This window comes from Phasianus colchicus, chromosome Z (genome assembly GCF_987193195.1).
Source record: "Phasianus colchicus chromosome Z, bPhaCol1.hap1.1, whole genome shotgun sequence".
Taxonomy (NCBI): domain Eukaryota; kingdom Metazoa; phylum Chordata; class Aves; order Galliformes; family Phasianidae; genus Phasianus; species Phasianus colchicus.
Window position 1 is genome coordinate 974,659 of NC_143476.1, and position 274,195 is coordinate 1,248,853.

General features: G+C 46.0%; 9 protein-coding genes and 4 long non-coding RNA genes across 35 annotated transcripts; 3 read left to right on the top strand and 10 right to left on the bottom strand.

Moving 5' to 3' along the window:
• Positions 1 to 15,579: 15,579 nt before the first annotated feature.
• Positions 15,580 to 22,881, bottom strand: LOC149912150 (uncharacterized). Its single transcript, XR_016461594.1, has 3 exons — positions 22,703 to 22,881; positions 16,288 to 16,391; positions 15,580 to 16,208 (listed from the first exon to the last, which is right to left on the bottom strand). It is a non-coding gene; the product is annotated as an uncharacterized LOC149912150 (long non-coding RNA).
• Positions 22,882 to 28,871: 5,990 nt separating this feature from the next.
• On the bottom strand, positions 28,872 to 53,352 carry MELK (maternal embryonic leucine zipper kinase). The gene is given in 16 exon segments (XM_090131274.1): positions 28,872 to 29,339; positions 29,881 to 29,984; positions 33,868 to 33,909; positions 33,911 to 34,037; positions 34,488 to 34,579; positions 36,227 to 37,275; positions 41,211 to 41,329; positions 42,627 to 42,713; positions 43,313 to 43,787; positions 44,268 to 44,336; positions 44,907 to 45,009; positions 45,803 to 45,899; positions 47,033 to 47,414; positions 47,628 to 48,256; positions 50,289 to 50,432; positions 51,542 to 53,352. Coding segments are annotated over 6 exon segments (645 nt in total). The 5' UTR covers positions 36,329 to 37,275; positions 41,211 to 41,329; positions 42,627 to 42,713; positions 43,313 to 43,787; positions 44,268 to 44,336; positions 44,907 to 45,009; positions 45,803 to 45,899; positions 47,033 to 47,414; positions 47,628 to 48,256; positions 50,289 to 50,432; positions 51,542 to 53,352; the 3' UTR covers positions 28,872 to 29,161.
• A 5,908-nt stretch (positions 53,353 to 59,260) lies between these two features.
• On the bottom strand, positions 59,261 to 70,228 carry LOC149912151 (rho GTPase-activating protein 32-like). Its single transcript, XM_090131141.1, has 17 exons — positions 69,290 to 70,228; positions 67,708 to 67,808; positions 66,346 to 66,862; positions 65,711 to 65,797; positions 65,290 to 65,367; positions 64,516 to 64,638; positions 64,257 to 64,334; positions 63,856 to 63,937; positions 63,234 to 63,377; positions 62,855 to 62,957; positions 62,627 to 62,759; positions 62,378 to 62,460; positions 61,910 to 62,017; positions 61,406 to 61,551; positions 60,713 to 60,917; positions 59,960 to 60,105; positions 59,261 to 59,771 (listed from the first exon to the last, which is right to left on the bottom strand). Exons 5-17 carry the CDS (start codon positions 65,341 to 65,343, stop codon positions 59,335 to 59,337), a joined length of 1,842 nt encoding a protein of 613 aa, XP_089987267.1. The 5' UTR covers positions 65,344 to 65,367; positions 65,711 to 65,797; positions 66,346 to 66,862; positions 67,708 to 67,808; positions 69,290 to 70,228; the 3' UTR covers positions 59,261 to 59,334.
• An 18,639-nt stretch (positions 70,229 to 88,867) lies between these two features.
• LOC149912152 (uncharacterized) lies at positions 88,868 to 99,346 on the bottom strand. 4 transcript variants are annotated; one of them, XR_016461970.1, is made up of 7 exons: positions 98,654 to 99,346; positions 97,588 to 97,752; positions 97,352 to 97,455; positions 96,435 to 96,622; positions 94,347 to 94,437; positions 93,697 to 93,972; positions 88,868 to 91,097 (listed from the first exon to the last, which is right to left on the bottom strand). It is a non-coding gene; the product is annotated as an uncharacterized LOC149912152 (long non-coding RNA). The 4 variants fall into 4 exon arrangements; XR_016461971.1 differs by lacking the exon at positions 93,697 to 93,972 and adding an exon at positions 91,595 to 91,666 and having other exon boundaries at positions 98,654 to 99,345; XR_016461969.1 differs by lacking the exon at positions 93,697 to 93,972 and having other exon boundaries at positions 98,654 to 99,342.
• An 18,326-nt stretch (positions 99,347 to 117,672) lies between these two features.
• LOC116239474 (rho GTPase-activating protein 32-like) lies at positions 117,673 to 242,165 on the bottom strand. 2 transcript variants are annotated; one of them, XM_090131152.1, is made up of 15 exons: positions 242,045 to 242,165; positions 241,710 to 241,796; positions 240,979 to 241,056; positions 239,893 to 240,015; positions 239,262 to 239,339; positions 238,861 to 238,942; positions 238,239 to 238,382; positions 237,856 to 237,958; positions 237,628 to 237,760; positions 237,380 to 237,462; positions 236,914 to 237,021; positions 236,388 to 236,533; positions 235,689 to 235,893; positions 118,358 to 118,503; positions 117,673 to 118,169 (listed from the first exon to the last, which is right to left on the bottom strand). In XM_090131152.1, the coding sequence occupies exons 3-15, from the start codon at positions 241,030 to 241,032 to the stop codon at positions 117,742 to 117,744; spliced, it is 1,833 nt and encodes a 610-aa protein (XP_089987278.1). In that variant the 5' UTR covers positions 241,033 to 241,056; positions 241,710 to 241,796; positions 242,045 to 242,165; the 3' UTR covers positions 117,673 to 117,741. The 2 variants fall into 2 exon arrangements, with proteins under 2 accessions (XP_089987278.1, XP_089987277.1); XM_090131151.1 differs by lacking the exons at positions 117,673 to 118,169; positions 118,358 to 118,503 and adding exons at positions 234,337 to 234,833; positions 234,935 to 235,080.
• On the bottom strand, positions 119,623 to 123,828 carry LOC149912153 (rho GTPase-activating protein 32-like). Its single transcript, XM_090132216.1, has 11 exons — positions 123,518 to 123,828; positions 122,750 to 122,872; positions 122,491 to 122,568; positions 122,091 to 122,172; positions 121,469 to 121,612; positions 121,182 to 121,284; positions 120,954 to 121,086; positions 120,705 to 120,787; positions 120,250 to 120,357; positions 119,746 to 119,891; positions 119,623 to 119,651 (listed from the first exon to the last, which is right to left on the bottom strand). The coding sequence occupies exons 1-11, from the start codon at positions 123,569 to 123,571 to the stop codon at positions 119,623 to 119,625; spliced, it is 1,083 nt and encodes a 360-aa protein (XP_089988342.1). The 5' UTR covers positions 123,572 to 123,828.
• On the bottom strand, positions 123,936 to 126,050 carry LOC149912154 (uncharacterized). 3 transcript variants are annotated; one of them, XR_016461922.1, is made up of 4 exons: positions 125,819 to 126,050; positions 125,394 to 125,718; positions 124,565 to 125,081; positions 123,936 to 124,016 (listed from the first exon to the last, which is right to left on the bottom strand). It is a non-coding gene; the product is annotated as an uncharacterized LOC149912154 (long non-coding RNA). The 3 variants fall into 3 exon arrangements; XR_016461921.1 differs by having other exon boundaries at positions 125,394 to 125,528; positions 125,617 to 126,050; XR_016461920.1 differs by having other exon boundaries at positions 125,394 to 126,050.
• On the top strand, positions 140,299 to 149,083 carry LOC149912155 (rho GTPase-activating protein 32-like). The gene is made up of 15 exons (XM_090131133.1): positions 140,299 to 141,361; positions 141,910 to 141,996; positions 142,331 to 142,408; positions 143,054 to 143,176; positions 143,358 to 143,435; positions 143,746 to 143,827; positions 144,306 to 144,449; positions 144,735 to 144,837; positions 144,933 to 145,065; positions 145,231 to 145,313; positions 145,660 to 145,767; positions 146,128 to 146,273; positions 146,762 to 146,966; positions 147,590 to 147,735; positions 147,924 to 149,083. Exons 3-15 carry the CDS (start codon positions 142,355 to 142,357, stop codon positions 148,358 to 148,360), a joined length of 1,842 nt encoding a protein of 613 aa, XP_089987259.1. The 5' UTR covers positions 140,299 to 141,361; positions 141,910 to 141,996; positions 142,331 to 142,354; the 3' UTR covers positions 148,361 to 149,083.
• Positions 151,083 to 179,960, top strand: LOC149912156 (uncharacterized). 7 transcript variants are annotated; one of them, XR_016461703.1, is made up of 9 exons: positions 151,083 to 154,364; positions 157,053 to 157,149; positions 157,248 to 157,428; positions 158,744 to 158,847; positions 169,555 to 169,660; positions 171,032 to 171,381; positions 173,046 to 173,224; positions 177,417 to 177,466; positions 177,754 to 179,960. It is a non-coding gene; the product is annotated as an uncharacterized LOC149912156 (long non-coding RNA). The 7 variants fall into 7 exon arrangements; XR_016461706.1 differs by having other exon boundaries at positions 157,060 to 157,153; XR_016461707.1 differs by having other exon boundaries at positions 157,060 to 157,153; positions 157,322 to 157,428.
• LOC149912157 (maestro heat-like repeat-containing protein family member 2B) lies at positions 196,693 to 198,830 on the bottom strand. The gene is made up of 6 exons (XM_090132625.1): positions 198,747 to 198,830; positions 198,450 to 198,573; positions 198,145 to 198,248; positions 197,511 to 197,663; positions 197,100 to 197,254; positions 196,693 to 196,956 (listed from the first exon to the last, which is right to left on the bottom strand). Exons 1-6 carry the CDS (start codon positions 198,825 to 198,827, stop codon positions 196,905 to 196,907), a joined length of 669 nt encoding a protein of 222 aa, XP_089988751.1. The 5' UTR covers positions 198,828 to 198,830; the 3' UTR covers positions 196,693 to 196,904.
• LOC149912158 (maestro heat-like repeat-containing protein family member 2B) lies at positions 200,324 to 201,333 on the bottom strand. The gene is made up of 4 exons (XM_090130993.1): positions 201,267 to 201,333; positions 200,973 to 201,095; positions 200,683 to 200,838; positions 200,324 to 200,461 (listed from the first exon to the last, which is right to left on the bottom strand). The coding sequence occupies exons 2-4, from the start codon at positions 201,090 to 201,092 to the stop codon at positions 200,324 to 200,326; spliced, it is 414 nt and encodes a 137-aa protein (XP_089987119.1). The 5' UTR covers positions 201,093 to 201,095; positions 201,267 to 201,333.
• Positions 201,429 to 207,408, bottom strand: LOC116241080 (maestro heat-like repeat-containing protein family member 2B). The gene is made up of 18 exons (XM_090130687.1): positions 207,310 to 207,408; positions 206,902 to 207,023; positions 206,632 to 206,754; positions 206,332 to 206,497; positions 206,074 to 206,172; positions 205,771 to 205,922; positions 204,799 to 204,966; positions 204,445 to 204,514; positions 204,213 to 204,326; positions 204,054 to 204,127; positions 203,602 to 203,721; positions 203,354 to 203,461; positions 203,011 to 203,170; positions 202,843 to 202,883; positions 202,534 to 202,666; positions 202,080 to 202,132; positions 201,711 to 201,768; positions 201,429 to 201,433 (listed from the first exon to the last, which is right to left on the bottom strand). The coding sequence occupies exons 1-18, from the start codon at positions 207,332 to 207,334 to the stop codon at positions 201,429 to 201,431; spliced, it is 1,791 nt and encodes a 596-aa protein (XP_089986813.1). The 5' UTR covers positions 207,335 to 207,408.
• On the top strand, positions 215,925 to 228,404 carry LOC116239475 (tRNA wybutosine-synthesizing protein 4-like). Of its 11 annotated transcripts, XM_090132036.1 has the most exons (9): positions 215,925 to 216,035; positions 216,957 to 217,121; positions 217,254 to 217,357; positions 218,079 to 218,266; positions 218,682 to 218,860; positions 219,247 to 219,297; positions 219,562 to 219,649; positions 220,590 to 220,680; positions 227,032 to 228,404. In XM_090132036.1, the coding sequence occupies exons 1-3, from the start codon at positions 215,969 to 215,971 to the stop codon at positions 217,286 to 217,288; spliced, it is 267 nt and encodes an 88-aa protein (XP_089988162.1). In that variant the 5' UTR covers positions 215,925 to 215,968; the 3' UTR covers positions 217,289 to 217,357; positions 218,079 to 218,266; positions 218,682 to 218,860; positions 219,247 to 219,297; positions 219,562 to 219,649; positions 220,590 to 220,680; positions 227,032 to 228,404. The 11 variants fall into 11 exon arrangements, 10 of the variants coding, with proteins under 10 accessions (XP_089988162.1, XP_089988161.1, XP_089988159.1 ...); XM_090132035.1 differs by having other exon boundaries at positions 219,247 to 219,705; XM_090132033.1 differs by having other exon boundaries at positions 219,247 to 219,649.
• Positions 242,166 to 274,195: the final 32,030 nt, after the last annotated feature.

Below are 274,195 nucleotides of genomic sequence, written 5' to 3' on the forward strand. Positions count from 1 at the left end.
ATCATAAAAGAGCGAAACCAGCGTGCCATAAACACGTTCGGCATATCACAGGAAAAGAAGAAACCAGGAGGACTTAAATGTGCTTGCTTATACAGCCACGTTTCAGCTCCAGCTTTACAGTTTTTCGGAGCTCGTGCGATTTTCTCCCCTTGCCGACGATCCGGGCGGCGATGAACGGAGCAGAGCTCTTCTCCTGCCCGCCATTGCCACCTGCCGGGGAGCCGCGTGTTCGGGGTTCCTGCAGGCAGTCCGAGCCCCCAGCTCGGGTGTAGCCGAGTTCTCCCTATCACGGACACTGCAAACCACCTGTCTGCAGGACGCCAGCATTTCTGAAAATTCCGTCATTTCTGTGATCTGCTCAGCCAAAGTACATCGCTATCGAAGGAGTAGCTGAGCAATAAAGATTTCTTAGACTCCATCCGTGTTGTGCAGGAGATGTGCAGGCATGAGGAACTGACTTCTTTTATTTGCATTGCTCCCAGTCTGGTGTGAGTGCTTGATATTCTGGATTTTTTCACCCAGAGGGTGGTGAGGCACTGGAACAGGTTGCCCAAGGAGGCTGTGGATGCCCCATCCCTGCAGGCATCCAAGGCCAGGCTGGATGTGGCTCTGGGCAGCCTGGGCTGCTGGTTGGCGACCTGCACATAGCAGGGGGTTGGAACAGGATGAGCACTGTGCTCCTTTGCAACCCAGGCCATTCTGTGATTCCGTGAGCCCACCAGCAGCAGGAAGCAAGGCAGTCTGGCACCAAGCATGTGCCACGCAGAGAAGGTGGGGTAAGCAGAAGTGGAGAGCTGGGAGTTTTGTCCTTGGGTTTGGAAGTTTGCTGGCTGCAGCCTTCCTGCCCAAAGAATGTGTTTTGAACACCAGGCACTGAAGGCACAACGTAGCACAATGGTAGAAATCACCTCTAGAGTTTAACTTCAGTGTGTTCTGCTCTCATGCATTGGTAGGGTAGAGAGAAGAGGGAGGAATGGTTTTACTAACGATACTGTGAAATACATTTCCCCTGATGGCAGAAAAGCCACCATGAGGCCGATCCCCTTAACTCTTGAAACGATGGGTTGGGTTTAATCCACCTGCTCAGTGACAAATGATGCAAGTTGCATCCCCACATAGCTTTCTTGTTTTCCAGACTGAAGCAGGTATAACAAACACAGGTACTAAATGGCATAAACCTACCATAGGTACAGACAGCCACCATTAAACTGTTGCTGCTGCAATTTGCTTTTTATTTCACTAGCTCCCACAAGGCTTCCAGCAGAATCCATTCTGGCAGTGTCTCACCTCCAGCTGATCCCAGCAATGCTCCCACTGCTGTCCTCACTGTCTCTTCCAGTTCTGAAAAAGCACATGCGCTCAGCTTTGTGTGGCCAACCACATTTATTTGTGAAGTTTCCAGAGGTTTCTTTAGGTACATGGAAGAAATACCAAAATAGCTCTTTTGATTACAGAGCTTTGTTGTGGCTGCTTTCATATTTGGTTTCTGCTGTGGTTTCCAGCTTGAATTTTATTGTAATCTGTTGTTTGATTTTATTTAACATCTCTGTATCTTGCACCTTTTAACTTTCTCTCACTTTTTCTCATTTTTTCTGTCTCTCAATTTTTTTTAGCATAGCTGTCATTGCATATGTATTAAAATGGGTCCGTGGAGACCAAGGAAGAAAACATCTGAGATTGCAGCCATGGCAGCTACAAGCATTTTAATATTTCATGTTTTGGCATGCTTTTTTAATGGCCACATAGTAATAAGAGGCTGCAATACATATATATATGTATGTATGTATAAACATATGCATGCTTTTACCCTCTTATCAATTTAATTAAGTTTATTCATAGGGCTTCTTATTTGAAATCAAACTTGTTTGCCACGTCCTTGGGAAAACCCTGTGATACATCAGTTGTTCAACATCTGAACTTTGCAGATAGATGCTTACTTCTGCTCCAGGAAGTCTGAGCTAAGCAGTGCCCCTGCTAAATCAGAAGGTTCTGTGTTCCCTCACAGGGACTGGGCAACTCAGCCGTTTGCATCTCGTCTTCCTACCTCCAAATTGTCGTTAGAATTCTGTAGTTGTCAGGGAAACTGAGCGTGGATCTGGTTTCCAGTCTCTGCTGCATCATGCACTGTGGAAATAAGATGCCTTTTTCTGTTTTGGCAGACAGAAGGATCTCATGTATTTCACTCTTCCCATTCAGTCAGCAAAACAGCAAGGCTATCACACAGCTCCAGGGCTGTGAGAATTCTCTTTGTTTTCTTCAAATAAAAGTCTTTAAACCTCAACAACTCTGTAAAGCAGCACTGCCTCTTTCTGTCCATCACCAACAATAAGATCCTGAGGTAGTTGTTACTTAGATCAAAACGAGTTTCTACTAAACTTAGGCATTCTTAGTGTTTGGGTGGCTCTTTTTGGCAGTGCTGTGTAAAGAGACTCAGCAAAGCATATGATGCTGTAGGATCAGTTTATTTGAGGAAAGCTTCCACAGACACCCATGGGAGGCTGTCTGGCCCACTGGTTAACTTAGCAGCTCTGAGTACAATAATGTTACGTGGGACCTATTCAACAGCTTTGTTCAGCCACTGCCTAGATGAACACGGACAAGAAAAAATACCGAAATACCTCTGAGAGGTTTAATTGTGTTTATATGAGGTCTTTCCTGAAAGCTCTGGTCCGTACACAACAAACAGCGCTGTCAGGGGAGGAAGGTGCTCACTGTGCCCTTTAACTTTCCCCTCTTCTCCAAAAGAAGAGCCGCTGGCTGCAACAAAGGAGCTTTCTCTGCAGGGAAGCATTCCTGGTGGTGGCAGGCTTGCAGAAGCAGTGGCATATCAATCCCTGGACGTGCTGCTGCATTGGGAAGCTGGAGGCAGTTCTCCCTCCGACAGGTAACTGATTGGATTAAGAGGCCTGTCTGACAGCATGTCTGCTCAGCCACGCAGGCTAATCAAGCTCCCCATCCTGCCTGCTAATAAATCCAGCACTGGGGACCATTCCGCTTGATGATCTCTCCTTGGGGAGTTTTTAAGGCTCCTCTCTGTGAAAACTACTTGGAGTCTATTAAAATTGAAGCTCTGCTGTTGTCATGTAGTCCCAGAGAGTTGTGGGAGGTGCCTGTCATGCAGGTGGAGGTAGCTGTTACATATTCAAGTGAGAAAATAGCCCCTACGACATTCCCATCAGCAAAGGGGAATAAAAAGACCTTTGTTCATCTCTTGGTCTGTTCTCTTGTCACCTCTCAAAGGATGAGGCTTGAGAAACGTGGTTCAGTAGCACACTCACCACACGATGACTACAGTGCTGAAAGCACACGTTTGCTGAAGTGATGAAGCAAAATGCTATTTTTCCCCTTGGCTTTAATTCATTGGTGATGAATCAGTGATGAATTCCACTGCTTCTACTCTTCAGAAAGACATGTTCCAAGCTAGCTAGCTCTCAGGGCTCTCTGAACCAGACAGCAGGCTCTTCTAGCCCACTGGATATGCAGTCTGAACCTCAGTTTAGTAATTCCATGATGAGAGCATTTGCTTTGCTTTGCTTGGAGAACTGACTACTCTAGCAGGTCTACTTGCAGTCAGCTCCTAAAGAACACTGCCTAAATAAATCAGAAAATAGCAGTTGTAAGACTTTTAATGTATACACATAAGAGGTATAAGTAAGTTGCTATTTTAATTACTTTCTTCAGTGGGAGGCAGTGTGAGAAAGGCTGAGTATGGCAACACAATATAAAAGCTTCCAGTTTGTAAAGCTGCTGTGGCTTTTGACTCAGCTATCACATGGAAGGAACATACAAAACAACATGCTTTTGTTAAGATGAAAAGTTAATGAATGCAGAATCACAGTCTGCACTGATGCAAAGTATTACTGTGATTTTAGCTTTTGTTTTCTCTGAACAAATTCTGAATGCATACCAGGCCTGGGAGAAACTTAAGGCATACCTGTATTGACAATATACAAGGAACATTGAAGCTGTTTAAATGTCTTGCACATTCATAATATACTGTAAACCACTTGGCAGGAATTAAATATGTGTCTAATTAACCATAAGAGATAATACAACTTCCCAGTAATTTAAAACTATGGACAAGCCATTTCGATGGCTTAGAGATTTCCTTCTCTGAGCAAAGATCTCTCAGTACCTTTCCCCCAACAACTGAAGCTGCTTCAAATGCAAAATGCTGTATGTATACCTTCTTTTGTGGCTGGATGCTGTTCCCCTGTCTTTGTACTGGCACTCACAGCTCCAACTCTTGAAGTTCATTACAAAGATAGCTGTCTGCTAGCAATCACTTCTAAGGACAATAATTAATCTCACAAATTAGCACGAAAACCATAATAACATTAAGGCACTAGTGCTGTAATAATAATGTTAAGGGACTGGATTTAAGCAAGTGATCCCGGAGTTGAAAGGTTTCTTTCCTGTTACTGCTCCCTCGAGCCACTCTGTCCCACGCTAGCAGTTTTTGGGAATGATTAAATGTAGAGTCAACGTCAAGCATGTCCTCTGAACAAAGTCCAGGTACACTTCCTCCATACCATGACTCATGTGTTAGCCTCTGCCACCAACTAGTGAGATTTCAGAGACTGGAAACATTTTTCTCCCTCTCCTGTTACTGCAGCACAAAGTAACTTGCTGTGGCATCCAGCAATACCTGGAGGGCGTGGGATCTTCACCAAATTATTTTCAGGATATTCTGGTTCCTTTAGTTCAAAGGAGCATTTTTGTTGTTTTGTTTCACACACGGAGGAATACTGCTTGCAAGTATTTCAGAGCATGGCGCCATCACTGAAGAGAGAGGCCAGGACTGGCTTGAGAGGTAGCCCCATACCAACCTCATGAAATTCAACAAGCTACATGCAAAGTCATGTACATGGGTTGGGGCAATCCTAAGCATAAATACAAGCTGGCCAAAGAATGGCTTGAGAGCAGAAGAATTTGGGGGTGTCCCTTGAAGAGGAACCAAAAATGAGCTGACGATGTGCTCTTGCAGCCCAGAAGGACAACTGGATCCTGGGTTGCATCAAGACAAGCATGGTCAGCAGGTCGAGGGAAGTGATTCTGCTCCTCTGCTCTGCTCTTGTGAGACTCCACCTGGAGTACTGTATCCAGTTCTGGGCCCCCGGCGTTAAGAAGGATGCTGAGCTGATGGAGTGGGTCCAGAAGAGAGCCATGAAGGTGATCACAGTGCTGGAGCACCTCTCTTATGAAGACAAACTGAGAAAGTTGGGGATCTTCAGCCTGGATTTAAAAAAAAAAAAAAAGACTTTGGGAGACCTTATAGTGGCCTTCCACTAGCTGAAGAGGGCCTAAGGGAAAGCTGGAAAGGGACTTTTTACAAGGGCATGTAGGGATAGGATGAGGGGTAATGGCTGTGGGCCTGAAGAGGGTAAATTTATACTAGATACAAGGAAGAGATTCTTCACTGTGATGGTGGCGAGGCACTGGAACAGGTTGCTCAGAGAGGCTGTGAATGCCCTCTCCCTGGAGGCACTCAAGGCCAGGATGAATGGGGCTTTGAAAAACCTGGGAGGTGTCCTTGTCTACAGCAGGCGGCTGGAACAAGATAATCTCTGAAGTCCCTTCCAACCCAAGCCATTCTATGATAACGTTACAGACTGCTGTCAGCCTTATCCCACTTGGAGTTGAATTTGGCAGAGGAGAGAAAGGATAATAATAAAGGCTTTTGAAAGTAAGTCAGCAGTAAAAGGAAGACTAGGGAAAATGTGAGTCCCCTCCTACGTGAGGGGGGCATTCTGCTAGCGGTGGATGCCGGTAAGGCAGATACTGAATGCCTTCTTTGCTTCTGTCTTTACTGCAAAGACTGCCCCTTAGTAATCTTGGACACTGGAGATGGCAGAGGTGATTGCTGAACTGCTCTCTGGGAGAGATGCCTGAAGACTGGATGATAGCCAACGTCACTCTTGTCTTTAAAAAGGGCAAGAAGGAAGATCTGGAAAACTACAGGACAGTCAGCCTCATCTCCATCCCTGGAAAGGCAATGGAACAGCTTGTTTTGGATGTCATTTCCAGGCAATTGGAAGAGGAGTAGTCAGCGTGGGTTCAGCAAGAGGAGGTCATGATCCACCAACCTCGCAGCCTTCTTTGATGTCATCAGTGTCTGCGTGGGTGGGGGGAGAGCAGTGGATGTAGTCCACCTTGATTTTGGCAAGGCATTTGATGCTGTCTCCTACAACATCCTGACGAGGAAGGTGAGGAAGTGTGGGGTAGATCAGTGGGTGGTGAGGTGGGCTCAGAACTGGCTGACTGGCCAATCTCAGAGGGTTGTGATCAGCTGTACAGAGTCCAATCGGAGGCCTGCATCTAGTGGTGTTCCTTAGGTGTTGGTGCTGGGGCCGGTCTTGTTTGACATCATCAATGTCCTTGTTGAAAGGATAGTGTGCACCCTCATCGAGTTTGCTGATGATACGAAGCTGGGAGGATTGGCTGACACACCTGAAGGCTGTGCTGCCATCAGGAAGACCTGGACTGGCTGGAGAGCTGTCAGAGAGGAAGCAGATGAGGTTTAACAAAAGAAGTGTAGAGTCTTGCAACTAGAGGGGAATAACTGCATGTACCAGTAAAGACTGGGGGATGACCTGCTGGAGAGGAGCTTTGCAGAGAAGGACCTGGGGGTCCAAGTGGACAACAGGTTAATGTTCCAGTTGCATGGACTGCCCATTTTCCAGCTACCTGGTTCTCAGAAGAGAAGAAGAAGTACATACCCCAAAGGACTTTGTGTTCAGGGTGAAAATAAAACTCCTTACAAGTCATGAGATTTTCCTCTTTCTTGCTTCTGACAGCCTGTGTGCTCACCAGCCATTTCACCTTCAATTTTAGAGTAAGGCCTTTGGTTTCAGACACTCTCTCTCTGATTTTTTTTTTTAAATTATTCGCCTTAATTCCAATTGTATATTGTATTATATTGTGTTATCATATAATAGTAAATTAACTTTTCTCCTCATATCATTGCCGCTGTTCTGTTTTCAGGCTCATCTCCCATTTCCCTATCCTTCCCCCTTATTCCCTTTTCCCATTCCCAGGGCTTGGGTCCATGGATCCCCTGCCTCGTTAGTTACAGAACCGGGCTGAACCAGCCTGTAAAATGTTGACAACCTCCCCTTAACTTTAGCAGAAAAAAAAAAAAAAAAGGATTTCTTAAAGTCAGAGAGTTGTAAAGTGATGCAGTTGGCTTTGACCTTCTGTAGGCTGGCCAGTCTGCCAGACTCTGGACACTGTACCGAGTTTATAAAGGATGTATAAAGGATTAAAAGCCATTATGTTTTTTAGAGCATACTGGTTTCTTATTAAGTTCATCATGTTCTGTTTTGGAGTTGTATATGTGTAAAATCAATGAAGGGCACTGATGGAGATTCTATCTGGTATCTACATGAAATGTTGTATGATTCGAATATCGACAATTACACCCCAAATGGAGTAGCTAATTTTACAAACAACACGATGTTTAGACTGTTCTCAGGTTCTCTTCTCAGTTCCTTATGCATTTTTGGAATGCTGAATTAATGGTCAATTCCCCTGAATGTGTTCCTCCTCATTTACGTTATCTGCAGGAAGCCTTCCCCAAAACCAGAGGATGTTGAGTGGCAGGGAATATGGAGGGATTTACGAAAACCTCCTTAGAACCTGTTGTTAGAAGCATGGGGACCCCCAGTGGCATGGGATTTCACTCTTGAGCACCTGTGATATGCTGAGAAAATAAGCAAATATTTCAGGGATGTTGTGGCTTAGGTAGATTGGAGGAGGTACAACTTATTTGGGGCTTGTCTCGTGCTTACCAATCTCTACACAATACTATTTTGGAGAGACAGAGTTTCTGAGCTGAGATTCAAGCCAAAGGGAAGCCTCCAAGTCGAACCTGATCAAACACAGGAAGCACCAGTACTGATGTCAGCTGCCCCAGTGGAAGGCCAGAAATGGAAACCGGTGTCCTCACATCTGAAACAGAAAGAAGAAAAGCGGAGGAAGTAGAGGAAGATCCAGGTGAGGGGCCCTAGTCAAAACCACCATCATTGAGAAAGGCAACTGAGAAAAGTAAGGAGAGTGAGGAGGAGGAAGTCACTCTTACCACTACTCATAAACCTCTGAAAATGTCTGAAATCCAAGGCTTAAGAAAAGAGTTTACACAGCACCCGAAAAAAACTTGGTTGTTTCGGTGTTGAGACACTGGGGCTAATAGTGTGTTTCTAGATGGTGACAAACCTTGCCAACAATTGCTAAAGACTCAGCTATTGACAGAGGAATTAGTAGATGTCTGGATGGAGCCACCACCCTCTGGAACAAGTGTTACTGGCTGGAAAGGAAAACGGTCCCTTCGAAGATGACCTGGAGCCTGAGATGAAAAAATGGACTACTACTGAAAACATTATCCAGTATTTGATGGAAGTAGCTGTGGTGGAAATGTTGTATGACCCCATGTCTGCTCCTAACAACCCATGCCTAGACCATGGTCCTGAGAGACTGAGGAATAAGTCGAATATAAGGGCGGAAACTCACAAGAACAGCAGCAGAAATGGGTGGTGGAACACTTAAACATTGAGAGAAGCATTTGGCAGAAGCCACCTGGTAGGTCAGTACTCAAAGATCTATCAGTTGAGATGGTCCTACCCAGTCCAGCTCCCTATCTACTGTAGAGGGAGATAAGGTCCCTGTAGTACACGTAAAGAGCAAGTTGGGAAAAGCAGTTTGGGTCTTTGCAGTTTGTGGAAAGGGCAAACCTCTTTTTGCTTGGAAATCTGGGCTCATTTGCTGGGTGAAGCAGAAAAATGGGGATGTTCAATGTGTACCACAAGGCAATTTGATGTTAGTGGAGTGCAATCAGTAATTCCATGTCTGTATATATATGTGTGTATGTGTGTTTAATTCATGTTAACTTCTGTTTGTATACATACTAAGCATGATGCAGTGATGTGGAATAAGGGGTGGAATGTGGTGGTTTTATGATTTTTTGTCATCAGTATTCCACATTATCACATCATGTAGTGCACTGCGTGTCTCAGGAGAGAAGAAATGTACTTCAGCTCACAGAAAACTTTGCTGTTACATTTCTGTTTTTGAAACAGTGGGAAAAACTGAAAGTCAAGAGACTCTTCTTACTCCCTGGCGGATCAGAGTGAGAACCTCAGTTTTCAAAAACTCGCTCGTTTATTTGTTTATTAGTTTCAATCCCAATTAACTTGTATTTTTGCTATTATAATTTGTAAATTAATTTTCCTCCTCAGATTATTGCTGCTGTTTTTTTTTTTTTTTTTCTTTTTTAAATTTTTTCTCTTTCCCTTTTTGTTCCCTTTCACCTTTCCTGTTCCCCCCTCCCCACCACCACCTTTTTGGGCCTGCTGTCCCCCTGTCATGGACACAGATAGATCTAGAGATAACTGTGACATCCTGGAAGGACCCTCTCTCGTGATTGTTTTTCCTTGCAACTCAGGTACCCATGCCTGTAGGCTTGAGCTGGATTTTCCATCCCATTCCTCATACCCTCTCCATGACCATGCAGGTAAATCCATGGGGTGATTCATGGTATCTACATACTGAATCGACTCCCCAGCAGATAAAATGCTTACTTTTAAGGGATGAAATACTGGTTTGTAGAGGTGAAGGAGCCATTGAGCCAGTTTCCTCCCAGCTGATTCACAGGCCCGTAGTGAGGAAGAGTGATTATCTTTATATTGTCTATGCAGGCTAGCCACTTCATCTACCACTGGTCTTCTTTTTTGGTCATTGGCACTTTGTCAATGCCACTTTCTTTAAAAAGAGATCCCAGCTGGTTGGCTTCACTGCCCACTAAGTCAAGGCTGCTGGCCCCATCATTCAGCACTGGAGCAGCCAGGTGGCAATGTGCTCACCTGGCTGACAGCCACAATCTTTTCACAAATCTTGCAGCTCACTCAGCATTAGGAGTCAAATTATTTCTGTTTCTTCATCTTCCTCCTGCTTTTGTGATGATTCTGTTCCATCTTCTCTGATAAACTTATAAGTTTATCTCTTTGCTAAACATTCTGACTTCTGTAGACTTTATTTTTCTTGCAACTTTATTTTTAAGAGCAACTGATACTGGCACTGGTTGGTTCTCTGCTTGAACTGTTAGGCTTGTCATAGGAATTTTGGCAGCTGCAGGGCCCATCACCATGCTCAGAGTATCTGCATGACCTGTTGCATAAAATGGAGCTACTGTTGGGTATATCACAGGATTTGGAAGGTCTGTTGCACTGTCATCAGATCCAGAAGTATTCTTTTCTCTTGAGAATGCTGAATAGTGTTGAACAGTGCTTAGTGGCATAGGCCAGGCCCCTGGCATGCTCCAGTGATTCATGCTTCTTTAGGATTGCCAGGGTGACTGCAGGCCTTTCCAGTTTTTCAGGATTCTGCAGATTTTTAGAGGTGAAGTTCAAACCACTGGAGGGTTTTTCACCACTCGGGCACCTTCCTACAGCATCCCACACTCCCTGCCAGTTGGAACTATCCCACCTCAGAGTAGATCCCTGCATAATATTGTTAAATAATTGCTTAATCTTAAACACATTCACAACACATTATAATAGGAGCGTGCTGCTTTGAACACCCCACAGATATTCAAAATTCTCAAGAGCTATTCTAACTAGCTCTGGAGCTTAAGGGAAAGAAAGAAAAGTGAAAAGGATGCTGAGGAATTGCTGGAAAGTGCCCTTCCTTACCTCCTCCATAGCTGGGAGATAAAGCAATATGTGTAGTTTCCAGTAGTGTCAACAGTATGGCTTCTAAAGTCCTAAGATGACTGCAATGCCAAATAAGCACAAAATATTAGTTTCTCTGCTGCCAATTTTAGCATTTTATAAGCCAAGCATAAGAACATAAAAACCTTAATCCAACCCCCAGAGATAACAAACAACGCTGCAAGGAAAATGGGCAGCAAGCAAGGTGCTACACAATATAGTTCCATGAGAAGACTCTCAAAGAACTTCATAAATATGGAAAAAAAAATCAATACAGTGACCATGAATTGACAAACTACCACAGCATCCCATGTTAGCATGCTCTGGTCAGACCTGCTATTATCTTAATGCTTTGTGTCACACACGGGGCACCAGAAATGCCTGTTGTGATTTACCCTGGCAGGTAGCTTATCACCATACAGTAGTTCACTCACTCTCCCATCTTTCCAATGGAACGGGGGTGAGAATCAGGGGAAACAAGAAGCAGAACTCATGGGTTGAGGTAAAGCTATTTACTAAGATTGAGAAATAGTGTTTATGATTATATACACACATGAAGTATATGAGTGATACATGAGCAGTTGCTCACCACTCACCGACTGATGCTCAGCCAGCCCCCAGGCAGTAGAAGAGAGTCAGATGAACTCCCACCCCCTTCAAAACTCCTTCCACTTGATGCCATATGGCATGGAATATCCCTTTAGACAGTTCCCTCTCAGCTCCTTGTGCCCTTTGCTGAGAATGGCCCTGGCTTGATGTAGCACTGCTTTACCAGTAGTTACAGACATTGGTTTGTTATCAAGATTGTTTTTCTGCTAGAACCAAAACATGGCACCCGTGAGGTAGCATCTGCTCTGAGATGGCTTCTCTGCTACATGATTCCTTCCTTAGATACTCTGAAGAAAACAATTCCATCGCAGCTGAACCTAAGACATTCACACCTCCAGGAGAAGTGCATTAAATATTTTTCCTTAATAAACAGATACTTGAGCTAATTCTCTTTACACTTACCTTGATCTCCTTGCCTAGAAAGGAATTTGATTAGTAGAAAGAAGAAACTGCACCTTACTTGCAGTCCTAAAGGGGATACTTCCAGGTAGGGATAACAGATCTGTTTTTCATCAGGCTGCTGCTTATAGTTCTCTTTGTTCATTTTCTCTCTTACTATTCTGGTCTGGATATGCATTATGCCAGTGCTGCTGGGTCTATGCTATTTGTAAGTAATTATCTAGCATCATCCTGCACACAAGATGCTCACTTCTGACTTGCCACAGATGAATAAAAACTTGCATTAACAGTTAAAAGTAAGATCCTAAAGCTGTGCTTTGTGCAGGTGTGATTGATAGCTTCCATTACAATCCATTAGATATTTTATTCTTGTTAAATGAAGAGCAGGCAACTTTGTCAAGTATTTTTAGTTCCCCCTGGTCTTAGTGGCTCAATCTATTTTCAGGGATGTCCTGTAAATGACCACATATGGCTTTGTGTCTGTAGGAGTGATGACCGAACAGCTGGCTTTCATTGCCCACCAATTTACCAGAGCCCCCTTTATTGTGACTCTTGACAGCACAAGGGAGCTTTGCAGAACTAACAAAATACATCTATTGTCTAATTGTCTATTTATCACCTTCCAGGGATTTGTGGGCCTCTCATCTGAAAGCAAAGGGGGGATGACCTTGAACAATGATCCTTGTCAAGGCTGTTGCTCACTTTAAATTAGAATCTCATTGCTAAATAACTAATTTAGTCCTGCTATCAAACAGAAAAAGTGGGTATTCAGTACAAAGTGCCAGATGGGGAATTGATTATGTCTTCTCTTAGGGTGCGTGATAGAAGTGCCAGAGTTGACTACTCCTGAAGGTGGAGGTAGCTCCTCAGAGGCAGGGAATTAGCACAGGACCCACCAAACAGGAATTTCCAAGCACCATAGTGGAGGTAGGAAAAGTGGCCTAAGGCAAAGTGAATTTTTTCCAATCCTGATCAATGTTATTGCAAGTAGAGAAACGTATGTGCTTATTACTTTTCTTAAATAAGCACTGGAAATTATTTTCTTAGCTCTCTAAGCTGAGTGCCAACCTGCTTGCATTTCCTCAGTACTAAAACAATTGAGACTGCAGTCCTGCATTAGGTTTTTCAAGCTGTTTCCAGGGAACAACAGAGAATTTTCTCTCTGAGCCTTTCCTTTTTCTCTTCTGTGCCTTAGCTTAGATTTACAGAATCACAGGATGAATCATAGAATTACCTGGATTGAAAAGGACCACAGTGATCATGTCGTTCCAACCCCCTGCTATGTGCAGGTCACCAAACACCAGATCAGGCTGTCCTGAGCCACATGCTTGAATGCCTGCAGGGATGGGGCATCCACAGCCTCCTTGGACAACCTGTTCCAGTGCATTTACCCAGAAAATAGAGCTCTTTGTAACAGAAATTTTTCTCTCTGTTCTGAAAATGTTCTTTCACCAGGAAAGTGATGCTGCTAAAAGCATGGTAGCATAAGCAGGGACATGTTTCCTTTCGGACGTTTTGCTCTGCCTTTCTCTTCACATCCAGGTTAGTTCTGATCCCAAACTCAGTGAATAGACAGAGATGGGAAATTTCTGATTCAGGTTTCAAATTCATTTGGTACTACTTAGGTTTCTCTTTAATGCTTATATTCATTACTCCAAGGACAGAAATGACATGAAATTGAAACGCCTTTTCTTCCTGCTCCTACAAATTAGGACAGCTGGAATCTGTGGAGGCTCAGGGGGCCCTTCTGTACATCTTCTGTTCTCCCATTGCTTGTTGCTTGGCCCACTTCACACCCTCAGGCCCCTCAGCAGCAGCCACAGGAACAGAGCACAGTTATCAGCAGCAAGTGGCAGCGTTCCCCCTCAGCAACACTGGGCAAACCGAGCACAAAGGGGCTTTTCTGTTATTCTCAGAAACTTCATTCAAGGAATGCAGCCTGCTCTCCTCCGTGGCACCTGCCATTAGTGCCTGACTTCAGTCCCCACATGCTCTTCTACTCAAATGCCACAGCTGCTGGAAGGAAAATGCCTTTTTTTTTTTTTTTTTTTTGCAAAAATACACATTCATTTTCAGCAAAACCAGAAAACCCAGCACAACGAATGTATTTCCCCCTGTGCCTTCTGCACAGCTGCACCGAAAACCAACCTCCCTCTCAAAACACAGCTTTGGAAAAACACACCGCCAACCTGCTTGCTCCTCTTGCAGAAAAAGGCTTCGTTCCTTTCAGAAGGCAGGCTATTAGCAATAAGGTTAGCAGATAGTAAGATAGTTTTCTGCATTCCAGCCCAGCGGAGTCACATTCGGGAAGATGGTAGAACACAGATTTCTGGCTTTGCTGTCCAGCCTGCAGACAATGTCTGCAGAGCCAGCTGTGTGCTGCTAGCAACTGCCTACTCCTGTACTGGGTCTGCAGAGAGCCACAAAATGGGGAAAAAAAAAAAAAAAAAGTGACACACATGGCCTACGCACGGTGTTGCTGTCAAAGATGTATGCTGTCATCACTCACCAGGACATGCCACGTGACGCATGGCTTGGGCACTCTACTGTGACAGCACATGACAAGCACACTGGTTCCCAATCAGACACCCACTGGTTGTTGTGCTCAGTCCACAGCAGCACAGCGGTGCCTGAGGCATTTGCGCTTCCTAACAAGAGGAGGGCAGGTTACAGACATTACTGTGCAAATCCTCCCAATATTTCAAAAAGTGCTCCCGTAATAATAAGGTACCACATGCTACTCTGGAGGTCTTCATACAGGAGAAAAAAATTAAAAAAAAAAAAAAAATATATATATATATATATATATATATATATATTGCACAAGTTCTAACCTACACCTGTCGCTTGGTTGTTTTCAAGAAGTTGGTTTGTGCTCAGATGTAAAACATTTCGTTTTCAGTCTTTCAAGAATGTCTGCCTCTGTCTGAAGCCTTTACGTGCATAGGTTGTTCCAAAGGTAATGCCTCCTATGAAAACTGAGACAAGGAGTGCAATAACTGCATTTGACAGAGCAAATCCTTAGGTCCAAAACACCCTTTCACAACGTGGTCACCACTATTAGCATTTTCACCAGCAACGAAGAAGAGCCTGCATGCCTTGCACAGCTGCACCGAATGCACAGCATGCCTTGCACAGCTGCAACGAAGAAGAGCCTGCATGCCTTGCTCACACAAATCTGCACCAGTGGAGGTGAACGTTGTCACCACTCCTGAAACACCCTGCCCACTGCCTCACTGGACTCACATTTGCTCTCCATCAGTGTCCAGCAAGCATCCATGAATCTCATTGGGTGCAATTTTTTCTGCTTGGAGGAATTCAGTGGCACAGCTTTGCTTCATGTGCACTTTCATGACAGATGCCATTTTGTCAGAGTGCCCCTCTGCAGCCCCCTGTCAGAAGGCAATAAAAGGTAACGAGTATTAGTGGGAAGGTTCACCTTTTACTGCCATATCACCAGCGTCCACCTCTGATATTGTGGACCAACATTATCATGTAAGATATACAGCTTTCAGAGCAGCCTTATAATCAGCAATTAAAACCAATGACACGACTTATATCTGATACCCACCAGAAACAGGCCCAGTGACTTGTGCTGGCAGCACACCTGTGTTTGAGGGGCTGCCTTTCTGAATTCAGATCAGCTCGGGTGGGATGATCTGGTAAAACCAGCTTTGCTGAATGAGAATGACCATAGGCAGAATACTTGGGTGGGTGTTAATTGGATAAGGGCTCTTTTTTGTATTTCCATCGCTGTGCACAATCAGATTTTTTTTTCCTATGGAGCATTCAGAATGTTTTTTTTTTTTTCCCCCACCTATAGTCCTTTTTTTTTTATTCCACTCCCACTGAAATGTTGTGAAATTTATTAAGCTCATATTGAAGTTTTTTACATACATGTTGAGGACAGCTTCTTTCCCTCCAGTTTCAGATACTAGCTCCCAAACGGGAGCTGAAAACATGCTAGCTAAGACTTCATGCTTCAGCCTTCTTCATCCCAGCAAGGCTTATTTAATTCAGACACTATATTTCCAGAAGAAGCTTCTGTATTCAGGAGCAAAGGTAGGTAGGAAAAGGAGAAAGATACAGCTGGTTGACCAACAAGCACTCTGCAGTGCAGCTCTCCATCAATTTGGATTCAGTGTCCTAGTTCTTCTAACCATTCTGAGTAGCTTAAATAATCTGTATACACCACGTTACTCATTTTCTGTTTTTATCATTATTTCTTGCCATGCATTTTTAGCTGTTAAATCACTCTGCTTACCACACATGCTTAGCATACACTCCAGTTCCATGCACCAGCAGCCTTGTATTCACTCTACATGCTGTATTTGGGAATTTTCTTTTCTTACATGACAAGTGTCTTGCGCAGTCTGGCTTCTCTGTTTGTTTGTTACTTTCTGACTATTACCAGTCATCCTCTCAGGTTTCCCTTTGCTTTAGTTGCACTGGGTCTTCACATGGGAAATGTGATGCTGGCATCATTGATGTGTGCATCTGAGTAAAGAAGGAGAATGTAAGAAAGACAGAAACATAAAGAATGCCAGATCAGCCCTGTTCGCCCTCTTGTACTCACTCTTGAGCCAGCAGTAAGGAATGAGCAGGGTGGGAGGGAGCTCAGCAGCTTATTCATGTGGTTGTTCTGGTGCTGCAGCCTGCTCCTTGGCTCCTGTTGTCTCCCTGCCATTAAGAGAGGACACTGAGGACTCGGGCATTAGAAACAATTTTTAAATAGATATCTTTTCTTTTGGCCAGCCCTTAAATGAGGTTGGGGAGGTGTGGACCTCGGGTCCACCCCTTCTGCCTGCACAGGTAAATTGCTTGTAGCTGTGCTCCCAGGGTTTGCCATGCCTCTTCAACAAGTGCTCAATCACTGTGTCAGGCCACAACTTAACAGTTCCTATATAATATATTTAGACCTTATATATATATATGTATAATATCCTATATATACATGTGTGTATATAGGATTTAGGAGAAGAGTGAGGTAAAGAGCCTAGAAGTTACACTACTTTTTGGATTCTGGCACATATACAGCTCCTGTAGAAGCAAGATATCATTGCAAATAATTTGTAAAGAAAAAGGCTTCAACTTCTGCATTTCCAACACACAGGGCTTTTAAGTCATGCTCCAGCAACTTGCAGTCAATGTCCACAGGGAAACATATTCAGAGTAGCTGCCTGGCATCATGGAAAGAATGAGAGGAGTGTGAGAATTGGTTTGTACAAGTGGTTAGTACATGCAGAGATGTTCCCACAGCACTGGGAGAGAGAGACAATGCTGAAATGAGGCAAAAGGACAAAAAAAAATGCAAGATACAATACATACAGAGGAAAAAGCACATATAATACATATTATAGAAGAGGGAATCTCAGGCACGGTGAAGCTGTTGCTCATCACACAGCAATGCTGCGTGATGTTGATTTCTGATGCTGTGCCCTTAGTTTCAGGAGAAAATCAAAAGCCACAGATATTACCAAGAGAAGGTTATGCCTGAGCAACCTAGAGGCCTTCTATCATGGAGTGATGTCGTTGGTGGACAAAGGAAGGGCAACTGATGGCATTTAATTGGATTTCTGGAAAGCTTTTGATGTGGTCCTGGACCACATCCTCGTCTCCAAATTGGAGAAAAAAGGATTTAAAAGGTGAACTGTTCAGTCAATAAAGAACTGGTTGGATGGTTGAGGCAGAGGGTTGTGGTATGCAGCACTGCATGCAGATGGAAGCCAGTGAAAACTGGTGTCCTCCAAGGGCTCATCTTGGGACTGGTGCTCTTCGCTGGATATGTCAGTGACACAGACAGTGGGATCAAATGCAATCTCAGAGGTGGATAGTGCAGTTAGTATGACAGAAGGAAGGGATGTCATCCAGAAGGATCTGAAGAAGCTTGAGAAGTAGGCCCATGAAAGCTTAATGATGTTTAACATGGCCAAGTGCAAGGTGTTGCACCTGGATGAGGATGACCCCAGGTATGTGTGCAGACTGCAAGGACGCCCTGAGGGAACGGCGGTGGAGAACATCTTGGGGGGTCTTCTGGATGAAAAGCTGAGCCAGTGATGTCCACTTGCAATCTGGAAGGCCATCTGCATACCGAACTGCATCAAAAGAGAGGCGAAAGCAGGACGAGGGAGATGATTGTCCCCCTGTACTCTGCCCTTGTGAGGCTCTCCATGCAGCACAGTGTCCAAGCCCGGTGTCCCCAGCACAAGAAAGGTGTGGAGCTGTTGGAGTGGGTCCAGAGGAAGCTGTGAAGATGGTCAAAGTTCTGGAGCACCTGTCCTATAAAATCAAGCTGAGAGAGCTGGGCTTGTTCAGCCTGAAGAAGAGAAGCTTTGGGGAAACCTCACTGTGCCTTTCTAGTTCTTGAAGGAAACTTATAAACAGGAAGGAAACCAACTATTTGTACGGTCTGATTGTGACAGGACAGGGGGAATGGCTTTAAACTAAAAGACAGGAGACGTAGGTCAGATATGAAGAGGAAATGCACTTTACTTAGAGGGTGGTGAGTCACTGGCACAGCTGCCCAAAGAAGTTGTGGATGCCCCATCTCTGGAGGTGCTCAGGGCCAGGCTGAATGGGGCATAGGCAGCTTCAGCTGGTCAGGGGCAAACATCCTGGATGGTAATGGTTGAGTCACGGCCTGAACCACTGATTGAGCGTCTGGGGTACCTGCTCAGCCCTGGGAGCACAGGTGAAGGCAGTTCAGCTCTGGGATTGGAAGGGGTGCAGCCTCGCTGCTCCTCTCTTAGACCTCATTTAAGGGCTGACTGCCACTGGGGAAGGATCTTGAGTTGGAGATCCCTCCTTGGTGGAGTTTCCCTTCTAGGCCTAGATCTTTGGAGATGGGTGAGTGCTTTTTTTTTCTTTGTAATACCTTTCTATTGCAATAGTTCCCTTATTGTTACATCTCCTGTAATAGCATTCTATTGCATTGGTCTTTCTGATTGTTAAACATCCCGTGGTAGGGGTTTGAGGTGAGGGTGGCTTTAAGGTCCCTTCCAACATAATCATGCTGTGATTCTTTGACTGTGGGGTGGCATTAAAATAAACACCAGACAGCCTTTTAGAACGTGCTGTCACATCCAATAATCAGAATCAGTAGAGAGATAAGCAGGCAGGACCCCTTGGAAAAGTAGGATATATGCATGGTTGATGCTTATTCCCTGCACATCCCTGGTGATCCTCAACTAATAAAAAATACCAGCCTTGAACTCTCCCTGCTCAAGTTCCTAAGGAAGGAGGGCACAGTGGAAGAAAGACATCTTTAGAAAGCCAAGCTGTGGCTGATTCTGAACACATAGGTACCCAAAGGTGGACCCACAGATTCAAGTTATATCTAGTTTCCTGCAAGGGAAAATGAAGGAGAAGTTTACAAGGATGTTTTGTATAGAGAATATAGGAACTTCTCTGGCTGTGTACCAAAAGGGAAGATGGAGGTAGGGTGTTTGGGGCAAGACAAATGTCCCAAACATCAGGAGATGTGCAGAGGTGACAGGAGTGGGCTATGAGGAGGCTGCCAGGAGGGAATTTCCTGCTCTGTAAGTGACTACTACAGTTATGGGGATGTGTGTGAGGTGAAAGTCCCCTGCTGGGTGCTCAGTAAAGAGTACACAGCTATTCTGCTCACTCTGCTAATGTAGAGCAGAAGGCTAAGAGCTCGCTTGATCTTGATTTTTCTGTAGAAATGCAAACAATGATAATGGGATCTCACAATTCTTCTGACTTCCTGGGTTTTAAACAGAGAGTGTGAGGGGGGAAAAAAAATAATAAAGGGCAAATGAAGAAAAGCCACCAACAGATTCACAAGGCATACCACAGCAGGTTGAAATGATGCGTCACAGATAGTGCCATCCAAGCAACAAATCAGCGTTGCCTATGTCATACAAGCACTGGACACCACTGATCACCATGGCTGAGTGGGAAGTCTCTGGTCATGGCTTAGCATGATAGTGTTTCCATGGCACATCACAGTCAGTATGTTTTCACTGGCCAGGAAATGACAGAGATGATAATCCTGTGCTGTCAAAAGTGCAAAACATCATTGGAAGTGTAAAGCCATCTTAACTTGGGATGTGAGTAAATTCTGGTAGGTTCCTTTCTGCAGTGGAATAAATGCTAAAGTTGGAAAGGCTGCATCCAGTGTAATATTCAGATAACTTCCTGCAGGAAATACAGCATATATTCATAGAACCCTTAGGAAGGTACCTCCAAAGTCCAACTGCAGGGCACAAGGACACCACAGCTAGATCAGGATGGCTGGGGCCTCATCCAGCCTCACCCTGGAAGACTCTGGGGGTGGGACATCAACCACATCACCGGGCAACTGCTCCAGTGCCTCACCACCCTCACTGAAAAAAGTCTTTTTTTCCTTTATATTTAGGTATTTTTCTTTATATCTAACCTAAATCTCTTTGAGCTTAGAACCATTTCCCCTTGTTTTATAACCACAGATTCTCTCTCTATACATATTTCTCAGCAAAGAAAAGGTTTGGTGTGCTGTTGCTAATTGGAGTTCTGCTAATTATTTACAAGGCATACTCTTAAAGATCCATACTATGGTTAAAATAAAAGCGTTAATACACAAAAATCACCTAACAAGATGTACTTGCTCAGGATTTCTTATTTTGTTTTAATTTGATAGGACATATGGAGATTATTTTAGTGCTAACTGTCTCTCTGCTAGGGAGAGGATTCAAGAGCATAGCCTTCCACTGTTGAATGGAACTGCCCAGAAAAATGATTGCTTTTCAAGATCAGCTTGTGCTCATCTATATGTGCTCATCTATATTATGATTTTTTGATGAACCTTTTTTTTTTTTTTACCTTCCTTCTTTCTGTTCTGTGCATAGCAAGGAGGATCTTCTTTTGAAACTATCATTTTAATAAAATCTGGCATGCCAGCAGCAACCAAGAGATCATCGTGACCTGTCTAAGAACACCTGAGCCCTACTTAGCCAATTTAATTAATTTACCTTGAACAGTCCGTGATATCAAATTCAATCTATTCTCTTTGAGACACCAAAAAAAATACACTGCCTGCTCTTATTATATTTAGTGTAGAGTTTGTAGAAGCTCTTGAGTTTTTGTTAGAGCAGAAATAAGCTTTTTCTCTAAGACCATCACTAAGTAGAATGATGCACATGAAAATAGTAAGAAAAACTTCTCCATACAGGGAAAAAATAAAAGCAAGCATACAGATGCACTCAGCCTATATTCTGTGACCAGAATGGGATGCGAAAGGGAGAGATGATCTTATTAAGATTTTATTTGAATATTTGCCCTCAAAGAAATAAATTGCAGCTCTTGAACTTTGCACACCTGTGTACAATTGAGGAAAACAAGAAGCAGATAGGGATGCCCTACCAATCCTCAAGTTTATAAACTGGTTGCAGAAGAGCGGAGAGGGGAGGGGGAAAAAAAAGGAAAAAAAGAGCAAGTTGTCTATAGAGCTAAAAATCTGCTCCAAATCACAGCATATTAGAAACACAGCACAGGGAAACATGACTACTAAGACCAATGTATCATTTCATGCAGCCTGCAACACATCAGCCCACTATTTATTGCATTGTCTTTCCCAAGTGCAACTCCCATCTACGAGAAGTGTTGTAGAGAGGATCTGAGGAACTGCAGGCCCATCAGCCTGACCTTGGTGCCAAGAAAGGTTATGGAGCAGATCATCTCAAGGAAGATCATGCAGCATGTGCAGGGCAACCGGAGAATCGGGCTCTGCCACCATGGGCAAATCCTGCTCGATCAACCTGATCTCCTATGATGGCCTGACCCACCTGGTAGATGAGAGAAAGGCTGTGGGCAGTCTACCTAGACTTCAGCAATGCCTTTGATTGGCAATGCCTCCAGCAGTATTCTCATAGGAAAGCTAGCAAGCCTGTGGCTTGGACAGGTACACTCTTAGCTAGCTAAAAAACTGACTGGATGGCTGGGCCCAAAGGGTGGTGGTGAATGGAGTTAGATCCAGCTGGAGACTGGTTACTAGAGGTGTTCCCCAGGGGCTGCTATTGGGGCCTGTCCTGTTCAGTATCTTTACTGATTACGTGGATGAGGGCATGCAGTGCACCTTCACTAAATTTGCAGGTGACACCAAGTTGGGAGGAAGTGTGGATCTGCCTAGGGGTAGGAAGGCCCTCCAGAGGGATCTGGACAGGCTGGCTAGCTGGGCTGAGGCCAGTGGGATGAAATTCAGCAAGACCAAATGCCGGGTCCTGCACTTTGGCCACAACAACCTTGGGCAACACTACAGGCTTGGGCAGAGTAGCTGGAAGACTGTGCAGAGGTAATGGACCTGGGGGAGTTGGTCAACACTTGGCTGAAAGTGAGCCAGCAGTGTCCCCAGGTGGCCAAGAACGGCATCCTGGCTTGTATCAGAAACACTGCAGCCAGTAAGAGCAGAGAAGCGATCGTCCCTCTGTACTCAGCCCTGGTGAGAGTGCACCTCGAACACTGTGTTCAGTTTTGGGCCCCTCACTACGAGAAAGACATCCTGTCATAAAATCATAGGGTGGTGTGGACTGGAAGGGACCTTTATGATCACCTCGTTCCAACCCCCTGCTGCAGGCAGGGACACCTCCCTCTAGCCCAGCTTGCTCACAGCCCCATCCAGCCTGGCCTTGAGTGCTTCCAGGCAGGGGGCATCCACAGCATCACTGGGCAACCTGTGCCAGTGCATCGCCACCCTCACAGTAAAGTATTTCTTCCTAATATCTACTCTCTTCCAGTTTAGAGCTGTTTCCCCTCATCCTGTTACTACCTGTCCTTATAAAAAGTCCCACCCAAGCTTTCCTGTAGGCTCCCTCAGGTACTGGCAGGCCCCTATAAGGTCTCCTTGGAGCCTTCTCTTCTCCAGGCTTGAGAGCCTCAGCTCTCTCAGCCTAACCTCGTGGGGGACATAAAATCTATGATTTCATGGAAAAAAGTCTCCCTTGACCTTGAAAACAAAGAAGAACCACGCTTTGCTTCCATTCCATATGACTTACAGTGGTTTCCAGTTAAATGTCATTGAAGAAAGGAGGCCAATAGAACAAAAACTCAGGTCAGTTCTGTAGATCTACTCTTAGCACTGTGGAAAACAAGAATGGTCAGTATCAGAGCACAGAGAAAACCCCTGCCAACAAATGCACACTGGCAGCAGACAGTTCTGCACATCTGCTCAGCACTGCTCAGTGCCCCTCCGCCCCACCAGAGCCCCAGCAACTCGTGCTTTTAGTGCTCCCAGCTCCTCAGGCTCAGCAGGGACGGGTGTGAGCTGAAGATTAATGATCACACATGAGCCACAACAGCCTCACACCAGCACTCAGCAACTCTCAGGGTGCAGACTGCGTATGGCTGGCGTGCCTCTGTGTGATGAGTTTGCCATGATCTTAAAGCAGTAATGGCCAAGAATTCCGTGTCTGGGGTTACTTAAATAACCTGTTTGTGCTCGAATGAGATTGAGTGCATTTGCACTTTTTTTTTTTTTTTTTTTTTTCCCCAGCCTTCCTATTTACATGCCCGGAAACCTGCTGTGATTTAAACGCTCAAATTGTGAGCATACAGAAGACCATTGCAGGTAGTGTTGTCCACAGGTGTTGCTGCTGCAGAGTCAGAATGTAGATGATACGGTGATTATAGGATTTTGGGTGTTGTTGGGTATAGCATTTCTTTATTATTTCGTAGTTACTTTCTAAACAGAGTTGGAAGGACTGAGGAGAAGCCACTAGATGAAACATGAATGTTCATTCTCTGCTAGGGAGACACAATAAAAGCTGCCCATTACTCTAAGTGGGACTGCTTTTTTCTTTGTTTTCCTTCCACAAAGGAAGCTCCTTGAATTAAAGTCATCTCAAAATATATACAGATCTTATTTTCCCAACACTTGGATAGGCTTATTGTTTCCACCATTTATGTTTAGCATTAAAGCTTAATCATGAAGTCGTTAGCTGTAAGAAAATATTAAATAAGTACAGAATACAACAAACAAACAACAACCAAACTAGTAAGTATTTCAGAATGAGCACTTGGAAATAAATAAACAAATATTTATGCATGCATGCAATGGAAAATTGCAATCAAGAGCTTGATAGATCTAAGAGTGATTTGTCTGGTCATTTCAATTTAAATTGAAATTGTAACTATTTTCTAGTCTAGTAAAAATATATGGTGTCACATTAGGACTTTTAAAGGAGCTTTCCCTAGGGAATGCAGCAAAGCTAGTGAGCAGTGATAAATAACCGGATACTAGAAGCTGAATAAATTCTCTGCCAAAAGCATAAGATGATGTAAACAAAAACATCTGTGGAATATTGTGTTTTTTCTAACAAAGCACAGTCCTCCTTTGAACAGGCAACTGCTCACTGGTTATCTGAGTCTACATGATTTTATTCGAGGTGGCTGACAAAAATAAGCATGTCTGCCTGATAATTGTTTTAATTTGAGAAACTGTGTAAATGATACTGATTGTTGTACAAAAGCTGTAGTCACATTATCTAACTGTACAGTTTTCATCTTCTCCTAGAAAATACGTGTTCTGTTCAACATGCCTGCTTATAGAAAATTGGATTAGTCCAAGTTTTTAGCTACACAAAACATGCTTTCAGAATTTAGTGAATAAGTTTTTTTAAATCCACTTAAACATACATATTCAAAGAAAAAAACCCGTCATATTAATGCACTGTTTTGAGTCAAGACTTAATGTGGATCTGTACGGCTTTTGGGATTCAAAAGGTACTCAAGATACTGGAATGAAATGCTACTATCCTGGAAATCTAAGTCAGACTTAATAAAGAACAAGGTAATAGGTTATGACTGCTTCCATCATCTTCCACTGTACTCATATTCACACAAAGAATCCGGAGATTGCTCAGTGCACTCCCCTTCTCAAGCAAAGATCACCTTGAGGAGGTTGGTCAGGGCCATGACCAATTGGGTTTTGGATATCTCCAGAGATGGAGACTCCACAACCTCTCTCAGCAAGCTAAGCAGCTGTTGCCTCATGTCCCACCAGTGGCACCACTAAGAAGTCCTTGTTTTCTTCTCAGCCTCCCTTTAGGTATTTATATGCATTGATGAGATGCCCCATCAGCCTTCTCTTCTGCAAGCTGGACAGTTCCAGCTCTCCCAGAGTCTTTCCTCATAGAAGGAAATGCTTGAGAGTCGAGATGCCTCCCCACCTTTGTTTAATTGGTTGCATTTTCCATGGAAGCTCCCCGCTTCTCTTGTGCTGGGGAGCCCAGAACTGGATGTGGTTCTGCAGGACATCTTCAACAGTACCGAGGGGAAGGTTCTCCAGCACTGACCTGCTCCTCCTAACATAACCCCAGGTGCTGCCAGTCTCCTTTGCTTCTTACAAGGGCAGATTCCTGTTGTTTTATGAAAGCTCTGTTAAAGACGTTTTAAAGTGCTCTTGGCTTTCACAGAACACTAAGAAACACAGTCTCTGGATGAAAATGCAATAGTGCCAAAGCTATAGGATGCTGCAGATGCATGACCTGGCACTAACACTGCAAATAGTGGGGAAACCCAGAAGAAGTTGAATGATACCCAAAGAACACAGGGCAAAACAGTTCCAAAAGAGAAGGATCTTTCTCCTGACCCTGTGCTCAAAACATGGAGAATCCATAAAAATCATGAAATCTGTAGGAGACTGAGTAGTGAGGGATCTTTTCTTGAAATATCAAGAGTAAGTTTTAGCAGGTCAGTGTGAGCTGTGAATGAGCACTGTGCAGTCTCACATAGTCACAGCTGGACAAAGGTGTGACACACCATGTGGCACTGGTGACAAAATGAATCTATGAATGAATGCAATCTGTTCTGAGGTAATAGAAAATATTTCCCAAGCATTAAATGGGCACTGGGGACAAGAAAGTAGCAAGCAAAGCTTCTTGGAAGCCACTGTATTACTAAAGCTCTCAAGCAGAGAGCTTTTACCCAGAGGCTAAATCTTTAGGAACTGGGCATTACTGGCAAATAAGCTGGACCCTCCCAAGAAAACTCAGCAGCATTTAGGTATTTGAGAAGCTTTCAATATGGCATTCCTACTTACATTTCCAACTCTTCAGTATTTTCATAAATTATACATGTCAGAATAGTAATTTTCTTAGTTAATACATTCTTTACATAAAACAAAGTAGAAACAAGTTGATCTATTAGTCTCAACCCTGAACAAGTATGATAAACAGGTCTGTGCTGCTTTTTTTTTTTGAGTTGTGCTTTTACCAGCTCTCACTCTGTGGACTCAAGCACTAGTCTAGCTTCAATATGTTAACATCTTTTGATTTTCCTTTCTCCTCAAAATTTAATTCTTTTTGTCAACTCCAATTATGCATATCTGTCCCAATCCTAGCAGAGGCTAGTCACAATTTCTCTGTGTTAGTTTCCTGTTGCACTTAGGACTCCTTGCTGTTCTCCTGCCTGTTCTGCAAAATCATCTAACAAAACAAGTTATGAAGAAAGAGGCGGGGAGGAAAAAAAAAAATAGAATGCCATTCTCTATGAAAAATAATATTTTATATGTTAGAATTTTTAAGCAGTGCATTTAAGAAATGCCTTTACGTCAAGCTCTGAATGGAAAAAATATAAGCCAAGTTTAGTTATATGCTCAGGGAAATGGTAATGTGGAGAGCTAGGATTTAAGCCTTGCAGCAGTACCAAGAAATGCATTGATGTACAGTGACCATAAATTAAACTTGGAGTGATGAGCTGAAATAATAGAATTCCAGAATTCTCAGTATAAAAACAACAATAACAACAAAGTAATCTATCAGCATGGATGTAGTTGAGTTTCAAAACAGCCCACAAGTGAATCTTGCTTCTCACCCATTCTGCTGGAATTCACCACCATCTGTCATTCATTCACAGCAAGCAGTATTAGCCAAAAACAAAAATACACTAAAAATGTAAGGTTACTTTTGTACTAAATTCTTAAATTAAAACTCAAGGAATGTTGAAACAAGCAACAATTTCAATTATTCAACCACTTGGGATTAATAATCTAAGATACATGTTACTGCTCTGCTAGACATTAACGAGGCTGTTATCAATATGCCACACTCAACCAGCTCTCCCATTTTCTAGGCTTAGAGCAATGCAGGTCAAGTCTCAGGGAGAAGCTGAACTCTTGGGAGAGGTTTGTGTTCTTGCAAGAAAGCAAGGCAAGCAAGCAGAAATCAGAGCTTGTACAGCAGCCCAGGTATGGGCCAGTTACAGCCTCAGCTGCAGTGCTGGCATCTTTAGCTGATTTCTGATATTTATCAGGCTTAAATTTCAACAGCTAAAAACCAAACAGAGGTCTAATATTGCAGCTGGAGGGGTCGTGCACAGAAGTTATTTAAGTGCTGATATGAAACTTTAATTTGTTGGAACTGTATGTTATGTATACTTTTGTCAACAATTATCACACTCAATTTATTATCCTTTTTTTTTTTTTTAAATTTAATCAATTATTATCAAGCTTAACTCTTGTGCTGGTCATACACCACCTGTAAAATCTCACTTTGTGGTAATCACTGTTTGCATTAAAGTTTAAGGGACTTAAACTTCATTGCTGCGGTGTTGTTTTTAGGCCCATCTCAGGGCATGGGTCTGTGGGTCCCCCCACCCCATCAGTCATGGAACCAGGCTGAACCAGGCCTGAACCATTGGCACACATTCCATGCACATCTGTCAGTTAAAGTGATCGACCAGGCTGGGCTCACATTGCAGTCTTTCCTTGCATTTGTTGGTCAGATTTGTTTGTCATCATATGTTCCTGTGAAGTGTTCCTCATTTGTGACATTTTGCATCTGAAAAGTTCTTGACCAGGTACACAAAACATTTAGTAACATTTTTAACCTTCCCTTGAAATTCACTGAAAACATTCCCAATTCTTTCCCTACCTGAAGAGCGTCAAAGTGGTAACTTAAAGTTAGAAAAAAGTGATGGAGACTTCTACCTTGGTCAGCCATTCTGATGAATATATCCTTCTGGTTCATGCATTAAGGGCTTGGGATCATTGTAGCCCCTGTAAGTAGCTTCTGGATGAGAAAGTCTCATCCAGGAAAGAGCCAATAATATGGCTTACATACAGCACAGACCACAGTTCCTTTCGTAAAGGAAAACCTGCAGCACAATGCTGTGAGCCACAGCCCCTTTCTAGGTGTTAGTGGGCATTTGTATGCAGAAAAGCTCCAACAGAACTACCCTCTGACACTGCTGCTTCGTTGGATATCAGTGTGGTTGTTGCTCACGTTCTCATGCATTCCCGATGCAGGCTAAAGGTATAACTGCACAACAGAAAAAATCAAGCTTGGAGATGTACTGTTTTATAATGGATATCCTAACACCTCTATCAACTCCTATGTTTCCTTCCCAGTTCTGCAGATCTCAGAAGTTACTTGTATTAACCTAGAATCAGTCCTTGCCTTTTACACTCAGCAAAGCTACCAGCATTTGAAGAGGCTGTGGGAGAGTCTCTCCAAGTGTACCTGACCATTAAAGACAATAAGTTAGTGAGTAAGTGATGGAAACCAGTCCTGGTCAGACCCACTGATCAGCAGGGCCATCTGAGAGCGTAGAAATGTTTGTTCCAGCAGGGTTGTCTGGCCTAAGGGGTCTGCGCTTCTCTGGGTTATGTGCTCAGCTTTGTTGCAAAGGGCGAGTAGGGGTTGTATCCCCATCTTGGGCAGAGACCTTGGGCAGCCTGGCAGGAGGGGTGTGGGGCAGGAGCAGCTGCAGGAGGCTGCCACACTCTTGGTTCTCTGTGCACACCTCACACCATCCCTTCTCAGCTGCTTGCAAAACCTAACAGAAATGTTTCCTTCATTCACAGCAACTTAAAGGTGCTAAATTACTCTTAACATAATGACCAGGGAACACAGGAGCATCAGAAAGAACACTCACTTTTTAAGCATCACAGAGGCTTAGTAATGAGCTGTAGCAATGTTTTACATAGGATCACAGTTTAAGTCCTGGCCCTCTCGACTTCCCATTTATTGAAGATGGCTCTATTTGGTATGGCACTGAGCACATATTTCAACTCTGTGATCCACAGCTGTGACTTAGTTAATGATCTCAATAAATCCTACTTAAACAGAGACAAGAAGAGAATTATGCAAATGCATTTCTGTACCACATCTACTTGATAACTGAAATCGTACCATAAATGAGCCTCAGCATATCAACACCAATAACTTTCTTTTTATAGCAGATATGAAAAATGGGGCAGTGGAGCTAGGGGGTAGTTTAAGGAATTTTATTCCAGTCGAGTTACAACTGCAGAACGTATAGCAAAAGTTGACAGTTTTCGTAAGAAAAGGAAAGATGCAGTGGGCATATACACAAAGGGAGTGGTTAAAACTGTAAGAGCTGACAAGATTTCTCAAATACAGCTGTGAAGGAGATTACAAATTACATTCCCAAACTGATTTTTCTAAAATGATGATTAAAGTCTCAGTACAACATTGTGGCTTTCTGAGCAGCAGTCACACTTGGCAGCTGGATAAAATGTCTTCCACCAGCCTCTTGTAGACCCAAGCATCTCCTCTCAGCCTCTGTCTCCTGATACCAACTGCTTCATTCTTACTGACCTGACACACTTCTAACTCAAAATTCATAGATTCTTTGCCAAAATCTGGCTTTGTTTGGCATTTCAAGGTGTAGCTGTACAAAACAAAGGAGAAGCAGAATTATCACTTAATCATGTTTCAAAGCTAGCGTTGAACAATTTTGAATGAATAAAAACACTTCATTGAAGTACCTTCAGAGGTCCCTTCCAACTCTGAGGATTCTATAATTCTGTGATCTCTTGGCCAGGTATTTGTGTGTTTTAACTACCAAGAATGAGTGTTACAGTTACACACAGTCTCTCCCAGTTGTCTGTGACTGTATTATAGCTCACCTTTTGTACTTACAGTTTTACAGGGGCAGACAACACTCACATCGGCCTCTAAGTGTTACATCATCATTACTGCTTCGTATTTGTCAGAGAGCTCTATGGGAGTTCATTTAACTCATTTAATACTGTTTGCATCGTGTGGACAATTTTTAATGCACATATTCATTTACTGTTCCCTATGCGTTTTCTAAAATTATTGTATTTTATAGAGTCAGGCAGAGAAAGCAAATTAAAATATTTGCCTTAAGGGCTATGGAACTGACTATTTAGGCACGTACAAGGTGAAGCCATTCTTTTTCCACTTACCCCTTCTTAATGTATTCCACTTGCTTCTTTGAAAGAACAGAGATTATTTCATTCAGCACTTGGTCTGGATTCAGTAGTTGAGTCATGGTAACATTATAGTGTGCCTAAAAACAGTCAGCTCATTAAAAAAAAAATAAAAAGAATCAGAATATAACTTTTTCCTAAAACTTAAGATACTACGGAAACTTTCCATCCTGAAAGCTGAAGAACATCTAAGCATATAGACAAATGCTTCAGCTCCCCAGCATCCCCAGGATGATCATCGTTAAAACACTGGAGTAATAGCAGGAACACTAACCAACAACTTCTCGACAATTAATATCAAAGCATTACAAGTTCTAAATCAGCATAAAACCCAAAGTAGCAGTGATGGGCCAGGGAAGCATAGAAACAGGTATGTAGCCAGAAGTGCTCGCTTGACAGGATGACAGAAGACAGCCATGAACCCATGTTTCGAGTATCCTATGACACTACCCCTATTGCCTATACTGTGTTGCTTTGCTGGGACTGAGTGCTTCAGATGTCAAGGAACACACAAGGTTCAATGAGGCTTTTCTAGCCCTGAAGTATCATAGTGCAAAAAAAACCCAACAAAACAAGGTACTTTCCAACCTTAAGTTTATGGTTGCAGTTTTGTTTGTTTATATCATGTCTAATACTACATACAGCAGATTTGTCCACTAAGTAACTTCTGCAACTTTCAGACATCCACATGTAGGAAGAGACAGAGTACACCAATTGTCATGTCATGAATGCACAAATACTGTAAACTGTCATAAAGACAGATCAGAGAAGACAGGAAGATAAAACAGCTTGAGAAAAGAACATAGGTTGTGGATGTAAAAGGCAGAGGGAGAAAAAAAAGAAAAAGAAAGTTCTTCAATTTCCTTTTCAACCTAGAACACGCAGGACTCCTTTCTGTAACATCTGCAGGAAAAATTACATAAAGTTTTATCTTCCACTGTTGTAACCTAGTGCCCACAGAAGTGCATCAGTGACCTTGCATAATGCTATGGGCAAGGGAAACTGATGCAGAATGATAAAAGTGTCTAGAGGCAAAAAACCTCACTTACGTTTGTTTCTGATTACTCATCATCCTGAATTATTGGTGTAGTCTGGACGCTTGTCAAATTAGCTCTGTAGCTTTGTAGTCCCAAATGTCTTGAACTTGTAACAATGCCATATTTTACAAAGCGCCGATTGGATAAGCTTCCAGATAAGAATACAGAAGCTAAACTGCATTTAACCAAACTGCAAAATACAAAGTAATCCTCTTAATACAGACAGCCTTGCATGCATCAACCATGAGACAGCTGAGTTCAGGATCTTGCATGGAAGAAACAGCAGTACTGAGGACAGCAGTCCTAGACTTCAGGAGATCCAACTTTGACCACTTCAAGTGCCTAATATCCAGTGAATTAGAGCACTGAACGTAAGGGGGTTCAATAGAGCTGGTAGACATTCAAGCACCACTTCCTCCAAGCTCAATTGGAGAATCCTTATTGGGTAAGAAATCAAACGCAGGTGGCAGGAAACCTAGAAGGATGAGCAAGGAGCTCATGGGAAATCTCAAATGGAAAAAGAAAAGTCTATGAAATGTGAAAACGGGTCTGTCCTCTTGGTAGAAATATATAAAGGACTCTTGTTAGGGCATGCAGGGTTACAATAGGGAAGGCTAGGACACTCTTGGAATTAAATCTGGTGAGGAAGGTTAAGGACAACAAGAAAGGCATCTTTAAGTAAATCAATAGCAAAAGGAAGATGAGGGAAAATGAGGTCCCACTACTGAGTGCAGAGGGTGTCCTGGCAACGAAGGACACTGAGAAGGTGGAGTTATTGAATGCTGCTTTTGCTTTAGTCTTTACTGATAAGATTGCCCTGCAGAATCCCAGACTCTGATGGTAAGAGAATGAGTCTGGAGAAAGGAAGACTTCCTGATGGTCAAGAAGGATCTGATTAGAGGTAGGCTAGGCAAACTCAGTGCACACAAATCCATGGCCCTTGATGGGATGTACCCACAAGCAGTGAGGGAGCTGGAAGAACAGACTGCTGAACAACTCTTTCATTTTTAAAAGCTCACAGAGAACAGGATAGGTGCCTGAGGACTGGAGAGTAGTCAGTGTCAGTTCACTCTTCAAAAAGGGCAAGAAGAAGCCAAGAAACTATGGGCCAGGAAGCCTCACCTCTGTCACTGGGAAGATGATGGAGTAGTTTATTCTAGATGTCATTTCCAAGCAAGTGAAAGAAAAGAGGGTTATCAGGAGTAGTCAGTGTGGGCTCACCAAAGGGGAAATCATGTTTGATCGATTTGGTACCATTTTATTTTATACATCCACATTTATTTTATCCACCCTATTTATTCTATATATATCCACAAGTCTACGGATCCCAATGAGACTCATCCCAGAGTCCTAATGGAATTAGCTGATGTAGTCTCCAAGCCACTCTTGATGATATTTGAAAAGTTGTGGCCATCAGGTAAAGTCCCTGGAGACTGGAAAAAAGGTAACATCATACCCATATTTAAAAAGGGGTAAAAAAGATGACCCAGAGAACTATCGACCTGTCAGTCTCACCTCTGTGCCAGGAAAAATCATGCAGCACATCCTCCTGGAAGCTAGATCTAGACAGGCTGGAGAGTTGGGCAGGGAGGAATTTAATGTGACATAACATGGGCAAGCGTAGAGTCCTGCATCTGGACCAGTGTAGGTTGGGACTGACCTGTTGGAGAGGAAATCAGGGGAAAGGGACTTGGGGTCCTGGTGGACAGCAGGATGACCATGAGTCAGCACTGTGCCCTTGTGGACAAGAAGGCAAAAGGCATCCTGGGGTGTAATAGGACTGTGGTTAGTAGGGTGATTTCAGTGGTGATCAGCATCAGGACAAGAGGCAGTGGGTACAAACTGGAACACAGGAAGTTCCATACAAGCTTTACTTTGAGGGTGTCAGAGCTCTGGAGCAAGCTACCCAAAAAGTCTGTGAAGTCTCCTTCTCTGCAGATATTCAAAACTCCCCTGGATGTTTTCCAGCACTATTTAATGTAGAGAACTTGTTTTAGCATAGGCTGGACTAGATGATCTTCAGAGGTCTCCCTTCCAGACTCCTTGATTCTGTGATTGTACTGGAGATGTCCCTAATAGTTACAGCTCCAGAAGACAGCTATCTGAAGAGATGCATCAATTTCTTTTATGGAACTGTTTATGCCTTCATAACAGCCTTGTTTTCACATGAATAGTATGTTTTTTGAACATGTCATCTACCAATTCAAATATAAATTCCTCTCAAGTGATTTATATGATTCTGTTCACTACATGGAAAAGTCAATGTATGAAGATTCTAAAAATCTAAAAACGATGTTTTGAATTGACTTTGCTAAGTGTAAGTTCTTAATTTCATGTAAAAGTGTTCTACGCAATGCACTAAGTAATTACTTTTTCTAAGGCTATTTAAAGAAGTGGAAGTAAAAAAAAAAAAATGGCCTGGGTGCAGAGACATCAAAACTTTGAAAATCAAAAGTCACACTGACAGCATCAGAAATTCTTTCACCAGCTGAATTTATTAATCTTTGAATCTTTAATCTTGGATTCTGTTGAATTCCAGACAAGATGCCAGAACTCCTTTCCAAGTGTATCACTCCTGAACTATGGAAAACAGCTAACAAGGAATGTTATCAAAACTTCCTCAAACCAGAGGAAAAGCTAGCAGTATGCCTACAGAAATAACATGATTAAATATGAGATGGCATACAAAAAGCAATGGTCAGCCCTCTCCCATGATGTGCTGGTGAGTCATCTGAGCTGAAGCCAGCACTAAATCCCTGGGCAATAACAGGACTACTATATTAATAGAAAAACAGAATGAGCAAGTGCAATTTTCTATAGAGTGCAGGCAACTCAGATCACAGAGTTTTTCACAAGGCCATTCCTAATAGTATTAAATGTGTTCAAGAGCTATCACTCCCATAAAATATTTCTCTAGCAAACATACCTTAAGTTTTCTTGGCACACATCTACTGAATTGCTTTTTTTTTGCCTGGTGTAAGCATTGTAATCACTTTATCTAGGCCTCTTTCAAGACTTCCAGGTAGTTTGGCCTTTCTCTTCTTTTGGCTGCTATCCACATGAGCTAGGTTGAGACCTACATCCACAGAATGACACCTGTTACAAAACCAAATTAATTAGTTGCTCTTCCTCAGCAATCAGACAGTAGTTATTTCAGATGCACTATTAGAATATCATCAAATCAGAATGAAGAAAACGAAAGGAAGTGTTGTGTATTATGAGAATTTCTGCTTACAAGCTAGTTGAGCTTTAAGTTCAGAGATGCATTTTAAAATTGCAGCACTCTGGGAAAATGGAACAAGATGGGATTTATGTTATGGCAAATAGGAATGCATTCTGAAGATGAGTGACTTCTAGCTTTATTATTGTTATTATTATTCCCTGCTTTCAGTGTTTCCCAGTGAATATAGAAAGAGGTTCTAGGAAACTTTTAACCAAGAGAAAGGAAATGTAGCTTGCTGTTGTGAACAATGCTTCCTAGGCTGTTCACTGATTAAGGTAGCACTGCTCATAACCAAAAACATATATAGATAATTGGACATTTACCTCCTCTCAGGAAGAACCTCAGTTGCTGTCAGTTCATACGAATTTGTTGGTCTTTTGGGCTTCTTAAATGTAGTGATTGTTGTGAACTGGCTCTGTGAAAGAAAGTATCCAAGCCAAAGCAGGTATGTTTTTGCAGTAGAGGATTTATTTTTCTTCAGTCAGGATTTCTCACGATTAGCAATTATTTTTTTAAAGCCAGCCTCCTATCTATCTCTAGTCTGCATCTTCAGAGTGATAAAATAGGTTTTAACAACAACAAGACTACAAAAGAAAACTAACTGATTCTCCTAGAGCTCTGTGATTCATGTCTTTGAGGGACCGGTGCAGTTCAGTACTACATGTTTGGAAGGCATGAGGATCAGAACTGCTTTCTTGCTCTTCCACTGGTCTCAAGACAACCACTGAGGAATACACTATGTCAGAAAATTGCATTCCACATCAAAATTGCATTCCACATCAAGCATTCTCCTTTATGTGAAAGGTGTGAATTACATTATCACAGTTAATACTACATATTAGGTAACAGCCTAAGAAGTTCTATTATCCACATGTTGGAAAAGAGTTATGTGAAGGCAACTCAATATAAAGCTCGAAGATTCAGCTTTACATAGCAGCAGTTGGCCCCAGACAATGATGTTCTCAACACTTCCAAGAGATACTTCCACCATTTATTATTATATCTCTAAGTACTGCTTTAACCTATCCTGAATGTAAGAACTTCCAATAGAACAACAAAAATATTTTAATTGTTTAACTCTCAGGAATATCTAACAAAAATGAGCTGAAATCATACTTCTGCACTTCTCATTTAGGAAATACCTACTTTTACATTTTAAACTTACCATAAGACCAACATCACAAGTTACCACATGCAGACTTAAGACAAAAATGAAACAAATGAAACCATTGTGAACAACTAGCCTTCGTAATGCACTTCGTTGAACACTTAACAAAGGAAAGTGATATGTTCAGTAACCCTTAATAACATATTAGCCTGCAAAGATTGAGCATTTCTGAACAATATTCCCCAGCATTTGGAACAGAAGAATCTTCAGTTGTAAGAAATGCAATTTCAAAGGGCAGAGTTAACATGTACAGTGCCAACACTACGGCTGAGGACAAACACTTTTGTAACTCAGAGAAGCTGATATAGCATGGACACATTTCTGTGGTCCATCACATAAATGCAGGTGTTTACATTGCTAGCCTAAGTATTTTCAATGCCAGACCGAATAGATATATGAAAGTACAGGTATGCTATCATGAGGAATCCAGTAGATTACATTTCATCTAGAAGCAAGATGCAGTAAGAGTACACTTAAGTAAAAGCATACCCTTTTCTTTAACTCAAAATAACAGCCTAGAAAAAAACAAAAATATATAATGAACATTGAAGAAATTTTCTACTAGATCTCCATGGAAAGTGGAACTATGTGGTAGTTTTAGGAACACAGCACTTGTCTCATATCTGCATGCATCTAAAGGCATGCTCCTTGTGAAACTGTGAGATCTTCTATAATTAATGGACAAGTAACATGCCCTGACATATGGTTAAACCACTTGCAGTGCACTGTCAGATGTATAGGCTGGTGAATATATGTGCTGTGACCAAAAAAACCCCAAACCTAAATCTTCCAGAAACAGAAGTTTAGGATCTACAAGTATTGTGTTCATATTTCAATTTTAAAAATGCCTAAGCTACACATGTTCTAGGTTTTCATTTGTTAGATACAACATACATTTGGAAGTAGGTGTCTGAAGGGGTATGCCTTGTACTTGCTTTTCTGTCTCACTCTTTGAAAAGGAGGCCTTTGGAGCAGGAAGTGCAAAGGGCAGCTCATTTCTTAATGCTGACTATGCATCAACATTCTCTTTGTTTGCATGCTTCTTAGATGCCACTTTTCTTGTCACTGGAGTTGACAGTGTGAATTCCGTATCACCCAGCTGAGTATCATGCTTTGAATGCTGCCAGGTATTCCAATCACATCCAGAGAAGTTACTGTCAAAAAAATTCTAACATCTAACCAGGTCAGACACAATGCTTATAAAAATATCATACACTACTTGTCTATTGAGCAAAATAGTTAAACACTCTTCAGTACCTCTGATTCCCTCCTAGAATGAGTTTGCTTCTTATAGATTATCAAGTGCCATTTTTTTATTTGTTCATCTAAATTCTACATTTAGGATTACTCCTCACCAGCTTATCTAAACATAGCTATGAATTATCACTTGGTTTAGCTGCAAAATTTGAATTGCTTCACTGTGGATTTTCTTGTCCGATACAGAGAGATTGAATTTCTATCGGTACCTTTAAAGCTCTGTCTACCTCTTGCCTAACTCCAAAATCTTATTAACTGTGCCTTATCACTTTCCATTTTGTTTTAAAATTCTCACTGACTCCTTTACTCGTTTCCTTACTTGCTGTTTCTGTGCAAACCAAACACTGAAGTTAAGGTTCTCATCAAACGAACCATGGCCTTCAGGTAGAAGGCATCAAAACTTATGCTCAACATATTTCTTTGCTCAATCTGTATCTCTCTTTGGTCAAAGTCCACTTATTAAATATGTAATAAGCATTATATACAATGAGAAGTAGATTTCTGGATTAAGAATTGTATTTTTTTCTGTGAGAAACTAGCACTAGATCTTCAGACACCTGCTTTGTTCTGAGAGTATTTAGAATAAACTCTTCTAGTGGAGACTCTTCAAACAATGAAGCTGCATCAGAAAATTCCATGGATCCAAATGCATCTGGCACATCTTCAGGTGTCACAGCCTTTTCAGACTGAAAAGAAATGTTCAGTTGAGATTCTTCTGCAGGATTAAAAGGAAGTTTCATCAGAAAAAAACAATATCAGTAAAATCTAAATATGATTGCTTTGTAAGTTCCTAACCGTGGCTGACAGCTAATGGAAGTCCACATGCCAGCAGCCCAAAATTTTATATTATGTTCTTGATATCGTATTTGTGGATTTGACATTCATATCAAGAGCAGAATTATTCTTGTGCCATCAAATTCACAGAATCACAGACTGGGTTGACAGGGACCTTTAGAGGTCATCTAGTTCTACACTCTTGTTCAACCAGGGTCACCTAGAGTGGGTTGCCCCAAACTATTTGTCAGCTTTTGAAAATCTCCAAGGAGGGAAACTCCACAACACTTCTGGCCGATGTTTGACAGTGCTCAGTCACCCAAGAATTTTTTCCTGATGTTTAAACAGAATCTCTTGCAGTCAGTTTCTTCATATCCTGCCACTGGGCATCAATGAAAAGAGACTGGCTGCACCTTGTTTGCATCCTCAGTCCAGGTATTCACTCACAATAATAAGATCTCCCTAAGCCATCTCTCCTCCAGGCTGAACAATGCCAAGTTATGTGAAAGGTTCCGTTCTCTTGCTTTCTTGTCTTCACATGAGACCAGTTCTAATTAGAGGCATTGCTGTTTGGGTATTTTGGCAGGTTGAGCATGTATTCACATGTGTTATCTACAGACAGGAAGGTAAAGTTTGTTCTGACTACTGTAGAAGGACTAATAGGCTGCTGTGCTATGTGGGCATGATTTTCACAATTGTATGTGAGGGCATAATGCATTTTTTAAATAGCAGTACTAACCAGCCCTAATTTACCTGGCACCCATTTCACAAGTAGAGATAGAGTAACTTCACTGTTGCCGAACCCAGAAAAACTAATTATCTGGGTGTGAAAGACTAACTCACTATGATCACAGAAATCACATTATACCTATTCAGCAATTCTTATGATACCTGATCTGTTATGTAGAACTAGTAATCTTAGAACTCATCAGTATTACACAGCAGCTGTATGAACTGAAATGTTTTACATGCAAGTGAATCAGATGCATAATAATGTATTTATTTGGAGAGCTTGTCTTTACACAAAATAGCATGTTCAGCTAGCTAGCTAGCTAGCAATTTTACACAGAATTCTAGAGTTCAAATAATGATTTGTATTATGGCTGTAATACTACTGAAAGCTTTCAAGTTCATCAAACATAATTATCACCAGCACCACAGATAATTTCACATTATATATGTGATCACAAGCAACCTGGCAACCTCAGACGATTTCCAACGCACTCCACATGCACTTTGCTACTGAAGTACAGGAAAAGGAATGCACATCAGAAATAGCTACAGCAAAAACCATTTAAGAATCCAAGTCTCCAGAAAAAAAGTAAACCAAATTCTCTTCAGGATTGTGTTCTAAAAGGAAACAGATTAGGAAGATGAGCTTTTCCCCCCTTTGACACCTTACACTCATGTAAGGTCCATGTAATTTCAAAGCGTGCTGCCCAAATGAAGACGGAGGATGCTTCATAAGGCCTTCCTTACTAAGCCAAATAAAACAAGTAAGGTACCAAAATATTTAGAGCCAAACATGGAAAGGTGCTCTAAGAAGGTAAGCATTACAAGAGACGATCGGGAATGTTTACACAGTCCAAACAATGCACAGTTTTAGTTCCACAAGCCAAGAGGAATGTGTGTGGTACTCACAGTGCACCATGTACACTGCTTATTCCAGTCACGCTACTTCGTAGGACCAGCACAGACTGCTAAAACATTTCAATGAGCGGTCTGAATTGTCTGGAATACAACAGTTCAGTTTGAAGGGATCTTCACAGATAGTGCAGTTGCCTCACCTCTTCAGGTCTAACTAAACCTTAAAGCATATAAGAACTTAAAGCATAAGCCTTAAAGCATAGAAGATCTACTCTGCTCTCATTGACACACCATCTGAAGTACTGTGTCCAGTTCTGGAGCCCTCAACACAAGGACATGGAGTTGTTCAAGCAGGTCCAGAGGAGGCCCACAAAGATGATCAGAGGGTTGAAACACCTCCCCTGTGTGGAAAGGCTTAGAGAGTTGGAGCTCATCAGCATGGAGAAGGCTCCAAGGAGACCTTGTAGTGGCCTTCCAGTACCTGAAGGTCCCTACAGGAAAGATGGGGAGGGACTTTTTATAAGGGTACGTAGTGACAGGACAAGGGGAAGTGGCTTTAAACTGGAAAAGGGTAGATTTAGACTACATATTAGGAAGAAATTTTTTACTGTGGGGGTGGTGAGACGCTGGAACAGGTTGTCCAGCAAGGTTGTGAATGCCTCCTCCCTGCAAGCATTCAAAGCCAGGCTGGATAGGACTTTTGAGCAACTTGGTCTAGAGGGGGGTATCCATGCCTATAGCTTGGGTTTGGAACTAGATAATCTTAAAGGTCTCTCCCAATCCATACCATTCTATGATTGTATTTTATGATTCTATATTCATAAGGCTATTCTTGTTCTCTAATTTGTTGTGCTACTTGAATAGAATAACCTTGCACAAAACTTGCACAAAAGATGCAGTTAAATTTGCTGAAGCCTAAGGACACAGACTGCTGGACTTCCACCCAGCTGCAAGTAGGGAAGGCCACAGAGCTTACTCTAACTGCAAGATAAGGAAGTAAGAAAGATTAAATGGAGACTCTGCAAGCATTGGCAGATCTTACAGTCCTGAAGATTGGAGAAAACAACCCACTAAGAGACAGTGAAAAGAACCAATCCAGAGCAGAAAGATCTCCAACCTCAATAGTACTATTGGTCTACATGGCTGAGCAACAGGTTGGGAACATGCAGCAAAAGGGCATTTCTTTGCGCAAGGTCCTTCTTCAAGGGCAATCACCTCGAGTTGTCTGTGTAACTTCAACTCTGTATGGCTTTTATTTTTTTTGGTGGGGAACCAACCACCACCCTAAGAAACCTGTATCAGCAGCTGGCCACACTAACAGTAAAGAAATGTTTCCTATTGTCTGGTCTGAACCTCTCCTGGTGCAACCCTGTGCCATTCCTGCTCCTCCTGTCATTGGTTCCCAGGTAAACATAGCACCTTCCCATGCACTTCACTCTTCACAGAGTTGCAGAGAGCAAAGAGGTCATCTCCTGGCCTTTTCTTTTCTGGACCATGCAATGCAAGCACCCTCAGCCTCTCCTCAGAGCACACACCTTCCGGTCCTGTTAGCAGCTTTGTTCCCCTCCTCCTGGCTGCCAGGGCACACCACTAGCTCATGTTAAACTTGCTGTCATCAGCACCTCTGGACTCTGTCCTGAAGTATTGCTCTCCAAGCACTTGTCTCCTACTCTGTATCTTTGTCTATCCTTATTCCATTGCTGATACAGTGTCTGGCATTTTCCTCTGCTGAACTCCATGCCACTACTGATTGCCTAATGCTCTGATCTATCTAGATTCTTCTGCAAGGTCTCTCATCCCTCCAGGGAGCCTCCAGCACTTCCCAGTTAAATATAATCAGATATTTTAAAAAAACCTGCAGAGGATGCATGCCTCTCCTGCATCCAAGTCACTGATTGAAATGTTGAACAGGATTGGCCCAAAAATGGAGTGTTGGGAACACCACTAGCGAGTGGACATAGCCCCATTCACTATGACTCTTTGAGCTCTGCCACTGAGCCACCAGTCCATCTTACATTTGGATGACTTGTCAGGAAGGATGCCACGAGGGACAGGATCAAAGGCCTTGCTGAAATCTAGAAAGATTACATCCTCTGCCTTCATACACTAATTGGGTGGCCTTATCACAGAACAAGATTTGAAGACCAAGACTGCACACATCTCTCTTACTGATGTTTAGGCCACCAGACTGTTTACCCAGGCAGAGCTTTAGCACACAGAAGCATTTTTACCAGAATGTATGCTGAACTCTAAAACTTACCCCCAGGCTTGCTGACTGTGTTGTACTGGCATGTCCTGTTTGTGATGAAATTCTTAAGTGCCATAAACCTTCTTGGATTGAAGCAAGAGATAGGTTGCTGACATGTGGTCATAATTCCACTAGAAAACAAGAGTATTTAGATCTCTTCAGAAAAGTTGTCAGTACAAAGAAAGCTTAGTGTTCTAAACATTTCTGTATGTCTGGAATATTTTCCCCTTGATCTGCAACCTTCATGTTTGATCACATTAGGGTAGTTTCAGACCTTAAGTGTTCACACAAGTTTAAGACAAAGAAGCAGACTACTCTTGTTTTTGCTTGAGAGCTGTACAATTGTTGAAAGTGAAAACTAAAGCTGGTGCCAGAATCTCTCTACTGAAGTGAATGGCAAAGCTTCTATTAATGCATTTTGCACAGTATTTAGTTGGAGTCCCATTTTTGGAGGCCATGTTTCAGCCCAGCTCCGAGGAGCATCAACATACAACTTGATTTTCAGCAGCTTTTTGACTACTATGAGAACCATGGGTAGTATGCTTGATAGACTCACAGTGTAGTACAATTAGCTTGAATTACTTATAAGGCATTAGAAGTCCTTTGATAAAGCACTGTGAAAATATCACAGACTAATATGGAAGAACTTCTTCCCCTTTTAGGTAGGTTGTTCTCATTATTTCCTGTACCTGAAGAACAGTAGAAATGACTCCACAAATGATTTCTCCTAGGTAAAAATTACATTTTATATCTATTCCTACCAAAGTTATATGGAAATCTTAACAATCCTTCCAAATTCTACCACTTTCCATTTAATAGAAAGACAATTCAATTTCAAGAGACAATTTTCAGATTCAGATTAAAGCCAGAGTATGCATCATGTTTTAAATCTCTTCTGCAGCTTGGAATGTTATTATTAACATTTATACAATATCTCTAGAAGCACCCAGTTTAGCTTTTCTCATTTATTTTCAAAAGTTACTGGAATGGATTCATTTCTTTAAGAATTTGTGAGTTGTAATTTCCAAAACTTGTTTGGTTGTCTGAGTGATGTGTTGATATTTTCCACTTATTAATGAAACATTTCAAAGCAGTGAGTTAAGCCAGGACATGACATCTGTTGTTCATCCATAAGTTTCGGTTTTGAGTTTATCTGGACTTCCAGAGATTCATAAGGATTTTAGCATGGTAGAAAACAACAGAAAGACTTAGAAAACAAAATCAAAGGAGAAAAATAGAATAAATGTGAACTTCAGAAATGTAGTTATTAGCTACAGATAGACTATGGAGTTCTGCAGGGTACCTTAGCTCCAAAAGGTATGAAATATTTCATGTTTGAGAATAAGTGAGCATGAGAGTCTGTTAATACAGTAAGGTTATTTACTGTAGTAGTCAGCTTAAATACAATGAATTACATATATTTATTACCTCTGATACTAATGCTGATATACTCTCTCTGCTCTGGTTGTGAAACACAGAAAGCTCTGTTACACAGTCTTCATCAAGGTGTCCCAGCTGCAAGGACAAGACCTATACTGAAGAAACAGCTTTCAAGTCATCTGACAGAGCCAAATTTCACCATGATAGTTCTCTAATATGCAGCAATCAAGTCAATAGTTAGCCACCATTTCAGATTTTCTATTTTAAATAGTATCAGGACTAAATACTGCAAGGAGTACACAGAAAGAGTCACCAAACTTCAGCAACAGGTCACTCTGTGGCAACAGGTTCTGAATTCAAGTACAAAAGCCTGTCAGCAGATGAGATTTTCACTAGAGCTGAAGTTACACTTCTATCTCTTCTTAATTATTCAGTTATATGGCATGCACAGCACACTGTGATGTCTGATCAGCACAGCTATTCTTCAGAGAAACAGTGGCACCCACTGGCCAGCAGCAGCCATTGGCTGCAAATACACAGCAACTTCTCAGTATCTACAGCAAGAATCTCTCTTATACATCCCAATTCCCACCCCCACCCCAACCCTGCTACCCCAACCTCTCACACATGTCAAACAATTGAGAGAATAAGGAGTTCCAGAGAATCATAGAATGGCATGATTTGGAAGGGATCTTAAAGATCATCAAGCTCCAAGTTGCAAAGTTGCAACTTACCAGATCAAACTGTCCAGGGCCTCATTCAACCCAGCCTTGAATATCACCAGGGATGAGACATTTGCACCTCCTGTTTTATTCTCTGCACCTCTCAGCATGGGGCTGCCTGCAAACTTTCAGAAGGTGCACTCTTGTTCCACTCTCTCTGTCACTGATAAAGATGTTGAAGATCCCAAGAAGGAGCCCTGAGAGACACCACTTGTCAGCAGCCTCTGAAGAAATGTATTGTCACTCCCATTCTGTGAGGATGCCAGTGGTCCAGAAAAGATTCTAGAAAATACTTAGGCTTCTTTGGGTATATGTACTTACTGGGTATTTACTTTGCCACTGAACAGCATCAGAATAACCTTGCAAGGATGATTTAACAGGTGTAATCCACTTCTTTGGGCCTACTGGGCAGCAATATTCAAGCTGTTACTTATATCACTGAGAAGAATGGGAGACAATTCTTCTTTTCCTAAGAACTTCAAGGTGCCTAGAAGCACAAATAGAAACCAGCAGTATTTATCCACTTCACCAAAAGGAAGGTCAAACACCTGAGCTATGAAAAGCAGCTATAGAATAATGGTTAGAGTAAATGTTCCACGAGCATTTTGTACTTGAGACTGCATAGATATAGCCCAAAGGCGTACTTAGTACGTTCCGCTTCCTTTATGAAACATCTTTTGTTTACAAATCACTTTTAATTACAGCACAATTAAGAACATCCAAATGCAAGCTGCTTGAAGACTGTTTAATTATTAAAACTGTAATTATTTCTATAACCAGTAACTAGTACCGTGTTATTATTTGAGAATTTTCAGCACAAGGCAATTCTAATCTTTTCTCCAAGGATTTAAGGCGTGGAACCATGTAACTTGTTTAAACACTGAATATTTTCTAAGCACTCCATCACCGTTTTGAGCTTATGCAACAGTATTTTGTAGATCAATCTGAATAGAAGCAGCTCTTTTACCTGTAGCAGTTGGTTAAGTAGCAGCATGCTGCTAGATGAAAGCCATTTTGGAACAGTGTATTTTCCTCTCTGCAGTAAAAAAGTTATTTTCGTTAACTAAAATAAGAGAGGATTTAGAATGAACCTTGAACAACTAGCTCAGAAGGAACTGTTAAATTATTTGGATGATATTGACATCTCTTTTCTTTCAAAGTGTAGGAACAGACATATGCAAACTCAGTTCTAAGAATAGCTTGAATAAATTTAATGATAAAATTAACATGTACTTGGCTGAGGGCAATGCTGGAAGGGAAATTGCTCACAAGAGCTACAAAATGCATAAGATCACACCAGACACACTTTGTTCTAACAACAGTTATGGCACACAGTCAATTTCCTTAAGTCTTCCCAAAATGAAGTGATGTGGAGCATTACAGGGAAAAGAACACTGAACACAGATGCTATGATCCTGATTAGATTCAAGCAGTAGACTTAAACCAATTCTGAGTTTTAGATTCCAGGATATTTCAGGATCTCTAATGTGTGAAATTAAATTACACAACAATGCCTAGGTGTCTGCATTTCAAGCACTTTTCAGATCACAGCCACATAAAATTAAAACAAATTCAGTGCAGAAATAGCAAGCCAGTATCTTAATACCTGTGAGATTGTCCGTTTTTTACAGTATTCTAAGTTCTGCAACTTGCTCATCCCAGTTCACTTAAACAAGTTCCTCCAGTTCAAGCAATGCAGCTCTCGTCTCCTGTGTGCATCAGACAGATAGAACTAAACAATGCAGAAACAATCTTTGACAGCTTTAAGAGCTCCATTCTGCTTACAAACTCTCAGTCCAAAACTATTCACAATTTCAAGGAAATGAAAACCAGAAGCAGTTGGATCATTTTCCATTGGCCACATTCTGCATCTTGGAGTAATGATCAGCACAAAGGATTTTCTGCAGTCCTGCAGAAATTGATAAAGTCCTAAATACAAATGGACAAAGTCTCAGTGCACAACATAGTTCATACCAGACTAAAAAAGCCATGCCATTTGATTAACATGCTCAGGTTGTTATGCACTCTGAAAGGAAACAGATCCAACTGCTGAATTCAAAGGCAATCAATGGGGTCCTACAATTCCTTCCGATTCTGGAGCAGAACTTTGCTCTTCCTAGACATGAGAAGAGCTGGAATTTAATAACATTCATTTCTGGTAAATCAAATGATATATTTATATTTTAATACAGGTAGTATAGGGAGCAACCAGTTGAAGAACCAGATACAAAAATCTAGCCCATTGCAAGTAAATACTTCTCCTTAAATTTAATATGCTATCATATTATATAACCAGACTACAGTGCCACATAGGCCAACCAAGTGTAGAACCAAATCCACAAAATACTGATAGACAAAGCAGCAGAAAAATGGGACAATATTCAGCAGACAGGCCTTTCCACACCAGCACAGCTCAGCATGTTCTGCCATCAGAAAAGCAAGGCCTCTTGTCATGCTCAGCTATTTCCCTTCTCAGTGTATTCTAGCACCATTGATACCTACTGTTATCCTCCCGTGGAGTGCCATCACATAGTCATCACCAAAAAGAAGAAACCCACACAACAGCATATAGTATTACACCCATGCTCCAAATATCTGCCTAAAAAATAAAAGGACAAGTTTACAGACCCAAAGCACCTAAAACAGCTTACTGATAGATTGTATTGTCTGCTCTTGCCAAAGGCCACGTATAGCCCATGAAAAGCTGGCTCTTTCCCTCAGGAAAAAAAACCTTATGGTCCCAGAGAAAGCACACAACCCTAATTCAATTGTTCTTCCACTCAACTTAAAGCACTACTAAAACCAGTATCTTCATCTTATCTCATCATCCTGCTGCAGTACCTTATATCTACAAGGATTTCACTGGCAAAAATGAAATCAAACCCATCACAAGGATTTGGTACAGTTATGTGTTACTGGCTACTACGAGAGCTGTCAGCAGTCAACTGTGAGGCTCTGCTGCTGTTCTGTTTATCTATAGGCATAACAATGTTCATATACCTCACAGTGCAATTCTCACTTTGACTGTAAAGAAAAAGGAGGCTTGAGAGGCAGTCTGTGGAAAACAAACAAATATAGCAAGAGTTAGAAGCCAACAACAGTGGTGCAATTGTACCTGAAAGAATTGCTCCATCTTTTACAGCAGAGCAATTTAAGAAGTATGAGGGCATTCCAAACTATACCAGTTTGGACAGAATAACAACTGCAAGTAGTGGGTTCCAAAGTTCTAGACATTAAATCAAAGCTGGAAAAGCTCTTTACATTTTTGCCTCTCAATTTTTAGTATGTTGTGCCTTACAATGGAAGCAAGTCTTCACACACAACTTGGAAGCTAAAGACAAGTCTGACAAAACATGTAAGATCCTGAGACTGCACAAAAGTTTGACAAATGATGGATAATTAACAGAGCAAATAGCTCTTTCAAAAACTTAGTAACAGAAGGAGATCTCTGAAGTTGCTGTTTTGTAGAACCCTAAAGCAGGGAACAATTGGTGGAGACAGATAAGGATTAGCCAGAGACAAACCAGCTAGCTGTGTGGACTGAGGCCAATTGCACTTTTCAGTCTGTGGCCATTGACAGCTTCTGAGAGCTACTAAGCAATGCAACCCAGCAGAATCCAGGAGGGAAACCAAGTGAGTGTATCTGAGCTCCACTGCTTTTAAATGCCCTGTGGGAAGGGAGAGAGGGGAGAGGTGTAAAACAAACAAACAAACAAAAACTGGTCTATATACCTCTGAGCCAATATATGCTTTGCCCTGGATTAGCTCTGGTGCTGTATATGGCTGGGCTTCCTCAGCATGTGTTCAGATGGTAATCAAGGCCCCCCTAAAATAACACAAAAAATAGAAAAATTTGCTTTAACAGAGTTTATGCTTTTTGGTAATGACACTTCAGAAGCCTCAGAGGCTTCTTCTCCTGTGCATATTTTCATTCATTGTATATTTTGCTTTCATTCAATAGGTGACCTCACTAAACAAATATTGTCTAAGACCATGAGTATTGTATAAATGTACAGATCACAAGCTGCTCACTTATCTTATGTATCCTTGGCATGATGCATTATGTTCCTTAGCTGATCATCTACTAAGATGAACTGCCTGTGCAAACACAAAACTGAGAAAGAAGTTATGCACGAGCTATTGTGTTTGAGGCTCACTGGTCATTTAGAACAATTTAATGCAATAACTTTACAAACTTTACAAAGAACAATCGATATAATACTTCTTTATTCAGAGTATTTTATTACTTTACTTGGGTTTTGTTCTAAACAGGTCAGAGCAAGATGACATTATACCATTGAGACAAGAGCCTGTTGGTCTTGATTACCTGCAAGAAGCTCTAACTTTGGCCAGGAAAAGTGATTTGAGAATAAGTAATTCTCTTTGAATCAGTAAGGCAGTCTTCCCATTAAATTCTTTCTTACCAGCACCCATCTTGCATGTTAAGTAAAGGCTCCTAGAAATCAGTTTTAAGATAAAGAAACAATTCAGTTCAAGCATATACAACCACATCTGTATGTCACCCGCAAAACTCATTTGGTTCTATCCATAATCTCAACCTACATACAGTTCCTTAAAAGAGATAATGGCATGCCAACCCAATGCTCCTATTACAGACTGTTGCATAAGACAGGAGATACACCTACAAGATTATTTACAGCTTAGACTGTGAAAATAGGAAGTCTAGGTAGAGAAAAGAATATAACTGTGCTTCTGAGCTATCTGTTAACCACTCTCACACAGCTAAGGCCCTTCCAAGCAAGATGTGATTGCATGTCAACCATAGAAACAGCTTGAATTTAGTGTGTTTGGGCAAGTCCCTGTTGCACACTGTAGTAAAACATGCATTACTTGGGGCACATTATATATGATTTAAGATACTCTTACTTTTGGGTTTGCACAGAGTCCAAAGTCTATCAGCTTCAAATTATGCTTCTCATCAATCAACAGATTTTCCTGGTGAATGAAAAAGCAGTCAGGAATGATTTTCACCTGAATGCCCAAGGAAACATATTTTCTCTTCTGTTATTTCTTGTTGTGGTCAGTGGTTAGCAGGCTACTAAAAGCCCTCTCTCTCTCTTAGAGATCTTTGCTGACTGTGAACAAGTACCCATTTTCCCAAATCCCAGGTGGGAAATACTAATATGTATCTGTTAGAAAGGGCCTGGGGACTAGGAGGACAAGTGGTGATAGACCACAAGCTGAACACAAGCCAGCAATGTGTCCTGACAGAAAAAAAAAGTGCAACAATATAATTGGCTGCATTAAAAAGCAGCACATCCAGACCAGGACAAGTCACTCCTGCTTCACACTCATTGGACCACATCTACAATACTGTATTTAGTTTTTGGCCAGGAAAGATAACAACATGAAGCAAATTTTGTGGATGGCCTCCAGTCTGTGTGGGGAGCTGGAGCTCCCACTCAGTGAAGAGAAAATGGGGAGAAAGATGTTTGTTCAGAGTGCAGAGGAACCTCATGGCAACTTCTAAACGCCCACAAGGGAGGCATGAAGACAGATTGAGAATCTGTACAGCCGGTCACGGTGGGATAGTGACAGAAAACAGTAATTCATTGAAACAGCAGACTGGATATAAGGAAAAAAAAACTTCTCAAGCACTGAACAGATTGCCCAGAGAGAGCACGCAGCCTTATCCTTGAGAGAGACTGAGGATGAAAATGGAAAAAGCTCTGAGAAACTTGATCTCAGGATTCTTGGAGCAGCAGGTTCAGGCACAAATCTCTAGAAGTCACCTCCATTCCAAATTACTGTCTGAGCCTATGAATCCATCAGCTTTTCAGCTGGAAGTCAATTCCTTCCAAAAACTATAGACAATGCTTTATTTTTCAGAGGGGAAAGGTTCTTTAGATACAGGGATTTCATAAGATGCCTAGGAAAATGCTTGTGCTGTAATGATTTGCTTTACTCAGCAATATCAGCAACTTAAAAAATGCAAAGTTCTAACCTATTTGTGTAGAAATACTCAAACCTTCCAGTACCTAACCTGTGCTTAAAGACTTCAGTGACAGAAAATCCATTGGATGGAGCCAGAGGCATGCATCTCATCCCATATTCTCTGTATAGCCACCATTTGTTTAAAGGATCACTCTTCCTTGAGGCACAAAACTAGAGCAGTTTACGTAACAGACTGACACTACAAGGGCTCTCTTGATACAAACTGCAACAAAGGGCATAAAGAAAGTGTGAAATCAACATTCATATCAGATCCATGTCTCTGTTCCACTCCTATTAGGAGCATGATGCTTTACTCCCCTTTCAGAGGAAGATACTTCTTGACGGACAACAAAATCCAGCTCAGCTGCAGAACATAGTGTACAGTAGTAATAATTATCTAACATTTTCTGTAATGAAAGAATTCTAAGCACAGGATAATGAAGGGTGTCTGAGTTTCAGCTGGGATGGAATGTTTTCTTCAGTGTCTGATATGATACTACAGTTTTGTTCTAGATTGCACACTGATGCTTGTAGTTACTGCTAGGCAGTGTTGTACAGAGCCAAAGTCATTCTCAGTTGAGAGCCCAAGGAAGTGAGAAGGAACAGAATTAGGATAGCTGACTTAAACTGGCCAAAGGGATATTCCATACCATATGACATATTGTGGAAGGAGTTTTGAAGAGGGTGGAAGTTCATGTAAATCTCTTCAACTACTAGGAAGCTAACTGGACATTGATTGGTAGATAGTGAGCAACTGCTTTTGCATTCATCATAACTGTTAGCCTTTTCCTTTCCTCTATCTCAGTAAATAATTTTATTTCAACCCATGAGTTCTACTTTGTCTTGTTTTTTCCCCCCTTCAATTCTCTCCTGCAATTCACTGGAAAGGAGTGGATTGAGTGAAGTACTGTGTGATGCTCAGCCACCTGCCAGGTTAAACCACTACAAAAGGATAACTTACTCTCTCTCCCAATGGAAAAATAAAAACACGTTCATTATTATTTATGAAAGACTGAATACAGTTCAGGCTTACTGGTTGGAGGTCTCTGTGGGCATAACCCTGACTGTGAACATAAGCAATTGCTGAAACAATCTGTCCAAAAAAGACTCAAGCTTCCTCTTCTGAAAGGTGATCCTTAGAAACAATGTAATCAAACAGCTCCCCTCCAGGACAATACTGTAATGAGAAAGGTAAAGTTATCTGACAATGTATATAGAATGTATCAGAGAAAGATAAATAACAATGAGAGCACAGAAAGCACAGTACAGCATGTACAGGATGCTCTTCCATTCTCCGTGCTCAATCAGAGCAGTAGATCAGTGCTCCAGTTATTGCCCTGGGCCATCACCGTGGCAGACCACACAAGCTAAGAAATCTGACCCTTGCCTCCAATTTTGTAACTGATGCATTGCACAAATCACTTAGGAGATGACAACAACTTGGGGGCTCTGGTGTCCTGCAGACCTTGCAGATGCTACTTTAAAAAACTGAAGTGTAAGTTAGGAATTAAAACCAGTTAACTTACTGTGAATGCTGATTAGTGGCTTTTACAAAAAGACAGAATATATAACATTTTATACTTAATTTTAAAACCAATGAATCTTGAACCCATTCGCCATTGAGATATTTAAGAATCACTGCATTTCAGCTTTATTTTTATATTATTGTCTATTGCTAAAGATAAAAACAATAACCTTAAGCGTGGCAGAAACACTGTTTCCTACCTCTAAGACCACGAATATTTTCTTTGATGTCTCTATTACATGATACAATGGGCAAACATGCTGATGACTTAAGTTCTTCATGGCATCAATTTCTGTTTTAACATGAGACATGTAATCCTTAAGAGACCATAAAAGCAAGCTATGAAATTGCTAATTTGACATATCAGGTACCACATCTGACTATTGTGGAACATAAGATATCAAAACATATATGTGAACAGTACACAATTCAACATCAACTCCACAATGGCTGACATTACTCCCATAGGAATTCTGGAACATATCTGCAAAAATTGAAATGTAAAATATCTAGTATTTTCATTAGCATTTCGTTAAAGTTGCTGTAATAATGTTGAACTTCCTCCATTTTACAGCCAAAGAGTATTGCCCTCTGAACAACAAGAAACAAGATTTGTGGTGCTCTGTTGAACTTTTTCCAATCCTACAACATCCTTCAAAAAGACTAGTAGGCTGCATTTCTATATACCACTTTCCTGTGTTCTTGAGAACTCCACAACTCCAACAGAAGATGTTATCATATTTAAATATCTTTTCGCTTACCCCTAAAGCAACTTGTCCATGATTTTTATTGCAACTTTTTCACCAGTAAGAAGATGCTGTCTGAGTTTCACCTTTGCAAAACCACCTAAAATTCAAAACACAGATGCTTAAAGTTGAGTGTGAATTCTTCTCTAATATAATGTTACAGGGAAAGCAGAGTACCTACCATACATTGTGTGTAATGTTTTAATTACAGGAAGAGGTGATCAGCATAATCCCCAACTGGTTTCAAAATGCAATTTCAAGTTTATACACATGAAACCTGACTTAGGGATCTTATAAGAGCAGTAAATCTATTCTCAGATAAAGAGGGAGGTGAGTAAGACTGTTAGGCATGCTGTTTTTGTACAAAGATCACGCTTACCCATTCCAATTGTTTCATGTAATTCATAGTACTTGAGAATTGCCTAGCATTGCTGACAGACAATCTGAATTCTGCAAGAACTTGAGATCCTCCAAGCACCTGCATTCACATCCTACTTAGGACACACTCTTAGAAGCAGAAGGGGCACTTCTGGCAGCTCCAGCACTGCCCATCTCCTCACCAAGGTGCATCCCTTTTCACCTAGCAGTAACAAATTGCACTGCATGGCTTTGACTTCCCTTATGCTAACAGTACAGAACACTGCTTAAAGCTTCATGCCACAGCAGCAGCAGGGTTGGACTGCAGCTTTAGAATCATAGAATCACAAGGTCAGAAACAACCTGCAAGATCGTCTAGTCCAACCATCCTCCCACCACCAGTGCTACCACAAGCACTAAAGCAGATCTCACAGCTCCTCATCCAGACGCCTCTTGAACACTGCAGGGACGGCGACTCCACCACCTCCCTGGGCAGCCATTCCAGTGCCTGACCACTCTGAGAGAAAAAGTTCTTCCTCATGTCTAACCTAAACCTCCACTGGTACAAATCATGGCCATTTTCTTGGGCCCTGTTTGTTGCCAAACCCTCCTCATCACAACCTCCCTTCAGGAAGTTGCAGAATGCAATGAGGTCTCCCCTGAGCCTCCTTTTCTCCAAACTAAACAATCCCAGCTCCCTCAGCCGCTCCTCATAGGACTTGTGCTCCAGACCCCTCACCAGTTTCGTTGCCCTTCTCTGGACACACTCCAGGGCCTCAATGTCTTTCCTGCAGTGAGGGGCCCAAAACTGAACACAGCACTTGAGGTGCGGCCTCACCAGTGCTGAGTACAGGGGGATGATCACCTCCCTGCTCCTGCTGGCCACACTATTTCTAATGCAGGCCAGGATGCCGTTGGCCCTCTTGGCCACCCGGGCACACTGCTGGCTCATGTTCAGCCAAGCATCAGCCAACACCCACAGCTCCCTTTCCTCTTCACAGTCATCCAGCCACTCATCCCCAAGCCTGTAGCGCTGCATGGGGTTATTGTGGCCAAAGTGCAGGACCCGGCACTTGGCCTTGTTGAACCTCATTAGGAAGCAGCGGGAGGCTTTGCCCAGAGGGCTAAGCGGCCCAGCAGCACTCTGTCCGTTAGCAGAGCTGTCACAGCTCCGGTCTCACCCCGCGCGCCACTCCGGCACAGCGCAGCCCGGCCCCTCTGCAGGCCGCCCGAGGAAGGGCCACTCCGCCCGCTGAGCCCCGCCGCCTCAGCGCAGACACACGGAGCGCTACTCCCAGCCCTCTTTCCAGGCTACGCGGCCTCCGCCGAATACCGGAACTGAGCTCCGACGGCTGCCGGGACCGCAGCGCCGGGCCGAAAGAGAGCGGGGCAGCCGGCAGCTGCACAGAGCGCGGCCAGCCAGCAGCTCGCCTTTGAACTTCGCTGCCGGAACGCTCGCTTCCGGCCAGGGGAGAGGATGGACCAATCACCGCCGCGCCGAAACCGGAACTGCTGTTGTCGCGCAGTGCATGACGGGAGGAAGGTAGAAACGGCAGGGGTGCGGTGCCACAGCGGCGCCATGTTGGGTGGGTCTCCGGCTCCACTGCAGCGCCGAAGGGAGAGGGAACGCGGTGGTGAAACTGAGTTTATGCAGCCCAGGGAGGCCTGGATTGCCGCCTCACGCATGTTAATGATGAATCTGTCAGAGCCATTTTATCACACCCCCCCCCAAATGCACTTTGGGTGCTTGTTCCTCCAATCCTCCTCCAATCAGGTTCATTATCATGCAGCCATCAGGCAGCTTACGTGACTTTTGCTTTTCTCTTCTGCAGCCTTTCTTGGTTCTCAGCTTTGCTTTCTCATGCCATTTATCTTGCTCCACAGCTTCTGCTTGGAATATTCTTTCTTGTATTCCCACATCTCCCTCCCCTTCCCCCCCCCCCCCCCTTTATTTTTTTATTAGCAAAATTGCAGACACATGGGTACCACAGAAGCAGATAGCAGAAAAAAGACAAACGAAATTCGGCTAGGAAGCCTCTCAGGGAATATTTCCAGTGGGGCATACAGAAGGCCAGTAAGTAGTTAGTGGGAAAACATGGGGTTACACATTCTTGCTTTGGACTTCATAGCCTTCAACTCTTTTCACCTCTACAGAGAAGGAAAATGCTAAGCAAACCCTAAGCAAACTCACTGTGATGGATAAAGGAAGCAGCTCACCAGTGCAGGTACCACAGTACCTTCTTTCCTCTTAACTTTGAGGTCCGTAGCCACTTACGTGGCACTGGGGCAGGCCCGGGGTGTGCTGCTGGAGCTGGCACACCATCTCTGCTCTGTTGCATCCTCTGAGCATTCTCCCCGCTGCACCCTACCTTCACTTGTTTCTTGGCAGGCCACAGCTCTGCTTTTTGTTTCTCTTCTTCCATGTCCTTGCACTTTCTTCCAGCCAGTGTCTTGGAGAAAGAGTCAATTGCAGGGAAAGGTCTTTCCCTGAGCTGAGACCTGCTGTTCCAGGATGCACTCCGGACTGGAGAGGAGCTTCCTCAGAACAGACTTCTTTCACTGCTTTCATAGATCATAGAATGGCTTGGGTTGAAAGGGACTACAATGAATTTGAGTTTCAACCCCCCTACTATGTGCAGGGTCGCCAATTGGATCTTAGATCTTAGATCAATTAGATCTTGACATTGGGCTCAGGACCTCTTTCTGTTATAATCAAGAAAAGAGAAACAACAAGATTTGAAGAGAGTCTAACACTACTTTCAGTCTGCAAAATGGGCCACAATGCTAGGAATCTTGATCCTGTAAATCCCAGGGATTAAGACCTCAAGCAACACGAAAGAACAGTCCCAGGAAAGGACAAAATGCCTAACTAGAATGACAGTGCACCAAACCCAAATGCCTGCTGTGTGTCTGTACCTTTCTTTGGTGCTCTGCCACACTCTGTTCTCCTCTCCTGCACTTCACAGGAAGGCTGTTTTTGCATCAGCTTCTGACAGAAAGGAAACAAGAAGTACTTGTAGAGCATCTCCTTGGAGGAAAATTTTAGCATAGTCAACCCCAAACTTCTGGTCTTCAAGTGTAGTTTCTTCAATTTGCCTTTTTGCTGCTACAGTGTTGTGCCATTTCTGCAGTCAGCACAGATCTGCAGTGCCTTTTCCTCACTCCTCCATCACACACAGCCCTTCATGCAGCTCTGTTTAGAGGCAGGAACCGCACCACAGCTCACAAGAGCTTCTTACCTGGGGAGGCTTTCTGTTTTCTCCCATGCCCAGCACCATCCCATGAACGCTCAGGCTCCATCCCTACAACAACAGATTGTGTTGATTTCACAGACACCAGGAGCAGCATTGTCCTGTTAGCCCACGTCCACCCCCCATAAAGCAAAAGACACTGTTATGCAGCCAAAACAGAAACTGATGTTTAAACTGCAATGCACTTATGAAAAACATTACCAGTTTTGTTCCCACTCAGATGACAGGTGAACCCCAATCTGCCTGACAGCTCTAAATTCTGCAGAGCAAAGGTGCATGAGCAAACAAAATGCTATCTCCTGCAAAAGTTGAGACACGTTTTTTGCGTCTCAAAGGAATTCACTCAGCTGTAAGCACCACCATTTATTCACAGACTCATATCAATCACACTAGTGCCATCAGCTGCCATGTTGCCCTCTCTAATGCTTCCACAATGGCTTCTGATACAGCACCACTGTCAGCAGCTCTCTCTTCGCAGCTCACTCTTCTCATTCTCTCCTGTTTGCTCAGTTATTTCTTCAGCTGCATAGTGACACTTATTTTGTCATTACCCACCGCAACCACCACCAACCAAAACAAAACCAAAAAAAACCCTGTTTGTCACTACTGCCAAACAAACAATGGCCATCACATAGAAATGAGAGATTCAGAATCCTAGAATGGTCTGGGTTGCAAAGGACCACAATGCTCATCCAGTTCCAACCCCCTGCTATGTGTAGGGTGGCCAACCAGCAGACCAGGCTGCCCAGAGCCACATCCAGCCTGGCCTTGAATGCCTGCAGGGATGGGGCATCCACAGCCTCCTTGGGCAACCTGTTCCAGTGCCTCACCACCCTCTGTGTGAACAACTTTCTCCTAATGGAAGAAGATAATTGCTTGAGATGATTGCTTGGCCTACTGTTCTCAGAATTCCCATTGAGAATCTCTGTTGGCTGAGTAAGAGCAGAGACTGCATGCTAAAGCAGCTCGATGCCCCCAGCTAACCGTGGAAGTCTATCCTTCAAGCAGCTCCCCTTCATTATTAACTGCCATTCTCAACCCCACTGTGCAAAACAGCAAAACTTCTGCTGCAAATGGTTGCAGTCACCAAAGCTCTGCCCACTATCTAGGTATTAGCCTTCTCCCTTCTGTTTTCCATCTTAGCTTATTTCTCTACCCAAAAATATAACTTCTCTTTGACAGCCAAAACACAAACCAATACATCACTTCTCACTGCTCCTTCCTGCACCACAAAAGGAATGGTTACCGGACATCCCTACAGCACTGCGCCCGCTCAGAAGTAACATTCAAAATTTATTCTTTCATACTTCATGACAGAGGACTGCAGAAACTCCTTTCTGCATGGCAGTAAGGATGGTCCATCCCCATTTTGTCCCCCTGTGCACTGAAAGGTGCTGTTGGATCTCTGGCAGCCTGCTGGTTGCTGCTCACAAACACAGGGAACTGCACCACACTGCTTCTAAAGAGAGAAAGGAAGAAACACTGGTAGGAACAGGCAGCCAAGATTTGCAGAGAGGTTGTGCCAGAAATAGGATATCAGAGTGCTGAGACATTACTTATCACTAAAGGAAACATTTGGGAGCATATTCACAATGTCTGCAAAAATTATAATTAGTGGGCACAGTTAGTCTTCCTATGGCTCAGCTGGAGGAGGCAGGTGCTCTCAGACATCAGCTCAGAGGGTTCAGCTGAGACACCTGCACAGTGCTGGGATAATTCTGGAGGAAACAATGTCTTCAGATACCACAGTTAAATCCATCCAAAACTGTCATGCAGTCTTCGTTCTTGATCACCACCCTTCACTTTCTTCCCCACCCTTCACTACTCCAAGCAGCTAGAACAAACTTCTCAGAAGAAATCCAGGGCATTAGAGACCTGGCAACCATAACCAAGCAAAGCTTGTAGGAGGGCAGTGCCCACTCTTTGCTACCACCCTGCTCCAGCAGGTTAAGGAGTCTGAGCCACGCTGTTCTTTTGCAGTTGAGGAGAAAAGATTTTTGATAGCTAATGCCAATGTTTCTCACTAAGATACCCCTAAGGCATTGAATGTTCCTCCCAGCACCAAAACCAGCTCACCTGTGTGTTCTGCTCAGCCTGAGCTGTGCCCAGCTCACGCACACACCGCAGCAGTGCTCTCACAGGGTGATCTCTTCCAACGAGGCCCAAAACTCTGTCTCCACATGCAGCACACTCACCAGAGCACCAGCTCTGCTCACCAGCTGTGGCACAAACACTCCACCCCAGCAAGGACTGCAACCTTGCTGAGTGCCTGCAGCACTTCTGTGCTTTCATCATAAGCAAAAGGGAGGGGTCGCCTCCTACATCCAAATTTTAAGAAAGCAACAGAATGGTCACCCAATGGGGTGATCTGAAGTCAAGTAACTGAGAAATGAGGATGACTCTTCTGCATCCAGCACAGATCACCTCTTGCTCAGGCACCATGCAGTCAGATCAAGGAGATGTTGTCTCTGGGCTGCCTTCAGCTTGGAGGCTGGAAGGGTTTGGGCTTCCAGCCACTCAGCAAGCATTTGGATGAGACAGCTTCCTGCTGGGGAGCCCTCCGACATCACTGCTGCCTCCTCCAGAACCATACCTGCAGATGCTTCAGAGCTCATCAGCATGGACTTCCTTCCTCCCGTCAGCAGCTGCTCCTGCACTGACCTTCATTCACACTGGGATACCATCTGCTTCCAGCAGGAGCTGACCTGCGAGACAGAGAAAGGAAACGTGGGATGAGCACAAATGCAGAAGCACAAGGCTGTGTCACCACCACGTCTTGCAGCCTTGGGAAGTCAGCTGCAACTGCAGCCTTGGTCAGAATTACAACGGGCACCGTAAATTAAGTGTGACCTCTGAAGTTGTTGCCATGATCAGAAATAGACGCTGAAATCGCTCACATAACTGTCGGTGGTTACCTCCAAATTCTTTTGCTTTGGGGAAAAGATGGACTCAGAATGGAAGGACACAAGAAAAATGATATCTGCTTGACCCAAACAGATTTGAAAGGTGGGCTGCAGTGACCATGCCCTCCTTGAGTTTGTGATCTCAAGGAATGCGGGCCTGGCAGGAAGCAAAGGCAGGAGCCTGAACTTCAGGAGAGCCAGCTGCAGGCTGTTCAAGGAATTCTTGAACAAGATCCTCTGGACAACTGTTTGTAGGGGCAAAGGGATGGAAAAGAGCTGGTCACTTTTGGGGAAAAAAACTCTCAGAGCTGAACAGCTCTCCATCCCTGCCACATGAAATCAAGCAGAGGAGGCAGGAAACCTGTTTGCTTTTTCTTGGGAGGGTGGGAAGGAGCTTTGGGTTAGAGGCACGTCCTGTGCCAGAGCATCCCGATGGTACGCATGGGATCAGCAGGTCTGTCAGAGAAGCGGGTGAGGTTGCACGCTGAGCTGCAGGAGAGGAAGGGGAGGAGGTGCCAGCACAGCTCTGCACGATGCTCTGCCACACTGGGCAGCTTCATCATGGCTCAGCAGTGGGATCCGACGTGGAGAAGGGTAGAAGGAAATCAAGGATGAGAGGGAGCCATCAAACACAGTCGGTGAGTGTCAGACCCAGAGATTCCCAAGTTGTTTCTGCTTTCGTAGCATCTTTGTGTGCTGCAGGTTGAGCAAATTCTTCTGCTGCTTGATTCTTCTGCAGGAGCTGCCTAAAAGAGAAATGGCCACTGAGCTGCAGACCAAGCAGTACTGCCTGACATTGGCCAGGGTGAGCTCCTCCTGCCGCAGTGTGATGATGACATGTCTGGAGATGATTTGCAAGGCCAGCTCGTAGATGGGAGCCAGGAAAGGGCATGGTGGGAGGAGAGAGGTGTTAAAGAACAGCTAAGGCATCAAAATGCATCAGAAAGCCCATAAGAGCATCACAAAGCCACAGCCAGGAAGCTTGGGAGTATCATGAGCAGCATCCAGGATGCGAGAGATTATTTGCTACCATACCAGATGGTAGCAGAGCTCCCCCTGCAGACATCCCAAAGCCAGACAAAACAGGAACAAACACGGAGCTGTGCTGCACGCACCCCACAGCCACAGCATTGCAAGCTGAGGTGCCTTGCTGTGTGCTGCATTCATCCCAGTCCATGTGAATGAAGACTCTGGAGGCAGTCAAGGTGTTGATTGAGCACGAGTGTGCTTTTATTATTATATAAAAGACAGGAGGGTGTGAGAGGTCCATGGTGACGATGGGATTCATCCTGTCTTGTCATGGAGAGAGTGGCTCAGAGCTCTCAGTGCTGCTGTCCGATGCCTGGGACTGGAGGCCTGATTGAAAGTCCTCCTGCAAGAGGCTCTGCTCTTCCTCACTGATCCTGGCCTGTTCCTGCATAGAGGTGCAACTTTCGGGGCATTCTGACTGTGCTTGGGCTGGGCTGCACAGCAAAGGCACGGGGTTACAATCCAGGTTGGTCACGGTGGTGTCTGGCAGGCTCAGGTCAGCATTTTCAGCAGAGCCAGGTGTAATGAGAGCATGAACTTCAATGAGCTCCTTCTCTCCATCACTGTTGTTACTGTTGTCACATGGAAGGCTGCTGTTGGAGTTGCAGCCATTTCTGCTTCCTATGAGCTCTCCACTGATGGAAGCACACAGAGCATCCTCGCTACTTGCCCTGGATCTTCTGGATTGGCAAGGGCTCGATTCACCTAGAAAGGATACACAGGGGTTAGTGTCAAACTTTCACAAGCTGAATTATGACAGTGGTTCTTGATCAGGAGTGAACTGAAGATGTTAGGCAGGGGCTGGAATGCCAGAAGGAGATAGAAGTGCACTGCAAGCTTGAATTCCATGTTCCTGAAAAGCAGGGATTTGGAAGCTGCATTTGCACCCTTACCTGCCAGGACTACCACTGCTGTTTCTGAGGGCTGCCTGGCATTGCGCTGCAGTTGGCGTTTGCTGCCAGAGGATGGCTTTCTGAGGCTGAAGCAGCAACACCAACTGCTAGCTGGTGATTCCTCATTCTTGCTGGGTGCATTTTGTCTGGGGAGAGAAAACAGCCAATGCTGTGAGTTCTGTGTGGTGCAGGGTGAGGGAAGAGCAGCACTGAGCTCTTGGCAGCAGTTGCTTGTTCCTAGCACTGCCTGGTTTCTGCAGAAACACAACTTAGAAACTCGCTCTGTTTCCAGCAGTTGAGGATGGCTCTGTTCTATAGCTCAGCCCTGAAGTCTTGCTGGCTAAATTCCCCTCAGCTCTGTCAAGCAAGATGCAGAGCATGTGAGCAAAGGCTCCACAGCTGTGCAGCACAGCATCTGAGGGATGGCTTTGATGGAGCTGGCAGGCATAACTGCTCTCTGACGAACCGTGCAGCCATAAAGGAAGTTCAGAAGCATCTCTGACTCCTACATTAGCACCTCATTGGCCTCATCTCACTGCCATGTTTAATTTCTAGTGCCAGCAAGTCTGACCAACTGCTCTGCTTAGAGGAGAACTGGATTTGGTTTCAGGCACGTGGCCCTCACATCTGGAAAACCCCACCAGTAGCATAACCTAGTTTCAGCAAGTTTTGGCACTAGAAATAATGGAAGGAAAAACACAAAAACCCGCCCAAACAGTGATGCTAGGTGCTGGAAAAGAAAGTCCTCTTTACCTGTCAGATGGAAAGTCGATGACTGTGTGGAATTTGCCCTGCCCAGCTGCAGGGCTTTCTTCCACTACAATGTCCTGGCTGCTCTCTGTTACCACAGAAGAGCTGCTGTGGCCTCGCCTCTGTGCCTGTGCCTCCTCCAGGCTGAGCAGCTTTGTGGCAGCAGAAGAGACCCCCACAGACTTGGGCCCTGGGAGAGAATTGTGCCCTGTCAGGGAAAACCACAGGTAAGAGCGAGGATCAGAAAGCAGCAGCACAGCCACCACAGTTCTGGGGGAGGTGCTGTATTTTTCTCAGGCTTGCTTATCCGAGCCACTGGAAGAAGAGGAGCTCAAAATAACCATGTGGGCAGAGGTGCGTTTATGGCAAAGGACATGGACATCATTAAGAGCAGCTCACTGTATCAAAACAGGCAAGGAAAAACCCAAGGAAATGGGGGCAGGGAACTGAGAAAGCTTTGCTGCCACACTTGCATCAAGCTTTTCCTGCATGCAAACCATAATAATGACGGTTTCTTCCTTGTAAAGTTTGGGCTTGGACATTCTCAGCATCCAGCAACAGGATGCCATATTCTAATGGAAGCCCAGAGGTCTGCTGTCCCCTTGATGGTAAAAGGGTATCTCAAAGGTCCTGAAGAAGGCCTGCATCTGATCAAGGTGACAGGTCAAGATAAAGCTACTGGAGGAAGACACTCACCTGCTGCATCTGCGATGTCTGCTCTGGATTTGGAGCAGAAGAGGACGTCGGTGTGGTTGATGAGAAATTCCACCACATCCGACTGCGTCTGCAGCTCCATGCAGGCAGCTCTTCCGCTGGCGCAGGCAGACTCGTTCAGCTGTGATCTGTAGAAAAGGCAGATTTTAGAAGTCATTTCTCCAAGACTGTTTCCCTGAGTCTGAATTGTTACAGCCAAAAGCTGTCAGCTGAGGCTCTGGAGACTTCCGCAGTGGGCAATCAGTGATGCCACTGCAGAAATTCCCCTGGATGATCAAGGACACGTCAGTCCCATCTCAACAAGACTGCAGAAATTGTCACCTAGACATTGTGCCCGTGGGGATGGAGAACAGCCCAGGCTCCTGCTCTGCTGTCAGCCACAGTTTTTACAGGAGAAGAGCACATTTGATGGAGAAAAAGGGAGGACTGCTTTTCTTAACTGGAGAACAGATGAAGTGTTGTGTTGAAACAGAACCAGAAGTTTACCTTAAGAGGTTTGGAGCCCACACAATGGCTAGGTTCTTGGCATGCATGTTTGTGACAGTGGAGCTCCCAGCCAGACACGCCAAGTGTCTCATCAGGTACTCCAGTGTCCTGGAAAACAAGAGAGGCAAACGTTCAGCACCAACGAGCATGCCGTGCTGCAATTCAGAAAGCAAACCTCCATTCATGCTAGTTCTTGTGATTGCTACTGTCACCGAAGATGAAGTAGATCCAACTTGACTGAGTGCCACGCTGCAGCACCAAGCCCCAGCACAGCACAGCCGCAGCCATCAGCTGCACCAAGCGTGCCCCCGTGCCCAGGAACTGACCCCATAAAGTAACCCCATGGAGCCTTCAACCCTTCAGCATACACAGGCATCGTGTTGTCGGCGTGAGACAAAGCCTGGAACCGCATCGTTGCTCTCTGCAATGCAGCAGGGCTGAGCTCAGCAGGCTGAGGGCAGCACTGACCTGTAGTGAGGAGCGGGCAGCTGCTGGATGACGTCCTGCATTCTGAGCAGCCGCTCCTCCTCTGTAGCGGCACCAACAGCATCCTGGAGTAGTGCAGAAAGGGAGCGAGACACCAATCAGGCTAGTACACCACTGCAAGTAAACCTCGTGGGGCTGACAGCAAAAGGGCCTCAGAGCTGGGGCACTGCTGCAGCCATCTGCCAAGAGGCCCAGGGAAGAGGGAAATGAAAGACGTTGCCTTGTGCTTACCGAGAACTTGCCGTACAGCTGGTGGGTGAGCAGAGGGTTCGGGAGCTCCCTGAAGTACATCTTGCAGAGGGAGCTCACGCTGTGAATGTCACGGACAGTGAGCTCAGGAATCTGCTCCGACTCAAATTCCTGCCTGGAGAGAGGGACGCAAACCCAGTTGAGCGAGAGGAAGGCAAGCCCAAAGCCACACCAGATGCACTCAGGCTGTGTCAGTCGCAGCACTCTTACCGCAGTCTCTGGATGTTGGACGCGACGCCGGACAGGCGGTATATCCCCTGCACCACGCCGTGCTGCTCAATGAACTCAGCGCAGCTCTGGAGGACCTGGGGGACTAAAGAACACGTGCCAGCCGTCAGTGGAGCTCCTGATTCAATCGTGCTGCAGGCTTTGCTTCACATCCCATCCACTAAGCCCAGCCAGGCTTGGCTGAAGCAAATACAAATGTGCTTGTCTCTTAGGAGCATCCGCCTCACTTTATCCTTCAGCCATCAACTCCCATTACACGTGTCTCCACTGCTATCAGCCTGCCCCCTGTTAGATATGAGCTCCCTTTCATCTTCTTTAGATGCCCAGCAGAGGAAGATCTCAGGAATGGGCTGCTCCTTACCATCGTGACCGGAGTGGAGAAGATGCTCTCCCAGGTCACAGCCAAACACCCTTTCCTTCTCCACCTCCCGCTCGGTCGGTTTCTTTGGGCGGGCCTTCACCAAGGAACGAAGGAAGGTGAGGATCTTGCTGCGTTTCTTGGGCACTGCACAACAAAAGGAAGAAACCAGGTCATTTCAGGTTTGGCTCCGTTGGACGAGGCCGAGCACAGCACACTCTACAGAGCACGTCAGAACGGGAAGAACATTACCAACCAGTACATACAAAAAGGGATTTTCCCCATCTCTGGAGGAGCCCAAGGCCAGGTTGGATGGGGCCCTGAGCCGCCTGTTCTAGTCTCACATTAAATGTGGGGGCTGGGAGACCATCCTGAGGCAGGAGGGTTGGAGCATGATGATCCCTGAGGTCCCTTCCATCCCAAGCCATTCCATGAGTATTCTATAGTTTTGCCAAGTCCAATCATAAACACAGGAGGATTGGGCCAAATCTCGGCTCCGTGGTGTGCATGAAGGATCATCAACCCAGAGGACAATGTGGGATGGATAAAGGAGGTATTAAACACGGAACCACCCCAAAAAAGACTCCCTTTTGCTTCCCCACACCATCAAATGTAACATCCGCACCTGGCTTTGGCACTGAGTTGATGAGTGCCTCAGGAACGTTCTTATTAATGAGTTCCACACACTCCCCTGGGAAAAATCCAACCTGTAACAAGAAGAAAAAGAGAGGCCAACTATTGCATACAGCACTTCTCAGATCTGAACTGTTAAATCAAAAGCCACATAACATTTCCCTCGGAACGTGCTTGCCTGACGCTCCGTAAGACTATCCAGCAGAAAATGTCCATAGTTCACAGCATAAAGGTAATAATTTTTCAACGTTTGCAGCCAAAGGCAAGGTCCTCTGACACCAACACAGGGAAACCATTTACATCCATTACCCATCCTGTGCAGGCAGAGCAGCTCTAAGCTGAGATTCCTGCCTTTACTGAAGTTGCACTCTCCAGTCTGAAGCTTGTGCCTACCTGGAAGCCGAGCTTGCCTCTCCACCAGGGGGTCAGCTCCTTTGGTGGCATGTCGATGACACAGATGATGTCTCCCACCTGCAAGAGATTGCAACGTCAATCCCAGCTTCAGCACGGCTGGGAGGAAAGCACAGCTCAAACAACTGCATTCTTCTGCACTGCCAAACATCGCCGAGCATGAGAGCAATTGCACCAGTGCAGCTCTGAAGGCATTTGCCATTGTAAAATTGAACAACAAGGAACGCCTTGAACTGCTTACCTCAAAGGAGAGTTCATCCGCTGCCTGGGCAACGTGTCTCTTAATAGCATGGGCAGCAGCAATAGCTGGAACATTCACAGGTGCCACCTCATGGTCCAGCAGGGGCTTCCCCTTGTTCTCAGTCTGAAACAGAGAGCACAGGCCACGGTGAGGAGCTGGGAACCAACAAGGAGGATTTCAAGGTGAGGAGCACATCTGCAGAGAAAGCTGCAGGAAATGCACTCGGTCCTTATCGTGGGCACTTCAGAAGGAACTGCAAGTCTAATAATGGCTGTTTCTCTCCCTGGTGTGCAGCAGGCACACGCCAGGCAATGCAAAGATGCATCTCTCCCCACCCAGACTAATCAGCAATGGCACTGACGCAGACAGGTGGCCTTGTCCATTTTGCCCCATCCTTTCCTGCGCTCTTTGTGCAGGAAGGCTGACTGTTTAAGATGCTAGGAGACCGTGAAGAGGGAAACCAAAGCTACGGCTGCAGTTACAAGGTGCAAACAGTGCCATTGCAAGCACAAAGCAGCTCTCTTGAGCAGTCCAACCAACAGCGAGGCCAAACAGAGCAGAGAATGATTGTTGTTTCTGCAGCCATTTCAAGGGAAAAGTCAGTAGAGGACAAACACAACAGCCCAGATGGCTCTGGTACTTTTATAAACTTGCCACACTTGCACTACTGTCTTGCCACAGAGGAGCTCTCTTGGAAAGCAGGAGAGCACATCTGCGGCTCACTCTGCTGGCTGCAGTCAGGGAACAAAGACCAATCAGAGCTTCATACTCTACCTCTGTCCATGCCAGGTCAGGCCCACAGCTGATCTCGCTGCACGCCACAGCCATCAGCGTAGGTGTGACAAGCTGGAACTGAAAAGAAACACCCTTTTATTTTCTCTGTTCACATCTCTGCTGTGCTCCCTACAGCTGTCGGGCACACTCACACAGCCCAAGCACGCCTGCTGGTGTCCTTGGTGATGCTGTGCAGCTCTGCACAAGCTGGGGCTGGGACTCTTTGCCTAAGGGATTGGTTTCCTGTAGACCAGCTGGTCACAGCACCACAGACAGCATCCTTCTGAGGGCTGAGCTGCAGAGCACGTGGAGAAAACCCACACGTGACCAGCGTCCCATCAAAGCTGGATGAGGCTGTGTTACTAAACATGGGGTGTCACGGGCTGCTAAAGCATGTGGGGGGACAAACCATGGCAGGTACCTGGCAAGAGATCAGAACGAGGGAGAGAAATCTCTCAAATCCGCAGCCGGTCCTTGTCACTTTGCTCTGATCTTCCACGAGCAAAAGCTGCACCAGGGAAGCAGGCAGAGGGTGGAGAGAGGAGAGAGAAAGAGCAGGTCAGTTTGCTTCCACGGTTTAGCAAAGATTACGAGGGAAAAACCAAAATCTGCCCTCCCTCAACTTAAAAATTTAAGTTTTCAACTTAAAACCATTTCCCCTTGTCCTGCTGTTATCTACCCTTTCAAAGAGTTGATTCCCCTCCTCTTTTTAGGCTCCCTTTAGGTACTGAAGGCTGCCATGAGGTCACCCCGCAGCCTTCTTTTCTCCAGGCTGAACAAGCCCAGCTCCCTCAGCCTGTCTTTGCAGGGGAGGTGCTCCAGTCCCCTGATCATCTCTGTGGCTCTCCTCTGGACCCTCTCCAACAGCTCCCTGTCTTTCTGGGCACTGTACTGCAGATGGGGCCTCACAAGAGCAGAGCAGGGGGGGACGATCACCTCCCTGTCCCTCGTGGCCACCCCTCTGCTGATGGAGATAATGTGATCCTATGAGCTCCGCCAGCCAGCAGTTCTCAGCACTCACTGTCCCCCCGTCTCTCCCACACTGTCTCAGCTTACCTACAAGGTGCTGCACAGGACGGTGTGAAGACAAAGGTACTCAGTCGGTGCACAAGTGCAACAAGCGATCTGCTCAGTCAGAGCTCCAGCGCTCCAATGAAGGGACGCAGCACGCACTGCTCCTCCCCTCATTCTAGCCCTTATGACATCACTGAGGGCCACCAGGCTGCTCCACCACGACAGACAGGGTGGGGAGGCAAGACCAGTCACAAGGGCAGAAGATTCCAACAGCCCAGCCCAATGTTCTGGAATCAGGGGGTGCTTGGAATTCTACCCCAGCGAAATCCTGGAGAAGCTGGCACGGGGTCGTCATGACCAAAGCTCAGGACCTGGCGCTTCCTCTTGTTCAGCCTCATACAACTGGCCTCAGTGCATCCCTCTGGAGGGCCTTCCTGCCCTCAGCCAGATGGACGCTTCCTCCCAGCAGCGTACCTTGCAGTGCTGGGCCCATGTCAAATCCACACTAGAGTGGGTTTTGTTACATTCAAGGGCATGTTGCAGCACCCATCTATTTCACCTGTAAGGAAATAAAGCAGGAGATGGGAGAAACACAGAACTACTGCCAGACTGCTTTCTCCCTTTCTCAGCCCAACTTCCTTTGCCTCATCCCCTACCCCAACTCCTGGATGATGCCCACGGGCGGATAGTTGGATCTCATATCAATAGGACTCCTTTCACAGGGCTCCATCAAAAAGGCTGTCACACTTGTTCCGTACACTCACACTGACCCAGCAGTGGTATCACAGTCACTTAACACACACACAACAACCAAACCCCGAGCATGCACATCCCTTCCTGCGTTACTGCAGCCCACAGCTCCCCTTCACACCTCCGTGGATCTCTGGTGTTTTACACTGATGCAGCCTCGCTGCAGCTCTGTGGCTGTCACACAAGGCCTGCAGGACCTCTTTCTCTGCAAACCCCGTCTGCAGGCATTGGTTCATGAGGTTCACCTCCTGCCCTCCTGAGCAAAAACAAGCACTAAGAACAAGAGCACACTGGGTTCAACCTGGCCCGATTCCCAACTCGTTTTCCTGTCAGACGTATCCTGGTGGGTTGTTCCTTTTTGGAACATCTCCAGAGAAGAGCATACACAGCCTCCCTGGGCAGCCTGTTCCATGCTCACCATGAAGAAATTCTTTCTCATATTGCTGCGGAACTTCCTATGGTGTAAACAATTCTCAAACATACTGTCTGTACTATTAAAAAACTATTACATCATGCTCTTCTGTATTTTGGAGGTTTTACATGGCACAGACTTGGTGCATTTTGTTATTATGTTTTTCCGACTCTTTCTCCCACTTGAGACTACTGATGGTAGGAAAAAATTCCTGAGACTCATCTCCCATCTAATTAACATACCCACGTATGCCAAAGCATTCTTCTGATGCCACTGCTGTACCAATGTGCAGTGATGGCTCTGTTTTACCAAAGCACTTGGTATGATTCTTGTTTAACAGCTTCTGGAAAATAAAGGTAGGGAAAGTCCAAAATGACATAACTTTTCATTAAGATTAATCCAATTCTAAATCATTCACATGAGATCAAGACACATCTCCAAAGCAACCATTTTCAGGGTCTATAGGAAGATGAGAACTTGTAACTCCCAAGTTTTTACCTGAGGCAGAAACTCAGGCCTGCATTTCTGGTCAATTTCCAACAGTCCTTACCCAAATCCCAGTGACACTGGCCCTGACTAGTACTGTACTTAACTAACTCTTACAACGAAGGAAAATAGGACACTTGTTGGGAGGGAGGTCACAGAAATCTCCAACCAACAACCATTGCCCTCCAAACATTTTAGATCTTTAGACGTATAAGAACGATGTAAGAGTTCTTTCTTATTGGTATCTGATACCCCGAGTTTAGGATATTTTCCTAAGAATAGTGAAAAAAGAGATATGATAAGGGGTACTTAAAGCACAGCATCTGTAATCAGATCAGACTCCTGCATTGTGAATACTTCCATGAGTATTCCTGCAGAGTGCATCACTTAGTCTCTCTCTAGCCTTGTGTTCATGGTTTTCCTGTAAGAGCTTATCTAAACACAACCTATAATCCTGGTTATGCTAGAAGCATTTGGATTTATTGATCCTTACTGTGATTTCAATTACAAATTTAGATTTTTTTTTTTTTTTTTTCCCCTAAAAATTTGATGTGCGGCCTGCAAATAGTTTGCCTAAAATAACCTTTAAAGACATGATGATAATTTGTGGATTCAGCATCTAGTAATTTCCTCAGTAAGCTCTGTTTTTACCTTGATAGAGCTAGCAGTAGAAATCTGACAGGTTTGATTTGCAGATAGCAAGGGTAACTACAGGTCCTATTACATCATCAAGAGCTGACACAGCAGCTGCATAAAGAATAACCCAAACCAACAAGATATTCGAAAACCCAGCCTCAGTGAAGCACAATGTAGAGACAAAAGCTAAGGACAGCTTTCAGTTTTTCAATTGAAATTTCAATACTGAATTAGGTGTTGACAACCACGAGGATGCAGTACAGAGAATTACAGGAAGATTAATTTCTCCATCTCCATGCTCCTAGAAATTTATGATTACAGTTATTTAGTTATATAAAAACTTTGCAAGATACCAAAGCTAGAATAACCTCTTGGTGTTGTGAGATTAAGGTTCACAAATACAAATGACAAAATTCTATGAATCTGAGATTCTGAATACAAGAAGTGACTCCACTCTGATCAGAAATGCCTATTAATTGTGTTTATTCCTTACATTTCTGAATTTTCATTTCACTGGTCCCTCCAGAAAGAAAAAAATCAGATCTCAGACCCTCACAATGATTCCAGACAGACATTCCTAATACCACAATTGTTACAGCAGACCTTGGTAAAGGCAAACAGAAAGTTACTCAGAATTACTGAAATGATAGGTAGCACAGCCCTCATCTCCTCTGGCAAACAAATTAGGTGTTAGATCGATACCTGGCAATTAATTCGGTCTTCAGCACTGCATTCAGAGCTTTCAGGACAGCGATGCTCTGTCTAGGGAAGGCTGTTGTTACTGCAGCAGCAGGATGTCTGGAGCCCAAGTGCAGAGTCTCAGTGTTCCAAAGCCTTGAAGAGGTGCACCGTATGTGCTGGGGCTGATGACACAGACACTAGAGCAAGGCCAGTGTGATATTAGAAACCTGATCAGCAGATGATCTGTTGTAAGCCATTTCTTGACACAAACAGGATCTGGTCGACTTAGGACATGACCTTTGGGCTGGAGAGCAACTCCCCGAGGAATCACACAGCCACTACAGACCGTTTGCAAGAACCCCATACCAAAACAGCTCATCTGCAATCAGTTTTTAATCTGTGCAGCAGTGATTGGAACAGGCGCACGCTCTCTGGAATTGCAGGAATGTTCACAAGTGGAATGTACATCACCTGTGTGCTCCAGCTCTTCTGTGTGCATGCTAGGAGCAATGATCCCCCTGCACCCAGGGCTGCAATAAAGTCATGTTGGGTTTCTAACCTGCCAACCAGCAGCCCAGGCTGCCCAGAGCCACATCCAGCCTGGCCTTGTGGATGGGGCATCCACAGCCTCCTTGGGCAACCTGTTCCAGTGCCTCACCACCCTCTGGCTGAAAAACTTCCTCCTCACATCCAACCTAAACCTGAACACCCCCCGTCTCAGTTTAAAGCCATTCCCCACTTGTCCCATCACTATCCACCCTCCAAAACAAAACACCTCAGCTGTTCAACACTGAAAGAGCAAAATAACTGACAGCTCTTACTTCCACTGTATGCATTTAATTCCAAACTTAAGGTCACAGGTTAATTACTCATGTGATCCTTCCTGTCAGAAGAACTACTCGTAGTGATGTGTAGGAGTAAGGAACAGTTTGAAAAGGTCACGTTCATATTAGAACTTGCAGCATTTATTATTAAGATATATATTATAAATATATATTTATCTTCATATATGCCTACATTGCAAAGAATTTTATAAAACACACGTTACAAGTACTGTGCATTGGATTACACTATATCAAACTCTAAGTAACAATACAGGTTGCTTTTAAATCTACACTTACATGTTTTCTTCTAACTCCTTGATAAAATTCCTGACTGCTTTCAGTTTTATAGCCAAAGCAGTGTTTGAGCTGGTAATGTATTCTTGAACAGCACTGTTGCCTTTAGCATTTGTATGTTTAGATATGAAAAGAGAACTTGGTCATTATTTCATGATGAGAGAACCTTGATCTGACACAGCAATACTGTAAAATGCCACTGTAAGAATGATGCTTTTCCTTTTTTTTTTTTTTTTTTAATGGAATGGTGAGTGTATGGTTGATTTAAGATAAAAATTTTGTTTGTAAGTCAATCTCTATACCTGTTTTGAAAAATATGTGTTTTTATTTCTCATTATTTAAAAATTGTCAGGCATGAAGAATCAGGAGGTCATTCATAATACAAGATTAGTAAATATCTCACGTCAAGGTTAGAGAACATTCTCTGTGTACATTTTAACAGAGGAGCTGCATCTGTACGTAACTGTAGCTACACACAATGAGCTTTTCTTAAAGGTAGGCAGGAAATTTGGTCTGCACTGGAACAAAAATCCAGTCCTGTTTTGACTGCTATACTTTTCACTGAGATAAAAAAATGACATCATTCTGTAGGATGAACTAGATATACAGAATTTGGCACTGCTCTTAAATTTTGTGTAGTGAACTGAGGGACATCAGAGCTTTACAGATTTCTACATATTCTCATGGAGAAATCTAGAGAGATCACAGGACGTAACACTGAGCTTCCAAATGAATAACAAAACACTGATGTTTTTCAGAAGACCAGAAGCTGTAGAGGACGAAGTAGCCTGGCTAGAAAAAGAGTGCACTGAATAATTGGCTGGATTAAATGAACTGCAGTGTATTTGCAGTGTTTATTCTGGAGTACTACAGGACTTGCTGACTGATTTTTGGCATCCTATGAGGAGATACTACAGCATTTATGTTCTGATTAAATCATAGAATCACAGAATGGCCTGGGTTGAAAAGGACCACAATGATCATCTAGTTTCAAACCCCTGCTCTGTGCAGGGCAGCCAACCACTAGACCAGGCTGCCCAGAGCCAAATCCAGCCTGGCATGAATGCATACAGGAGTGGGGCATCCACAACTTCCTTGGGATTTTCCTCTCTGGTAATATTCCAGAGATGTCATGCAGCCTGGAGGAGAGGACCAAACTGCCACCTGATGAGGACATGCTGAAAACTGAGAGATTCTTCAGTCTGTGTTTGTCTAGTTAGAACTATTGGCAAATTGTCAGGTGGATCCTCAGGGTCCAGAAGAATGTATGATCGGCAAAGTGAAAGAAAATTTGCTGATAGTCCATGGAAACAGGAATCCTCCTGGCCTCTGGCACTCAAAAGACAAAGAGAAGAGGAAAACCAGATGTGTTTCCCTGCCCATGGCAAACACCAGCCTTTCCATCCTTCCTGATGCCTACAGACGCCAGCAGCTGAAGCCCTCAAGTACAGGCAGCCTTGACTTATTTTCATTACATATCTTTGTCCTGATGTCCTTCTAGAAATGGGACATTTCTCCATCTCAGCAGAAGTGGGCAGGAGGGGTCCAAGTTGCAGGCACACTCTCCTCTATTTTTCTGGCACTCAAAGAAAAAGAGAACATGAAAACCAGATGTGTTTCCCTGCCCATGGCAAAAACCAGCCTTTCCATCCTTACAGTCCTTCCTGACATCAGCACTAATTGAAACAACATCCCACTCACCTTTGCCATGTCTGGCAGAGCTTACAGCTCTTTCTATAACATCCATCTTGCTTTCAAGTCAACAGCTGATGCCCACAAGGACAGCCAGCCTGGACTTAGTTTCATTACATATCTTTGTCCTGATGTCCTTCTAGAACTTGGGCATTTCTGCCTCTGAGCAGCAGAGCGCAGGTGGGGTCCAAGGTGAGGGCACACTCTCCTTTCTTTCTGGCACACAAAGACAAAGGGAACATGGAAACCAGCAGTGCTTCCCTGCCCATGGCAAACACCAGCCTTTCCATCCTTACAGTCCTTCCTGATATCAGCAGCAATAGAAACAAAATCCCACTCACCCTTGCCATGTCTGGCAGAGGTTGCAGCTCTTTCTATTACATCCCTCTTGCTTTCAAGTCAACAGAACCTGTGTCACAGAAGGAAAAGCAATCTTTTACCTGCTGTGCCATGCCCATGGCAACACCATTGCAGATGCCAGCAGCTGATGCCCACATGCACAGCCAGCCTGGACTTATTTTCATTACATATCTCTGTCCTGATGTCCTTCTAGAACCTGGGACATTTCTCCATCTCAGCAGAAGAGGGCAGGAGGGGTCCAAGGTGAGAGCACACTCTCCTCTATTTTTCTGGCACTCACAAGACATAGAGAACATGAAAACCAGATGTGTTTCCCTGCCCATGGCAAACACCAGCCTTTCTGTCCTTACAGTCCTTCCTGCCATGAGCAGCAACTGAAACAAAATCCCACTCACCTTTGCCTAATCTGGCAGAGAGGTGAAGCTCTTTCTATTATATCCCTCTGGCTTTGAATTCACCATTGACTGTGTCACACAAGGAAATTCAATCATTCCACCTGTTCTGCCATTCCCATAGCCACAACTATGCAGATGCCAGCAGCTGATGCCCACAAGTACAGCCTGGACTTATTTTCATTACATATCTTTGTCCTGAAGTCCTTCTAGAAGGTGGGACATTTCTCCATCTCAGCTGCTATGGTCAAAAAAGGTCCAAGTTTAGGGCACACTCTCCTCATGGCCTCTTGCACTCAAAGACAAAGGGAACATGAAAAGCAGAAGTGTTTCTTTGCCATGGCAGACTCTAGCCTTTCCTTCCTGACAGTTTTTCCTACAATCACCTGGAATTGAAACAACTTCCCCCAGATCTCTTTTTTGAACTTATTCATGCATGAATAATAATAACGAGAATTTTACTGTAAATCTTATTTCTGCATGGAAACGATCAGATAACTGGAACTTTTTTCTCTAAAACAATCCAGCAATTTTGCATTGCTTATCTATGTACGCAAAATGTTTTTGCCATTCATCTCAAACATCAATACATCTGGCAAAATAATATAGAAAAAGTATTTACAGACATTTTTGGACATAGATTACTTCTGGTCAAGTGGGAAAGAATCCCTAAGCCGCAGTCATGAAATTCTTTTATTAGTTTCTCTGATTTAGCCAGTGTTACTAAAAGGGAAATAAGACACAGGTTTTTTTTATAGCAGCTGCCAATTTAAGAATGATAATAAGTTTTGTTATTCTTGGCTAAGATCAAAGTCCCGCATTTCAGGATTATCTCCAGCTCATCAAGTATAATTAACAGTTTTGGATAGCCACATTATTATATAGCAATATTGTCTTCCTGCAAGGAATTTCCTTGTTTTGACACGTGCCACAGGTTGTTAATAGATTGCCTGATTACCATTTATTTTTTTTATTGGCTTATGATGACTACAGAAAATTATACAGCAGCACCATAAAAACTTTAAATCCTATCCCATGTATCTGCATTCATACGAAAATAATATTGGAAAGCATTGGTGAAACTAAGATTACAAAATAAAGCAGAGGACAATTTCAGTGAAAGCCTACAGGTTTTACAGCTCTGCCCATTTCAAACCCCTGAAGACATCCGTGGGTTTCCTGCTGTGGGACACAGGCACTCACCTGCAGCTCAGCACTGCCTGCTCATGCCTGCGCACACCTTCAGGCTGGAACCAAGGAAATCCTCAGCAAAGACATCAGTACACTTTTGTTAGGATGACTTTCATAAAGAAGCATCAAATATTTCTTCACGAGAAATACTGCAAGTCCCTTTGACACTAACCCTTATTTTAAATGTTTAGATTTGTGCTTCATTCAGGCGTGCTGTCACTCACAAAAAGATTTTTATTCTTTTGTTTTTCATTCTGAGGAACACAGTGATTTCTGCCTTGTTTACTGACTGTAGGCACAGCAATACTCCTGCACCTTCAGGGAAACAGCAAATCCATCTCTTTCACACCCTAATTCTATCAAGCTCATTCACCTTACAAGGTATTTATTGCAAGCAGCTCTTCCAGAAATGTAGATTAACAGAACCTTCAACCCAGGACACCTCAGTAAGCCAGTACTTTTCGTCTCCTGAAGGTGTATGTAGACACAGAGCTGGAACATCTTTTCCAGAGCTGTGTGATGCTATCTCATCTGTGTTCCTTTACTGTTGACTCAGTTTCACTTCTTATCTAACCTGCTTGCATCCCAGGATTTCTGGTGCCACAAATAAACTGAAAGCTTTCATCACTAGTTAAAAGGAAACTGCAATATGAAAAGCAATTTTTCTGATTTCTCTGCTGATCAAAGATGCTACATGCAAGCCTGATGCGGTAGAAACAATATCAGCTTTAGAATGACAGTCATTAGAGCAGAATCCTTTCACTGATGAAATCCCACAGTCCTGATTCATACAACACTGACACTGGAGGATACAGTAGTTTAGATGAGAGCGCATTAAAAATGACTAAGTTAAGGTCTCAGAAATAGAAAAGGGTGACAAGTATGAAAAAAAGAAGTTGCAGAAACTGCTTCAGTTTGGCACTCTGGCATAAAGTATGACAACACACAACCTGGCTGTGCAGTTCTAGAAGCAGAAGAAAGCCGTCAACCAAGACTTGTTCTCATCTGCTCTGAAAGTCCACTGGGACAAGGCCACTTTTCTCTGACATGCTTCCAGAAGTATCACTTCTGAGCACTGTGCCAGGGAGTTACCACGATACTGTTTATGTGTACAAAGGAGAAAAAGACGTCTGTCTGGAAACAGACTTGGTGAAGGAGAAGCAGCATTTTCCAGAGTACTTCAAAAAGAACTGAGCACTGCCCCAAGAGCTTCAGAGCGGCAGGCTGTCACAGTGTGCCAACCAGCTCACCTGTGAGTTGGCACTGAAGCTGCACCACAGGGAGAACAAAGCCCCCTGTGCACCCTTGGAGAGCCAAGGGCTCCTCTCTGAAGGCACAAAGCACTTGGGCTCACCATGCTTTTTTTTGCACATCGGTCTCGTTTGCAATGACAATCACACTCTTTTCACTTGAAAATGCAGAGCTTACACGAACACTGGAGCCCTGGGCAGCCTGGCCTCGTATTAAATGTAGAAGCTGGGGCCCTGCCTATGGCAGAGGGCTTGGAGATTCATGAACCTTGAGCTCCTTTCCAACCTGGGCCATGCTGTGATTCTGTGATTCTCACCTTTGCCTAATCTGGCAGAGGGAGGCAGCTCTTTCTACTGTCTCCCTATGGCTGTCAGGTCACCAGGGCCAGTGTCACATAGGGAACTGCAAACACTGTGTGTGCTGTGCCCTGCCCATGGCAGCACAGAGGCAGCTGCCAGCAGCTGATGCCCACAAGTACAGCCAGCCTGGACTCACTTTGATTACTTATCTTTGTATCAGCGTCCTTCAGGAAGGCGGAACATCTCTCCAGCTGAGCAGCAGAGGACAGCAGGGTTTCGTTGTCTGGGCATGTTCTCTTCTGGCCCTCTGGCCCTCACAGACAAAGCAGGAGGACACAGAGGCTGCTGTAACACAGCCAGCCCTGCCTCTCAGGTCAGCTCTCAGGCCATCCTCTCTCCCCTCAGCAGCAGCTCACTGTTCTGCACTCCTCTGGCCTGGACTGGCAGAGGTGTGCAGCAGTTCTGCTGATCTCCCAGTGCTGGCCATGTCTCCAGTGCCTGTGTGACACAGGAAGCTGCCAGCATTGGACTGCTCTGCTGTGCCCCTGCCATCACCGAGTTTGCTGTCGGCAGCTGATGCTACACGTCCATTCAGGCACAGGCCTTTCCTTGCTGGCCCTCTTTCCCCCCCTCTCTCCTCTGCTCTCTCTCGTGCTCCCCTTTGGCCTGGGCTGGCTGAGCAGTGCAGGCCTTGTTGTTGCTCCCTGGGCCAACTACGTCACGGTTCCCCGTGACTCTGCCAGCTGCTCTGACACAGCGACTGCGTCCTCAGTGTGGATTCCAGAATGCGACAGACGTCCAGAGAAGACTTCCAGGGCTGATTGGAACATGCTGCGGTCAAGAACTCCCATGGCTCAGGCCCCCTGGGAATCTGCTCACAGCGAAAGCTGCTGTCACTCTGTGTGGGCACAGCCTTGTCTGTAGGCCTGCTCACACTGCAGCCCCTGTCTGCACCAGAACCGTGCCGATCCACCTTCTCTTGGCCTCCTTGCCTGCATGGAAAAGGGCAGCTTGGGGTGAAATCCCTCAACTTTCAGATGACCGAGTGAAGTCTCTGAGCCCTGGTGACCCACTCAGATCTTCAGCCTGCTGACCTGGTCTGCTTGGGCCGTCTTAAAAGGCAGAGGGCACGTTATCCTAATGTCCCCACATACATCCCTCTTAGCATACTGTAGTCCAGTTCCTAAAAGGACACCTGCACAATCTCTCTGAATGTTAATCAACATGTAGTTGGTCTGTGCACTGCAGAAATTGCATCTAGGTTTTCAGTGGTGATTAGTGTCAAAGAGGAGGAATGTTTGTCCAGGGCTGATGGGCAAAGCAACATGGTCGATCTTTGCTCCCTCCCCTTGGGTTTGCTCCCCCACTTCCCTCCCTTATGTTCGCTCCCCCACTTCCCTGCCGAGTGGCTCGTTTGCTTTCATGCTTCCTCGCGCAGGCGGGGAACTTACACGGGTATGGTTGGGGGTTGGCGAGTGCACGGTGGCCAATGGGATTTGCCAGTGCGAGTGACGTGCCATGGATGGAAATCACCAGAAGGCGTCGGGGGGGGCGGGGGTACGGAGGAAAACTCCTTGCTTCGGCCCGCGCGGCCGCCAGGAGGCAGAATAAGACCCCCTAGTAACAACGGGATCATGCGCAGAGTACACCACAATAGGAATGCGGAAGGACGAACTACATAAAAGGACCGCGTGCTGATCCAAACCTTGCGGCAGTTGGTGGAACGCAGAGTCCCCTGTCGCCCAGCGCTGCATTGCCTCTTTGTTCTTTGCTCATTATAATTAATAAATTCAATTATTGGCTTCTTGACGTTTGGTCCATTATTCAATTGATAACAATTGGTGCCGTGACTCGGATAGGAATAGTGGCCGGATTCTGAGAGTCGGGGGGGGCGCCCCGCCAGAACTGGCGGCCCCGCTCCTGATTCCCTGCCTTACTCCTACCGACGATCCAAAATTTAAGAGCAAAGAGGCAAGGAAGGACCGGTCGACCCCTTACATTTTGTGCACAAAAGTCCGGACGAAGACGCAGGACGTGTAAGTAACTGCCGTTTTGGCAAGGGTTTTCCGTTCGGTCGGGGTCTGGTTTCCCGGAGTGTGACGAGTGGTGTGTGTGTGAGAGGGGGCCGGTAGCTCGGACTAACCCAAGCGAGTGTGGACCCTCTAGTAGTGTGGTTCTCATTGCCTGCGAAGGCGTGAGCCACAAACGAGGGGAAGCGAGTGAAACGCACACACGATTGAGTGAAGGCACTCCGGAAGATGGGACAGGGAAAGAGCAAGGACCCTGTGACCATGAAACGTTCCCCTCTAGCATTCAGGTTAGAGATGTGGAGGAAGACTAAGATGATTCATTATTGCATGAAAGTATGAGGAGATAAGGAGATTGGCCCCAATGTCTGGTGGCCAAAATTTGAGTCCAGTGAAGATTGGGTATAGCAACAATTAAACTTTTGGGTTAATGCTAAGACACCCTTTAGTCAGGAAGAGAGTGAATATGCAGCTGTCTGGGTTACACGCCCAGGGGGACCAGCAATCCCGATTCTTAAACTATCCCAGGCAGATAGAAAGACTGAGAAACAGAAACCTCGGAAGGAGGAGGATATCCCCATGGGACCCCCACCATATATTCCACCAACAACACCGACAGCTCCTCCCCCTCCACAGCCCGACGTAGATAACCAGGATAATTCAGATAATCAGGAAATAGACCCTAACTCAGGTCCCCAAACCAGGAGAAGGACTCGTCAACAAAATCTATATCCATTGCGAGAAGTACCTATGGGGGGTCCCAATCCACAGATGGGATTTATCTCAGTACCATTAAGTTCAGGGGATGTTAGGGAATTTAAGAGAGAGATGGGTAAGCTTTTGGAAGACCCATTAGGAGTTGCAGAAAAGGTAGACCAGTTTCTAGGTCCCAATATATATACGTGGGATGAGTTACAGTCCATTCTAGGCATCTTATTTACAACTGAAGAAAAACACATGATTAGGACTGCAGGAATGAGAGTCTGGGACGCTCAGCATGCCCAGGGACCTCAGGCAGATGTAAAATGGCCCCTACAAAGACCCCAATGGGACCATCAGGATCTGAATCACCGAATACATATGCAGGATTTACGAAATATAGTTATCCAGGGGATTAGGGAAGCAGTCCCTAGGGGCCAGAATATCAATAAAGCTTTTAACGAAAGGCAGAAGAAAGAGGAGTCCCTTAATGATTGGCTAGAACGATTACGAAAGAATCTACAAATGTACTCAGGGCTAGACACCGAAACCCCGTTAGGACAAGCTTTATTAAAAACACAGTTTGTAGCAAAGGCTTGGGATGATATACGAAAGGAACTTGAAAAGATTGAGAATTGGCAGGACAGGGGAATGGATGAACTACTAAGGGAAGCTCAAAAGGTTTATGTTCGTAGGAACGATGAGAACCAGAAGAAGCAAGTTAGGATGATGGTGGCTGCAGTTAGAGAGTGTCGGAAACTAGATAAGCAGGAAAGGCGGCCATTACAGAAACCACTCTTCAGCCAGGGGAAGGGTGAAGGAGCTAGGGACAGAAAGGAAGAATGAACTTGCTTCTATTGAGGGAAGAAAGGTCACTTAAAGAGAAATTGCAGAATTAGAATACAGGATGAAAAGATGTTTAAAGAAGACTAGGGAGGTCAGGGGCTTTACCTTTTGGGGACCCAGAAACACCGTGAGCCCTTGATAAAACTAAAGATAGGTCCCCAACAACAAGAAGTAGAATTCCTGGTGGACTCAGGGGCTGAGAGATCCACCATACAACAACTACCCTCTGGATGCGAATTGTCCAGAGAGACAGCCTTAATAGTAGGAGCTAAGGGAGAGCCCTTTAAAGTAGGGGTCGTTAAAAATGTAGAAATAGAAACAGAATCTAAGCTAGGGTTGGGAGACTTCTTGATAGTACCAGAAGCTGAATTCAACCTGTTGGGATGGGATTTAATTATAGAATTGGGGATAAGTTTGGAAGTAAAGAACAGGGAGATAAGAATTAAGCTCTGCCCTTTAAGGGTGGAAGATGAAGAAAGGATTAACCCTGAAGTATGGTATACAACCGAAAGTGTAGAGCGTCTAGAAATACCCCCTTTTTCCGTTAAGCTCAAGGATCCTGAGATCCCTATAAAAATAAAACAGTATCCCATCTCACTGGAAGGGAGGAAAGGCCTAAAGCCAGAAATAGAAAGACTCATAAGGCAAGGGTTATTGGAACCCTGTATGTCCCCTTTCAATACTCCCATATTGCCGGTTAAAAAGCCTAATGGCACGTATCGCCTGGTGCATGACTTGCGAGAAATAAATAAAAGAACTATTTCTCGCTTCCCTGTAGTTGCTAATCCTTACACCCTGTTGAGCAAATTAGGCCCTGAAAATTTATGGTATAGTGTAAATGATTTAAAAGATGCATTCTGGGCCTGCCCCCTAGATGAGTCTTGCCGGGATTATTTTGCCTTTGAATGGGAAGACCCGGACACAGGGAGGAAACAACAGTTGAGGTGGACAGTATTACCACAGGGCTTTACCGAATCCCCAAATTTGTTCGGGCAAGCCCTGGAACAGATTTTACAAGAATATCAACCAGCTCCAGAAATCACCCTTATCTAGTATGTCGATGACTTGTTAATTGCGGGAAAAGAGGAGGAATGGGTTAGGGAAGATAGTATTAAATTTCTCAATTTTCTAGGGTTAAAAGGCCTCAAAGTTTCAAAGACAAAATTACAGTTTGTGGAAGAAGAAGTCAGGTATTTAGGTCATTATATTAATAAAGGGGAAAAGAAGATAGATCCAGAAAGAATAAAAGGGATATTATCCTTGCCATCTCCCCAAAGTAAAAGACAGATAAGACAAATATTGGGGCTAGTAGGATATTGTAGGCAATGGATTGAGAACTATAGTGAGAACGTAAAATTTTTATATCAAAAGTTAACCCCAGAGGGATGGGTAACTTGGGGCGAAGATGATGAGAGGAAGTGGCAGGCATTGCGAGAGGATGTAATCAATGCCCCCGTTTTAAGCCTTCCTGATCTTAAGAGACCTTTCTGTTTGTTTGTCAACATAAATTATGGTACAGCATATGGGGTCTTGACCCAGGAATGGGCTGGGAAGAAAAAGCCTATAGGGTATTTTTCAAAATTATTAGACCCAGTGAGTAGAGGATGGCCCACCTGTCTGCAGGCAATAGTGGGATGTGCCGTTCTAGTAGAAGAGGCTAGAAAAATTACCTTTAATAGTAATATAAGGGTGTTGTCTCCCCACAATATCCGAAGTGTTTTACAACAAAAAGCTGAAAAGTGGATTTCAGACTCTCGTTTGTTGAAATACGAGGGTATTTTGCTAGAGGCACCGAATTTAACCCTTGAAATTACTAGCCTGCAGAACCCTGCACAATTTCTATATGGTCGACCTGAGGAATCACAATTATTACATGATTGCCTTCAAACTATTGAAAGTCAAACAAAGATTAGACCAGATCTAGAAGAGGAAGAATTAGATGAAGGAGAAAGAATTTTTGTGGATGGGTCTTCTAGGGTGATAGATGGAAAAAGGAAGTCAGGATATGCACTGATAAATGGGAAAACGTTGAGGGTACTAGAATCTGGGCCACTGAGTCCCGCTTGGTCAGCACAAGCCTGTGAGCTATATGCAGTCCTACAGGCCTTGAGAAGGCTGGAAGGAAAATCAGGAACAATATATACTGATTCTAAATATAGTTATGGAGTAATACACACCTTTGGAAAAATCTGGGAGGAGAGGGGATTAATTAACTCCCAAGGGAAAGATTTAATACACTAGGAATTAATAAGAGAAGTGTTACAAGCATTAAGGGGACCGCTTAAAATAGCCGTAGTACATTTAAGGGGCCATCAAAAAGGAATTGACTATAAGACACGGGGAAATAACATGGCAGACCAAGAAGGCTAAACAAGCTGCTTTGCGTGTAAAGAAGCTAAATGGTTGGGGCATGGTTTGAACACCTACCTTTTGCTGTACAGTGCTTAATAGGGTTTATAATAGCATTAATCTTGTCATTAATTTTGTATTTCTTGTGGAAGGTTATCAAGTGTGGAAAGGGGATTTGCGTTTACGAGTAAAAGAAAGGCACTAAGTGAGATCAGCCTACCAAGTCTGCCCTGAATACAACGGGTACACAGCTGTAAGGGGTGGCCGATTAGTAAAAGGGCTCCGGAATCAAACTCCAGAGACATTCTGTGGATAAGGGCCGAGATTACCCCAAGGGAATTAAATAGTGAATAAAACAGACTGTGATGGGGAAAAGTCTACCTTCGAGTAGGTCCTCTGCTCCCGAGAAGATAAAGACCCCTGTAGCTGGCTGCAACCCAGTGGACAGGCGAGGCAGAGATGGACCTTGGGTGAAGGAACGATACTTGACCCCAAAGACAATCATTTTAGTCTGTACATCTGTTCTACTCCCGGGGGTACAGGCCAGCAATCCACACGAGCCCATGATATGGGAATTATTTAATATACAACAACCGGACCGCCCCTTACAAACCTGTACAAACCAAACCAGTGTAAATTTCACTATCCCAATGGATGATCTGATAATGGGATCGGGCAGGGGGTGTTTGGAGGTTTACGTTTGCCCTGCCTCTAATAGAGGACGGAATTGGTGTAACTTACCTAATCATTATTTTTGTGGGTATTGGGGTTGTGAAACATGGGCATCCAGATGACCAACGTCTCCCAGTGACCCTCATATAGAAATACGATGGGATTCCACGAATTGTACCCCTGCCTTACCCCAATGCTCACAAGGAGGTTTTGGACGGGGAGGCATTTGTACCTGTTGTGACGTACTCAATATAACAATTAGAAACCCTAGAGATGATGTGTGGTTAGTGGGACAGATGTGGGGAATCAGATTTTGGGAGGAGGGTCCAGATAGAGGTGGTATATTTAGAATAGTAAAAAGAAGTATGCCACATGATTCCCCACTGCCTATGGGCCCGAATATAGTTTTGGCACCACCCCCTTCTACCAAAAGAACCCCACTACCTGCTGTTCCTACATCAACAATTACCCCTAATAGTATAGGTCGAAGGTATAAGACAACACCACCTACATTCAGTGATCCACTATGGGGCATTATGCAAGCTGCATATGCCACCCTGAATAAAACACAACCAAACTTAACTAACGAATGCTGGTTGTGCTATAGTGTGAAACCACCTTATTATGAGGCAATCGGGGAACTAGGCAGGGTCTCATGGAATAATGGAACAAACCCTATTGCGTGCCCATGGAACAGCAATCACACTCAGGGGTTGACTATACAACACGTCACAGGGAAAGGAAAGTGTATTGGAACCGTACCAGAACAATACAAAAGTCTTTGTAACAGCACAATATCTGGAAATAGAATAGCGAACAAGACAAACGCAAAATTTAAATGGCTAATCCCCACAGAAGGTGCAAAGTGGGTCTGTTCAGACATCGGAATGACACCGTGTATATCATTAGAGGTATTTAATAGATCTGAATTCTGTATACAAATAGTAATTATCCCACGGTTAATGTATCATTCTAATGAAGATGTTATGTATCAATTGGAAGGGAGCCTCATCAGACAGAAAAGAGAGCCTATAACAACAATTACTTTAGCAGCCCTCTTGATTGCCGGAGGTGTAGGTGCTGGGACCGGCATAGCCTCACTCGTCAAAAATACTGAGATACAAGCTTTACAACAAGCTGTAGATGAAGATCTAGACAGAATAGAACAATCAATTGATAAATTGGCAACTTCGGTTAAATCATTGTCAGAAGTGGTATTACAAAATCAAAGAGGATTAGACCTCCTATTCCTAAAAGAAGGAGGACTATGCGTAGCACTCCAAGAAGAATGTTGTTCATTTGTTGATCATACCGGGGTAGTTAAAGATTCCATGGCCGAACTTCGTAAAAGATTGGAACAACGAAAAAGGGATAGGGAAATAGGAGGATCCTGGTATGAGGGTTGGTTTAATGTATCACCATGGCTCACTACTTTGCTGTCTGCTCTGGCTGGACCTTTGATTACAATTGTTCTGGGGCTAATATTTGGACCATGTAAAATTAAATATTTATTACAACTGATAAAAAAGCGGTTTGACACCACAAAATTGTTAATCTTAACGCAAATGACTCCGCGGGGGGGAAATACAGAAATTGTAAATAGAGAGGGCTAAAGGACAAACATTCAATGATAAAAGAAAAGGGGGGAAATTGTCAAAAAGGAGGAATGTTTGTCCAGGGCTGATGGGCGGGGCAACGTGGTCGGTCTTGAGCCATCCTCAACTGTTGGAAACAGAACAAGTTTCTAAGTTGTGTTTCTGCAGAAACCAGGCAGTGCTAGGAACAAGCAACTGCTGCCAAGAGCTCAGTGCTGCTCTTCCCTCACCCTGCACCACGCATGACTCACAGCATTGGCTGTTTTCTCTCTCCAGGCAAAATCCACCCAGCAAGAATGAGGAATCACCAGCTAGCAGTTGGTGTTGCTGCTTCAGCCTCAGAAAGCCATCCTCTGGCAGCAAACGCCAACTGCAGCGCAATGCCAGGCAGCCCTCAGAAACAGCAGTGGTAGTCCTGGCAGGAAAGGGTGCAAATGCAGCTTCCAAATCCCTGCTTTTCAGGAACATAGAATTCAAGCTTGCTCTGCACTTCTATCTCCTTCTGGCATTCCAGCCCCTGCCTAACATCTTCAGTTCACCCCTGATCAAGAACCACTGTCATAATTCAGCTTGTGAAAGTTTGACACTAACCCCTGTGTATCCTTTCTAGGTGAATCGAGCCCTTGCCAATCCAGAAGATCCAGGGCAAGTAGCGAGGATGCTCTCTGTGCTTCCATCAGTGGAGAACTCATAGGGAGCACAAATTGCTGCAACTCCAACATCAGCCTTCCATGTGACAACAGTAACAACAGTGATGGAGAGAAGGAGCTCATTGAAGTTCATGCTCTCATTACTGGCTCTGCTGAAAATGCTTACCTGAGCCTGCAAGGTGACCAACCTGGATTGTAATCCAGTGCCTTTGCTGTGCAGCCCAGCCCAAGCACAGTGTGAGTGCCCCGACAGCAGCACCTCCGTGCAGGAGCAGGTCAGCGTCAGTGAGGAGGAGCAGAGCCTCTTGCAGGGGGACTTTCAATCAGGCCTCCAGTCCCAGGCAACGGACAGCAGCACTGAGAGCTCTGAGCCACTCTCTCCATGACAAGACAGGATGAGTCCCATCGTCACCATGGACCTCTCACACCCTCCTGTCTTTATACAATAATAAAAGCACACGCGTGCTCAACCAACGCCTTGACTGCTTCCAGAGTCTTCATTCACACGGACTGGGATGAATGCAGCACACAGCAAGGCACCTCAGCTTGCAATGCTGTGGCTGTGGGTTGCGTGCCGCAGAGCTCCGTGTTTGTTCCTGTTTTGTCTGGCTTTGGGATGTCTGCAGGGAGAGCTCTGCTACCATTTGGCATGGTAGCAAATACTCTCTAGCATCCTGGATGCTGCTCATGATACTCCCAAGCTTCCTGGCTGTGGCTTTCATGATGCTTTTCAGGGCTTTTTGATGCATTTCCATGCCTTGGCTGTTGCTTAACACCTCTCTCATGTCCTTTCCTGGCTCCCACCTACGAGCTGGCCGTGCAGATCATCTCCAGACCTGTCATCATCACACTGCGGCAGGAGAAGCTCCCCCTCGCCAATGTCAGGCAGTACTGCTTGGTCTGCAGCTCAGTGGCCATTTTCCTTTTAGGCGGCTCCTGCAGAAGAATCAAGCAGCAGAAGAATATGCTCACCCTGCAGCACACAAGTGATACAAAAGCAGAAACAACCTGGGAATCTCTGGGTCTGCAAGACATCACAGACACTCACTGACTGTGTCTGATGGTTCCCTCCCATCCTTGATTTCCTTCTCCCCTTCTCCACGTCTGATCCCACTGCTGAGCCATGATCAAGCTGCCCAGTGTGGCAGAGCATCATGAAGAGCCGTGCTGCCACATCCTCCCCTTCCTCTCCTGCAGCTCAGCGTGCAACCTGAGCAAGTTTTTTTCTGAGAAAGTGACCAGCTCTTTTCCATCCCTTTGCCCCTACAAACAGTTGTCCAGAAGATCTCATCCAAGAATTCCTGGAACAGCCTGCAGCTGGCTCTCCTGAAGTTCAGGCTCCTGCCTTTGCTTCCTGCCAGGCCCGCATTCCTTGAGATCACAAACTCAAGGAGGGCATGGTCACTGCAGCCCTGACCGCCTCCTGTCGTAACACCTGGTGTGCACCATGTCCAGCAATGCTTCCCTTCTGCTTGCTGTGCCCAATGCCTGCACCACAGAGTGATTCTCACTGCACTGCACTCCAGGAGTCTGTCAGATGGCTTGCAACCAGCCATGCTGATTTCCCAGACTGACTGGAATCCCCCATCAGGATGAGAGTCAGTGAGTGCGATGCTTCTGCTGGCTGCAGTAAGCAGCTCCCACCAACAGGCTCTCTTTCCAGGCGGCTGTAGCAGACCCTCACCTCCAGAAGCCCTGCACTGCTGCAGTTCCTAATTTTACCCACAAGTTCACAACCTGGTCATGGCTCTTCTTAGTTCTTTGCACTCAACTTCTCATCATAGGGGGCAAATCCCTTGCCTTCCAGAATTCCATAGTATCAATTGTGTCTGCTTTATGTAAAGATTTTTTTTTTTTTCTTTTCTTTTTCCATTTTCTAGGTAGGAAAATTAATTTCTGAGCCAGGAGAAGCAGAAGTGAAACAGTCTTCCTGGCACTGCTCAGGTTGCAGGAGTTGCCAAGTGCTCCTCAGGTAATGTGTGCTGAAGAGCTGACCTTGGTGGCAGGGGCTGTGGCTGCATTTTGTGCCTGTCATGCGGGAATACAAGAAAGCCTATTCAGAGCAGGAGCTGCAGAGCGAGATAAACATCACGAGAAGGTAAGGCTGAGAAGCAAGGACACCTCCAGAAAGAAGAGAAAAACTGAGTCAAGTGAGCTGCGTGACGGCCGTGTGATGCTGACCATGATTGGAGGAAGAGTGCATGGCTGGGAATGACTGATGGCTCTGGTTGGATGGGTGCCTGTGTGCACAGAGTTAAGGAGTGTTTGTGGGATGTTTTGCTGGCATCTAACGGCTGTAAGGGGAAGTCAAGAGAGAAAATTTGTGAATGCATATACGGGATGTTAAAATTTGGAACAGACTGTTTGGATCATTCACATCTGAGTCCGTGCCAGATTGCCACACTGTCAGAACTTGAGGCCTAGGATTTTCCTTTAAGAGTGCCAACTGCTTATTTTAAATGATAAAAAGTAACATTGAAAAAAGCTTCCCTCCTTGCATTAGAATAACACATTGATATTTGATGTTTCTGTCTTTCCATTCCTTTAGCAGCCTGGGTGTTGATGCAGCTGCATGCATGTGCTGTCCTCCCCTTCTGTTTTGTGTAAAAGAACAGTAAAATTTGCAATCAGTGTGAGATCTTTTTGAAGTATTTTACTTTATTTGCCCCTAGGCTGCAATGGCTGGGAAATGGCAGTGTCACCCAGGAGCCCACATGGTGACCTGATGTCTCATTGTTTGGGTCTACTGAAAACCACCACGATGACAAAAGAATGCCTGGGATTCCTCCGGCCCAAATGCAAAACCTTGCACTCTGCTGTGCTGAACCTCATTAGGTTCACCCAGGCCCACCTCTCAAGTCTGCTGAGCTCAAACAGATGTCATTTTTCTTGTGTTCTTCCATTCCGAGTCCATCTTTTCCCCAAAGCAAAAGAATTTGGAGGTAACCACCGACAGTTATGTGAGGGATTTCAGCGTCTATTTCTGATCATGGCAACAACTTCAGAGGTCACACTTAATTTACGGTGCCCGTTGTAATTCTGACCAAGGCTGCAGTTGCAGCTGACTTCCCAAGGCTGCAAGACGTGGTGGTGACACAGCCTTGTGCTTCTGCATTTGTGCTCATCCCATGTTTCCTTTCTCTGTCTCGCAGGTCAGCTCTTGCTGGAAGCAGATGGTATCCCAGTGTGAATGAAGGTCAGTGCAGGAGCAGCTGCTGATGGGAGGAAGGAAGTCCATGCTGAAGAGCTCTGAAGCATCTGCAGGTATGGTTCTGGAGGAGGCAGCAGAGATGTCGGAGGGCTCCCCAGCAGGAAGCTGTCTCATCCAAATGCTTGCTGAGTGGTTGGAAGGGAGCTTTCTGCATGACAGCAGCACCAGTTACTCGACTCAAATGCTGCAAAGACAAGGATTAGCAGAAGTTCCAGTATCTACAGTATCGTCACGAATCACGATAGGATTACAATGTGTCCTCATACAAACGCAGCTATTTCTCTCTGAGTCCAAAGGCTGTCCGGAAAGCATCTTTGAGGTCTCTCACACCAAACCACTGATGTCCGTGTGGGATCTGACTCATTAGGGTACAGGGGTTAGGAACCACAGGCTGTCTTTTGAGAATGGGTTCAGTCATTTCCTTACATCTTGCACCAGCCGATACGTGCTGTCTGCCTTCCGTGCCGACAGGATTGGGGTGTTATAAGGCCACAGACAAGGTTCCAGAAGACCATCCTTAACCACTGTCTGTATTACAGCTTTTAGACCCACTCTCCCTTCTAAGGCTATGGGATATTGTTGCTGTTTCACAGCTCCACTCCCTCCTTGGGCAGTTCTTTGTAAGGGAAAATTGTGAGTCCACCCCGATTTCCTTCCCCTGCCCACACCTTTGGATTCATTTCTTCTCATCACCAGCTGTTAACACATTCATTGACACCTGATATCTGTTTCACAGACTTGCAGCTGTAATCCTCATTTAACTGTTAAATCTCTCCCCGATAAATTGGTCCCTGCTTCAGGCACAGAGAACAATTGCCCTGCAACTATTTTATCTTTCCATTTTAGTTCTGTGGTCTCCAAGAGTGGAGCTGTCATTTCTAATCCCTCAGCCCCCCTCCCAAGCCTGCTCATGGCTGTAACACTACAGCAGGGACAGCCTTGGGACCCAGAGGATGCATTTTCTGCCATTCCTGCATGGCAGCTTGTTGAATCATTCCTCTTTCCTCCATGTTAAACAACATACTCAGGATGGACATCATCTCGTCCCATGGGTAAAAATCTGGCCCCAAGAATTGATCACACTGCTCTGCGAATCCAGTAGGATCTTCCATGGAAGATTTCATTTCCCTTTTAAAATCTCTCCCCTCTCCACTATGAGTGGGGCATTGACATACCCTATTCCTGTTAACACTGGAATGGCACTGACAGCTTAGAGCAAAGAGATGCTCTTTCTGCAGTGTCCTGCTTGCCTGCTCCTCCCTGGAGGAACAAATGCCACAGATGTGCACCGTGCCATGGAAGTAGCAGGAAAAGGGCATGAGAAGGCACTCCTCACCGTGCCATGGGGGAAGGAACAGTGCTTTGTCGTGTGTTTGTCCTTTTCTGCATGTGTGCTGCAGTAGAGCACCACGTTTCCTGCAGTGCTCTGGAACCCAACTTTCCTTTCACCTGGCTGCTGCTGGGTGTCCAGGAAGTTATGCACAACAGACATATCCAGATACACGTCTGGTACCTCTGAACTAGCTAATGCTGTAGGATGGAATGTTGTTTCTGCACTGGCTATCAAGTGTGGGATTGCTCTGAAGTAGTACAGCACAATGAGTTTTGTAATTTGCCCTTAGAAACAGTTGGAAAAAGTAGAAAGACTTTATTAGTATTAGTAAAAAGAAGTTATTTCATAACATATTTTAAAAATACTGTTGTTCCATCATGTGATCAATTCTCACTTACAGAACTGTAATAGTTACAAATAGTATGGGTATGGCATTAAGGACCAGAAAGCATGTTGTAAGGCCATGCTGTTTGGATAGGAGAACCTCAGCAAAAGAAAAACAGACTCCAAAGAAGCCAGGGCCTCCACACAAGGCCGAACTGACTCACTCTGCGGGCAGGTTGGGATGCAACAGGCAGGCATCAAGAGACTCCCCTCTGTCCTCCTTCCAAACTTCTCTCTATTCAGGGATGAGCAGCTGTCCAGAAATAGTGGCCAAGTGTTGATAAGCAGCTGTCAGACGTTCAATAATTAGCAGTATACCTGCTGAGCTAGCAACAATTGTTGTTTAGCCAGTCACACACACACACACAGAATGGCCCGGGTTGGAAGGGACCTCAAGGATCAGGAATCTCCAACCCCCTGCCACAGGCAGGGCCACCAACCTCTGTACCACTGCACATATGCACATTGCTGGATAGAAACAGCAGTGTGGGAAAAAAACTGTATGCTGTGGATGCAAAGGGTGAATCAGAATGGCTTAACAGCTCAAATTATGAACGTATTTTCACCTTCACATTACCCATACAATGTCTGAGAAGGAGCTGTGTGTCAGATTTTATTTTTATGCTCCCTTTCTTTCACCAGCCCTCATGTGAAGTGCCTAGCTGATGGCAGCCCTGCTCAGCCTCAGAGAAAGGTGACCCCAGCCAGCATTTCTGTGCTTTGTGTCCTGTGTCAGCAATAACTCTGAGTAACTAATGCATTCAGGAAAATCAGGGTCTGTTCATGGACCATTTGCAAACATAAAGAAATGCAAAAACCCAGTGGATAACTGACCTGTTATGAATGATTATCCCCACCTCTTCTGTTTCCAGCTCAGTGACTGTGGGCAGCCAGTCAAGCCAATGCACACCCCAGAAACATCAGACAAGGCACTTCTGACCTCGTTCTTCCTGTGACCTTACAGCACTGCCCTGCAGAATGAATGTGTGCCTACAGAGATCTCTCTTGGCATGACTTCAAGAGCAGCTCAGTCAGTAGTTCACAACTTCACACCCATCTGGCTGTTAGATCTACGAGGGAACTGTTAATGTCAGAGCTAGAACATTGCCAAGCTGCAACAAAAGCTGCATGGCACAAGTGCCTATGGGACCTTTTTCATGGCCCTGATAGAAATCACTGCAGTTGTTTTCTCTTCCATTTGCTCAAGTAATGTCACAGTAGTTGTGATGCCACCACAGCCAGAAGCACTGCTGAGGAAGAAGGTCCATTGCTCAACTATACTGTTAGACACAGCTTACGAACTAAGGTTCTATCTCCATAGCATACTGCAAAAAAGACCCTCTTGGTCCTTCCTTTTCAAAAGCAGTGGGAAAGACAGAGCCTCAGTTAGCACAGAGTTAAGGCGGGGTTAAAGGCAAGGTAATATAAAGGGGTTTCTGCCCTGCAGTATGACTGTATTGCTCCCTCTCAGTTTAAAGCCTGGTAGCCATCCAGAAGTACACTGCATTGACAGAATATTTGATAGGAAAAAGAAAAAGAAAAAAGAAAAATAAAAAAAGAAAAAAGAAGAAGGGGAAGACATAAGAATGAATGTGGTTTATGGGTCAATTTATGCGGTATCATGAGGGCCGATGCACAAAATCTGTGTTTGGACATCTCTCCACATTCCTGTTCCATTGGTGCCACAGAAGAAATGCTCCCGAGGGATTTGGCATAACAACGTATGATCTTCCATGTCAGTGTAGGAAGGTCTTTTCATTCTGTGGGAGCAAAGAGAAAGAAAAGCTATGAGAAGAATAGCATCTCTACTGTGCTGGAATCCTTGTTCCCAGTTTGACCAAACACTGAGTCATTATGAAAAGAATAAAATGTGACAAGAAATTCTACATTTGTCCCTGCATTCAGACCTTGAAAGTCATATTGATGCTCATGCTTTCCTTGGTAGAGTAATTAAGGATGTGCACTGACTCTCAGCCCCAAGATGAAGAGGTGTTTTGTAAACATTTCCTTATTTTTCCCACTGGGCCCATTGCTCTAACTTAAAATACATCCTCAGAGCACTTTTCCTCTCATGGATGTTTCCAGCCAGCTTCTCAGTCTATGACATTTAGGGATTTGATCCGATCTGAACCTTTACGTAAACCTTTTGAGACTTGCCCATCACTGCTTCCATTGCTGTTTCTCAAAAATAACCTCAAGGCTATGTAATTAATCGTTCCTTGTTTTAATCTCCAAACCCAGGTAGATTAACACCTACGCTGACCACAGATCAGTGTTTTCTGGAGTCTTCTGCAGAGCAGCACATCTGTAGTTACAAGTTCTGAGTTTCCTTAGAAGGAAAGAAAGAAAGAAAGAATGAACAAAAGATGGAAGGAACAAACATGTTCTCAGGAGGAACTTTTCAGGGACCAATTCACAAGCAAAGGAAAACATGCTGTTCTCAGCAACCAAACAATGTACTTTACGCTGCCACAGGGATTGATAACACGCTACAGCTAGAGCATATTTAAAGGGCTCCATCACTGCTAGGCCAAAAGCTGACCCGCTTTAAATCCTTACAATACGGCGAGAAATGCTCTGACAACTTTTTCAACCTTGAAGAAACAAAGGTAAGCTGTTGAATTGCCACCAATGATTTTCTCCACAAGAAAACCATCACTGTGAAGAGCACCCAAAAAACATGGCAGAGGTTTAGCAGGGCAGCACTCATTACAATCCTAAGGCTCTAGAGCAAGCAGAACAAAAATTTACAAAAGTCAGGGCAGAAGGGAACTGTAAGTTATGCTGCTGCTCAATTTTATGCACACAGCAGCGCAGAAGAGGAAGGATTTTTTCCCAGCCCAAATTAAATCTCTTAGGTGAAGCTCTGCCTTTCTTCTGACTTCAAGTGATATAAATACAGAGCTGGAAAAGGAGTTTTGTCTGCCTGCTGTGTCTCAGAGAGGTGGTAAATTCCTTCTAGAAGCCATGAGATCATGTGATAATGCTGATGCCTGTAAGCACCCAGGAGCGGAAAGACGACATCCTCAGTTACACTTCATAGCATCCGTGTGTTGAGTTGAGCAGAGGGAAAACTGTGAACCCGAAGTGCTCAGCCAACGAGGAACTGGGGAGGGAAAGAGAAGCATCGGGTAACAGGGCATAAAAGATGTGACGCTGTTACTGCAGGTGCCCTTCTGCTTGCAGGATGCCCAGCACTGCAACTGCAAATAAATCTGCTTTTATCAGAGATACCATCCTGATACATCACCTGGATATTTCCAGCAGCGCTCAGCAAAACAGACTTGGTCTGATATTTAGCATGCTTGTCTGAACAACACTTGCTTTCACAAAACCAGCTAATGCTAAGCAAAACACACCCTGGCTCTGCTGATAAGCAAAACATCCTTCAGCTACTCAAGAAGCCCAGTGTGTCACTGTTATCTAAGTCAGTGTGGGGCCCTGTCCAGTAGATCACCCTGAAACTACCAACCTGGAGCATCTCAGTGCTCTGGGATGCCCCAAAGGCCTCCCCTTGTGCCCTACAGGACTCCCAAGATACCCTGCTGTACTCTAGGCCACACTAGAGCTCTCCCAAAGCCTCTTATTGTCTGCTAGGGTGCTCCAGTGTCCTCCCAGTACACACTGGAGGCTTCCCAGTGCTACCTGCTGTTTTGTAGGGCACCCTGGAGTCCCTGGGTGCCCTAACATGCTTGCAAAATGCTCTCACTGCATTCCAGGGAACATTAAGAGCGCTCCCAGAGCTCCTCAGTGGTTACTTGGCTGCTCTTCAGCTGGCACAGCGTGCCCTTGAAGCTTCCAGGGACATTACACTGGACCTGAGCACACTCTGAAGCACTCCCAGCTCCTAGCAGCCTACTTGTGAAATCTGCAGGCTTCCCGGGGACACTCAATTCCTCAGGCACCCTGGATTACTCTCCAAGTCCCCCTCGTTGATGGAGGGCACCCTAGGCACTTCCCAGAGTGCCATAAATCACAGAATCCCCCTGCAGGAGCAGGAACATCCACATCTGGCTGCATCGCTTCTTGTGCTGGAGTCTCTCTACCCAACAGCCGTTTGTCCGGGAACCTCAGCCACAACACTGCCAAAGCTGCATTTCATGGGGATCTTCGTCCTCCTACCACCAGGGCTGGGCTGTCTGAGAGACACAGCACAGTATGCTGCAGTCGCTCATCTCCAGAGACAGAAGATACCACAGGTCACACTGTTCTTTCTCCTGAGACCTTCCAACCTTCACATCTCTCTGCCTGCCAGTGCAATTGCGCTGTGACATCACTCACTGACAGACATTTCACTGCCAGCACAAACACATCTCCCTTACCCCTGCCATCAGCATCCCACTTGAAACACTTCCCCACCTGTATCAGCATTCTCCTCTTTCACACAGCTGCTGTGCCAGGACCTGCAGACTCCACAAGAACAGGAGAACTCCGCAGACGACAGTGATTCCGTTCTCCGCCCCAGAGCCTCCAGTGCTCAGCATCACACTGGGTGTTGTAAGAGCGGAGTGCTGACCGTCACGTCTCAAGCCAAGAGCTTCAGACTGAGCTGCAGTGCCAACGCACTGACACTGCCAGCCAACCTGATGGGGCCACGAGGAGGAGGAACTGCAAGCCAACCAGGACCACAACAACCTGAATTTCAAGCAAACAAGAACCAACACTTACACTTCTTAGCTCCAAAAACGAAACCAACAATTACAAAGGAACCTGATGCAGCCATCTGACAATCTGACATGCCCTGGAAATCAGTCTGCAGCACTTTCAACTGCCCTACACCAACTTCCAGCTTCTGCTTGCCGCTCCCTAAAGGAAGCAAGCAGCCAAAAGCAGGAATTTGTCGGGCTGGCTTCACCTGGCAATGAGCAGTCCTTAGTGAATGAGAATGGAAAAAGCCAACTGGATATTACCAACTCACCTGTTCCCTCTAGGGTTTTACTGTCTCCTCAAATCTATCAGAGGAGCCTGTGTGAGATAAAAGAATACTACAAAAACCAGTCAGCATGTACCTGTCACAGTGGATAAGAATGGAGTCCAGGAGGGCTCCATGCCCTCTGATGCAGTCAAGGCAAAGTCAGGAGAACACCTCAGGTGCCATTCCTGTATCAAGACAAAAAGAAGAAACAAAAACAAGCACGAGCTCTCAAAATCTCAGACCAAAAGCTACTAACAAATGGCCAGAGCAAACAAGGCACAAATGAAACTGGCTCCACAGTATTTCCAGCAATGGCCAAAATCAGAAGCCTAAAACTGCATCTGAGAAAGAACAAGTCTGTACAATCTCTCCTAACTCTCAAAAATACACAGCCCAGGGATTCCCTGCTCCATCAAATAGCTCTGGGTGGTTTTCTCATTCATGAGCCATCCAGCTGCTCTTTAAACTCACACACACATTCTACAGCAACGAGTTCCACAGCTGTACTGTAAGCTGCATGATGAATGCTCTTCTTCGGAAGCAGCCTCCCTTTTTGCTGCCAGCTGTGATCATACAAAGGGCTGAAGGCTGTATACCAGAGGGATGAAGATTCCCCAGAGGTCACGAAAGATGACTGACCCTACAGAAATCAGAAGTGTTCAAAGATACAGCCCGGCCTCTGCTGTCTGACCATACCTAACCATGATTTCCAGTCTCACTGTGCAATCTCTCAGAGGCAAACAGCACAAGCAGAGCCCTGCACAGGGCGCCAGTAGCAATACTAGAGGTCACCTGGCTTTGGTGGACGTTGAGGAACTGAGTGTGTTCACCACCAGGGGACTGAATAGATTCACCCCGCTGTGTGACAAGGAGGCATGAACAAGAAATTTAAAGTGCAAAGGAATAACAGCATCAACATCACAAGCCCAAATTTCATCTTAGGTGAAGATGAATCTTTTGCAAAATGGCATTAAATGTAAATACTGGAAATTTAAGAGTTTGCTTTCTCACTATAAGAGACATTTCCTTCCTCTACAATACTTGCTGCGAACACTGCTACACCACTGTGCTCATCTCCAGAATTTCAGCTAACGATTTTGTTCACGATGCCTGGTGGCAAAGCAAACACAACCACATTCAACTGTTCTCATACTGCAGGCTGTTACACTTCTAGAATTAGAAACAGAGAACCACAAGGCAGAACGAGAAACATCCAGTGATTATCTTACACAACACTTACCTCAAAGTTACTCATTGTCCCTGCTTTATCTTCAATCCTACATTTCTGACACTTGCAAAATTGCCAGCAGTTAACATGAAAAATGGCACAGAATACAGTCACAGCTAAAACTCAGTCATTATTACAGGAATGGCTACAAAACACTAACAGCCCAAGGAAATGCAAGAGCAGCATACACTCCCTCCAGAAATGCTCCCACACATCTGCAGGTCAGGAACCTCACACCAGGCATACTTTCCAAGTATTCAAGGAATCCTCAATGCATTTCTGCACTGAAAGAATTGCAACTGGAGCACTTGCAAATTTTCAGGGTCAGCAATAGCCTTCACAACAGCAGCTACTTTGCAGTGCTGAGATTGCCTCCCTAACATATCTCTCACTGAGCAAGGAACACCAATCTTCTCTTACACAGAAGAGTCTTCTTTCAGTGCTGACAAGGATTACCTCATGTTCATCAGAAGGCTCCAGAGCCTGCACTCTGTGTTGCTCATCTTCTGCAATACAACAGGTGAAACACTCGCTCACATCTAAAACAGAAATCCCTCAAGATGATTCCTTCTGGAAGAAAAGACTCACTTCCCACAACACAACAAAGACCCTCCATGAAGCATCTGCATGGGGGGTCTTTAAAACTGCCTAGCTGGAAAGAAGCAGCAGCTCAAAGTCTGATGAGATGTCTTGCCTAAACATTTCTACAGAATACCTAAGATGAAAAGCCTCAGAGGAACCCATACGTTGCCTTATCCCACACCAGCAAACAGGCTGCTTCTTGGCGAGGGACCTTCAGATGACTAGCCACATCAGCAGAGCAGGCAGCAGCTCTGCCTCGGCCCTTTTTGCTTCAACCCAGCTGGCCCAGCTGGCCACTTCTAAAATTACCTGCAGGTACCCCTTCTGCAGGTGTTTCAGTTTCCCATGGCTCTGAGGGCTGCAGGTACTCACTTGTTCAAAAAACTCTTCTGCTGTGCTTCACAATCAGGCTTGGAGACAAAGAACAAAGTGCAGAGTCCAGCTGGCTGAAATGCTGTTGCATGACACGTCCAAAGGGGTCCTCTGGGTGCATCTGCTCATAGAGCAGAAAGCATGCAGGAGAGAAATGCTCTGCTGCCCACTGAATCAAGGCTCCTGACCTGTCGGGAGACGTACGTACGGATACTTAAATACCCGTGGGAACACCTCTTATAGGACAGATGCAACTTAAAGCATGCTATTAAGGCATCCTGACAGATAACATACAAAAGGAAACCCGTACTGGGAATCTATGGAAGTCTCATCCATTCATAGAGAGAGTCTGGGATGAGAAGACCCCAAAATTTTAAAAACAAACAAACAAACAAACAAACCCACAGTACTTCAGGTTCTTCTTCTTTGTATTTTCCTAACCTCCCTTTTAGGTTCACGGTACAGATGAGATTGGAGAAACCTCTGGACGCCATCTGCTCCAACCTCCTACACCAGCAGAACCACCCAGAGCTGCCTACCCAGGACCATGGCCAAGTAGAGTCATAGCACGGCCTGGGTTGCAAAGGACTCAAAGATAATCTGGTTCCAACCCCTGCTGTGTGTAGGTCGCCAACCAGCAGCCCAGGCTGCCCAGAGCCACATCCAGCCTGGCCTTGCATGCCTGCAGGGATGGGGCATCCACAGCCTCCTTGGGCAACCTGTTCCAGTGCCTCACCACCCTCTGGCTAAAAACTTCCTCCTCACATCCAACCTAAACCTCAACACCCCCTGTCTCAGTGCAAAGCCATTCCCCCTTGCCCTATCACTCTCCACCCCCACAAACAGCTCTGGAAGATCTGCAAGGAGGGAGACTCCACAGCCTGTCTAGGCAAGCTGTGACAGTGCCCATCACTCACACAGTCCAGAAGCGTTTGCAGATGTTCAGACAGAAGCTCCTGTGTTCCAGCTGTGCACACTGCCTCCTGTTATGATGCTGTGGGAATCAACTGCTCCCTCATTCCTACAATGCAAGGAGCTGTTTGGAACTTGCACAGAATCCACAAGGCTTTAGGTTTAAGACACAAGTCTCCCATGACTTACAATGAAGCCTCTGCTTTTCATTTCACAGCCCAGCTAACCAAGGACAGCTCACCTGACCTGCTGTTTGCCATGGAGGTGAGCACCACCTCTGCTATGGAAAGGGTGGGGACATCACTGTCCAGTCCTGCTTCATCTACAGCTACGCTCAGCTTTGGCAGCTCTGATAAATCCACTCCCAGCCACCTGTGATCCTTTCCACAAAAGGCGGTGGTGACTCCTGTGGGACAAAAACAATGCTAACTCACTGCAGTGGCTGTGCAGGACTGAGACCAAGACCAGGAAAATCAGTACCACCAGCAATCAAACAAGACCATGCCCAACTCAGTTTTTCTGTGAAATAAACAAGAAAATCCCAAAACTAAATGAACCATAATAGGGTAGCATCCAGAAGCATCAGGAAAAGACCCAACAAACTCAGAACTGAAATTCCATTATTCCTAGTGCAAATTTCAACAGTTATATTTACTATACGAACAAAATGTTGTCACCTTTAACAATGTTCTTATAGCACAGCTCCCATTTACAGACATTTCGATTCAAGCCAAGAAAATGCCACTGCTTTGACAAAATAATTTCTCTCACATCTACAAAATCATTATCAGATTTGTTTGTGGGTTTGGTGGGGGGGTGGGCTTGTGTATTTTGTGGTTTTTCATCTCTAAAAATATATATATTTCTTTTCTAAAAAATGGCTTTGGATTCTGAACCACGAGAACTCCCTGCAAACACGAGCACTAGTCCTGCAGAGCACTGTTCTCACAAACAGGTCCCAGCTTATGATCTGCAAGCATTATGCAGGCAGGCTGCTTATGACTATCGGCACTCATAGGCTGCTTCACTCTCTTCTGCCAAAATCAGACTGTAAATAACTAGGCAGTAAAGTAGGTCTGTATGGTAGCTGCTCTGTTGCCTCTACGCCAGAGAAATCCAGCACCTGTCCCTGTCCTGAGATTTGTTCATCTGCACGCTTCTCAAAGGCAGCCATCACCAAAAACCTGAGTGGCCTCCAGCAGTCGCCCATCCCAGTGTTTCCTCTTATGTTCTTCTAACATCTCAGTCATCTCACCACTTCTTCTGGACACAGAGAACAGGATATTCCCATCTCCTCTGACACCCACCTTTGGCTTCAAGTGCTTGGAAGGTTATTGGTACGGACAGAATTCTTTTCCACAGGATGCTGTACATCTATAAAATGTGGACAGATTCAACAGGAAAGCAAACCAGCTCTCCTACCCCCCCCTTCCTTCCCCCTTCCTTCCTACCCTCTTCCTTCCCTCCCCCCCCTTATTTCCCCCTTCCTTCCTTCCCCATTCCTTCCTTGCCCCCCTTCCTTCCTTCCCTCCCCCTTCCTTCCTTCCCCCTTTCTTCCTTCTCCCTTCCTTTTTTCCCCCCTTATTTCCCCTTCCTTCCTTCCCCCCCTTCCTTCCCCACCTTCTTTCCCCTCCCTCCTTCCGCCCCCCCTTCCTCCCCCTTCCTCCCCCTTCCTTCCTTTCCCCTTCCTTCCCCCCCGCTCCCTTCCTTCCCCCTTCCTTCCCCCGTCTTTCTCCCCCTTCCTAAGCCCCCATCCTTCCCCCTTCTTTCTATGCCCCCACTTCCTTTTTTCCCCCCTTCCTTCTGCCTTCCTTCCTTCCACCTTCCTTCCTTCTCCTTCCCTTCCCCCCCTTCTGCCTTCCTTTCCCCTCTTGCCTTCCCCCCCCTTCCTCCCCCCCCGTTCCTTCCCCCTTCGTTCCTTCCTTGCCCCCCCTTCCTTCTGCCTTCCTTCCTTCCGCCTTCCTTCCCCCCTCTTCCTTCCCCTTTCTTCCCCCCCCTTCCCCCTTCTTTTGCCCCCCTTCCTTCGTCCCTTCTTCCAGCCCCCCCGTTCCTCCCCCTTCTTCTCCCTCCCCCCCGCCCCGGTCCTTCCCCCTTCCTTCCCCCTTCCTTCCTCCCCTCTCCCCCCTTCCTTCCCCCCCCCTTCCTCGCCCCCTCCTCCTCCGTGTCCGTGACGGGGGCACAGCCCCGGGAAAAGGACAAACAACCGCAGGGCTCGCAACGGTTTGCCGCGAGCCGGCCGGCCCCGGGCCGCGTGCGCTCCGGGAGAGGGGGAAGGGCAGAGAGCGAGCAGATCGTTGGAAGCGAGAGAAAACGCGACGGCAGCGAGCCGAGGAGGAACGGCGACTCGCCGCACGAACCCGATCCGGCAAAGCGAGAGACGCGAGAGCGTCCGGAATGCCGGTCAAAGCGCGGCAGTGCGAGGGGAAGCGCCGCTTTGCTCCGCGGCGAGCTGAGACGGCTGAGCCGGGCCGGAGGGAGAGGGGCAGCCGCTCAGGTCCTGTGCGGAGCTGCACCCCGCTGCCTCTGCCCGCCAGCTCCTCGGGGGGGCCGCCCCTTCCCCAGCCCCCGCCGTCCCCCCCACGCCGTTTCCCCCTCTTCCTCTCTTCCTCCCCCTCTCCCTCAGTGTGTCAGTGGCCGTATGTTCAGGTTTTATGATTACAGATAATGATGAATGCCCATGATATCAGAGGTGACTGTTGGCGGTACGGCAGTAGGAGCTGAATCTTCCTACAAATACTCCATTACATTTTGTTGTCGTGCCAGCAGATGGCAGCAGAGCTGCAGTTTCCATCGAAATCAACAGCAGGCATTACTTTTGGAGCGACCTACATCGGAGTGTCTAAGTATCCGTATGCACTTGTGTACAGCAGTGAAAAAGTCATGGAAAAAGCCCCCTGCAAGGAATGCAGGGAGCATTGCCTTTGCCAACCACTGAACAAAAGATTGCAGTGTTTTTCTCAGTAATGTCCCAGACGTTTCCAATGGGAGAGAAGGAATCTGTGGGACTGACGGTGGGAAATTCAGCCTCTTTTTTCATCCCCAACAGAGCTGAAATCTGGGCGACCAAAATTACCATGAGATATCTTGGCAATATAGAAGCCAGTATCCTACACTAGGGTAACCCGTGAGTTCTGCCAAAACCCCAAAGCATTGACTGCAAAATGCTAAAGTGGAAAGAGTGGAAAAGTGGAGAAAATCTTGTTCCTGTGTCCTGGGAAACTCTAGCAGCTTTGTGCCATGGTGAGAGGCCCTTTCTCTAGTAAGATAAGGGCACACCAATTTTGCTGGAGAAGTAAGATCGTGCTTTCTTGGCAAGTAGAAGAAATACAGAAATAAATTTAAAAATTCCTCAGAAATATTTTTGGCTGAGACTTTTTCAGTCCACATCTTTAACCTTTTGGAACACTTTTAATTCTTCTATTTTTGTTGTTGTTGTTGTTTTGACATGGCTTTTTTTTTTTCATTCCCATTCAGCATTTTGGTCTCTTATCTACTTATCTGTTGGTAAAACGTGTGAGTGTTTCAAAACATGTCTAAAGACAGAATTAGTTATGCCAAGGATGAATACACAGCTAGAAAGCCTATTTCTTCCTCCATTAGTTTTGGGCTTGTTATGATACATCCTTCATGAGACAAGTGCTCACAGCAGAGTTCTGGGAGTGTCTATTTCTCCATTTTCTCTCCGTTTCCTAGTACCCAGAGCAGCTGTTTTCTCAAATCAGTACATTTGGACTACGTTTTGTCTTCCATCTGACCACTATGCACTGAACAATCAAGACTTAACCAAGAGGAAATCAGCTTCTCCATGCTCGTGCATGACCTGAGATTTGAGCTGTCCTTTTCAAGACATTCACAGATGTCACTTACAGTCAGGATTCTGGTGCAGACCTGCTTAAACAGCAAAGCAAGGTGTGCTTAAATGCCTGCTTATCAATGCCTCTAATAGAATGCATTCCTACATTTAAATATGCACCAAAATGTTTATGGATTTTTAATGGTTTGTATGTATTCATGTCTATTTCATGGATCTATTACATATAATTATATATAATTTATGTGATTTACATAATTATTTAATTAATGTATATATAATACATGCATATATGCATTAATTCTCTCCTCCTTCTACTGACCAGGGATAACTACATACTGGAAAATACTCACAAGTCTGCCAGCAGACTGCTGCTCACAAGGTCACATCCAACCCCGCAGTTCAGGTGGACAATGCAGTCATGACAGCAGCAGTAGAGGAGCTACTAAGGTGGAAACTCGACCAGCAGTCACATTTCAGCTTGGATCCATCTCTAGAAGAGAGACACCAGTGCTACTATCAAAACAGAATTAATGCATGGGCAGTCACTGCAATGGTCTGTGGTGGCAGCTGAGCTCCAGGTGTGAAAGGTTTATCTATTGCATTTCTTAATTAATTATTATGTGAATATTATTGACAGGTTTTGAATTGCAGATTTTGGTTTCAGCTGTTCAGAAGGTCAATGCTCCCAAACACTGAACCTACGAGCACAAACTGTGAGATGGTTTTGATACCTGCTATGGGCTCTCTGTACATGGAAACAAAGCAACAAATGGGCCCTGCAGGTAAACACAAACCTGCTTTTAGCACCATCCATCCCTGTGCCGAATATCAGAGGGGATCTGCTCTGTGTCCCACATGCAGAAAGGCAGTCTCTTGTAGGCATCTGGAGAACTAGATGCTCCAGGAAATCCATCCATTCCTTCTTTCTGCAGTTCTTTTGGCTTAAAAATGGTCTTTCCAACATAACAGCTGGGTAACTTGTGTTGCTATTTCATTCATTTTGCCCTTCCTTTTGCTCTCCTTTTCGTGCTGAGTCAAAGTCAATGTCACTAATTAGCCTGAATGTGTATCTGCGTCAAACGGAGGCAGAACAGAGATCAGGAGAAGGAAGAGATGCAGAAGATGGCTAAATTCCCAGCAGAATTAACTTTCTGTTTCTAATGATCAGTGAGAAATTAGCTGGTAACACATCTGAGGAGCTGCCAATCTGGGTTTGTCCAGCTAGCTCAGCACAGGTGATACCAGCAAGCAAGCAAGCAATGAAATAAAAATACTCAGCATGAAGTGCCTTTTGCAAAGAGTTGCCAGAGCATTTCAGATCAGCGCAGACTGTTGGGAAGTTTCTATCAGTGCTGTACTATTTCATCAAGGATTAATTTAAGTGTAGTGCCATCACTGCCCTCCATTTACTGAAGGTGCCTCCACACATTCTGGTTGTTGGCAGACACTCAAAGATGTGGAAGGTTTGATAGGTAAAAGAGCAGCTCCCTCCTTTTCCGTGACAGCTCTTTGTTCCTTAAACATTTGTATGTGATGTGTTATACTTTTAAGATGTTTATTTTTTAGATTGTAGAGATTGATGGTTGTGTTTGTTTGTTTGTTTTTCCCATAACTAAATGTCTTAAAGAAACACAAATAGTTTGAAAACCATTCTTCCCAGAATGCATCTTCCAGGTGACAGGAATAACAGTTCTTATTTAACCTGGAGCTAGAAAGGATGGATAAGGGAACTGGCAGCTCTACACTTTCTTATTTTTTAAGAATATATGTAGAGCTGAAAGGAATCATGTAGTACATAATGTAGCTATCAATATATCTCGGTTTTTGTTTTTGCTTTTGTTTCCCGTTGTTTTTTTTTTTTTGGTCGTTTATTGATCTTTCTTGTATTTCAGATTGATCAAGCAATCCACCAGCTTTGCAGAATTATGCCTACCCCGCAAGCCAGAAATGCTTCAAACCCATCAGAAGACATCTGTAAATACCTTGGCACAGCCCTTCTCCAGATCAGCCCAGTGAGGGCTGAAATAACTCATGATTCCAGCTGACAACGTGCTGCTTTCTAACAGACGTTTTGCAGGAAGGGTTCTTTCCTTCGTCATTTGGCACAAACCTTTTCTTGCAGAAATTTTGAAGTAAATTTCACTGCCGCAAAGATGTGGAGATCATCAACACTGCGTTGCCTCTTGCTCCCAAAACATGCTGACATGACTAAAAGGTCACAGCACTTCTATGGTATATTGCTTGATCAATACACTCACATTCACACTCTATTATAAAATGAAAGAAGTTTGTGTCATGGTTCTCCAGAGTGCAGAATTCTGTACTTAGCTGCTAAAAATGAGTGTCTCACAGCTGAACCTTGGCAGAAATCCATCAGGGGAAGAAGGGCCTTGAGGCTGTGCAGCAAGGAGGAGGGCTGAGTTCCTCTCCAGTGCTGTTTTCCAAGCCAGAGTCCAAACCAAGAGAGCTTGCAGCACTGGAGAATGAGCTACAAACGGCCATTTGAAGCATCTCTTCAAGCACTTCTCATCTGCCCAGAACAGAAGGCCACAGTCAGTGTTAATTCTTTTTCAGGCAGCATGGGATTTCTGTCTGCCTTGGTATGCAGCAAAGACACTTGGCTTTGGTTTTTAATGTCTCACAGTGATTTTCCAATAAGAAAACAAAGGAAGAAGAAGTATAAAGGCTCCTTGTGCTTTGGTAAATCACCAAAGCAATCACAACTGCAGATGAGAATGGTGAAAGCTCACTGCTGATGTACCGAAATCTTCATGTGCTATATCAAACCTGCAAGAAATGCAATGGACAAATGACAAGCTCACACCCCGCTTCTGACAAGGTTTTGGCTGCAGTGACAGCCTTCTTTCTGAGTCAAATCTTACCATCCTCCCAGCAACAAGCTCTACCTGCTGAATGGCATATTGCTAGGAGCATCCTTCCACAATCCAGTAATGGTCGGAACAGAACTGTGAGCTTGATTTCTTGGAAAATCAGGCTGTGTCTGAATATATTCCAGCACAGAGCAGGAGAAGAGACGGTACTGAGCAGCATGGCAGCAGGTAAACAAGGCATCGTGTGCACTTTAGAAAGTAAAGCTTTCCTGTGACGGACAAGGGAGCAAGATGGGGGAAGATGGAGAGAATCAAAGACTGCGGCCCTTGGTGGGAAGGGAAAAGCTAACTTCAGTGTGGGACACAAGCAATACGGACAGGATTTGGAGAGTTTTCTGCTTTCTATTGAGGTGTTCAAACTAGCAAATAAGTGTTCAAATGCTGGCACAAAGCAGGAGCAAAGTGTGTGGTCACGCTTGCTGAAGCAGCAGCTCACTGCCAGGGACCCTGACAAGGAAGTCTTGGGAGGAGGCTTTGGATGTGATGCCCCCAGACAGAGAGTGCCTGCGGCAGAGTCTTTGCAAATGTCAGGCGAGCTGAAGAGGGCACATGTCTTGTGGAGGCTGCGGAGAAGGAGCTCAGACCATGCTTCAGGCATAGGACGGGCTGGAGGAAATAAGAATACCGTCTTCTCGGTGTGCTGCTTTTTGCTCTTCCCAAACTGAAAAAAGTCCCCAGCATACCCTCCTCTCTGGTGACACCTTCCTTACCGCAGTTTGGAGGAAGCCAGAGGTACAGCCATGAGCAGAAACAGGACGTGCTTCGTTCTCAGGGCAATCACAGAATCATAGAATCGTTCATGTTGGAAAAGACCAAGTGCAGCCATCAGCCCACCACCAGCACGTCCACAACCACAGTCCTCAGTGCCAGACCCACATGTCCCTTGAGCACCTCCAGGGGCAATGACTCCACCGCCTCCCTGGCAGCCCATTCCAGCACCTCACCACTCTTTCTTAGAATTTTTCTCCTAGTATCAGATCTGACTGTGTGGGTTCCAAATGCCCCAGGCAGAGGAAGAACTCACTTTGGATTCCTCTCACATGTAGTAGAAGAGGGCAAAGGAAAGGCAGTCTGCAGACACCATCTCCTCCAGCAATTTGTAAACCTAGCAGATCTGCCCCATGCTTTATTTATCATTGAGTGAAATAGAACATTTGGCCTTGTGTCAGCTGGAGGAGCTGACTGCTGCACTCAATGGAAGATTTCAGTTTTTCCTTTCAGCCACAGAGATAAGCAAGCAGTCTGAGTCAGAACACGCTGGTCTTCCTGTACAGTTAAACAGTTTGGGCCCTGATGACTTCAGCTGTTGAAAATAATGCAGCCTAGTCACCTCCTTGGACAGTGACAGCAGTGGAAATGTGAAATTGCTACCTTCCTTTTTCATGATTTAGACTCTAAGGTTAGCGTTGCTAGCTAGGTTTGTCGTGTTTCCAATTTTATGAGAAACGTAGAAGCAGAGCTCCAGATAGCAACCAAAAGATGTGAAGCTTCTTTCTTCATGTGGGCTGAACTTTTAACTGTAAACTTTTGAATAAAGGAGATTATTTTCTATGCCAGCATTTTCTACAATAGAGATTTGACATGTTCCCACATTGCGTCCTTATCTCTGAGTTGGAGAGAGATGGATTTGAAGGCTGAATCATTCTGTGGGTAAATAATTGGTCTGATGGTCACAGCCAGAGGTTGTTATCACCGGTTCTGAGTCCGGGTGGAGGCCAGTCGTGAGTGGTGTCCCCTAAGGGTCCATCCTGGGATTGGTGCTCTTCAGCATTTTTGTCAATGTCACAGGCAGTGGAAACAACACACGGAGGGTGGTGAGGCACTGGAACAGGTTGCCCAAGGATGCTGTGGATGCCCCATCCCTGCAGGCATGCAAGGCCAGGCTGGATGTGGCTCTGGGCAGCCTGGGCTGCTGGTTGGCGACCTGCACACAGCAGGGGGTTGGAACCAGATTATCTTTGAGTCCTTTGCAACCCAGGCCGTGCTATGACTCTACTTGGCCATGGTCCTGGGTAGGCAGCTCTGGGTGGTTCTGCTGGTGTAGGAGGTTGGAGCAGATGGCGTCCAGAGGTTTCTCCAATCTCATCTGTACTGTGAACCTAAAAGGGAGGTTAGGAAAATACAAAGAAGAAGAACCTGAAGTACTGTGGGTTTGTTTGTTTGTTTGTTTGTTTGCTTTTAAAATTCTGGGCTCTTCTCATCCCAGACTCTCTCTATGAATGGATGAGACTTCCATAGATTCCCAGTACGGGTTTCCTTTTGTATGTTATCTGTCAGGATGCCTTAATAGCATGCTTTAAGATGCACCTGTCCTATAAGAGGTGTTCCCACGGGTATTTAAGTATCCGTACGTACGTCTCCCGACAGGTCAGGAGCCTTGATTCAGTGGGCAGCAGAGCATTTCTCTCCTGCATGCTTTCTGCTCTATGAGCAGATGCACCCAGAGGACCCCTTTGGACGTGTCATGCAACAGCATTTCAGCCAGCTGGACTCTGCACTTTGTTCTTTGTCTCCAAGCCTGATTGTGAAGCACAGCAGAAGAGTTTTTTGAACAAGTGAGTACCTGCAGCCCTCAGAGCCATGGGAAACTGAAACACCTGCAGAAGGGGTACCTGCAGGTAATTTTAGAAGTGGCCAGCTGGGCCAGCTGGGTTGAAGCAAAAAGGGCCGAGGCAGAGCTGCTGCCTGCTCTGCTGATGTGGCTAGTCATCTGAAGGTCCCTCGCCAAGAAGCAGCCTGTTTGCTGGTGTGGGATAAGGCAACGTATGGGATCCTCTGAGGCTTTTCATCTTAGGTATTCTGTAGAAATGTTTAGGCAAGACATCTCATCAGACTTTGAGCTTCTGCTTCTTTCCAGCTAGGCAGTTTTAAAGACCCCCCATGCAGATGCTTCATGGAGGGTCTTTGTTTTGTTGTGGGAAGTGAGTCTTTTCTTCCAGAAGGAATCATCTTGAGGGATTTCTGTTTTAGATGTGAGCGAGTGTTTCACCTGTTGTATTGCAGAAGATGAGCAACACAGAGTGCAGGCTCTGGAGCCTTCTGATGAACATGAGGTAATCCTTGTCAGCACTGAAAGAAGACTCTTCTGTGTAAGAGAAGATTGGTGTTCCTTGCTCAGTGAGAGATATGTTAGGGAGGCAATCTCAGCACTGCAAAGTAGCTGCTGTTGTAAAGGCTATTGCTGACCCTGACACTTTGCAAGTGCTCCAGTTGCAATTCTTTCAGTGCAGAAATGCATTGAGGATTCCTTGAATACTTGGAAAGTATGCCTGGTGTGAGGTTCCTGACCTGCAGATGTGTGGGAGCATTTCTGGAGGGAGTGTATGCTGCTCTTGCATTTCCCTGGGCTGTTAGTGTTTTGTAGCCATTCCTGTAATAATGACTGAGTTTTAGCTGTGACTGTATATTCTGTGCCATTTTTCATGTTAACTGCTGGCAATTTTGCAAGTGTCAGAAATGTAGGATTGAAGATAAAGCAGGGACAATGAGTAACTTTGAGGTAAGTGTTGTGTAAGATAATCACTGGATGTTTCTCGTTCTGCCTTGTGGTTCTCTGTTTCTAATTCTAGAAGTGTAACAGCCTGCAGTATGAGAACAGTTGAATGCGGTTGTGTTTGCTTTGCCACCAGGCATCGTGAACAAAATCGTTAGCTGAAATTCTGGAGATGAGCACAGTGGTGTAGCAGTGTTCACAGCAAGTATTGTAGAGGAAGGAAATGTCTCTTATAGTGAGAAAGCAAACTCTTAAATTTCCAGTATTTACATTTAATGCCATTTTGCAAAAGATTCATCTTCACCTAAGATGAAATTTGGGCTCGTGATGTTGATGCTGTTATTCCTTTGCACTTTAAATTTCTTGTTCATGCCTCCTTGTCACACAGCGGGGTGAATCTATTCAGTCCCCTGGTGGTGAACACACTCAGTTCCTCAACGTCCACCAAAGCCAGATGGCTGCATCAGGTTCCTTTGCAATTGTTGGTTTCGTTTTTGGAGCTAAGAAGTGTAAGTGTTGGTTCTTGTTTGCTTGAAATTCAGGTTGCTGTGGTCCTGGTTGGCTTGCAGTTCCTCCTCCTCGTGGCCCCATCAGGTTGGCTGGCAGTGTCAGTGCGTTGGCACGTGCAGCTCAGTCTGAAGCTCTTGGCTTGAGACGTGACGGTCAGCACTCCGCTCTTACAACACCCAGTGTGATGCTGAGCACTGGAGGCTCTGGGGCGGAGAACGGAATCACTGTCGTCTGCGGAGTTCTCCTGTTCTTGTGGAGTCTGCAGGTCCTGGCACAGCAGCTGTGTGAAAGAGGAAATGCTGATACAGGTGGGGAAGTGTTTCAAGTGGGATGCTGATGGCAGGGGTAAGGGAGATGTGTTTGTGTTGGCAGTGAAATGTCTGTCAGTGAGTGATGTCACAGCGCAATTGCACTGGCAGGCAGAGAGATGTGAAGGTTGGAACGTCTCAGGAGAAAGAACAGTGTGACCTGTGGTATCTTCTGTCTCTGGAGATGAGCGACTGCAGCATACTGTGCTGTGTCTCTCAGACAGCCCAGCCCTGGTGGTAGGAGGACGAAGATCCCCATGAAATGCAGCTTTGGCAGTGTTGTGGCTGAGGTTCCCGGACAAATGGCTGTTGGATAGAGAATAAGAATCTCTATCTGTTGGATAGAGAATAAGAATCAGCATAAGAAGAGCTGATTATTATTTTTTTTTTTTGTAGTCCTTTTTTGTGTTGTTGCAAACAGTGTTTTCCAGAACTAGCTTTGTAGGCCTTAGAATCATAGAATCATAAGATCCTAGAATGGCCTGGGTTGAAAAGGACCACAATGATCATGTAGTTTCAGCCCCCCGCTATGTGCAGGGTTGCCAGCCAGCAGACCAGGCTGCCCAGAGCCACATCCAGCCTTAGAGGTGAAGTAAGGAACAGTGCTGTGTTCAGAAGTGATGTAAGTTTGCACAGGGCTGACTTGTAGGTCAAGTGAAGTCACTGAGTCAAGAAGCCATTGGAAAGATGCAATCAAGCATAACTGAATGTGAAGCAGGATGTGTCATTGGTCATTCTTGAGTGTTTCTAAAGGCCTTTGTGAGGGGGTATGGAAGGAGAGTGTCTGCTCCCTGAAGGATATTTGGTCAGAGACTGTTTTACAGTGTAACAAGGGAAATAGGAAAGGGAGGAGGACATAAGGAGGAGAGAGATACAGACCTGACCAGCAAATGATAAGCAAGGCTGTAATGGGAAGCTGCCTGGTCAGTCACAGTTACTGATGGGGGGGGATGTAAGTGTGTGAGAGTGTTTATTCCAGCAAGGTTATCTGCTAGGGACTTTGTTGAGTGGGAAACTAAAGGAAAAAGGGGAAGGCAGAAACCAAAATAAACGATAACATAGACCTGACCAAACAAACATAAAGACAATGACAAGAAACAAATCCCTGAGAATCTGGGACAGTGTGGAACTCAGTAGAGGCTGCAAACCATGGTGAGATGCACAAAGAAAAGGGGAACCAGGGATGAACAAAGTGAAGGTGCTGGAAAATCAAGGCTATGAAAGTTGTGTAAAATAGAGCTGGTCAGGGCTTGTCTGGCATCTGCGTCTGTTGACCACAGTCTGTCTGCTTATCACTTCTTATTAAATCTGTACTCACTCTGTATCTTCACACACACTGCCTCATGTGTACGTATTGCTGCAAGGACTGGTGAGACCTGTGTATGTGAGCAAAAAGTTGGTGCCAGCTCTGGAGTCGGGGACATTTTACTTGCAGCCACAGAGGTGATGATCTCCAGGGGACCCTTCCGATTTTAGCCATCCTGTGTAAGGGCCTGAGATCTGCCTAGGGGTGTTGGATAGAGGCACTGCTGTGCTGCTCCTTAAGGGATCCAAGCAGGGGTGCTGTTGGACAGAGAGGCTGTATCAGTGCTTGCATGTGTGCTTCTGCAGCTTGAGTGCTGTGTGTGTGCTGCACTGGTGAGCTTCTGTCTCTGCAAGCCAGAGGGGAGGAAAAGGACTGGAGTGTGTTTGTTGTGCAGGATTGCTGTGTGTAGGTGCTGGTGAAGGCAGCCTCTTGTATGTGGCAGTCTGTGTGACTGACTGTGTCAGCATCCTGTGTGTGTGTGTCTCTGGGATACGTGCTGAGTTTCATCTCTGGTTGAATCTGCAAACAGGAGAGTGGCAGCAGTGTCCTCCAGCCTGAGAACAGACCCTGGGTCCCCAGCCTTTGGGCTGCCAGCCAGTGGCTGCTCAGGAGTGGTCTCAGGCCGTAGCAGCTGGAGGAGGCAGTCACACCCTTTACCTCTCTTAGCAGTCTTGTTGTCAGAGCATTTCTCGCCATATTGTAAGGATTTAAAGCGGGTCAGCTTTAGGCCTAGCAGTGATGGAGCCCTTTAAATATGCTCTAGCTGTAGCATGTTATCAATCCCTGTGGCAGCGTAAAGTACATTGTTTGGTTGCTGAGAACAGCATGTTTTCCTTTGCTTGTGAATTGGTCCCTGAAAAGTTCCTGCTGAGAACATGTTTGTTCCTTCCTTCTTTTGTTCATTCATTCATTCTTTCTTTCTTTCCTTCTAAGGAAACTCAGAACTTGTAACTACAGATGTGCTGCTCTGCAGAAGACTCCAGAAAACACTGATCTGTGGTCAGCATAGGCATTAATCTACCTGGGTTTGAAGATTAAAACAAGGAACGATTAATTACATAGCCTTGAGGTTATTTTTGAGAAACAGCAATGGAAGCAGTGATGGGCAAGTCTCAAAAGGTTTACGTAAAGGTTCAGATCGGATCAAATCCCTAAATGTCATAGACTGAGAAGCTGGCTGGAAACATCCATAAGAGGAAAAGTGCTTTGAGGATGTAATTTAAATTAGAGCAATAGGCTCAGTGGGAAAAAATAAGGAAATGTTTAGAAAACACCTCTTCATCTTGGGGCTGAGAGTCAGTGCATATCCTTAATTACTCTACCTAGGAAAGCATGAGCATCAATATGACTTTCAAGGTCTGAATGCAGGGACAAATGTAGAATTTCTTGTCACATTTGATTCTTTTCATAATGACTTAGTGTTTGGTCAAACTGGGAACAAGGATTCCAGCACAGTAGAGATGCTATTCTTCTCATAGCTTTTCTTTCTCTTTGCTCCCACAGAATGAAAAGACCTTCCTACACTGACATGGAAGATCATACGTTGTTATGCCAAATCCCTCGGGAGCATTTCTTCTGTGGCACCAATGGAACAGGAATGTGGAGAGATGTCCAAACACAGATTTTGTGCATCAGCCCTCATGATACCGCATAAATTGACCCATAAACCACATTCATTCTTATATCTTCCCCTTCTTCCTTTTTCTTTTTTCTTTTTGTTTTTTTCTTATCAAATATTCTGTCAATGCAGTGTACTTGTGGATGGCTACCAGGCTTTAAACTGAGAGGGAGCAATACAGTCATACTGCAGGGCAGAAACCCCTTTGAATTACCTTGCCTTTAACCCCGGGTTAACTCTGTGCTAACTGAGGCTCTGTCTTTCCCACTGCTTTTGAAAAGAAAGGACCAAGAGGGTGCACAAAAATCTGTCTTTTTGCAGTATGCTATGGAGATAGAACCTTAGTCTGTATGTTTCTGGGAGCTGTGTCTAACAGTTTAGTTGAGCAATGGACCTTCTTCCTCAGCAGTGCTTCTGGCTGTGGTGGCACCACAAGTACTGTGACATTACTTGAGCAAATGGAAGAGAAAACAACTGCAGTGATTTCCATCAGGCCATGAAAAAGGTCCCATAGGCACTTGTGCCATGCAGCTTTTGTTGCAGCTTGGCAATGTTCTAGCTCTGACATCAACAGTTCCCTCGTAGATCTAACAGCCAGATGGGTGTGAAGTTGTGAATGACTTACTGAGCTGCTCTTGAAGTCATGCCAAGAGAGATCTCTGTAGGCACACATTCATTCTGCAGGGCAGTGCTGTAAGGTCACAGGAAGAACGAGGTCAGAAGTGCCTTGTCTGATGTTTCTGGGGTGTGCATTGGCTCGACTGGCTGCCCACAGTCACTGAGCTGCAAACAGAAGAGGTGGGGATAATCATTCATAACAGCTCAGTTATCCATTGGGTTTTGGCATCTCTTTATGTTTGCACATGGTCCATGAACAGACCCTGATTTTCCTGAATGCATTAGTTACTCAGAGTTATTGCTGACACAGGATACAAAGCACAGAAATGCTGGCTGGGGTCGCCTTTCTCTGAGGCTGAGCAGGACTGCCATCAGCTAGGCACTTCACATGAGGGCTGGTGAAAGAAAGGGAGCATAAGGCCCAAATGCAGGAAGCTGGGAGACAGAGAGAGCCATCGTTACAAGGTCTGCAGCCTTTTGACCTGAGATGTTATCAGCTACGTGCCACAGCTTGATCTTTGGCAACAGTCGCTCTGCAGAGATGATGTCTGCTTTGTTTCAGTCTTCTTGGCTGTTTTTTCCAACATCTGGCTGCTGCCTTTGCTGCTCTTGCCTCCCCTTTTGATCTCATTTTCTTGCCACATCTTTTCAACTATCAGAGTAAGTTTTGGCTACAAAAAAATCTGGCACACAGCTCCTTCTCAGACATTGTATGGGTAATGTGAAGATGAAAATACATTCATAATTTGAGCTGTTAAGCCATTCTGATTCACCCTTTGCATCCACAGCATACAGGTTTTTCCCACACTGCTGTTTCTATCCAGCAATGTGCATATGTGCAGTGGTACAGAGGTTGGTGGCCCTGCCTGTGCAGGGGGTTGGAGAATCCTGATCCTTGAGGTCCCTTCCAACCCGGGCCATTCTGTGTGTGTGTGTGTGACTGGCTAAACACCAATTGTTGCTAGCTCAGCAGGTATACTGCTAATTATTGAATGTCTGACAGCTGCTTATCAACACTTGGCCACTATTTCTGGACAGCTGCTCATCCCTGAATAGAGAGAAGTTTGGAAGGAGGACAGAGGGGAGTCTCTTGATGCCTGCCTGTTGCATCCCAACCTGCCCACAGAGTGAGTCAGTTCGGCCTTGTGTGGAGGCCCTGGCTTCTTTGGAGTCTGTTTTTCTTTTGCTGAGGTTCTCCTATCCAAACAGCATGGCCTTACAACATGCTTTCTGGTCCTTAATGCCATACCCATACTATTTGTAACTATTACAGTTCTGTAAGTGAGAATTGATTACATGATGGAACAACAGTATTTTTAAAATATGTTATGAAATAACTTCTTTTTACTAATACTAATAAAGTCTTTCTACTTTTTCCAACTGTTTCTAAGGGCAAATTACAAAACTCATTGTGCTGTACTACTTCAGAGCAATCCCACACTTGATAGCCAGTGCAGAAACAACATTCCATCCTACAGCATTAGCTAGTTCAGAGGTACCAGACGTGTATCTGGATATGTCTGTTGTGCATAACTTCCTGGACACCCAGCAGCAGCCAGGTGAAAGGAAAGTTGGGTTCCAGAGCACTGCAGGAAACGTGGTGCTCTACTGCAGCACACATGCAGAAAAGGACAAACACACGACAAAGCACTGTTCCTTCCCCCATGGCACGGTGAGGAGTGCCTTCTCGTGCTCTTTTCCTGCTACTTCCATGGCACGGTGCACATCTGTGGCATTTGTTCCTCCAGGGAGGAGCAGGCAAGCAGGACACCGCAGAAAGAGCATCTCTTTGCTCTAAGCTGTCAGTGCCATTCCAGTGTTAACAGGAATAGGGTATGTCAATGCCCCACTCATAGTGGAGAGGGGAGAGATTTTAAAAGGGAAATGAAATCTTCCATGGAAGATCCTATTGGATTAGCAGAGAAGTGTGATCAATTCTTGGGGCCAGATTTTTACCCATGGGACGAGATGATGTCCATCCTCAGTATGTTGTTTAACATGGAGGAAAGAGGAATGATTCGACAAGCTGCCATGCAGGAATGGCAGAAAATGCATCCTCTGGGTCCCAAGGCTGTCCCTGCTGTAGTGTTACAGCCATGAGCAGGCTTGGGAGGGGGGCTGAGGGATTAGAAATGACAGCTCCACTCTTGGAGACCACAGAACTAAAATGGAAAGATAAAATAGTTGCAGGGCAATTGTTCTCTGTGCCTGAAGCAGGGACCAATTTATCGGGGAGAGATTTAACAGTTAAATGAGGATTACAGCTGAAAGTCTGTGAAACAGATATCAGGTGTCAATGAATGTGTTAACAGCTGGTGATGAGAAGAAATGAATCCAAAGGTGTGGGCAGGGGAAGGAAATCGGGGTGGACTCACAATTTTCCCTTACAAATAACTGTTCAAGAAGGGAGTGAAGCTGTGAAACAGCAACAATATCCCATAGCCTTAGAAGGGAGAGTGGGTCTAAAAGCTGTAATACAGACAGTGGTTAAGGATGGTCTTCTGGAACCTTGTCTGTGGCCTTATAACACCCCAATCCTGTCGGCACGGAAGGCAGACGGCACGTATCGGCTGGTGCAAGATGTAAAGAAATGACTGAACCCATTCTCAAAAGACAGCCTGTGGTTCCTAACCCCTGTACCCTAATGAGTCAGATCCCACACGGACATCAGTGGTTTGGTGTGAGAGACCTCAAAGATGCTTTCCGGACAGCCTTTGGACTCAGAGAGAAATAGCTGCGTTTGTATGAGGACACATTGTAATCCTATCGTGATTCGTGACGATACTGTAGATACTGGAACTCCTGCTAATCCTTGTCTTTGCAGCATTTGAGTCGAGTAACTGGTGCTGCTGTCATGCAGAAAGCTCCCTTCCAACCACTCAGCAAGCATTTGGATGAGACAGCTTCCTGCTGGGGAGCCCTCCGACATCTCTGCTGCCTCCTCCAGAACCATACCTGCAGATGTTTCAGAGCTCTTCAGCATGGACTTCCTTCCTCCCATCAGCAGCTGCTCCTGCACTGACCTTCATTCACACTGGGATACCATCTGCTTCCAGCAGGAGCTGACCTGCGAGACAGAGAAAGGAAACATGGGATGAGCACAAATGCAGAAGCACAAGGCTGTGTCACCACCACATCTTGCAGCCTTGGGAAGTCAGCTGCAACTGCAGCCTTGGTCAGAATTACAACGGGCACCGTAAATTAAGTGTGACCTCTGAAGTTGTTGCCATGATCAGAAATAGACGCTGAAATCGCTCACATAACTGTCGGTGGTTACCTCCAAATTCTTTTGCTTTGGGGAAAAGATGGACTCGGAATGGAAGGACACAAGAAAAATGACATCTGTTTGAGCTCAGCAGACTTGAGAGGTGGGCCTGGGTGAACCTAATGAGGTTCAGCACAGCAGAGTGCAAGGTTTTGCATTTGGGCCGGAGGAATCCCAGGCATTCTTTTGTCATCGTGGTGGTTTTCAGTAGACCCAAACAATGAGACATCAGGTCACCATGTGGGCTCCTGGGTGACACTGCCATTTCCCAGCCATTGCAGCCTAGGGGCAAATAAAGTAAAATACTTCAAAAAGATCTCACACTGATTGCAAATTTTACTGTTCTTTTACACAAAACAGAAGGGGAGGGCAGCACATGCATGCAGCTGCATCAACACCCAGGCTGCTAAAGGAATGGAAAGACAGAAACATCAAATATCAATGTGTTATTCTAATGCAAGGAGGGAAGCTTTTTTCAATGTTACTTTTTATCATTTAAAATAAGCAGTTGGCACTCTTAAAGGAAAATCCTAGGCCTCAAGTTCTGACAGTGTGGCAATCTGGCATGGACTCAGATGTGAATGATCCAAACAGTCTGTTCCAAATTTTAACATCCCGTATATGCATTCACAAATTTTCTCTCTTGACTTCCCCTTACAGCCGTTAGATGCCAGCAAAACATCCCACAAACACTCCTTAACTCTGTGCACACAGGCACCCATCCAACCAGAGCCATCAGTCATTCCCAGCCATGCGCTCTTCCTCCAATCCTGGTCAGCATCACACGGCCGTCACGCAGCTCACTTGACTCAGTTTTTCTCTTCTTTCTGGAGGTGTCCTTGCTTCTCAGCCTTACCTTCTCGTGATGTTTATCTCGCTCTGCAGCTCCTGCTCTGAATAGGCTTTCTTGTATTCCCGCATGACAGGCACAAAATGCAGCCACAGCCCCTGCCACCAAGGTCAGCTCTTCAGCACACATTACCTGAGGAGCACTTGGCAACTCCTGCAACCTGAGCAGTGCCAGGAAGACTGTTTCACTTCTGCTTCTCCTGGCTCAGAAATTAATTTTCCTACCTAGAAAATGGAAAAAGAAAAGAAAGAAAAAAAATCCTTACATAAAGCAGACACAATTGATACTATGGAATTCTGGAAGGCAAGGGATTTGCCCCCTATGATGAGAACTTGAGTGCAAAGAACTAAGAAGAGCCATGACCAGGTTGTGAACTTGTGGGTAAAATTAGGAACTGCAGCAGTGCAGGGCTTCTGGAGGTGAGGGTCTGCTACAGCCGCCTGGAAAGAGAGCCTGTTGGTGGGAGCTGCTTACTGCAGCCAGCAGAAGCATCGCACTCACTGACTCTCATCCTGATGGGGGATTCCAGTCAGTCTGGGAAATCAGCATGGCTGGCTGCAAGCCATCTGACAGACTCCTGGAGTGCAGTGCAGTGAGAATCACTCTGTGGTGCAGGCATTGGGCACAGCAAGCAGAAGGGAAGCATTGCTGGACATGGTGCACACCAGGTGTTACGACAGGAGGCGGTCAGGGCTGCAGTGACCATGCCCTCCTTGAGTTTGTGATCTCAAGGAATGCGGGCCTGGCAGGAAGCAAAGGCAGGAGCCTGAACTTCAGGAGAGCCAGCTGCAGGCTGTTCCAGGAATTCTTGGACGAGATCCTCTGGACAACTGTTAGTAGGGGCAAAGGGATGGAAAAGAGCTGGTCACTTTTTCAGGAAAACTTGCTCAGGTTGCACGCTGAGCTGCAGGAGAGGAAGGGGAGGAAGTGCCAGCACGGCTCTGCATGATGCTCTGCCACACTGGGCAGCTTGATCATGGCTCAGCAGTGGGATCCGACGTGGAGAAGGGGAGAAGGAAATCAAGGATGGGAGGGAGCCATCAAACACAGTCGGTGAGTGTCTGTGAAGTCTTGCAGACCCAGAGATTCCCAGGTTGTTTAGGCTTTTGTATCACTTGTGTGCTGCAGGTTGAGCAAATTCTTCTGCTGCTTGATTCTTCTGCAGGAGCCGCCTAAAAGGAAAATGGCCACTGAGCTGCAGACCAAGCAGTACTGCCTGACGTTGGCCAGGGTGAGCTTCTCCTGCCGCAGTGTGATGATGACAGGTCTGGAGATGATCTGCACGGCCAGCTCGTAGGTGGGAGCCAGGAAAGGACATGGTGGGAGGAGAGAGTTGTTAAAGAGCAGCCAAGGCATCAAAATGCATCAGAAAGCCCTGAAAAGCATCACAAAGCCACAGCCAGGAAGCTTGGGAGTATCATGAGCAGCATCCAGGATGCGAGAGATTATTTGCTACCATGCCAAATGGTAGCAGAGCTCTCCCTGCAGACATCCCAAAGCCAGACAAAATGGGAAAAACCCCAGAGCTGTGCTGCACGCACACCACAGCCACAGCATTGCAAGCTGGGGTGCCTTGCTGTGTGCTGCATTCATCCCAGTCCGTGTGAATGAAGACTCTGGAAGCAGTCAAGGCGTTGATTGAGCACAGTGTGCTTTTATTATTATATAAAAGACAGGAGGGTGTGAGAGGTCCATGGTGACGATGGGACTCATCCTGTCTTGTCATGGAGAGAGTGGCTCAGAGCTCTCAGTGCTGCTGTCCGGTGCCTGGGACTGGAGGCCTGATTGAAAGTCCCCCTGCAAGAGGCTCTGCTCTTCCTCACTGACGCTGACCTGCTCCTGCATGGAGGTTCTGCTGTCGGGGCACTCACACTGTGCTTGGGATGGGCTGCAATGCAGAGACTCTGGGTTAAAATCCAGGCTGGTGACTGTGGTGTCTGGGAGGCTCAGGTCACCAACTTCAGCAGAGCCAGGTGTAATGAGAGCATGAACTTCGATGAGCTCCTTCTCTCCATTAATGATGTCAGATGGAAGGCTGCTGTTGGAGTTGCAGCAATTTGTGCTCCCTATGAGCTCTCCACTGATGGAAGCACACAGAGCATCGTTGCTACTTGCCCTGGATCTTATGGGTTGGCAAGGGCTCGATTCACCTAGAAAGGATACACAGGGGTTAGTGTCAAACTTTCACAAGCTGAATTACAACAGTGGTTCTTGATCAGGGGTGAACTGAAGATGTTGGGCGGGGGCTGGAATGCCAGAAGGAGATAGAAGTGCACTGCAAGCTTGAATTCCATGTTCCTGAAAAGCAGGGATTTGGAAGCTGCATTTGCACCCTTACCTGCCAGGACTACCACTGCTGTTTCTGAGGGCTGCCTGGCATTGCGCTGCAGTTGGCGTTTGCTGCCAGAGGATGGCTTTCTGAGGCTGAAGCAACAACACCAACTGCTAGCTGGTGATTCCTCATTCTTGCTGGGTGGATTTTGCCTGGAGAGAGAAAACAGCCAATGCTGTGAGTCGTGCGTGGTGCAGGGTGAGGGAAGAGCTGCACTGTGTTTCCAGCAGTTGAGGATGGCTCCATTCCTATAGCTCAGCCCTGAAGTCTTGCTGGCTAAATTCCCCTCAACTCTGTCAAGCAAGATGCAGAGCATGTGAGCAAAGGCTCCACAGCTGTACAGCACAGCATCTGAGGGATGGCTTTGATGGAGCTGTCAGGCGTAACTGCTTTCTGAGGAACTGTGCAGCCATAAAGGAAGTTCAGAAGCATCTCTGACTCTTACATTAGCACCTCATCGGCCTCATCTCACTGCCATGTTTAATTTCTAGTGCCAGCAAGTCTGACCAACAGCTCTGCTTAGAGGAGAACTGGAATTGGTTTCAGGCACGTGGCCCTCACATCTGGAAAACCCCACCAGTAGCCTAACTTACTTTCAGCAACTTTTGGAACTAGAAATACTGGGAAAAAAAAAACAATAACAAAAAAAAAAAACAAAAAAAAAAAAACACCCAAACAATGATGCTAGGTGCTGGAAAAGAAAGTCCTCTTTACCTGTCAGATGGAAATTCAATGACGGTGTGGAATTTGCCCTGCCCAGCTGCAGAGCTTTCTTCCACTTCAATGTCCTGGCTGCTCTCTGTCACAGGGGGAGAGCTGCTGTGGCCTCGCCTCTGTGCCTGTGCCTCCTCCAGGCTGAGCAGCATTGTGGTAGCAGAAGAGACCCCCACAGACTTGGGCCCTGGTAGAGAATTGTGCCCTGTCAGGGAAAACCACAGGTAAGAGCGAGGATCAGAAAGCAGCAGCACAGCCACCAGAGTTCTGGGTGGTTCTCAGGCTTGCTTATCCGAGCCACTGGAAGAAGAGGAGCTTAAAATAACCATGTGGGCAGAGGTATGTTTATGGCAAAGGACACGGTCATAATGAAGAGCAGCTTACTGTATCAAAATAGGCAAGGAAAAAAACAAGGAAATGGGGGCAGGGAACTGAGAAAGCTTCACTGCCACACTTGCATCAAGCTTCTCCTGCATGCAAACCATAATAATGACAGTTTCCTCCTAGTGAAGTTTGGGCTTGGACATTCTCAGCATCCAGCAACAGGATGCCAGATTCTAATGGAAGCCCAGAGGTCTGCTGTACCCTCAAAGCAAAAGCATTTTTCAGAGGTCCCGGAGAAGGCCTGCATTTGATCAGGGTGTCAGGTCAAGATAAAGCTAATGGAGGAAGACACTCACCTGCTGCATCTGCAATGTCTGCTCTGGATTTGGAGCAGAAGAGGGCGTCTGTGTGGTTGATGATAAATTCTACCACATCCGACTGCATCTGCAGCTCCATGCAGGCAGCTCTTCCGCTGGCGCAGGCAGACTCGTTCTGCTGTGATCTGTAGAAATGGCAGATTTTAGAAGTCATTTCTCCAAGACTGTTTCCCCGAGTCTGAATTGTTGCAGCCAAAAGCTGTCAGCTGAGGCTCTGGAGACTTCCACAGTGGGCAATCAGTGATGCCACTGCAGAATTTCTCCTGGATGATCAAGGACACGTCAGTCCCATCTCAACAAGACTGCAGAAATTGTCACCTAGACATTGTGCCCGTGGGGTTGGAGAACAGCCCAGGCTCCTGCTCTGCTGTCAGCCACAGATTTTACAGGAGAAGAGTACATTTGATGGAGAAAAAGGGAGGACTGCTTTTTTTTCTGGAGAACAGATGTAAGCGTTGTTTTGAAACAGAACCAGAAGTTTACCTTAAGAGGTTTGGAGCCCACACAATGGCTAGGTTCTTGGCATGCATGTTTGTGATGGTGGAGCTCCCAGCCAGACACGCCAAGTGTCTCATCAGGTACTCCAGTGTCCTGGAAAACAAGAGAGGCAAACGTTCAGCACCAACGAGCATGCCGTGCTGCAATTCAGAAAGCAAACCTCCATTCATGCTAGTTCTTGTGATTGCTACTGTCACCGAAGATGAAGTAGATCCAACTTGACTGAGTGCCACGCTGCAGCACCAAGCCCCAGCACAGCACAGCCGCAGCCATCAGCTGCACCAAGCGTGCCCCCATGCCCAGGAACTGACCCCATAAAGTAACCCCATGGAGCCTTCAACCCTTCCTCATATTGCCGGCATGAGACAAAGCCTGGAACCGCATCATTGCCCTCTGCAATGCAGCAGGGCTGAGCTCAGCAGGCTGAGGGCAGCACTGACCTGTAGTGAGGAGCGGGCAGCTGCTGGATGACGTCTTGCATTCTGAGCAGCCGCTCCTCCTCTGTAGCAGCACCAACAGCATCCTGGAGTAGTGCAGAAAGGGAGCGAGACACAAATCAGGCTAGTACACCACTGCAAGTAAACCTCGTGGGGCTGACAGCAAAAGGGCCTCAGAGCTGGGGCACTGCTGCAGCCATCTGCCAAGAGGCCCAGGGAAGAGGGAAATGAAAGACGTTGCCTTGTGCTTACCGAGAACTTGCCGTACAGCTGGTGGGTGAGCAGAGGGTTCGGGAGCTCCCTGAAGTACATCTTGCAGAGGGAGCTCACGCTGTGAATGTCACGGACGGTGAGCTCAGGAATCTGCTCCGACTCAAATTCCTGCCTGGAGAGAGGGACGCAAACCCGGTTGAGCGAGAGGAAGGCAAGCCCAAAGCCACACCAGATGCACTCAGGCTGTGTCAGTCACAGCACTCTTACCGCAGCCTCTGGATGTTGGACGCGACACCGGACAGGCGGTATATCCCCTGCACCACGCTGTGCTGCTCAATGAACTCAGCGCAGCTCTGGAGGACCTGGGGGACTAAAGAACACGTGCCAGCCGTCAGTGGAGCTCCTGATTCAAGTCCTGCTGCAGACTTTGCTTCACATCCCACCCACTAAGCCCAGCCAGGCTTGGCTGAAGCAAATACAGATGTACTTGATCTCCCTTTCATCTTCTTTAGATGCCCAGCAGAGGAAGATCTCAGGAATGGGCTGCTCCTTACCATCACGACCGGAGTGGAGAAGATGCTCTCCCAGGTCACTGCCAAACACCCTTTCCTTCTCCACCTCCCGCTCGGTCGGTTTCTTTGGGCGGGCCTTCACCAAGGAACGAAGGAAGGTGAGGATCTTGCTGCGTTTCTTGGGCACTGCACAACAAAAGGAAGAAACCAGGTCATCTCAGGTTTGGTTCCATTGGACGAGGCCGAGCACAGCACATTCTACAGAGCACGTCAGAACGGGAAGAACATTACCAACCAGTACATACAAAAAGAGATTTTCCCCATCTCTGGAGGAGCCCAAGGCCAGGTTGGATGGGGCCCTGAGCCGCCTGTTCTAGTCTCACATTAAATGTGGGGGCTGGGAGACCATCCTGAGGCAGGAGGGTTGGAGCATGATGATCCCTGAGGTCCCTTCCATCCCAAGCCATTCCATGAGTATTCTATAGTTTTGCCAAGTCCAATCATAAACACAGGAGGATTGGGCCAAATCTCGGCTCCGTGGTGTGCATGAAGGATCATCAACCCAGAGGACAATGTGGGATGGATAAAGGAGGTATTAAACACGAAACCACCCCAAGAAAGACTTCCTTTTGCTTCCCCACACCATCAAATGTAACATCCGTACCTGGCTTTGGCACTGAGTTGATGAGTGCCTCAGGAACGTTCTTATTAATGAGTTCCACACACTCCCCTGGGAAAAATCCAACCTGTAACAAGAAGAAAAGAGAGGCCAACTATTGCATACAGCACTTCTCAGATCTGAACTGTTAAACCAAAAGCCACGTAACATTTCCCTCGGAACATGCTTGCCCGACGATCCGTAAGACTATCCAGCAGAAAATGGCCATAGTTTACAGCATAAAGGTAATAATTTTTCAACATTTGCAGCCAAAGGCAAGGTCCTCTGACACCGACACAGGGAAACCATTTACATCCATTACCCATCCTGTGCAGGCAGAGCAGCTCTAAGCTGAGATTCCTGCCTTTACTGAAGTTGCACTCTCCAGTCTGAAGCTTGTGCCTACCTGGAAGCCGAGCTTGCCTCTCCACCAGGGGGTCAGCTCCTTTGGTGGCATATCGATGACACAGATGATGTCTCCCACCTGCAAGAGATTGCAACGTCAATCCCAGCTTCAGCACGGCTGGGAGGAAAGCACAGCTCAAACAACTGCATTCTTCTGCACTGCCAAACATCGCCGAGCATGAGAGCAATTGCACCAGTGCAGCTCTGAAGGCATTTGCCATTGTAAAATTGAACAACAAGGAACGCCTTGAACTGCTTACCTCAAAGGAGAGTTCATCCGCTGCCTGGGCAACGTGTCTCTTAACGACATGGGCAGCAGCAATAGCTGGAACATTCACAGGTGGCACATCATTGTCCAGCAGGGGCTTCCCCTTGTTCTCAGTCTGAAACAGAGAGCACAGGCCACAGTGAGGAGCTGGGAACCAACAAGGAGGATTTCAAGGTGAGGAGCACATCTGCAGAGAAAGCTGCAGGAAATGCACTCGGTCCTTATCATGGGCACTTCAGAAGGAACTGCAAGTCTAATAACGGCTGTTTCTCTTCCTGGTGTGCAGCAGGCACACGCCAGCAAAGATGCATCTCTCCCCACCCAGACTAATCAGCAATGGCACTGACGCAGACAGGTGGCCTTGTCCATTTTGCCCCATCCTTTCCTGCGCTCTTTGTGCAGGAAGGCTGACTGTTTAAGATGCTAGGAGACCGTGAAGAGGGAAACCAAAGCTACGGCTGCAGTTACAAGGTGCAAACAGTGCCATTGCAAGCACCAAGCAGCTCTCTTGAGCAGTCCAACCAACAGCGAGGCCAAACAGAGCAGAGAATGATTGTTGTTTCTGCAGCCATTTCAAGGGAAAAGTCAGTAGAGGACAAACACAACAGCCCAGATGGCTCTGGTACTTTTATAAACTTGCCACGCTTGCACTAGTGTCTTGCCACAGAGGAGCTCTCTTGGAAAGCAGGAGACCACATCTGCGGCTCACTCTGCTGGCTGCAGTCAGGGAACAAAGACCCATCAGAGCTTCATACTCTACCTCTGTCCATGCCAGGTCAGGCTCACAGCTGATCTCGCTGCACGCCACAGCCATCAGCGTAGGTGTGACAAGCTGGAACTGAAAAGAAACACCCTTTTATTTTCTCTGTTCACATCTCTGCTGTGCTCCCTACAGCTGTCGGGCACACTCACACAGCCCAAGCACGCCTGCTGGTGATGCTGTGCAGCTCTGCACAAGCTGGGGCTGGGACTCTTTGCCTAAGGGATTGGTTTCCTGTAGACCAGCTGGTCACAGCACCACAGACAGCATCCTTCTGAGGGCTGAGCTGCAGAGCACGTGGAGAAAACCCACACGTGACCAGCGTCCCATCAAAGCTGGATGAGGCTGTGTTACTAAACATGGGGTGTCACGGGCTGCTAAAGCATGTGGGGGGACAAACCATGGCAGGTGCCTGGCAAGAGATCAGAACGAGGGAGAGAAATCTCTCGAATCCGCAGCCGGTCCTTGTCACTTTGCTCTGATCTTCCACGAGCAAAAGCTGCACCAGGGAAGCAGGCAGAGGGTGGAGAGAGGAGAGAGAAAGAGCAGGTCAGTTTGCTTCCACGGTTTAGCAAAGACTACGAGGGAAAAACCAAAATCTGCCCTCCCTCAACTTAAGAACTTAAGTTTTCAACTTAAAACCATTTCCCCTTGTCCTGCTGTTATCTACCCTTTCAAAGAGTTGATTCCCCTCCTCTTTTTAGGCTCCCGTTAGGTACTGAAGGCTGCCATGAGGTCACCCCGCAGCCTTCTTTTCTCCAGGCTGAACAAGCCCAGCTCCCTCAGCCTGTCTTTGCAGGGGAGGTGCTCCAGGCCCCTGATCATCTTTGTGGCTCGCCTCTGGACCCTCTCCAAGAGCTCCCTGTCTTTCTGGACACTGTACTGCAGATGGGGCCTCACAAGAGCAGAGCAGGGGGGGACGATCACCTCCCTGTCCCTCATGGCCACCCCTCTGCTGATGGAGATAATGTGATCCTATGAGCTCCGCCAGCCAGCAGTTCTCAGCACGCACTGTCCCCCCGTCTCTCCCACACTGTCTCAGCTTACCTACAAGGTGCTGCACAGGACGGTGTGAAGACAAAGGTACGCAGTCGGTGCACAAGTGCAACAAGCGAGCTGCTCAGTCAGAGCTCCAGCGCTCCAATGAAGGGACGCAGCACGCACTGCTCCTCCCCTCATTCTAGCCCTTATGACATCACTGAGGGCCACCAGGCTGCTCCACCATGACGGACAGGGTGGGGAGGCAAGACCAGTCACAAGGGCAGAAGATTCCAACAGCCCAGCCCAACGTTCTGGAATCAGGGGGTGCTTGGAATTCTACCCCAGCCAAATCCTGGAGAAGCTGGCACGGGGTCGTCATGACCAAAGCGCAGGACCTGGCGCTTGCTCTTGTTGAGCCTCGCACAACTGGCCTCAGTGCATCCCTCTGGAGGGCCTTCCTGCCCTCAGCCAGATGGACGCTTCCTCCCAGCAGCGTACCTTGCAGTGCTGGGCCCATGTCAAATCCACACTAGAGTGGGTTTTGTTACATTCAAGGGCATGTTGCAGCACCCATCTATTTCACCTGGAAGGAAATAAAGCAGGAGATGGGAGAAACACAGAACTACTGCCAGACTGCTTTCTCCCTTTCTCAGCCCAACTTCCCTTGCCTCATCCCCTACCCCAACTCCTGGATGATGCCCACGGGCTGATAGTTGGATCTCATATCCATAGGACTCCTTTCACAGGGCTCCATCAAAAAGGCTGTCACACTTGTTCCGTACACTCACACTGACCCAGCAGTGGTATCACAGTCACTTAACACATGCACAACAACCAAACCCCGAGCATGCACATCCCTTCCTGCGTTACTGCAGCCCACAGCTCCCCTTCACACCTCCGTGGATCTCTGGTGTTTTACACTGATGCAGCCTCGCTGCAGCTCCGTGGCTGTCACACAAGGCCTGCAGGACCTCTTTCTCTGCAAACCCCGTCTGCAGGCATTGGTTCACGAGGTTCACCTCCTGCCCTCCTGAGCAAAAACAAGCACTAAGAGCAAGAGCAAAGCACACTGGACTCGACCTGGCCCAATCCCCAACCCTCAGTCCTGTCAGACGGACCCTGGTGTGGAGACTCATCCCCAAAGCCTGGCTGGACATCAGCACAGGCATCATTCTTCAAACGCCCCATCCAAGCAGCAAGGGATCAAAGCGTTGGCACAGCTGAAACAGAAATGCTGTGTGAGTTTCCTGTTAGCACTGAGCAGGAACAAATCTACCGCTGAGCAGCAGGATGTGAGACAAGCAGCAGAAGACACCCAACCTGCAGAACCAGCTCGTTTGGGGTCGGTCCAGATGTTTGTCTGCTCCCTTCCCTGGCCCAGGCCAAGCTTATGAGCTGCTCCTCCTTTGTGCAGGGGGACATGGTGCAGATGCCATGTGGTGGCTATGCACAGCATGCCTTTCACTTCCTTTTCCTCTCTCCATCTGCCATTAGCAAACAGCATCTCCAGCCTCCAGAGATCACTGAGTCCAACCCCTGCACAACAGTGAAAAAAAAGATATGATAAGGGGTACTTAAAGCACAGCATCTGTAATCAGATCAGACTCCTGCATTGTGAATACTTCCATGAGTATTCCTGCACAGTGCATCACTTAGTCTCTCTTTAGCCTTGTGTTCATGGTTTTCCTGTATGAGCTTTTCTGAACACTGCCTATAATCGTGGTTATGCTAGAAGCATTTGGATTTATTGATCCTCAGTGTGATTTGAATAACAAATTCAGATGTTTTTTGTTAAGGACAGCTTTCAAGTTATCAATTGCATTAGGTGTTGACAACCACGGGGGTACAGTACAGAGAATTACAGGAAGATTAATTTCTCCATCTCCATGCTCCTAGACATTTATGATTACAGTGATGTAGTTATATACAAAGTTGCAAGATACCAAAGCTCGAATAACCTCTTGGTGCAGCAGGATGTCTGGAGCCCAAGTGCAGACTCTCAGTGTTCCAAAGTCTTGAAGAGCTGCACCGTATGTGCTGTTGCTGATGACACAGACACTGGAGCAAGGCCAGTGTGATGTTAGAAACTTGACCAGCAGCTGATCTGTTGTAAGCCATTTCTGGACACAAACGGGATCTGGTCGACTTAGGACATGACCTTTGGGCTGGAGAGCAACTCCCCGAGGAATCACACAGCCACTACAGACCGTTTGCAAGAACCCCATACCAAAACAGCTCATCTGCAATCAGTTTTTAATCTGTGCAGCAGTGATTGCAACAGGCGCACGCTCTCTGGAATTGCAGGAATGTTCACAAGTGGAATGTACATCACCTGTGTGCTCTAGCTCTTCTGTGTGCATGCTAGGAGCAGCGATCCCCCTGCACCCAGGGCTGCAATAAAGTCATGTTGGGTTTCTAACCTGCCAACCAGCAGCCCAGGCTGCCCAGAGCCACATCCAGCCTGGCCTTGGATGCCTGCAGGGATGGGGCATCCACAGCCTCCCTGGGCAACCTGTTCCAGTGCCTCATCACCCTCTGGCTGAAAAACTTCCTCCTCACATCCAACCTAAACCTAAACACCCCCCGTCTCAGTTTAAAGCCATTCCCCACTTGTCCCATCACTATCCACCCTCCAAAACAAAACACCTCGGCTGTTCAACACTGAAAGAGCAAAATAACCGACAGCTCTTACTTCCACTGTATGCATTTAATTCCAAACTTAAGGTCACAGGTTTGAAAAGGTCATGGACATATTAGAACTTGCAGCATTTATCTTAATAGATGCCTACATTGCAAAGAATTTTATAAAACACACGTTACAAGTACTGTGCATTGGATTACACTATATCAAACTCTAAGTAACAATACAGGTTGCTTTTAAATCTACACTTACCTGTTTTCTTCCAACTCCTTGATAAAATTCCTTACTACCTTCAGTTTTACAGCCAAAGCAGTGTTTGAGCTGGTAATGTATTCTTGAACAGCACTGCTGCCTTTAGCATTGTATGTTTAGATATGAAAAGAGAACTTGGTCATTATTTCACGATGAGAGAACCTTGATTTCATACAACAGAATTACAATACTGTAAAATGCCTCTGTAAGAATGTGGCTTTTCTTCTTTCTTTTTTTTTTTTCCTTTTCTTTGTTTTTTTTTTTTTTTTTTTCTTTTTTTTTAATTGGAATGGTGAGTGTAAGGTTGATTCAAGATAAAAATGTTGTTTGTAAGTCAATCTCTATACCTGTTTTGAAAAATATGTGCTTTTATTTCTCATTATTTAAAAATTGTCAGGCGTGAAGAATCAGGAGGTCACTCTTGATACAAGATTAGTAAATATCTCATATCAAGGTTAGAGAACATTCTCTGTGTACATTTTAACAGAGGAGCTGCATCTGTACGTAACTGTAGCTACACACGATGAGCTTTTCTTAAAGGTAGGCAGGAAATTTGGTCTGCGCTGGAACAAAAATCCAGTCCTGTTTTGACTCCTATACTTTTCACTGAGATTAAAAAATGGCATCATTCTGTAGGATGAACTAGATATACGGAATTTGGCACTGCCCTTAAATTTTGTGTAGTGAACTGAGGGACATCAGAGCTTTACAGATTTCTACATATTCTCATGGAGAAATCTAGAGAGATCACAGGACGTAACACTGTGCTTCCAAATGAATAACAAAACACTGATGTTTTTCAGAAGAACAGAACCTGTAGAGGACGAAGTAGCCTGGCTAGAAAAAGAGTGCACTGAATAATTGGCTGGATTAAATGAACTGCAGTGTATTTGGAGTACTGCAGGTCTTGACTAATTTTTGGCATCCTATGAGGAGATACTAGAGCATTTACATTCTGATTAAATCATAGAATCACAGAATGGCCTGGGTTGAAAAGGACCACAATGATCATCTAGTTTCAACCCCCTGCTCTGTGCAGGGCAGGCAACCACTAGACCAGGCTGCCCAGAGCCAAATCCAGCCTGGCCTTGAATGCATACAGGAGTGGGGCATCCACAACTTCCTTGGGTTTTGCCTCTCTGGTAATATTCCAGAGATGTCATGCAGCCTGGAGGAGAGGACCAAACTGCCACCTGATGAGGACATGCTGAAAACTGAGAGATTCTTCAGTCTGTGTTTGTCTAGTTAGAACTATTGGCAAATTGTCAGGTGGATCCTCAGGGTCCAGAAGAATGTGTGATCGCCACAGTGAAAGACAATTTGCTGATAGTCCATGGAAACAGGAATCCTCCTGGAGTCTGGCACTCAAAGACAAAGAGAAGAGGAAAACCAGATGTGTTTCCCTGCCCATGGCAAACACCAGCCTTTCCATCCTTACAGTCCTTCCTGCCATCAGCAGCAACTGAAACAACATCCCACTCACCTTTGCCATGTCTGGCAGAGGTTGCAGCTCTTTCTATTACATCCCTCTTGCTTTCAATTCAACAGAGCCTGTGTCACAGAAGGAAAAGCAATCTTTTACCTTCTGTGCCATGCTCATGGCAGCAGCAATGCAGATGCCAGCAGCTGATGCCCACAAGGACAGCCAGCCTGGACTTATTTTCATTACATATCTTTGTCCTGAAGTCCTTCTAGAAGCCTGGACATTTCTCCAACTCAGAAGAAGAGGGCAGGTCGGGTCGAAACTGATGGCACACTCTCCTCTATTTTTCTCGAACTCAAAGACAAAGAGAACATGAAAACCAGCAGTGTTTCCCTGCCCATGGCAAACACCAGCCTTTCCATCTTTACAGTCCTTCCTGCCTTCAGCAGCAACTGAAACAACATCCCACTCATTTTTGCCATGTCTGGCAGACGTTGCAGCTCTTTCTAGTGAATCCCTCTAGCTTTCAAGTCAAGAGCTCCTGTGTCACAGAAGGAAAAGCAATCTTTTACCTGCTGTGCCATGCTCATGGCAGCAGCAATGCAGATGCCAGCAGCTGATGCCCACATGCACAGCCAGCCTGGACTTATTTTCATTACATATCTTTGTCCTGATGTCCTTCTAGAAGGTGGGACATTTCTCCATCTGTGTTGCAATGGTCAAAAAAGGTCCATGTTTAGGGCACACTCTCCTCATGGCCTCTTGCACTCAAAGACAAAGGGAACATGAAAACCAGAAGTGTTTCTTTGCCCTGGCAGACACTAGCCTTTCCATCCTGACAGTCCTTCTTACAAGCAGCTGGAATTGAAACAACATTCCCCAAATCTTATTTCTGTATGGAAACGATCAGATAACCGGAGCTTTTTTCTCTAAAACAATCCAGCAATTTTGCATTGCTTATCTATGTACGCAAAATGTTTTTGCCATTCATCTCAAACATCAATACATCTGGCAAAATAATATAGAAGAAGTATTTACAGACATTTTTGGACATAGATTACTTCTGGTCAAGTGGGAAAGAATCCCTAAGCCGCAGTCATGAAATTCTTTTATCAGTTTCTCTGATTTAGCCAGTGTTACTAAAAGGGAAATAAGACACAGGTTTTTTTTACAGCAGCTGCCAATTTAAGAATGATAATAAGTTTTATTATTCTTGGCTAAGATCAAAGTCCCGCATTTCAGGATTATCTCCAGCTCATCAAGTATAATTAACAGTTTTGGATAGCCACATTATTATATAGCAATATTGTCTTCCTGCAAGGAATTTCCTTGTTTTGACACGTGCCACAGGTTGTTAATAGATTGCTTGATTACCATTTTTTTTTTTTATTGGCTTATGATGACTACAGAAAATTATACAGCAGCACCATAAAAACTTTAAATCCTATCCCATGTATCTGCATTCATACGAAAATAATATTGAAAAGCATTGGTGAAACTAAGATTACAAAATAAAGCAGAGGACAATTTCAGTGAAAGCCTACAGGTTTTACAGCTCTGCCCATTTCAAACCCCTGAAGATATCCGCGGGTTTCCTGCTGTGGGACACAGGCACTCACCTGCAGCTCAGCACTGCCTGCTCATGCCTGCGCACACCTTCAGGCTGGAACCAAGGAAATCCTCAGCAAAGACATCAGTACACTTTTGTTAGGATGACTTTCATAAAGAAGCATCAAATATTTCTTCACGAGAAATACTGCAAGTCCCTTTGACACTAACCCTTATTTTAAATGTTTAGATTTGTGCTTCATTCAGGCGTGCTGTCACTCACAAAAAGATTTTTATTCTTTTGTTTTTCATTCTGAGGAACACAGTGATTTCTGCCTTGTTTACTGACTGTAGGCACAGCAATACTCCTGCACCTTCAGGGAAACAGCAAATCCATCTCTTTCACACCCTAATTCTATCAAGCTCATTCACCTTACAAGGTATTTATTGCAAGCAGCTCTTCCAGAAATGTAGATTAACAGAACCTTCAACCCAGGACACCTCAGTAAGCCAGTACTTTTCATCTCCTGAAGGTGTATGTAGACACAGAGCTGGAACATCTTTTCCAGAGCTGTGTGATGCTATCTCATCTATGTTCCTTTACTGTTGACTCAGTTTCACTTCTTATCTAACCTGGTTGCATCCCAGGATTTCTGGTGCCAAAAATAAACTGAAAGCTTTCATCACAGGTTAAAAGGAAACTGCAATATGAAAAGCAATTTTTCTGATTTCTCTGTTGATCAAAGATGCTTCATGCAAGCCTGATGCGGTAGAAACAATATCAGCTTTAGAATGACAGTCATTAGAGCAGAATCCTTTCACTGATGAAATCACAGAATCACAGAATCACAGAATTGCCAGGGTTGGAAGGGACCTCAAGGATCATGAATCTCCAACCCCCCTGCCACACGCAGGGCTACCAACCATCCCACCTAATGCTAGACCAGGCTGCCCAGGGCCCCATCCAATCTGGCCTTGAACACCTCCAGGGACGGGGCATCCACAACCTCCCTGGGCAGCTGTTCCAGCACCTCACCGCTCTCTCTGTAAAGAATTTCCCCCTGACGTCCAACCTAAATCTCCCTTCCCTCAGCTTAAAACCATTTCCCCTTGTCCTGCTGTTATCTACCCTTTCAAAGATTTGATTCCCCTCCTGTTTGTAGGCTCCCTTTAGGTACTGAAAGGCTGCAATGAGGTCACCCCGCAGCCTTCTTTTCTCCAGGCTGAACAGGCCCAGCTCTTTCAGCCTGTCCTCATAGGGGAGGTGCTCCAGTCCCCTGATCATCTTCGTGGCCCTCCTCTGGACCCTCTCCAACAGCTCCCTGTCTTTCTTGTACTGGGGGCTCCAGACCTGGTCGCAGTATTCCAGATGGGGCCTCACAAGAGCAGAGTAGAGGGGAACAATCACCTCTCTGTCCCTGCTGGCCACCCCTCTTCTGATGGAGCCCAGGAATCCCACAGTCCTGATTCATACAATACTGACACTGGAGGACACAGTAGTTTAGAGGAGAGCGCATTAAAAATGACTAAGTTAAGGTCTCAGAAATAGCAAAGAATGACAAGTATGAAAAAAAGAAGTTGCAGAAACTGCTTCAGTTTGGCGCTCTGGAATAAAGTATGACAACACACAACCTGCCTGTGCAGTTCTAGAAGCAGAAGAAAGCCGTCAACCAAGACTTGTTCTCATCTGCTCTGAAAGTCCACTGGGACAAGGCCACTTTTCTCTGACATGCTTCCAGAAGTATCACTTCTGAGCACAGTGCCAGGGAGTTACCACGATACTGTTTATGTGTACAAAGGAGAAAAAGACGTCTGTCTGGAAACAGACTTGGTGAAGGAGAAGCAGCATTTTCCAGAGTACTTCAAAAAGAACTGAGCACTGCCCCAAGAGCTTCAGAGCGGCAGGCTGTCACAGTGTGCCAACCAGCTCACCTGTGAGTTGGCACTGAAGCTGCACCACAGGGAGAAAAAAGCCCCCTGTGCACCCTTGGAGAGCCAAGGGCTCATCTCTGAAGCCACAAAGCACTTGGGCTCACCGTGCTTTTTTCTGCACATCGGTCTCATTTGCAATGACAATCACACTCTTTTCATTTGAAAATGCAGAGCTTACACGAACACTGGAGCCCTGGGCAGCCTGGCCTCGTATTAAATGTAGAAGCTGGGGCCCTGCCTATGGCAGGGGGCTTGGAGACTCATGAACCTTGAGCTCCTTTCCAACCTGGGCCATGCTGTGATTCTGGGATTCTCACCTTTGCCTAATCTGGCAGAGGGAGGCAGCTCTTTCTACTGTCTCCCTATGGCTGTCAGGTCACCAGGGCCAGTGTCACACAGGGAACTGCAAACACTGTGTGTGCTGTGCCCTGCCCATGGCAGCACAGAGGCAGCTGCCAGCAGCTGATGCCCACAAGTACAGCCAGCCTGGACTCACTTTGATTACTTATCTTTGTATCAGCGTCCTTCAGGAAGGCGGAACATCTCTCCAGCTGAGCAGCAGAGGACAGCAGGGTTTCGTTGTCTGGGCATGTTCTCTTCTGGCCCTCTGGCCCTCACAGACAACGCAGGAGGACACAGAGGCTGCTGTAACACAGCCAGCCCTGCCTCTTAGGTCAGCTCTCAGGCCATCCTCTCTCCCCTCAGCAGCAGCTCACTGTTCTGCACTCCTCTGGCCTGCGCTGGCAGAGGTGTGCAGCAGTTCTGCTGATCTCCCAGTGCTGGCCATGTCTCCAGTGCCTGTGTGACAGACACAGGAAGCTGCCAGCATTGGACTGCTCTGCTGTGCCCCTGCCATCACCGAGTTTGCTGTCGGCAGCTGATGCTACATGTCCATTCAGGCACAGGCCTTTCCTTCCTGGCCCTCTTTCCCCCCCTCTCTCCTCTGCTCTCTCTCGTGCTCCCCTTTGGCCTGGGCTGGCTGAGCAGTGCAGGCCTTGTTGTTGCTCCCTGGGCCAACTACGTCACGGTTCCCCGTGACTCTGCCAGCTGCTCTGACACAGCGACTGCGTCCTCAGTGTGGATTCCAGAATGCGACAGTCGTCCAGAGAAGACTTCCAGGGCTGATTGGAACATGCTGCCATCAAGAACTCCCATGGCTCAGGCCCCCTGGGAATCTGCTCACAGCGAAAGCTGCTGTCACTCTGTGTGGGCACAGCCTTGTCTGTGTAGGCCTGCTCACACTGCAGCCCCTGTCTGCACCAGAACCGTGCCGATCCACCTTCTCTTGGCCTCCTTGCAGCATGGAAAAGGGCAGCTTGGGGTGAAGTCCCTCAACTTTCAGATGACCGAGTGAAGTCTCTGAGCCCTGGTGACCCACTCAGCACTTCAGCCTGCTGACCTGGTCTGCTTGGGCTGTCTTAAAAGGCAGAGGGCATGTTATCCTAATGTCCCCACATACATCCCTCAGCATACTGTAGTCCAGTTCCTAAAAGGACACCTGCACAATCTCTCTGAATGTTAATCAACATGTAGTTGGTCTGTGCACTGCAGAAATTGCATCTAGGTTTTCAGTGGTGATTAGCTATGTGTTTAGTCAGAGGTGCAATGCTTCTAATTGTGAGAGAAAGAAATTCCCAGTTGTCATCAGGTGGAACACACTTCAGACTGGAATCTTCAAGCAGACTGTAGTCAAGCTTTCTTAATTATTCGTTGTTATTATCAATTCAGACGCATCTCTTAATTCCTGCTTGAATGAACATTCTGTAATAATCTGCCGAGACAGTGCAAGGCTTGACAATGAGACTATAGTTTATTAAAGCAGCACTTTTTACTTACTTTACAAGTTCTTATCTGAATGCTAAATACAACATCAATTCACTTCTCACTGGGCTGAACGTTTTAAATATCTGGTAAATATAAGGTTCTAATTCTGACATTTAATATGAAAATATTAAAATTCCTTGTAAGTACTTTTTTGTTAGAATGCCAGGTGCTAAAGGAATGAAGTGGCACAAGAAAGCAAAATATCTCTGCTGATGGCAGGAAGGACTGTAAGGATGGAAAGGCTGGTGTTTGCCATGGGCAGGGAAACACTGCTGGTTTTCATGTTCCCTTTGTCTTTGAGTGCCAGAAAAATAGAGGAGAGTGTGCCCTCACCTTGGACCCCTCCTGCCCTCTGCTGCTGAGATGGAGAAATGTCCCACCTCCTACAAGGACATCAGGACAAAGATAAGTAATCAAAATATTTCCAGGCTGGCTGTACTTGTGGGCATCTGTTGCTGGAAATTGTAATGGCAGTAAACTGCCTATATAATGACAGAATGAGGGTGACAATAGAATGGTACGTAATCACAGTACAATGAAAAAAGTATGCAGGGTGCAGGAAGGGAGGTGTGGACATTCTGAGTTGCAACTATTCATTTGCTCTAGAAAGCTCTATCAGAATGGAAGACTGAAGTAAATACTTTGAGTGTTTTTTTAATGTGACTGGATAAAAGATCCATGTGGCAAATTGAATAACTGAGTGGTAAAGGGACATAGATACCTCACTGTTTCATGAAACCTTTTGGTTAAGCATCTGAGCACTGTGTACAGGCCTTGGGAATATAAGTATTATAGGATCATGGGATATCTTTATTTGGAAGGGACCTCGAGGATCATGTATTCCACCTCCTGGTTCCACACCGAACCTCCTATGGGTCAAGCCCTGTGTCTGAGAGCATTGTGCAAATGCTCTTTGGCCTTTGTCAGCTCAGTGCCAAACCACTGCCCTGGGGAGCCAGTGCCAAATTCCATGTATCTAGTTCATCCTACTGAATGATGCCAAGAACAGTTATAGGGATCGACTTACAAACAAAATTCTTGTCTTGAATTAATGGTACACTCACCATTAAAAAAAAAAAAATAAAAATCAAAGCCACATTCTTACGCTGACATTTTACAGTATTGTCAGATTTTTGTAATTCTGTTTTGTCATGTAAGATTCTCTCATCATGAAATAATGTCCCAATTCTCTTTTCATATCTAAACATATAAATCTTAAAGGAAACAGTGCTGTTCAAGAATACATTACAAGCATTTTTCTCAGTCCCTCTGGCAGCAGAGTGCAGGACACAGTTTGCTTTTAGTTGGAGGCGCATCCAGTACACCTGGAATCGACTGCCCCAGGGGTGGAAACACAGCCCTGCCATTGGGCTGATTCGGGCTGAGCTGCAACAGTGGGAGCTCCTGAACACCTGCAATACATGGATGGCATCATCATGTGGGCAACAGAGCAGGAGAAGCTTCTGAGAAAGGGAAGAAAAGGATCCAAATCCCTCCAAAAGCCAGTTTTCATCATGGACATCAAGCGTGGACAGGACGTTGAGATCACAGGAATAAAATGGCAAGATGTACATTGTCAGATTCCCATGGGTTATAAAATAACTGCTATGTCTTCACCGACCAGCAAAAAGGAAACACGAGCTTTCTTAGTGTGACTGTAAACCTTCTCTATCGAGTGACCCAAAAGGAGAATGATTTCACATGGAGCCCTGAGCAGCAACAGCTTCTGAACAAACTGAAAAGGGGATGTGCATCCAGCAGCCCTTGGGACAGTCTGGGCAGGACAGGATGTAAAAAACATGCTGTGCATTGCAGCCAGGGTCAATGGCCCTACTTGCAGCCTCTGGCAGAAAGCCCCAGGGAAGACTCTTTCCTTTTTTGTCTTAGTGAATATCTCAGCCCACAAGTTCTGTTTTGTTTCCAGTTCTCTCCTTCATCCCCTTGGGAAGGGGGAGTGAGTGAATAGTGGAGTGGTGTTTAGATGCCCGCAAGGCTAACCGTCTGCTGGTTTTAGTGAGCACTGCCAAGAAGGTTAGCCATTTCATTTCTCACAAACATGGCCATTTTGCTTTTGCTTCCGTACTCACTCATACAAACAGCCAGTGTCACTGAAGATGGATAAGGCTACACAGGCAGGGAAGTGTTTTTAATCTTGAGCAGAATTCCTGCTAGAAATTGTGAGCTCCATGTGGATATTCTGAAAGACATGCCCCCACTCCTTCATGCTCTGTTACTGCACAAAGGTTGTGATTCAGGCGCCGATGTTCTCTACCAGCAAGGAGTTCTCAGAGAGGTTCTGAAGCATGGAACTGCTGGTCTACCTGTCTCTGCAAGAAAAGCTCCAAGGATAGTCAGAAGGAGATCCAATTTTACATTCCAGCCCACGACTGGAAATCTTCTGTGTACTCACCCTGAAGGTTGTCTTGATCTGCGTCAAGCCAGCAGTGTGGATAGTCAGCAAAGGTGGTTGAGAGCATCTAGGCAACATGAGCAGCATCACAGCCAGTCAGCTGAGAGAAAGGATTATCCTGCCTCCTTTATCAGTCTCCTCTTCTAAACAGTTGAGTTTTATGTTTCTGTGACTAGACTGGTCACTCCGTAGATGAGGTATTGGTTGGGTGGCCGCAAGTAAAGAGTTGAGGCAACAATTTAATTTCCAGGTAGAGACCAGTGCAAGTGGTGCTCCTCAGCTGCTGGTATTGAGACCAGTGCTATTTATTACATTTGTCAGTGAAATGGACATCTCATTCATTGTATGTACTTGCAGACATCCTATTTTCTGTTTCATATTCTGATTTATGTCGTCAAAGATCTTTCTAGTCTGGCTGTGATTGACACAAAACAAAGAGAAACTGTTAGGCTGAGACACAGGGGATGCCACCAGAAATGCATCCAATAATCCTTGTCATCTCACACGCTTTTTCAGAGAGCTGAGAACAATATTAGGTTCATCTCTTGTCATCTGCTGATAAAGCCAGATCTTCTGCCGACTGTGGGAACAGGATGATAAAGATTTTAACTGGAAGCCAAGGATTCACTGCTGTCATGCCTGAAATGACATAGAAAAGAAGGAGCTCTAGGAGATGATTTACTGTCTGGGTTTAAATGTTTGCATACTTCAGTGTGTCCTAGATACCAGAAAAGAAAGCCATCCCTTTCCTCCAGATCAGCTCAGAGACTAAATGTTATACTATGGAAAAACAGACTTTGTCATTAGCCTCATCCAGTCGTTAGTTCACCGTGCTGGCAATCAGATGGGATTGCATGTGTACAGATACACAGTAGTAAAAATGTGAAGCTGAGAAGACTTTATACTAAATACTAAAAAGAGATATGCAAGGTCAATTTTTAGGAATGTTTTATATGCTTTCATACGTACTCTCTCCACATCTAGATTCTCCATAAGAGAGCATTACTGGAATATTACAAGAGGGGGGGGGGGGGAGAAGAAGTAGATTTAATCAGAATGTAAATGCTCTAGTATCTCCTCATAGGATGCCAAAATAAACACTGCAAATACACTGCAGTTCATTTAATCCAGCCAATTATTCAGTGCACTCTTTTTCTAACCGGGCTACTTGGTCCTCTACAGCTTCTGGTCTTCTGAAAAACATCAGTGTTTTGTTATTCATTTGGAAGCTCAGTGTTACGTCCTGTGATCTCTCTAGATTTCTCCATGAGAATATGTAGAAATCTGTAAAGCTTTGGTGTCCCTCAGTTCACTACACAAAATTTGAGGGCAGTGCCAAATTCCGTATATCTAGTTCATCCTGCAGAATGATGCCATTTGTTTTATCTCAGTGAAAAGTATAGCAGTCAAAACAGGACTGGATTTTTGTTCCAGCGCAGACCAAATTTCCTGCCTACCTTTAAGAAAAGCTTATCGTGTGTAGCTACAGTTATGTACAGATGCAGCTCCTCTGTTAAAATGTACAGAGAGAATGTTCTCTAACCTTGATATGAGATATTTATTAATCTTGTATCAAGAGTGACCTCCTGATTCTTCACGCCTGACAATTTTTAAATAATGAGAAATAAAAGCACATATTTTTCAAAACAGGTATAGAGATTGACTTACAAACAACATTTTTATCTTGAATCAACCTTACACTCACCATTCCAATTAAAAAAAAAGAAAAAAAAAAAAAAACAAAGAAAAGGAAAAAAAAAAAAGAAAGAAGAAAAGCCACATTCTTACAGAGGCATTTTACAGTATTGTAATTCTGTTGTATGAAATCAAGGTTCTCTCATCGTGAAATAATGACCAAGTTCTCTTTTCATATCTAAACATACAATGCTAAAGGCAGCAGTGCTGTTCAAGAATACATTACCAGCTCAAACACTGCTTTGGCTGTAAAACTGAAGGTAGTAAGGAATTTTATCAAGGAGTTGGAAGAAAACAGGTAAGTGTAGATTTAAAAGCAACCTGTATTGTTACTTAGAGTTTGATATAGTGTAATCCAATGCACAGTACTTGTAACGTGTGTTTTATAAAATTCTTTGCAATGTAGGCATCTATTAAGATAAATGCTGCAAGTTCTAATATGTCCATGACCTTTTCAAACCTGTGACCTTAAGTTTGGAATTAAATGCATACAGTGGAAGTAAGAGCTGTCGGTTATTTTGCTCTTTCAGTGTTGAACAGCCGAGGTGTTTTGTTTTGGAGGGTGGATAGTGATGGGACAAGTGGGGAATGGCTTTAAACTGAGACGGGGGGTGTTTAGGTTTAGGTTGGATGTGAGGAGGAAGTTTTTCAGCCAGAGGGTGATGAGGCACTGGAACAGGTTGCCCAGGGAGGCTGTGGATGCCCCATCCCTGCAGGCATCCAAGGCCAGGCTGGATGTGGCTCTGGGCAGCCTGGGCTGCTGGTTGGCAGGTTAGAAACCCAACATGACTTTATTGCAGCCCTGGGTGCAGGGGGATCGCTGCTCCTAGCATGCACACAGAAGAGCTAGAGCACACAGGTGATGTACATTCCACTTGTGAACATTCCTGCAATTCCAGAGAGCGTGCGCCTGTTGCAATCACTGCTGCACAGATTAAAAACTGATTGCAGATGAGCTGTTTTGGTATGGGGTTCTTGCAAACGGTCTGCAGTGGCTGTGTGATTCCTCGGGGAGTTGCTCTCCAGCCCAAAGGTCATGTCCTAAGTCGACCAGATCCCGTTTGTGTCCAGAAATGGCTTACAACAAATCAGCTGCTGATCAGGTGTCTAATATCACACTGGCCTTGCTCCAGTGTCTGTGTCATCAGCCCCAGCACATACGGTGCAGCTCTTCAAGACTTTGGAACACTGAGAGTCTGCACTTGGGCTCCAGACATCCTGCTGCACCAAGAGGTTATTCGAGCTTTGGTATCTTGCAAGTTGTATATAACTACATCACTGTAATCATAAATGTCTAGGAGCATGGAGATGGAGAAATTAATCTTCCTGTAATTCTCTGTACTGTACCCCCGTGGTTGTCAACACCTAATGCAATATTGAAATTTCAGTTGAGAAATTGAAAGCTGTCCCTAACAAAAAAACATCTGAGTTTGTTATTGAAATCACACTGAGGATCAATAAATCCAAATGCTTCTAGCATAACCACGATTATAGGCAGTGTTCAGAAAAGCTCATACAGGAAAACCATGAACACAAGGCTAAAGAGAGACTAAGTGATGCACTGTGCAGGAATACTCATGGAAGTATTCACAATGCAGGAGTCTGATCTGATTACAGATGCTGTGCTTTAAGTACCCCTTATCATATCTTTTTTTTCACTGTTGTGCAGGGGTTGGACTCAGTGATCTCTGGAGGCTGGAGATGCTGTTTGCTAATGGCAGATGGAGAGAGGAAAAGGAAGTGAAAGGCATGCTGTGCATAGCCACCACATGGCATCTGCACCATGTCCCCCTGCACAAAGGAGGAGCAGCTCATAAGCTTGGCCTGGGCCAGGGAAGGGAGCAGACAAACATCTGGACCGACCCCAAACGAGCTGGTTCTGCAGGTTGGGTGTCTTCTGCTGCTTGTCTCACATCCTGCTGCTCAGCGGTAGATTTGTTCCTGCTCAGTGCTAACAGGAAACTCACACAGCATTTCTGTTTCAGCTGTGCCAACGCTTTGATCCCTTGCTGCTTGGATGGGGCGTTTGAAGAAGGATGCCTGTGCTGATGTCCAGCCAGGCTTTGGGATGAGTCTCCACACCAGGGTCCGTCTGACAGGACTGAGGGTTGGGGATTGGGCCAGGTCGAGTCCAGTGTGCTTTGCTCTTGCTCTTAGTGCTTGTTTTTGCTCAGGAGGGCAGGAGGTGAACCTCGTGAACCAATGCCTGCAGACGGGGTTTGCAGAGAAAGAGGTCCTGCAGGCCTTGTGTGACAGCCACGGAGCTGCAGCGAGGCTGCATCAGTGTAAAACACCAGAGATCCACGGAGGTGTGAAGGGGAGCTGTGGGCTGCAGTAACACAGGAAGGGATGTGCATGCTCGGGGTTTGGTTGTTGTGCATGTGTTAAGTGACTGTGATACCACTGCTGGGTCAGTGTGAGTGTACGGAACAAGTGTGACAGCCTTTTTGATGGAGCCCTGTGAAAGGAGTCCTATGGATATGAGATCCAACTATCAGCCCGTGGGCATCATCCAGGAGTTGGGGTAGGGGATGAGGCAAGGGAAGTTGGGCTGAGAAAGGGAGAAAGCAGTCTGGCAGTAGTTCTGTGTTTCTCCCATCTCCTGCTTTATTTCCTTCCAGGTGAAATAGATGGGTGCTGCAACATGCCCTTGAATGTAACAAAACCCACTCTAGTGTGGATTTGACATGGGCCCAGCACTGCAAGGTACGCTGCTGGGAGGAAGCGTCCATCTGGCTGAGGGCAGGAAGGCCCTCCAGAGGGATGCACTGAGGCCAGTTGTGCGAGGCTCAACAAGAGCAAGCGCCAGGTCCTGCGCTTTGGTCATGACGACCCCGTGCCAGCTTCTCCAGGATTTGGCTGGGGTAGAATTCCAAGCACCCCCTGATTCCAGAACGTTGGGCTGGGCTGTTGGAATCTTCTGCCCTTGTGACTGGTCTTGCCTCCCCACCCTGTCCGTCATGGTGGAGCAGCCTGGTGGCCCTCAGTGATGTCATAAGGGCTAGAATGAGGGGAGGAGCAGTGCGTGCTGCGTCCCTTCATTGGAGCGCTGGAGCTCTGACTGAGCAGCTCGCTTGTTGCACTTGTGCACCGACTGCGTACCTTTGTCTTCACACCGTCCTGTGCAGCACCTTGTAGGTAAGCTGAGACAGTGTGGGAGAGACGGGGGGACAGTGCGTGCTGAGAACTGCTGGCTGGCGGAGCTCATAGGATCACATTATCTCCATCAGCAGAGGGGTGGCCATGAGGGACAGGGAGGTGATCGTCCCCCCCTGCTCTGCTCTTGTGAGGCCCCATCTGCAGTACAGTGTCCAGAAAGACAGGGAGCTCTTGGAGAGGGTCCAGAGGCGAGCCACAAAGATGATCAGGGGCCTGGAGCACCTCCCCTGCAAAGACAGGCTGAGGGAGCTGGGCTTGTTCAGCCTGGAGAAAAGAAGGCTGCGGGGTGACCTCATGGCAGCCTTCAGTACCTAACGGGAGCCTAAAAAGAGGAGGGGAATCAACTCTTTGAAAGGGTAGATAACAGCAGGACAAGGGGAAATGGTTTTAAGTTGAAAACTTAAGTTCTTAAGTTGAGGGAGGGCAGATTTTGGTTTTTCCCTCGTAGTCTTTGCTAAACCGTGGAAGCAAACTGACCTGCTCTTTCTCTCTCCTCTCTCCACCCTCTGCCTGCTTCCCTGGTGCAGCTTTTGCTCGTGGAAGATCAGAGCAAGGTGACAAGGACCGGCTGCGGATTCGAGAGATTTCTCTCCCTCGTTCTGATCTCTTGCCAGGTACCTGCCATGGTTTGTCCCCCCACATGCTTTAGCAGCCCGTGACACCCCATGTTTAGTAACACAGCCTCATCCAGCTTTGATGGGACGCTGGTCACGTGTGGGTTTTCTCCACGTGCTCTGCAGCTCAGCCCTCAGAAGGATGCTGTCTGTGGTGCTGTGACCAGCTGGTCTACAGGAAACCAATCCCTTAGGCAAAGAGTCCCAGCCCCAGCTTGTGCAGAGCTGCACAGCATCACCAGCAGGCGTGCTTGGGCTGTGTGAGTGTGCCCGACAGCTGTAGGGAGCACAGCAGAGATGTGAACAGAGAAAATAAAAGGGTGTTTCTTTTCAGTTCCAGCTTGTCACACCTACGCTGATGGCTGTGGCGTGCAGCGAGATCAGCTGTGAGCCTGACCTGGCATGGACAGAGGTAGAGTATGAAGCTCTGATGGGTCTTTGTTCCCTGACTGCAGCCAGCAGAGTGAGCCGCAGATGTGGTCTCCTGCTTTCCAAGAGAGCTCCTCTGTGGCAAGACACTAGTGCAAGCGTGGCAAGTTTATAAAAGTACCAGAGCCATCTGGGCTGTTGTGTTTGTCCTCTACTGACTTTTCCCTTGAAATGGCTGCAGAAACAACAATCATTCTCTGCTCTGTTTGGCCTCGCTGTTGGTTGGACTGCTCAAGAGAGCTGCTTGGTGCTTGCAATGGCACTGTTTGCACCTTGTAACTGCAGCCGTAGCTTTGGTTTCCCTCTTCACGGTCTCCTAGCATCTTAAACAGTCAGCCTTCCTGCACAAAGAGCGCAGGAAAGGAGGGGGCAAAATGGACAAGGCCACCTGTCTGCGTCAGTGCCATTGCTGATTAGTCTGGGTGGGGAGAGATGCATCTTTGCTGGCGTGTGCCTGCTGCACACCAGGAAGAGAAACAGCCGTTATTAGACTTGCAGTTCCTTCTGAAGTGCCCATGATAAGGACCGAGTGCATTTCCTGCAGCTTTCTCTGCAGATGTGCTCCTCACCTTGAAATCCTCCTTGTTGGTTCCCAGCTCCTCACTGTGGCCTGTGCTCTCTGTTTCAGACTGAGAACAAGGGGAAGCCCCTGCTGGACAATGATGTGCCACCTGTGAATGTTCCAGCTATTGCTGCTGCCCATGTCGTTAAGAGACACGTTGCCCAGGCAGCGGATGAACTCTCCTTTGAGGTAAGCAGTTCAAGGCGTTCCTTGTTGTTCAATTTTACAATGGCAAATGCCTTCAGAGCTGCACTGGTGCAATTGCTCTCATGCTCGGCGATGTTTGGCAGTGCAGAAGAATGCAGTTGTTTGAGCTGTGCTTTCCTCCCAGCCGTGCTGAAGCTGGGATTGACGTTGCAATCTCTTGCAGGTGGGAGACATCATCTGTGTCATCGATATGCCACCAAAGGAGCTGACCCCCTGGTGGAGAGGCAAGCTCGGCTTCCAGGTAGGCACAAGCTTCAGACTGGAGAGTGCAACTTCAGTAAAGGCAGGAATCTCAGCTTAGAGCTGCTCTGCCTGCACAGGATGGGTAATGGATGTAAATGGTTTCCCTGTGTCGGTGTCAGAGGACCTTGCCTTTGGCTGCAAATGTTGAAAAATTATTACCTTTATGCAGGACATATTCTGCTGGATAGTCTTACGGATCGTCGGGCAAGCATGTTCCGAGGAAAATGTTACGTGGCTTTTGATTTAACAGCTCAGACCTGAGAAATGCAGCATGCAATAGTTGGCCTCTCTTTTTCTTCTTGTTACAGGTTGGATTTTTCCCAGGGGAGTGTGTGGAACTCATTAATAAGAACGTTCCTGAGGCACTCATCAACTCAGTGCCAAAGCCAGGTACGGATGTTACATTTGATGGTGTGGGGAAGCAAAAGGGAGTCTTTTTTGGGGTGGTTTCGTGTTTAATACCTCCTTTATCCATCCCACATTGTCCTCTGGGTTGATGATCCTTCATGCACACCACGGAGCCGAGATTTGGCCCAATCCTCCTGTGTTTATGATTGGACTTGGCAAAACTATAGAATACTCATGGAATGGCTTGGGATGGAAGGGACCTCAGGGATCATCATGCTCCAACCCTCCTGCCTCAGGATGGTCTCCCAGCCCCCACATTTAATGTGAGACTAGAACAGGCTGCCCAGGGCCCCATCCAACCTGGCCTTGGGCTCCTCCAGAGATGGGAAAAATCCCTTTTTGTATGTACTGGTTGGTAATGTTCTTCCCGTTCTGACGTGCTCTGTAGAATGTGCTGTGCTCAGCCTCGTCCAACGGAGCCAAACCTGAAATGACCTGGTTTCTTCCTTTTGTTGTGCAGTGCCCAAGAAACGCAGCAAGATCCTCACCTTCCTTCGTTCCTTGGTGAAGGCCCGCCCAAAGAAACCGACCGAGCGGGAGGTGGAGAAGGAAAGGGTGTTTGGCGGTGACCTGGGAGAGCATCTTCTCCACTCCGGTCACGATGGTAAGGAGCAGCCCATTCCTGAGATCTTCCTCTGCTGGGCATCTAAAGATGATGAAAGGGAGCTCATATCTAACAGGGGGCAGGCTGATAGCCATGGAGACACGTGTAATGGGAGTTGATGGCTGAAGGATAAAGTGAGGCGGATGCTCCTAAGAGACAAGCACATCTGTATTTGCTTCAGCCAAGCCTGGCAGGGCTTAGTGGATGGGATGTGACTCCTGGAAGCACAGCCTGCAGCAGGACTTGAATCAGGAGCTCCACTGACGGCTGGCATGTGTTCTTTAGTCCCCCAGGTCCTCCAGAGCTGTGCTGAGTTCATTGAGCAGCACGGCGTGGTGCAGGGGATATACCGCCTGTCCGGCGTCGCATCCAACATCCAGAGACTGCGGTAAGAGTGCTGCGACTGACACAGCCTGAGTGCATCTGGTGTGGCTTTGGGCTTGCCTTCCTCTTGCTCAACCGGGTTTGTGTCCCTCTCTCCAGGCAGGAATTTGAGTCTGAGCAGATTCCTGAGCTCACCGTCCGTGACATTCACAGCGTGAGCTCCCTCTGCAAGATGTACTTCAGGGAGCTCCCGAACCCTCTGCTCACCCACCAGCTGTACGGCAAGTTCTCGGTAAGCACAAGGCAACGTCTTTCATTTCCCTCTTCCTGGGCCTCTTGGCAGATGGCTGCAGCAGTGCCCCAGCTCTGAGGCCCTTTTGCTGTCAGCCCCACGAGGTTTACTTGCAGTGGTGTACTAGCCTGATTTGTGTCTCGCTCTCTTTCTGCACTACTCCAGGATGCTGTTGGTGCCGCTACAGAGGAGGAGCGGCTGCTCAGAATGCAGGATGTCATCCAGCAGCTGCCCGCTCCTCACTACAGGTCAGTGCTGCCCTCAGCCTGCTGAGCTCACCCTGCTGCATTGCAGAGGGCAATGATGCGGTTCCAGGCTTTGTCTCACGCCGACAACATGATGAAGGGTTGAAGGCTCCATGGGCTTACTTTATGGGGTCAGTTCCTGGGCACGGGGGCACGCATGGTGCAGCTGATGGCTGCGGCTGTGCTGTGCTGGGGCTTGGTGCTGCAGCGTGGCACTCAGTCAAGTTGGATCTACTTCATCTTCGGTGACAGTAGCAATCACAAGAACTAGCATGAATGGAGGTTTGCTTTCTGAATTGCAGCACGGCATGCTCGTTGGTGCTGAACGTTTGCCTCTCTTGTTTTCCAGGACACTGGAGTACCTGATGAGACACTTGGCGTGTCTGGCTGGGAGCTCCACCATCACAAACATGCATGCCAAGAACCTAGCCATTGTGTGGGCTCCAAACCTCTTAAGGTAAACTTCTGGTTCTGTTTCAACACTTCAGCGCTTCCATCTGTTCTCCAGAAAAAAAAACAGTCCTCCCTTTTTCTCCATCAAATGTGCTCTTCTCCTGTAAAATCTGTGGCTGACAGAAGCGCAGGAGCCTGGGCTGTTCTCCAACCCCACGGGCACAATGTCTAGGTGACAATTTCTGCAATTTGTTGAGATGGGACTGACGTGTCCTTGATCATCCAGGAGAAATTCTGCAGTGGCATCACTGATTGCCCACTGCGGAAGTCTCCAGAGCCTCAGCTGACAGCTTTTGGATGCAACAATTCAGACTCGGGGAAACGGTCTTGGAGAAATGACTTCTAAAATCTGCCATTTCTACAGATCACAGCAGAACGAGTCTGCCTGCGCCAGCGGAAGAGCTGCCTGCATGGAGCTGCAGACGCAGTCGGATGTGGTGGAATTTCTCATCAACCACACAGACGTCCTCTTCTGCTCCAAATCCAGAGCAGACATTGCAGATGCAGCAGGTGAGTGTCTTCCTCCATTAGCTTTATCTTGACCTGACACCCTGATCAAATGCAGGCCTTCTCCGGGACCTTTGAAAAATGCTTTTGCTTTGAGGGTACAGCAGACCTCTGGGCTTCCATTAGAATCTGGCATCCTGTTGCTGGATGCTGAGAATGTCCAAGCCCAAACTTCACAAGGAGGAAACTGTCATTATTATGGTTTGCATGCAGGAGAAGCTTGATGCAAGTGTGGCAGTGAAGCTTTCTCAGTTCCCTGCCCCCATTTCCTTGGTTTTTTCCTTGCCTATTTTGATACAGTAAGCTGCTCTTAATGATGACCGTGTCCTTTGCCATAAACACACCTCTGCCCACATGGTTATTTTGGGCTCCTCTTCTTAACAGTGGCTCGGATAAGCAAGCCTGAGAAAAATACAGCACCTCCCCCAGAACTCTGGTGGCTGTGCTGCTGCTTTCTGATCCTCGCTCTTACCTGTGGTTTTCCCTTACAGGGCACAATTCTCTCCCAGGGCCCAAGTCTGTGGGGGTCTCTTCTGCTGCCACAATGCTGCTCAGCCTGGAGGAGGCACAGGCACAGAGGCGAGGCCATAGGAGCTCTCCTGTTGTGACAGAGAGCAGCCGGGACATTGTAGTGGAAGAAAGCCCTGCAGCTGGGCAGGGCAAATTCCACACAGTCATCGACTTTCCATCTGACAGGTAAAGAGGACTTTCTTTTCCAGCACCTAGCATCACTGTTTGGGTGGTTTTTTTTTTTTTTGTTTTTTTGTTTTTTTTTTTCCCAGTATTTCTAGTGCCAAAACTTGCTGAAAGTAAGTTAGGCTAAGGTGGGGTTTTCCAGATGTGAAGGCCACGTGCCTGAAACCAATTCCAGTTCTCCTCTAAGCAGAGCTGTTGGTCAGACTTGCTGGCACTAGAAATTAAACATGGCAGTGAGATGAGGCCAATGAGGTGCTAATGTAAGAGTCAGAGATGCTTCTGAACTTCCTTTATGGCTGCACGGTTCCTCAGAAAGCAGTTACACCTGACAGCTCCATCAAAGCCATCCCTCAGATGCTGTGCTGTACAGCTGTGGAGCCTTTGCTCACATGCTCTGCATCATGCTTGACAGAGTTGAGGGGAATTTAGCCAGCAAGACTTCAGGGCTGAGCCATAGAATGGAGCCATCCTCAACTGCTGGAAGCAGAGCGAGTTTCTAAGTTGTGTTTCTGCAGAAACCAGGCAGTGCTAGGAACAAGCAACTGCTGCCAAGAGCTCAGTGCAGCTCTTCCCTCACCCTGCACCACGCATGACTCACAGCATTGGCTGTTTTCTCTCTCCAGGCAAAATCCACCCAGCAAGAATGAGGAATCACCAGCTAGCAGTTGGTGTTGCTGCTTCAGCCTCAGAAAGCCATCCTCTGGCAGCAAACGCCAACTGCAGCGCAATGCCAGGCAGCCCTCAGAAACAGCAGTGGTAGTCCTGGCAGGTAAGGGTGCAAATGCAGCTTCCAAGTCCCTGCTTTTCAGGAACATAGAATTCAAGCTTGCACTGCACTTGTATCTCCTTCTGGCATTCCAGCCCCTGCCTAACATCTTCAGTTCACCCCTGATCAAGAACCACTGTTGTAATTCAGCTTGTGAAAGTTTGACACTAACCCCTGTGTATCCTTTCTAGGTGAATCGAGCCCTTGCCAACCCAGAAGATCCAGGGCAAGTAGCAACGATGCTCTGTGTGCTTCCATCAGTGGAGAGCTCATAGGGAGCACAAATTGCTGCAACTCCAACAGCAGCCTTCCATCTAACTACAGTAACAACAGTGATGGAGAGAAGGAGCTTATTCAAGTTCATGCTCTCATTACACCTGGCTCTGCTGAAAATGCTGACCTGAGCCTGCCAGACACCACTGTGACCAACCTCGATTATAACCAAGAGTCTCTGCAGTGCATCCCATCCCAAGCACTGTGTGAGTGCCCCGAAAGCTGCACCTCTATGCAGGAACAGGCCAGGATCAGTGAGGAAGAGCAGAGCCTCTTGCAGGAGGACTTTCAATCAGGCCTCCAGTCCCAGGCAACGGACAGCAGCACTGAGAGCTCTGAGCCACTCTCTCCATGACAAGACAGGATGAGTCCCATCTTCACCATGGACCTCTCACACCCTCCTGTCTTTTATACAATAATAAAAGCACACTTGTGCTCAATCAACACCTTGACTGCCTCCAGAGTCTTCATTCACATGGATTGGGATGAATGCAGCACACAGCAAGGCACCCCAGCTTGCAATGCTGTGGCTGTGGTGTGCGTGCAGCACAGCTCCGGGTTTGTTCCTGTTTTGTCTGGCTTTGGGATGTCTGCAGGGGGAGCTCTGCTACCATTTGGCATGGTAGCAAATAATCTCTCGCATCCTGGATGCTGCTCATGATACTCCCAAGCTTCCTGGCTGTGGCTTTGTGATGCTTTTCAGGGCTTTCTGATGCATTTTGATGCCTTGGCTGCTCTTTAACAACTCTCTCCTCCCACCATGTCCTTTCCTGGCTCCCACCTACATGCTGGCCATGCAGATCTTACTTCTCCAGCAAAATTGATGTGCCCTTATCTTACTAGAGAAAGGGCCTCTCACCAAGGCACAAAGCTGCTAGAGTTTCCCAGGACACAGGAACAAGATTTTCTCCACTTTTCCACTCTTTCCACTTTAGCATTTTGCAGTCAATGCTTTGGGGTTTTGGCAGAACTCACGGGTTACCCTAGTGTAGGATACTGGCTTCTATATTGCCAAGATATCTCATGGTAATTTTGGTCGCCCAGATTTCAGCTCTGTTGGGGATGAAAAAAGAGGCTGAATTTCCCACCGTCAGTCCCACAGATTCCTTCTCTCCCATTGGAAACGTCTGGGACATTACTGAGAAAAACACCGCAATCTTTTGTTCAGTGGTTGGCAAAGGCAATGCTCCCTGCATTCCTTGCAGGGGACTTTTTCCATGCATGTTTCACTGCTGTACACAAGTGCATACGGATACTTCAATACTCAGATGTAGGTTGCTCCAAAAGTAATGCCTGCTGTTGATTTCGATGGAAACTGCAGCTCTGCTGCCATCTGCTGGCACGACAACAAAATGTAATGGAGTATTTGTAGGAAGATTCAGCTCCTACTGCCGTACCGCCAACAGTCACCTCTGATATCATGGACATTCATCATTATCTGTAATCATAAAACCTGAACATACGGCCACTGACACAGATTGCTGACAAGGTCTACGATTAACCTGCAGCAATGCGGAAACCCATGAAGTCTACGTGGAAATGATAAAAGCTGACCAGGATAACTGCCAGCCAAGTTTTATATTACAGATCGGTGTATCATTTCTGTATTTGGCAGGGTGAAGCAGTCGGCAGTTGAAAAACAAAGCACTGGATTTTGCAATGTTAGTGAAAGAGTGAAATGTGAACAAATGAACCACTTGTCACGTACTGCCTTTTTCTGTAGCGACATTAAACTCTGCAGAAATAAATTTTTCCTGTGTTTGCCTGTATTTGTGCCTGAGATAGCACAGTTGTTTCACAGAACAGACACAGCCGCAGTCAGTAATGCAACAGCACGGTTCCCAGTTATGTGGGAATGGAGTGTTGTTTCTGCATTTGGTATTAGAAAGTAGCAATTGGTTTGAAGAAGTAGAACATAACGCATTTGTATTCTGTAACTTATCCTTAGAAACAGCTGATCTAAGAAGTAAAATACTGTATATGTTAGCGGCATGTTTTAGAAACATAAGTACTGAATTACCTAACAAATTCTTTCTCGCAAAACTGCAGCAGATTTCAATGTTCTAAACAAGGTGGGTGCAGTATTCTGAACTAGAAAACGTCGTAACGTTGTTCCTTAGACCGGCAGAAGCGAAATCCATCTAACAGACTTACAAGGAGTCAGGGCCTCTACACAAAGCAGAGCTGTCCCACTCTGTGGGAATGGCAGGATGCCACAGGCAGGCTCCAGGATACTCCCCTCTCTCCTCCTCCCGAGCTCCTCTCTATGCAAGGACAGACGAGTGACCAGAACAGTGACCAGTGCAAAAGGGGGACAAATGCTAGGGGGTAATTAAACGATCAAGAGGCTACGTTTGTGTTGTAAAACAGACGTCCGAAAACCGCGACCAAATGCTTATTGAGAAAGCAATCGTTAGAAGGCAATTAAAGAATTAAGGTGTTTGTGTTTGGGCGGCACAGATTGATGCTGACTTGGTATTGGTACGATTAGTGAAGCGCCGCGAAAGAGGGTGAACCTGCAGCACTCAGCCGGTGAGGAACCGGGGCAGAAAGAGAGCAGCGTCGGGCAGAGGGGATAAAAGATGTAACCCTGCTTTCTCGGGCTCTCCTGCTTGCAGGAGGCCGCCATCGCAACCGCGAAGAACGTCTGCTTTATCCGAGACACCGTCCCAGAGCGTTATTTGGAGACTTCCCACACTGCGGCACGTCCTCCGGCATCACCGCGAAGTGCGGACGCCTCGACCGCCGAGGTTCGCCGCTTCGGAGCCGTTCCCGCCAGAAGCGCAGCGACGGCCCGCGAGGCGCGGCGCGGTTCCGGCCGCTTCCCTCACTCACGGCTCCCCGAGGCGACGGGGCGGCCGCGCGGCTCTCGGCCGGGCGGCTCTCGCGAGAGCGGCCGACGCGGCGGGGACGTCGCCGGGGCTCGCCTGGAAAAAGCCTCGGGGGCGGAGCGGAGGCGGCGGGGCGCGAGGGTCGCCCGGGCCGCTTTAACGAGGAGAAGCCGCGAGCCGCTCGGACGCGGGACCGCGCGGCGAGGGCGGCCGTCGGCGCCGCCGGGCGAGCGGTGAGTGCGCGGCTCCCGTTGACGGCCCGGCGGCCGCAGCTCCGGAGGCGCCGCTGTCGGCCGCGCCCGGCGGAAGGCTGACGCCGCAGCTGCGGAGCCCCGGGTGCTGCTGGGCGCCGGCAGACCGGGCGGCTTGTGGAGATGGAAACTGCGGGTTGTGTCAGTGAAAGCGCCTCAGCTGCCACACGCAGGCAGGGCTGCTGTTCCGTTGTTGCTGTGCTCGGCGGCCGCTGTATGAAATGGCAGCGCTTCGTGTGAACCTGGCTGCTGTTTCAGTTAGTCCAGGCTGTGTCTTCTGTGGGTGGTTCTGCTTGGAAAATGAGGTGCTAGAGATTCACCTCTGCAGTGTGAGTGTTCTCCTGCTCCCGCGTTGCTTCTCCTGCTCCCACATCCCTCTCTGCACAGGGCTTTGGTCGTTTCTGTGAGGAGAAGCCTGGACGAAGAAGTGGCTGCAGGACGGTTCCCAGAGGCTGGTGCTCAGTGGCTCGACGTCTCGCTGGAGATCAGAGGCAAGTGGTGTCGCACGTTGCTGGGACTGATGTTCTTTTGTGTCAGTGAGATTGGCAGTGGGGTTGAGTGTACCCTCAGCAGGTCTGTAGATGACACCAAGCTGTGGGCTGTGGTCAGCACACCGGAGGGATGGGGTGCCACCAAAATGGACCTGGACGGGCTTGAACGCTCGGCCTGGGAGAGCCTCGTGAACCTCAGCAAATTCAAGTGCAAGGTCTTGCACCTGGGTTGAGGCAACACCCATTAGCAGTACAGACTGGGGGATGAAAGGATTGAGCGCAGCCCTGCTGAAAAAGACCCGGGAGTGCTGGTAGACGGGAAGCTGAACGTGAGTCAGCCTGGAAAGCCAACCGTGTGCTGGGCTGCATCCAAAGTAGTGTGGCCAGCAGGGTGAAGGAGGGAATCCTTCCTCTCTACTTTGCACTGGTGAGACCTTACCTGGAGTCCTGTGTCCAGATGTGGAGTCCTCAGTACAGGAGAGACGTAGACCCGTTGGATTGTATTGAGTGGAGGGCCATAAAAATTACCCAAGGGGTGAAGCACCTTTCCTATGAGGACAGGCTGAAAGAGCTGGGGCTGCTCAGCCTGGAGAAGAGAAGGCTCTGAGGTGATTGTGGCATTTCAGGATCTCAATGGGAGCTACAGGAACAAAGGTGATAGACTCTTTATCAGGGTCTGTTGTGATAGGACCAGGGGAAATGGTTTCAAGCTTAAAAAGGATGGATTTAGGTTAGATATAAGGAACAAGTTTTTTACAGTGAGGGTGGTAAGGCAGTGGAACAGATCACCCAGAGATGCGGTGGATGCCCTGTCCCTAGTGACTTTCAAGGCAGTGTGCTGAATCAGACCCTGGGGAACCTGATGTAGATGTAAACGTTCCTGTTCATTGCAGAGGAGTTGGACTAGATGACTTCTAAAGGTCTGTTCCAACCCTAAGGATTCTATGATAAAAGACACTAACACACTCTCTTGGCTTTGATTTCTGTCTCTTGCCACTTACTCTTCCTTTCCTCCTGTCACTAATACAAACATCTCATTTGCTTTTCTCTGTTTTGTTTCCATGTAATCTTCTAGTGTCTTCAGATGCCTTTCTTGCACTCAGTTTCTTTGTTTCCTACACAAAGGAAAACCACCCTCACAAAGTGACCTCTCCCTCCCCCCACCCTTCTAACTTCTTTCCAGGCATTCCATTCCTAAACTTATTGGTATTCTAAACTGTCCTCTGATTTTATCATGACAACAATCCATCCTCCATCCTTGACATCTCTCTAGAATTTCTCTCACTAAAGCCTTTGAATGCAGCTGAATCTCAGATCCACATCAGTATGCTTATCTTTTTCAAATTATCAGACACCTGCCTCACATTTAACCAGGCTTTTCTTACTGAATTCTTGCCCTTCCTCAGGGACTGTATCCTCTCTGAGCTTCTCTCATTATTCTCCAACTTTTTTTTTTTCCAGTTTCATTTTGGGGGAGGTGGGGTAGGAGCAAGACAATTCCTTTAACTTTCTCTGGGTTTTGGATAAATTTTTTGTCTCTATCCACACTGTCTCTGGATAACTTTGTCAGGAAACAAAGTCAATTCCAAATTCTGAGACAGAGAAGCAGATTAAAACTTGTTTTTCTCTCTTTGGCGCTCTCTTCCAAACATTCAGCAATCCACTCTATTTAGCTGTGACTAGAGGTAAACTCATTTTCTCTAGGCCACCTGGCAGCTTTGTGTCCTGTTTGTTCAGCCCTTAGTCACTGAGGTTATGGCCTGTGACTAGAGTGCTGCAGCAGTGTGACAACCAGAATAACAAATAGCCACAGAGTTGAATTAGGTAGAAACAAGTCAGTTTTGAAACGAGTGTCACAGTACCTTGAAGAACACCTACATGAAGATTTACTGTCATTAAAAACTAAGTATTTGACTCGGTTGTTCAGCATTTGTGTGCGTGCTGCATGGCCTGAATTCAGTGCTCTACAAAAGTTTCTGTTGTTTGGCATAAAAGAGGTCTGGATCCTGTACTTTGCTACCCTAGTATCTCTGGTTCTGCTGGTACATCTCTTGTGCCTGGAGCTGGCTCTCCATCTAACTGAGGCATCATCTTTAACACTTAAAAAAACAAGCTCAAGGAAGAAAGGTTTTGGTGATGTGACATGAAAATAGACAGCACAAATACAGACATGCAGTACAGAAGATATACGTGCTAGGTGTTGAATATAATTTGGAAACCAAGCCACAGATGAGAGGTCTTACTTGATTTGGTTTATTTTTGCTAATCAGAAAGTCAGTAGATGTAAACTACAGATGCAGCATAGGGATATTCAGTCAGGTGATGCAACATGTATCTAATTGTTTTTTGGTAATTACAATGATTAATAGATATTAGCATGATGATGACTCTCTTCCTAGCTTAAAATATGTTATCACTAAATTTGAAAATGGCACACTAATAAATAGGGCTTCTAAAAGAGGCGTGTTGGTAAAACCTTGTTTTATCTACTTGTTTTTCATTGTAATATCAATATATTGAAAACATTTGCACGGGGCCAAGTAATTGTGAGGGAATAAAACAGCATATGAAGTTATAATTACTATGTTAGGTAAAACAGAGCATTATCAGTCTTCATCGTTCTTGGTTTTTTTTTTCCTTCCAATTACTTGATAGTCCAGGAAACTTTTCACAGCTGAGCCATTGTGTTTTCTTCAGAAGTTAGAAAGAAGATTGGCAGATTGATGTCCGTATTCAGCCATGCAGCAAAGTACTGGAAGAACTGCACTATTTCATCTGACTCTTCTGTGAGTTTCTATTATTTACCACGTAAGAACAACTTCTTTGTAATGTCTCCCTTGTAGAAAAATGACATGTTTATCTTCATTGCCAGCCCTTGATTTCCAGTGCATGTTCAAAATAGTTAATGGGTAAAGGAATGCTGGCTGGTTTTATGCTAAGAAAAAAAGCCTCCACAAGTTCACAGTTAGTAGAGTACACTTTTTTTTTTTTTTTTTTTTTTTGCCAGATGGTCTGCTGGTTTCTCAAGTCTTCTTATGTAACATGAGGGAACATTTTGTTGTTTGAATTGTTATAACTGCCTATTTTCTGTGTTCAAAGGAATAGATTCCCTTACATCTGGGGTATTTTTACCTGGATAATGTAACTCAGAGAGATAATATATAAAAACAGACTTCTGTGTTCATTTGTTCATTAGAAATACTAGAAATGTAATAATCCCATTTGGTAGTTAGTTTTTCATCTGAATATTAAGTTCTGAGTAGAAAAGAAAATAGCACTAAGTTTAATTGCATGCTTTGAACAAGGTTTAATAACCTATACACTTTCTTAAATATCCCTCAGTAGTGTATGCTATTATTGTCCTTAGAACCCCTGGATGTCCTTGATTTTTCACATGCTTTGAAGCATTAAAACTTTGTCTGGAAGAATATAACAACTGGGATTTTTTATTTGTACATGATAACACACTAAATTATATCACCTTTAATTATTTGATAAATTATAATTTAATAATTTAACTATATATAAAAATGTATAGCCATAATTCACTGCTGCAGATCTGAATACAAAGATTGTTGGGGCAATGCTTTCAGGGCCAAAACTTCAGCTAGACTGTTGTGTCTTTTGAAGGAATTATGCAGATAGTTCCTATTTGAGGGTCTAGCTTTTGGCTGTCATCTTATGAAGTCACTGCTTTCCATGGACTTCCTGGCATTTGCCTTAATCAAGAGTTGGTGAGGGATAAAAGCCCCTGGCTGATCTCATATCTGCACTTCTTGCATAACCTTTGTAGCAAGTATCATCTTTAATCTAACATTGTGAAATAGTTTAATTTATAGTGATTAAAAAGGTGCAAAAATATGTCAACCTTCACATACCTTTGGAAGATCATAGAATCATATAATGGCTTAGATTGGAAAGGACTTTACGGAACCCCCCAGCCCAAACCCCTGCCACGTGCAGGGCTGCCCCCCACCAGCTCAGCTGCCCAGGGCCCCATCCAGCCTGGCCTCAAGCACCTCCAGGGATGGGGCACCACAGCTTCTCTGGGCAGCTGTGCCAGCGCCTCACCAACCTCTGGGTACAGCATTTCCTCCTAACATCTAACTTAAATTGCCTCCTTCTTAATTTAAAATCATTTCCCCCTGTCCTATTACTAGCAGACTGTGTAAAAACTTGTAAGCTCCCTTCAAGTACTGGGAGGCTGCAATAAGGCCTCCCCAGAGCCTTCTCTTCTCCAAGCTACACAAGCCCAGCTCCCTCAGCCTTTCTTCACAGGAAATGTTCTCCAGCCCTCTCATCATCTCCATGGCCACCTCTGGACCTGCTTCAGCAGCTCCACATCCTTACTGTACTGGGATGCAGTACTCCAGATGGGGCCTCACAAGGACAGAGTAGAGGGGAGCAATAGCTCAGGTTGGGTAAAACCCAGCATCCTGGCCGAGAAGCAAGGATGTGTAAGCAGTGTGCTTACATGTATTTCTGAAGCTGTAGTTTGATTTTTATGGTGTATATATGTATGGGAAGAATGGCCTGAACCTCTGATTGATCACCTGAGGCGAGCAATGAGTCAGCCCTGGGAGCACAGGTGAAGGCAATTCAGCTGTGCTGCTGGAAGGAGTGGAGCCTGGCTGCACCTCTCCTAGTCCCATTTAAGAGCTGACTATCAGTAGGGAAGGATCTTTTTCTGGAGATCCCTTCTTTGGAGTTTTACAGCAAGCCCAGGTAAGCGTAAGCACTCTATCTATTCTTTCTTTGGTGTGTGTAATAATCTGCTTAGCCAAACTCTCTTGTGTTTCGTAATTATAATGTCTGTGTATTCATTGATTGTACAGTATAACTAAGGTTTTCTAGCATGTGTTCACTGCAGTTGGGAATTATCTAGGACAAACACGAAAACCTGGCAAACTGTAGTATTGTGGAATAAAGAGAAATCCTGCAGTAGAACAACTTGCAAGCAGAGGAATCTAAGCAGAGAACTAATCGCTTAATAGTATATTTTATCGTTTGTTTTCTTGAGAGCAAGAAGGCAAAATGGAAGTCAAGAAATAAGAATGGACATCATGAAAACGTCAGTGAGAATTTCTGTTCTAAAATTAAGCTAGAGAAGGAGTCTGTAAATACTTACAATTCCACATTAATCATAAATTGTTTTTCTTGAGTTCCTATATTCAAGTTTGTTTAAATAAGAGGTTGACATAATCTCTGTTTATGCTTGTGTGTGCATAGCAGTATATTTGGAGATGCTCAGGTAGTAGAAAATGGTGGGGCAGTAACTCAGTCACTCTGTTATAGCAAGAAAGGGATGTTTTAAATTCTTTATTTATTAAATATTTAATATTATTATATATACATACATATATGTATATATATCTTATTTAAAAATTTAAATGAAATTTAAATATTATAGAAATAGTTGCTAGTCAAAAATGGATTTTTTTGGATTTTTACCAATACATTTCTCTGGTCTTGAGTCAACAGATGAGTCGCTCATTACAAGATGAAGAAAATCCGGCAGAACTGTGTGGAGCACTGAGGGCATAGTAAAATAATGGATCGTCAGTACCAGATGTATGTATGTATTTCTTAAAATTCCCATGTTTTTTTGTAGCAATATAGATGGCTCTACTTATCTTGTCCTTAGTACACTTCAAATACTTTGATTCCAGCCCATTCTGACTTCCTTGTCAGTACCAACTGGGGTACAAATCATCTCACTTGACATCAAACCTGTAACCGTTAGGTGTGAGGTTAAGCTGGCTGAAGATCAGATTTGGCTGCTATGGACGTTCTAAGTGCATCTACAGAGGAAGCTTAATCTTTCCCATCCCAGCTGGCTGTCTTGAAAAGGTATGGATTGCTATCCTTAATCACTCCTTTCTCTTTGCTGAATATATAGGGAATGTAAATACTAACTTAAGATAGTATGTCTAATTTTTGGATGGCTGATTCTAGAGAACAGAAATTCTATTTTAAGGAGGCACACAAATCCTTCCATGTGGTACATTTCTTTCTGGGATGTGGTGTCTTATGTACTTTGAGGAAGATAACAATTTAACTGCTCTGTCCTGTACTCCTGGTGTATTTGTTTGGTGCTGGGGGAGTACTGGTCCATTAGGATCCTGGTATGAAAGGCACTCAGAGTCTGTAAGATACCATTTGACCTGCTGTTTATTAGATCGAATGTGGTAAGGACAGAATAATAACTAACTGATGTCCCTTTAGATGCTAAGATCCCCAAGTTATGCAGCACCGAAGAAGCACCTGATCCCTGCACAACACTATGCAGACCCCTTATTTGAAGGGGTACTCCCATTTGGATAATTTCCCAACATGCCAGCTTTTTGCTGTACTTCTAGACAAAGGCAGGATAACCCAAGTGGCATAATCACTGGTACTAAATGGGAGCTGGAGTTTTTGTGAAGGAAACTTAAAACTTGATTGCAGTACTGAATCAACAGGTGAGAATGATGCCCAGAGCAGAGATACATGGCAGTTCTAGCCGTTCGGTTATGTTCACTTGTAGCCTTTAATGTCAGGAAAGGAGTTGAGCACTGAGCTGTGTATGCTCTGTTTTGCTGAGGATTGTAGCGTGACTTATTGAGTCAAACTGCCATCTCTTCCTGGAAGGCAGGTTCCATTTAAGACACTTTTGTGGCTCACACTCCAGATTATGCAGATGCACGTTTCAAGGTTGTGAGTGACTGGCTCTGGGTCTTTTGAAATGCTCCTTTCCTACCTATCTACTTCAACAAGTAAATAGTTTTGTGTCAAGTTAAAGATCAGAGGGCATTATTCTACCTGATCGTATTTGTGGCTTGGAGGCAATCACTATGGCAGATTTCCTGCTCTGAAGAGTACTGGTATGGCATTTAGCTAAGAAACAGAAATTCTGTTGAAAAGACAGACCTCTTCTGTTACTGAGGCTTACTGTGTAGAAGTGCTTTTTTGGGAGAGCAATTTGAAGGAAATCGTCCTGAGAGCTTGAGACATTTCTAACTGTAGCTGTTTAGATCTGTTTCCAACCACCACAGAGCCGACAAGAAAGCTGCCCCAACTCCTCTGAAGAGGTCTTATGTGACTGATGATGGGGCAAGGCCAGGGCCTCCTTCTGTTACCTATCCTCCTGTCAAGGAAGAAGCATTGCTGCACTTGTGTTTTCCAGAAGAGGTGACAGGCCTTGGCAGTGTGACGTCTGGGATGCTAGCAAGGAAGTCAGGCTGGTCCTATGTAAAAGTGAGAAAAATCATCTGGATAAAAAATCATCTGGTAAATATTGCCTTCATAACCTGGGGTTCCCTTATTGCATCTGTGTGCAGAGGGACTGGGCTTTTGTATGGATCAGATAGATAGAATTGGAGCTGAAGGTCTCAGCAGCAGTATGAGATGCCTAAACAGTGTCATCCTATGAACTCGGAAGGCTCAGGGTGCATTAAGCCATACATGAATTCATGGAGTTCTATAAAACCCTCATGGTAGGAGCTGCATGGTCAAGGCATCTGGCTTTTGATCTGAAATATGCTGCATTTAACACGCTACTCAGACTGATGGTGTGGGGCCAGAGCAATGGAAATCTGTGTCCTAATATGCAATTAAGTCATATTATGGGCCTTGCAGACAAGTTTAATGTCAACGGAAAGATCAGAATTTCCCTTCTCCTATTAGAAGCTTTTAGTAGAAAAGAAAATAAAGCTTGAAATCGTACTTTTTTAAAAATTATTATTATTTGGAAGAGAATATCAGTGTACAACATGGCAAAAGCAGCTGAATGAAAGGATTTTCATTTGTAATTGGCTTGAAGCTAATTTCTTTTCTGTTAGGATCTCCTCTACCAAGATTTAATAGCAATCAGAGGACTGAGGAGGCTTCCCATGCTCTTCAGTTGCAATAGCATGTGCAGTGTCAATTTACTGGATCTGTAGGTGAAGTCTGTGCCCTCAAATCCCTGGGCACTGCCTGCCTTTTAACTACATTTCTGGCTTTTCATCTGATGTTCCTACCCTTGTTTACAGATTCTTGATTTTTACCTTGGTAATCCAGTTTGGCTTGAAACTTTATTCTGGACTATGAGCTTTAATCTCTTACTAAGTTAACAAGAAAGCAGGCATGGTTTTAGGTTTGCTCAAAGAAAGCTTAGCAATGATTATGTGGGGACATCTTAGAAGTCCAAATTCTAGTTTCATTTGATTCTGTTTTCTGTATTGTTTACCATCTCTATCTTAATGTTTGGTGGCATAGCTAACTTCATCTCCCCAGCGTCACCGATTCATTCGTAAGTTTGTTGCTTGGATGAACCTCAGCTGTATTCACTCCTCTCTGTGCCTTATTCTCAGATTTGGTCGTTTCCTCTTTTTTTTTTTTTTTTTTTTTTCCCCAGGCATTTATTGAAGTGCAACCTTTTCCATGTAGTCCTCTTTTTCCTTTGGTGTCCAGACAGTACTACCTCCTCTTCTTCCTGAGCTGGTGAGATTTATTGCCACCCTGCTTCAATCTGATCAGGCAGTCAAGAACTGTCTTGCTGTTGATGGAATTGTTAAAACTTTCCCAACTGTGCTTTTTAAGAGTTTCCAGTCTCTTGAGTTTACTGTGGCAAGATCAAGGTTCTCAGAATTCTTGTATGCCTATTCATTGTGAGTAAAAACAATGTTTTTCATCTGTAAACTGAAGACATGCTCAGAGTGCTAAGTAAACATGCTACAACAAACAGCCAGAAGGCTAAGCCTTTAAAATCCCCTTCATTTGCTGTGATTTGTGACTGTCGTCTTTCATTTTTTGAGTTTTGTAGGACTTGTATCTAACCCGCTTACCCTATGGCATTCATTCAGATGTTGTACAGGTCAGAGCAGAAGTCTGCATTTGTGCGTTTGAGATTTGCTGTAGTTTGAGTCTAGCTTTAATTTATTGATTCACTGGATGAAGGACTGATTCAGCCTTGATGTGACTGTTAAACTGCAGTAGATAGAGACCTTGACTACAGCTTGCCCAGCCTTGAACTTGGCCGTCATGATCACTTGGGCACTCCTCCTGGAAAGCTGCTGAGTATAAACTTAGCCTGAGAAGATGAATCTGTTAAATTATCTAACTTCTAACAGATGGACTTGCTTGAACACAGAAGTCTCTGTTATTCTATGGAAAATGCCTTTCAGAATTGAGGAAGAATGTATGAAAAGGAAAAATATGCAAAATTTGCATTTTCTTTGGCTATGGGATACTCAGAACAACTTAACAGTTACGGTTGGCATGTAAGTAATGTGAGATAAGATGAAGCTTCTTTTTGAATCTGAAGTTTTCAAAACTTCAGAGATGACGTAGGTGTTATTGCAAAATAGCATAGTGGTTACAAGTGACGTGCTTTTTTACCCATATAACAAGCAGAAAAGATTGTGTATTATTTAGAATAATTCAAATAGAATTAGAAAAAATCCTTTATGTAAGCAAGAATGAATTTGGTATTCCAAGCACTATCGTTCATGGGAACTTGTCAGTGCTCATGTATCATAGATATCTACTGGGATACTTACAAATACATGCACTTAGGTACAAGACCTAATATTTGCAAACTAATGAAGATCATTTAGTTCAGACACTGAAACTAGCAAAAAATAATAACCTTAATAAAATAAAATAACCCCACAATTATCAACTGTTAGGATTCTGATAGGCTTTTGTAACAAGTCTTTGTCTCAGATACTAAAAATACCTGTGGAAAAGACAGATGGGAGGCTTTCTGACTGGTTTTGTGAGAACAGCCAAAATGTGCTCTGAAAAGGAATTTCCTCCTGTATGACCTGATGCACTGCTGTGTGTCCAAGCTGCAGCTCATTTCACAGGTGTTGTTGAGCTTGTTAATGGTGCGTCGAGAGAGCTTTTCCTTATCTGAAGCCGCTCATTAATGATACAAAGGATCTAAATAACCTTAATTGGTTTCAAATAACTATATGTTGAACTCAATTACGTAAATTTGATTTCTCTTCATTCTTTGGAGATAATTTGATAGGAAAATCTTCAAGTTAGCTAAAATGTTCCCATTCGCTCCTGCTAGTATAGGTATTGCTGTCCACATTTCTTAAATAATCACAGATTTCTGTAAATTGCATAGTTAGTCAGGATAAGACAGCTGTTAAGTTCCCCAGACTGGCTCATATTGCATTGTATACATTACTGTTTTTGAAACATTGCATATACCTCTGCTTACAGCACTTTCATATCTTCAAGATTAACCTTCTAGTGAGTACAGTGATACCATGGCTTTCATATTGCTTTACCCCAGCCTATGCACATCTGATTGCTGTTGTGGGTTCTTCCTTGTATAGGTTTGATTTCAAAAACATAAAGGAAACAATACAGATCTCTACTGGATTGAAGGATGATGTTTTGTTGCAGGATGGAAAGTTGCAAGTTATTAGAAAGAAATGACCATTGAAAGTGGTCAATTTATGGTGCAGGAAATCTAATTTCTGGAGCTGTGTGTGCATGTATGTTCTCACTTCATCACTGTTTCCAGATGATGGGGCTACAAACTCAGGCAGTAACCATCATCAGTCATCGTTAGTCTCAAAGTTCAGATCTTCTTTCTGACTTTTTAGAGATCACTTGAGATGTTTGTAGCAATGGTCATGGCATTCTCTGTTTGGCTGCAGCTCTGAGTAAATGGAATAGAATTATGAAGGAAAACATAGAAGCTGATATTCCCTGGGCAAACCTGCGTGCCAAATGTACCTTTCGCAGAAAAAGATGTAATGTTTTAGAGCTCAGGAAAGCTGTAGCCATACACTACAGGCATATTTGATGAGCTTGCATTCCCCTTCTGTTGAATCAAAAATCTGGGCTAAGCAGGAACTTTGTAGGGAAAAGAAGATAGAACGTGTTCCTTTCCAGGCTTGCTTGGGAAATGTCAGGTCTTTCTAAAGACACCATTCAGCCACCGGCCTTTTTGCCAAAAAGATAACAAGACAGACAGCATTGCAGAACTGAGTATTCTCCGTGTATTTATTCATAGCCTGAAATAGACTATGGCAGTTGCCTTTAAGATCATCAGTATACAGTTAAGAAGTGAGCAGCTGACAAAGGTGAGGGCATACCAGTGAGTCTTTCCATTTTGAAAGATTTTCATATAGACCTTAACTCTAAGTAGTAAAGATTGATCATAGTCACAAATCCCATCTTTCATCCCAAACCTATTAAGCTGTTGCAAATTGACCTTATCTGAGCCCTGTTCTTTTTTCTTTTTTTAACTTAACTGCTTATTATGTATTCATTTTATGTATCTCTTATTTTTGCCTTGCCTCGAGCTGGAAGTCACTTTAAGAAAGCTATCTAAAAAACTCTCTATATCTCTATTTAGTATGTAAGTAAATCTTGTTGTTAATTGTAGGGTATGTGTATCTTTGGTTCATCTCCTGAGCCATCAGTATGGCTTTACTCTTTCCAAAACAGTATGCCTTCTCAGAAAGCACTTCACTGACAGCTGAAGCTGTTCCTGTGGTTTTGAAATGTAGGGGGGATAAGAAATGCCATGTGGCAGCAGCAGCTGTGCTGGCTGCATCTCCTCTGTTGTCTGGGGGAACATCTGATAAGGTGCCCATCTTGCACCTTATCTGTGGCTCCAGTGGAATGTGTAGCAAGGCAGAAACAAAAGACTTGAGCTTTGCAGCTGTGAAGAAAGCCTACAAAATAAGACAGTTACTCACAGATTGAGATAAAAATGACAGATGTGAATAATGAAGAAGTCCATGTAGTATCTAACCTTCTTCCTCATCTTCCTCAAAGCAGAGATTCTGAAGCAGACTGTCTGACAGTGACACTGATCTCGTATTATCACACATCTGGAGCAATGACAGCCTTTGCTTTCTGCTTGCAGGGAGACCTCTAGGGTAAATGCACACACAAGTGTACAAGGAGAGCTAGCAGTTGTCACTCTTCCCAAATGCACTGTGACATGGGATGTGTTCAAGGTAACAGACTTGCTGGAGGGGCAGATTTCCTTGCAGCTTTATAGGAAACCTGAGAGCTCAGTGCAGAACTCTATGATAAAACACCCTTAGTAAAATCTATTTAAGAGGTGAATCCTCCTGGTTTCCATGAAGTTTGGGACTGCCTAATAATGAAATTAAAATTTGCATGATTGGAAATTATATGTTTGGTTTTTTTGATCCAGCTGGACTTTAGTTTTAATATTTACCTTCCTGCCTATTGGGGTACTTGAGTAATTTTAATCTGCCACAATATTATGCAGCTCCTCTCTTCAACAGAGTGGTGTAGGCTGTTACCAACTTGGCTGAGGGAGCTGGCATTGTTCAATCTGCTGGAGAGGAAGCTCAGGAGAGACGTTATAGCTCTCTCTACCTACCTGAAGGGAAGTTGTAGCCAGCTGGTCTCTGCCTCTTCTCCCATGTAACTAGTGACACGACTAGAGGAAATGGCCTCGAGTTGCACCACGGGAGCTTCAGGTTGGACATTAGGAAATAGTACTTCTCTGAAAGAGTGGGCAGGCACTGGAATGGGCTGCCCAGGGAGGTGGTGGAGTCACCGACCCAGGAGGCATTCAAGGAACGTTCAGATGTTGTGTTGAGGGACGTGGTTTAGTGAGAAATATTGGTGATGATCTTGCAGGTCTTTTCCGACCTCAGTGATTCTATGACAGCAGGAGAAATAGTTATTGCATATCCTTTTTTTTTCTATTCTACGTCACTTTGTATTTGGGCTGCTGCTTGGGATCTGCTCAGGATCACAGATTATCTTAGATACTTTTGATCTATAAAGATGAAAATAAGAATGAAGATGGGGTGGATTTTAATATTAGCTTTTGGGTGAATACCAAGGGTGTAGAAAGGGATTAGAAATACTTTGATGGAGAGAGAGAAAAAAGATCTAGTGGAGATTGTAGTGATTGAATTGTCTTTCCTTCTTCATGTATCAAATTTGTTAATAGAGAAAGTGCTCTTTAAGATCAAGCGAAGGTGACAAATTTTAATTAAATCATGTCTTTATGGATTTTTTTTTTTTCTGTTCTTATAAAGTCATCTAAAAATGTTGTAAAGAAGACTGCAACATTTCAGAGGAAGAGTGAGATTCAATTTCCAGTTAATTGCTTTCCTGAACATAGGTGTCCTCATGTCGGTGTCCACATGGAGCTAGGAACTTGGCTCAGTTCCCCACATGCAGGCACTGATGAAAGTTGAGGTGCTCAAGGGTGCTCCTTGTTTCCTGCTGCTGGCACAGATGAGTCTGGGTGTCTCTGAAGCTGCCTGTCACGTTCAGCAGTCCTGTATGTGTTGAACTGCAGCACAGTTCTGTGCACTTTTAAGGCCATGCTGTTGGATAAGGTGATGAGAGCACTTGACCAGTATAGGGCAGTGCAGGAACACAGGATTCAGTATTGTCTTGAGACTTTGGTGAGGAGAAATAAGATTCAGCTACAAACAGGCCCAGGACTGGGAAAGGGTCTTTCATCCCAGACGGATCCTGCTGATGAACTGCTCAGCATAGAGTTGTCTCCTGCTCCCCAGTGAGGAAACATCAACAAGAGCAGAGCTGAAAGCCTCGTGATCAGGGATTTTGCCTGAAAGAGAGTTAAATGTGGCTCTAATTCTTAGTCTGAAAACCATATCAACAATTTATTCAATTACTGTTTATAGTAGAAGTAGCTACACAGGCTTACAATCAGTACAGGCTCCAAGAATGCCTTCTATTTATGTGCAGTTTTTGTTTGTTTTCCCCTTGATCTCCAGATGGGTTCTTCATTTGTTCACATGAGAAAAAAATGAACAGAAGTAGAGAGGTGTGAATTGAGTGTGTGTATATACTTTTACATCTGTTCCTTGTGCTTCGCATGCTCTATAGGAACGTAGGTGACCTGGATGCAAACTCCATAAGGCTGTGGGGGAAACTTAAATATATTCCTACTCCCTGGTGGCAATTAAGTATTTGTTATCTTACAGAAGGAGGCTGTGTATGAACTGAGATGCCTGTCAATTTCTAATGACATTTCTGTAAGTCTTGTGGTGAAAGTGGTGAAGACAGATGAAAGGCAAGTAGGTTGGTTTATTAAATGATCATTCTTCACATTGAATAGCAATTTCATGCACTTTGAATCCAAGTATTAGAGCCTCTTGTTGTTTTGTAACTTGATCACACACAGTAACTCCTAAGCTAATTTCTTAAAGGTTCTGTAGTCTCAGCTGATTATGCTCTGACAGTGAAATGTTTGGGATGGAAAACAGCAGCAAATGTAGATCACTGATTTATTTTATTGCAGCCATTATGTCTACTCTTGGAGGACTTATGAGCAAATTCTGTTTTCCATGTATTCAAGCTAGAGTAAACCTTTGCTCCAACTGTACTAAATGTAACTATCTGAAATGTTTTGTAGTGTATCAGTACTTAAGAGTGAGCACCCTATTCAGAGTCACTGAAGTCAAAGACTTGCAGGTAGCTGTCAGAGCTGAAGACAAGTGGCTCTGTGGGCATGTTGCATAGCCATGGTCCCGCATGCATCCCTACTGGTGGACGGGCTGTCAAAGTGCCCTGTGGTTCCCTTCCAGCCTCTGCACTTTCCTTCTCAGGGAATCAGAGTAAGAGATCAAAGGCAGAGAGAAGGTGCACGGTGTTTTGCCCACCTGTATTTTCTAGAGAAGTGCCTTCAGATGTCTTGGTACAAGTTTTTCCCGAATGATTTCGTAGGGCTTTGCACATGGCTGCAGACTAGCACTGTTTGAACACACAACATACAAGTAATGTAGGTGCCCTGCTCACAAAGAAGCAAAATTGTTTCTGACAGATTCTTGGAGATACCAGGCAAAGTATTCACAGGTAGACCAGTAATCAGAGCAAGAAAAATTGTGCTCCCCCAACTGGTGAAGAGGCTCTGTGGCCACACAGCACTCCTTCCCAGGAAGCAGCCTAGCTCCAGGAGATCCTCTCTTGTTGTGGTCTTAGGATTTTTGGTCAGTATTCCACATCATAACATCACACTGTACTGGGAGTTAAAGGGTTAGTACTGCAGTTCAGTGGCTTGTCAGCATTTCTGGTTTCCTGGTCTCAGAAGAGATGAGTGAGCTACAACTCCCAGAAGACTTCATTGTTCCATTTCCATTCGAACAAAAAGATAAAACTGGCGGAGTCTCAGGACTGCCTCTCTTTGCTCTCTGTGCTCCTGGCTGTCTCTCCTATAGCATTAGAGTAAGGAATGCAGTTTTGTAAACTCTCTCCTGTTTTATTTGAGTTATTAACTCCAAATCCCATCGCATTCTATTATCTCACATTGTGCCACTGTATTTTTTAAATGAAGTTTTTCCCTTAGTTCACTGCTGCTGGTTTTCTTGCCTCTTCCCCCACCCTTTTGTCTTGCCAGTCCATAGATCCCTTAGCTCCCTATCACCAAACCTGGCCAAACTACAACAACTTCCTTCAGTGACTGGCCCTTACATGAGCCCAGGCTAACAGAAGGGGACTTATTTTCTGGAGAACATTTTTGTCCTTTTGTTTTTCTTCTAAAACTGTGCAAGCTTTGGTTAGCAATGTCATGGTAGGGAAAGGAGAACGTGTGGACTTAGCAACAGGTAGGACATACTGCCACCTGCAGAGCCTGAATTGACTTCAGACAGAGCACAGAGGGCACCTGAAGAATGGGGGATAGGGCATAATGGATATACCTCATCTTACTAGAGGACCATTAGATGAGGTAACTGGAGGTAAAAGGTAAAGGAGTTTACACTAGACAGCAGGGATTTATCTGAGCATCAGCTTAGTAAGGGCTGTGTGGAATATCTCATCATGCCAACCTAGCTTCTCCCCATCTCACTTTTGAGCACTGCACAGACTTTTTGACGTGCTGTACTTTCTGACATGGTGGGACTCAACAGTCAGGAACCAGAGGAGATAGACCATACCCTCTCAGCCCACCTGGAGCGTTTGGTTTGGAAATGTCTTGGGCTGATGCAAGCGAACAAATCAGGAAATAATTTTAGCTGCTGTATTTTCAGTTAGTGAGCAGGTGTAGCTTGTGAGCTCTCAGGGCCAAATCAGAGAGTATTCAGGAAAAGCAGCATTACCTTTAGAGTGAGGGTGGAACCACTGATGTGATGAAGTTCTGAAGTGTGGTCTAAACTACTTAAAGTAAACTCCAGATTGAATGAATATAGCTGCACGTAAAAAAATGAAGCTGTGTAAATGCTTACAACACGACAGTCTTGAAAAATACAGCTCTCTAGGTGTTAGATTCTTATATCCTATTAGGGAAAGAAGAAGTGTGATTCCTAATGATTTGATCTGGGAGCATCCAAAGGTACAAGAAGAGTAATTTCAGAGAATTTCAATTGGAATCACAGAATCACAGATTCTGGAGGGACACCTTTGGAGATTATCTAGTGCAGTGCTGGCTCAGGCAGGCTATTGCTTGCAGATGTGTCCAATTGGGCTTGAGCATCTCCAGAAATTCCATCACCTCTCTGGGCAATCTGTTCCAGTGTTTGACTTCTCCTGGAGTAAAACTGTGTTTTTTGTTTTGTTTTTCCTATTTATACAGACTTTCACAGGTGTTCACTTTGTGTTCATCACTTGTTATCCTGTCACTGGGCAGAATCTGGCTCCCTCTTCTTCATTCCTTCCTATCAAGAATTTATATCATCAACAAGATCCCCCTAAGCCTCTTCTTTTCCAGGCTGAACAATCTCAGTTCTTTCAGCTTCTCTTCATGTCACATTATCCTCTTCCTTTGTTATTTTTGTGCCCCTTCACTGCACCTGCTGGAGTAGCTTCCTGTCTCATACCAGTAAGCCCAGAGCTCCAGATGTATCACACCAGAACTGAGTACAGGAGAAGGAATTCCTCTGCTGACCTGCTGTCAATGCCTTGCCTAACATGACTCTGGAGGTCGCTGACCTTCTTTGCTGTGAAGGCACAGTGTTGGCTTGTGGTCAGCTTTTTGTCCTGCAGAACCCAGATTCCTTTCTGTAGTGCTTCTTCTCATCCTGTCGTTATGTACTGGGGAGTCATTCCTTGACAGACACAGGACTTTGCATTTCTTCTTGTTGAATATCACATGATTCTTTTCAGCCTAATACTGCAGCCAATCCAGCTCCCTCTGAATGGCAGCACACTCAACTAGTGCCTCAGCAGCAATGTTGTGCCATCTACAAACTTGATGAGAGTGCACTTTGTCCAGACGTTTAGGTCATTAATGAAGATAGACAATGTTGGCCCTGATGTTGTCCCCTGGCATACTTGTGGTTTCAAGATTTCTGCTATTAGTGTTCCACATCATAGCATCAGGTAATGCACGTTAAAGAGTTTAATGCAAGTTAAAGAGTTAAGGCCTCAGTTCCATGGACTGTTGATAGTTCCAGGTACATTTCACAGAACAGAAAGAATGAACTGTATCTCCCAGAATACTTCACTGTTCCATTTCCATTTTCTGTTTAAAGGGAAAGAGAAAACTGGGAGTCATGGGACTTCTTTTCCGCTTGGCTCTGCAATCTATGCTCCCTAGCTGTCTCACCTTCAACATTAGAGTAAGGCCTTTGGTTTTGGACAATCTCTTGTTTAGTTTATTAGCTACAATTCCAATTGTATTGTATTATATTGCATTCTCTCACATTGTGCTCTAATACTTAGTGAATTCATTTTCTCCCTTAGCTCGTTGCTGCTGTTTTGTTTTTAGACCCATCACAGGGTCCCCCTGTGCCATTTAGTCAGGGAACCAGGTCAAACCAGGCCAGTGTTGTATCTGAATAACTGGGTAAAAGGCACGAGGTGCACTGAGTAGGATTTCTGCTCCACCATACGTTTTTGTTGAGTTTGTAATATAGAGCTGGTTGTATTGAAATGGAGCTTAATTGTAACTTTCCTAAAATCAGAATGCTGTACTGTTGTAATTCCAAAGATGTTCACTATATGTTTCCCATTTACGAGTATTTATACCTGACCTACTGTTACTGAATCCTCACTAATTTTGTATTTACTTTTATTCTTTAAAAGATATAACTGTGAGGTGAGAAGATGAAAAATTCATTGCACTCTGCGGAGAAGAAAGGCAATTTTCTTTGTATGAATGGCAGAACAGCCCCATGGCAAGACTTGTAGGGTGAGTTAATACCTTTTTCTGGAGTAACTGAAAAAAATAGAGAAGACATGAAAGCTGCTTGCAGTTCTGAAATGGGGGATGTATGGCAGAATAATTAATATTGACCTCCAAAGGTAAATCCAGACTGAGAACAGTTGTAATGACTGCAACTGCACAATGTTGCTCAGTTAAGGGCAAAAGTACTAAGAGAATCTGCTGGGAAAAGGTGAAAAGGAGTTGGGGGATGTTGTCTGTAAGAGTGGATGTGATGATGCCCCAAATTGCAGGTGTATTTTGGATGTTGGCAGCAGTGTTTTCTTTGCTTAACTCTGCATCATGGTATGAGTGGTGAGAGGCAGTCAGAAAGCTCACCTGGCTGTCTGCTCAACAGGGATCACACTGAACCTCTATTTCAGTAGCGAAAAAATGGTTAATATATGATGTCTGACTGCTAGCAGTCAGTTTGGGTATGCAATTTCTGTGGGAAGAATGATGGAACTGAGCAGACAGCTGGCCTTCTAGTTGTCCCTGAAAAGCAGCTTATGCTACCATGGCTTGGAATCACAGAATCATGGAATCATAGAATGGCCCGGGTTGGAAGGGGCCTCAAGGATCATGAAGCTCCAACCCTCATGCCACGGGCAGGGCCACCATCCTCCAAATTTAGTACTAGACCAGGCTGCCCAGGGCCCCATCCAACCTGGCCTTGAACACCTCCAGGGATGGGGCATCCACAACCTGGAAGATCTTCCTGGAAGATCTGGGCATTCACTTAGGGACTACCTGAGTTCAGTAACTCCTCTGCTACCCGTAGAAGTACATGGAAATTGTGAGTAAATGATACTACAGCACATCAACCAATATTAATACCCCTGCTAATGCTGATGGAGGTAAATGAATAGATGTAAGAAAAAATGTGAAGTTAGAAGACACAGAGTTCTCCTAAAACATTTGCTGAGAGTTTTACTCACGTAAGTGTTTCCATGTGTTAAAGTGGGACTGTTCATGTACATGAATACATCTTTGAAGGATTCACTCTTTAGCAACTTCATCTTTTTCACTTTAGAAGATTTTAATGTGACTGTTGTCCTTTCTTGAAAAGACAAACAGATATTTTACTGTAGTATTCTTTTCTTCTACGTCTTTTTAGTTGTTTTACATAAACTGCTTTACATATTTGATTTTTTGAGACCTTTTATGCTTCTCTTACTGTATGATTGTCAATTTCTATAATGACTTTTTAATTTGTAATACATTCTATTGGTTATATTGCAATGAGTCACAAATATGTCTCATGCTCAGTTTCCTCTCATTCCCTTTGATCACTCTGTATGACTGATTTCTCAATACTGGTGTGCTGTCTTTCATGGTTTTTGTCTTTTCCTTTTGCAGAAATTGCTGACCTTCACACAATCACCATTCATCCATACTCTGTTCTCATCAAAGTTAATATGACCACAAGCTTTAGGCTTCTTTTTAGCTTTACTCTTTCTCATTTATCATAGATGAGCTGCATTTAAGCTACAGCCAACAGTACCTCCTTGCAGGTCCACGCACTGGAGATAACGGAGGTCCTTGCTGTGAAGAAAGGGGAATAGAGATGCAAGGGAATGATGGAGCTGAAAAGAAGTACAATAAGAGAGTTTGGCAAACTTTTTTCACAGGACAATGATTGATCAGTTTGCTCTCTTCTATTTATGAATCATCTGGAAGTGGGCTTTGCCACAGTGTATGCTCGATCTGTGAGTTGCTTTTGAGTTAATTACTATGACTATCAGCCTTTCTATTAATTTGTAACGTGTAATAATCCAAATCACCTGTGTGATGTCTTTTCCTTGGTTCAGAGATTCATTAATCCCACAAATGGCTTTCAATATAAATGTGAGTACGTTGATATAACTTTCTGTTCACAGATTTATGTTCAGAGAATAGAAGTAGTCCTACCTTAATTTTTTTTCTGCTTACAAACTGCCATAGAGTGTGCTTTCAAATTTACATGAAAAGAACATGAACAATGTGTTGTAGGAGAATTTACAGACATACAGATATCATTGTGCAATATTTGCCCACGTTTAAAGTGTTTGTATAAGTATCAAACATGAGGAAGAATCAGAAACTCATTAACAGAATTTCATGTACATGTAATGTAAACACTATCTACTAAAGTCTCCAATTAGGAAAGCATAACATGGTTAATGTATGTGACTCAGCTGAATCCCAGTGTTAAACGTGCTGTGATTAAGTAATGGATGGCTTTTGGGAAATGAATTGATGGTCTCAGGCTTGTTCCTGCTGGACAGTTATCACTGTCATACAAATGAAATTGTTATCCTATTGCTTTACAAGCGAAGGAGAAGGATAATGAACAGAATAGATAAAGCAGCAGAACTATTCCTTGTCCTTAAAACATTTAAGTGGCATTTAATCATCTGGATGATATGGTAGTAACTTATATTGCCACTGGCCTCGCTGAAATCTTTGTGGCAAAAAATATAACTTCCAGGGTCTCTAAATCTTTCTTATCAGTGACATCTCAGATGTAAATGTGCACACAGGTTCCTACATCAGGTTGCTTTTTACTGTCAGAATTTTACACAGAAAGTTTTCTAAAAGCTTTACTACTTACTGGGAAATGAATCCTCACGTGGAAGGAACCCAACCCTTGAAAACCAAAACGTTGGTTAAAATAAAGCAAAATAACAATATGCAGTAATGCAACATTAATTAAATAACTTTTCTTGGGGAAAAAGTTACAAGGTATTTTTCATCAGCTCACAAATGTTCAAGAGGAGTCCATTCTGTTAAAAAGAGCTCAGATACTTCCAGTACTAAAAGCTGAAGATACATATTATGAAGTATGAAATGTCAGGAGATGCCTTAAGGTACCGTCTACTCCATCAGTGCCTAGAAAGACAGGAGCAACCACAGATGTATATCATTCTTTACCACTGTCTAACTTGTTATTGAAACTCTGATGACGTAGATCCTGTTTGTTGAACCAACAGTACATCTCATTGTTTAATTAGCTCTGTTTATTCTTCCTCATGTCTGCTAGGATTCTTCTGTACTTCACTTTAAGCCATGTTTTGTCTTACTGTCAATGGATTTATGTAATCCATACGTAATATGTATGTATGATGCCATGGGCTTCTCCTGCCCTATTCCTTACAAGGCTTCCTCCTCTCTATCGTGTAAGCCAGTTGTGAAGATTCTCTTTAAATCCTAATGATTAATATTTTTCTTTTTCATCTTTATTATTTTGTCAGTCTTCAAGGGATTGAGAAAATGACAACATGGCATAGAACTGTGGCTTAAACTCTCTTCTAACAGCTGTCACTAAACCAGCCATCTGTACAGTATCTGTAAGGATTCCTAAATATTCATTTTTCTCTGTTTTTTGTTTTAGAAAAGATGATGGCTGTACCACGAGACACAAAGGACCCAAGAAAAGATGAAACAAAGGTCACTCATCTCTGGGCCCTGCAAACAGTGCAAGGCAAAAAACTCTTGCCATCCCGAAGGCCCATTGTTGTGCACACCACTGATGAATCACGAAATATCCAGTGTGGAACCCTGCAGATACCAGTAAGATGTGCCAATTAACAGAATAATGATGTAGATTGCTCTTACTCGTAATAGGCCATTAATTTTCTGGTAACTCATAATACAAATAAGACAGTAGCTATCCAAGCATCCCAGTCACCTCAATTTCATGTAGTAGTTTCCCTCCAATGATTTTCTTCCCAGTGGGAAACTGTCCTCATGGATTATTATAAAACCATTTTTGTTGTCTTTCATATCCCCTCTGCTTCCACTCATTTTTACAGTCTTCTTCCCAGATGCTTCTACTGAGAATGTCAGTAGGAAAAATAAAGCAACGATAAAGCCAATGAGATAAAGCCTGAAGAATAAAACTTGGAGATTTGAAGTTGGATGAAGGGTTGCTTTCTTCAGTTCCTCTTTTTTTTAAAAAAGAAAGAAAGAAAGAAATATATAAAGCATTAGTGATAGGGTACCACTTTGCCACTTAATGCTTTCTCAAAAACATGCTATTGTTGCTAAGAATCGTATCGCCCCTATGGGTTTTGGATCAGCTGTATCCTTGAGAAGTCTCCTAAAGTCTCTCTGCTCTGAAGCAGACACTCATGCCAAGAATAGGAGTGCTAGAGATGGAATACCACACGTGCTTCAGAGTTTACACACTGCGTAGTGCTACAGGCAAAGAAGCATAAAGGAGGAAATATGCAGAGCAGATGTGGAAGTTTCATGTGAGATTATCTTCTCCTCTTTTATCAGACCACCACTAGATTAATTCTGATGTCTTTTGCTGACAGGTTTACAAAATTATCTCATTAGTTCCTGTGAGTCTACATTCTTCCACTCAGTGAACAAATAAGCAAAGACAAAAGCAAAACCAAAAATCACAGCAGGCTGGAATTCCTACACTAAGTACGGGTCAGGCAACACAGCTATATAGTAAAAGGAATTCACACAACAAATCTGAACCAAATCAAACCAAAAACATCTTGGTGAAGGCTTTTAGTTAGAGGTATCTGGTTCAGCTTGTTATTGAAGTAATATATTGATCAGCATTATTGTCACATTTTCCTGGACCCCATAGGCATTCTGCATTGCCACTAGTTGCTACTGAAATATTTCCTATTTTTCTGTAATTTTCTATGTTTCTCTAATTTTCTTTCAGAATTATGTTCCTACTAAAACATCCAGCTTTATACAAGCACTGTTAAGTACTATATATTAAAAATATATGTGCATAATAAATTTAAAATTTAAAACAAAGGGTATATTTATACCCTTTTTCAAAGTGATAAAATTAACCCTTTTCATTTATAGGAATATTTTGAATACTGTCTATTTATTGACTACTTACAAATCATCTTATTTCTAGATGAGCAAAACTATTTTTGGAATGTGATGTTGCATGTGTCCTTTTTAAAAGCTAGAAACTATACAATGCTTCATAAAGTCTTACAGGTCTTAAAATCCATGCTTGCAGTATTGAGTTTTGAGGCATATGGTTTTTAAAGCTCATCTCCTTAATGCCGTTTGTGTGCCGAGTTTACAGCTTGGCTTCCAGACTGGGATTCTCTTCTTTGTTCTAACAACTGTGAATGCCTAAAGCCCTAGCAAATTGTCTGAAGGATTTGTTTCCAATAGCTGCTCATATGGAAATTAGTGAGCTACTTTGACACTTGTGAAATACACGGATCACTTCTTAGAGCTTAAACATGGCTTTTTTTTTTTTTTTTGAGGAATTGAACTTGAATAAGATAAAGTGGGATAAAGATTAAAGAAGACTGTGGACAGCTTAGAAAGTAGGTGGAAGGGAAATTTTCAGGACTCTACTAACAGTGCACAAATCACATAGGAATGACAGAGAACAGAGGCTCATGGAACAGAGGCTGAATAAATTACAGAAAATATCAGATATTATAACTGAAATAAAATGCCTCTAGGTGGAAATTCCACACCTAAGTAGGTAAGCAGAGCATGAAAGCCATGCAACTGCCTGCCTCTCTTTATCCAGGTGATGCCAGTGACTATGGAGAGCAAGTGACCATGAGATGCTACTACCTCACAGTAATCTGATTGGAAAGGGGCTTCAGGAAGTCTCTGTCCCACCGTAGGACAAGCTTTGGGGTCAGGCCAAGTTGCTCAGGGCTTTGTTCATTTGAGTATCTAAAGCCATCATAGCCATATCATTTGCATAGTGATGCCAACACATGTCAGGGCAATCTGCTCCACTTTTCCAGGATAATTAAGAGGCCTTACCATGAGCAGCTCCCTTCACTAGGTGCATTCCATCAGGTTCCTTGGGCTCACGTCCTGTTTTATTGAAATGCATCCTAACCTGATTGTCCTCTGCTCAGGATAGGTCTTTATTTGGCTTCTGACCTTCCCTCTTTTCTCAAGGGTCAGGAATTCCTAAAGACCAGTCTTACCAGAAAAGACTGAGGTAAGAAGGGCACTGAATACCTCATTCTTTTCAGTGTTCTGCAAAGGGTTCCTTCTTCATTCAGCATCGAGCCCCTATTTTCCCTAGTTTTCATTTTCCTGCCTGTGTACCTGTAGAAGTCTTTCCTGTTGCCTTTTATGTTCCTCACCGGATTCACCTCCAGATGGACTTTGGTTGGAATAATGACTCTGTATTTGTCCTCGGTCATCTGTTGCTGCTTACATTTGAGTTTAGTCAGGATATCTACGCTTGATCTTTTGATCACCTGTGTCTGGATCATCAGTGCACTCCAGAAATCTGGATTGTTTCTGATTATGCTGGACTGCGTTGTCTCTTTTGCATTTATTAGGGTGTGCAAACAAGAGGTTTCTTCCAGTTATCTAATAGGCTCTAATTATGTGAGCTATCCCACTGCATTCTGATGAAGTCATAACCCTTTCACTGCATACAGGCCTCCATTTCATGCTTTTGTTCCCATGACGTGGGCATTAGTGTAGAGCACTTCAGCAAGTCACAGAGATGTGCTGGTTTTCCAAAAAGAGTGTGAAAGCCTTCCCCACGTGCTGAGAAGACCTTTTCAGGAGACTGAGGCGAAAAAGAAAACAGATGAATAATGTCAGATATTTGTAACTTCACTAGACCACTTTTGATTCAGAAAAGTTATATTACTAGGATGTACTTGTTGTGTATTCAAATAACATTACCTCTGCTCCTTAGAGCATGTTGTCCTGCAGGCAAAAAACAGCTCATGACTTAATTATAGAATCAGAGAATTGTTTGAGTTGGAAGAAACCTGCAGAGGTCATCTTGTCCAACACCCCTGCAGTGATCTGGTGCTCAGTGCCCCATCCAGCCTGACTTTGAGTGTCTGCAGGGATGGGGCAGCCACCTCCTCTCTGGACAACATGTTCCAGTGACTCACTACTATTATTGTAAAAATCTTTTTCCTTATGTGCAATCTAAATCTCTCCTTTTAGTTTAAAACTCCCCATGTCCTATCACAACAGGTACTGCTAAAGAGTCTGTCCTTTCTTATAGTCCTTGTTTATATATTGATAAAAATGACAGTGCCATTATCAGTTTCGTCACGCTAATTATTCACCTAGATAATTTATCTCGACGTAAAATGAAAGATGAGTCAGACTGAGCATTACAAATCTTTCTGTGTTCCCTACCTGTCTCGTGTTAGCACTTTTACTCAGTGGAGCAGTGTGGAAATTAACCAAGAAAAGAATATTTTTTTTCTTTCCAGTATCTACAACTAAAAGATCAATCAATTTGTTTTGCTTATGTATATATAGACATATATACATATTCTTGGGATATCTGTTCCCAAATTAGATGATTGTTATTTGATTGATATGTTTGATTTTGATTTGGGTTGTTTCTTTTTTTCCCCCCTGAAAGCATCAGTTGGTGAGCTCTTCTCTGTGAATTTTCCCTTCTTGTAGCAAGCTGGGGAGAATTTTCTTGCCCTTCTCAAAACTCAATGGCCCTCAACCTGTGGGCTGGAGTATCATCTGGTCTGCTTGGGATAGTATGCATTCTACTTTGCTGAGCATAAATGTTAGCATCTTTGATAAAGCAAGAAGGCGCCTGCCTGGAGGCAAGTACTGATACAAATAGGGAAAAACCTCACTCTTAGAAAACCTTTGACAGCACTGATAACCTGAAAATGGCTTTCATTGCTAGCTGAGAGCAACATATAAAAAAATGTAGACTTGATGTTCATGGAGAATGAAAAAATCAGGTACAGTTCTTGTTCATAACACCCAAACATTCCTGTGTCTTTTTCTCTAGGAGCGACAAAATTGGTTTAGCTTATTCACATCAGCAGAAAGCTTCATTAGGTAAGTTTAATAATTTTTAATAATGTCATGGCATAATATTATTAAACTGTATCTCACGTATTAGAGTCTTTCAGTCAAAATAAAATACAATAAACTATTTCTTTTGTAAGTCTAATGACTAGTAACAAGGTTACTGATTACCTTTCCTACACAAAGGGGGACTTGTCTCTGTGAAGAACTGGTTGTCTTCAGATGCTTGTTGGCAGCAGGCGACGTAGGGTGTTCAGGTATTCAGCAAGTATTCTTGTCCAAAAAAGCCTCATGGCCTTGCTATGTTCTGCCCTCAGAATGAATGTATACCTGTTCTGCAAAGTGGAAGGCTGCACGGGAGTTCTCAAACAACTTTACAAGTGTGATTTGTCAAGGACAAAAGCCACCAATCCCCAAGAAGCTGATGAAGGAGTGGGAAGTTCATTCTATTGCTTTGTCTCTGTCTGAATTGCACCTGTTCTGTTTATATCCAAAACTGTGCTGAATCTTACAGATATTGCTGTCTTACACAGGGTATGAGGACTCTGGGGAGCCAGATTTGCTATGTTATGATCCCACAGATGGAAAAAATTCTGCCAATTTATTTAAATAAGAGCCATAATTCACTACATCTTTATTCTAGGAAACCAAACTTTGTGTGATAGTAAGTTTTCAAAAGCACTAAAAATATATTTCAGCTATTTTTTATGTTACCAGTTGTGTAGACTTCCTATTTATTGTTTCTTTTGATACTATTGGGAAGGAACCAGTCTTTATCTCTTGGTTGTCCTGAACTTTGAGCTGCAGGGAGCCGGGGCAGTACCTTCTTAATTTGTATATACACATTCCAGTCCATGGGTGAATGCTCTGTAACAGTCTGAACAATTACTAAAGGGAACAGAAGTGATTTCTGTCACATAGAATACAGTCTGACATTGCTGACTTAGTGTCTTTCAGAAGCATTGTCTACAGAGTCTTTCCTGACCAGTGACTGGGATCCCTGCCTCATTTGTAATGTTATCCTTGCTTCTTATATGCCAGTACTGTGGGGATTTTGGAGATGCAGAAATGTTATTTAGTCATGCACCAGCAGACTAAACTCAAGTCACCACAAAGTGACCCAGATCCTTAGAGTGGTACCTAAATTTGTCATTTAATAGCAGATGTTTGGACATGGTAGGAGTAATAAGGGTGTCTTTGACAATCTGGGCAGTTTTGGTAGGGTTTCCTTCTCCAGAGAGACTTCTCCTATCTTTTTGTATCTTCTCTGGGAATGAGCTCTGCATAAGCCTAAATGGAGTTAGTCTAGTTCCAAAGGGGAAATAGGAAAATGTTGCCTTTTATACATAGTCTAGCTCTTAATACTTGCAAGAATACAGGAAGAATTTCTAAGTATTTCAAGAATCCATGAAGGAAAAGGAAGCAATCCAAATTTATCTGCTGTCAGAATATCAGCCAATAACAGAAAGTCTTTGTGCCTACATTTTCCTACCTCTGAGTCTCTAACCTATTGAGAAGAGTAGTGATACAGCTTGAAACATCATCTTAGGAACAAGGTCTAACTGGAGATTAAACTGAGGATGTTATCAAGATGAAACTGAGCAATAGATGGGGCTGTGCACAGCCTGAACTGGGGGTGGGGCAGCCCTGTCCACAGCAGGGGTTGGGGCTGGGTGGGCTTTGAGGTCTCCTCCAATCCAAACCATTCTGATTCTATGATTCCAGCATCTCTACTAATCTCTACTCTAATTCAGGGATTTCCAGTAGTGGAAGTGTAACAGCAGAACTTCCTCTGTCTATTCTGTGATTATAAGCTCCTGTCACATGTGCCCAGGGTTTCCAGGCTCTCTCTCCTGCAACTGTGGGACTGGGAGACTGGATTTGGCAGGGCACGCAGCAAAATTCCTGTCTGTATGCCAGCATCGATGGGAACAAGGGATATAGCTGTTACAGCTGCATAAGATTAAATAAACAAGCGAAAAAAACAGCTACAAAGCTATTTCTGTGCCAGATAAATGTCACATTTATTTTTTATTACTTTATGACTTACTATCCTATCTCCCTACAGTATAAAATAAATATCCCTGTGGACCTGTGAATCAGCCTCGCCCTTATTTTAATACAGGGGTTTGTATTTATGTTTGTGAGTATAATAACTTGTCCTCGACTGAAGGAGCTCTGTGATTTTTCTTGCTCTTTGTTAAATTTATTTTTGAGAGGTACACTTGCTGCTATTTTGATACTTACATTTTTTTTTAGCATTGTGCTGAATTCAACCTGATAGCAGTGAGAGCCCTAGGCAGAAAATACCTATTTTATGATTGTATGGTAGGCTTATGACACCTGAGTAAAATTTACTAATTTGCTATTGCTAGTGTCATACACTGCTACAACTGAGCAAAAGTACTTTAGATGTTCATTGTGCATTCTTATTAATAAGACTTTCTTGCCTCTGAGCCCTTGCAAATCCAAAGTTGATCAGTAGGAGATAAAAGGAAATATCAGAAAGGGATATTCTTAGGCAAGTGCTATGAGATTATAGGAATTTTTCTCACTAGGAAAACAGACCATACATTTGGCATATTACTAGGTTTTTTTCCCTATGTTCAAAAGTTTTTATGAAAAATAATCAAAATAAGACTGAAGACAAACAGCAAGAAAAGTACTCTTCTTTTCCAGTGGGGATAGTTCAGCTTTTGATTATCACTTTTCAAATACTGTTAGCCATGAGAAAGCTATGGAGAAAACAGAGTCTGATGACTACGTGCAGTGATTAATGTAATTGCCTGCAGAACTAGGCCCCAGATATGTCTCCTATTTTCATCTCATGGGCACTGTTGGTTTAGGAAAGCTATCAGATGTGTGGGTTTCTCATCCAGGTGTGTATTAGAACCACAAAATTATATAGGATGTAAAGGACCTCTGGAGGTCATTTAATAACCTGTTCAAAATCAGGTACAGGCTAGAGCTGGGTGCCGAAGGCTTAACCAGTCAAGCTCTGAGTATCTTCAAGGATGGAGGTCTCACAACCTTTATGAAAGAACCTGTTCTGGATTTTGACTACAATGTTTGTAACAAGTTTTTTTTCTAATATCCAATCATAATTCCTCTTCTTGCAAGCAGTGTCTGTTGTCCTTTGTCTTTTTCTCTATGAATCTTCAAGAAGTGATGAGTCTTGTTCTTCTAGCCTCCCACTAGCCAATTGAAGATATGGTCTGGCCTCCTTCCCATCCCAGCACTGAACAAACACAGTTCTGTCAACCTCTCCCACATGTTTCTGTAGACAATGGCATAAAAAATAAAAGAAAGGGATGTTGGAAATTTGCGGTAGAAAGGAGAAAGGTCATTGATGGGCTGCCCAATATTAGATCAGATATATCCTTAACATATATTAACTTGTATCCTTGACACTAAAAATGTCAATATGTGTTGAGTGCAGGTTTAATTTTTCATTTGTTAAAAGTCTGTAGGAAAGAGAAGGGCTCTTCAGCCACAGTGCAGCCCAATGGAATATAGATTTTCATGTCTCCTGGTATGTGTTCATATCTTCCAGGTTCCCACAATCACAGTGCTTTATGTATCAATGTTGCACTGCAAGCAGATAGCTGTTTTGATCTTCAGGCACAAATTGGAATATTTTTACCCTACATATTTTAAAATATTCCAAACAAATGATATTTATGTTTTGAATTATTCTCCCCACAGCCATCAGTCTACATATTTAAAATCTAACCTCTTCTTTTTTTTTTCCATTTCTCAATCTTCTAGATTCCTTTTCCCTCTTATTTTGTTAGAGACTACAATCTTTTCTATTTGAATAGAACTTGCAGCACACTATTGACTCTTTCATCAAGTTATGGAAGAAGTCAGTTGGGCAGTCTTTCCTGTACTCAACAAGAACATCCCTCTGCACTGTGCTGGTCTATCGTGACATCCTGCCAGCATTGCTCCTCTCTGCTTATAGCCCTTCACTGAGTTCATTATTGCTCTAACCTGCCATTCCATGCAAAACAAACTGCAGTACATTTCACTCTTCAAATAAACTATTAACCTGTGTTCTTAGAGAGTGTAAGAGATTATTATTTTGCATCATCATTGTCTCAAAGCTTGCTGAGGACACAGACGAACAAGTTCAGGCTGAATCCTGGTGGTGACTATCCCCGCTTCACGGCATTCTTGCTTTTTCCTAGCTTTTCTATCGCACTCCTTCCCTTCCCCGTCTCCCTTATTAGACTTATAATAAACTGGTTGGACTAACATATGAACCGTTGTTTCTTAATCTCACACCGGGTATACAGATATTAAAAGAACCTCAGCTCCCTCCTATAAATTGGAGCGTGACAGAGAGGGAAACTTTTCGACCTGTGTCCTACGATACAGATTGAGAATATTATTAGAAATGAGCTCAAAGAAGTGTAAGGAAATATCACCAAGAAGTTAGGAATTAATGTTAAAGCATTACATGTCCTCTCCAGATTGATGCAGCTATATCCCACTTAAAATGTCAGTGCATATGCAGACACCATCTTCAAAGAACTTCTAATATATGCATACATGTATATATAAAATTATGTTAATAAGATCAGCCATTTCTGTCTTTGCTCTGAATACTTTTGAGAAAGTGTAGGTGGTTTTCTGTAGTATGATACCTTTTCAGAATACCTTTTCAGATTAAGAGACTGTAAAAAGAGAACATTCACCAAAGATGTGCCATCAAATGATATCCAGACAAAACAGTGAATGACTGCATTTCTTTGTGCATGGTTACTTCTTTTCCCTGTTTTTCAAGATACCTTGCTGTTTGTTTAAAAATCCCACTAGAAGAGTTTTTCTGTTAAACAGACAGGAACAGCCATATTGGATTGGACAGAAGATGCCTTAGGGTTAAGTCTTTATTGTCTTTTGAGATAAGCCTTAAAGCAACCTTACAGCCAGTGTGCTATGCCACATGGACTCACTCACGCTCAGCCACAGGCACATCAATCACACATCAGTCTTTCAGGGACATGCAGGCAAACTCCGAGCATGCCTCTGGGTCCAGCTCTGCTCACTCATTTAGAACAGGCTTTGGGATCTAAAGATGTGTAAAGCAGTTGGTATCCCATCTCTTATGCAGTTGGGGGTTAGATGCTTCAAAGGAAGATTCCTGGCTATACTAATGGTGAAGAATTTTGAAATCAATTAGAATCATAGAATCATTGAATTATTTAGGTTGAAGGAGACCTTTGGATGCTATCTAATCCAATCTGTTGCTCAGAGAGGGTCTGATTATATCAGTTTCCTCAGGGAGGTTTCTAATTGAGTGTTCAACAACTCCAAGGCTGGCGATCCCAAAAACTGTCTGAACACGTTCCAGTGTTTGACTATCCTTATAATGAAAATATTTTCCTTATATCTAATTGGAATTTCCTGTGTTCCAAACTCTGCCCACAGCCTTTTTTCCCCCTGCTGTTCTGCACATCTATTAAGAATTTTGCTCAGCCTGGCTCCATCTGCTCTGAGTCTTCTGTTCAGGTACCAACTTGGTTGTTCCTCCTAATCTAGTGTTGTCTGCAGACTTGCTGAGAATGCATATTGTCCTGCCACTGGGGTTAACAATGAGGACATTAAACAGTATGAACTTCAGTGTCAGCCCCTGAAGGGTGCTGTAGTTTCTGGCTGCCAGTTGGACTTTGCACCGCTGATCACAACATTTTGCTATGTTGTTTTCGCAGGGACTGAACTGAGACTGACCAGCCTTTAAGTGACCTGGATCCTTACGCCTGCAATTCCTGAAGCTGGATGAAGACCTGCTGAAATGTTCTTGCCCTGAGGCTCCTGTGGTTAACATTTTATTCTTTATACGTAAGAACTTACAAACCTCATAGATAGTGTATCTAGACTTCCATTAAATAAAAAATGCTGCAGATTTCTTGGCTCTAAGAGTAAATTGGGTTAGCAAATTCATGGGTCTGAAACTATTCCTGTCGATTGTTGTTCCTGAATATGAGCCAGTACCAATTTTTAGATGTTCTACTTCTCACTAACACATCTTTATTAGGTTCTTTCAGAATCCCTTGCAATCTTCTCTGATCTTGCCAAATGAAATAATTTTCAACCATCTGCAAAATTAATTGACTGACTCACTGTTCACATTTTTTTTTCTCAGTGATTGTACTCATACAAAACACATGGGGTTCTATCAGACGTTGGTCCTATCATGTTCCCTGAGATGTTTTAAATGACTATTTTTATTTAAATTTTACAAGATTAACTTATATTGAAATAAAACTCTATGATCTGCGTTTCTCCAGTTCCCTACCTTTTCTTTTTTCCTTTCTTTTTTTTTAATAGCTGGAACAGTTGTTACCCTGCATGTCTCCAGTGGAGCTGCTGATTTTAACCAGAGATTGAATATTTTGATAACTGTTAAATCCTTTCTGTCTTCAGCATCTGCAGAGCTTTGGAGAGGTACCAGCTAGTCCTAGTGAGTTGTTGTTTGCCAGTTTGTGCCAGCCTCGTTTGCTGTACTTTTCATCTTCAGTCTCTGTTTGAGGCCCATCTTCATTACTTGAAATTACTGATCCTGGATTGGTGAATGAATACTTTTGTTGTGACATGGTGGGAAGGGATTATTCAAAGAATTCTTTAAGTTTATTTGCATTTTTGTTGTCTTTTAGTTCGTGGTCATCTTGGGCTTGGAGATAACTAATTCACTTCTGACTTCCTGCTTCTGTAATACCTAGAAAGTTTCATTGGGTTTGTTGTATCCCGTGCAGTTCTTCTCCAAATTCCTGCTTTGCTCTTCTATCTTCTTTTCTGCACACTGTCACTAATGATTTTCCCTTTCCTGTTGACTTCTCTTCTCTTGGGTCAGATTTCTTTCTTCTCAGTGAGATTAAGTGCACGGCAGTAGATTTTTAACTTTTTTTACTTATCTAGCTAACTTCCTCAGCTACTGGCTTATATTTCATATTAGTCTTTCTTAAGTATATATATATATACATAAGATTCATTGTATCATTTTTCCCACAAAGTAAAACTTCTAAGATACTTCTGTTACTGCACAAAAAAATCCAGCTTTAAATAATGTTTTGTGGAAAACCCAGCTAATCATGAAATCTTTAGCTGTCAAGAAACGTGTTGCTCAGTCCAGTAAAGCTACTTCTGTTAATTCAGGATTCTGTTAATTAAGCATTCACTTCATCAATGGAGACCACAGTGGAAATGTCAGGAGATGAGGAAGTGGGAGATTTTCCAGCAAGAAACGTTTAAAGCAGTAACCCTGAAGTCAGCTTTAACAGTAACTAGGGAACAAAAATTTCAAAGTGCTTGACAGTGGCCTTTAAGGTGAAGGATGAATACTGAGGGAGGAAGAAAGAAGCCACACTCGTGTAAAAACAGGTTTTAGATTTATAGGTTGCTACAGGCTACTAAAGGTGCTTATGTTCTTCAGTTTCTATAAATCTTTCTGTGTGAACTTGTTCATCCAGATGGAGACTCAGTGATGGTACTGATACTGCAACCTGCAGGGTAGAGTTGTTGATTACTTTCTTAAAGATTACTTGTGAAGTTTTGTTATAATTTCACAGAGATCCACATATATTCATGACTTTTAAGAGTGAAGAAACTTTTATTTATAGCTAGAAGATAATACTTTCTCAGCACCAACCCTCACATACCAGATTTATTTCTCTAGCTTTGTTATTCTTGGCGGCAACTGAAACCCACAAGAACTTCCTCTTCATAATCTGCAGCTTTCACTACCCTGCAGCAATTCTGAGTACTTAACAAGTACATTTCTAAACCAGACATAGAAAGGAGATGTATTTACGATAAAAAGAAATTGCCAAAGGAATTCTGAAAGCTAAGCAAGCTATCACTTTCTTTCTTTCCCCAGTTCCGTCACAGTATGATGAATCACAAATCAAGTTATCTTTTATTCTCTTGGAAAAGCTTCCAACCAAATCCTTGTTTAATGTCATAGGCAGTGTTTCAGCTGGGTTTTCTCAAGAGAGTAGCTGTATTTCATGAAATAATTAAATTCAAATTTGCTTGGTGGCCTAAAAGTCCTCAACTGGATTTCAAGCTTATAAACACAGTGGGAATAAAATGATTCCTGAGAAATGAGAACGGAGTCAAGCTGGGGATAAATACTCTAAATAGTAATCTCAGCCACAAATCCTGTTTCAGGAGCAGAGAGAATGCAGGCAAGGTGGTGATCCAGACTGACAAGACATGAAACTGCAGTACTGATTTATTAAGTCTAGCACAAGCTTGTTAATCAAAGTCAGTGAAAGAAAAAAGGAGTTGCTGGACTGAAGTGATAAAATCAGATACAAAATCTGATTTGCTAAAACAATCTGCAAGAGGCAAAATTTCATTGCAGGGAGCACGGTCACAAAAAGGTAGAGAGTCCTGTGCTCACTTGCACTGAAGCAAAAAGCTGTGTAACAGTGAGGGAGAAAATCAGTATCATATAGGAATAAACAAAAAGAGTATGTGCCAGCAGTAAGTCCTTTCATTCTGTTTGAACTCTAGGAAGCTGTGGGGACTGCACTGGGATCTGAATGCTAACTGCATTGCAACTCTTTTCAGGTTAAAGGTAAGGATCACCCCCAGACTCTGTCTGACTTTCCACTACATTCACATCAGTGCATATAAAAACAGTTATGCAAGATAAGAGCTCTGCCTGAATCATTGAAACATATAATCATTAAAAGGTTGGAAAAGACCACTAAGATCATCTGGTCCAACCATTCACCTACCACCAGTTAAACTATTCTTGGATATTCTATTTTAGGAAAGCCTCAGTCAATGTCTTGCTAGTTCATACTTGCCTTCTGCAACACTTTTTGAACAAACAGTTTAGTAATACATTCTGATGGGGGGACATAGCTCTGGTCTTTGGCACTATGTCTGACATTTTCCTTAACTTGCTAGCAATACCTTACTCCCCTCCCTTATACTTAATCTACCAAGCTTTCTCCCTGCTCTGATCCAAAGGATCACTGCATTTTCTGTTGTACGTGGCCCAAATCTTGGTCTTCAGCAAAATATGTATTTCTGTGTAGATGTTCACTGTTCCAATTGGTCTTTTCCATGGAAAGGATGACTAGGTTCAAGTGAAAACAGATTGTTGTAAAGTTTTTTTCTGTGCCATATTTTGTCCCATGGAAAGGATGGAATAATGCTGCTCCACTGCCACACTTGTACTGCTTTTGAGTTGTGTCAGGGAAGATATGCTGCCACAGTGAGACCCGGTGTGAAGGGCTCTTGCCAGTGCAGTGGCTGTTTCCTGAATGCAGTCCCTGTAAAGATGGGAAACAGATCTGACTGTCAGTTCTTTTTTCTGCTATTTTGTAACTGCTGGAACTTTTATTTTTTGATGCAGATGCTCTTACTAAAACCTCTGTCAGTTGCCATCCCTAGGGAAGTGGTGATACTTGGCTGAGAGTAGAAAAGGGAAACCTCAGTTAGAGAAAGCGAGAAGCCTGGGACAGGGAGCAGGGGGAGCACCCACCATAGATTTTCCTGCTGGAACCAGCAGGGAAAGGCTTCATGCACTTCTCTTTCTGCTCCCTCTTTGCTGAGTGGGAGGCAGAACACTTCTCCCCAGACATCCCCTGGTGCCTTCTGACATGTCCTGTGCGGCACCTCTGAAGCACACAGCAGTCCCTGCAGATGAGAGAGCTGTCCTTCCATGCTTTCCTGGGGACGTTCGAGCAGATTGCATTCTTCAGGGTGGTTACTTTTTGTCCTAATTAGCAAGAACAGCTTTACAAGGTTACTCAAACAGTGGTCTATCCAGAGGAAGTTGTGTAGCTTGTGACCTGATGGCACTGTGACTGACTCAAATGGGTTTTGAACGTTCAGATCTGGTATTATTGGCTTTTGTTGTCCAATACAGTTTCTTTTCAACATGGGCAGAGTGTTGAAATATTTCTTCAGTACACTGCATCTTTAACATCACACAGGCAAACAAGAGCCTCACAGCTCCTCCCTTCAAATTTGTGACAATTATTTAAATACCACAAGAAACATCACAAGAAGGATTGTATTTTTCTTTTCTTTTTTTTTTAAATATATATATTTTTTCTCTGTTTACAGCCTTTAAATTTATGGCTATGGTGGGTTGACTCCAAGTGGCAGCTAAGTCCCCACTCAGTTTCTCACTCCTTACCTGCAGTACTTGGGAGAAAAAATTGGAAGAGCAAGAGTAAGAACAGATTATGGTTCAAGACAAAGACAGTGTCTGTATCCCCAGCTTTTATGATTGAGCATGACGTCATATGATATGGAATTTTGTTCAGCTGGAGTCAGCTGTCCCTCCCAGCTTCTTTTGCAGCCACAGCATCCTCACTGGCAGGGCAGTATGGGAAGCTGAAAGTCCATGACTTGGTGTATGCACTGCTCAGCAGCAATCAAAACACTGCTGTGCTATCAACATTATTTTCATCCCAAATTCAGAACACAGAACCACCCCAACTGCTATAATAACTCTGTGCTACCTGAGACCAGAACACCTCCCAACCCCTTCCCTTCTCTCCAGCCTACTTTCAGTGGGGCCAGAAAGGGAAGAAACGACAAGGCCTATACACCGTGCAAGCACTGCTCAGCAAAAGCTGGAACACCGGTTTGTTATCACCACTCTCTTGGCCACCAATCTAAAGTAAAGCCCCAAAGGAACTATTACGAGCTCCAGACTAGCTGGACTCAGTTCAGTCTCTGCCCCTTTTTCCATGCCATTTACATCATGGTCAGTAATGCCCCACTATCTAATGCCTCTTTGTCAGCCACACCTCTCAACCTCACCTTCAGCACATCTACCCATTCCCTGTGTAACATCTGTAAAATGTACAGCAAATATCCACTGAGTTCATTCAACTCTGCCTGTCCATGCCCACCCCTGGGCCTTCCCTTGCCCAGGCCCAGGCCCCCACACCATCCTGGGGCTGTGGTCCCTTTCCCAGGAAGACAACAGCAGGCTGGGCTTCGGCCCTTCACAGCCCTGCCAGGTCAGCCCTTTGCCCAGCTGAGCCCACCTGTGGCCCAAACCCATCCCAACTTATGGGCCTGTCCCCCCCCAAGGAGACTCCACACCCAAGGTCTGCACCACTGTCCCTGACCGCCTTCCTGTGTTTGGGAACACAGGATGGGATCAGGTTGCCAGGGCCTGCCCTGAACTCCCCATGGGGACCCCCAACACTCTTGTCTTACAGGGTGCCCCTGGCCCATCTTCCCATGCTGTGTCACTGAGTGGCAGAGAACTCTTCCATCCTTTTAAAAAAATTGTTGTTGTTTTCAGCTTTTGTTTGTTTTTTACTTTCTGCATCCAAGCTGTGCTTCTTGCCCAAGCGTGAACCTTAGAGATGAATCTTTCAAAACAACGGAAAATAAAACCATACTCTACAGCAAAATTGTGTTTACACTTGTGAATATGTTGACAAAAAGGCCAACTTTCAAGAAAAAAAGAAATTCAAGGGAACACAAGAGGCACAGGAATAGTCTGTAGACAGAAATATGGCCTGCCCTTACGTATGAATGGGAAAATGCTTCTTCTAATATAATATGTAAATAATTATAGATGACGACCCCTAAGAAATATCTTACAAACAGTTGCTTTTCCAACACCTTCTATTTGGTTTGGTTCAGGTTGTTGTTTTTTATTCAGTTTTTATGTCTCCTGGGCTGGATCTTATTGCCTTCTCTGGGCTGAACATTTGAAACATATCATTAAAATATTCCTTCTGCTAGATCTTTGAGAGCGAGCACTCAACCTCTGCAAATCCCCATTAGTTCTATATTTTAAGTTGCTGTGGAAGTTTGTTCTGCCGTGTCACATGCACAGTGTGCAAAGTGCCAGTGTGAAGGGTCAGGCTGTGTCAGGTGGAATTCCCAGTCCGAACTGAACATTGCTCAATTTTCCCACTGCCCAGAAGCATTTTGAGAAATGACCTTTCAGTCATGCCTTTAAGCAGGAATCTTCAGACTGTCCGACTTGATCCACCAGCCCTCACAACATGAGTATATGAAAGTTGGGGCCAGGACTTTATTCCAAACTGCAGGATATTTTAGTACTGCTCATCAAGGCCCCTGGTTACTCTTACCAGTGTAGTGCACTCCATGTTCTTAGAGAACATACTTCTAAACAACTTAGCTGGCCGTTTCAGCATGTTCTGCTTCTCACATGAGTTAACCATTAAAGAAGGATGAACAAAGGACATTATCTTCCTACTGATGGCAAACAAATCCAAAGAGAATGATACGGTAGAATTGACAAAGCAGCATGAAGTAGAAAGAAAGAGAGCTCTGACATTGATGACTCAAAACCAGCAAATACTCCAAATTTCAAAGCCAGCATAATTTGAAAACTGTGATGAAATCATAGGAGTATGTTTAGCAAAAAATACTGTGATTACCTCTTTCTTGACAATCTGCTGCTTCATGGATACTTGATTGATATTATGTGCATTCATAGCAGTACATAGTTTGAGCAAATGAATTTCAAAGTACAAAGCTAAATGTTTTCATAATTCAGTATTTTAGGATGAACATAGTGCAGGTGTGACCTAGAAAATCAGTTCTCTAGAAACATAGTCCATTTCTTTTGTTACATTTTGGCTTATTGAAGGATACAGGTAAGATTGCATGTTTCAGTTATCACTGAAGCACATATTTTACATAAAATGTCTATTTAAGTTTAAAAAATATTTTCCTTTTTTTTTTTTTTTTTTTTCAATATTGAAAAGATATTATGCTGTTTTGTGGATTCTGGGCTATCATTTATTCACACTTTTATGTACCTCTGACTGCAATTCCTGCATGTATTAATTCTCTCTTTAGCAGCTTCATCTGCAGGAAAAAAAAATGGCAGCACAAGAGTTGTCCTATCTGCAGATTTTGCTCCTTGCAAATTCTGAAAAACATTTCAATACAGTTTTCCTTGTGCGACATCTAATACTGCTAAAAGCAGTGTTTTGTTCCCATTTCTAGAGATTTATTTACAGTATGAGGGAACCATCAGCTGCGCTTCCTATCTCTTGTAATTTTTGCTCCTTGATTGAAGTTGCTGTTACATGGCTTCTCCTGGAAGCTGTTAGCACTGTCTGTGGTCTCTACCAGCATCATGATTTGGAAGGTACGACATTTCTGGCTCAATGGAAAGAAAGTACATGTAGTAGATGTAGAAAGTCATGCTTCCATATTCTGACAGCGTTTGGTTACAGGACGGCAGCCCTTTGGCACTGTGCAGCTGGGTGTGATTTAGAAAGAAGTTTGCTGAGGCATCTCCAGACAGTGTGGGAAATTCAGTTCACAAAGGGCTTAGAAATGAAGGATGTATATTCCTGTGCCCTTTTTCTGTTGCTGTGCTTTTCCTTGGCAGTGTGAAAGTAGGAAACAGTAACGGAAGGAACAGAAACCTGCAGATGATGTTCTTGCAAACAAAGTACACTCATGTTACTCTTGAGATTTTCACCTTGCAGATCGCTGAGTAGAATTCAGGTGCTTATGCATGAATGGCTAGTACTGTTTTAGATGCCTTGGGACACCTGAAACATTCAGAAGCCTGCAAACATGCCGTGGATCCTACAGAAGATCTGTATCGTTGTGGAGAGAAAGTTACAGGCCAAGAGAAAAGCTGGGGAGGCTTAATTGGTGTTAGATGTCCTGTGCTTATTTGAAAGATTCCTGTCTACACTGCGTCTCAGGTGAGTGTCCTGTGTCTGAAAGGAGAGGGCAAAGAGTAGAGAAGGGAGGTTCACATGTGTGTATTGGTAGAAATGTTCTGTAGATTGTAGGTAAGTTGGCTCTTATCTTCACCATCACTGCTAATAAGAAAACTATTTTGCATTGTATAGCATTGTATGAGTGTGCCTTTCAGTGCATGGATTGTTCTTACCGTGTTTGCTCTGAGAACTTGCCCCTTGCTCTACAGCACTGGTGACGTGAAAGAGGGGAAGGTTGAGCTCATCACAGCACCAGTACTTTTTGTGAGAGCACTTATATAGTGTATGTTAGCCTCCAGAACTGCTGGATGTTCTTTCCCAGGTCAAGAGGTACTGCTTAAAATGGAGATTGCTTATGTTACCTGAAAGCAAGTAAACTGTGTTACAAATACTGATGAAATGATTTAATCTTCTTCATTCATACAAATACAATTAAACCACTTTTCTCCACTCTTCCCTCTAATCCTCACATTGACACAGAGTCAGAGGGACAGTTGTTATTCTGGGGTTTGCTATCTGATAGAACAAAAAAATAAAGGACTTATTCTTTACAGAATGGTTTATGGTCAGTGAAGCTCTGACTACCTGTTCTCTTTAGCTGTACTGTATTCTCATGTCAGGAATGAGAAAATACAAATTTGTCCATTTCATCTCTCTTTTGGGAACAAAAAAAGTTGTACCAATTTTTGTTTGGACACGTGCTAATTTTTCTTCCTGTCCTAGGACAGAATGGTTTGGAAATGGCTTTAAGAGAGTGCTTTGGAAACTGTTCCCAGCTAATGAAAGCTATTAAGTAGCCAGATCTAGCTCAAGGAGGATGGCTTTGGTAACCTGTGTAGAGCAACATGCTGGTTTTGCTTTGCAGTATAATTAGTCTCTGGATGAGGCACCCTGCTTTTATTTTAAAAGTAAAATATATGTGTGGTTCTTTCAAATCTTTCAAATAAGCACAGGACATCTAACACCAATAAAAAATATGTGTGGTTTATGAAAACCAAGCATCTGCCACAGAAACACTAAAATATGTACCTTAAAATATCTTCTGCTAATACACTGCTAAGTACATTAAACAAATTAACAACGATCCAAACGGACATTTTAACACTGAAATTATGGTTACCTGTCACTTAACTCATATATCTTCCTGCTAATTATACTCCTGATATACAGACCTTACTTGCTTTAAAAATATATCTTCCATGTTTCTGAATCATCTTTTCGTCTACTGACCACAAGACTTGCTTCACTCCCAGAATGAGCAGATCTCATACATTTTTCTTCTCAATTCTTTTCTTCTTAATTTCTTCTTAATTTCCTCCTTAATTGTATAGGATTGATTCCTCTTTATCATTGCTCAGTGATGTCTACCCTAGAAAAACGTAAGACCAGTTTGTCACCTGTCAGATGCTAGCAGAATAAGAGACACTGATTGATGGAATGATGACTTGAATCTCCCCACATATGCCGAAACTGCCTTAAATATTCTTTTGGCCGTGGTATTTACAGGAAAAAATGCTGGAATATGGCAATAAAGGAAATGAATATGAAGGGCAGACTGACTTTTCTGCTGGTGGTTTTTGCTACACAAAAAACTTAACTCCCAGGCGGTGACACCTTGTACTAATGAGAAGCACCGTTATCCAGTGCCTTTCTTAACAGCACATGAAGCTTACTTGAAGTTTCAGCTTTCTCTTCCCTACTAATTGAAACTAGAAAACACAACTAATGCATTTGATAATTAAACTGCCAAGTTACTTCATGGGAAACCGCTCACACCACTTCAGCTTGTGTTCAAATCAGCAACCAGCTGGAGAAACGTCGTGTCTTTTCATCATTCTGTTGTCAAGGGCAAGCTTGGAAAACAAACTGAAACATGCATGCTGGCTTTCTGTCACTGAATAGGCGGTAGCCGAAAAGTGAATGCTGACACGGACTTAAAGATTGGAGATCTTGAAAGTGAGGGAGGCAAGTTTTCCTAAGTTTTCATTAGAACTCTCTAATAAGGTAAGGCAAGGCTGCACTTACAGGCACTGAAATTGTTGAAAACAGAAATAATTTCTGTTGAGAGTCAGAGTTGTAGATCATGGGAGGAACTACTCTTAAAATCACCTCGTCTGAATGCAGTTTGATAGCTGGATAAGTTAATGGTGTGAATTAAGTTTCTGTCTGTACATTCCCTTTTATTTATTTGTTGATTTATTTAGTTTGCTTTTCAGGGAGGAAGAGGCAGTAGGACAAGACTAGCTGTTTTAACATCAGGCTGTGAAAAACAGCCACCAAGTAACTGCAATAAATTATTCCTCTTGTCCAGTGAGCAGCACTGTGGAACCACCTTCAGTGAGAAAATAGAGATTCTTAAATACAGAACATTTCACAAGGATTATATTAAGAAATCTTTGAAATTAATTTGTTTCAACTTCATTTAGAATAAAAAATGTGTGCATTTTTTATGCTGCATGTTAATGGTAAACTTGAGACACACACAAAATGAATATACTTCTACATGTATAATAAGCCATGGTGCAAATGAGTAATCTTTTTTAAAAGAAATAGGTTGTTTTTCACTGAGGGCATTCTGAGTCTTCATTCTGGAAAACTATGGCTCTCATTTCAGTACGATTTTAATTGCAAAGTCTCTTTCAGCAGAAAAACAATGAACGGCTTGACAGGTAGATGAAGTTATGTGATTAATGGAGTTGTTACCTGGAAAGGGAAATATTCAGCAACATTAGAAGTCTAGCCTGTTTCTGTTTGCATATTTGGCAGCCTTAAATAAAAAAGACATTAACTAGTACTGCTATGTCAGTGGGGTTATGTCATATTGTGTGGGGACACCAGTGGTTCTTCCCTATATAATATTCTAAGGTTAAAAAGGAGAGGGAGAGAAAAAAAAAAAAAGAAAATAAAAAGAAATCAAAATCAAAACCAAGTTGTTCATTTTTGCTGTTGTAGTGTTTCTTTTAGTGCATAAATTAAAACATAGTTTTATGATGCTTTAAGACATGTGACCTTTGTCTGTGAATAAAATGTATCAGAGAAACATAGAATCACAGAATAGCCTGGGTTGAAAGGAATGATCACACAGTTTCAACGCCCCTGCTGTGTGCAGGGCACCAAGCACTCAACCAGGCTGCCCAGAGCCACATCCAGCCTGGCCTCGAATACCTCCAGGGATGGGCATCCACAGCCTCCTTACTCTTCTCCAGTGTGAGAAATGCTATTGCTGGGCTATCTTTGAATTTGTTCTGTGTCCTCATGATGTTCTAGTGAGGCCAAACATCTGCCAACCTGTCTAATTAAGCGTGGCTGACAGCTGCTTTTGCTTCTGGAAGTCTGTAAACCCACTGAATCTAACTAGGAGCACAGCGTAGTTGTGAGAGATGTGTGAACTCGTAGCCTAATTCCACCCTTAGCTGTGTAGCCCATCTGCCACTGCTGAGAGTGGCTTCTATTACTGTTGGTTCACATTTCATGCTGTTGCCAAAATAATGCAAATTTAGAAGTGTTGACCTATTTTTTCAAAGAGAATATTAACATTTTTACAAAACCAATCAATCAATCAATCAATCATAAAAAGAGATTGGAACTCTTCAAACCAAAATAATTCCATGATGTCTCATGGAGGCTGCAGTTCGGCTGCCTTAAATTTCCATCCTCCGTAGATGACTTTTCTGAGCTGCATATATCCAGAAGCAAAAGCCAGCTCTGGGAGAAAAGTTCATCACGGCTGTCCACTAGCTGAATCAGTGAAGGTGGCCAGTGATGGAGTATTTGGACAGGAGACAATTGAAATCCAGCTTTGAAATTGCTCAGCACAGATATCTGAAAGAAACTGAGTGTAATCAATTGGGTTCTCTCAGTATTTGTAAGAGTCTCAAATAACTGTTTCTGAATAAATTGGAAATTTAAAAATAAGCATTTCAGGTACCACTAATTATTGTCATGACTTTGAGAGAAAAGTGTTAAGTGAAAAATAGATTAGGCTGAAAAGCTGTCAGACATTTAATATAAAGTAACCTGTTTCAAGCACAAGCATTATATATTAGCTATCATTTCCTATTTGTAAACTTGTGAATATTTCCAGATTTGCTGCCAAGATAAGTAGAGCTAGCAGATAAATACCTCTTTGGCCATCTGAGTTGCCAAGAGATATTGCTGAGATTTGAACGAGCGTCAGCCACTCAGTGAGGAACCACCCACAGCTCAAACATGGACCAGATTCTCTCAGTGGTACTCATGTCTGACTGCACAACTGAGGAGCCTCCAAATGTAAGGCATCTACAGCAACTACATTTGATTGTCTAAATGTAAGTGTCTGAATCTAGAGCTGAGCTACACAGCTTCTGGTCTGAAAGACTGTTAAAATTAAAGCCTGCCACCAAACATTGTCTGCCAACATATTATGACACATTTTGTCATAGATGCTAGGGATGTGAGGAATTTAAGGGGGAAAAAGAGATGTGTAGATGTGTCCTAGTTTCATGAGAGACACGTGCACTTAGACTGCTGAGGTAAACTTTTACAGTTCATAACTCAACTAGTTTTTCAATTCTGAAGGCCATTCAGACTTTCAGACCCTTCAGTAAGGGTGATGGAGCACTGGAGCAGGTTGCCCAGAGAGGCTGTGGGGTCTCCTTCTCTGGAGACATTACTCAAAACCTGCCTGGATGCGTTCCTGAGTGACCTAATCTAGGAGTTCTGCTAAGGCAGGGGATTGCACTAGATGAGCTTCCCAGGTTCCTTCAGCTATAAATAGGAAGACTGCTAAAAAAATACCCTTTTCACATCTCAGCCAGGATTCTCGCATTTATTTATTTTTAATAAATGATACAATTTTCTCTTCTCTTCTCTTCTCTTCTCTTCTCTTCTCTTCTCTTCTCTTCTCTTCTCTTCTCTTCTCTTCTCTTCTCTTCTCTTCTCTTCTCTTCTCTTCTCTTCTCTTCTCTTCTCTTCTCTTCTCTTCTCTTCTCTTCTCTTCTTTTCCTCCTTCCCTTTTTCCTTCCCTTTTCCTTTCCCTTTCTCCTTCCATTTTCCCTTCCCTTTTTCTTCTACTCCTCTCATTTTAAATTTCTCTTTTTCATTCCCTTTTTCCTTCCCTCTGTTTCCTCCTCTCCCTCTCCTTTCCCTTTTCCCTCCTCTCCCTTCTCCTCCCCTTCTCTCTTTTCATTTTCTTTCATCTCCTTTCATCTCCTTTCCTTTCTTCTCCTCTCTTCTCCTCTCTTCTCTCTTCTCCTCTCTTCTCTTCGCTTCTCTTCGCTTCTCTTCGCTTCTCTCTTCTCTCCTCCTTTCCCCTCCTTCCCTTTTTCCTTCCCTTTTTCCTTCCCTTTTTCCTTCCCTTTTTCCTTCCCTTTTTCCTCTCCTCTCCTCTCCTCTCCTCTCCTCTCCTCTCCTCTCCTCTCCTCTCCTCTCCTCTCCTCTCCTCTCCTCTCCTCTCCTCTCCTCTCCTCTCCTCTCCTCTCCTCTCCTCTCCTCTCCTCTCCTCTCCTCTCCTCTCCTCTCCTCTCCTCTCCTCTCCTCTCCTCTCCTCTCCTCTCCTCTCCTCTCCCCTCCTCATTTTAAATTTCTCTTTTTCATTCCCTTTTTCTTCCCTCCCCTTTCCTCTCATTCCTCCTCATTCCCTCTCCTTTCCCTTTTCCCTCCTCTCCTCTCCCTTCTACTCCCCTTCTCTCCTTCTTCTTTTCCTTTCTATCTTTTTTCTCTTCTCTCCTTTCATTTTCTCTTTTTCCTTTCGTTTCCTTTTCTTTTTCTTCCTTTTTCTTCTACTGTCTCCACCGTTGAAGGCAGAACTCTCTTATTCTCTTCCACGTCTCACTAGAAAATGGAGAGTCTCAAGCTGTGACTGAGTAATTTCCACCTCACACAGACTTTGAGAGGAAAAAAGAGAAGCTGCCTCCTCCCTGGATCCCTCTGGCAGAGGCAAGCTACAACAACAGCAAAGGCAGGAGTGCCAGTACCTGTCTGTGGGTCCAGGCGGCCGGGAGAAGTTGTTCATCACGGCCTCAGTGTGACAGCGGGTGAGGATGACCACCGCCTGGCACAGGAAGGGCACGAACGTGCTCTGCTGCGTAGATGACGCGCAGCTGCGCAGGATGTAGAGGATGGGTGGCACCTGGAAGAAGAAGGGGAGAAGGAATGACTTGCTGCATGCTGGACTCTGCAGGGCCTAGCCATGGACATTCAGCGCATAAGCAGTGCCTGCTCCCTTGACATGCTGCCAGCGCCTAAGCCTAAATTTCAAACCAGCCCCCCTGTCCAAGCCCTGGCTCTGCGCTCAGGCTGTGCTGCTTTAGTACCAGAGGCAGACGGCACAGGGCATGGTGCAACAGCCAGAAACAAACCAAGACATGTGGAAGAAAGTCTCTTACGTTCCAACAGATGTCCTTCCCGTGCATCTGCAGAAAGGTGGTCATCCACTTCCCAGCAGCACGCACGCGCACTCCTGTGGCTTTCCGGATGGTCTCCTTGATGGCCATCATGAAGTCGACGGTGCGTTCGACAGGGAAGTTTCTGCACACGATCTGCAGAGAGATGAGAAGCAGGAGAGATCCCATCACTGCTCTGCGCAGCTCTTCAGGACACAAAGCAGTCTGGAGGGCATTCTTAGTTCAGTGGCTTGCCGGCCATTCACAACGCTCCTGCTGTCCGTACCCTGCTATTTACACGGAAGGCGGCTGAGCCTTCGCTCAGCTTCTGCACCCATGGTGTCTGCTTACATGCAGAGCCTACCTCCCAGCAGCCACAGTCACACATGCACGCAAGTGCACACACACACACACACACACACACACACACACACACACAAACGCACATCATGGAGTCAGCCCCTTGCACTGCGTGCCTGAAGGCCAGACATAGCTGAGAGCCTCCTGCTGCTTGCTGAGAACAGCGGTCTCAGGGCGACAGCTCATTTTGGAAATGGTATGAAAGGCTGGGAGCAGCATAGAGTCATGCAGAAGCCTCCGCACAGAGATCCCACCACCCCTTTCTGGGTCCACTTACCATGGCCATTTTGGATGTGGTCTGGAGCTGAGAGACAGTGTTGCAGGCATGCAGTCCCTCAGACAGGCTCCCGATGTCTCTTGGCTCCCTGTTGGCTGCTTTGGCTGGAAAGAGCCCAGGGAGAAAAGGGAAGTCATGCTTCTGGAAATGGAACCGCTCTCCACGGGGGAGAGACAGAGGACAGGGTGGGGACGAGAAGAGAGCTGTGCACGGTGCCTCTCCCTCCTGTAAACACGGCCCAGCCCGTGGGGCTCTGGCAGTGCTACGGAGGAGGGCAGAGGGCTGGTGCAACCTGCTCTGCTCACCTTGGATTCGGAGAAGGGAGCTCAGACACGTGGCAGCCAACTGGCGGGATGCGGGCATGGGGTCGCACGTCAGAGGCGCCAGCAATCCCACCAGGGAGCCAAAGTGCTCGCAGGCATCTGCTCTCTGCAGGAGTGAGAGGCAGGAAGAAAGCTGTAGGCAGCCCCGGCTCTCCCTAGCTTCTCCGCCTGTGCCTTCCTCACGCCGTGGCACAGCATGCACAGCTGGGCGGAGCTCACCTTCCAGCTCAGGGGCACTGGGGAGGGAGCAGGGGGCATGCGGTGGGGCTCTTTACTCACTTGAAGCTCTTCACAAACAGCCAGAAGCTGGGAGCAGGTCTGCAGGGCCCTCTTGCGCTCCCACACGTTCTCTGAGACCATGCATTTCTGCAGGACCTGGGGTAGAGCATCTGTCTCACTGAGGACGTCTTTGCTTTCCCTCCTGCCGCCCCTCTCCCTGTCCCTCCTTCCCCAGCACTTTCCCCCAAGGCTGCCCTGTGGCTCCACGTGGCCTCCAGCCTCACTGAGCACCGGCACTGCTGCCCCCGCTCTGTGCAGTCATCCTGCCTGCTAACCCGGGAGCTTTTCCTCGGCTGTGGCCTGCCAGGGGCTGGCTCCTGCCTTTCCCCTGCAGGGCCCATCTCTCTGCCCATTTCTGAGCTCGCAGTGAGCTGGCACGTCAGCAGGAGATTGCTCCCCTCTGATCACCCTCTCAGTCCCCAGATCTCTGCCCCCACTACCGACAGGCACCATGCTTTCTCCCTTGCCCCACACATACTCACATGCACTATGTTCTGAAAGAAGCCGCCGCTGGGCTCTGTCTGGAGCAGAACCGCCATGAGCCGGCCCAGAGCTTTCAGGGACGTTTGCTGAAGCTGAAAGCAGAAGAGGGCAGTGAGGTTTAGCATCACGGCTGCTGCCAGAGCATAGGTTGTGTGTGCTGAGGTCGGGTTTGACCGAGAGGTGGCCGGGAAAGTTACAGCAGGTTACCTGCAGGTACTGTGCTGCGTGCTGTGACTTCCTGATCTTCAGCATCATCTCTGCTGAAGGGTGCGTCACGATGTTCTTGCAGCACAGGACCAACATCTCCCGCATGTCCTTGCTTTCAAAACAGGGCTTCAGCTTGCTGACAGGAGGAAGAAAGAAAGAGAAATCAGAAAGGGCCTTTAGCAGTGCTCTCCAGACTGGTTCAGACAGCATCTGACTTTCTCCTAATCGACAGATACCAAGCCAATACCCCCAGCTCCTGCTGCTGAGCACTGTCTTCAGTTCCAGCAGCGCCCACCTCCTCCCCGGCAGCAGTGAACCACCTCCCGCTCTGAAGGGAAGGAGACCCCAACTCTTCTTTCTCTTCCCTGCCAGGGGGCAGGAGCACCAGGGCCTTTCTCCCTGCCCAGAACCTCAGCTCCGCTGGGCACAACAGCCCAGTCTTCACTCCTATAGATGCGGCTCCTCGCCCTCTACCCCCTCCAGACCTTCAGGAGCTACCCAAAATGGGGACCTTACCTCAACTCCTCCAGGGCCAGGACCACCTTGAGGGGCACTGGGGAGACAGGGATGCCCGAATAATATTTCTTCAGCAGGTCCTGCAAGTCCCAGAGAGACACTGTCAAGGTGGGCAGGGGGCACACGAGAGCTGTTCCACCCAGCTCCGAGACAGCATAACTGCCACACACCAGCCCCAACTCCCATGTTTCCTATGGAAGCACTGCAGGATGCAGCAGCTCGACAGCTGGTGCACCTAGCCCGCTGCCCAGCCGCTGCATCCAGCACCCAAGGTCCCCACCAGCTGGAGACGTGTGGCTGATGGAGACCTGTGTGCCCCCAGGGAAGTGGGCCGCGTGGCACAGCCCAGAACTCTGCAGACAGCCCTGCTTCTAGGCACTCACCATCAGGATCTCCAGAAGCTTTCCCTTCAAGGAGGGGTTAAAGGATGCAGAATCACCCACGACTGCTTGGAAGGCAGAGCTGAAGTCTGTGATGCTCTGCACCAGCGCGAGGTTGTTCTGCAGGTCCTGAGGCCCAAGAGAGAAGAACATTCTTTGAACTGTGGGATGGGACAAGGGCTGCAAGGGGGACATGTGGGGACAACGCTAAGGGAAGGGCTTAGGTCTTCATCTGGGCACAAACCATTCCCCAGGGGACCTTTGGAAAGGGAAGATCCCTCTCAGCATCCCCCCACGTGGAGGGGCTGCAGCTGGGCGCTCAGACACCCTGGCACACTTTGAGCTCTCACCCGGCAGCTGCAGCTGTAGAGCATCAGGATGTTGCCCACGATGTCTCCCTCCAGGTGGGCGAGCAGCTGTTCCTTGGAGGCACGCAGTGCCAAGCTGCCATGGGCGAGCACGAGGGCGCTGCGTGTGGCCTGAGCTCTCATGCTGTCCAGCTCCATCTGTGTGGGAAGAAATGCCTTGAGACACTCGCTCAACGGCCCCCAGTGCCCCGCGATGCACCTGGGCTCCAGGGCACGAGCTGCTGTGAAAATAAGGCAGAAGAATGCCAAGATGGAAACCCGTAACGCTTTACCTTCTTGCGCCTGGAAATCCTTGCATTGCGGCCTTTGCACAGCCTGGACGCAAACGTGGTGAGCGTGGCCAGGACTGCTTGGAAGTTACTCTCAGCCGCGTGGCTCAGAAGAGAGACCATTCCCTGCACAAAAGAACAAGGGGCAGTTGGCACAGGCCTGAATCTACAGATCCTCTCCTGAGGAAAAGGGCAGCAGGGAGGAGATGGAAAGGCGCGGAGCAGGGCCAGGAGAAGCCCTCTGCCCCAGGGATGGAGCGGGGATGCTCGCAGGAGCTGGAGGAGAGCAGGGCTCACCTGGACCTCACATGGGTCCTCCGCGTTTGCTTCCTCCAGGTGCTGCAGCAGCTTCTCCTGGATGTGGAGGACTCCCTTACAGGCTCCCAGCACTGTGCCCAGAGCCTTGTACAGGAAAGACTGCAGGGGAAGGGAAGGAAGAAGTTGAGATGTGGCAGCAGCTTAACCTGTTGGGGGAAGGCCAGGTGGAAGGACCCACGCTCCCCGGGAGTCACTGAGAGCAGCCCCAGGGCTGAGCTTTAGCCATCCCTGGGCAGCTTGCAGGGAACAGCCCTCTGGGGCACAGACTGGGGAAGCAGCATCAGCATCCCGCGTGGGCAGAGCACCAGCCGCAGCCCCAGGCCCAGTTGGACACCTGCAGCTGCACCGCTGGGTGGAGCCGGGGGGAACTCACCTTTTCTGCAGAGCTGCTGGCAGAGCTGCTCAGCCACCGGCTCAGCTCACAGCTCAGGGCCTCGATCCAGGCCTCATCCCGTATGGTGTCCATTGACACCCCGAGGAACTGTTGGAGAACAGGAGAAGACGATGTTCCCTTGCCCTTTGCCTCTTCCCTCACTCCCAATTGCTGCAGCCCTCTGGGGAGAGGTGTCTGGAAGAACAGTTCCTCTCCCAGCTCCCCAGCATTCCCTCCCTTAAAGCTGCCTGCCCCCCTTCTCCTAAGACACCCCTTGGGCTTGGGACAGAGTGGAAGAGGCAGCGCCTCAAAGGCTCCACAGCAGCACTGGAGAGGCTGTTCCTGTCCCATGGTGGCTCATATGGAAGTGGGGCTACTTGGGGCAGGCAAGCACTTCTCTGCACCCAGCAGTGCTGTACCTTTAGCAGACGGCGCTCCCACCCTGCAGTGTCCAGGAAGCTCTCATCTTTCCCTGCACAGCAACAGGAAGAAAAAGACCCTTACTTGGGATCAAGGCACAGAAGAAGAGCTGCTGCAAACCTGGCTTGGCCTGGGCACTTGACACTGCCAAGCTGGGACCTGCACCCCCTCCACAAACTGACTTGTCCCTCCCCACAAACACTGTCCCCGCAGGAACACAGAACTAACTGAGGGGACATGAAGGGCCCATCCGTGTCCTGGAAGGGGCAGATCCCCGGGGGGAAAGATCCCCGGGCCTCAGCGCTGTCTCCCTGGAATGGGAACAGCAGCAGAGCAAGCATTGGGCTGCAGGCAATGCTTCCCCTCTGCCACCCTGCAGAGAGAGCTGCATTTTCACTCCCCCCCTTCCCTGCCTCCGCCTCTCCCTCCCCACCAGCACTTTACCTTGGAGACACTGCAGCAGCAGGGGGATCTCAGCGGCCCACATGGCCCCCACAGCTCTGTGGAACCTGCTGTGGAGGTTTTGCATCAGCTGTAAGGCAGCGGCTTGGAGTTCGCTGCCTGCAACAGGGCTCCCTGCCACCACCTGAGCGAGAGCAAGGAGAAGCAGGGTCACTTCTGCAGCAAGAGCAGCGGCTTCCCCCCAGGATGGAAGCAGCTTGGCTCTGCCCTGGCGGGCAAGGAGCAGCCAACAGCTTTGCCCGTGGCCGTGCTGCTTCCTCCCAAGGGCTGGTGGCACTGGGCTCTGGAGCATCTACTCACCAGCAGGCGCGCCAGCAGTGTCTGGGGAGTCAGTCGTGGGCCTGTGAGGAGAAAAAAGTGCTGAGTCAGACTCCAAGACGCTCCGTGCCCAGCCACACGCAGCTCCGCTGTCCCTTCTGGGTGGTAGCACAGGTCGGCAGAGCTCACTGGCGGAGCTTCTGCTCCTACCTTGAAACATGGAGCTGAGGAAATGGGGATCCAGCTCCTCTACTCGCCGTCCTGTTAGATCCTCTCTCTCAGCTAGGGCTCGGACACAGCGCGAGACCGGGATCAGCATGCCGGTGTGCTGGGCTGGCACCACGAACAGCAGCAGCCGTGGCCACAGGAGCTGTCGGGAATGAGGCAGTTGAGCGTGTCAGCATTCCTGCCTCCGCTCAGAGATGAAGAGGACTCTGTGAATTTCCCTGAGTCTTGCGTGCTTCAGAGCACGCTGGAGGAGAGACCTGGGGTGGTGGGATGAGGAACAGGTGGTGCGAAGGCAAGGAGCAGCAGCAAGGCAGATGTGACTTACTTTGGACATCCCTGTCGCAGAGACGTCCAGAGACCCCAGGATGTCCATGCACAGCTCCTGGAGAGCTCCTTCTTCCTGGGCTTCCCGGGCAGAAAGGTCTCCAGCTGCCTGCACAACGGTGTTGAAACCTGGTTACCTCAGTTCTCAGGAGCCTCTCAGGAGGCTCAGGTGCGGCCCCAGCGGTGCTTCTGTGCCACCCTCTGAGCAGCACAGGTCTTCCCAAAGAAGATGCTGCCCACTGTCCTTACCCTTCTTCCAGCGGTGCGGCTGAACTCAGTGAAGATGTGCCCCACCACATCCCAGGCTGAGCAGCTCCGGGTGTTCGAACTGAGCAGGTCCTTGATGAAGTGCAGAACTGCCGTCCTCACCTGCCAGGGGTCAATTGTGGGCGTGATTTTTCAGGTCAGAAGGCAAAGGGAAGCCACCTGCTCATCGGGGCAGCCCTTTGGGCACGAGCAGAGACAACAGGAGCAGAGGAGAAGCCTTGGCTCCTGAGGTGAGGGCCAGGCCTTAGCACCAGGCTGTGCACTTTCCAAGCACAGCACAGGGATCTGCCCGCTCCACTCTGCCTGCTCTCCCCACAGCAGCCATCACGACCGTGTGGTCAATGCCCCAGCACCTCTCTAGTCACCCCAGCCCTGCCCGTGTTGGCAGCAGCATCACCACCCCAACAGAGCTTTCTTTTCCCAAAGCAGCTCACCCGGATCCTGAGGTCGCTGCACAGACACTGCACAGCCTCAACAACTTGGGGCAGCTTCTCCATCATCACGGGCTCTGCAAGAGATGCACAGAAGCATGAGCGGAGCCACAACCCCGATGGCAGAGGGGATCCCTGGAAGTCCCACCCTGTGGTACTGACCATCAGAGCGAGCCAGAGCACCGAGCAGACCCAGTGCTGCCACGCGTCCAGCCTCCCAGTCATTGCCCAGCTGTGACTGCAGAAACAGGACCATTTCTTCTGGGCAGATCCGGGCTACAGGGAGGAAATCCCACAGTATGTTAGCAAGAAACTCATGCCCATTCCTGAGGTTTGTGAGAGAGGCCCTTTTGGCAAGGACACCGCCAAGCATTGCCAAAGCTCCTCTCCTTACCCTGCAGCATGATGCAGTGGGTCAGCTGTGCACAATCAGCCTCGCTGTGCTGCTTGGTATTGTCATAGAGCTGTGGGAACAAAGTCCATATGAGAAAATCACATCAGCACTGAGGATGGAAAAGACGCTGTGCTGCTGCTCTCATCTTCCTGGGCATTCTCAGGAAGAGGACAGGCAGACAAAACCCAGCCTGCCCCACAGCATCCCTGGGGGGACACGCAAGGCTTAGGAACAGCCTTGAGCATGCAGGAGCTAAGGCTGAGCCACCTTTGTCAGGGGCTCGGAGCTTTGCAGTCCTCCTCAGACTTAGCCAAGAGGAAAACTGCTGTGGGCACAGGGATAGGCTCCCTTTACCTGGTAGAACACGGCACTCATGATGTCCAGAAACTTGTCCTTCTGGATGACAAACTCAATGCCCTCTAAGGCCTCCAGGAAGACAGTGAGGCTCTGCAAGAGACCAGGAGAGGAAGAAAGGGATGAAGCCACATCTAGCCACTTGGGAGTGGAGAAATTGTTTTCCAACTGTTTCTCCGCAGGGAGAAGCTCCTGCACAGGCATTCTTGTTTATCCCCCACCTCCCAGCAGCACCGAGAGTCTCTCTGCTCTCAATCGAGCCGTGTTTGGGCATCATTTGCAGGCACTTCCCACCCAGCAGCCCTCTTCTCCCCCATCAGATGCAACTGGATGTGGTCCCCCCAGTTGCTAGCACAGAGCTCCTCAGGCTTTCAGGCACCCATTCCTCCTTTCTCCAAGGGCTCCCCACCTCCTCCCTGCACCCCCCGACCCCTCGTGGCACTTGCACTGGCCCCACGTCCACCCTGAGCCCTGCACAGCGTCTCACCTTGGCCACCCTGCAGGTGTCTTGGATCTCCTGACACGGGTGCACAAGCCAGAGGAGCTGCTCCCAGACGTGCTCTTGGTGCAGCTCCTCTTGCAGGAGAACATCCAGCATGGCAGCCATGGCCCCGAGGATGGCCTGTTTGTCCTGGAGAGGGATGGCAGAGGCCCAGCATCAAAGACCGAAGGTCTACCCTTCCTACAGAGAAGGCTTTCTCTTTCCCTTCCCCTTCCCCAACCCCCACGCCCAGCAGGAGATGGGCTCGCTCTGGAGGGCAGGCAGGTTTTCCCCAGACCCTCATCCCCAGCTCTTTCTGCCACATGCTGTGACATGCAGCTGCTCCCTGCCACAGAGCCACTTTGGGGCCCTTTGCAGAGCCAGCCCACTCCCTCCCATCACTGCTCAGCTGCCAGCCCACTGGGCACAGACAGAGCTGCCACATGGGTGCCACCGCTGCCACCCTGGGCTGGGAGCGCAGCAAGGCTCACCTTCTCCTCCTGGCAGTCCTGCCAGTTCCTCAGCACAGAGAAGAGCAGCTCCTGAAGGTTCTCATAGATCTGCTCTTTCTCCATGGCAGGCCAGGGGCATTGGGATCCAGAGGACAAGTGAGTCTTCACTCCATCCAGCCACTGTTTCACAACTGAAAAAACAAAATTAAAGAAACACATATGAATAGTAATTGTTATTTTCTGTGTTTAAAGAGAGTGAGAGAAAAGGCAGCCTGTGAGAGCCTGCAGCAGGGCGAGGTGCAAGGGCTGTCCCAAGGCCCCCTGCTCTGGTCCGGCACTCACCAGCACAAGCGAGGCGCAGGGTCCGGCCACTGCTCACCTGGCCCACCACACTGCGCAGGCCAGCCAGCATCAGCCGCACAAAGGGGACGCACTGTGGAGCTGCAGAGAGGAAGGAGAAGAAGACTCAGACTCAGAGTCTGGGCAGCGAGGGAGGAGGGGCTGCAGCCCCGCATCCTCCAGCTCAACGCAGATCGCGCGTGGAGGGGAGAGGCCCCTTTCCCGGTTGTCGGAGATGTCGGGGGGCTGAGGGCGCTCTACCAGAGGTGCTGAAGAGTCGGCTCAGGGTGAGGAGCACAAACTCCTTGGACGCGTTCCCCGCGGCCTTCAGGTGGCTCTGGAGCTCAGCTATCACCAGGGTGAAGTGCGTCCGAGCCAGAGCCACCAGGACATTGCCGGCAGCTGTCTTCACGTGGCCGGTCACGCCCTGCAAAAGAGGCTCTGGTGACACGCGGCACAGGAGATCGCCCGAGGCCCTGGGAAGGGCTGAGCCATCGCTGTCCGCCAGCAGAACGCCAGCGTGGGCAGCGGCTCCCTTTGCCTTCGGGAGTGACCCCTCACCTGGGCTGCCGTCAGGTCCTGGGACACCTCTGCCAGCAGCCGGTTCACCACTCCGCACGGCGGGCGGCTGTCGTCTTCCCACAGGGCACTCTCCAGCTCACAGTACGCCTGCGCTCGGTCACCCTGGGGACAAGGATCGGGCACGCTCGCTTTGCCCGCTGCCACCCATCCCGACGTGGATGCACCGCCGGGGCCTGGCACCCACGGGACCGTGGCACCGGGCCGGGAGGGCGAGGGAGGATGGTTGACGGTCAGACGTCCCCGACTCACCTCCCGGTCTTGCAGGCGCCGCAGCAGCGAAGTCACGGCGCAGGCAGGGACAGGGCTCGGTACCCTGCTTCTCTCCCTGCGACGCGTACGTCTGGGCACGCAGCCCACACAGGCAAAGAGACCTGGAAGCAAAGAGCGGAGCAGCTGCCGCCGGTGTCGCTCGGAGCCAGGGCCGAGCATCCAGCCGGCTCTGGGAGGAACGCTCCTCCAGCCCCACGGCGCAGGGCTGCGCGTGGTTGGCGGGGACGGGGGAGGGAGCTTTCCCCTTGCTGGGGTGCCAGGGAAACCACAGCGGGCAGCTGCGCTCAGCAGAGCGAGGATGGTGCTGCCGGCGCGGCCTGAACTGACTCTGGAGGTACACGTGCGCTCAGGCGTTGTCACGGCGTGCGGAGAGGTGGAGGGACTCACCTCGAAGGGCTCTCAGCCGCTCCATGACAGCAGGAAATCTCCAGGTAGACGCAACGCTCTCTCTGGTTCCGCTTCCTGCGGGTCCCACAAGCGGACTGAGCCACCGCTCCCACCGCTGCCACGAGGGTGCACGAGGTACCACTGTGACATCACAGCGCAGTGTCACCTCACAGGGAATGGCTGGGGACCAGGCAGCACGCAGGGCAGCCCTGCAGGCCCCCAAACAGCATGTTCTGTGATGCACTTGGCTCTGGGGTTCCGGTTCCATGCTGAATTCCAAGCAGGGAATGACCTCATCTGAGGGAGAGCCCCTGCCAGGGAGCAGCTGCTGGGCACCGCTGCCCGGCACTGTCTCAGTGACTGGGGACTCCATGCTGGGAGGTCCCTCTGGATCGCATCCCTCCCTTCTACTCTGCCAGCTGTACCACCTAACTGGGTATCATCAGCAAATTTGCTGAGGGTACACTTGTGTCATGGAATCATAGAATCATGCAATGGCCTGGGTTGAAAAGGACACCATGATCACATAGTTTTAATCCTCCTGCTGTGTGCAGTCACAACCAGCAGCCCAGGCTGCCCAGAGCCACATCCAGCCTGGCTTTGCATGCCTGCAGGGATGGGGCATCCACAGCCTCCTTGGGCAACCTGTTCCAGTGCCTCACCACCCTCCGTGTGTTGTTTCCACTGCCTATCACATTGATGAAAATGCTGAAGAGCACCAGTCCCAGGATGGACCCTTAGGGGACACCACTCACGACTGGCCTCCACCCGGACTCAGAACCGGTGATAACAACCTCTGGCTGTGACCATCAGACCAATTATTTACCCACAGAATGATTCAGCCTTCAAATCCATCTCTCTCCACCTCAGAGATAAGGATGCAATGTGGGAACATGTCAAAAGCCTTCCACAAGTACAGGGAGATGACAGCAGTTGCCCAATGCCCACTGATGTCGTCACTCCAGGAAGGCTTCAAAATACATCAATAGAATTTTAAACTGTGCATTCAGCTGGTTTTATTGAAATGAAAATAAAGTGATCAATACATGGGAGGATAAAGAAAATACACCTCTTGAAAGTACTGCACATCTTATTGTAAAAATATCAATAGGCTAGTTAGGAGAAGAGAAAATAACTTTAAAATAATGGAATTTGAATTGCTTAAGCATTTCTTCACTAAATGCTGGCTTAAATATCTCTCTGTCACTTACAGGTATTTGTATTGAGCTCAACCGTTTGGCTTTTTAAAGGAAAAAAAATCTGAGACATTACCATCGCAGTTTTTGTACTAATATGATTTGACAGCAGCAGTAAAACGGAGCCATTGCTAATTGCTTCTATATAGAGATTTATTAAGGAATTTCTATCTGAACAGCAGAATACTTGCATTTCAAATAAAACCTCCAGAAGAGAAATCACGCTTTGGTTCTGCTGATGTGTTCTTATCAGTTATTGCAGCTTTCAGGTAACTCTTAGTTTGCCTTTATCAAACTTTCCTGTTTAGGAAAGCAACTCATGTGAGAAAGGAGGAAAGATGATACGTGGAAAGTATTATACACACTAATCTCTATTGTAGAAAATGCTGGCATTCAAAATAATCTCCTTTATTAAAAAGCGTACAGTTAAGAGTTCAGCCCACATGCAAGATAGAAGCTTCACATCTTTTGGTGTCTATTTGGAGCTCTGCTGCTACATTTCTAATAACATTAGAAACATGACAAACCTAGCTAGCAACACTAACCTTAGAGTCTAAACCATGAAAAAGAAAAGGGAAGGCAGCAATTTCACATTTCCACTGCTGTCACAATCCCAGGAGGTGACTAGGCTCCATTATTTTCAACAGCTGAAGTCATCAGGGCCCAAACTGTTTAACTGTAACTCTGAAAGTCACAATTAATACAGTACAAATACAAGTACTCTGCTATGCAGTGTGTCCTGACTCAGACTGAAATTAAAACATGATTGCTTATCTCTGTGGCTGAAAGGAAAAACTGAAATCTTCCATTGAGTTCAGCAGTCAGATCCTCCAGCTGACACAAGGCCAAATGTTCTATTACACTCAATGATGAATAAAGCATGGGGCAGATCTGCTAGGTTTACAGATTGCTGGAGGAGATGGTGTCTGCAGATTGCCTTTCCTTTGCCCTCTTCTACTACATGTGAGAGGAATCCAAACTGAGTTCTTTCTCTGCCTGGGGCATTTGGAACCCACACAGTCAGATCCGATACTAGGAGAAAAATTCTAAGAGTGGTGAGGTGCTGAACACCTCAATAGAAAGCAGAAAACTCTCCAAATCCTGTCCTTATTGCTTGTGTCCCACACTGAAGTTAGCTTTTCCTTTCCCACCAAGGGCCGCAGTCTTTGATTCCATCCATCTTCCCCCATCTTGCTTCCTTGTCCGTCACAGGAAAGCTTTACTTTCTAAAGTGTACACGATGCCTTGTTTACCTGCTGCCATGCTGCTCAGTACCGTCTCTTCTCCTGCTCTGTGCTGGAATATATTCAGACACAGCCTTATTTTCCAAGAAATCAAGCTCACAGTTCTGTTCCAACCATTACTGGATTGTGGAAGGATGCTCCTAGCAATATGCCATTCAGCAGGTAGAGCTTGTTGCTGGGAGGATGGTAAGATTTGACTCAGAAAGAAGGCTGTCACTGCAGCCAAAACCTTGTCAGAAGAGGGACGTGAGCTTGTCATTTGTCCATTGCATTCCTTGCAGGTTTGATATAGCACATGAAGATTTCAGTACATCAGCAGTGAGCTTTCACCATTCTCATTTTCACTTGTGATTGCTTGGGTGATTTACATACCAGCAGCACAAGGAGCCTTTATACTTCTTCCTTTGTTTTCTTATTGGAAAATCACTGTGAGACACGTAAAATGGTTTACAAGTGTCAGTGCAATATATTTGCTTCTAGTAATGCAGATGTATTGATGCCTTGTTTTTCATCTGGCGAATGTACTTTGTAAGTTATGTACTTCTTTGTAAGCAGTAAGCAAGTACTTTTAATCACTGATACAAATTATTCCATTTATTATCCCTATTTATTGTGCCAGAAGATATCTTTGCATATGAAATATAAATAAAAGCAAGAAATAAAAGCAGTCTATTCCAGTTCTCTTCACCTGAAAGCTTGAGATTATCCTTGGAACTGCTGACACGTGATCATGGCCTGGCGATGACCAGAATTGTTTTGTCTAAGCTAATATTTGTGTTTATTTATCGAAAGTTTTAGCATTAAGAGAAAAGAAGGAATACAGGGAAAGAACATAAATCTGAATAGCCAAAAGAATCTACTTTTCTGGGCTGTTTTATTTCTCTTTCTCGTGTATAGGTAACAGTTCACTGTCTTCCAGACTCTTTCTGGCTCTGATGCAAGGGGTCAACAGAGCTTCTGGGGTCTTTTGTCTTTTCCAGTTTTATTTGTTGCATGGCTGCTCCCTCTTATCCTTCTTACCTCTTCATTACTTTAAAAGAGTAATGGAAGTCAATGGGGACACACAAACACCTCCCAGGGCATCTGCTGTGATTTCCAGTGACCCTTATGAGTAGAGATCATCTCCATGCAAGGTCAAGGCTGCAAACAGGCTGACATCAGCCTTTGGGATTATGCAAGTGAGAATTTGCTTTGTTCCAAATGCATAACCTGCATGCTACAAAATCGTAAGGAAGGTTTAAGGGACAGATTTTAAACCATAGGAGAGATTTAAAGAAAAAAATTGTAGAAAACATTCTATTTAACAAATATGTTTTTTTCTTTGTTTTTTGTTTGTTGTTGTTTTTTTATATATATATATATAAAACTGTAAAGCAGAGACTTTGAAAGATTAGGGAATCCTTATTGACATGAAGTACTTCTAATAATTTTGACAGGTGCAGTAAGAGGATGCCATTTCTGGATGCATTAAAAACCAAAGTCCAGTGTCTTTGCTGCATACCAAGGCAGACAGAAATCCCATGCTGCCTGAAAAAGAATTAACACTGATTGTGGCCTTCTGTTCTGGGCAGATGAGAAGTGCTTGAAGAGATGCTTCAAATGGCCGTTTGTAGCTCATTCTCCAGTGCTGCAAGCTCTCTTGGTTTGGACTCTGGCTTGGAAAACAGCACTGGAGAGGAACTCAGCCCTCCTCCTTGCTGCACAGCCTCAAGGCCCTTCTTCCCCTGATGGATTTCTGCCAAGGTTCAGCTGTGAGACACTCATTTTTAGCAGCTAAGTACAGAATTCTGCACTCTGGAGAACCATGACACAAACTTCTTCCATTTTATAATAGAGTGTGAATGTGAGTGTGTTGATCAAGCAATATACCATAGAAGTGCTGTGACCTTTTAGTCATGTCAGCATGTTTTGGGAGCAAGAGGCAACGCAGTGTTGATGATCTCCACATCTTTGCGGCAGTGAAATTTACTTCAAAATTTCTGCAAGAAAAGGTTTGTGCCAAATGACGAAGGAAAGAACCCTTCCTGCAAAATGTCTGTTAGAAAGCAGCACGTTGTCAGCTGGAATCATGAGTTATTTCAGCCCTCACTGGGCTGATCTGGAGAAGGGCTGTGCCAAGGTATTTACAGATGTCTTCTGATGGGTTTGAAGCATTTCTGGCTTGCGGGGTAGGCATAATTCTGCAAAGCTGGTGGATTGCTTGATCAATCTGAAATACAAGAAAGATCAATAAACGACCAAAAAAAAAAAAACAACGGGAAACAAAAGCAAAAACAAAAACCGAGATATATTGATAGCTACATTATGTACTACATGATTCCTTTCAGCTCTACATATATTCTTAAAAAATAAGAAAGTGTAGAGCTGCCAGTTCCCTTATCCATCCTTTCTAGCTCCAGGTTAAATAAGAACTGTTATTCCTGTCACCTGGAAGATGCATTCTGGGAAGAATGGTTTTCAAACTATTTGTGTTTCTTTAAGACATTTAGTTATGGGAAAAACAAACAAACAAACACAACCATCAATCTCTACAATCTAAAAAATAAACATCTTAAAAGTATAACACATCACATACAAATGTTTAAGGAACAAAGAGCTGTCACGGAAAAGGAGGGAGCTGCTCTTTTACCTATCAAACCTTCCACATCTTTGAGTGTCTGCCAACAACCAGAATGTGTGGAGGCACCTTCAGTAAATGGAGGGCAGTGATGGCACTACACTTACATTAATCCTTGATGAAATAGTACAGCACTGATAGAAACTTCCCAACAGTCTGCGCTGATCTGAAATGCTCTGGCAACTCTTTGCAAAAGGCACTTCATGCTGAGTATTTTTATTTCATTGCTTGCTTGCTTGCTGGTATCACCTGTGCTGAGCTAGCTGGACAAACCCAGATTGGCAGCTCCTCAGATGTGTTACCAGCTAATTTCTCACTGATCATTAGAAACAGAAAGTTAATTCTGCTGGGAATTTAGCCATCTTCTGCATCTCTTCCTTCTCCTGATCTCTGTTCTGCCTCCGTTTGACGCAGATACACATTCAGGCTAATTAGTGACATTGACTTTGACTCAGCACGAAAAGGAGAGCAAAAGGAAGGGCAAAATGAATGAAATAGCAACACAAGTTACCCAGCTGTTATGTTGGAAAGACCATTTTTAAGCCAAAAGAACTGCAGAAAGAAGGAATGGATGGATTTCCTGGAGCATCTAGTTCTCCAGATGCCTACAAGAGACTGCCTTTCTGCATGTGGGACACAGAGCAGATCCCCTCTGATATTCGGCACAGGGATGGATGGTGCTAAAAGCAGGTTTGTGTTTACCTGCAGGGCCCATTTGTTGCTTTGTTTCCATGTACAGAGAGCCCATAGCAGGTATCAAAACCATCTCACAGTTTGTGCTCGTAGGTTCAGTGTTTGGGAGCATTGACCTTCTGAACAGCTGAAACCAAAATCTGCAATTCAAAACCTGTCAATAATATTCACATAATAATTAATTAAGAAATGCAATAGATAAACCTTTCACACCTGGAGCTCAGCTGCCACCACAGACCATTGCAGTGACTGCCCATGCATTAATTCTGTTTTGATAGTAGCACTGGTGTCTCTCTTCTAGAGATGGATCCAAGCTGAAATGTGACTGCTGGTCGAGTTTCCACCTTAGTAGCTCCTCTACTGCTGCTGTCATGACTGCATTGTCCACCTGAACTGCGGGGTTGGATGTGACCTTATGAGCAGCAGTCTGCTGGCAGACTTGTATTTTCCAGTATGTAGTTATCCCTGCTCAGTAGGAGGAGAGAATTAATGCATATATGCATATATTATATATACATTAATTAAATAATTATGTAAATCACATAAATTATATATAATTATATGTAATAAATCCATGAAATAGACATGAATACATACAAACCATTAAAAATCCATAAACATTTTGGTGCATATTTAAATGTAGGAATGCATTCTATTAGAGGCATTGATAAGCAGGCATTTAAGCACACCTTGCTTTGCTGTTTAAGCAGGTCTGCACCAGAATCCTGACTGTAAGTGACATCCGTGAATGTCTTGAAAAGGACAGCTCAAATCTCAGGTCATGCACGAGCATGGAGAAGCTGATTTCCTCTTGGTTAAGTCTTGATTGTTCAGTGCATAGTGGTCAGATGGAAGACAAAACGTAGTCCAAATATACTGATTTGAGAAAACAGCTGCTCTGGGTACTAGGAAACGGAGAGAAAATGGAGAAACAGACACTCCCAGAACTCTGCTGTGAGCACTTGTCTCATGAAGGATGTATCATAACAAGCCCAAAACTAATGGAGGAAGAAATAGGCTTTCCAGCTGTGTATTCATCCTTGGCATAACTAATTCTGTCTTTAGACATGTTTTTGAAACACTCACACGTTTTACCAACAGATAAGTAGATAAGAGACCAAAATGCTGAATGGGAATGAAAAAAAAAAGCCATGTCAAAACAACAACAACAACAAAAATAGAAGAATTAAAAGTGTTCCAAAAGGTTAAAGATGTGGACTGAAAAAGTCTCAGCCAAAAATATTTCTGAGGAATTTTTAAATTTATTTCTGTATTTCTTCTACTTGCCAAGAAAGCACGATCTTACTTCTCCAGCAAAATTGATGTGCCCTTATCTTACTAGAGAAAGGGCCTCTCACCATGGCACAAAGCTGCTAGAGTTTCCCAGGACACAGGAACAAGATTTTCTCCACTTTTCCACTCTTTCCACTTTAGCATTTTGCAGTCAATGCTTTGGGGTTTTGGCAGAACTCACGGGTTACCCTAGTGTAGGATACTGGCTTCTATATTGCCAAGATATCTCATGGTAATTTTGGTTGCCCAGATTTCAGCTCTGTTGGGGATGAAAAAAGAGGCTGAATTTCCCACCGTCAGTCCCACAGATTCCTTCTCTCCCATTGGAAATGTCTGGGACATTACTGAGAAAAACACTGCAATCTTTTGTTCAGTGGTTGGCAAAGGCAATGCTCCCTGCATTCCTTGCAGGGGGCTTTTTCCATGACTTTTTCACTGCTGTACACAAGTGCATACGGATACTTAGACACTCCGATGTAGGTCGCTCCAAAAGTAATGCCTGCTGTTGATTTCGATGGAAACTGCAGCTCTGCTGCCATCTGCTGGCACGACAACAAAATGTAATGGAGTATTTGTAGGAAGATTCAGCTCCTACTGCCGTACCGCCAACAGTCACCTCTGATATCATGGGCATTCATCATTATCTGTAATCACAACACCAGAACATACGGCCACTGACACACTGAGGGAGAGGGGGAGGAAGAGAGGAAGAGGGGGAAACGGCGTGGGGGGGACGGCGGGGGCTGGGGAAGGGGCGGCCCCCCCGAGGAGCTGGCGGGCAGAGGCAGCGGGGTGCAGCTCCGCACAGGACCTGAGCGGCTGCCCCTCTCCCTCCGGCCCGGCTCAGCCGTCTCAGCTCGCCGCGGAGCAAAGCGGCGCTTCCCCTCGCACTGCCGCGCTTTGACCGGCATTCCGGACGCTCTCGCGTCTCTCGCTTTGCCGGATCGGGTTCGTGCAGCGAGTCGCCGTTCCTCCTCGGCTCGCTGCCGTCGCGTTTTCTCTCGCTTCCAACGACCTGCTCGCTCTCTGCCCTTCCCCCTCTCCCGGAGCGCACGCGGCCCGGGGCCGGCCGGCTCGCGGCAAACCGTTGCGAGCCCTGCGGTTGTTTGTCCTTTTCCCGGGGCTGTGCCCCCGTCACGGACACGGAGGAGGAGGGGGCGAGGAAGGAGGGGGGGGGAAGGAAGGGGGAAGGACCGGGGGGGGGTTGGGGGGGGGGAAGGGAGAAGAAGGGGGAGGAATGGGGGGGGCTGGAAGAAGGGAGGAAGGAAGGGGGAAGGGGGGGGAAAGAAAGGGGAAGGAAAGGGGAAGGAAAGGGGAAGGAAGGAAGGTGGAAGGAAGGAAGGCGGAAGGAAGGGGGGGAAGGAAGGAAGGGGGAGCAAGGAAAGAAGGGGGAAGGATGGGGGCTTGGGAAGGGGGGGGAAGGACGGGGGAAGGAAGGGGGAAGGAAGGAAGGGGGAGGAAGGGGGGGCAGAAGGAGGGAGGGGAAAGAAGGTGGGGAATGAAGGAAGGGCGAAGGAAGGGGAAATAAGGGGGGAAAGGAAAGGAAGGGGGAAGGAAGGGGGGGGGGGGGGGGAGTGCTGGTTTGCTTTCCTCTTGAATCTGTCCACATTTTATAGATGTACAGCATCCTGTGGAAAAAGATTCTGTCCGTACCAATAACCTTCCAAGCACTTGAAGCCAAAGGTGGGTGTCAGAGGAGATGGGAATATCCTGTTCTCTGTGTCCAGAAGAAGTGGTGAGATGACTGAGATGTTAGAAGAACATAAGAGGAAACACTGGGATGGGCGACTGCTGGAGGCCGCTCAGATTTTTGGTGATGGCTGCCTTTGAGAAGCGTGTAGATGAACAAATCTCAGGACAGGGACAGGTGCTGGATTTCTCTGGCGTAGAGGCAACAGAGCAGCTACCATACAGACCTACTTTACTGCCTAGTTATTTACAGTCTGATTTTGGCAGAAGAGAGTGAAGCAGCCTATGAGTGCCAATAGTCATAAGCAGCATGCCTGCATAATGCTTGCAGATCATAAGCTGGGACCTGTTTGTGAGAACAGTGCTCCGCAGGACTAGTGCTCGTGTTTGCAGGGAGTTCTCATGGTTCAGAATCCAAAGCCATTTTTTAGAAAAGAAATATATATTTTTTGAAGATTAAAAACCACAAAATACACAAGCCCACGCCCCGACCAAACCCACAAACAAATCTGATAATGATTTGGTAGATGTGAGAGAAACTATTTTGTCAAAGCAGTGGCATTTTCTTACCTTGAATTGAAATGTCTGTAAATGAGAGCAGTGATATAAGAATGTTATTAAAGTAAAGGTGACAAAGTTTTGTTCGTATAGTAAATACAACTCTTGGAAGTCAGTAGTTTAAATTTGTGCTAGGAATAATGGAGTTTCATTTCTGAGTTTGTTGGGTCTTTTCCTGATGCTTCTGGATGCTACCCTATTATGGTTCATTTAGTTTTGGGATTTTCTTGTTTATTTCACAGAAAAACTGAGTTGGGCCTGGCCTTGTGAGTGATTGCTGGTGGTACTGATTTTCCTGGTCTTGGTCTCAGTCCTGCACAGCCACTGCAGTGAGTTAGCATTGTTTTTGTCCCACAGGAGTCACCACCGCCTTCTGTGGAAAGGATCACAGGTGGCTGGGAGTGGATTTATCAGAGCTGCCAAAGCTGAGCGTAGCTGTAGATGAAGCAGGACTGGACAGTGATGTCCCCACCCTTTCCATAGCAGAGGTGGTGCTCACCTCCATGGCAAACAGCAGGTCAGGTGAGCTGTCCTTGGTTAGCTGGGCTGTGAAATGAAAAGCAGAGGCTTCATTGTAAGTCATGGGAGACTTGTGTCTTAAACCTAAAGCCTCGTGGATTCTGTGCAAGTTCCAAACAGCTCCTTGCATTGTAGGAATGAGGGAGCAGTTGATTCCCACAGCATCATAACAGGAGGCAGTGTGCACAGCTGGAACACAGGAGCTTCTGTCTGAACATCTGCAAACGCTTCTGGACTGTGTGAGTGATGGGCACTGTCACAGCTTGCCTAGACAGGCTGTGGAGTCTCCCTCCTTGCAGATCTTCCAGAGCTGTTTGTGGGGGTGGAGAGTGATAGGGCAAGGGGGAATGGCTTTGCACTGAGACAGGGGGTGTTGAGGTTTAGGTTGGATATGAGGGAAGTTTTTCAGCTAGAGGGTGGTGAGGCACTGGAACAGGTTGCCCAAGGAGGCTGTGGATGCCCCATCCCTGCAGGCATCCAAGGCCAGGCTGGATGTGGCTCTGGGCAGCCTGGTCTGCTGGTTGGCGACCTGCACACAGCAGGGGGTTGGAACCAGATTATCTTTGAGTCCTTTGCAACCCAGGCCGTGCTATGACTCTACTTGGCCATGGTCCTGGGTAGGCAGCTCTGGGTGGTTCTGCTGGTGTAGGAGGTTGGAGCAGATGGCGTCCAGAGGTTTCTCCAATCTCATCTGTACTGTGAACCTAAAAGGGAGGTTAGGAAAATACAAAGAAGAAGAACCTGAAGTACTGTGGGTTTGTTTGTTTGTTTTTAAGATTTTGGGGTCTTCTCATCCCAGACTCTCTCTATGAATGGATGAGACTTCCATAGATTCCCAGTACGGGTTTCCTTTTGTATGTTATCTGTCAGGATGCCTTAATAGCATGCTTTAAGCTGCACCTGTCCTATAAGAGGTGTTCCCACGGGTATTTAAGTATCCGTACGTACGTCTCCCAACAGGTCAGGAGCCTTGATTCAGTGGGCAGCAGAGCATTTCTCTCCTGCATGCTTTCTGCTCTATGAGCAGATGCACCCAGAGGACCCCTTTGGACGTGTCATGCAACAGCATTTCAGCCAGCTGGACTCTGCACTTTGTTCTTTGTCTCCAAGCCTGATTGTGAAGCACAGCAGAAGAGTTTTTTGAACAAGTGAGTACCTGCAGCCCTCAGAGCCATGGGAAACTGAAACACCTGCAGAAGGGGTAACTGTAGGTAATTTTAGAAGTGGCCAGCTGGGCCAGCTGGGTTGAAGCAAAAAGGGCCGAGGCAGAGCTGCTGCCTGCTCTGCTGATGTGGCTAGTCATCTGAAGGTCCCTCGCCAAGAAGCAGCCTGTTTGCTGGTGTGGGATAAGGCAACGTATGGGTTCCTCTGAGGCTTTTCATCTTAGGTATTCTGTAGAAATGTTTAGGCAAGACATCTCATCAGACTTTGAGCTTCTGCTTATTTCCAGCTAGGCAGTTTTAAAGACCCCCCATGCAGATGCTTCATGGAGGGTCTTTGTTTTGTTGTGGGAAGTGAGTCTTTTCTTCCAGAAGGAATCATCTTGAGGGATTTCTGTTTTAGGGCTGGACTGAGTGCAGCGTCACGGATGTGAGTGAGTGTTTCACCTGCTGTGTTCCAGAAGATGAGCAACAGAGAGTGCAGGCTCTGGAGCCTTTTGATGAACATGAGGTAATCCTTGTCAGCACTGAAAGAAGACTCTTCTGTGTAAGAGAAGATTGGTGTTCCTTGCTCAGTGAGAGGTATGTTAGAGAGGCAATCTCAGCACTGCAAAGTAGCTGCTGTTGTAAAGGCTATTGCTGACCCTGAAAATTTGCAAGTGCTCCAGTTGCAATTCTTTCAGTGCAGAAATGCATTGAGGATTCCTTGAATACTTGGAAAGTATGCCTGGTGTGAGGTTCCTGACCTGCAGATGTGTGGGAGCATTTCTGGAGGGAGCGTATGCTGCTCTTGCATTTCCCTGGGCTGTTAGTGTTTTGTCATTGTTGAATAGGGTTTACTAGCAATATTCAACAGATATTTTGTTCCTTCTTTTTTTTAATGTGGCCATTCCTGTAATAATGACTGAGTTTTAGCTGTGACTGTTTTTTGTGCCATTTTCTATGTTAACTGCTGGCAAATTTGCAAGTGTCAGAAGTGTAGGACTGAAGATAAAGCAGGGACAATGAGTAACTTTGAGGTAAGTGTTGTGTAAGATAATCACTGGATGTTTCTCGTTCTACCTTGTGGTTCTCTGTTTCTAATTCTAGAAGTGTAACAGCCTGCAGTATGAGAACAGTTGAATGTGGTTGTGTTTCCTTTGCCACCAGGCATCGTGAACAAAATCGTTCACTGAAATTCTGGCAGATGAGCATAGTGGTGTAGCAGTGTTTACAGCAAGTATTGTAGAGGAAGGAAATGTCTCTTAAAGTGGGAAAGCAGACTTCGTATCATTTCGTTACAGAGGAAGGTGACGAGTCCATGCTGGGAGATCTGTGTAGGAGTAACTGATAGCAGAGAGCTCAGTGATTGGCCTTTCAGACAAAGACAGGGTAAGAGCTGGGTCGTACTGGAAACAAGATGAATGGAATTAGATTAGAAACACCAGGTATGTACTTACTGCTGAGGGTGACTAATTTCTGGAATAATTTTCCTAGAGACAAATAGCAAACTCTTAAATTTCCAGTATTTACGTTCACTTCTTATTTGCCATTTTGCAAAAGTTTCATCTTCACCTAAGATGACATTTGGGCTCGTGATGTTGATGCTGTTATTTCTTTGCACTTTAAATTTCTTGTTCATGCCGCCTTGTCACACAGTGGGGTGAATCTATTCAGTCCCCTGGTAGTGAACACACTCAATTCCTCAACGTCCACCAAAGCCAGGTGACCTCTAGTATTGCTACTGGCGCCCTGTGCAGGGCTCTGCTTGTGCTGTTTGCCTCTGAGAGATTGCACAGTGAGACTGGAAATCATGGTTAGGTATGGTCAGACAGCAGAGGCCGGGCTGTATCTTTGAACACTTCTGATTTCTGTAGGGTCAGTCATATTTCGTGACCTCTGGAGAATCTTCATTCCTCTGGTATACAGCCTTCAGTCCTTTTTATGATCACAGCTGGCAGCAAAAAGGGAAGCTGCTTCTGAAGAAGGGCATTCATCATGCAACTTACAATACAGCTGTGGAACTCGTTGCTGTAGAATGTGTGTGTGAGTTTAAAGAGCAGCTGGATGGCTCATGAATGAGAAAGCCACCCAGAGCTATTTGATGGAGCAGGGAATCCCTGGGCTGTGTATTTTTGAGGGTTAGGAGAGATTGTACAGACTTGTTCTTTCTCAGATGCAGTTTTAGGCTTCTGATTTTGGCCATTGCTGGAAATACTGTGGAGCCAGTTTCATTTGTGCCTTGTTTGCTCTGGCCATTTGTTAGTAGCTTTTGGTCTGAGATTTTGAGAGCTCGTGCTTGTTTTTGTTTCTTCTTTTTGTCTTGATACAGGAATGGCATCTGAGGTGTTCTCCTGACTTTGCCTTGACTGCATCAGAGGGCATGGAGCCCTCCTGGACTCCATTCTTATCCACTGTGACAGGTACATGCTGACTGGTTTTTGTAGTATTCTTTTATCTCACACAGGCTCCTCTGATAGATTTGAGGAGACAGTAAAACCCTAGAGGGAACAGGTGAGTTGGTAATATCCAGTTGGCTTTTTCCATTCTCATTCACTAAGGACTGCTCATTGCCAGGTGAAGCCAGCCCGACAAATTCCTGCTTTTGGCTGCTTGCTTCCTTTAGGGAGCGGCAAGCAGAAGCTGGAAGTTGGTGTAGGGTAGTTGAAGGTGCTGCAGATTGATTTCTAGGGCATGTCAGATTGTCAGATGGCTGCATCAGGTTCCTTTGCAATTGTTAGTTTCGTTTTTGGAGCTAAGAAGTGTAAGTGTTGGTTCTTGTTTGCTTGAAATTCAGTTTATTGTGGTCCTGGTTGGCTTGCAGTTCCTCCTCCTCGTGGCCCCATCAGGTTGGCTGGCAGTGTCAGTGCGTTGGCACGTGCAGCTCAGTCTGAAGCTCTTGGCTTGAGACGTGACGGTCAGCACTCCGCTCTTACAACACCCAGTGTGATGCTGAGCACTGGAGGCTCTGGGGCGGAGAACGGAATCACTGTCGTCTGCGGAGTTCTCCTGTTCTTGTGGAGTCTGCAGGTCCTGGCACAGCAGCTGTGTGAAAGAGGAGAATGCTGATACAGGTGGGGAAGTGTTTCAAGTGGGATGCTGATGGCAGGGGTAAGGGAGATGTGTTTGTGCTGGCAGTGAAATGTCTGTCAGTGAGTGATGTCACAGCGCAATTGCACTGGCAGGCAGAGAGATGTGAAGGTTGGAAGGTCTCAGGAGAAAGAACAGTGTGACCTGTGGTATCTTCTGTCTCTGGAGATGAGCGACTGCAGCATACTGTGCCATGTCTCTCAGACAGCCCAGCCCTGGTGGTAGGAGGACGAAGATCCCCATGAAATGCAGCTTTGGCAGTGTTGTGGCTGAGGTTCCCGGACAAATGGCTGTTGGATAGAGAATAAGAATCAGCATAAGAAGAGCTGATTATTATTTTTTTTTTTGTAGTCCTTTTTTGTGTTGTTGCAAACAGTGTTTTCCAGAACTAGCTTTGTAGGCCTTAGAATCATAGAATCATAAGATCCTAGAATGGCCTGGGTTGAAAAGGACCACAATGATCATGTAGTTTCAGCCCCCCGCTATGTGCAGGGTTGCCAGCCAGCAGACCAGGCTGCCCAGAGCCACATCCAGCCTTAGAGGTGAAGTAAGGAACAGTGCTGTGTTCAGAAGTGATGTAAGTTTGCACAGGGCTGACTTGTAGGTCAAGTGAAGTCACTGAGTCAAGAAGCCATTGGAAAGATGCAACCAAGCATAACTGAATGTGAAGCAGGATGTGTCATTGGTCATTCTTGAGTGTTTCTAAAGGCCTTTGTGAGGGGGTATGGAAGGAGAATGTCTGCTCCCTTAAGGATATTTGGTCAAAGACTTTTACAGTGTAACAAGGGAAATAGGAAAGGGAGGAGGACATAAGGAGGAGCATAGAGAGATACAGACCTGACCAGCAAATGATAAACAAGGCCGTAATGGGAAGCTGCCTGGTCAGTCACAGTTACTGATGGGGGGGGATGTAAGTGTGTGAGAGTGTTTGTTCCAGCAAGGTTATCTGCTAGGGACTTTGTTGAGTGGGAAACTAAAGGAAAAAGGGGAAGGCAGAAACCAAAATAAACGATAACATAGACCTGACCAAACAAACATAAAGACAATGACAAGAAACAAATCCCTGATAATCTGGGACAGTGTGGGACTCAGTAGAGGCTGCAAACCATGGTGAGATGCACAAAGAAAAGGGGAACCAGGGATGAACAGAGTGAAGGTGCTGGAAAATCAAGGCTATGAAAGTTGTGTAAAATAGAGCTGGTCAGGGCTTGTCTGGCATCTGCGTCTGTTGACCACAGTCTGTCTGCTTATCACTTCTTATTAAATCTGGACTTGCTCAGTATCTTCACACACTCTGCCCCATGTGTACGTATTGCTGCAAGGACTGGTGAGACCTGTGTATGTGAGCAAAAAGTTGGTGCCAGCTCTGGAGTCGGGGACATTTTACTTGCAGCCACAGAGGTGATGATCTCCAGGGGACCCTTCCGATTTTAGCCATCCTGTGTAAGGCCTGAGATCTGCCTAGGGGTGTTGGATAGAGGCACTGCTGTGCTGCTCCTTAAGGGATCCAAGCAGGGGTGCTGTTGGACAGAGAGGCTGTATCAGTGCTTGCATGTGTGCTTCTGCAGCTTGAGTGCTGTGTGTGTGCTGCACTGGTGAGCTTCTGTCTCTGCAAGCCAAAAGGGAGGAAAAGGACTGGAGTGTGTTTGTTGTGCAGGATTGCTGTGTGTAGGTGCTGGTGAAGGCAGCCTCTTGTCTGTGGCAGTCTGTGTGACTGACTATGTCAGCATCCTGTGTGTGTGTCTCTGGGATACATGCTGAGTTTCATCTCTGGTTGAATCTGCAAACAGGAGAGTGGCAGCAGTGTCCTCCAGCCTGAGAACAGACCCTGGGTCCCCAGCCTTTGGACTGCTAGCCAGTGGCTGCTCAGGAGTGATCTCAGGCCGTAGCAGCTGGAGGAGGCAGTCACACCCTTTACCTCTCTTAGCAGTCATGATATGACAAGCTATGCTTTTTCTTGCCCGCAGCTTAGCTCCAATCTATAGCTCTTTGTTGTTACCGGGAGGATACTAGTGCTGACTGGGCTGCCCAGCAGGAGGGAAGTGCTGAGGCTGTGGGAGTGGGTGTGCGGCAATGGCCCTCCCTTGTTTACAGGGAGTCCTCATGGTCCATCAGGCTCTATTTCTCCCTCAGAGGTGGAGATGCTGCCTCTCAGCCTCCTTCCATCATGCCCATGCTCTGCAGCCAGAAGAGCAGCAGGCCAAAAGACCAGAAAGCACAAAGACCCAGCCCTGCTCACAGGGCCATTCACAGCCCAAACCAGCTGGGTCCACAGCCCTGCTGACGGGTGAAGAGTTTCTATAGCCAAGCTGCTTTTCCTTTTTTCTCTCTTCCTCTTCTCTTCTGCATCTCTCCTGCCTTGTGGCTCCACAGCAGGCCTTTCTTTCTTCTCCACCAGCAAAGGAAAGAAGAGTGAGACCCAAGAAGCGCCAGCTCCCAAAGGACAGAGTGGGACACAGCCTGCAGGGACATCCCCACTATTCCAGCTGCCCCTACCAAAGGCAGTTTTTCCATTCTCTTGTCCTTCTTTGCTTTATCCCTGATGTGTCCACAGTGTCACTTTCCCTTCCTTGTTCTCAGACCCTCTGCTGCAGGAAAACTTACTGACATAGACAGATGGGATGATGGTCCTTCAGCCTTCCTGCAAAGTCTGTAAGCCTTTGAGTTTCTGCTGAAGTTAAATTTCATAGCTGTAAATAGAGGAACCATTCATCTCTGTTTTTTTTTTCTGTCCCTCTGCTCTGCTTGCTGTTTTTTATTTGTTTTATTATTGTATCTGTATGCATTCCCTTCAGCCAAGCCTGTTTTCCCTCCTGTTCTGCGGTCCCTCGACTGTTTTTTCAGTCGGTAACTGTTAGGCTTACTGTTCCTTGCCCCATGTGTAAGGGTGCAGGATCCAAGTTCAAAAGATCGCCATGTCAAAAGGGGCAAAAGACCAAAATTCTCAGGCTGAAGGCAGGTGCTCTCAAAAGAGGACACAGACTGGCGCAGGGAGTACTTTAGGGTGGCCCTGGGAAGCATCTTGAATTAACCTGGAAACTTCTTGGGCATCCTGGAGGGCACTGAGGAGTTTTGATAGGATGCTGTTGTGAGCTGCAGTACACTGGGGGGTTCTTGGAGGCTCTTGAGTTTGGAGGTGACTGGAGGGTGACCTCATCACAGTTTGTAACTATGTGAAGGGTGCGTGGCAGGAGGATGGAGCCAGGCTCTTCTCAGTGACATGCAGTAGTAGGACAAGGGCAATGAGTGCAAGAGGGAACAGAGGAGGTTCCACCTCTGTGTGGGAAAAAACTTCACAGTGAGGGTGAGAGAGCACTGGAATGGGCTGCCCAGAGGGGTTGTGGGGTCTCCTCTGGAGCCATCCAAAATGTGCCTGGATGCGTTGCTGTGTGACCAGATGTGGGTGTTCCTGCTCCAGCAGGGGGATTCTGTGATTTGGCACTCTGGGAAGTGGCTAGGGTGCCCTCCATCAACGAGGGGGACTTGGAGAGTAATCCAGGGTGCCTTAGAAATTGAGAGTCCCTAGGAAGCTTGCAGGTTTCACAAGTAGGCTGCTAGGGTGGCCCAGGAAGATCTGGGAGTATTTCAGAGTGTGCTCAGGTGCAGTGCAATATTCCTGGAAGCTTCTAGGGCACGCTGTGCAACCTAAAGAGCAGCCAAGTAACCACTGAGGAGCTCTGGGAGTGCTCTTAATGTTCCCCAGAACACAGTGAAAGCATTTTGCAAGCATCTTAAGGCACCCTGGAGCAGACAGAGGAGCACTAGGAGGACTCCAGGGTGCCCTACAAAACAGCAGGTAGCACTGGGAAGCCTCCAGTTTGTACTGGGAGGACACTGGACCACTGTAGCAGACAGTAAGAGCTTTAGGAGAACTCTAGTGTGGCCTAGAGTACAGCAGGGTATCTTGGGAGTCGTTTAGAGCTCAAGGGGAGGCCTCTAGGACACCCCAGAGCACACTGAGATGCTCCAGGTTGGTAGTTTCAGGGTGATCTACTGGACAGGGCCTCCACACTGACTTAGTTAACAGTGATATACTGGGCTTCTTGAGTAGCTGAAGGATGTTTTGCTTATCAGCAGAGCCAGTGTGTGTTTTGCTTAGCATTAGTTGGTTTTGTGAAAGCAAGTGTTGTTCAGTCAAGTATGCTAAACATCAGACCAAGTCTATTTTGCTTAGCACTGTTGGAAATATCCAGGTAATGTATCAGGATGGTATCTCTGATAAAAGCAGATTTATTTGCAGTTGCAGTGCTAGGCGTCCTGCAAGCAGAAGGGCACCTGCAGTAACAGGGTCACATCTTTTATGCCCTGTTACCTGATGCTTCTCTTTCCCTCCCCGGTTCCTCATTGGCTGAGTACTTCAGGTTCACAGTTTTCCCCTTGCTCAACTCAACATACGGATACTGAGATACGGAACTGAGGATGTTGTCTTTCCGCTCCTGAATGCTTATACACATCAACATTGTCACATTATCTCATTGTTTCTAGAAGGATTTTACTACCTCTCTTAGACACAATAGGCAGACAAAACTCATTTTCCAGCTCTGTATTTATATCACTTGAAGTCAGAAGAAAGACAGAACTTCACCTGAGAGATCTAATTTGGGCTGGGAAAAAATCCTTCCTCTTCTACACTGCTGTGTGCATAACGTTTAGCAACAGGATAACTTACAGTTCCCTTCTGCCCTGACTTTTGTAAATTTTTGTTCTGCTTGCTCTAGAGCCTTAGGATTGTAATGAGTGCTGCCCTGCTAAACCTCTGCCATGTTTTTCGGGTGCTCTTCACAGTGATGGCTTTCTTGTGGAGAAAAACATTGGTGGCAATTCCACAGCTTACCTTTGTTTCTTCAAGGTTGAAAAAGTTGTTAGAGCATTTCTCGCCATATTGTAAGGATTTAAAGTGGGTCAGCTTTTGGCCTAACAGTAATGGAGCCCTTTAAATATGCTCTAGCTGTAGCGTGTTATCAATCCCTGTGGCAGCGTAAAGTACATTGTTTGGTTGCTGAGAACAGCATGTTTTCCTTTGCTTGTGAATTAATCCCTGAAAAGTTCCTCCTGAGAACATGTTTATTCTTTCCTTCTTTTGTTCATTCATTCTTTCTTTCTTTCCTTCTAAGGAAACTCAGAACTTGTAACTACAGATGTGCTGCTCTGCAGAAGACTCCAGAAAACACTGATCTGTGGTCAGCGTAGGCATTAATCTACCTGGGTTTGGAGATTAAAACAAGGAACGATTAATTACATAGCCTTGAGGTTATTTTTGAGAAACAGCAATGTAAGCAGTGATGGGCAAGTCTCAAAAGGTTTATGTAAAGGTTCAGATCGGATCAAATCCCTAAATTTCATAGACTGAGAAGCTGGCTGGAAACATCCATAAGAGGGAAAAGTGCTTTGAGGATGTATTTTAAGTTAGAGCAATGGGCCCAGTGGGAAAAATAAGAAAACATTTAGAAAACATCTCTTAATCTTGGGGCTAAGAGTCAGTGCACATCCTTAATTACTCTACCTAGGAAAGCATGAGCATCAATATGATTTTCAAAGTCTGAATACAGGGACAAATGTAGAATTTCTTGTCACATTTTATTCTTTTCATAATGACTTAGTGTTTGGTAAAACTGAGAACAAGAATTCCAGCATAGTAGAGATTTTGTTCTTCTCATAGCTTTTCTTTCTCTTTGCTCCCACAGAATGAAAAGACCTTCCTACACTGACATGGAAGATCATATGTTGTTATGCCAAATCCCTCGGGAGCATTTCTTCTGTGGCACCAATGGAACAGGAATGTGGAGAGATGTCCAAACACAGATTTTGTGCATCAGCCCTCATGATACATCATAAATTGACTCATAAACCACATTCATTCTTATATCTTCCCCTTCTTCCTTTTTTTTTTTTCCTTTTTTCTTTTTCTTATCAAATATTCTGTCAATGCAGTGTACTTGTGGATGGCTACCAGGCTTTAAGTTGAGAGGGAGCAATACAGTCATACTACAGGGCAGAAACCCCTTTAAATTACCTTGCCTTTGAGCCCGGATTAATTCTGTGCTAACTGAGGCTCTGTCTTTCCCACTGCTTTTGAAAAGAAAGGACCAAGAGGGTGCACAAAAATCTGTCTATTTTCCAGTATGCTATGGAGATAGAACCTTAGTCTGTATGTTTCTGGGAGCTGTGTCTAATAGTATAGTTGAGCAATAGACCTTCTTCCTCAGCAGTGCTTCTGGCTGTGGTGGCACCACAAGTACTGTGACATTACTTGAGCAAATGGAAGAGAAGACAACTGCAGTGATTTCTACCAGGGCCATGAAAAAGGTCCCATAGGCACTTGTGCCATGCAGCTTTTGTTGCAGCTTGGCAATGTTCTAGCTCTGACATCAACAGTTCCCTCGTAGATCTAACAGCCAGATGGGTGTGAAGTTGTGAACTACTGACTGAGCTGTTCTTGAAGTTAAGCCAAGAGAGATCTCTGTAGGCACACATTCATTCTGCAGGGCAGTGCTGTAAGGTCACAGGAAGAACGAGGTCAGAAGTGCCTTGTCTGATGTTTCTGGGGTGTGCATTGGCTTGACTGGCTGCCTACAGTCACTGAGCTGGAAACAGAAGAGGTGGGGATAATCATTCATAACAGCTCAGTTATCCATTGGGTTTTGGCATCTCTTTATGTTTGCAAATGGTCCACGAACAGACCCTGATTTTCCTGAATGCATTAGTTACTCAGAGTTATTGCTGACACAGGATACAAAGTACAGAAATGCTGGCTGGGGTCGCCTTTCTCTGAGGCTGAGCAGGACTGCCATCAGCTAGGCACTTCACATGAGGGCTGGTGAAAGAAAGGGAGCATAAGGCCCAAATGCAGGAAGCTAGGAGACAGAGCCATCGTTAGAAGGTCTGCAGCCTTTTGACCTGAGATGTTATCAGCTACGTGCCACAGCTTGATCTTTGGCAACAGTCGCTCTGCAGAGATGATGTCTGCTTTGTTTCAGTCTTCTTGGGTGTTTTTCCAACATCTGGCTGCTGCCTTTGCTGCTCTTGCCTCACCTTTTGATCTCATTCTCTTGCCACATCTTTTCAACTATCAGAGTAAGTTTTGGCTACAAAAAAAAAAAAAAAAAAAAATCTGACACAGCTCCTTCTCAGACATTGTATGGGTAATGTGAAGGTGAAAATACATTCATAATTTGAGCTGTTAAGCCATTCTGATTCACCCTTTGCATCCACAGCATACAGTTTTTTCCCACACTGCTGTTTCTATCCAGCAGTGTGCATATGTGCAGTGGTACAGAGGTTGGTGGCCCTGCCTGTGGCAGGGGGTTGGAGATTCCTGATCCTTGAGGTCCCTTCCAACCCGGGCCATTGTGTGTGCGTGTGTGTGTGTGACAGGCTAAAAACCAATTGTTGCTAGTTCAGCAAGTATATTGCTAATTATTGAACGTCTGACATCTGCTTATCAACAATGGGCCACTATTTCTGGACACCTGCTCATCCTTGAATAGAGATAAGTTTGGAAGGAGGACAGAGCAGCCAGGTGAAAGGAAAGTTGGGTTCCAGAGCACTGCAGGAAATCTGGTGTTCTATTGCTGCACACCATGCAGAAAAGTACACACACGTGACAAAGCACTGTTCCTTCCCCCCATGGCAAAGTGTGGAGTGCCTTCTCATGCCCTTTTCCTGCTATTTCCATGGCACGGTGCACATCTGTGGCATTTGGTCCTCCAGGGAGGAACAGGCAAGCAGGACACCGCAGAAAGAGCATCTCTTTGCTCTAAGCTGTCAGTGCCATTCCAGTGTTAACAGGAATAGGGTATGTCAATGCCCCACTCACTAGTGGAGAGGGGAGAGATTCTAAAAGGGAAATGAAATCTTCAATGGAAGATCCTATTGGATTAGCAGAGCAGTGTGATTAATTCTTGGGGCCAGATTTTTACCCATGGGACGAGATGATGATGATGTCCATCCTGAGTACGTTGTTTAACAGGGAGGAAAGAGGAATGATTTGACAAGCTGCCATGCAGGAAGGGCAGAAAATGCATCCTCCGGGTCCCGAGGCTGTCCCTGCTGGAGTGTTACAGCCATTGGCAGGCTTGGGAGGGGGGCTGAGGGATCAGAAATGATAATTGCACTTTTTCAGACCACAGAATTAAAATGGAAAGATAAAATAGTTGCAGGGCAATTGTTCTATGTGCCTGAAGCAGGGACAGATTTATCGGGAAGAGATTTAATAGTTAAATGAGGATTACAGCTGCAAGTCTGTGAAACAGATATCAGGTGTCAATGAATGTGTTAACAGCTGATGATGAAGAAATGAATCCAAAGGTGTGGGCAGGGGAAGGAAATCGGGGTGGACTCACACTTTTCCCTTACAAATAACTGTCCAAGGAGGGAGTGAAGCTGTGAAACAGCAACAATATCCCATAGCCTTAGAAGGGAGAATGGGTCTAAAAGCTGTAACAGAGACACTGGTTAAGGATGGTCTTCTGGAACCTTGTCTGTGGCCTTATAACACCCCAATCCTGTCAGCACGGAAGGCAGACGGCACGTATCGGCTGGTGCAAGATGTAAGGAAATGACTGAACCCGTTCTCAAAAGACAGCCTGTGGTTCCTAACCCCTATACCCTAATGAGTCAGATCCCACACGAACATCAGTGGTTTGGTGTGAGAGACCTCAAAGATGCTTTCCAGACAGCCTTTGGACTCAGAGAGAAATAGCTGTGTTTGTATGAGGACACATTGTAATCTTATCGTGATTCGTGACGATACTGTAGATACTGGAACTTCTGCTAATCCTTGTCTTTGCAGCATTTGAGTCGAGTAACTGGTGCTGCTGTCATGCAGAAAGCTCCCTCTGTCTTCTACTCCTGCTGCAGCTGGAACAGCTGCACCAGCACGACTCCCATCTTGGACAACCCTCCAGTACTGGCTCAGCCAGACACAGCAGCAGTCCATCTCCCTCCTAGCTCACTCATCAGCTGCTGCTGTGCCACACAGTGCGGCAGCAAGAGCGGGCAGCACCCACCAGCCTCCTCCCACCCTCACAGCCAGCCGGGATGAGGGCTGGCGCAGCGTGCCCACCCCAGCCCAGCTTTTCTTTTAAGACACCTCCCAGCAACCACCCAGCACCAAACCCAGCTCACCTGTGTGTTCTGCTCAGCCTGAGCTGTGCCCAGCTCATGCACACACCACAGCGGTGCTTCTGATGGGCTCTCACAGGGTGATCTCTTCCAAGGAGGCCCAAAGCTCTGTCTCCACATGCAGCATGCTCACCAGAGCACCAGCTGTGGGACAAACGCTCCACCCCAGCAAGGATTGCAACCTTCCTGAGTGCCCGCAACACTTCTGTGCTTTCATCACAAGCCAATGGAGGGGTCACCTCCTAGACCCAGATTTTAAGAAAGCAACAGAATGATCACCCAATGGGGTGATCTGAAGTCAAGTAACAGAGAAATGAGGATGACTCTTCTGCATCCAGCTCAGATCACCTCTTGCTCAGGCACCACACAGTCAGACCGAGGAGATGTTGCATCTGGGCTGCTATCAGCTTGGAGGCTGGAAGGGTTTGGGCTTCCAAACACTCAGCAAGCATTTGGATGAGACAGCTTCCTGCTGGGGAGCCCTCCGACATCACTGCTGCCTCCTCCAGAACCATACCTGCAGATGCTTCAGAGCTCTTCAGCATGGACTTCCTTCCTCCCGTCAGCAGTTGCTCCTGCACTGACCTTCATTCATACTGGGACACCATCTGCTTCCAGCAGGAGCTGACCTGCGAGACAGAGAAAGGAAACATGGGATGAGCACAAATGCAGAAGCACAAGGCTGTGTCACCACCATGTCTTGCAGCCTTGGGAAGTCAGCTGCAACTGCAGCCTTGGTCAGAATTACAACGGGCACCGTAAATTAAGTGTGACCTCTGAAGTTGTTGCCATGTTCAGAAATAGACGCTGAAATCCCTCACATAACTGTCGGTGGTTACCTCCAAATTCTTTTGCTTTGGGGAAAAGATGGACTCGGAATGGAAGGACACAAGAAAAATGATATCTGTTTGACGTGAACAGACTTGAAAGGTGGGCCTGGGTGAACCTCATGAGGTTCAACACAGCAGAGTGCAAGGTTTTGCATTTGGGCCGGAGGAATCCCAGACATTCTTTTGTCATCATGGTGGTTTTCAATAGACCCCAACAATGAGACATCAGGTCGCCGTGTGGGCTCCTGGGTGACACTGCCATTTCCCAGCCATTGCAGCCTAGGGGCAAATAAAGTAAAATACTTTTAAAAGATCTCACACAGAGATTGCATATTTTATTATTCTTTTACACAAAACAGAAGGGGAGGACAGCAGATGCATGCATCTGCATCACCACCCAGGGTGCTAAACGAATGGAAAAATAGAAACATCAAATATCAATGCGTTATTCTAATGCAAGGAGGGAAGCTTTTTTCAATGTTACTTTTTATCATTTAAAATAAGCAGTTGGCACTCTTAAAGGAAATTCCTAAGCCTCAAGTTCTGACAGTGTGGCAATCTGGCATGGACTCAGCTGTGAATGATCCAAACAGTCTGTTCCAAATTTTAACATCCCGTATATGCATTCACAAATTTTCTCTCTTGACTTCCCCTTACAGCCGTTAGATGCCAGCAAAACATCCCACAAACACTCCTTAACTCTGTGCACACAGGCACCCATCCAACCAGAGCCATCAGTCATTCCCAGCCATGCGCTCTTCCTCCAATCATGGTCAGCATCACACGGCCGTCACGCAGCTCACTTGACTCAGTTTTTCTCTTCTTTCTGGAGGTGTCCTTGCTTCTCAGCCTTACCTTCTCGTGATGTTTATCTCGCTCTGTAGCTCCTGCTCTGAATAGGCTTTCTTGTATTCCCGCATGACAGGCACAAAATGCAGCCACAGCCCCTGCCACCAAGGTCAGCTCTTCAGCACACATTACCTGAGGAGCACTTGGCAACTCCTGCAACCTGAGCAGTGCCAGGAAGACTGTTTCACTTCTGCTTCTCCTGGCTCAGAAATTAATTTTCCTACCTAGAAAATGGAAAAAGAAAAGAAAGAAAAAAAAATCTTTACATAAAGCAGACACAATTGATACTATGGAATTCTGGAAGGCAAGGGATTTGCCCTCTGTGATGAGAAGTTGAGTGCAAAGAACTAAGAAGAGCCATGACCAGGTTGTGAACTTGTGGGTAAAATTAGGAAGTGCAGCAGTGCAGGGCTTCTGGAGGTGAGGGTCTGCTACAGCCGCCTGGAAAGAGAGCCTGTTGGTGGGAGCTGCTTACTGCAGCCAGCAGAAGCATCGCACTCACTGACTCTCATCCTGATGGGGGATTCCAGTCAGTCTGGGAAATCAGCATGGCTGGCTGCAGGCAATCTGACAGACTCCTGGAGTGCAGTGAGAATCACTCTGTGGTGCAGGCATTGGGCACAGCAAGCAGAAGGGAAGCATTGCTGGACATGGTGCACACCAGGTGTTACGACAGGAGGCGGTCAGGGCTGCAGTGACCATGCCCTCCTTGAGTTTGTGATCTCAAGGAATGCGGGCCTGGCAGGAAGCAAAGTCAGGAGCCTGAACTTCAGGAGAGCCAGCTGCAGGCTGTTCAAGGAATTCTTGAACAAGATCCTCTGGACAACTGTTTGTAGGGGCAAAGGGATGTAAAAGAGCTGGTCACTTTTTCAGAAAAACTCTCTCAGAGCTGAAGAGCTCTCCATCCCTGCCACATGAAATCAAGCAGAGGAGGAAGGAAACCTGCATGGCTGAAACTGCTGGTTACATGGAGCAAGAAGGAGGAAATGCAGAAACAGTGGAAACAGACATACAGCCTGGTCAATGTAGTGGCCTTCTACCATGGAGTGACAGCATCAGTGGGAAAAGGAAGAGCAACTGACATCACCTGCCAGCCTTTTGCAAGGCCTTCAGTGTCATGTGAGTTTCCTGTTAGCACTGAACATGAACAAATCTACCACAGAGCAACACGGTGAGCCCTCACTCACCTCAGCAGAGGTCAGCCTGCAACCCCATACTTCCACCTCTCCATGTGCACACAGTTAGGATGGGAGTGAAGGGGAGCAGCATGAAGCTGTTGGCATTCCCTGCTGTCTGCTGCGGGGTTGTGCTGGTGGCGGTGTGGTTGGTTTGCTTTTTCCTGGAAGGGTGGGAAGGAGCTTTGGGTTAGAGGCACGTCCTGTGCCAGAGCATCCTGATGGCACGCGTGGGATCAGCAGGTCTGTCAGAGAAGCGGGTGAGGTTGCACGCCGAGCTGCAGGAGAGGAAGGGGAGGAGGTGCCAGCACAGCTCTGCACGATGCTTTGCCACACTGGGCAGCTTGATCATGGCTCAGCAGTGGAATCAGATGAGAAGAAAGGGAGAAGGAAATCAAGAATGGGAGGGAGCCAAACACAGTCAGTGAGTGTCCATGAAGTCTTGCAGACCCAGAGATTCCCAGGTTGTTTCTGCTTTTGTAGCATTTGTGTGCTGCAGGGTGAGCAAAAGGTTCTGCTGCTTGATTCTTCTGCAGGAGCAGCCTAAAAGGGAAATGGCCACTGAGCTGCAGACCAAGCAGTACTGCCTGACGTTGGCCAGGGGGAGCTTCTCCTGCCGCAGTGTGATGATGACAGGTCTGGAGATGATCTGCACGGCCAGTTTGTAGATGGGAGCCAGGAAAGGACATGGTGGGAAGAGAGAGGTGTTAAAGAACAGCCCAAGCATGGAAATGCATCAAAAAAGCCCTGAAAAGTTTCACAAAGCCACAGCCAGAAAGTTTGGGATTATCATGAGCAGCTAGAGATTATTTGCTACCATACCAAATGGTAACAGAGCTCTCCCTGCAGCCATCCCAAAGCCAGACAAAATGGGAACAAAACCAGAGCTCTGCTGCACACCCCACAGCCACAGTGTTGCAAGCTGAGGTGCCTTGCTGTGTTTTCATTCATCCCAATCCCTGTGAATGAAGACTCGGAAGGCAGTCAAGGTGTTTAGTGAGCATGAGTTTGCTTTTATTATTGTATAATAGTCAGGAGGGCATGAGAGGTCCATGGTGAAGATGGGACTCATCCTGTCTTGTCATGGAGAAAGTGGCTCAGAGCTCTCAGTGCTGCTGTCCGGTGCCTGGGACTGGAGGCCTGATTGAAAGTCCCCCTCCAAGAGGTTCTGCTCCTCCCCACTGTCACTGACCTGCTCCTGTATGGAGATGCTGCTTTCCAGGCACTCAGACTGTGCTTGGGATGGGATGTACTGCAGAAACACTGGGTTACAGTCCACACTGGTAACGGTGGTATCTGGCAGGCTCAGGTCAGCATCTTCAACAGAGCCAGGTGTAATGAGGGCATGAACTTGGATGAGCTCCTTCTCTCCATCACTGTTGTTACTGTTGTTACATGGAAGGCTGCTGTTGGAATTGCAGCGATTTGTGCTCCCTATGAGCTCTCCATAGATGGAAGCACAGAGAGCATTGTTGCTACTTGCCCTGGGTTGGCCAGGGCTCCATTCACCTAGAATGGATACACAGAGATTAGCGTCAAACTTTCACAAGCTGAATTATGACAGTTGTTCTTGAAAAAGAGGGTTTTGAAAGCTGCATTTGCACCCTTACCTGCCAGGACTACCACTGCTGTTTCTGAGGGCTGCCTGGCATTGTGCTGCAGTTGGCGTTTGCTCCCAGAGGATGGTTTTCTGAGGCTGAAGCAACAACACCAACTGCCAGCTGGTGATTCCTTCATCTTGCCTGGTGGATTTTGTCTGGAGAGAGAAAACAGTGAATGCTGTGAGTCATGTGTGGTGCAGGATGAAAGCAGAGCTGCACTGAGCTCTTGGCAGCAGTTGCTTGTTCCTAGCACTGCCTGGTTTCTGCAGAAACACAACTTCGAAACTCGCTCTGTTTCAAACAGTTGAGCACGGCTCCATTCCTATAGCTCAGCCCTGAAGTCTTGCTGGCTAAATTCCCCTCAACTCTGTCAAGCAAGATGCAGAGCATGTGAGCAAAGGCTCCACAGCTGTACAGCACAGCATCTAAAGGATGGCTTTTATTGAGCTGTCAGGCGTAACTGCTTGCTGAGGAACTGTGCAGCCATAAAGGAAGTTCAGAAGCATCTCTGACTCCTACATTAGCACCTCATCGGCCTCATCTCACTGCCATGTTTAATTTCTAGTGCCAGCAAGTCTGACCAACAGCTCTGCTTAGAGGAGAACTGGAATTGGTGTCAGGCACATGGCCCTGAGATCTGGAAAATCCCACCAGTAGCATAACCTAGTTTCAGCAAGTTTTGGCACTAGAAATAATGGAAGGAAAAACACAAAAACCCGCCCAAACAGTGATGCTAGGTGCTGGAAAAGAAAGTCCTCTTTACCTTTCAGATGGAAAGTCAATGACTGTGTGGAATTTGCCCTGCCCAGCTGCAGGGCTTTCTTCCACTTCAATGTCCTGGCTGCTCTCTGTTACCACAGAAGAGCTGCTGTGGCCTCGCCTCTGTGCCTGTGCCTCCTCCAGGCTGAGCAGCTTTGTGGCAGCAGAAGAGACCCCCACAGACTTGGGCCCTGGGAGAGAATTGTGCCCTGTCAGGGAAAACCACAGGTAAGAGCGAGGATCAGAAAGCAGCAGCACAGCCACCAGAGTTCTGGGGGAGGTGCTGTATTTTTCTCAGGCTTGCTTATCCCAGCAACTGGAAGAAGAGGAGCTCAAAATAACCATGTGGGCAGAGGTGTGTTTATGGCAAAGGACACAGTCATAATGAAAAGCAACTCCCTGTATTGAAACAGACAAAGAAAAACCTGAGAAAATGGGGGCAGGGAACTGTGAAAGCTTTGCTGCCATACTTCCATCAAGCTTCATCTGCGTGCAAAACATCATCAGGACACTGACCGTTTCTTCCTTGTAAAGTTTGGGCTTGGACATTCTCAGCATCCAGCAACAGGATGCCATATTCTAATGGAAGCCCAGAGGTCTGCTGTCCCCTTGATGGTAAAAGAGTATCTCAAAGGTCCTGGAGAAGGCCTGCATCTGATCAAGGTGTCAGGTCAAGATCAAGCTAATGGAGGAAGACACTCACCTGCTGCATCTGCGATGCCTGCTCTGGATTTCGAGCAGAAGAGGACGTCTGTGTGGTTGATGATGAATTCCACAACATCCGACTGCGTCTGCAGCTCCATGCAGGCAGCTCTTCCGCTGGCGCAGGCAGACTCGTTCTGCTGTGATCTGTAGAAATGGCAGATTTTAGAAGTCATTTCTCCAAGACCGTTTCCCCGAGTCTGAATTGTTGCAGCCAAAAGCTGTCAGCTGAGGCTCTGGAGATTTCCGCAGTGGGCAATCAGTGATGTCAATTCTCCTGGATGATCAAGGACACGTCAGTCCCATCTCAACAAGACTGCAGAAATGGTCACCTAGACATTGTGCCCGTGGGGTTGGAGAACAGCCCAGGCTCCTGCTCTGCTGTCAGCCACTTGCTACAGATTTTACAGGAGAAGAGCACATTTGATGGAGAAAAAGAGAGGACTGCCTTTTTTTTTTTTTTTTTTTTTTTTTTACTGGAGAACAGATGGAAGCGCTGAAGTGTTGAAACGGAACCAGAAGTTTACCTTAAGAGGTTTGGAGCCCACACAATGGCTAGGTTCTTGGCATGCATGTTTGTGATGGTGGAGCTCCCAGCTAGACACGCCAAGTGTCTCATCAGGTACTCCAGTGTCCTGGAAAACGAGAGGCAAATGTTCAGCACCAACGAGCATGCCGTGCTGCAATTCAGAAAGCAAACCTCCATTCATGCTAGTTCTTGTGATTGCTACTGTCACCGAAGATGAAGTAGATCCAACTTGACTGAGTGCCACGCTGCAGCACCAAGCCCCAGCACAGCACAGCCGCAGCCATCAGCTGCACCAAGCGTGCCCCCGTGCCCAGGAACTGACCCCATAAAGTAACCCCATGGAGCCTTCAACCCTTCAGCATACACAGGCATCGTGTTGTCGGCGTGAGACAAAGCCTGGAACCGCATCGTTGCCCTCTGCAATGCAGCAGGGCTGAGCTCAGCAGGCTGAGGGCAGCACTGACCTGTAGTGAGGAGCGGGCAGCTGCTGGATGACGTCCTGCATTCTGAGCAGCCGCTCCTCCTCTGTAGCGGCACCAACAGCATCCTGGAGTAGTGCAGAAAGGGAGCGAGACACCAATCAGGCTAGTACACCACTGCGAGTAAACCTCGTGGGGCTGACAGCAAAAGGGCCTCAGAGCTGGGGCACTGCTGCAGCCATCTGCCAAGAGGCCCAGGAAGAGGGAAATGAAAGACGTTGCCTTGTGCTTACCGAGAACTTGCCGTACAGCTGGTGGGTGAGCAGAGGGTTCGGGAGCTCCCTGAAGTACATCTTGCAGAGGGAGCTCACGCTGTGAATGTCACGGACGGTAAGCTCAGGAATCTGCTCAGACTCAAATTCCTGCCTGGAGAGAGGGACGCAAACCCAGTTGAGCGAGAGGAAGGCAAGTCCAAAGCCACACCAGATGCACTCAGGCTGTGTCAGTCACAGCACTCTTACCGCAGTCTCTGGATGTTGGACGCGACGCCGGACAGGCGGTATATCCCCTGCACCACGCCGTGCTGCTCAATGAACTCAGCACAGCTCTGGAGGACCTGGGGGACTAAAGAACACGTGCCAGCCGTCAGTGGAGCTCCTGATTCAAGTCCTGCTTCAGGCTGTGCTTCCGGGAGTCACATCCCATCCACTAAGCCCAGCCAGACTTGGCTGAAGCAAATACAGATGTGCTTGTCTCTTAGGAGCATCCGCCTCACTTTATCCTTCAGCCATCAACTTCCTTTACACGTCTCCACTGCTATCAGCCTGCCCCCTGCTAGATATGATCTCCCTTTCACTTTCAGATGCCCAAGAGAGGAAGATCTCAGGAATGGGCTGTTCCTTACCATCGCAACCAGAGTGGAGAAGATGCTCTCCCAGGTCACAGCCAAACACCCTTTCCTTCTCCACCTCCCGCTCGGTCGGTTTCTTTGGGCGGGCCTTCACCAAGGAACGAAGGAAGGTGAGGATCTTGCTGCGTTTCTTGGGCACTGCACAACAAAAGGAAGAAACCAGGTCAATTCAGGTTTGGCTCCGTTGGACGAGGCCGAGCACAGCACCTTCTACAGAGCACGTCAAAATGGGAAGAACATTACCAACCAGTACATACAAAAAGGGATTTTCCCCACCCCTGGAGGAGCCCAAGGCCAGGTTGGATGGGGCCCTGGGCAGCCTGGTCTAGTCTCGCATTAAATGTAGAGGCTGCAGCCCAGGCTGAGGCAGAGGGATGGGAGCTTGTTGATCCTTGAGGTCCCTTCCATCCCAAGCCATTCTATGAAGATTCTATACTTTCCCCAAGTCCAGTCATAAACACAGGAGGATTGGGCCAAATCCCTGCCCCGTGATGTGCATGAAGGATCATCAACCCAGAGGACAATATGGGATGGATAAAGGAGGTATTAAATATGGAACACAACCCAAAAAAGACTCCATTTTGCTTCCCCAAACCATCAAATGTAACATCCGTACCTGGCTTTGGCACTGAATTGATGAGTGCCTCAGGAACATTCTTATTAATGAGTTCCACACACTCCCCTGGGAAAAAACCAACCTATAACAAGAAGAAAAGGAGAGGCCAACTATTGCATGCAACATTTCTCAGGTCTGTACTGTTAAACCAAAAGTCACATAACATTTCCCTCAGAACGTGCTTGCCTGATGTTCCTTAAGACTATCCAGCAGAAAATGGCCATAGTTAACAGCATAAAGATAATAATTTTTCAACATTTGCAGCCAAAGGCAAGGTCCTCTGACACTGACACAGGGAAACCATTTATGTCCATTACCCATCCTGTGCAGGCAGAGCAGCTCTAAGCTGAGATTCCTACCTTTACTGAAGTTGCACTCTCCAGTCTGAAGCTTGTGCCTACCTGAAAGCCGTGCTTGCCTCTCCACCAGGGAGTCAGCTCCTTTGGTGGCATATCAATGACACACACGATGTCTCCCACCTGCAAGAGATTGCAACGTCAATCCCAGCTTCAGCACGGCTGGGAGGAAAGCACAGCTCAAAGGACTGCATTCTTCTGCACTACCAAACATCGTTGAGCTTGAGAGCAATTGCACCAGTGCAGCTCTGAAGGCATTTGCCGTTGTTCAACTGAACTTGGAGGTAGAAGAGTCAGTACGTTACACAACATACACAATACAGCTGTGCAGTAGGAAATGGTTCTCAACAGCAGCAGGGTATGGAAGAGTTCCAATTAAACCGCACACAAGTTGGCAGGGCCTCCTGAACAGATCTACACACTCCATTCAGCGGTCTGCTGTTGCTCCGAGACCAGACTACAATACTGGGCAGTATCTGTTTGATCAGAAGATTCAGAAGCCAAATGAAGCCATATTTTAGAGACGGCTGAACTCCTCCCTGCATCCAACCCAATCTGGAACTGCATTTTCTAAGCTTAACTTCACAAAGCATTCTGAAGGTGTGTGAGAATATTCCTGATGCCTTCACACCTTATACTCTTCTGTACATGACAAGGAATGCCTTTAACTGCTTACCTCAAAGGAGAGTTCATCCGCTGCCTGGGCAACGTATCTCTTAATGACATGGGCAGCAGCAATAGCTGGAATATTCACAGGTGGCACCTCATTGTCCAACAAGGGCTTCCCCTTGTTCTCAGTCTGAAACAGAGAGCAGCACAGGCCAAGGTGAGGAGCTGAGAACAAACAAGGAGGATTTCAAGGTGAGGAGCACATCTGCAGAGAAAGCTGCAGGAAATGCACTCGGTCCTTATCATGGGCACTTCAGAAGGAACTGCAAGTCTAATAACAGTTGTTTCTCTTCCTGGTGTGCAGCAGGCACTCGCCAGGCAATGCCAAGATGCATCTCTCTCTACCCACACTAATCAGCAGTGGCACTGACGCAGACAGGTGGCCTTGCCCATTTCGCCCCATCCTTTCCTGCACTCTTTGTTCAGGAAGGTCAATTGTTTAAGATGCTAGGAGACCGTTAAGAGGGAAACCAAAGCTTGTTCACAAAGTGCAAACGGTGTGACTGCAAACACAAAGCAAGCTCTCTTGAGCAGTTCAACAGCAACAGTGAGGCCAAACAGAAGCAGACAATGTTTGTTGTTTCTGCAGCTATTTCAAGGGAAAAATAAGAAGAGGACACCACAACCGAGACTGCTCCAGTAGTTTTATAAATTTGCCACACTTGCACTACTGTCTTGCCAAAGAAGAGTGTAAGAGCCTGCTCACTTCCTGTAATCTTTTGCCTGGGGACCTCAGCCATGAACTAGACACAGGAGCTGGTCCACTGACCCAATCCTTTGCTCACTACTAGTGTCACCTTCCTTTAACTTGGTGAAGATGAGAACACCACTTTATCTTTGGGCAACAAAATCCAGGCAGGATGGGGAAAGTGCTCCTGCATCTTTTTTCGCCGGATCTGATTGTGTTGGTACTATGATTTCACGGCCATCTAGATGCCTGTAGCAAGGAAAGAAAGCTTTTAAGGCAGCTTTTCAGTGACACCAATAGAGATGCAAGTATTTGCTCTCTCTTGAAAAGCAGGAGAGCACATCTGCAGCTCTCTCTGCTGGCTCAAGTCAGGGAACAAAGACCAATCAGAGCTTCATACTCTACCTTCGTCCATGGCACGTCAGGCCCGCAGCTGATCTCACTGCACGTGTTGCCCATCACAGCAGGCACAACAAGCTGGAACTGAAAAGAAACACGCTTATATTTTCTCTGTTCACACAACACAGTACTGAGAGACTTCTGGAGAACTTGGCTACCCTCTGGCATAGGCAGGTGTTCTAGAAGCAGCCACTTTGTTCAGTCAATTCAAATGTGACAGCCTATTACTCAGCATTTTACCAAGTGGCTATCCCTCTTCTAGCAGATGGGGACTCTGGCACAAATCAGCACGTGCATTTGCCCAGGGCAATCTGACAGCACAGTAGCAGGGCAGTGAGAGGAATCATTGGTGGGGGTGGATCTGCTCCCCACCCCTCATCTTCCAGCAACCTCACCACCAGCACCTTGCACATGGATTTCCTCTGCTTGCATCTCTGCTGTGCTCCCCACAGCTGTCGGGCACACTCACACAGCTGAAGCACGCCTGCTGGTGTCCCTGGCTGATGCTGTGCAGCTCTGCACAAGCTGGGGCTAGGACTCTTTGCCTAAGGGATTGGTTTCCTTAAGATTAGCTGGTCACAGCACACAGACAGCATCCTTCTGAGGGCTGAGCTGGAGAGGAAGTGGAAAAACCCACACGGGACCAGTGTCCTATCAAAGCTGGACGAGGCTGTGTTAGTAAACACGGTGCAACACGGGCTGCTAAAGCATGTGGGGGGACAAAACATGGCAGGTACCTGGCAAGAGATCAGAACAAGGTAGACAAGTTCCTTAAACCCGCAGCCGTTTCTTGTCACTTTGCTCTGTTCTTCCACGAGCAAAAGCTGCACCGAGGGAGCAGGCAGAAGAGAGAGAGAAGGAACAGGTCAGTGAGCTTACACAATTTAGCAAAGACGACAAAGGAAAAACCATGGGACAAATACCACCTTTATGGATCACTTGGGAATCTATGTACTGGGTGAAAATTACATCTGATGGACAAGAGTAAGCAATATCGTACAATGAGTTCTGCCAGCCAGCAGTTCTCAACACCTCACTGCCCATCCATCTGTCCCACACTGTCTCAGCTTACCAACAAGATGCTGCACAAGACGGTGTGAAAACGAAGGTACTCAGTCAGTGCACAAGTGCAACAATTGACCTACTCAGTCAGAGCTCAAAGCGCTCCAATGAAGAGACACAGTACACACTGCTCCTCCCCTCATTCTAGCCGCTTATGACATCACTAAGGGCCACCAGGCTGCTCCACCATGACAGAGAAGGTGGGGAGGCAAGACCACATCACAAGACCAGAATATTCCAACACCCCACCCCAACATTCTAGAATCAGTGGGCGGTTGGAATTCTATCTCAGCCAAATACTGGAGAAGCTGGCACGGGGTTGTCATGACCAAAGCGCAGGACCCAGCGTTTGCTCTTGTTGAGCCTTGTACAACTGGCCTCAGTGCATTCCTCTGGAAGGCCTTCCTACCCTCAGGCAGATGGACACATCTTCCCAACAGCATACCTTGCAGTGCTGGTCCTATGTAAAATCCACACTAGAGTCCTGTGTGTTTGTACACATTCATAACTACTATCTTTTTCTCTACCTAAGTCTTGAGCTACACAATTCAGCTGTTTCATTTCCATAAAACAACCCCATTGATGTCACACTGCTGACACAATGTCCTTGCAAACACAGCAGCAACTCCTGGCACTGATAGCTGCAGGTACAGCAAGCACAGGGCAGTGGGTTGCTTTGAATGCAGTTTGCACACGGATCTGAGGTCTTTGTGGAAAGCGCCTTGCAAAGCACATCATGTCCTGCACCAAGCAGAGCACTGCACATCTTCAGTCTCTCCAAGCTTTGGGGCTTTGAAGCTGCACAGTGTTTCTTGGGAGTTTGTCCCCCAGAACTCCAGAGCACATTGACCTTTTCCCTGGCAATTCACAGCTTGCAGAGCATCAAACGCAACAAAGAAAGAAGGAAAGGAAGAGGCAAAAACCATGGCTGTGTACAGAAGCGCACAGGGAGGGTTCAGCAGGAGAAAGAAACCTGCTGCCATAAGTCAACTAAACAAAGGGTTTACACCTCACAGTTACAGAATTTTGAACGCAGAAGCACTGCCACGCAAACAGCATAGTATTTGGAAAGCAGCACATCCCAATCAGCCTCCTTGCCCTGCTCTAACCGCTCAGCCAAACACCAAAATAAAACACACAAACTCTGTTTCTTTGCTTGTGGCAGCCACGAAGCTCATGTTTTAGTGACACACAGAAGTGCATCTCCAGCTACTGTGTGTCTCGCTAACGGCAAGCTCAACTGTGAGCTGTCACTCAGCCTGACACCACAAGCAGAAAATAAGCATACATAAACAGATGCCCTTATCCACACGTGCCAATCCGGGTGCGAGAAATAAAAGGCTCATTAGGCCATGAGCAAAGCAGGGAGCACACAGGCAGGAAACAGAAGGAGTTGAACTCCAGCTCTCCTACACAAGAGACAGGGAGAGCTGAGTCAGCACCACAGGAGGACTTACGACACAGCTTAAGAGCTTACAGAGACCTGAGATTGCCAAAGGATGGTGCTAGGGTAACTCTCACCATTCTTTTGCAGGAGTCTTATGCATGCTTCGGATGCTGATTCCACTGCCTGTGTCATTTGTAGGAATTTTTGTTTGTCCAGGTGAGAAACACTCATTTTTTCTGGGTAACGCTTCTATGGTTCCATGGTTATTACTGGAAAAAAAAAAAAAGATGCAACCCTGTAAAATTTACCACTCTGCTGTTCTTGTCAGCATGACATCTCAGATGAGCATTATACGTCTCTGTACCTGACTGAAAATGCATCCAAGGCTATGTTCCACATAGCTTCATCTCAGTGCCAAAAAGAAACACATGCAAAGATGTTTAGAAGATTCTTTGTGCAGATAAAAGTGCAGGGTGTGCATGTATTCTCTTCATTAATAAATATTAGTTTAGAATCCAAAGATAACTTTTCAAGAAGTAGAATGAAAGGTTGATGAAAAGGAAATACACAACAAACTATTTTCATTTAAGAAATCCTTGCTAAACTTCTCCCGATCAAAAAGGAAGCATTCTGGGCATTGTTAACAGCAGTTTGGAGAACATCTTGCACCACAAAATGCACCACAGTCTTTTTTTTTTTAACAAGCTCCTCATTTCTCTAATTAGTGTCAGAGTCCCTCGTGTTAAAATACGTGGATGAGAACAGCCGTTCAGTCCTGCTGAGATAGGAACCCATGGCTGGAATGTCCCCCCATCCCATTCCATGCTATTTCCAACATCAGTGGGGAAAGGAAGAGCAATTGACATCACCTACCCAGGCTTCTGCAAGGCCTTTGATATGATCAAAGGGAGAAGCATAGGGGAGAACTCTTGTGCCACAAAGCTCAGGGCTGGAGAAATCAAGGTTGCCTCCAAGATGCTGTTTTAAAACAACATGAGATACTGTTGTATAATCAGTGGATATACAGATGCTATAATTAAGAAATATACAGGAAATTTAGGCTAAACAGGTTACCACACCAAAGAAGAATGGATGGAAAGCTTACCCTTGTCCTGGGCTCACTGAGAAGACTTCAAGAGGAGCAATCTCCAGAAGAGATCCTTCCTCACTGGTAGTCAGCTCTTAAATGGGGTCTAAGAGAGGTAGAGTCAGGCTCCATCCCTTCCGGTAGCACAGGTGAATTACCTTCACCTGTGCTCCCAGGGCTGAGTCATTGCTCACTTCAGGTGGTCAGTCAGAGGTTCAGGCCATGATTCAGCTGTTCCCATATGACTGCACATGAGACATGAAAGACAAGGTTAAATGCGCAACATCAGCACTTCCTGTAGAGTAGAGCATATCACACAGCTGTAGGCACACCACAGAAGACTCACACTCCACCTGAGAGTTAACTATTCAGGAAGGAAAACCTTACCATGTGAACGCAATGACAAGCTCTTTTCTTCTTGGCCTTCATTCACAGTGTGTATTTCCCCCAAGAGTGCTGCTGTCTTCAGCTCTTGGCCACTTCCAATACTGGACACTGTGCCCGCAAGTCATTCTGCTTTGGGCAATGCCTGCTAGGTTATCTCCAAACCACTGTCACAGGCCACAAAATAACATAGTTGGTTTGTATGAAAGGGCTCAAAGACCACACACAGTATCCCTTCTGCTGGTAGTTCTCTCAGGGCAAAAACCTCCACTCACAGCAACAAACCAGAAGGCTGAAAAAGCCTCCAATCCCCACAGACATGACTGTCTGCAAAGACAACATCTTTTCAGGAGGGCAATGCTCACCCAGCAAAGCACTCACCCAGCAGATGCCATTTTCTCACAGCCAGAACAGTTACAAGTGTGCGCAGCCCTTAGCACTACGTAGCCATTCTTCAAGGCTGACATGTATCTAAACCATTCCTTGTGTTATCACTTGGATCCCCAGTTAGGGGTAGAGCTCAAGACGTCAACGCAATGTGCAACTGGAAGACATGTCTCAAAGCTGAGAAGAGTCAACTCTCTAACCTTGGGCACAACTCACCAACCAAGAGCTAGGCCTTACCAACTTGGCTGATCTGACCACACGCAACAGGGCCACACATCAGACCACAAGTGTCCAATTTCAATTACATCTCCATGTAGAGAAGAACACCAATTACCAGGCATGAACAAATTCATTCACAAGCTGCATAATGATCTTGCTCTTCATAAAAAAACACATAGATTACTAATCAGAAAATGTATCAGAGCAGTCAAACCCTAGATTGCAACAAATGAAAGTCAGCTCCAGTGCAGCATTCATGGGCACAGACAAAAAGGAAACCAATCAAGTCCACATTTGAAGGCCTTCGGTAGGCAGAGATCCACAGCAAAAGCTCTACACTCAGTCTGCCAGCCCTTAAATGAGGACTGGGAAGGGGTGGATCCTGGCTCCACCTCTTCATGATTCGGCAGCATCATGTGCGCCTGAGCTCCCCTGGATTGGCCCTGCCTTCCCACCAGGTGTTCCATCACTGCTTCAAGTCGTGACTTAGTACCCCCAACATCACTCTGCAGTGTCACCCCCAGCATCACCCCAACGGTGTCACCCCATTATCATCCCCCAGTAGCACCCTCCACTGTTATCACCCAGCATCACTCCTGCTGTCATTCCACAGTGTCCCTCCATCTCTCCATTCCTCCCTGCCCTTTATCCCCTGCTGTACACTCCCCCATCCCCCCATGTCCACACCTGCTGGCTCTGGCCCCCAGCCCAGTTTCATCCCCAGTCCCAACCCTAATCCCATCCCATCCTCAATCCCAATCCCTCCCCGATCCTAATCCCAATACCATCCCAATACCATCTCATCCACATTCCCATTCCATCCCCAAACCCTTCCTTATCCCAATCCCATTCCTAACCCATCCCAACCCCAGTCCTATCACAATTGCAGTTCCAATCTCCAATCCCATCCCAATCCCATCCCTAATCCTACCCAATCTGCTTTCATCTCATCCCCAATCCCAATCCCAATTTCATGTCCAATTCCCATCTCAATCCCAATACCCTCCCAAATCCCACATTCCCACATCCCCTCCTGCCACACACATCCCCATACCCCTCTCCTGCCCCACACAGAGCCCCACATGGTCCCAAATGGCTCCAGATGCCCCAAATAATGGCCCCAAATGGCTCCAGATGCCCCCAAATAGTGGCCCCAAATAATGGCCCCAAATTGCTTCAGATGCCCCAAATAATGGCCCCAAATACCTCAAATAATGGTCCCAAATGTCCCTAAATGCCTCAAAAGTGCCCAAATAATGGCCCCAAATGCCCTAAATGTGCCCAAATAAAGGCCCCAAATTGCCCCAAATGTCCTCAAACAGCCCCATATAATGGCTCCAAATGATCCCAAAGAGCACCAAATTGCCCCAAAGGGCCCTAAATAATGTCCCACACAGGTGCCAGAAGCTGTCAAGGATGGTGACAGAGGCTCTGTCTTGTGTGTATTGTGGAAATTGTTCCCCACCTGTGGGGTGGAGATGGGGGTCAGGGACACAGTGGTCCCCGCATGGCTCCATGGTGTGGTGTGGGCTGTACCCCAGTGATGTAGCACATGATGGCACGCTCCTCAACTGTGCGCACAGTGCTGCTGTCGGTAGCATTACAGTCAATGACGATGATGAAGATGCAGCATGTGCCAGGATGGGAATCATTCTCTGCCCCGAAGATGTGCTCCCTGCCCTGCGGGTGGGGTGGGCAGGGGGCAATGGGGCAGGAAGGGGGTCCTGGGGACATTGGGTGCGTAGCTGTGGCTGTGGGCACATTGGGGACACAAAGGGGACCATGGGGACATTGGGAGTGGGCATGGGGATAGTGTGGACGGGTGCACTGGGGATGGGGAGGGAGGTGTGGGGACACTGGGGGCACAGAGGTAGGTGTGGGGACATGGGGGTGAGCGTGGTGACGGGGAGGTTGGCATGAGAGCACTGGGGATGGGGAGGTGGGTGTGGGGACACTGAAGTCACAGAAAGGACCATGGGGACGTGGGGGCTGGGCGGATGAATATTGGGGAGGTGCAGGCACTGAGAGGAGGGCATGAGGTCATGGGGTGGGTTTGGGGACATTGGGGAGATGACTGTGGTGGCACTGGGGATGGGGGGAGGTCATGGCGACACTGGGGGCACAGAGGTGACAGAGGTGGGCATGTGGACATGGGGGTGGGAATGGGTATGGAACACTGGGACATTGGGGTGGGTGGGGGGACATTGAAAGCACCCACAACGTGACATGGGGTGATGCACAGTGACCATGGCATGATGTGTTCTTTTTTTGCTGTTTCATGGCTGTATGCGAACTGTGAGGTCACAACCTAAAACAGTGATTGAGCACTTGGTGAGGGGTGTAGCCCTGCAAGCACTGGTGGGAGCAGTTCACCTGTGGGATGGGGCTGAGACTGACTCCACCCCTCCCTGACCACATTTAAGGGCTGGAAGGGATTGTGGCAGCATCTCTTCTTGGAGACTGCCTCCTTTTGGAGTCTGGGGATGAGTGATCTCTTCTTTATATCAGGGCTGTGAGCTCCCCCTGTTTGTGGGTTGTTTGTTTGTTTGTTTGTTTGTTGTTTTGTTTTGTTTTTTTTTGAGGAGGGGGAGATCCTGACCACATTAAAGGACAGCATCTCTACCTGGGGACTGCTTCCTTTAGAGCATGGGTGAGTATTGGTCTTGGAATGGGGTGAGTGATTACTTTTTTTTTATCTCAGGTCTGCAATGCCCTCTTTTTTTGGGGGGTATCCTGTCCACATTGAAGGGCTGGCAGCTGTAAGGGTAACATCTCTATTTGGAGACCTCTTCCTTGGGAGCGTGGGATGAGCTCTAGTCCTTGCAATGGGGTGAGTGATCCTTTGTTCTGTGGCTGTGAGCTCTCCTTTTTGGGGAGGTTCCTGACCATATTTAAGGGCTGGCAGCCATAAGGGCAGTATTTGTCCTTGGAGCCTGACTCCTGTGGAGTGTGGGGTGAGCTCTGGTCCTTGGAAAGGGGATAATTGATTCCTTCTTTATTTCACAGCTGTGAGATCCCCTTTTTTGGGGGGGGGGGGTTGTGACCACATTTAAGGTCCAGCAGCCATAAGGGTAGCATCTGTACGTGCTGATTGCTTTCTTTATTGTGTGAGATGAGTGTCTTTGAAATGGGGTGAGTAGTCCCTTCTTTATTTCAGGGCTGTGAGCTGTCTTTTTTGGGGGGGAGGGAACCTGACCACGTTTAACCACGATGGCTGGTAGCCATCTCTACCTGCAGAGTGCCTTCCAGGGAGTGTGGGTGAGTACTGGTCCTCAGGAAGGGGTGAGTGATTTCTTCTTTATTTCAGGGTTGTGAGCTCTGCTGTTTTTTGCGTATCCTGAATTGGATTAGAGCAGCTGTATCTGTTATGTGTGTCCTTAAAATGCCCTTCAGTTTCTCCCTAAGGGAGATAAAGGCATTATTTCCCTTCTTCTGAGCTGGTGGTGGGAAGACTGATATACATTTCGTTCTTTCATTGCTCCCTCATCTCTAGAATGCTTCAATCAGCCCCAAGATAATGCTGGTTGGTTGACTGAATGCTACAGCTCTGGGAATGCTCAGAGCTAATGCCCTTTTCTATAAGCATGTTCTGAATTCTCCAGATCCTGTCTGCAAATCTTTTTAGGCTGTTCTGGTTGAGCCTCTGTTCCCTCTTTCATGATTCTTACCTCATAGTCTCCAACCTGGGGCTCCAAACATGGTTTGTCTGCTTCAACCTCATCCCAGCCTATTTAATAACTGTAATTAACAGTGCTATATATTAATTCCACCCTTGCAGAGTTGCTTAAGGGTGCTCTGTGCATCATTATGTATCTATATATGTTCTGTGTCTCTTCTGATCTCATTTTACAGCTTGATGGAGTTTAAGGATTACTAGGGCTTCTCCAATCAGTGGTATAAGCACTGTGAAATCTGTGGAGCAGGTAATGAAACATCATGAGCTCCTTGTACGTGCATTGCTTGTATGCAGGCAGGTTTGTTATGACTGTGGGAAGCTCGCTTAGGTATTGAATGGGGTTGCAAGGGGCTCACCTCATTCCATGGGGTCTGTGCTCCCAGCCCAGTAAGCTACTTGCCTGGTGAAGGAGTGAGGTGCATTGACCAGGACCTGAAGAACACTCCCAGACTGCAGTGGCCATTTGCTTCATCCTCACTCAGCATAATACGGTCTGCACTGCTTGAGCATACTGAACCACAGGTATTCTGTTCCTGTTTTGCCTGGTTCTCTCCTGTATCTCCCTTACAAATTTGTCAGTAATAATGGATTCCAGAGCATTGTTCTCAGAGCATATAGAAGCTGACCACCCCAGCATCCTGCAGTTCTTTGCTTGATTAGCAGATCTGTCTTTGTGTTAATAAAAAAGGACTGTCTTCCAGACCGTTGTAGTAAGAAGCACCCCTGATGTCTCCATCCCAATTGTCAGGGGATGCATTCCTTTCCTAATCTGTATGATAACCAAACTCCCACCCCCATCACATTCAATAGCTCTGCAGCTGTGAGACCCAAACATGTGATGATGTGAGGCACCTGGTCTGCTGAATACTGGGACTGGCACAGAGAGGCTCTGTGAGCAATTTGGATCATTCCAACTGGACTGCTTGATACCACTTGTGATGATATAGTCCAATTCCCCCACAATGAACAGGGACATCCACAGCTAGATCAGGCTGCCCAGAGCCTGATCCAACCTCATCTTGAAAGGGACAGTGCATCCACCATATCTCTGGGCAACCTGTTCTATTGCTTTACCACTCTTTGTAAAAGATATTTGCCTTATATCTAACAACAACTTTCCCTTGTTCTTTCCTTTAGCTCCCCTTTAGATATTGAAAGGCTGTTACCAGGTGTATGGGAACTGCTGAGTCATGGCCTGAACCTCTGATTGATCACCTGAGGTGAGCAATGAGTCAGCCACGGGAGCACAGATGAAGGCAATTCACCTGTGCTGCTGGAAGGGGTGGAGCCTGGCTCCACCTCTCCTAGACCCATTTAAGAGCTGACTACCAGTGGGGAAGGATCTCTGCTGGAGTTCTCTGAGCGAGCCCAGGGTATGGGTAAGCGTCCTATTCTCTTTTTGTTATTATAACCTGCTTTGCCTAACTGTCTTGTTATAATTATGAAATAAACATGTTAATATTCATGGATTATATACCAGGTCACCTCAGAACCTTCACTTCTTCAGGCTGAACAGCTCCAGCTCTCCCTCCTTGTAGGAGAGGTGCTCCATCCCTTGGTTTGTATCTCTGGATGTACTCCCACAGCTCCTTGTCTCTCCTGTGCTGAGGATGCCACAGACACAGCGCTCCAGGTGAGACCACACCAGCACAGAGCAGAGGGCCCGGGGTCACCTCCCTTCATCTGCTGACAACAAATCTTTGGATGCAGCCCAGCATACAGTTGGCGTTCTGGGTTGGGAGGGCACACTGCTGGCTCATGTCCAGCTCCCACCGGTCAGTACTGACAGGTCTTACAGGGTGGGATTATGCTCAGTGCTTTCATCCCCCAGCATGTTTTGGTGGTGGGGGTTCCTTCTTCCCAGCTGCTGACCTTTCACTTGGATTTCTAGAACCTCATGAGGTTCACCTGTGTCCACTACTCAGGCTGTTGAGGTCCATCTGGATGGTGTCCTGTCCCTCTGTGTGTCACTGTACCCCACAGCTCTGTGTCATTAGGGTGCACTTGACTCCACTGTTGATGTCACTGATGAAGGGGCAATCCCAGATATTTATACAAACTGGATGAAGAACCCTTTGAGATCAGCCCTGAGGAGAAGGACGTGGGGGTCCTGGTGAATGAGAAGCTGGACATGAGCCAGCAGTGTGTTCTGGACTGCACTAAAAAAAGGGTGGCCAGCAGGGAGAGGGAGGTGACTGTCCCTCTCTACTCAACTCTTGTGAGGTCCCATCTGGAGTACTGCATTCAGGTCTGGGGCCTCCAGTGCAGGAAGGATTTTGGTCCAAAGGAGGCCACTAAGATGATCAGGAGGCTGAAGCACCTCTCCTATGAGCCTATGAGGAAAGGTTGAGGGAACTGGGCTTGTTTAGCTTGGAGAAGAGAAGGCTCTGGGGAGATAATATAACATTTGAAGGGAGTATATAAACAGGAGGAGGAATGGTTTTTTATGAGGGTGGATGGTGATAGGACGAGGGAGAATAGTTTTAAACTGAGTCAGGGAAAGTTTAGATTAGATATTCTGAGGAAGCTTTTTCACTCAGAGGGTGGTGATGCACTGGAACATGTGCTTTAGAGTCACTTCCAGGAGGATCTGCTTCATGATCATTCCCAGCACAGAGGTGAGACTGAAGTGTTGGTAGTTCCTTGGGTCATCCTTTCTATCCATAATAACAGGTGTGCCGTTGCATTTCTTCTACTCACCAGGGACTGGTGACCGCATCAGTGAATTCCCTCAGAACGCTGGGGTGCACCTCATTGGGACCCAAAGACTCCTGGATGTTTGAGTCCTCAGGTGGTCAAGAACTTGATGTTCCATCATAGTGTGGGACAGGGAGGGGGGGGTGGTGGGATTGGCATTGCTTCCTTAATCCCCCCCTACCAATCCAAAAGTGAGGGCTGTGTATAATGAGCAGTTATCAGGGAAGATGGAAGCAAAAATGTTGTAGGCTACCTGAGCCTTCTCCTTGTTTGTTGTTCCCAGCTACGGCACTGATGGTAAGAGCAATGTGCACTGGGTGCAGCCCTATATATGTGGGGTAGTGCCTTCATTATTGTGTTGTGTCCAACAGGTGGCAGCAGAGAGCTGCAGTGCTTCCGAGTACTGTAACAACTGCACAGAGAGGTGTGTGGCTCTTCATCTGAACAGCAAGGAACGGAAAGCTGCATTTCCTGGAATCCCACTTTGCTGACCAGTAATTGTCTGCCCAACAGGTAAGTGCAATGCACACCCACCAGTGTTTTCATAGCATGGCACCACATAGCACTTCCAGAGTTCTTTATTGCACTTCATGGTGCCCAGGAGGCTGCCTATCCTTTTCTTCCTGTGTTCTTTTCGTCTCTGGCCTTTCACTGCGGTGTTCTCCTTCCCTTTGCCCTCAGTGTTTCCTACTGTGTTCTCTTGTCCTCCTGTTTTTGTGTTTCATGCCATGTTCTCTTGGCCATTGCCCTTGTCTTTCTTTGTTGTGTTCACTTCAGCATTCAGTTTTGTCATTCCATGCTATGTTCTCTTGGCCATTCTTTCCACATTTTCTTGGCCCTTGCCTAGGCATTCCCTTGTCCTCCTGTTCTTGTTACATGCCACGTTCTCTTGGTCATCACCCTTGGCTTTTTTTCTTGCCATGTTCATTCAGGTCATCATTCAGTTTTGGCATTCCCTGCAGCATTTTCTTGCATTCCTGTTTTGGTGTTTCCCGCCATGTTCTCTTGGCCCTTGTCTGGGCATTCTTTGCAGTGTTTTCCTTAGCCTCCTGTTTTGGTGTTCCCAGCCACCTTCTCTTGCCTTCTGCATCAGCCTTCTTCCCCGCCTTCCCTTCAGCCTCCTGTTTTGGCGCTTTCGGCAATGTTCTCTTAGCCCTTGCCTGGGCATTCCATGTCATATTCACTTGGCCTTTTGTTTTGGCATTACTTGCCATGTTCTCTTGGCCTTTGCCCTTGGCCTTTCCTGCTGTGGTCTCTTTATCCATATGTTTCGGCCTTCCCTACCTCGCTCTCCTTGCACTTGCCCTCACCTTGGCTTTCCATTGGTTCTCTTTGCTTTTGCCCTCACCTTAGCCTTGGCTGTTGGCTTTGCCTCTACCTTGGCTATCTGTGGGAGTTCTGTTTCCCTTTGCTTGCCCTGGGTGTTCTGCTTGCCTTTGGCTCTCTGGGATTTGCTGGGAGACAGCATTAACGTTAATCTTGACCTGAACCTGAAGCTTAATGGGAGTTTCAATGATAATTACATTAACCCACAGTGTATCTATAAACCTAACCCTTAATCCAATATTTAAAATGCCTCTTACCCTAAATACAGCAACAAAAATAACGTCCCATGTTTTCTATGAAAGTAACCTTAATCCTACTTGTAGCGCAAAAAACAATTGTTAAACTAACTATAACTTCAAACTTAAAAATAGCATTAATTATATCCCTAATGCCCCTTTGTGCCATTGTTGGAGCAGTGTGCACAGGCTGAAGACCCTGAGTATGTAGGGCAGTGCCTTCATTACTGTATTGTGTTCAACAGGTGGCAATGGAGAGCTGCGGTGGTCCTGAGCGCCGTAACAACTGCACGGAAAGATGTGTGGATCTTCATGGGAACAACAAGAAATGGAAATCTGCATTTTATGGAATGTCCTGGAACCCCACTTTGCTGACTGGTAATTTCTGCCCAACAGGTAAGGGCAATATACATCCATTACTTAGTGAGATGCAAGGTAATGTTCCCAGAGCTCATTTCTGCACTTAATGGTGCTCTGAAGGCTGCCTGTCCTATTCTTCCCACATTCTCCTCGCCTCTGGCCTTCTACTGCAGTGTTCTCCTTCCCTTTGCCCTCGGCTTTCCCTGCTGTATTCTCTTGCCCTACTGTTTTTGCGTTCCAGGCAGCGTTCTCTTGCTTTTTATCCTCAGCCTTCTTTGCTGCGTTCACTTTGGCTGTTGTCTGTGGCCTTCTTGGCTGCACTCTCCTTGCCCTTGCTTTCCTTGGGCATTCCCTTTGCAGTTCTCCTTGCTTTTGCCCTTCCCTTGCCTTGGATGCTTGCTTTGCTTTGCCTTTGCTGTAGCTGTTCTGCTTGCCTTTGCCTTTGGCTCTCTGGGATTGGCTGTGGGAAGCATTAATGTTAATCTTGACCTGAACCTGTGGCTTAATGGGAGTTCTAGTGATAATTACACTAACCCATAGTGTGTCTGTAAACCTAACCATTAACCTGATATTAAAAATGTCCCTTATTCTAAATGCTGCAATAAAAATAATGCCCTGTGTTTTCTGTCAAAGTAACCTTAATCCTAATTGTAGCACAGAAAACAACTGTTGAACTAACAAGAACTTCAAACTTATAGCATTAATTATATCCCTAATGCTCCTTTGCACCATTGTTAGAGCAATGTGCACAGGGTGCAGACCCTGCGTATGCAGGACAGTGGTTTCATTACTGTATTGTGTTCAAGAGGTGGCAATGGAGAGCTGCAGCAGTTCTGCTATTGTAACAACTGCACAGAGAGATGTGTGGCTCTTCATGGGAACAGCAAGGATCCGACATCTGCATTTTTCTGGAATGTCCTGGAACCCTGCTTTTCTGACTGGTAATTTCTGCCCAACAGGTAAGGGCAATACACACCTACCAATGTTTACCTATTTCTTAGTGGGATGCAAGGTAGTGTTTCCAGAGCTCATTTCTGCACTTAATGGTGCCCAAAGGCTGCCCGTCCTATTCTTCCCGCATTCTCCTTGCCTCCAGCTTTTCACTGTGGTGTTCTCCTTCCTTTTGCCCTTGGCTTTCCCTGCTGTATTCTCTTGCCCTCCTTTTCTGGCGTTCCGTGTGGCGTTCTCTTGACCACTGCCCTTGGCCTTCTTTGCCGCATTCTCTTTGGCCTCCTGTTCTGGCATTTCCTACAGTGTTCTTTTGCCTTCAGTTTTGGCATTCCATGCAGTGTTTTCTTCAGCCTTTAGTTTTGGCTGTCCATGCCACATACTCTTGGCCTTTGCCTTTGGCCTTCTTTGCCACGTTGTCTTTGGCCTCTGGTTTTGGCGTTCCCTTCCATGTTCTCTTTGGCTATTGCCCTCAGCCTTCTTTGCCATGGTTCCCTGTGGCCACCTGATCTGGCATTCCCTGCAACATTCTCTCTGGCCTTTGCTTTTGGCGTTCCTGTCTGTGTTCTCTTTGGCTGTTGCCCTTGGCCTTCTTTGCTGTGTTCTCTTTGACCTCTTGTCTTAGCATTCCCTACAGTGTTCTCTTTGGCCATTGCCATTGGCTTTCTTTGCCGCGTTCCTGTTGGCCCCCTGTTCTGGCGTTCCCTGCACCGTCCTCTTCGGCCTCCTGTTCTGGCATTCCTTCCAGTGTTCTCTTTGGCCTTTTTGTTTTGGCCTTCTGTGCTGTGTTCTCTTCAGCCATTGCCCTCAGCCTTCTGCATTGGCCTTCACTGCAGCACTCTCATGGACGTTTCCCTCCATTTTGGCCTTTTCTGCAGCATTCTCTTATGCTTTGCCCTCCATTCTGACATTTACTGCAGCATTCTCTTCAAGCTTGGCCTCTGACAAGGCCTTCTCTTTGGTGTTCTCGATGTCTTGCCTTCCCTGTGCCTTTGATGTTGCCTTCCCTTGGGTGTCATCTATGCCTTTGCCCTCCATTTTAGTGTTCTTTTGGGTGTTCTCCTTGCCTTTTGCTCTTGCCTTTGCCTTGGACTTCCCTGATAGTCACTCTGAGCATAATCCTAATAAACCCAAGTCTAATACATTTACCCCAACCCTAATGAGCTCTGAACCCCAAATTTAGTGCTAATTCTAACCATGACTGTATAGATAACTGTACTAACTGTCCAAATGAACCCTGAACATACCCTCTAGTGGTGCACTAAATCCATGTCTAACTTTCAGTGTAATACTAAAAATAATCCTACATCTTCCCTGTTAAATGCTCCTAATCTTACTCTTAAGCCATTTGTTGGGGTGGTCTTTTGCTTGCACTTTTTGTGGAGATGGGCTTATGGTGAGTGCTGTTTGTGTCTTGGCATTCCTAGAGTTACCATTATTTCTTTCTAAAGTGTGTCTCTCTGTATTACAGGTGAAGAAGTCTTCAACTCTTCCTGGATCAAGTCACTCCCCCATGGAATGCCATCAGCTTTCCAGGCCTCCCACACTCACCGCCAGCTTAGTTGAGCCTGTTATCCATATCCCCCAGTCCGTTCCCTTTTCTTAATGTTCTCATCATTCTGCCAAAAGCCCCTACCACTATCCGAGGTTGTCGTGAGCAACGTGTGGGACATGTTACTCCGTCTCACTGTAGTTCATCCTATCAGCCTCAGTCTGGCAATCCAGCATGCCCACATCCTTCCTTAGTGCCTTTCTACTCCCAGCTTTACAGTCAGTTTATCTCAACCAAATTGGCTTTAGCTGTGCAGTCAATTTATCTCAATTAAATCGGCTGTATCTTTGCCTTGCTTATGGGGTTGGGTTAGCTTTGCTTTGTTTCTACCTCAGGGCTAACCCAACCCCATAACCAATGGCCAAGGGCTGTTGGAGTGCCATTTGTGTTCCTTCCCAGCCACTCTGAGTCTTGCGCCCCTTTGCGGCCATTCTAAAAGTTGCACTGATTTCAGCGTGTGCAATCAAATTATCTTGACCAAATTGGCTTCAGCTTTGCAGTCATTCTGCATGTACCAAATTGACTTTGACTTTGCATTCAATTTATCTCAACCAAATTGGCTGTAGCTTTGCCTTGCTTATGGGGTTGGGTTAGCTTTGCTTTGTTTGTTTCTACCGCAGGGCTAACCCAACCCCATAACCAATGCCCAAGGGCCGCTGGAGGCGGTGTTCCTTCCCGGCCACTTTGAGACTCGCGCCCCCGTGTGGCCGTGTTGAGAGTTGCGCTGATTTCAGCATGCACAATCGATCTCAACCAAATTGGCTGTAGCTCTGCAGTCATTTTTTCATCAACCAAATTGGCTTCAGCTTTGCCTTGCTTACGGGGTTGGGTTAGCTTTGCTTTGTTTGTTTCTACCGCAGGGCTAACCCAACCCCGTAACCAATGCCCAAGGGCCGCTGGAGGCGGTGTTCCTTCCTGGCCACTTTGAGACTCGCGCCCCCGTGTGGCCGTGTTGAGAGTTGCGCTGATTTCAGCATGCACAATCGATCTCAACCAAATTGGCTGTAGCTCTGCAGTCATTTTTTCATCAACCAAATTGGCTTCAGCTTTGCCTTGCTTACGGGGTTGGGTTAGCTTTGCTTTGTTTGTTTCTACCGCAGGGCTAACCCAACCCCATAACCAATGCCCAAGGGCCACTGGAGGCGGTGTTCCTTCCTGGCCACTTTGAGACTCGCGCCCCCGTGTGGCCGTGTTGAGAGTTGCGCTGATTTCAGCATGCACAATCGATCTCAACCAAATTGGCTGTAGCTCTGCAGTCATTTTTTCATCAACCAAATTGGCTTCAGCTTTGCCTTGCTTACGGGGTTGGGTTAGCTTTGCTTTGTTTGTTTCTACCGCAGGGCTAACCCAACCCCGTAACCAATGCCCAAGGGTTGTCAGAGGCAATTTGTTTTTCTTCCTGGCCAGCCTGAGAACTGCATTTCCTTTTGGATGGACTGAGATCTGCACTGCTTTTGAGGTGGGTAGCAGTATACAATGTTTGTATAAATGTAATGTCATTAATGGGATATGGAGGCTTTGTGGCCTTTCTCTGGTTAGTCTGACATATGTGTAAACCATGTGTTAAACTGTGCTGAATGTGTGTGTGCTGTGCCTGTAAATTGCACTGAGCCACGTATGGAATATATGGATACTGCGCCTATAAACTAAGCCTGGGAATTGTGTTGAAGATGGGTATTCATGTTCTGCTTCTCAATTTGAAGTTGCTGGTGTGGTGTGTGAAAGTATGTATATGCTTGTATGAGACATGGCTTGTGGAAATGAATATTTGCTTAACTCTGTAGTGTCCCTTGCTTTATCACCAACAGGAATTTGACCACACTTGAAGGTAGGCGTGAAAAGAAGGTTAGGGTTAGGGTTAGGGTTGGGTTAGGGTTAGGGTTGGGTTAGGGTTAGGGTTGGGTTAGGGTTAGGGTTGGGTTAGGGTTAGGGTTGGGTTAGGGTTAGGGTTAGGGTTAGGGTTAGGGTTAGGGTTAGGGTTAGGGTAGGGTTAGGGTTAGGGTTAGGGTTAGGGTTAGGGTTAGGGTTAGGGTTAGGGTTAGGGTTAGGGTTAGGGTTAGGGTTAGGGTTAGGGTTAGGGTTGGGTTAGGGTTAGGGTTGGGTTAGGGTTAGGGTTAGGGTTAGGGTTAGGGTTAGGGTTAGGGTTAGGGTTAGGGTTAGGGTTAGGGTTAGGGTTAGGGTAGGGTTAGGGTTAGGGTTAGGGTAGGGTTAGGGTTAGGGTTAGGGTTAGGGTTAGGGTTAGGGTTAGGGTTAGGGTTAGGGTTAGGGTTAGGGTTAGGGTTAGGGTTAGGGTTAGGGTTAGGGTTGGGTTAGGGTTAGGGTTAGGGTTAGGGTTAGGGTTAGGGTTAGGGTTAGGGTTAGGGTTAGGGTTAGGGTTAGGGTAGGGTTAGGGTTAGGGTTAGGGTTAGGGTTAGGGTTAGGGTTAGGGTTAGGGTTAGGGTTAGGGTTAGGGTTAGGGTTAGGGTTAGGGTTAGGGTTAGGGTTAGGGTTAGGGTTAGGGTTAGGGTTAGGGTTAGGGTTAGGGTTAGGGTTAGGGTTAGGGTTAGGGTTAGGGTTAGGGTTAGGGTTAGGGTTAGGGTTAGGGTTAGGGTTAGGGTTAGGGTTAGGGTTAGGGTTAGGGTTAGGGTTAGGGTTAGGGTTAGGGTTAGGGTTAGGGTTAGGGTTAGGGTTAGGGTTAGGGTTAGGGTTAGGGTTAGGGTTAGGGTTAGGGTTAGGGTTAGGGTTAGGGTTAGGGTTAGGGTTAGGGTTAGGGTTAGGGTTAGGGTTAGGGTTAGGGTTAGGGTTAGGGTTAGGGTTAGGGTTAGGGTTAGGGTTAGGGTTAGGGTTAGGGTTAGGGTTAGGGTTAGGGTTAGGGTTAGGGTTAGGGTTAGGGTTAGGGTTAGGGTTAGGGTTAGGGTTAGGGTTAGGGTTAGGGTTAGGGTTAGGGTTAGGGTTAGGGTTAGGGTTAGGGTTAGGGTTAGGGTTAGGGTTAGGGTTAGGGTTAGGGTTAGGGTTAGGGTTAGGGTTAGGGTTAGGGTTAGGGTTAGGGTTAGGGTTAGGGTTAGGGTTAGGGTTAGGGTTAGGGTTAGGGTTAGGGTTAGGGTTAGGGTTAGGGTTAGGGTTAGGGTTAGGGTTAGGGTTAGGGTTAGGGTTAGGGTTAGGGTTAGGGTTAGGGTTAGGGTTAGGGTTAGGGTTAGGGTTAGGGTTAGGGTTAGGGTTAGGGTTAGGGTTAGGGTTAGGGTTAGGGTTAGGGTTAGGGTTAGGGTTAGGGTTAGGGTTAGGGTTAGGGTTAGGGTTAGGGTTAGGGTTAGGGTTAGGGTTAGGGTTAGGGTTAGGGTTAGGGTTAGGGTTAGGGTTAGGGTTAGGGTTAGGGTTAGGGTTAGGGTTAGGGTTAGGGTTAGGGTAGGGTTAGGGTTAGGGTTAGGGTTAGGGTTAGGGTTAGGGTTAGGGTTAGGGTTAGGGTTAGGGTTAGGGTTAGGGTTAGGGTTAGGGTTAGGGTTAGGGTTAGGGTTAGGGTTAGGGTTAGGGTTAGGGTTAGGGTTAGGGTTAGGGTTAGGGTTAGGGTTAGGGTTAGGGTTAGGGTTAGGGTTAGGGTTAGGGTTAGGGTTAGGGTTAGGGTTAGGGTTAGGGTTAGGGTTAGGGTTAGGGTTAGGGTTAGGGTTAGGGTTAGGGTTAGGGTTAGGGTTAGGGTTAGGGTTAGGGTTAGGGTTAGGGTTAGGGTTAGGGTTAGGGTTAGGGTTAGGGTTAGGGTTAGGGTTAGGGTTAGGGTTAGGGTTAGGGTTAGGGTTAGGGTTAGGGTTAGGGTTAGGGTTAGGGTTAGGGTTAGGGTTAGGGTTAGGGTTAGGGTTAGGGTTAGGGTTAGGGTTAGGGTTAGGGTTAGGGTTAGGGTTAGGGTTAGGGTTAGGGTTAGGGTTAGGGTTAGGGTTAGGGTTAGGGTTAGGGTTAGGGTTAGGGTTAGGGTTAGGGTTAGGGTTAGGGTTAGGGTTAGGGTTAGGGTTAGGGTTAGGGTTAGGGTTAGGGTTAGGGTTAGGGTTAGGGTTAGGGTTAGGGTTAGGGTTAGGGTTAGGGTTAGGGTTAGGGTTAGGGTTAGGGTTAGGGTTAGGGTTAGGGTTAGGGTTAGGGTTAGGGTTAGGGTTAGGGTTAGGGTTAGGGTTAGGGTTAGGGTTAGGGTTAGGGTTAGGGTTAGGGTTAGGGTTAGGGTTAGGGTTAGGGTTAGGGTTAGGGTTAGGGTTAGGGTTAGGGTTAGGGTTAGGGTTAGGGTTAGGGTTAGGGTTAGGGTTAGGGTTAGGGTTAGGGTTAGGGTTAGGGTTAGGGTTAGGGTTAGGGTTAGGGTTAGGGTTAGGGTTAGGGTTAGGGTTAGGGTTAGGGTTAGGGTTAGGGTTAGGGTTAGGGTTAGGGTTAGGGTTAGGGTTAGGGTTAGGGTTAGGGTTAGGGTTAGGGTTAGGGTTAGGGTTAGGGTTAGGGTTAGGGTTAGGGTTAGGGTTAGGGTTAGGGTTAGGGTTAGGGTTAGGGTTAGGGTTAGGGTTAGGGTTAGGGTTAGGGTTAGGGTTAGGGTTAGGGTTAGGGTTAGGGTTAGGGTTAGGGTTAGGGTTAGGGTTAGGGTTAGGGTTAGGGTTAGGGTTAGGGTTAGGGTTAGGGTTAGGGTTAGGGTTAGGGTTAGGGTTAGGGTTAGGGTTAGGGTTAGGGTTAGGGTTAGGGTTAGGGTTAGGGTTAGGGTTAGGGTTAGGGTTAGGGTTAGGGTTAGGGTTAGGGTTAGGGTTAGGGTTAGGGTTAGGGTTAGGGTTAGGGTTAGGGTTAGGGTTAGGGTTAGGGTTAGGGTTAGGGTTAGGGTTAGGGTTAGGGTTAGGGTTAGGGTTAGGGTTAGGGTTAGGGTTAGGGTTAGGGTTAGGGTTAGGGTTAGGGTTAGGGTTAGGGTTAGGGTTAGGGTTAGGGTTAGGGTTAGGGTTAGGGTTAGGGTTAGGGTTAGGGTTAGGGTTAGGGTTAGGGTTAGGGTTAGGGTTAGGGTTAGGGTTAGGGTTAGGGTTAGGGTTAGGGTTAGGGTTAGGGTTAGGGTTAGGGTTAGGGTTAGGGTTAGGGTTAGGGTTAGGGTTAGGGTTAGGGTTAGGGTTAGGGTTAGGGTTAGGGTTAGGGTTAGGGTTAGGGTTAGGGTTAGGGTTAGGGTTAGGGTTAGGGTTAGGGTTAGGGTTAGGGTTAGGGTTAGGGTTAGGGTTAGGGTTAGGGTTAGGGTTAGGGTTAGGGTTAGGGTTAGGGTTAGGGTTAGGGTTAGGGTTAGGGTTAGGGTTAGGGTTAGGGTTAGGGTTAGGGTTAGGGTTAGGGTTAGGGTTAGGGTTAGGGTTAGGGTTAGGGTTAGGGTTAGGGTTAGGGTTAGGGTTAGGGTTAGGGTTAGGGTTAGGGTTAGGGTTAGGGTTAGGGTTAGGGTTAGGGTTAGGGTTAGGGTTAGGGTTAGGGTTAGGGTTAGGGTTAGGGTTAGGGTTAGGGTTAGGGTTAGGGTTAGGGTTAGGGTTAGGGTTAGGGTTAGGGTTAGGGTTAGGGTTAGGGTTAGGGTTAGGGTTAGGGTTAGGGTTAGGGTTAGGGTTAGGGTTAGGGTTAGGGTTAGGGTTAGGGTTAGGGTTAGGGTTAGGGTTAGGGTTAGGGTTAGGGTTAGGGTTAGGGTTAGGGTTAGGGTTAGGGTTAGGGTTAGGGTTAGGGTTAGGGTTAGGGTTAGGGTTAGGGTTAGGGTTAGGGTTAGGGTTAGGGTTAGGGTTAGGGTTAGGGTTAGGGTTAGGGTTAGGGTTAGGGTTAGGGTTAGGGTTAGGGTTAGGGTTAGGGTTAGGGTTAGGGTTAGGGTTAGGGTTAGGGTTAGGGTTAGGGTTAGGGTTAGGGTTAGGGTTAGGGTTAGGGTTAGGGTTAGGGTTAGGGTTAGGGTTAGGGTTAGGGTTAGGGTTAGGGTTAGGGTTAGGGTTAGGGTTAGGGTTAGGGTTAGGGTTAGGGTTAGGGTTAGGGTTAGGGTTAGGGTTAGGGTTAGGGTTAGGGTTAGGGTTAGGGTTAGGGTTAGGGTTAGGGTTAGGGTTAGGGTTAGGGTTAGGGTTAGGGTTAGGGTTAGGGTTAGGGTTAGGGTTAGGGTTAGGGTTAGGGTTAGGGTTAGGGTTAGGGTTAGGGTTAGGGTTAGGGTTAGGGTTAGGGTTAGGGTTAGGGTTAGGGTTAGGGTTAGGGTTAGGGTTAGGGTTAGGGTTAGGGTTAGGGTTAGGGTTAGGGTTAGGGTTAGGGTTAGGGTTAGGGTTAGGGTTAGGGTTAGGGTTAGGGTTAGGGTTAGGGTTAGGGTTAGGGTTAGGGTTAGGGTTAGGGTTAGGGTTAGGGTTAGGGTTAGGGTTAGGGTTAGGGTTAGGGTTAGGGTTAGGGTTAGGGTTAGGGTTAGGGTTAGGGTTAGGGTTAGGGTTAGGGTTAGGGTTAGGGTTAGGGTTAGGGTTAGGGTTAGGGTTAGGGTTAGGGTTAGGGTTAGGGTTAGGGTTAGGGTTAGGGTTAGGGTTAGGGTTAGGGTTAGGGTTAGGGTTAGGGTTAGGGTTAGGGTTAGGGTTAGGGTTAGGGTTAGGGTTAGGGTTAGGGTTAGGGTTAGGGTTAGGGTTAGGGTTAGGGTTAGGGTTAGGGTTAGGGTTAGGGTTAGGGTTAGGGTTAGGGTTAGGGTTAGGGTTAGGGTTAGGGTTAGGGTTAGGGTTAGGGTTAGGGTTAGGGTTAGGGTTAGGGTTAGGGTTAGGGTTAGGGTTAGGGTTAGGGTTAGGGTTAGGGTTAGGGTTAGGGTTAGGGTTAGGGTTAGGGTTAGGGTTAGGGTTAGGGTTAGGGTTAGGGTTAGGGTTAGGGTTAGGGTTAGGGTTAGGGTTAGGGTTAGGGTTAGGGTTAGGGTTAGGGTTAGGGTTAGGGTTAGGGTTAGGGTTAGGGTTAGGGTTAGGGTTAGGGTTAGGGTTAGGGTTAGGGTTAGGGTTAGGGTTAGGGTTAGGGTTAGGGTTAGGGTTAGGGTTAGGGTTAGGGTTAGGGTTAGGGTTAGGGTTAGGGTTAGGGTTAGGGTTAGGGTTAGGGTTAGGGTTAGGGTTAGGGTTAGGGTTAGGGTTAGGGTTAGGGTTAGGGTTAGGGTTAGGGTTAGGGTTAGGGTTAGGGTTAGGGTTAGGGTTAGGGTTAGGGTTAGGGTTAGGGTTAGGGTTAGGGTTAGGGTTAGGGTTAGGGTTAGGGTTAGGGTTAGGGTTAGGGTTAGGGTTAGGGTTAGGGTTAGGGTTAGGGTTAGGGTTAGGGTTAGGGTTAGGGTTAGGGTTAGGGTTAGGGTTAGGGTTAGGGTTAGGGTTAGGGTTAGGGTTAGGGTTAGGGTTAGGGTTAGGGTTAGGGTTAGGGTTAGGGTTAGGGTTAGGGTTAGGGTTAGGGTTAGGGTTAGGGTTAGGGTTAGGGTTAGGGTTAGGGTTAGGGTTAGGGTTAGGGTTAGGGTTAGGGTTAGGGTTAGGGTTAGGGTTAGGGTTAGGGTTAGGGTTAGGGTTAGGGTTAGGGTTAGGGTTAGGGTTAGGGTTAGGGTTAGGGTTAGGGTTAGGGTTAGGGTTAGGGTTAGGGTTAGGGTTAGGGTTAGGGTTAGGGTTAGGGTTAGGGTTAGGGTTAGGGTTAGGGTTAGGGTTAGGGTTAGGGTTAGGGTTAGGGTTAGGGTTAGGGTTAGGGTTAGGGTTAGGGTTAGGGTTAGGGTTAGGGTTAGGGTTAGGGTTAGGGTTAGGGTTAGGGTTAGGGTTAGGGTTAGGGTTAGGGTTAGGGTTAGGGTTAGGGTTAGGGTTAGGGTTAGGGTTAGGGTTAGGGTTAGGGTTAGGGTTAGGGTTAGGGTTAGGGTTAGGGTTAGGGTTAGGGTTAGGGTTAGGGTTAGGGTTAGGGTTAGGGTTAGGGTTAGGGTTAGGGTTAGGGTTAGGGTTAGGGTTAGGGTTAGGGTTAGGGTTAGGGTTAGGGTTAGGGTTAGGGTTAGGGTTAGGGTTAGGGTTAGGGTTAGGGTTAGGGTTAGGGTTAGGGTTAGGGTTAGGGTTAGGGTTAGGGTTAGGGTTAGGGTTAGGGTTAGGGTTAGGGTTAGGGTTAGGGTTAGGGTTAGGGTTAGGGTTAGGGTTAGGGTTAGGGTTAGGGTTAGGGTTAGGGTTAGGGTTAGGGTTAGGGTTAGGGTTAGGGTTAGGGTTAGGGTTAGGGTTAGGGTTAGGGTTAGGGTTAGGGTTAGGGTTAGGGTTAGGGTTAGGGTTAGGGTTAGGGTTAGGGTTAGGGTTAGGGTTAGGGTTAGGGTTAGGGTTAGGGTTAGGGTTAGGGTTAGGGTTAGGGTTAGGGTTAGGGTTAGGGTTAGGGTTAGGGTTAGGGTTAGGGTTAGGGTTAGGGTTAGGGTTAGGGTTAGGGTTAGGGTTAGGGTTAGGGTTAGGGTTAGGGTTAGGGTTAGGGTTAGGGTTAGGGTTAGGGTTAGGGTTAGGGTTAGGGTTAGGGTTAGGGTTAGGGTTAGGGTTAGGGTTAGGGTTAGGGTTAGGGTTAGGGTTAGGGTTAGGGTTAGGGTTAGGGTTAGGGTTAGGGTTAGGGTTAGGGTTAGGGTTAGGGTTAGGGTTAGGGTTAGGGTTAGGGTTAGGGTTAGGGTTAGGGTTAGGGTTAGGGTTAGGGTTAGGGTTAGGGTTAGGGTTAGGGTTAGGGTTAGGGTTAGGGTTAGGGTTAGGGTTAGGGTTAGGGTTAGGGTTAGGGTTAGGGTTAGGGTTAGGGTTAGGGTTAGGGTTAGGGTTAGGGTTAGGGTTAGGGTTAGGGTTAGGGTTAGGGTTAGGGTTAGGGTTAGGGTTAGGGTTAGGGTTAGGGTTAGGGTTAGGGTTAGGGTTAGGGTTAGGGTTAGGGTTAGGGTTAGGGTTAGGGTTAGGGTTAGGGTTAGGGTTAGGGTTAGGGTTAGGGTTAGGGTTAGGGTTAGGGTTAGGGTTAGGGTTAGGGTTAGGGTTAGGGTTAGGGTTAGGGTTAGGGTTAGGGTTAGGGTTAGGGTTAGGGTTAGGGTTAGGGTTAGGGTTAGGGTTAGGGTTAGGGTTAGGGTTAGGGTTAGGGTTAGGGTTAGGGTTAGGGTTAGGGTTAGGGTTAGGGTTAGGGTTAGGGTTAGGGTTAGGGTTAGGGTTAGGGTTAGGGTTAGGGTTAGGGTTAGGGTTAGGGTTAGGGTTAGGGTTAGGGTTAGGGTTAGGGTTAGGGTTAGGGTTAGGGTTAGGGTTAGGGTTAGGGTTAGGGTTAGGGTTAGGGTTAGGGTTAGGGTTAGGGTTAGGGTTAGGGTTAGGGTTAGGGTTAGGGTTAGGGTTAGGGTTAGGGTTAGGGTTAGGGTTAGGGTTAGGGTTAGGGTTAGGGTTAGGGTTAGGGTTAGGGTTAGGGTTAGGGTTAGGGTTAGGGTTAGGGTTAGGGTTAGGGTTAGGGTTAGGGTTAGGGTTAGGGTTAGGGTTAGGGTTAGGGTTAGGGTTAGGGTTAGGGTTAGGGTTAGGGTTAGGGTTAGGGTTAGGGTTAGGGTTAGGGTTAGGGTTAGGGTTAGGGTTAGGGTTAGGGTTAGGGTTAGGGTTAGGGTTAGGGTTAGGGTTAGGGTTAGGGTTAGGGTTAGGGTTAGGGTTAGGGTTAGGGTTAGGGTTAGGGTTAGGGTTAGGGTTAGGGTTAGGGTTAGGGTTAGGGTTAGGGTTAGGGTTAGGGTTAGGGTTAGGGTTAGGGTTAGGGTTAGGGTTAGGGTTAGGGTTAGGGTTAGGGTTAGGGTTAGGGTTAGGGTTAGGGTTAGGGTTAGGGTTAGGGTTAGGGTTAGGGTTAGGGTTAGGGTTAGGGTTAGGGTTAGGGTTAGGGTTAGGGTTAGGGTTAGGGTTAGGGTTAGGGTTAGGGTTAGGGTTAGGGTTAGGGTTAGGGTTAGGGTTAGGGTTAGGGTTAGGGTTAGGGTTAGGGTTAGGGTTAGGGTTAGGGTTAGGGTTAGGGTTAGGGTTAGGGTTAGGGTTAGGGTTAGGGTTAGGGTTAGGGTTAGGGTTAGGGTTAGGGTTAGGGTTAGGGTTAGGGTTAGGGTTAGGGTTAGGGTTAGGGTTAGGGTTAGGGTTAGGGTTAGGGTTAGGGTTAGGGTTAGGGTTAGGGTTAGGGTTAGGGTTAGGGTTAGGGTTAGGGTTAGGGTTAGGGTTAGGGTTAGGGTTAGGGTTAGGGTTAGGGTTAGGGTTAGGGTTAGGGTTAGGGTTAGGGTTAGGGTTAGGGTTAGGGTTAGGGTTAGGGTTAGGGTTAGGGTTAGGGTTAGGGTTAGGGTTAGGGTTAGGGTTAGGGTTAGGGTTAGGGTTAGGGTTAGGGTTAGGGTTAGGGTTAGGGTTAGGGTTAGGGTTAGGGTTAGGGTTAGGGTTAGGGTTAGGGTTAGGGTTAGGGTTAGGGTTAGGGTTAGGGTTAGGGTTAGGGTTAGGGTTAGGGTTAGGGTTAGGGTTAGGGTTAGGGTTAGGGTTAGGGTTAGGGTTAGGGTTAGGGTTAGGGTTAGGGTTAGGGTTAGGGTTAGGGTTAGGGTTAGGGTTAGGGTTAGGGTTAGGGTTAGGGTTAGGGTTAGGGTTAGGGTTAGGGTTAGGGTTAGGGTTAGGGTTAGGGTTAGGGTTAGGGTTAGGGTTAGGGTTAGGGTTAGGGTTAGGGTTAGGGTTAGGGTTAGGGTTAGGGTTAGGGTTAGGGTTAGGGTTAGGGTTAGGGTTAGGGTTAGGGTTAGGGTTAGGGTTAGGGTTAGGGTTAGGGTTAGGGTTAGGGTTAGGGTTAGGGTTAGGGTTAGGGTTAGGGTTAGGGTTAGGGTTAGGGTTAGGGTTAGGGTTAGGGTTAGGGTTAGGGTTAGGGTTAGGGTTAGGGTTAGGGTTAGGGTTAGGGTTAGGGTTAGGGTTAGGGTTAGGGTTAGGGTTAGGGTTAGGGTTAGGGTTAGGGTTAGGGTTAGGGTTAGGGTTAGGGTTAGGGTTAGGGTTAGGGTTAGGGTTAGGGTTAGGGTTAGGGTTAGGGTTAGGGTTAGGGTTAGGGTTAGGGTTAGGGTTAGGGTTAGGGTTAGGGTTAGGGTTAGGGTTAGGGTTAGGGTTAGGGTTAGGGTTAGGGTTAGGGTTAGGGTTAGGGTTAGGGTTAGGGTTAGGGTTAGGGTTAGGGTTAGGGTTAGGGTTAGGGTTAGGGTTAGGGTTAGGGTTAGGGTTAGGGTTAGGGTTAGGGTTAGGGTTAGGGTTAGGGTTAGGGTTAGGGTTAGGGTTAGGGTTAGGGTTAGGGTTAGGGTTAGGGTTAGGGTTAGGGTTAGGGTTAGGGTTAGGGTTAGGGTTAGGGTTAGGGTTAGGGTTAGGGTTAGGGTTAGGGTTAGGGTTAGGGTTAGGGTTAGGGTTAGGGTTAGGGTTAGGGTTAGGGTTAGGGTTAGGGTTAGGGTTAGGGTTAGGGTTAGGGTTAGGGTTAGGGTTAGGGTTAGGGTTAGGGTTAGGGTTAGGGTTAGGGTTAGGGTTAGGGTTAGGGTTAGGGTTAGGGTTAGGGTTAGGGTTAGGGTTAGGGTTAGGGTTAGGGTTAGGGTTAGGGTTAGGGTTAGGGTTAGGGTTAGGGTTAGGGTTAGGGTTAGGGTTAGGGTTAGGGTTAGGGTTAGGGTTAGGGTTAGGGTTAGGGTTAGGGTTAGGGTTAGGGTTAGGGTTAGGGTTAGGGTTAGGGTTAGGGTTAGGGTTAGGGTTAGGGTTAGGGTTAGGGTTAGGGTTAGGGTTAGGGTTAGGGTTAGGGTTAGGGTTAGGGTTAGGGTTAGGGTTAGGGTTAGGGTTAGGGTTAGGGTTAGGGTTAGGGTTAGGGTTAGGGTTAGGGTTAGGGTTAGGGTTAGGGTTAGGGTTAGGGTTAGGGTTAGGGTTAGGGTTAGGGTTAGGGTTAGGGTTAGGGTTAGGGTTAGGGTTAGGGTTAGGGTTAGGGTTAGGGTTAGGGTTAGGGTTAGGGTTAGGGTTAGGGTTAGGGTTAGGGTTAGGGTTAGGGTTAGGGTTAGGGTTAGGGTTAGGGTTAGGGTTAGGGTTAGGGTTAGGGTTAGGGTTAGGGTTAGGGTTAGGGTTAGGGTTAGGGTTAGGGTTAGGGTTAGGGTTAGGGTTAGGGTTAGGGTTAGGGTTAGGGTTAGGGTTAGGGTTAGGGTTAGGGTTAGGGTTAGGGTTAGGGTTAGGGTTAGGGTTAGGGTTAGGGTTAGGGTTAGGGTTAGGGTTAGGGTTAGGGTTAGGGTTAGGGTTAGGGTTAGGGTTAGGGTTAGGGTTAGGGTTAGGGTTAGGGTTAGGGTTAGGGTTAGGGTTAGGGTTAGGGTTAGGGTTAGGGTTAGGGTTAGGGTTAGGGTTAGGGTTAGGGTTAGGGTTAGGGTTAGGGTTAGGGTTAGGGTTAGGGTTAGGGTTAGGGTTAGGGTTAGGGTTAGGGTTAGGGTTAGGGTTAGGGTTAGGGTTAGGGTTAGGGTTAGGGTTAGGGTTAGGGTTAGGGTTAGGGTTAGGGTTAGGGTTAGGGTTAGGGTTAGGGTTAGGGTTAGGGTTAGGGTTAGGGTTAGGGTTAGGGTTAGGGTTAGGGTTAGGGTTAGGGTTAGGGTTAGGGTTAGGGTTAGGGTTAGGGTTAGGGTTAGGGTTAGGGTTAGGGTTAGGGTTAGGGTTAGGGTTAGGGTTAGGGTTAGGGTTAGGGTTAGGGTTAGGGTTAGGGTTAGGGTTAGGGTTAGGGTTAGGGTTAGGGTTAGGGTTAGGGTTAGGGTTAGGGTTAGGGTTAGGGTTAGGGTTAGGGTTAGGGTTAGGGTTAGGGTTAGGGTTAGGGTTAGGGTTAGGGTTAGGGTTAGGGTTAGGGTTAGGGTTAGGGTTAGGGTTAGGGTTAGGGTTAGGGTTAGGGTTAGGGTTAGGGTTAGGGTTAGGGTTAGGGTTAGGGTTAGGGTTAGGGTTAGGGTTAGGGTTAGGGTTAGGGTTAGGGTTAGGGTTAGGGTTAGGGTTAGGGTTAGGGTTAGGGTTAGGGTTAGGGTTAGGGTTAGGGTTAGGGTTAGGGTTAGGGTTAGGGTTAGGGTTAGGGTTAGGGTTAGGGTTAGGGTTAGGGTTAGGGTTAGGGTTAGGGTTAGGGTTAGGGTTAGGGTTAGGGTTAGGGTTAGGGTTAGGGTTAGGGTTAGGGTTAGGGTTAGGGTTAGGGTTAGGGTTAGGGTTAGGGTTAGGGTTAGGGTTAGGGTTAGGGTTAGGGTTAGGGTTAGGGTTAGGGTTAGGGTTAGGGTTAGGGTTAGGGTTAGGGTTAGGGTTAGGGTTAGGGTTAGGGTTAGGGTTAGGGTTAGGGTTAGGGTTAGGGTTAGGGTTAGGGTTAGGGTTAGGGTTAGGGTTAGGGTTAGGGTTAGGGTTAGGGTTAGGGTTAGGGTTAGGGTTAGGGTTAGGGTTAGGGTTAGGGTTAGGGTTAGGGTTAGGGTTAGGGTTAGGGTTAGGGTTAGGGTTAGGGTTAGGGTTAGGGTTAGGGTTAGGGTTAGGGTTAGGGTTAGGGTTAGGGTTAGGGTTAGGGTTAGGGTTAGGGTTAGGGTTAGGGTTAGGGTTAGGGTTAGGGTTAGGGTTAGGGTTAGGGTTAGGGTTAGGGTTAGGGTTAGGGTTAGGGTTAGGGTTAGGGTTAGGGTTAGGGTTAGGGTTAGGGTTAGGGTTAGGGTTAGGGTTAGGGTTAGGGTTAGGGTTAGGGTTAGGGTTAGGGTTAGGGTTAGGGTTAGGGTTAGGGTTAGGGTTAGGGTTAGGGTTAGGGTTAGGGTTAGGGTTAGGGTTAGGGTTAGGGTTAGGGTTAGGGTTAGGGTTAGGGTTAGGGTTAGGGTTAGGGTTAGGGTTAGGGTTAGGGTTAGGGTTAGGGTTAGGGTTAGGGTTAGGGTTAGGGTTAGGGTTAGGGTTAGGGTTAGGGTTAGGGTTAGGGTTAGGGTTAGGGTTAGGGTTAGGGTTAGGGTTAGGGTTAGGGTTAGGGTTAGGGTTAGGGTTAGGGTTAGGGTTAGGGTTAGGGTTAGGGTTAGGGTTAGGGTTAGGGTTAGGGTTAGGGTTAGGGTTAGGGTTAGGGTTAGGGTTAGGGTTAGGGTTAGGGTTAGGGTTAGGGTTAGGGTTAGGGTTAGGGTTAGGGTTAGGGTTAGGGTTAGGGTTAGGGTTAGGGTTAGGGTTAGGGTTAGGGTTAGGGTTAGGGTTAGGGTTAGGGTTAGGGTTAGGGTTAGGGTTAGGGTTAGGGTTAGGGTTAGGGTTAGGGTTAGGGTTAGGGTTAGGGTTAGGGTTAGGGTTAGGGTTAGGGTTAGGGTTAGGGTTAGGGTTAGGGTTAGGGTTAGGGTTAGGGTTAGGGTTAGGGTTAGGGTTAGGGTTAGGGTTAGGGTTAGGGTTAGGGTTAGGGTTAGGGTTAGGGTTAGGGTTAGGGTTAGGGTTAGGGTTAGGGTTAGGGTTAGGGTTAGGGTTAGGGTTAGGGTTAGGGTTAGGGTTAGGGTTAGGGTTAGGGTTAGGGTTAGGGTTAGGGTTAGGGTTAGGGTTAGGGTTAGGGTTAGGGTTAGGGTTAGGGTTAGGGTTAGGGTTAGGGTTAGGGTTAGGGTTAGGGTTAGGGTTAGGGTTAGGGTTAGGGTTAGGGTTAGGGTTAGGGTTAGGGTTAGGGTTAGGGTTAGGGTTAGGGTTAGGGTTAGGGTTAGGGTTAGGGTTAGGGTTAGGGTTAGGGTTAGGGTTAGGGTTAGGGTTAGGGTTAGGGTTAGGGTTAGGGTTAGGGTTAGGGTTAGGGTTAGGGTTAGGGTTAGGGTTAGGGTTAGGGTTAGGGTTAGGGTTAGGGTTAGGGTTAGGGTTAGGGTTAGGGTTAGGGTTAGGGTTAGGGTTAGGGTTAGGGTTAGGGTTAGGGTTAGGGTTAGGGTTAGGGTTAGGGTTAGGGTTAGGGTTAGGGTTAGGGTTAGGGTTAGGGTTAGGGTTAGGGTTAGGGTTAGGGTTAGGGTTAGGGTTAGGGTTAGGGTTAGGGTTAGGGTTAGGGTTAGGGTTAGGGTTAGGGTTAGGGTTAGGGTTAGGGTTAGGGTTAGGGTTAGGGTTAGGGTTAGGGTTAGGGTTAGGGTTAGGGTTAGGGTTAGGGTTAGGGTTAGGGTTAGGGTTAGGGTTAGGGTTAGGGTTAGGGTTAGGGTTAGGGTTAGGGTTAGGGTTAGGGTTAGGGTTAGGGTTAGGGTTAGGGTTAGGGTTAGGGTTAGGGTTAGGGTTAGGGTTAGGGTTAGGGTTAGGGTTAGGGTTAGGGTTAGGGTTAGGGTTAGGGTTAGGGTTAGGGTTAGGGTTAGGGTTAGGGTTAGGGTTAGGGTTAGGGTTAGGGTTAGGGTTAGGGTTAGGGTTAGGGTTAGGGTTAGGGTTAGGGTTAGGGTTAGGGTTAGGGTTAGGGTTAGGGTTAGGGTTAGGGTTAGGGTTAGGGTTAGGGTTAGGGTTAGGGTTAGGGTTAGGGTTAGGGTTAGGGTTAGGGTTAGGGTTAGGGTTAGGGTTAGGGTTAGGGTTAGGGTTAGGGTTAGGGTTAGGGTTAGGGTTAGGGTTAGGGTTAGGGTTAGGGTTAGGGTTAGGGTTAGGGTTAGGGTTAGGGTTAGGGTTAGGGTTAGGGTTAGGGTTAGGGTTAGGGTTAGGGTTAGGGTTAGGGTTAGGGTTAGGGTTAGGGTTAGGGTTAGGGTTAGGGTTAGGGTTAGGGTTAGGGTTAGGGTTAGGGTTAGGGTTAGGGTTAGGGTTAGGGTTAGGGTTAGGGTTAGGGTTAGGGTTAGGGTTAGGGTTAGGGTTAGGGTTAGGGTTAGGGTTAGGGTTAGGGTTAGGGTTAGGGTTAGGGTTAGGGTTAGGGTTAGGGTTAGGGTTAGGGTTAGGGTTAGGGTTAGGGTTAGGGTTAGGGTTAGGGTTAGGGTTAGGGTTAGGGTTAGGGTTAGGGTTAGGGTTAGGGTTAGGGTTAGGGTTAGGGTTAGGGTTAGGGTTAGGGTTAGGGTTAGGGTTAGGGTTAGGGTTAGGGTTAGGGTTAGGGTTAGGGTTAGGGTTAGGGTTAGGGTTAGGGTTAGGGTTAGGGTTAGGGTTAGGGTTAGGGTTAGGGTTAGGGTTAGGGTTAGGGTTAGGGTTAGGGTTAGGGTTAGGGTTAGGGTTAGGGTTAGGGTTAGGGTTAGGGTTAGGGTTAGGGTTAGGGTTAGGGTTAGGGTTAGGGTTAGGGTTAGGGTTAGGGTTAGGGTTAGGGTTAGGGTTAGGGTTAGGGTTAGGGTTAGGGTTAGGGTTAGGGTTAGGGTTAGGGTTAGGGTTAGGGTTAGGGTTAGGGTTAGGGTTAGGGTTAGGGTTAGGGTTAGGGTTAGGGTTAGGGTTAGGGTTAGGGTTAGGGTTAGGGTTAGGGTTAGGGTTAGGGTTAGGGTTAGGGTTAGGGTTAGGGTTAGGGTTAGGGTTAGGGTTAGGGTTAGGGTTAGGGTTAGGGTTAGGGTTAGGGTTAGGGTTAGGGTTAGGGTTAGGGTTAGGGTTAGGGTTAGGGTTAGGGTTAGGGTTAGGGTTAGGGTTAGGGTTAGGGTTAGGGTTAGGGTTAGGGTTAGGGTTAGGGTTAGGGTTAGGGTTAGGGTTAGGGTTAGGGTTAGGGTTAGGGTTAGGGTTAGGGTTAGGGTTAGGGTTAGGGTTAGGGTTAGGGTTAGGGTTAGGGTTAGGGTTAGGGTTAGGGTTAGGGTTAGGGTTAGGGTTAGGGTTAGGGTTAGGGTTAGGGTTAGGGTTAGGGTTAGGGTTAGGGTTAGGGTTAGGGTTAGGGTTAGGGTTAGGGTTAGGGTTAGGGTTAGGGTTAGGGTTAGGGTTAGGGTTAGGGTTAGGGTTAGGGTTAGGGTTAGGGTTAGGGTTAGGGTTAGGGTTAGGGTTAGGGTTAGGGTTAGGGTTAGGGTTAGGGTTAGGGTTAGGGTTAGGGTTAGGGTTAGGGTTAGGGTTAGGGTTAGGGTTAGGGTTAGGGTTAGGGTTAGGGTTAGGGTTAGGGTTAGGGTTAGGGTTAGGGTTAGGGTTAGGGTTAGGGTTAGGGTTAGGGTTAGGGTTAGGGTTAGGGTTAGGGTTAGGGTTAGGGTTAGGGTTAGGGTTAGGGTTAGGGTTAGGGTTAGGGTTAGGGTTAGGGTTAGGGTTAGGGTTAGGGTTAGGGTTAGGGTTAGGGTTAGGGTTAGGGTTAGGGTTAGGGTTAGGGTTAGGGTTAGGGTTAGGGTTAGGGTTAGGGTTAGGGTTAGGGTTAGGGTTAGGGTTAGGGTTAGGGTTAGGGTTAGGGTTAGGGTTAGGGTTAGGGTTAGGGTTAGGGTTAGGGTTAGGGTTAGGGTTAGGGTTAGGGTTAGGGTTAGGGTTAGGGTTAGGGTTAGGGTTAGGGTTAGGGTTAGGGTTAGGGTTAGGGTTAGGGTTAGGGTTAGGGTTAGGGTTAGGGTTAGGGTTAGGGTTAGGGTTAGGGTTAGGGTTAGGGTTAGGGTTAGGGTTAGGGTTAGGGTTAGGGTTAGGGTTAGGGTTAGGGTTAGGGTTAGGGTTAGGGTTAGGGTTAGGGTTAGGGTTAGGGTTAGGGTTAGGGTTAGGGTTAGGGTTAGGGTTAGGGTTAGGGTTAGGGTTAGGGTTAGGGTTAGGGTTAGGGTTAGGGTTAGGGTTAGGGTTAGGGTTAGGGTTAGGGTTAGGGTTAGGGTTAGGGTTAGGGTTAGGGTTAGGGTTAGGGTTAGGGTTAGGGTTAGGGTTAGGGTTAGGGTTAGGGTTAGGGTTAGGGTTAGGGTTAGGGTTAGGGTTAGGGTTAGGGTTAGGGTTAGGGTTAGGGTTAGGGTTAGGGTTAGGGTTAGGGTTAGGGTTAGGGTTAGGGTTAGGGTTAGGGTTAGGGTTAGGGTTAGGGTTAGGGTTAGGGTTAGGGTTAGGGTTAGGGTTAGGGTTAGGGTTAGGGTTAGGGTTAGGGTTAGGGTTAGGGTTAGGGTTAGGGTTAGGGTTAGGGTTAGGGTTAGGGTTAGGGTTAGGGTTAGGGTTAGGGTTAGGGTTAGGGTTAGGGTTAGGGTTAGGGTTAGGGTTAGGGTTAGGGT

Excerpts from the sequence above, each read along its gene's own strand:
- LOC116239475 (XM_090132035.1), top strand. The coding sequence starts at position 215,969 with ATGTACAGCATCCTGTGGAAAAAGATTCTGTCCGTACCAATAACCTTC. Across the intron at positions 216,036-216,956 it reads CCAAGCACTTGAAGCCAAAG|GAGTCACCACCGCCTTCTGT; the intron begins GTGGGTGTCAGA and ends TTTGTCCCACAG. Across the intron at positions 217,122-217,253 it reads CATGGCAAACAGCAGGTCAG|GAATGAGGGAGCAGTTGATT; the intron begins GTGAGCTGTCCT and ends CTTGCATTGTAG.
- LOC116241080 (XM_090130687.1), bottom strand. The coding sequence starts at position 207,334 with ATGGAGCGGCTGAGAGCCCTTCGAG. Across the intron at positions 203,722-204,053 it reads GCAGCGACCTCAGGATCCGG|GTGAGGACGGCAGTTCTGCA; the intron begins GTGAGCTGCTTT and ends GACCCCTGGCAG. Across the intron at positions 202,133-202,533 it reads GATCCCCCTGCTGCTGCAGT|GGAAAGATGAGAGCTTCCTG; the intron begins GTCTCCAAGGTA and ends GTTGCTGTGCAG.
- LOC149912157 (XM_090132625.1), bottom strand. The coding sequence starts at position 198,827 with ATGGTCTCAGAGAACGTGTGGGAGCGCAAGAGGGCCCTGCAGACCTGC. Across the intron at positions 198,249-198,449 it reads CTCCCTTCTCCGAATCCAAG|CCAAAGCAGCCAACAGGGAG; the intron begins GTGAGCAGAGCA and ends GGCTCTTTCCAG. Across the intron at positions 196,957-197,099 it reads CCGCCTGGACCCACAGACAG|TGAGACGTGGAAGAGAATAA; the intron begins GTACTGGCACTC and ends TCCATTTTCTAG.
- LOC149912155 (XM_090131133.1), top strand. The coding sequence starts at position 142,355 with ATGGCTGTGGCGTGCAGCGAGATCAGCTGTGAGCCTGACCTGGCATGG. Across the intron at positions 145,066-145,230 it reads AGCTGTACGGCAAGTTCTCG|GATGCTGTTGGTGCCGCTAC; the intron begins GTAAGCACAAGG and ends GCACTACTCCAG. Across the intron at positions 146,967-147,589 it reads ATCGACTTTCCATCTGACAG|GCAAAATCCACCCAGCAAGA; the intron begins GTAAAGAGGACT and ends TTCTCTCTCCAG.
- LOC116239474 (XM_090131152.1), bottom strand. The coding sequence starts at position 241,032 with ATGGGCAACACGTGCAGTGAGATCAGCTGCGGGCCTGACGTGCCATGG. Across the intron at positions 236,534-236,913 it reads TGGGCTCCAAACCTCTTAAG|ATCACAGCAGAACGAGTCTG; the intron begins GTAAACTTCTGG and ends CCATTTCTACAG. Across the intron at positions 118,170-118,357 it reads AGCAGTGGTAGTCCTGGCAG|GTGAATCGAGCCCTTGCCAA; the intron begins GTAAGGGTGCAA and ends TATCCTTTCTAG.
- LOC149912153 (XM_090132216.1), bottom strand. The coding sequence starts at position 123,571 with ATGGCTGTGGCGTGCAGCGAGATCAGCTGTGAGCCTGACCTGGCATGG. Across the intron at positions 120,358-120,704 it reads CTGCCCGCTCCTCACTACAG|GACACTGGAGTACCTGATGA; the intron begins GTCAGTGCTGCC and ends CTTGTTTTCCAG. Across the intron at positions 119,892-120,249 it reads TGGGCTCCAAACCTCTTAAG|ATCACAGCAGAACGAGTCTG; the intron begins GTAAACTTCTGG and ends CCATTTCTACAG.
- LOC149912158 (XM_090130993.1), bottom strand. The coding sequence starts at position 201,092 with ATGGTCTCTCTTCTGAGCCACGCGGCTGAGAGTAACTTCCAAGCAGTC. Across the intron at positions 200,839-200,972 it reads GGATTTCCAGGCGCAAGAAG|ATGGAGCTGGACAGCATGAG; the intron begins GTAAAGCGTTAC and ends CTTCCCACACAG. Across the intron at positions 200,462-200,682 it reads TCTACAGCTGCAGCTGCCGG|GACCTGCAGAACAACCTCGC; the intron begins GTGAGAGCTCAA and ends CTTGGGCCTCAG.
- LOC149912151 (XM_090131141.1), bottom strand. The coding sequence starts at position 65,343 with ATGGCTGTGGCGTGCAGCGAGATCAGCTGTGGGCCTGACCTGGCATGG. Across the intron at positions 63,378-63,855 it reads CAACTCAGTGCCAAAGCCAG|TGCCCAAGAAACGCAGCAAG; the intron begins GTGCGGATGTTA and ends TTTGTTGTGCAG. Across the intron at positions 61,552-61,909 it reads TGGGCTCCAAACCTCTTAAG|ATCACAGCTGAACGAGTCTG; the intron begins GTAAACTTCTGG and ends CCTTTTCTACAG.